This window comes from Thunnus albacares, chromosome 4 (assembly GCF_914725855.1).
Source record: "Thunnus albacares chromosome 4, fThuAlb1.1, whole genome shotgun sequence".
In the NCBI taxonomy this organism is placed as follows: domain Eukaryota; kingdom Metazoa; phylum Chordata; class Actinopteri; order Scombriformes; family Scombridae; genus Thunnus; species Thunnus albacares.
The window spans coordinates 27,223,090-27,498,496 of record NC_058109.1 but is presented as its reverse complement, the minus strand read 5'-3'; the positions used below and the strand labels follow the sequence as shown (position 1 = coordinate 27,498,496).

Sequence of the window (275,407 nt, the reverse complement as noted above, 5' to 3'; positions counted from 1 at the left end):
CTTTATTCAGCCCGGACCCAATGATGTCTGGGCTGAGTGCGCCCAGTTTGAAGCTCGGTGCCCGTCATCCATCTTGTTGAAGCCGGTCTCAGAGGGATCCCATTGGATGTGAGCCCCAGCTGGATCTGGACTGGGCTGCTGTCTCCGCTGTCCTGATCTGTATTAGGCCTGAGGATGGCAATAGCATCACTTACACTCTGCTTCTCACCGTTTTATTGCCTTGATCCTGCACTTCATAAAATAGAGCTGAAAGTACAAATGTTTCACTGCAAGTTAGAGGACTGGCTTCTTTGTAATCGTGACTCTTAGTCATGTTTTACTCTGCTGAACATTTGCAGTGATTATTTACTGTGACAGTGTCATTGTGCTTGTGATTTACATTACAGCCTTTCCCTAAGGCAGACATAAGTTGTTGTCCCTCAGCTCAGTCGATACAGCACATTAATTCTATGCCATACCTGAAATGGATTTTTTTCCCCCCTTTTGGTTGTTGCTGAGAAATTTGCAGTGTCCACATACTGGTCTGTTCCATCATGTAAAGCCATTTATCACCCTGTCGTTATTGGGATTTTTGTCATTTGTGCTCCAAATGCTGTATTTCTGTAAGTCTCAATGGACTAATGGACCAAACCTTAAGGTAGCATTAAAAATGCACAAATCATAGTTATTTCTTAACAAGACTAGACTACTTAGGATCAGTTTTTCAATACGTCAAGTACAATCTTATGAAATATTTTTATGGAGCTTACGTACTAAGAAAGTAAGTTGGTTGACTTTTTGCCTTTGCACCATTCATGTATTTATCAGCAGGGATGAAAATGTTCAAAAGTCTGTCTTTTAACACTTATAAGCTGCTTTTTAGCTTCACCTAATGTTTTGCTGAATGACGTCAACCAGATACATGTTTGGAGCGCAGCTTACAATTTGAGGCCATGAAGAACTGAAACAGACCAGAACCTTGTCTGCGCCGACATGGTCCATGACTTTTTGATGGAAGCACTGCAAGTAGTAGGTGAATTTATCTATAGAAGTGAATGCAAACGCTGACTGGATGAGAGCGGGAGTGTTCAGTTACCCCTGCGAAAGGTCAATGAGAAGCACCCAGAGTCTGGGCAGATTTGCAGGGAGCACCATTGATCTTGACCCACTCAGAGTATGATCTCAGAGATAAAAGTGAGGAGACGAGAGGGGAACTTATTCACTGTCAGCCACAAGTCAGCAAAGGGCAATTCTAGCCCGCAGGCTGTCTTTGAAAAACAGAAGGGCAAAGCATGGAGGATTAAGCCACGAGGTGTGGAGGGAGAGAAATGCAAGCAGCCATAAGGGTTATTGTAATAACACAGAGCCAACATCTATTGGCTTACGTTTCGCTCTTCTTTAGAGGCGTGTGTGTTAGGTGACAGCGAGGATGAACTCTTGAGTCAAAAGTTTATGTGACTTAAACAGGTGAGAGGGTGTTCAGAGTTCCACTTGAAGTTTTTAGACACTTTTTCTACCCACTTGTGTGCGTGTGTACAATATCTGTATGTGTTATTTCAGACAGAGCAGATTGCTTACACATTTGAATTCTTTAGATGAATTTTCATTACCTTCTTTTAAGAGGCCCAGTTGCTCCTTTGGACACCGTTTTGGACCAACAATAGTCATTTTTTTTCCTTGTTTGTAATTCAAGAAAGCACCATCTGTAATGGTCATTATTTGAGAGCTGAGAGGAACACACATCTTGACTGTGACACAGTGATATTATTCATGAGACCGTGTGGTCGAGCAGCGCGCTAAACTTCAGCCGAACATAACTCCTGCTCATTAGCCGACCTAACATTTGCATCATTAGGCCACCGCAACAGCAGGGGTTGGAAGAAATGCGACTAAGCGCCTTTCATATAACTCTTTGTTTTTACCCTCAGGATGATAGGCTACATGAGTCTGTGACAGAGGGGGAGAGCAGGAGGGAAGGGAGGTAGGAGTAAAGCTCAATACGAAGAAGGGGGGGGAGGTGACAGGAGGGAAGGAAGGAGGGAGGTGAGATAAAGGGAGTAAATGAGAAGAGAAAGGTTAGAGAGAAAGAGGAGAATAAAAGAACATTCATTATAAATTCACTGAATCGACAAGCTGTCAGGCTGCGCTGCCGTCCATGTAGCGCATACGTAAGCCTCGGCTGCACTATTGACTCCTACGTCACACCCAAAACTTCTCTCTCCTTTTCTCACCTTTGGTTGCGTCCATATCACCTGTTTCTGCTCCACAGTATCTGCTCTCTGGATTGACCCACAAGAGCCTTGCGAAGCCATGTCATCATCCCATCTTCCCCTTCCTCTTTCTTCCCCCTTCTGCGCTCTCATCCCTGCTGGGCCACCTGTGAAATATGAGCTGCCTGTAGCATATTGATCCTATGCCTAGCTCTTGCCTAAAGATAGATAGATCACAAGTCAAAGCACTCCTGATGCCTTCTCATTCTGCTGCAACGGCAATAGTGCCAATGGCTTCACTAGTTTCTATTTATTGCTGTGATCAATTTCACCACAATGCACGCTGATGGATTCTGTTCTCCTGTTGACATCTCAGTCTGAGCAGGTGAGCTGAGGGAAGAGCTGTCACACCAGTTGAACTGTGATGGCCTTCAATTGGTTGGGAGGTGTGTAATCACCTCTATGTCACAGCTGTTCAATGGGCGAGGCCAAAATAGAGGCATCACCTGTCAGAATCTCTTGCAAGCTGCTGAGAAAATGAATATTTCAATATTATATGTCATAGATCAAATGCTGGTCAGTTTTACATATCTAGCAGACAATGAGGAACATTAGCATTTATTTAGAGTCCTAATTTGAGTTGTCCAATATTCACTTCCCTTTTAGCTCTCTTTTGGTCTCCACCATGGACTGTAACAAAATATGGTCGTGGTCACTATGACTGAGTTTAGCGATTTGACCATCGCCATCTTTGATTTTTGGACCCAGAAGTGACCATATTTGGACGAGAGGGTGGAGCTGACATTAGTGCTAGCTGCTGGCTTGGTGAGCACTGTGTATTTGGAGTCTATGGTTAACTGTGATCATGCTAATGCTAATGCTATTTTCGCTAAAAAAATGTCACAAAATATACTTACCAGAAAAACTGAACAGCCGACTCCTTAGAGGGTCTTTTAACACATCTTAACACTGAACAAGACTTTTTAGGTGACCAAAATGTTATAATTAACTTGAAACACAGTGTGAAATAGCAGCAGCTACACCTATACTCTGTGAATCTGTGGTTACGCCATGGTTACGTTACATAATCAACGTTATCACCATAGTAGTGACTTGTCAATCACAAGGCAGCCACGCCTTAAAGAATACACTGCTTTACATGTATTTTACTTTAAATGGGACCATCATTTACAAAATGAACATTATGCTGTACTGAAGAACACTTGAAACTGGTGATTGAGACCATAAACTCATTAGGTAAGTGTTTACTGAGGTAATAAATCAAGTGAGAAGTGGGTTTTTTTTGTATAGACTTCCATACAATCTGACTTCTTTTGCAACCAATGGAGTTGCCCTCTGTTGGCCATTGGAAAGAATGCAGGTTTAAGGCACTTCCACATTGGCTTCACTTTTCAGACCGGGAGCTACCCACTTGGTCTCCACCAACCAGATATCTGTCCTTTTAGCAGCTAAATTGTCCAATGTGTTCACTAGCTAGCTGCTAACTGTATCTGTCCATCATTTGGTGCTCGGTAGGTAATGTACAGCTGGTTATTAGAGGTTCGCTGAGATTGAACCAAAACAGTTAAGTTGCCAGTCAGTTAACCAAGACCATGAGGTGAAAGATGCTAAAACACTCCTGAGGGGAGCTGAAGAGTCAGATAATAATGTGGGTTTGTCACTATGAGTGACTACTTTCACATACAAGTAGTCATGTGATCCTTGGTTAAAATAAAAATATTGATTAGTGCAGCTTTAAAAAGGGTTATACGGATATATGAAAATGTTAGCTGATTAATGTTGCACAGTGTAGAGATGCACTGAATCCATATTTGGCCTTGCAAATCATGACAATTAAAAAAAAGCAATATATGAGAGCAACTGGGGTTTGAGACAGAAACAAGGCAACAGGTTGAAGCTTCACTGAAGAAATGTGCCGACGGCTGCAAAAGCAGGAAAAATGTATAGCCAGTCCCCTCACAGAAAGCAGCTAACACAAAATTATCTCAAAAGGAGATATGGTATCTATTCATCACAACTAGCGTGGCTGACTTTCCCCCCTCCGCTGGTCTTAACTGACTAGCCTTTCCCTGCTTTGGCTCCTAGTCACAGATGACACTTGCATTTGTCATGGCCTAAGTGCTGAGGAGGAGAAGGTGAGATCACACAAACAACAATACTTCACAAAGAGCTGCAAAATGAATCACGGGAGTTTTGTTTGCAGAATCCTGTACCCTTTGATAAATCACTTCACCAAGTCTCGCTTTTTATGATTCACCCTATTGCTGCCTATTGCATTTTCTATTAAAAACACACTTTTCTACCCTATGGATTACACACTTACAATAGGGGATGGTCTTATGGAGAAGAATGGGGGGTTTAATGGACAAAAAGCTAATACTAAATCTAAATTTTCTTTAACTTTTTCCTTATTTTTGTATGGCATAAAATGCTCTTCTCCTGTAGAACATTTTTGTGTGATGTGAGTCACACACACCTCATTGGCTCCACTAATGCCATTGTGTCTTTCTGCAGTGACAGATATCCCTGCCAAGCCTCAGCGTTGCTTAACTGCTCTACAAGCCCTTGTGCAACAGTGCACAGCCTCCTCATGCACGACTTTGTCTCTTTTAAGTCTCTATCTATCTTTCTTTCTGTCACACACACATACACTCTCACTACACTTGACAGAGACATTGGCAGACACTTTTTTCCTCCTTTGCCCAGTGCGGTGGAATCATGTATGTTTTGTGAACTAAAGCAACTCACCATGATTGCTGATAATTGACATTTAGGACCCCTCCAGTTGAGCAAGTAGAATATTTTAAATAGCTTGTAATAATAGTTTGCAAACTAACCCCTCCACAAAGTCTGTTGCTCCTCACCTTCCGTTTCTGCTCTACATCATTTCATATGAAAGGATAGGTTCACAGTTTTTCAAGTCTGTCTTAAATCAGTAGCCAGGTGCCCACATGAACATTGAAACAGGTTTTGCTGGCTGTAATCATTCCTTCTGTATTTACTGGCTGTAAAGAGATCCCCTTCTAATATACTTCCACTATAAGAGAGGGACAAAATCCACAGTCGTCATTCTGGGTAAAAATGCCTTCTAAAGTTTAGCTGAAGTTATGAGGCTTCAGCAGTCATAATTAAACCAAAGAAGTGGTTATCTTCCAAACTGACTGTCTTCTGAATATATTTCCTCTTTATGTTACTATCTCTCCACTGCAGCTCAAGCACAGAAAAACCTTCCAAGGGAACACAAAGAGGGAATTTTGTACTGAAAACACTTACTAACCTTGAAAGATACCCACTTTATTTTGATTGACTCAGACTGCTGAAGCCTCATATTACCTTCAGATAAACTTTGGAATACATTTTTGCACAGAACAAGGATGGTAGAAGAAGGAATAATGGATGCTATGAACAGGGGGAATGACTACTGCAAACAAACATTGTTTCAATATACGTACATATGAGATTGTGAACCTGAGCTTTCACCGTCTCCGACAAGAACATACACACTGCCTTCAAAATGATTGGCCTGCATCCCCAACCTCTCAGATCTTAATAACACATCCATCATACATATGGCACTCACCATAGCACACTACTCTGCTCACCACTTAAACCCATTATTCATGCTACTCATCTATCTGGATACAGATGTCAGACAGTAAAATGAAAAAGGTCATGTTTAGGTAAGGAAGAAAGGAAAGATGGAAAGACGAAAGATTCAACTAATATGCACCACATGAACCCTTTATAGTCTTGGTGATCCTCCTATCATTTTTCTTATGACCACACAGGGCTAAAACCTCACCTGTGGCACACTGCGTATAATTTCTATGACTACACCTTGGAGTGTACAACTCAGTCAATATCCACCAGTGTCATCTTGGTCTGAGATCTCACAGTTGATGTGTGGCCTGCCAATAGCCCGCACCATGCTAGAAGCCTCTGCAGCAAAGGGACCAGATGTGAACAAGTAGATTTCATCTTCGCTGGCAGTCATTCCCCTCAGGCAGCTGCAGATGGATCAATAACACTGGTCCCCCGTCGCAGCCAGAATGAGAAGTCTTGGAGTGGCTCTTGTGGCAGAAGCATGTACAGATCTATTTGGTTTGTATGGATCGATTCAGGACATGTACATCAAATGGGAGAGGAGGATGAGGGCAGCATCACTGTATATGTGTGTGTATGTGTGAATGCCTGTCTATATATGTGTGTTAACTCCATGGGGGCATCTCTATCACCTCCTCTGTAGTTCAATGAAGATGGAGGAGCTGCATTACAGTAAAATATGCACAAACATGCTTGGCAATCCTGTCCTATCTGTTCTATCTGTGGAGCCTAATAGAAATATGGATCTGCTCTCATATGGTTGCCGTCACACTGACATTTGATTTATCCTTTCATGAGCTGATACACTGGCCCCAATCAGGCATCAGTGTGACACATTTTAGTCACAGGAGAACTCTGACAAATGATGAACATGTGTGAAAAATGTTTTCATGCTGCAGGGAATAACTAGCAGAGGAACACAGCAGGAGCGATGACACTGTAAACATTAGCATGGCCCTCTTCTCTCCACATTTACCTTCAGGTTACACTGGAGAACTTTGCGAGAGGCTGAAAATGAGAGTATCATCCAAACTGTGATAGTGATCAACTCCACACCCTGTCGCAAACGATGATTATGATTCAGCAACATAAATGTTACATCAGATTGTCCTCTGCTTGCAAATGATGACCTTTCAAATTGCAAAGAGTGAGCTCTGAGGGAGAAGCTAACCTTTAGATTTGAATAACATCTGGACAGCTTGGGCTGCTTTACTGCAGTATCAGAGTGTCACCTAGTGGTTGAATTGTATACAGAAATTGTGCTTTGTGTGTCTTTATGGATAATGCTTGATTTGGCAAGCATTATGCATGGTGGACTCATCTGCAGATAACAACTGTTTTACACTCTCAAATACACATTGCATCTCAGATTTTAGAAAATAAATGTGTATTGATATCATACAAATAAAGGCAAAAATGATTGCACAGCAATAATTCACATGCATGGTTATAACCAGACCCAGTTCACTTAGATCTTGGGTGATTGAGACACTGTTACGCAGTCACAATATTGTGTGCCTTCATTAACCCTGCATGTATAATTCATATTCTTCAAATTTATCATCTGTCAGGTATTATGTATAGTGCCTATTCCCCCTTCAACACATGGGAACATTCCCATCAAGCCACTGGTGGGAAGAAAGTCTTTTGGGACCAATGTACTTGATTGCGTGATAATAACCCATTAATGTGCTAATTTCACAATTCATCTTTGCAATAATTGCCTCCATCAATATAAACTGAGGCAGCGCAGCCCTCATTTGTAGAAACGTACTTAGGGATTTTTTTAAATGCCTCGCTGTATTATGATTAATAATGGGTGACAAAGGGTAGTGACTAGCAAAATAACACAATGTAAGAGACATCTTACATCCCTTCTGGAGCATTAAAGTGACAACCTTACTGTTTTTGTTCTCTGACTCTTACACACAATCTTTAGAACCAGGTGGTGCTGAACCTAACCATTAGAGACTTGACCCATTCTGGAGCTGAACTTGCACCCCACTGAGAATGACGGAGACCCACATGGGTGTCTTCCTGTCCTCTCCCACTTCGTTTTCCTGTTTACATGACCTATCTCTCAAGGCAAGTCACAGACATTCATGTTCTTCACGGGATGCATTGTAATAACTTTACTTAATAACTCTGGCACCATCATAGGGTCAAAATTTAAAGGGGACATATATGCTTTTTGTGATTTTCTGTTATTTTCATACTGTTAAGATATTGGATGCCTATGTTAAACATGGTCAAAGGTCCAAAAACTTGAGGTGAACGTATGTAAAAATGCTCCCTGAACATCAAAAGCCAGGGCTTCAACCCGTTTCGTAGCCTTTGTTGCTAAGGTTTTTCCATGGGTTGTTAGCGTTGTCCACTTGCATATTTTGGATTAGATTGGGCATGTACAGATATATTTGAGAAGTTTCTATTTTGAGTAAATAATGAGAAATCCTACTACTATTGTTTGTTTAAGTAGCCTCCAGAGCAGCTGGAAATTGGCCATGACGCAGCTTCTAGAAACTAACCAATCAGAACAGAGTGGGCTCATTGGGAGGGGGGCCTTAAAGAGACAGGAGCTAAAACGGTCTGTTTCAGACAGAGGCTGAACTGAGGGTTGCATAAAGGGCCAGTATAAGATAAATAAGGAGTTATCTTATGCCAAAATAATTGGCATTGTGAGCATTTAGCTCAAAGCCTAGCTCTGCCTAAGAACTTCACAGAGCCACTAGTGTGGCTGTAGACTCTTAGTCTTGTCAGAGACTAACTCACGAGTGACCAAAGCCACCCCTCTCCCTGTGTCATTAGCCTATCTGTTCTGATTAGCACTGAACCTTTCTGTGACTTCACTTCAAGAGCACTCTAAATTAACAAGGCTAATTTTTCCTCTGGCTACAGTCCTGTAGCGATCTTTTCAAAAGAGTCAAAATGTCAAAGTGAGTTGCTGAGTGAGTGATGCACTGTAAATTCTAACATGTTCAATTTACTTGAAAAAAGTTTGGAAACCCATTGCCTCACTTTTACCCAGCAAACTTCAAAGCCAAATTAAAGTTAAATTAATAAACAACTAAAAGTTGGGTGAACATATTGTTTTCGAGTAAGTTGACTCTTAGATTTCATGTAAGATTATTGAATGACCTTGGACCTTAAGTTATCTTACTAAAGACTTAAAATTGGATGAAGCGAGGCAATCGGTTTCCAAACTTTTTTCAAGTAAACTGAACATGTTAGAAAATGTTGCCATGATTAGCTTTAATTTTCAGAGGGAGAGCAATCAAAAAGTGCAACAACCTTGAACTATAACGAGTTTATTAACAATTCTTAGAAAATCATCCTCTCATATACAAAAATAACTCTCATATAATGGTTTAGATGGCTTATATTGGCCATAAAGTCCTCCACAAGCCCCCTTTTTTGGAAAGCTAACATTCCAATATGCTGCCAAAATGAGATTTAAGTCTCAGTAGGTAAAAAGGTAACAACCTTGAAGTTCAACAAGACTATGAACAGTTTTCTCATGTACAAAAATCCTCTCCATAAGATAATGAACAGTAGTTTTGAAGGTTTACCTTGGCCATAAAGCTCTTCAACATTCAGAGTTCAGGGCATAGATTAAGCCAAATAAGAGACATACAGCTTTTGGCAGATCTCGCAGATTATCAACCACAATCTGTCCCTCCAGAATGATTGTTCTTTCACATTCAAAGTGTAGGGAGTTCAGAGTTGGGCCTGGTTCTTGTTCAGGGATGAGTGGGAGCATTGCAAATGCAACTTGGCTTAAGTGAGCATCTGCATCTTCAGCCTAAAAGAAAAAGGGGAAAAATCTGTTATATATTCTTAATGCACCTGGTCACCACTCTTAGCACACTACTATAATGTTTAAATATTTATTGGACTGATCATGGATGTGCTTTAAGTACCGGATCGATTAGCAGTATTGGTAGAATAGTAGTACCGTTAAAATCGTAATGATACCCATCCCGCTCATTTAGGAATGAGATTGCATAGAGGTATGAATCGAGATCTTAATAAGATTAATCGTGCAGCCCTATTACAACATACAACACAACTCCTTTCATAATTACACAATAACTTCCTCCTTTATGCCCTGACTTCAAAACTAATAAGTAATACAAATAATTGTTTGTGAATTGTACTAATATGAATGATACTAATGAATTAACACTGGTGACATTACTTATGAAGCACTTCCAAAAAAATTCTTCAGGGTCATCACCAAGAAGGAATGAAAGGCCATGGAGTTCCACCATACACAGTTCTGTTACATCAGATGACGGGGGGGGGGGGGGGTGGACAGGGAGAGCAAGAGACTGAAACATTTTGGGGTGAGGTCTTTAACGGTATTTGTAAGAGAAAGGGAAATGCATGACTCAAGCCTTCAAGAAAAACATTCAACTTTATCTTCCTCTTTCTATGATATCTTAAACTGTTTAAAAATTATGACATAGCAAACGTTTCATGGAAGAATAAAAGAGAAGTAAATGAAGATTGTGTAACTGTGACTTGCTCAAGCTAGCACACTAATTATGAAGTGCCACACCTTTGAATCGGTTTGTCAGCTCTGCTCTGCTATGTTCACATTTTAGAGAATGTAATTAATATTTACCTTATTAATGATGTATTATTTCACCACTCATCCGTTATTAATCAGAATGTAATTTTTTATGACCTGACCCGCCCGACTTGGTAAGTATTTAAAAGACCACAATAATATGCTGAAATTGTCCAAATGTATGCTTTAGCTGATATACTCACACACAGCAGGGCAGCGCTGTGTTTTGTTGCTCTCTTATTGGGTCAGGTGAGCTACAGGATGAGCGCCTATCAATAATGGATGATGGACCTTCAGTAACACAGAGCAACCCAACACAAAGGCTGTGGTGAGTTGGAAAATCCCAGTATGGAGAGCAAAAAGGAAGGTTGAGGGAGCATCTCTCCATGGGGCACCAGAGCACCTCAGGAGCTTATCAGACCTGAAATCCTGGATCCTTATATACTGGATTGTGGTCTCCAAGGAGGTAGTTCTCTCAATAAGACCAAGATGAAGATGCATGTCTCCGAGTTTCAACCCAAGTGCATGTGGCTGTGTGATGTCAACAGTGCTTGAGAAATAAAAAGGAATAATAGATAACTCTGACCTGCAGTGTCTTGCAGATAAAACAAGACCGGCACATTATTTCTGAAAATATATTACATTTATTTCTTGTAGTTATATTTTTTGTAAAATTATAAAAACATTTTGTGGTATTACAGCATGTGTGTGTGTGTGTAATACCACTCATCTTTTTGTATGTATTACATCTTCAGGATCATTTGTATGTGTACAACATATTATATGATTAATCTGTTAAGTAGACAAATATAATGATAAAGAGGAAACCTCAAACACGCTTCCTATTGAACCTTATCTGAATGTTTTAATTATGGGCTCCCTGGTTGTTTGCAATCAACTCCTTTTGTTAATGAGAAGCCATCCAGCCTTGATTTGGGGGACAGAGCCTGTTAATATGCAAAGTCTGCAGACACATCAGTTCACTGAAAATGCACTGGCTTGCACAATGGGTACTAATCAATTTTTAAATCCGTAAGGAGAAAGATCAGCACACGAGAAGCCATTACGCATGTGACATCAGCCACAGAAAGTGGTCTATCCTGTCAATATACTGACCTGCAGTGGTTCTTTCTCATTGTGTTAATTGTTTTTCGTCTGCATCATTGTTCAATACAGATATTATGTGATATTACACTCACACGTCTGTATTATTCAGAAATTAGAAATGTTTTTGGGATTATACTGGTTCCAAAGTAATCCACTCAACTCTTTTTTGCCAGCAATAAATAGTGTATGAAAGCTGAATTTAGCAAATTCATAAGGCAAATCTACACGTAAATGTTACTGAATTGTGTATGTGATTACATATTAATTCTACCAAACAAGGCAAGGCCCACTTACCTTAAACAGCTTGTTTGCAAGCATCACAAATTAGCATTAATAGTTTGGACGGTAAACATGGCTAATTACACTCCACTTGTACATTTCTTCCAATGTTTTTTTTTTAAACTGAAAGACTGCCATGTCATTCCATCTCTCACTTTAGGAAACTGCTGCCACCTAATTTTCCCAATGGTAATGTTTCCAGATGCCTGCAGGCCTACTGAAAATGACTCCTGTGATGTGTTCAATGATTACTAAATATATAGGCACATTGCAGTGGTTGGATATGAGCAGTCAACACAAGAGGCAATAAATATATCACACATTGCTGATGGCATTGCATGGCATGTAATTAATGATAACAAATACTTGTATTGAAGTAATTTGGTGGAACCAGTAAGGAACATTTTGCATTCTGCTTATGAATATCTCAAGATTTATTTTTAATGTAGTGTGTATTGTGTCTTCCTGACGTACAGTATATTTCTTCATCTTTGAAAACCCCTCATTGAGGTTGTAAGCAATACTGCAATACCTAAAATTACCAGCAGATAGAGCACATGTCATTCTGTTCCAATGTTAAAACTATGTTAGCTCAAACCGCGGATCTCTGACCTCATGAGGCTCATGCATGCTTTTTCCTCAGGCTATTGATATCAAACTATGAATCCTCTTAAAACCCATGCATCATAGTATTAGCATACAAGCTCTAACTGGTGCATTGCACACACACACAGTTTACGCAGAGTGTTGTTCTGGCTAACAGGCCGTAATTCATGATCCAGTTACAAACTTGCTGTAACCCTTACTTGATCTTCCTTTGTCAAGCCAGTTGTAAACCTCCATGTCAGTCACTCAAGTCCCGTGAGGAGTGGGAAGAGGGAAGATCTAGTTTTCTGGTTGAAGAGAAGAGCCGAACCGTGACCTGAACACACACAGAGGTTAGGTGTAACAAATCAGAGCTGAGGATTTACTGCTCTCAGCCAGAATCAAAGGCTGACTATAAGAAAGTAGGGAACGTCAAAGTGTTTAGGTTAAACTGTGAAAGCATGAATTAGGTAGTCCAAATAAGTCAACAAGAGTGACGTGAAAATGTTCAGGGGATAAAGAGGCAGAAGCAATAAACAGAAAGAAAGAAGACCAGTAGCAACAGAATGAAAGGTGAGATGAAAACAGGATCAAATATCTTAACAGCTGCTGCAGGAGAAGAAAGAAGGGGAAAGTTGGCTTAAAGTTGTGACGGATGGGGAGCGATTTTTTATGCCGCGCCGGTGGCTAATGGAGTCAGATAATGGCTGGTCCCTGCTTTCATCCTGGATCCAGGTTGTTTAATTAGATCAAAAGCTGATAAATGAGTCTTGACTTTCAAATGAGCTTCTGAAAGGGTTGGAGGTGAAGAGATCTCTATCCACGCTGATAATAACGTTGGCCTTAGTCTGCAATTCATCAGTGATCCTGTACAAGACTGGGATGGATTTGTTTACAAACACAACGTATGCTCTCTGTCTCATAACACACACAAACACACACACACACACACACACACACACACACACACACACAATAAAAACCTAAAATTACTCATGCACACATGTAAGAGTCATAAGTCATTTGCCTCCACAGTTTTAACCGACTTTGCACATATGCATATCCCATTGCATGTAGAGCAATACACTTTTCAGCATAGTGTTGGGAACATTTTCATTCATCAGACTTTCTCTTTGCATCTATATACAGCAGTTTCATAGAGGACACTTTTCCTCAGGGCCCCTGAACATTACCTCATAATACTGTATGCATTTAATCTGTCTCTCTTTCTCTGCTCACCTCCTATCTCTGCTCGTCTCTTCCAGGGGTCTAATCTTCTGTGACTAATAGGCTGGATATGAGGATTTTTTTTTTTTTTTTTACCTGCCCAGAGACGGAGTAAAAGAGAGGCAGAGAGGGAGAGATGAATGGATATGTGAAAAGCTGATCTTTTTAATGGTTCGACAGAGTCGTCGCCATGCACCTCCTGGGTTTTAGAGCCAGTTGGAGTGCTGAAATAGAGTCTGAAAGCTGATGATGGTTTCATGTTCCAGTCACATAAACGTTGGTGTTCTTTCTCATGTATAACATTCTCAGGATTTCTTTACAGTATGAGCAGGAGGGACTTAGTTATATGAAGTCAGGTAAAGTTGCACTGATGAGATTTTTTTTTCTGCATTATAAACTTATAGGTTCAGTGGACAAAGAGATTAATCACTCTGATCTCTGATCCACTTTTCTCTGAGACTTTCTGCTCAGTGGAAAGTATCTCATATACTTAAGCTGTATTTCACGTCTCTTTTCTCTTGATAATAAGAAAGTCAACTTGCAGTCTGATATGTTAAATCTCATGGCAGTCATCTTAAAAATATGGTAATCCTAAACAACCACAAAAAATTCAATGGTAGTTTTTAGAAACTGTTGTTATCTGTCATGTGAAGAAATTCCTTATGGAGGACGTCCAGCATCTCGTTGCACAGGTCATCCATTTTTGCACACTCCAAGAGTTCATTTGAATATTCAAAGGCGCAAAATGCATTGGTAAAACTTTCTCATGCTCTCACCGTATGGTTCACTCCTTTGATTTCAAGGGCTTTGGCTTGTTAAGATCGCATCAGTGGATAATCAGATTGCACAAAGAATGAGCCAGTAAAGCTTTACGTCTGAGACTGATAGGATACAATAAAGCTAATCTTATTAAACAACTTCTATAGTAAATATATGCAGTGATCCTCCCTCGACTGGTTCACATTGTAATCCCATCAAAAGGCTGTGGACAAAGAAGAGAATGCGGCCTTCCTTCACCAGTCTGTCAAGCTGTATTGTCGGATGAATATCCCAACAGATCCACTAATGTATTTCCACTTGAGAGAGTGCTGTTGAGATTTGGGACAGCTTGTCTTCAAATACAGCAAAATAATGACCATTGGACTGGCGAGTTATCCAGCTGGAGTTGAGTTCTTTAGGACATGCTGTGTGGCAGCAGAGGGCAGCACTTTAACTGTGTTCTTTTAGAAAGCACAAGGTTTATTTTTCTATTTCATTCTTGCTTTGACTTAACCAGGATTGGGTTGCACCAGCTATTTGTACATCTATTCCTCAGAAAAGTCCCTCTTAAGTTGTTAGTAACTACTAGATAGTTTCAAGCTGATGACTTACTACATTGGGTTGCACTATTAAAACTGAAGGAATGTCTTCTAATAATAACATTAGTCATATGGGGTGCAAAGAAATCTCTGTGATCAAATCAAAAGCAATCAACTAGATATGTAATCAGAAGGAATCTGTGACAAACCTTCCAGAATTAACAGTTTTAGGAGGTCAGTATGAAGGTATGACATATTTATCTGCATACATGAAGAAATATGTAGGCTATGTTTCAGAGATGGTGTGTCACTGTCACATCTAATGTAATTAAAATTTTCCCAGTTTACATCATTACTAAACAGCATATTAATCAAGTGTCAGGTCAGATGTGTCGACTATCACATCATCTCTTCACTCTTAACTCTAAACATATATTAGCAAGCTAACATTAGCTACCCAACAGTTACACCTGGCAGTTACTGGGTGTAGTTAGATATTTATTAACAACAAATTTTGATACAAGAGCTAATGTTGAGCTGATGTTTATGCATATCTCCACTTATAACTTAGGCAAAATTTAAAAAAAAAAAAAAAAAAACAGCAGGTGTAACTTGCTGCTGAGGTATAAATGAAGATATATTGCACCAGTGACCATGGAATCTAAAGGCCCCAGCATCCACTCACGTTTTCACCTGACAGTACATAATACATTGTATACTGAAATTGTTTCAACGTCACAGAGGAATTGCTCTGCACTGTGTGCATCCACAATGATGACCAGTCTCACAGTAAATGTAGTCCCCTGGGATCTCATTTACTCTTCTTCTCTTGTGTTTCCACCAACTCTTGGGAATATCAGTTGGTTACTGTCCTCCCAGTCCTCTGCCTTACACATACAGTATATGTACCTGCCATCCACTGTACATGAAATAATTCCATATAATGAATAAAAAATCCAGAGAACACACAGCGCTCTGTTTACTCGTTCAACCAATCAGGTCACAGCTCCCTTCTCGGTTATGGGGATTTTTCTTTTTAATGGGAGCCACACACATGTGCACAAGACACATGCAAACACACAGTAAAAGCAGGCACACACATTAACACAAGGACATAAAATGACTACACACACTGGCCATCAAGCCAGAAAATGCACACACACACACACGCACATCATCCTTTTACCCAATGGCAGCTGCAGCATGATGGAAAGACGTAGTGCTCCTACACGCCAGCCTTTCGCACACATCCATTAAATGTCTGTTGTTTGTCTTCTGCTGCCTCCGCCCCACCTTGTTCACTCAAGGGTGGAGTGCCTGAGATTGCGTGTTGGTGTGTGAGTGTGTGTGTGAGTGTGTCAGAGGGATTAATATCAGTAATGGCGACAAAGAGCATTTATTTCCGCATATGTTGAGCAGACACTGTAAAGGTATTAGTGGGAGGATGGGACTAAAAGAGGGAGAAACAGAAGTGATAAATCAGAGAGTGTGAGTACTGACCACTCATCTAGAGAGAGAGAGAGAGAGAGAGAGAGAGAGAGAGAGATGCTAAATAAACCACATAATCTCCAGTCCCGGGCCCTAGTGGCACTATGTAAGCCTCAGGGCCGAGAGGTGTTAAAGGTACTTTATGCGCATGTTTATGGAGATCGATATGTGTAAGCTGCAGTAGCGGGGGACTGAGTGCAAAGACATCAATGAGATTGCTGTTTGTCTGGAGGCACCAACAGCCTCCCGGTAAAGCTGTTGAAAGGTTATAGTTGTTTTGCTTGGAATGAACTATTATTCACTACATCCAACAAGTTTTAATGTTCAGGTGGAGCTGGAGCCTTTTGAGTTATTTGGACAGCATTTTCTAAGCATGCAAAGGGGGGTGGAGTCATGAGATAACCTTATATACCTTATATAAGAATGCTGAAATTATGAAACTACACAAATGATGTGATGACTGAAAACTTTACCCACCCATTCTTTGTTTCATAGTCAAATTTGGCACTTTAACATTTTAAAAGCATTGAAAGGCACTTGAGTTGCTTAATGTTGCTTTATAATCACTTGGATAAATTAGTAGTAGGTTATTTATAGAATATTGATTAACTGTGTGATAACTTACTATTATTATCATACTTATTGTTATTATTAATATCCAGTTATGTCTCATAGCACTTTAAAGCTGTTTCAATGGATATTTTTGGCCACTCAGGGGCAGTGAAACAAGCTGTAAACGCAAGAGCACATAATTGCCTGTTCACACATCCAGAAGACATGGAGCCACATAAGCATTCATTTGGAATTTTTCTGGTCATCTGACAATATTCACTCTTTTAGCTCTGTTTCTGTCTTTGGCGACTCCTGAGAAAAAATATTCGTCTTTTTAGCTGCTAAATGCTCCACAATATACACCAGCTAGTCACTCAACATTTGTCAGGTAGGGTACAGTCGGTTTAACAGACGTTTTTTGTTAAAAACACCTGTCAGCTGTGGCTTGAAATGCAATTGATGAGAGAGGTGAGGCTGAATCAAACAGTTGAAGTTAAGTTAAGTTAGTAAAGTTGTTGGTCATGAAAACCAAAACTGAAAAGGAGCTGAAAAATGCTAAAATGCTCTATGTAGAGCTGAGGGGTCTGCAGGGTGATAAATCTCTGTGGGTTTGAGTGACCTCTTTTACTTTAAACAGTCATAAGATATGATCATTTTTAAAATAAGAATATTGATTGTAGCAAGAAAATAAACAAACATTTTCTCATTCATGAGCACATTTATGCATCAATGTGCCCCCAAAGCTGATTCGACTTCTTCTCTACAGGGATGACAAGTGCAGGTACAAAATTTTCCTCATGTGTCACTTAAGTTAATTTGCTCACAAGAATGTTCCTGCACACAGATACCACAATGACACCATATACCATGTACAAAAGCGGTGAGATATAAATGATATTCCAGCTGTATGCCCAGAATTATTGTCAGATAAAGCACTTTTCTTACTTCCCATGATAAAAGGCCAAACATAGCTGACCTCAGGTCATGTCAAAATATATTTAGCACAGCTACAAATTTACTTTTGCAGCATAAAATCTTCCCTCTGGGTCAAAGAGCAACAGCTTTTGCTGGCCTCATTATTTTCTACTGACAGAATAACAACAATCACACATGGAGGAGAAGAAGATGAGATACCAGCTGAATGCAACATGAATACAACACATTCACACGCCTCTGTGAAACAAAAGTCACCCTGGGAAAAGCAAATAATCACAGTTTCACACAAGCTGAAATAGGAATGCAGTAGATAAGACAGATTAAAGGTCAGTGTCAATTTCAGCGCTTATTTCAATGTACTGACACTACTGGTGGCATCATAGGGTGGCGTTTTCCTTTAAAACTATTACTGTCTTCTGGGTTAGTGTGCTATTGAGACTGACTCCAGTCTACATAGATTCCTTCCCAAAGGACCCTAAAACTGATCGTGAGAGTAGCACTCCTCCAAGAAATTACACAGTCATAACAACTTGCCTCAGAGTGATAATGCAGTCTGTCACATGTCATGGTGATGAACTTTGACCCCAAACACACACACAGACACACACACACACACACACACACACACACACACACACACACACACACACACACACACACACACATTTACTCAAGTCATTTTTTTGGGTATTTACATAGACTTACATTCATTTCCTGGAGACTTACCCTAACCCTAACCCTAACCTTAACCTAACCCTAAACTTTACTTTAACTTTTAACCAAGTCTTCACCCTAAAATTAATTATTCATGTTAAGGAGACACAACACACAATATGACTGTATAAACAGATTTATGTCCCCATAACATTAGGAATACCTGGTACACACACACACACACACACACACACACACACACTCACATCCTGTCATGCATAATCCTATTGAAGTACACACAAACACACATACACCTACACAGTCACATGAACCATAACCAAAGCCATTCTCTCCCTGCGTACGTGATCATTTACACACCATCATCTCCTTTTATATGAATGTACAAGTAAACATGCACACACTGTCCATGCCTGAGTCAGTGCAGCAGTGGTGCCACATTGGATCACGGTGAAAAGACAATGAAGACCTGCAGCTTTGCAGCCCATGGCAGAAAGTCAGGCTCTGAGCAAGGCAGCTTCCTGCTGAGGACAGTAAACGCAGCACAGCACAGTGACAGAGCAGACGATCCTGTTCAGCAGACAGAACAACTGAGTTCTCCCAACCCACAGAGCAGCTCACGGTTTACTGACCGCTCACTCAATTGCATCACTTTGAGAGAGTTTTACAAAAAGCATAACAAGAAGTTTCTGTGTGTGGGAGGTGATGGGAAACATGGAGCATGTGCTCACGCATTTACCGGTGCTTGTGAGCGTGTCTCCAGTTAGAATGCATTTCAGAGCCCTACAAACTTAAATGCTTTCGAAAATAGTGAAACATTAAATATTTACATGCAGCTGTGTCAGAAGTGGACATAAATGGCTTTGCAGGCCCGTTGTGGTGTTGTGCTAGTATACCATGTCCCATTAGAAAAATAGAAGAACATTAGAAGTTTCACTCTCTTTTACCCATTCCTTGTAGTTAAGTTCAAGTTAAATAATATGAAACATGAGGGTCTATCTGTCTTTTGAAAATAAAATATACACCTTTAAGAAGGTTTAAAATGTGGTTTAAGAATCTCTGTATTGTTCTTTATGGAGCATGACAACATGAATGTCGGTCAAAAAGTATCAAAATGTTCACAGAAACTTCTCAAACCACTTGTACAGCATAATTCATCTCTCCATAGCCATATGCTCACTATGTTCCAAACAGTCATATTTTCCCCAAAATATAAAGGAATACATTTTTTCCAGTCACAGACCTCACACATGACCTTTTTGTATTCTTTTAAGTGCCTATATATTTTCCATAGGGATACCATGAATGCATGGATAAATGATATGGTTTAAAGTCAACACATTTGAAGGCCCTCTTTTGTTAGAGCTCTGTTTTGAATTATTGTTCACTTCCTGACTCCTCACTTCCCTCCTGTTGAATGTTCTCCCAGGCTAGTTCCCTGCCTCTCCATGTGAAACCTTATACAGTCTTGACATACATAACTGGAGCATAGTAACAACCAGGCACTCCCGGGTGCTGTAGGCCCTTGCCCTACCAGCCACAGCCGCTCCCTCAGGGGGGCAACTCGCTTAGCCTCCCCCTCCATCTCCTGGACTGCTGCCAAGACTTCAGTCAACTCTGGGATAGCAGAAGAGGAACATTTTTACTGTTGTGGAAGACTCCGATGAAAACCTCTCCCCATACATTAGCAAAAATTAAAGACAAACCACTTTAAAACTGTATGGATGAGCTAAAGTTGAAGACTGTACTTACAAAATATATTGTATAAAATCAAGGATGCATTAATTAATATATTTATATTAAAATTGGTTTAAATGACTATGCGTAATGTGTGTTTCTCATAGTGAGAAACCCAAGAGAAAATTATTGCCAGTCCCCTCAGCTCAATGGCGCACTTTAGTTTTGGTTCTCATCAACCTTGTTTAAAGCCATGACTTGCTTAAGCAAAAATGCTCTGATAAACCCAATGTACACTACCTGCCTAGCACCAAATGACCCACAGAGTTTGCGACTAGCAGGTCGAGTTGGTGGAGACCAAAACAAGAGCTAAAAGGAGTAAATATTGGACTTGTCAGGTGACCAGGTACATGACTCCAAACAAATGCTAGTGTTTGTTACATGTGTAAATAGGTAATCATTTGCTAAAACATTAACCACATCAAATTTACAAAGTGATAATATATATATGTTTTTGTTGTCTTGTTCTGCTGCCCCCAAAATAGCCACAAAAACGCTTAATACTGCATTAAGAATTACATCATGTTTCACCCATTAAGTGACATGAACAAAGATACCAAAAGCATAATTGTGTTCAGTTTTTCAATTGTGTTTGTTTGAATGCTCCATGCCAACACGTGCTAGTGGTGCTTTAGGCTACATGCTAACACCATAACAATAGCAATACAATGTCCTGGTATTTTTAAATATTTTGCTTAAAGCTGGAGTGCGGAACTGTTGTTGCCCCCTTCTGGCAGTGAGAGTAATTACAAAAACACTGTTGACACATGATTATGTCATAGGCTCCGCCTTAGCCTACTCTGTCGCTACTGTTGCGGCAGTAAAACCATGAATAAATCATTTTGAGTGCCACACAACCCCCATGAAATGACTTGTTTCATTATCAGAATTTGATCCATTCAGTCCGATAACATTTGGAAAGTCTTGAAGAGCCGCACGACTAAATTATTTTATCCCCATTCAAGTTAGCAGAGAGCTAACTTGAAGTTAGCTGCTCAGCTGATGGAAGTCTCCTCCAAAGTTCCGCACTGCAGGTTTAATACTGGTAAAGATGAATATGTTTTCAAAGTGATGTATGATCGACTTGGCTGATGTAACCACAGTTTATTTTCATTCTGGATACCAATCAGTTATGCCTGCACCAACAAAAAAAAGGTTTCACAAAATGCAATCTGGAGCTTTTGTTTTTTATTTTATTTTTTGTTTCTTCCATTATGCATTTAATGTAGCACAAAATCTTAATTGGACACTTGGTTAACACCACAAAATGACCCCAAAAACTCAACACCTTTCTGATACAATCTCAACAAAAAAAGCTCAGAGGTCTTGCACTTGATTGCATTATATTGTAAGGTGTGTCTGTTATTTAATATAAAGCTTTTGGATCACTTATAAATGCTACCATTTTCTTGTGGTGACATATAGATAAAATACTACCACACCAGGCATACCCCACCCACTTATCTTGTCTAGAGACAGCAGGACATGGCTTCATACTCATCATCATCTACAACAACAAACACAGTGCCCCAGACAGTGAACTCATGACAACAACTTTTTTCATTTTGACTCCACCTTCCTCTAATCAGTGTTGGGTTCAGACACAAAGCAGGGCTCTGTGCTGCACTGCAGACTGAGGATGGTTAGAGTGCCACACGCTGCTGCAGGCCGGCCAGCTGGTGTTGAGGCGAGCTGGGGTCATGTCAGTCTGTTGATGCATTTGTTCATCTGCTCGCCTCTGTTTATGCTCTCTGTCCTATCAATTATTTACTACGTGTATTTTTGTTTGCAAATTTGTTGATGTAGCTGTTTCCGTCTTTGTGTTTGTGTGTGTGTGTGGCTTGTGTGGGGGCACAGCATGTGTCTATACTGCTTGTGGATTTGTGCACATTTTCATTAACAAAGCAAATATGTGAGATGAGTTTCACTGCATTGTGATTACAGCAAAATAAAGTTTGCATGAAAGTGCATGAAAACCATCACATACTCTGAATCTGCATTTTCATATTCAGCAAGTTTAATGTTCACAATTCATCACTGACTTCTTCTTTTTGTGCAAACATTGTGACGGTATGTATGCACATACAGTATGCACATATAACCTTGAAAATGGAATTTATGCCTGTAGTCATTAAGCGCACAAAAGGTATCAGTGTCTCACAGATTGTTATCAACCACTCCAACATGGAGCACACTTGATAAATCATAAACCTTGTGGCTTTCATAGTGTACAGAACAGATGTACTGTACTGCACCGTACTGTATCAGTTTCCTCTGCTGTGGAACAAAGCTCTTTGTTGGCTGTTCGACGGAGCGGGTCCATTCTGCTCGAATTAGTGAGAGGGGAACCACCTGCACTCTGACACAAGGGCCCATATGCTTCCTCCACTAGAGTTTAGTACACACTCAGGCAAACCTGCCTTGTGCCTGGGCTGAAATCATGCCAGTTCAGGAATCCTCATAACCCAGAACAAATGTTTTCATTTGTGATCTGACCAGCCAGCCATTAAATTTACTTCAGTTCTATGGAAAATATAGAGCCTACAAACTTTATAGTTGACAGCTAAATGTTTTTCCCGCTGCTTGAGAAAACAACAGAGTCAAATCAATGTAAGAAGTCTCAAGATTACCTTGAAAGTTCTGATTTAAGACCCAGCACATAGGAAAAGTCCATTAGTGGCATATATGAAGAAAATATAGAGACTACTCTTCTTAGTGTGCTTTGGACTCCATCCAGATTCCACTGGTTTCCCTGTTACGTCTGCAGGGAGGCTACAAGAATCTGTGTGTGGGGGGGGGGGTGAGGGGGGCGGTAAGACCAGTTAATTGGGGACGGCTTGTGCAAATGGGGAAAAAAGTCGTGTCCTCAATTGGGAAAAGGCTGAATTTTGGGTCAGTGGTTAAGGTTAGGATTAGGCAAGTAGTGGTTATGGTTAGCGTTAGGGTAAGTCTCCAGGAAATGAATGTAAGTCTATGTAATGTCCCTAAAAGTGACCTAGGACAACATGTTTGTGTGTGTGTGTGTGTGTGTGTGTGTGTGTGTGTGTGTGTGTGTGTGTGTGTGTGTGTAAAAAGGGTCAACTAATTTGGTGAAAGAGGTTGGGAGACAGGAAATAAAGAAGCTGAAGAGGGCAGGCAAACCAGCAGTAACAGTATGACATTTAAAGATGTATTCTAAAAAAAAAACAAAAAACATCATCATCATCATAAGCAGCATATCACATTCATTTTGCAAGAAAGCTGATACCAAAATGTAGCACAAACATTAGTATAACTTTTATTTCAACTCGGAAATACATTGATGTTGAAACCACATTTACAATGCAGCCAAGTAAAAAAATAAATGAAAGATCCAAGGCATCAAGACACAGATAAGGAACATATGATAAAAATGGCACTAAAAAGTTAAAATAATAAAAAGCCAAATTAGTAAAATACCTTTGAGGGCAAATAAAACATTGTAGCATGAAATGTAAAATAAGCAGAACAGTTACTTTTAACTCCAAAAAACACATTTCAAGATGTCAATCACTATAATCCCGTGACTCTAAAGCAAGGTTCCCACCAAATCCAAACAGAGCAGTGGTGGGGAATGGAGTCACGCCTGATGTGGCGAGGAATTTGCCAAGGCCACTAGCACCCTCCCAACCCCTCTCCCCCAATAGTGTGCTTTGGTCTTTCATCATGCCAAGTCGCCCAGCCAGGTCAAGCAAACAAAAGAGCACCTGGACACAATAGCCGCCTTGTTTGCCACCGTGTAACAGCATGACAAGTATTTCAAGGCTGACACTAAGAGCTGGCTGCAGGAGGGGTGCTTTGAAGTCATTGACATTGTCTGGTTGTGTTCACTGAGAATTTATTCTACAGTCTGTCAGTACTGGCACACAGCCCGTGTGAGAATTGTAAATATATTAACCATGTTCTGTCAAACAAACTCTTTAAATTCTCAATGTCATGTACAACCAATGCAGCCACAGCTTCCAGTTAGCAGCTACAGAGTATAAACTGAAAAGCACTGTGTCACTGACCTCTTGTGGTTGTTTCATGTCTGTTTCTGGCCGTTGACCACACCCAAAGGTGATGATGGGTGTGGTCAGAGGTGTGCCTCTGTTGAACCTGTTTACTGAAAACACCCTGAGTACACGTGAACATCACTGAAGCAAAGTGAGAGCTTCAACCACTCGAGGTTACAAAGACATGATTTTCAGCTGTGTGTTAAAGGCCATAAAAACATATTTTCTAGCTTGCTATGAGCAACGGCGTCCTACTGTATATGAACGTGGAATAATCTGACAATGCTGGAACATTTTTAGTAGGTGTGGTAGGTGAAAAAATGTGATGTCATATACTTTTGTGCACCAATAAGAATTCATCAATATCTGAATCAAGATCTGATGGCAGTTTTGTGGTTGTTTGCTTATGTTCCCAGGCCACTCTTTAATCATGAATATCTAATATAGAGGGAAAACTTAGAATTTGAAACCATGTTTTCAGGGGCTATTTTTAAAGTTAGCTCTTAAGCTCTTAAGACACTGGGGAAGTACCTTCACTAAACAAAGTGTATAGTGTGTATAGACATGTTTCACCAGTAATAGGAGCCTCTGACCTTCAGAATGAAAGCAGATCATCTAAAAGACTGAGGTGTCCACTGCAAAATTTGTTTTTTAATGCACAAATCAGATGTCTAATTCATATCATGGCAGGATAAAGTGCAGGACAACAGGAGTATTTGACATATTCAAGTTAGTTAGTTTATTTGTGGAGACGACACTTAGTTTATGGATCATAACTTCAGAAGATATTCTGGTTGTCTGTAGACAAGATTGTAAAATTGTTTTGATTTCATTATATGTTTCATTCAGAAAGGCATGTAGTTGGTCAGTTTATATTACACAGCTGCCCTCACAATTAATCAATCATTTCTAATTCATTCCATTCATTCTCTGTGCAGTCTTCTTCTGGCTGTGGCAGTTGGAAACATACTGCCGTATAGAGGAGTGAGTGTGAGGAGAAGGAGGTGGAGGAGAGCAAGAGCCATCTCATGTGGCCTGGCCGACCATCTTCAAGTAATCACATCTGAAATCGGGAGGAAACGCAAAGCGGTTGCTTAGGGCAAGAGGGAGAGAGCGCAGAGGATAAGCTGGGCGGCTCATATGGTCCTAACATGAACCATCCATCTGTGAATACAGCGCACTCTCCCATTCACATTCCTCTTATTTAGTCTTTTTTATTAATTTATGCCTCTTGTGGTGTCTTCTATTGTGCTCAAAATAAACCGCACTTAGTAGAGACCAGAGCAAGAGCAGTGCTGATTGACTGTCTCTTTTAAATGACAGCAGTATATGGTACTTAAGAGATTGTTCCTCACAAATTCTCCATTAGAACATAGAAGAAACACGGAAAATGTCAAGTACCTCATCAGCCTGTACAGCTGGGCTCAAACACTAAAATGTCCACTTGACTTGCTTCCATTTTATTCCGGGCAGTGTGGTTGTGGAGCTGACGTGGGGGTCTGTAGCAAAGCACTAAGAAACCCTGTTCAGACGTTGTGTTGCTTTGAATTATTCAGTTATGCTTTAGCACGGTTCACATGACCTAAACCAGTCATACCCAGCCAATCATCATGTATCATCATCATCTCTCCCGCTCTCTTTCTCTCTTTTATGTTTTTGCTCCCTTTCCTGGTTCTTCCTGAGTAAGATGTTCAAATTTAAAATAGGAAATGAAAGCTTTAAACTGCAATGTATAACACTTGTCGGAGGTGAAGGGTTTGGATGATGTGTGTGAGAATACTGCGTTGAGAGTTGGGCTACCCAGGTAATAGTTCAAATTTAGTCGGCCTGTATCATTTTAAGGTGAAATTGTGCATGATAAAGAGGGGAGAGGGAATAATTATTTCTTAGCACTTGAAGACAGGAGTGGAAATTAGTTTTCAGGGTCTGAATAATTGTATTTAGTTTAAAGTATATGTATTTGTGTCCTCCATTTATCAACAATGACACAGTGTTTGCTGAAAGGTATCATTTTATTTATCAGGAAGCCTACAATAAACCCTCTATTTTGTGAAGGTAACTGTTGAGGCTTTGTTGAGGCCTTGGCAAGCCACCTTTATATGCAAAATACATAACACAATGCTTTTATGCTTATATGCAACTGCATGCAACATCAGTGTTTATTAATATTTAAAATCTATGCATAATGACATTTCAGCGTATGCAGAGAGGAGGATACAATCTTATGTGGCTTTGCAAGGATTATCAGGTATCTGCATGTTTCTTTCTAGATCTATCTAGAAGAAAAACCGGGGCAACAAGCAAACTTCTCACTTGTTATGTAAAATGGTCAAACGTCCACCAGTCTTCATCTAAATACAGTCAATCTCCCCTCCCTAAGGCTCTGAAAATGCAGATAAAAATGATACTTAACTCTGCTCAGCTGCCAGTCCAAAAAAGGAGATGATCCTCTCTGGGTTCCCGCTGACGGGAGGAGCTTTGCAGGGCAACTCGGAGTGTTCCTGACACGATGACCCATATGTCACACGTCTGAAGGCATCATGAGAGCCGGCAGTAGTGTTGCAAGATGTGTTGAGATGTGCTGCAGGGTGACAGTGAGTTAAGTTTCATGTATTTGGAGCCTAGAAGAAGAAGATTTGTTGACTCATTTCTCAAGTTTATTGATCTTTGATTAAGCACAGAAGTATTACAGCAACAAAGCAAACACTTCCCTATTGTTTTAGGATGGGATACATATTCAAGACAGATCCCAGAGATGACATGTCCCTTTATACATTTGGGAATATGTCAGGGTTTATAGATATAAAGTCAGTTTAAGAGGTGTAAAGCCAGAAGAGAAAGAAGCACAGCATTCACCCAGCTGTTCTGTGCTGTATTAAAGTTATGGGGGGGACAAACATTTGCAGCATCCAGATCCAACTGATGTTTTATTGCTTGGGATCACAGCCAGCTTCGAGAATTTGCTGACGTGAATTTAAGCAGTTAAATATGCTGAATAATGTGTATAATTCACTCAACGTCCCATTCCCGTCCTGGGCCTTAGTTAAAGAGGTATGTTGCTCACTACTGAATCACCCTTAAAAACTGAACAGAGCTTTATTTGGAGGACATTTCAGTACAGTAGAGCTTGCAGTAACATAGAGTCCTGAACATACCATGTACCTCATTAGTCCCCATTATGAAAAACTCCCCCTGTCATTGGCTGTGATATGACAGCTCTCTACAGCCCAGTCAGATAATCTGATGGCCTTTTTGTGCTGAGCCATTCATCCTTAATCTTCCAGAGCAACACTGAGCTTTGCTGCACTGCTTTAGTTAAAAGAAGGATTTCTCTTTTTCCCTCAATCTACTCTCTCTCTCTCTCTCTCTCTCTCTCTCTCTCTCTTTCTCTTTCCCTCTAACGCTTTGTGGATATCATGATGAATGAGGTATTATCAGGGCACAGAGGTAAAGTAGATTAAAGTGACATCTAAAGCAAAAAAAAAAAAGACCCTCCTAATTTCAACACATCTTCATAATTAAACGACCACATAGGTCGATGGTACCATGCACTCCAGAATGACCCATAGGAGCATTTTCTAATATGTTGCTTTCCAAAACCGTTACAAATCACTGTTAAAAGTAATGATGTTTTATGGTGTGACGACGCTGTGGTTAAGGTCTGGTTAGGTTTAGGCATAAAAACCACTTGGTTAGGGTTAGGGGAAGATTATGGTTGGGGTTTAAATGATCACTTGAAACGTGGTGTGGGTTAAAGTTACTACTTCCTTAAAGTTAGGCAACCTTCGTCATCATGGCAACAGTAAACACACAAAACAATTGTAGTTACGGTCGTGGTTCGCGGTTGGAAGTGGGAAGTAAACAAAGGTCTTCTGTAGCTAAGTCCATTTTTTTGCCATCTATCTGTCTAGTCATCCACCCAACCCGTCTTCTCCTCATATTGAAATTTGTCACTTTCTATAGATGTCATCTGAACTGCGTCACTTCTCCGGGTCATAATTAGAATGGCCACTAGACAAACGTAACTATAGGTTGTTTGTGGCAACTGAATTTATGACCTCTACTGTTGTTTTTTTCTTGGGAGGACTGCCTGATTTATAGAGCCTGTGTTAAGTGATGAGCACAGATAAGTCATAGGTCAGCGAACACGACTCGTGCAAAACTCGTTTGTTACACAATGCGGGGAGTTATGCTATGATGCACCTATAGGCCTGAGAAATAAAAGCTTCATATGGTTCTAATAACTTATGAATAATGCAGATGCTGCCCTTCCCATGTGCAAAATGGTGCATCAATACAATGTCACGCCACAGATAATATGAGGTCATGTGTGGCCTGGAGGTTGCACATGCATACTTACACACAGCTCTGTTAGGTTTTCATCCATAAAAAAACATACTTTATGTCTCTTGATGTAGAGGATGGTGCAACAGCAATTCAAAACAGTCTGATCTCATTCATGAGAGCATGAGCTGGGAAAGTCAAGCCCTGAAAAACCTTACATACTTCTAGTGTTCGCAGCTACATTGACCCATTAGAGTTCCTACAAATTAAAAAGAAATATGGAGTTCAGTTAAATATTTATGCAAAAGTTCACTTCATGTCGTTGGATATACAAAAAGTTTGCAACGATGACAAGAACATAAAAGATTGAAATAGGAAATGAAGGAATGGTGGGGAAGTTTTCAAAGGGATGCTCTGAGGTATGACTTGTAGTGAAAGGAGAGAGGTTCCTTCCAGGATGGATGTGTTAAAAGGTCAGGTGTCAGGCTACATCACATTATACAGTCCTCTCTGTTTCTACATCTATGACAGTCACGGTTTATTAAAAGTGTCATTCTCTCTAATTCTTTCCTTCTTTCTCTCTTTCATTCTTTCTTTCTTTGAATGTCATCAAAAGCTTTGACAATAGAGTAATTCACCCAAACACTGTAATTTTGGTGTATACACTGCTTATTCTTTTATATAACTCCATGTAAAGTCTTTATATTTCTTTAGGCCCCTGTTTTTTTTACTATATAACAATTTATGTAAAAATTAAATATAAAATGTTCTTGTACTTTGGCACTTTTTGCTTGTAATACTAGCAAATACCATAAGTCTAAATACTGGAACAGTTGTGTCCATGATGCTTATATCACATTACACACCCTTAAAATCAGAAGTGATGGATGGGTAAGCCACTGTGTACATCATTGAAAGTTACGAATGGTGGAGGACTGCCAGAGTGTAGCACCAAAGTCATCTGAGCGAAGCTGTCAGATTTGAAGACTGCATTATTAGTGTTGGCCATTAAGTTCACTCTGTCATTACTTGTCAGCGATGCCACCAGGAACATCAGCTGGAGTGAATGGAAATGGTGGCTAATAATAGTTTATGAAAAACATTCTCATCCAGGTCTTCCTCCTCATTACATATGCTGTCATAACACAGCGGCACAATGGCAGAAAGTGATAATATGAAAGCTTTAATGAGAGCTCTTCATGACGGGGTCCTGACTTTTCTGTATGAGCACAGACATTTATTACATGTTCCGTGGGTGTGAGTTTAATATGTAGATCTTACAATGTCATACAGTGTCTCACTGGAGATGTTATAAACAATACTGCATAGTTGTAAAAAGACAGCATTATCATTGATTGTAATGTCAACATACTGCATGTTATGATGCTTGTGGGCTGTAATTGTTGAGTATGTACTGCATGCTATTTAGAGCTGAAGACTGATTGCGGTTTGATTCATGTGGATAAGACACAACATGCGGCTGTGTCTGTGTATAATGTTTTGTTTGAGTGCACATGCAAAGATTTGAATTTATTAACATGTGCGAGAGAGTGAAAGACAGAGAGAGAGAGAGCATGACAGTGAAATATAGAGAGGCAGCAAATGTTAGCAAAGAGACGCTGACATATAGAGACTGATGGATGAGGGGGAAAGGGAATAGGAAATTTTGGGCCCGTGGCAGTGTGTCTGCCTCTGTCGATCTGATTTGGGTGACACTGTGTGACAGGGAGCTGGCAGAGGGGCCCCCATCCCTCCATCCCCCCACTGGAGGTTACGATGGAAGTGAGTGGCACATATAACATGCACACACAAACACACACACAAATAAAACTCGGTCTCCAACTCTAAAACTCCCTCTATCTTCCCTCTCATCAGCCCTCAAACCACTATTAGTTGAATTCAGACTGGCATAATGCTAGCGTTAACCCTTACTTAGCTGCTAGTTTTTTATTAAAGATCCTCTCCAGACATGTTTTAAGATACATAAAAATACTTTGATTATAAATTATAATGATTTGAATAATAATTTGTTTCTAATGTGCTTTTACCACAGAAAAAGTTCAATTACTTGTTAAAAGCCTTAAAATCTCCTCCTTTTCCCTCAATGAATAATCTACAATCTATGAATATGCAAATATTTTTCATTTCAAAAGTTTAACTGCAGGTAAAAAGATGTCTCCAACTTCACTAAAGTGTCCATTGCATACTGGACCATGATTGGCTCCAAATTAGTTGTGGTGTCACAAATCATGCTTAAATCATGTTTATCATGCGCATACATCATCCAGCACAGTGAAGCTCAATCATCACAGTGAAGTAACAATACACAAAACACTTTTTTGAGTGGGGGGACTTAAAGCTATTTCTCAAACTGGAGAAAACATCAGGAAATGGATAATTAGCCCATGCCTGCAGAGTCAAATCAAGACAGGAGCTTTAATATTTTTGAGTGACACCAAGAAAACAAATTACTCACTCAGATCTCAGTTTTGAGGAATTAAAAGAAAAGCTTTTTTTATTTAGTAGTCCTGTTTCCTACTGTCACATTACATCATGAGATGCAAGCGGCAGGTACGTGTCTCCATCATACCCTTCCTCTTCTCTGAGTTGTTTTACCCCTTTATCTAAAGCTTCACACCACTGAAGGATAATCTCTTGGGGACCCCTTTTGTTTCTTGTACTATTTAATAGCTGACGATGTACTTGATGTACTTTTGGCTGGACTGCAACAGCGGGGCCAGCCCTATATACACAAATGTTTGTCCATCACTGAGTCACTTACTGACTCACTGACTGAGTGACGGAGCTACAGCAGCAGACTAACAGCTCCAGCCGGTAAAACAAACAGTAAAATGTGTGTTGACGTACCGAGCAGAAACCACTGGCAGCAGCTCCCTTGATTCAGTTGTTAAGTCACTTTCCTCTTCATTCTCCTTTCTGTTAAGCTCAACTCTAATGTGGTTTGTCCAAGTGGTGTTGCAGTACGTAGCCGTCCAAGATGGCGGACCCAGTCACACAGATTGGGCAGCGATACAAATCGGGTAGTGACAGACCAGTCATATACCAGGTTTTGACCTAGTCTTGTTTATAGTTAGGAAGACAGTGTTAGCGCTGTTTTGTTTAATGGTGCTCTGTTGATGAATGAGGATGTTCATAATTTATGATGCTTGTGTCTTGCGTTATATTTTAAGTACTTCTATGTTCATGTTTAGCGCTTGCCTGCAAGGAGAGTTTCCCTCGGAGGCAACAGAGTTGAACTGCACTGAGTTGAGCAAATATTAAACATGCATTTCATGTATGAGCAGCTGATAACGGGTGAAGATAAGAGAAAGTTGTAAGGTTTGAACTTAAAAGTGCACTTACTATTTCCCGTCCCATCCAGGCCAATGGTTTTTCCTCCCATGAGACCAAGAGTACTTTCACTGTTATTTTTAGGTTGGGAAAAGCTCATCTGCTGTTCCCTAGGTGAGAGGCCTGGCTCATCTGATCCCATCAAGCAGTGTATTCATCCCTGCTGCCTTAGCACAGCTGCCTAACGCCTGCCCACTGTCTGATTCTCCATCTTTATAATTGTCTTTATCTATTTTGCTTTCATTGTTTCTTGGATTCTGAACATTCTTTACATATATGTCATTTTCTTTGTTCTTTCTCTTGTTCTATGTCAGACTGATCAATCATTTCTTTCTTTCATCATTTGAAGAGTAGAGGAAGCAATAATGGTTGGCAGTTGTGGTAACGGTGATCACTTTTGATGAGGCTGATGATTTTGCCAACAAGTCTTTCTCTGTGTACAGAAAAAGAAAAAGAAACAAAATTCAAATTCTATTGTAGCCTCTTTGATTAACAAAATCTAAGCGTGATGTAAGGGATAAAACAAATGGAATAGACATTTCTGTATCACCCACACACACACACACACACACACACACACACACACACACACACATACAAACACTTAGGAATGTCTGAGCAGAGAGGGGAAGTTGCACCCAAAAATGGAAAAAAAATGCCACCTGTCTAACCTGAAACGCAGGAATCCTGACAGGCAGGACCACAGGTATAACCACTGGCTCACTGAGTCATCATCCAATTAACATTTCAGTCAGAGTCATCATGTCAAGCCTGTTGAATGAAGGACTCATTTTTTTTAGAATGAGCTCATGTTATTACAGTTCTTTAAAGAAAGTCTGTGAGAATGAAATATTGGCAATGGGAATGTGTATAAAGAATTGACAGTGCAGTTTATATTTAGTGAGTGAATTGTAGCAAGATTTATAATCAAGTTTGATAGTTTGGATTGATTGAAATAAACATTAACTGACATCAAACTCTACTTTTGAGTAGCCAAAGGCTTTTTAATATAGTGGATACAGCCAAGACAGCGCGCTATACTCTGAGCAGCACGCATGCGCTCATTGTAATATTGCTGCATTCACGTACTCTTTATACGCTCCGATTTCTGATTTTCAAATTTAAAAAATGCCAGTGTGTCCCAACTCAATGCCGTAAATTGTAGACTTTATATTTATGCAAATGTTGCACAGTTGGCAGTTACTATGCAAAAAATAGGTGTAGTGTATTGCTTTGAGAGGTGGGACAACAATATATGTAAGACATGTATCGGAAGACCTTAATAAAGCTTTGAATTAAAATTACATCACATACAGCGATTACAATATGTAATACAAAGGATTTATTGTTTAGTTTAGTATTATATGCCATAGGCTATTATATACAATTGGACATAGTTTACAGCTAGGATATTTGAATCACAGATTGGAATCAGATTTATTGTTAGAATTAAATGAAAATTTGCACAATTAAAATGGTAAACGAATATACAGAAATAATTAATAAAATAAATAAAATGAATGTAAAATAAATTACATTAAAATCAAAGAAAAAAAACCCATCTCATCATCTGTTGTTTGGTCAGAAACATAGGCCACTAAATTAAGAGCATTACTCTATACTCTATACATTACAAACATTATAAACTTATCAGGAGTTGCAGAATATCTACACTTATATTATAATTACATTTTCCATAACGTAAAATCTAGTATTCTAAAAGGGTCGTTCATGCGTCCCCATCTGGAAGTTAATATTTCCGACAGCACATGAATGCAGCACAAGCAGCAACACATTCCCAGCACTACATCAGAGCCCAGAGTGGGACTGAGATCCAGCTAAACGCACCAGAGCGTTGTTGTACCTGGTTAAAAGATCCGAGGACTGTGACACGCGTCGTTAAAGTCAACGATTCAGATACGGAGAGGAAAGAGTTCAGTTTCTGCTGACTGGAGGAAAGAAAGAAACGCCATTTAAAGTGGGTTGAGAGGAAAAAAAACTGCGAGGATTTGAATAAGTGGACACGAGACGCGAGTGGGACCGTGGCAGCTGTAACATGACATCGATAAAAGGAGATTAAACTGCAAGGATGTTAAGAAAAATGATTCAAGCAATATCTGCACAGTAAGGAGTGACTTCAGAGCGCACAGGGATGGCTTGATTTCTCACCCACGGGAGAGCGGCACTCATGTTTCTGTGGAAGAGAAAGAAAGTTTGCTGCGCTTCACTCGGATACAAGTCCACTTTCTGAGAGACACTGCTGCTGTGACTGTTTCTCATCCCAGTAGCAGAGCCCGCCAGTTTTTGGTGTCGGGCTTATAACTGTTCACAATGTCCAAACCCGCGCTAAAGAAAAACCACTGGACCTCCAGAGTGAACGAGAGCTCCGTCTGTAAAGATGCCCGCGGTGACTTGAACGTGCCACTGCGCGGCGGCGCGGAGAACGGAGAGTTCGCCTACATCGGGCAAGTGAATGAGGATGTGGTGGTTTACAAAAGTGGGAAATTAACTGAAGGGGACCTGCTGCTGGAGGTGGAGAACCTCTCGATTTCAGGATTACCCTTATATGACGTGCAGACAGTCATAAAGAACTGCAAAGGTCCCGTCAGGTTGAAAACTGTCAGGCAAGGTAAGGACTGGAAGAGGCGGCGGCACACACACAAAACTCCCTTTAAACTTTGCTCTTTTAATGTCGCACAGTTCTGTGAAAACTATAACAGCGGTGGAAAATGTTGTTCCAAGACTTTTCCCGAAACAGAAAGAAGCACTCTTCAATTCGGCACATATGTAATGTACAATTAAGCTTAAAAGTTTGTTAAATTAGAAACTTGAATTGGCTTTGCTTCCAGGGAGGAGTTCTGTGGGTTATCCTGAGGTAGGTAATATATTCAAATAACTTCTGCCAGGCAAAATATATGACATCAAACTCTTACCAAAGTCCCGACATTGTACACCTGTCGATGAGCAATCCCACTTTAAATTGACAGTTTTTTGAATGGCGTTTGGCGTGTACTTCTAGAGAAAATGCCACCTGTCGGGTTCAGAGGGGTGGAAACAACATAAGCTCACAAATTTTGTTTATTCAGCTTCCCTGTGTTCTGTTTTCTTCTCACCAACCACATGAAATGCCTCAAGAAATGAATGAAACAATTCCAGTTTAGCATTAAGCCTTCAGCCTTCACACAAAGCTAAACCTGATCATTCAACACCTGAAATAATCATTTCAATACAGGTGTCAATCATCTCATTATGTTCAGTAGAACCAGCCTTGTTCAATAGCATTTTTTTTTTCTGTAAGAATATCATATCATAGGAGATTATGAACAGCAGATGAGAAGGTGAGTGAGGCAGACACATTGAACTGAATAAAGAAGTGATTATTTAGTTACACTGAAGCCATCTAGTACTAAATATACACATAATCAACAAAGTCTGACTTGGCTTGGCATTTTTTCAGCTGTGTTTGTTGGGGCTATATTGGATCCGTCGACTCCTCAAACAGGCTAGACTGGCAACATTTTTCTAGCACCAAACAGGAATGGGAACATCAGGCAGCTAACAAGAACAGGAACATCAGGCCAGTGTTGCTGGTCTGGCTAGTTCATGGTCAGCTTGACTCAGCAGGGCTGGGCAGTTTGACACTGAGCCACTCTGACAGGCTCCCAGCGTGGCAAAGCAGACTGCTGAAGGGATGCTCGGAGCCAGCCTGGGCCACACTAACTTCCTTTAGAGGCAGACAAAAGAGCAACCGCTCTTCAAGGACAATTTCACGTATTTATAACCTGTGAACGCTGGCAGCAATGTTGGCTGTGCCTGCACAGAGGTGGTAGCAGGCTTTTGTAAAGGCTCCACATGTAGAATTTAACATCAGTAAAGGAGTACTGCGTGGATTTCAGGGCTGTATAATGATATTAAGACTATAAAGGTGGAAACCATCTACCTGCATATCACATTCTGTGCCACTGCATTAAGTTTGGCAGAGGGAGAAATCAATTTGGCACCAAACTGGAAGAACGCACTATTCTTCCAGTGAATGAAGGGTGGATCTTGTGCAGTTTCTGAACAAATGCACACAGTGAAAAGCTTATGAAGAAAGTACACAACAATTTAATCATCATAAAGTGAATGAGAATACCCTCTTTGGGATGGTGGAGCAATGGGGCTAATGGAAATCGTGGTCCAGCACTGACAATACCTATATGGCCACTGCCATCTTGACCTTGGTTTAATTTGTTTACAGCAGTGCTCAGTAGTTGTGCGCTCTGAAGTGCAGGTTTTCATTCTAAACAAACATTACACCGGCAGATATCACTGATTAGTTCCTCCTTTCTTATTTAAGAACCGAAATCACTTGCTTTAGTCTTTGTTTTGAATAAAACCTTCAGAGTTTTGGTCTAAAAATGTTAAATTCCTCTAAAAATTTTCATTTAAATTCTCTATGAAGCGCATTAATGTGACACCCAGACAGGTGTTTTCACTTATTGGCTGATTAAGCTCTGCACAGGTTGAAGTTGGGTGAAGCTATGCTGGTAATTATGTGATGTCACCAAACTTAATAGGCCTTTTTCACAATAGATGTTCTGACTTTTCATAGCAGGAAAAGCACAGGTGTAACTAATATCATTAACAATGGCTTTGCTCTATTCCAGTGAACCATGACAGTGTGACAGTGAGCCGGCACGCACAATACCACGAACCTGAAACCAAAGCAGAAAAACGGAATTCAACTGTCATAAATTTTTATTATTTACACGTGTGCTTTTATGAAAAATACTTATGAGGTGGAAGTTGTCCTGGACTGACAAGTGCAATGAAAAATCAATCTCAGCGTGCACACGCCCGCACAGTCCCGAGAGGAGATTTAATCAAGCAAACTCACTTCTCACTCTGAGCCAATCAGAAGTCTCCCAGCTCCCCCTTTTCTTCCAGGACCCATCAGGGGATGTCGGGTGTCACCGCCATACAACGTCACGTGATCAGATTCCATTTCACGTTTTTAATAATTCACGCTGTCTGGGAATTTCCCGCCCTAATCAGCCTTAATTGGGAAAATATGCTTGGCAACAAGGGCCATCTGTAAAATCTGACTGACCTAATTTTACCCAGAACTTGTGCCATTTTCTCACTTTAATCAAGTGAGATGTAAGGAGGGGTGCTGCTGCAGTGTGTTGGCTCGCTGATATTCAGGAAGCCTCTGCTGCTGCTGTTGACTGGCAGCAGTATGACGAGACATGTTGTAAAAAGTGTTAAGGCCAGGCCCGGGACCTTCAGCACTATATTCAGACCTGTTAGCGCACACGCAAGCACACAGAGGGACATTTCTAGTTGGAGCTGATAAGAGCTTCTGCTAGTTCTCTACTGCAGAGATTGTAATGTTTGCTTGAGGTATCAGTGAAACAGAACAAGACACACACACAGATAAATATACACCACAGAAAACACATCTGTAGCACTTCCGCTCGAAAAGTCCACTTCACTGCGTATTGATCAGGCAAACAGCTGTGAGGAAAATAACCGGATTATGTAATTAAGGACTATTACATACAAACACAGACCTGCACTCTCACTCCTCATCGCCTTAAACAAGCAGCCGCTGACCCTCTCCTCGCGCAAATTAATGGTTAACACTCGTGCACAGACGGAGATGTGCTATAATGACAAAAGAGAAACACAAATTCACATTATGATGAGATTTGTCAATCTGATAAACCTCCCCCTGGAACTTCTTTACGGATAATCTTCATAAGAAGATGACCTACTGCCTCACATATGCAAAACAATCACTGGCTAACACACACACAGAGATGCACAAACACATACTTGTGCAAACACACTCTCACAACAGAGAGGTTTCAGATTGAGAGCAGATTAGTGTCATGCTCTCGCCGGTGTCAGCGTACATGTCGAGTGTGTTTAGTAATCAGGGATATTTCTATGATCGCTCCTGTGTGTGTGTGTGTGTGTGTGTGTGTGTGTGTGTGTTGTATTTTCATGTGGACAGAATTGTTAAAATCCTCCCAAAGTGAAAACTTGTGACTCCTCACTTCTATCAAGGACTACTAAGGTTTAATAGTTTTTAAATTCAGTTTATGGTGAGGTTTAGATGAGATTAGGGGTAGAAGAAGAAGGCCTTTACCAGCATTGTAAAACATGTGTGTATGCATGTGTGTGTGTGTGTGTGTTTCGGACATGAAAAACGACACAGTGGAGTTCATGGTTTTCCCCGGGAGGTATGCTGTGTGTGGGTCGCCTTAGTCAACAGGATTTGCTGCATGTGATCACACACTCTCTCTCTCTCTCTCTCTCTTTCTCTCTCACACACACACTAGAATTTGAATCCTTTTCACATAAAACCAACCGTCGTTCTCCCAGACCAATCAGGAATTGAGGAGCTACAGCTTCGGAGGAGTGTATTTCTTTCCATGCTGCATTATATTACAGAGCCGCTGTGATGAATGATGCCTCACTAGCTATAAATTTCTGGAAGCAGAAAATATTCTCCCTTTCATATGCCGGCGCGAGCTGCTAACTAGGGCCCTCCTGCTCAAATTTACAACACTGCGTCGCTGCATTGACTCCAGGCTCTGTGCGTATGTACATGCGAACGTGTGAGCGTGTCTGGCAGGGTTTGCATATGGAAGTGTTTATTTCCTTTCTCTCAGCAGGAAGTTGGACACCCCTCCTTTTACCCCAACCATTCTTCCACCTTTGTATTCTCTGACAGCGGTGGAACGACTTCACTTCCTTTAGGAAAGATCTCTGGCTTCAATTTCAGGGTGTGTGTTTGCATGTATGCGAGTGTATGAGAGCCAGAAAGAGGGAGAGATAGAAGTCACATATGTAGAGTATAAGCATCTCGCCTACTCTGAGCTGAGTTTGTGTGTGTGTGTGTGTGTGTGCGTGTGTGTGTGTCGGCGCCCAGCTTAAGCTCTGCATTTAAATGCACTGGAGGGACACTCAGTTACCAACTAAATAGACCATTAAATGCTGTCTCACTAATGCAGAGCTTTTTGTAATCCCACTAAAGAGGTACATATGCACACGTGTGCTGTCTTTTCTCTTGTTTGCCAAAGAATTGTCTTTATTTTCCCAATTAGCTCAAGTGTAGGCTGTTGTACTGAGTGTGAATGGGAATTGGTCACACTAGGCACTTGCAGTTACACACTCTGTCAGAGGAAGAGAAAGGCCAACTAATTTACGATAGTGAGGTTAGTAGGGCGGGGGAGGCGGTGAGGCTTTTTCTTTGAAGACTGCTCTCATGCGGTCTCCTCAAATTGTATACAGTTACAGTACACACACAGTAGAGGAGTATATGTTCCGAAGTTTTCGACACGGTTGACAAAAGTTCTTAAAAAGAGTCCTGGATACCAAGGAACGTCAAGGCTTAAGACAGTCAGTTCGATCTGACACACATTATGAATTGCTGTTTTTCTGACTGACCTTTATTATGGTCTACACTGGCAAAGAATCTTCACTGTGGTTTTCTGAGGCAGCTGTTGCTATTATAGCTGTTGTAGATTTTAACAAGGAAATGGACATAGAGATCATTGACATTTTCCCCTGGAGACCCTTTCAGTCTAACGCCGAAGCAGTTCTAAGTAAATCTGTCAACACTCTCTTTTCTCAGTGGTCACTTCTTGAGGATTTGTAGCATAGAGTCATTTAACCACGCTTTGCTTTTTTCCATCTGTCAAACCATGAAATGATTAGTCCCTTAAGGGCATTAGAACACACAGGAAAATTAAAGCCGTAAGCTTTAATATCAGGGAGCTTTGGTTCAGTAACTAAAGTAACTGTTAAGTTAGCCAAAGTGTAAGATGAGTTGACAAATCTACTCAAAAGGCCTTTACTTACTCCCACACAGTCAATCCAACTGGCTTGTTAGCATAATCTCCCAGCCAGGAGGTATGGTGATGCTCTGTGTTAGCGTAATTAGCCTCAAACCTTAGAGCAGGTGAATATCTTAATAAAAGGCTTTTTTAAATGAAGCATTAATGCCTTTAAAAAGGCATGTTGTCTCATTCACTTGAATTTTTATAACCCTAAGACTTTTTTCTATCAGATTTGGTGTACTACACCTGTCATTCGATAGAAAAGAGTCCACAGCAACCCTAGCGACTTTGTGAGGCTGCACTTTGGCACAGCTTTGAGCTAAATGCTAATGCTAGCATGGCACCATGTGCTAATATGCTAGTGTTTAGTAGCAGGTATAATGTTTGCTAGGTTCACCATCTTAGTTTAGTATATTAGCATGTTATAATTAGCCCTGGACACAAAGTATAGCTGAGATTGAGGGGAATGTAATTAGTTTAGTGGGTATTTGGTCATTATCTAAAGAATTAGCCAAATTGGACTTTAGACCTGATGATGGCATCAGGTGAAAAGGTAAAGGAACACCCAATTGATAACAATTCATCCAGAGGGTGACATGAATGTACGTACCAAATCTCATGGCAGTTCATCCAATTGCTGTTTAGATATTTCACCAAAGTGGTCGACCGACCAACCCGCAGTGTGACAGACCAACATTGCCATCCCAAGAGCTATGCCACTAGAATGGCTAAAAATGACTCACAGCACTAGAGCAACCTTTTTAAACAATAAGTGTTGCAAATGTCAGTAGCTGAGTGGTAAACTGTTGTACCAAGACCCTAACCTGCAGTCACATCAGAAGTAGCACAGTCGCTCTGCCAGCCTTCACTGTGCGCAGAGTCTTAACAATGTTTGAGCATAGGCAGTGCTGTTTTTTTTTTTTTTTTTTGTCCCGTGTTAAGTCAGGAATGGGATCATGTGCACGCCTGCAGATAGTGGTGGTGTGTGTGCCCATTTGCGTGCCAGACAGGCTGACGTGGCCAAGTCTCTCTGTCAGCTCTGCTGCTGTTAAACTCGGATGAGACGTGGTTATGCCTCCAGCGGGCACGACTAGGAAGCAAAATGATGGGATTGGTAGTGGCTGTGGGCATTATTAATATGGCTGAGACTAGAGCCAGTTGCAAGTGGATGTGCCCAAGAAAAATGCTGCTAGTGTCTTGAAAAGTTGAGGGTTTTTATAACTTTTTTTCTAAATTCGGCAGGGACTTAACTTCTGCACAAGGAAACGTACATTTTTAACTCCTGTTTCTGTCATATTATTATGCAGCTTATGCGATGTATTGAGATAACAAGATGGGGAAAAGACACTTGAAAGCTTACATGGAGTTAATTTATTGTCGTTAAAAGCTAATCGTCAGCTTGCTATCTGTCTAGTTGTGTTTGCACCTAGAAAATCTATACTTTATCTCTCAGCCTGCTGCAGATATAAAGGCTTTTTTTTTTTTTTTTTTTTACCCCCAGTGTGCTCCCTTCTCTTCTTTACCTTTAATTACGTTCCGGTTGAGGCCTTTGGGTTCTGTTTACACAAATCCCATTAATGCAAAGTCTTTGGGAAGCTTACTCACGCACATTCATGTGCACACGCAGACAAAACAAGGGAGCATCCACAGGTTTAGAGAACAGTCTAGCCCTGATTAAGAGGATTTAGAAACCAGTCTGTCTGTTTGTCCGCAGCAGTGAGCACACAACACGTAGCCACGCGCGCACGCACACGCACACACACACACACACACACACACACACACACACACACACACACACACACACACACACACACACACACACACTCACTCACAAGTCCAAACTCCCGGGGTCTTCCTGCAGTGGCAATTATGCGGCACACACACACAACAATGCCTTCGCTCAGCCACACTGCCTTATTCTTCCTCCTCCTCCACCTCCTCCTCCTCATCTTTTTTCTCGCTCTATTCATCTTGACTGCTCTCTTCATCTCTCCCCTCTCAAGTCTTCATCTGTTCTCTCCACACGCTTTGTCGTGAGAATATGGGAATTGTGACGGCTCTTATTAAAGGGCAGCATCCCCCCCCCTCCCCTCAACCTGCCCTTTTTCCTGCCTGAGTCTCCTAAAGAAAAGAATTGTCCAACAGGTCACTTCACAGCAGTTATGGATGACATGTGTGTGGCAAAGTGCTGCTTTTGTGGGTGGCAGCTTCATGTGGGTGGCAGTGAAGGGAGAGCGTGGTGGCTTATGGGTAAAATAAATTAGCTAAAGGAAGATTTGAAACAAGGAAGACGGACTGGTAACATGTGTTAGTGTTTGTGGTTAGGAAATGAGGTATCTGCTGGAGCGGCGGTGTTCTTTCCGGAAGTATTTCACTAATTAGGCCTGTGTAGTCATTCAGGCAGTAATGCACTTATACTCCTTGGGAAAAGAAAACTACCTGGTGAAAACTTTGTGAATTCTAAAAAAAAAAAAGTATTTCTATGTGTACAGCGAGTACACGGTTAAAAAAAAAAAAAAAAAGCCGCCTGCAGGTCCCCCATCTGGAAATATCAGCCTGTGTGATGGTGACTAGCAGTGAAGCAGCCTTGATTGAGAAAGCATGTGTGTCCTGCGGTTAGCTGGAAGCCTGCAGGACAGCAAATGGCTCTGGTAATCTCTTATGATGGCAGCTGAGATACGGTTGTGTCATCAGCTTCGCAGGTGGCCCTCCCAGTGCTGACGAATGTTGGGTAATAACTGGTTAGGAGCTGAGGGCCAAGCGACACCGTGTCTAACGGCCATCGCAACTGTCCGATATCTGTGTCGGAGCACGTGGCTCTGCATGACGACCGCGCATCAGCTGTGCTTGTGTGTCCCCTAAAGCCGGGCATGACTCAATCACCACAAATCCCTGTACTGTACTGCTCACATTATTGTTTCCAGTAGTTCCATGACTCTTCAGCTTAGCGATACACACACTAAATGATTCAATTTACGCAGGGGACCACACACACATAAGAGATTCTTTACCTTTGGGGCGGCTGTGGTTCAGGAGGTAGGGCGGGCCGCCCACAAATCAGAAGGTCGGCGGTTTGACCCCCGACCCGTCCTGCGTGGTAGCTCGCCGCCATCGGGTGTGTGAGTGAACGGGTGTTTGAGCAGTAGAAAAGGTAGGATAAAGTTGGATAAAAGCGCTGTATAAATTCAGCCATTTACCATTTTGGTATGCTTCGCAAAACATGACTAAAACATTCAAGTTTTTATCTGATTGTGGTGAAAGGGAACTTGAGAAGGTAGACTGGTTTATTCACATTTTTTTTTTTGTGCCAAAAAAAAAAAAAAAAGAACAAATGAAGTGAGCTAGATGCCAAAGTGGGAGGAGAACAGTTGGAGAATGGTTAGCATTGTCAGGGGCCAGTGCTTTCTGAATATGAATTTCCCTATTCTGTATGGTTTCAATTCAGCTCGCTTTGACAATGAAATCTTTTGGCTGTTAAGTGCTGTCAGAGCTTATAAACTGTGCCAGTCGACATGTCTGACCCGCTGTTGAATCTAGATGAAAAGCTGCATGCAGAGTTGGTTCAGACCTGGGCGTTTTATCTCCAGCTTTTTTTTTTTTTTTTAAAAAAACAGGCCTCAATTTTGAGAAAGTTCAACTGATTTTTTTTTTTTTTTTTTTTTGGAAGAGCCTTTATATAATTCTCACATCTCTCTGTAATTTGCCAGCCAAAAAAAACAAAAAAAAGTGAAAGATATAACAAGATGAAAGGTTCAGTAATTCATCTTCATGTGCGGTCTTGCTTTTTTTTTTATCAGGTTCTGCGGGCAAAACACTGAAGACTGAGGCAGACTTAATACTTCATCATCACCTCCTTAATGACTGTTAATGCGGGCCAGGCGTAACTGAACGTCTGAGGAGTTGCTTTCATCCTGTGCTCATAGTAACAGGCTATGGGCACAGAGCATAATATAATGTGCTCGAAAGGTGAAATAATACGATAATACAACCAAAATAGTCTTATCTGACCCAAGTCTAATGTGGATGCAGACAACTGTGAAACCACAGTCGAGCTCCGACTGCCTCGGTCGCACCAGGCACCGTGGCGGTACGAGAGTCACGCTGTCCCGCTGTGTCAGTTTATGTGTCTGTTAGTGGAACGTAAAGGTCAGTACGCATATGAACACCTAAAGGTCAGAACACATATGAAAACTATAATAGAGACACTTTGTCCTCATTTTTCCACAAGACAGAAGCGCTCCATACACTCTCAATTACTGTACAGGCTTCATTAAACTGGCACAGTGAGTAAAATGTGACAGCTTACTGATTGAATCTTAATTAGACAAGCAGACACTAATTAGCAAAGACAGGGAGAGGATTGAGTCTTAATTAAGAGGTCACTGGTGTCCATCTTTTGTCTCCACTGCGGGCATCCGTCACAGATGTTACGTCTCTCGAAGCGACGTTTGTTTATGTGACAACCGCGGCGCTTTCTATAGCACGCGCACAAAAACCATCATCTGACTTAATAAGTTGTTATTTTAACGCAGTATTGTGGAAAAACAGACAGAGGTTACAGCTGGTGAGAGATACTGTACACGCTTGGCTTTAGAATCACTTTAACATTGCCAGTTGATGGTTTGTTCAGTTCCAGTGACATAAGTCATCGGGTTATTGTAAGACTTAAATTCGATGAAAGCCAGTAAATGCGCTTGATGATGGATCTTTGAATTAGTATTATCGCATTTTTTACTCTAAATTTCCACACCTTGACTTCACATTTTCACACAATCATGATAATCCTCCTCTTGGAAGATGAAGGAAGCGTGCACCTCCACCATGACTCTCTTTTATTACCCTCATGTCCCCCGCTCCCCGTGTGAATCTGATATCGTATTAAAGCCGCTTTCGATCTTGCGCTCCCTCCAACAGCAGTTGTTGTGTAATAGATTTGGCACAGTTTTTTCGGGTGAACGCTGAGTTTACAAGAGCACGTGCTGTATGAGTTTTCTCCTGTAAATGAAGACTACTGTATGACATACCAGCCAACACCAGGCTGTGTGTCGTACACACAGTCTGTCCAGGCGAGGTGCTGTTAGTGTTGCTGGAGCATCTCTTTATGCCTCGGAGCTGTAAAAGATATGAAGACATGTCAGTACTGTATGTTAATCAGTGACTGTTTAATCAATATCTCAGTAGGGATTTGTAGTTTTGTTGGGGTATCCCTTAAAATGTATTTTCAGATTAATGCTGATATTTTTCTAAGGAGCACTTCTTGTTACCATCTCTGATGTATATGCATCCTTACTGGTGTTACTGAGTTAAACTACTTTCCTAGACTGCAGTGAACAAATGCTATGAGACAGAGGAGCTTTGCTTCCTACTCAAATTGTAATAAGTGGAAAATGCATTTCTCGCATAAAAGTTCTAAACAATTTCTTACCCGAGCCGGTCCAGCCTTTGTAGTTGTAATTAAATTAAAACGCTACACCATTAAAATTTAAACTTCCTCTTTACATTACATAACACACGCCTATACTGTATAAAGAAGCTGTACTGCTAAGCTGCGGCTCACTGAATGAGCAGGGCTTTCGGAAAGTAACGAACGACAGTAGCAACGGTGTGGATAAAAGGTCTCATGGACACTATGACATGAGATTTCCATATGGAAATCGTGCCATACAGGAGGACAGACCCTCCAGGCCTCGTCATCATGTCTGCGTTTTCACTTTATCTAATGATTGCTCAGCAGCACAATGACCGACTGTAGCAGATCTGGACGGAGGTTTTGTGAAGCTGTGAAGCTGAGGTTAACCACCTCACATAGCATGCCGTTGATGTTATTTGCAAGGATTTTTATATGGGCAATGGACATCATGTGATTTTTTTTTTTTTTTTTTTTTTTTTTTTTTTAAAGCAGTGTTTTGGGTCAAATGAGCAGGATTGAGTGGGCTGGGTCTGAATTCCATTTGTCACTCGGTAATGCCCCACTACAATCACTGAAGATTTAGATACGCTCACACACACACACACACACACACACACACACACACACATGGACAGACATACACTCTCATGTAAAGTTAGATATCCCCGCCCTCAGGATATACATGTAAGCTTAATGCATGCAAATATATATTTTTCCTATGTTTGCATGCAGGAATATTGTCTCACTCTCTGACTCTTTGTCTCTCACTCACACACACACACACACACACATAACACTGTTTCCCTGTGCTCTGTACTGCTCTGGAATGCTCTGTTTACATAGCTGGGGCTGGCCCAGATCAGTATTTTAGTCTCTCAGGTGTCTGCTGTGTGTCACTGACAGTTATTTTATAGGCCCCAGTATGGCTCGTACTCCACCTTGCCTGGAACTCTCCTTTCATTTATGGGAGGACACAGCGGGCCTAGAGACACAAGAGAAGCTTAGCGCTATCATTGAAACGTACTTCAGAGTTAATGTAATTTATTTCTGTAGGGAAACCTATTAGAAAAGTTGCATACTCTGTTGAAAAATGTTTTCTCATTGAATTGTTCACCTGCTGTGCTATTAGCTTGTCTGAAATGTCGCCACGGTGACAAATGCGTGTCCCTCAGCATATACACACACACACTGACTTTTACAACACTTAACTTACTTTGTGGCATCATTTGTCAGCAGTGGAGATAAGCTCGGGCTAGTATGTACAACTATGACTTGTATTCCTTACAGATAACCTATCATTGGAGACTGTGCTGCGAATGACGACCGCACTGATTGTCCAACAGGAAACATCTTTTCTGCCCGCTCCTGGAAACGAATCTCCCTACTCAACCTCGTCATTGTAAAAGCAATGCGCAACATCAACACACCTTTTTTTTAATTTCATTTCTCTCTCTCTCAGCTCCCCCCCCCCTTCCCTTTTTTTTTTGATGTTCCCACTCGATGCACTTCGCTATGAAATGACAGTTCCCGTACCAGTGATGTATTGCACCAATCTGTTTAACACACAGAGATTCACCTATTTTCTTTAAAAAAAAAAAAACTCACTGATGCAAATAGGCAGAAGATTGCTGGTGAACACAGACGTCCCCTCCATGTCCTGGAGCTCTACCGGGCTCCAGAGCTCATAAATTAGACAAGGAATCTAATTTCCCTGTGGGGCTCTTACAGGCTCCGTGTGCTCACAGACACACTGTTTCTTTTCAGGGGCAGCTGATTTCTATTCTTCTTGATGTAAATGGCCTGATAAGGGGACAGTAGGGACCGGATTGTGGCCTAGTTCCTTGCTGAGTCACCGTGGACAAGTAGCACTCCTCTCTTTTCTGTCACAGTGACTGTGGGGTTTCAGCAGCGCACATGACAAGCCTGTTCGGAGTCGTCTCCTCACAACTGGAGATGGTGTTGTCGCGAGAGAGAGAGAGAGAGAGAGTTTATTAAAAGCGACCGATTGTGTTGGTCTCAAGACTCTCGAGGGTCAGTGAAAGCACCACTCATACACTTTTGAACAATGTTATCACAGAAAACAGCTGGAAAACTGCAGCAGGAATGACTGATAAGCTGAGTCATTTTCAGCATTGTCATATGTTACCGAGCTCTGCTCTCCTATTTTTTTTTTTTTTTGAAGGGACTTTTGGTTGTTGTTCAGCTTTCTTTTAGATCCGTTTTCCCTATCTCCGACTCTGCGCTGTAATTCCTGTGTGTCACTTCCTCAAATCATTGTGTTGCCTTTGACCATCATGATCTTTGTTCTGGTTCAAACGCAGAGGTGTTCTTTCCTGCTCTGTAGGGTAGAACATGCTGAGCTGTCCGGTGAGTCTCGGTGGTAGGGGGTGTGTTTCATTCTCATTGTTCAAATACAAACTGGCCAATCAGGTGTGTGTTGATAAAGTGACTGACAGCCTGGTAACCAGTGACTGCTTATCACAGAGTCATCATCGGAAACAGAAACCAGGCTCCTGACGTCAGTTTATTTGTTTGAAGATAATAAAATGATGAGAGTCATAGATTTGTTTGGTTTATTGTTCATGTTCATTCTTTTCTGTCATTCCAGTCTATATCTGCCTTATCTCTTCAGAACATTTAAAGGCGCAGGTACCTTAATCTACTGCATGTGAGCAAAGATTGATTACCCCCCTGCGTTGCCACACTTAAATTATGAGTAAGATGATGATAGATTGTACTTTATTGCCAGATTCCTTTTTACATTTGTTCTTACATACATGAAAACTGACTACAAGCCACAAACAAATACAGCACAATATGATATACAGTCATATGTCAGACGCAGTACACATTACTGAGCTCCTGTGTTCTGCTTTAACAGATGGAGGAGTGAAATCTAACCTGTGGGACTCTAAATCTTCTGTCAAAAGCTGATATTCCCCTCAAAACATGAGCGGGACCTGAGATACAGTAGCGAGACACAACAATCTTTTATTTACATTTGTCGAACAATTTTTTAAAAGATATAAGACAAATAGGAGACTATAAAGACTCTGCCCATGCTGACTGTGAGTCAGTGCGTTTATTAGCTCCATGCAGCCCCAGCCGGTTCTTTGTCCTTATGGGTAGGAATGGTTGGAATCCTATACAGCCTGTCGGGGCTGTTTCGCTGTTTATCATCACAACGTCTCTGGTTCGCTGTCAGTTAGTAGTCCAGGAACATGCCATACAGGCATTCCTTATGAGTCGTGTGGAAAAAGTGAAAGGCACCAGTTGTCTTAAAACTGAATCGTTAAAGCCATCGGAGTACATAGACGTACTCAGTAGGGAACATTTTTGAATTCCTATGACACAAGGGTTTATTATTTAATAGGGATGCAATTTGTAAGCAATTTTCTGAATGAACAATAATTGATTAGTCACCTGAGAAAGCAGTTATGTCATCAAATTAGCCTTCGCCTCTGTTCTGGTGTGTGAAGGGGTGCATGTGTTTGTTGGTGTGTGTTGTTCCCATAGCAAAGCCAGTCAGACAGGTTGGGGTGAAACTTAAGCATATCTCCGCTGCACCTGTCAGCAGGTGCACCGGGCGGCGCTCGGCGGAGGAACGCATCACGTGGGGGGGGGGCGGGACAAAGATCAGAGATCAAAGGCTGCACCTGCATACGTTCCTTTTTTTTTTTTTTTTTTTTATTGCAGCCTTGTTTCCTCCCCGGTAAATGCAAATTCCCCAGAGCCACTCAAACCTCTCCAAAACTAACATTTGAATAGTCTTTGACACAGTTTAAAGTGTCAGACTCAGATTGCTGCGTAGACGGCACATAAAAGAGATCGATCATCTACGTATCCACAGTTGTGCCTTCACCATGGTTAAATACCACACACCAGAGCTCTCTATCCCTCCACTCTTATCCCCCTCTGTTCATCTGGAGAGTGTAAACATGACGTCTGAGGTGATTGGTGTCAGGTGACCTTTTTGGTTGCTGCGGCAACGGGGTCCTAAATCCCAAGGCGCCGGTCATCTCCAGGGGTTTGGCTGATTACTAAATAAAATCTTCCCCGGACACACACCAACACGCACACACACACCAACACACACACACACACACACACACACACACACACAGAGACTTGGAGAGCGGTAGATAAACATTGATGGGGAGAGGAGAAGCTTTTAGTCTCATGATGTTGCAGGCAGATAACTTTGTTTAGCTGTCTGAGTTCAGACAGACCACATTCCTGCCGTCTCTCCACACTGACAGCGAGGTACAACGGCCTTGTTGTCCACTTCTTTGGTGTTGAGTCTTTGGCGCAATCAGCGGTGTGTCGGACATACAGCTGCTTGATACAAAATCTTGATTCTTTTCATGTGATTCACGAGTTTGATTGATTTTTTTTGTTGTTTTTTTTTCTTCCTGTACTCCTTAAGTAATATATTTTAGAACTTCATCTGCAAGACAGTTTGGCATGAATAATAAGAGCCCTACACCACCTGCAAGGCTGTCATTGTTGTGCATATTAAAAAAAAATAACAAACAAAAAACATGTCTGAACTGTCACTACCAGATGCTTCAACTAAGTAGAGCACGGACATCCACTTTCAGCACAGAAAGAGCAGAAAACTCCACACACTGATTCATCTGCTCCTGCCGTGTGTGTGTGTGTGTGTGTTTCTTGACATCAACATTATATATGCAGACAGCTGGCTAGCTAGCATTTGCTACATAGCTGCCTCATCTGAACAGTTGTTATTAATTAAAAATCAAATCAATCATTTGGTTTTATGTGTAATCATGCTCATCCACCAGTTTTTTGTGATAGTTATTCTACATGATTCTATATAGTTATTCTCTCCATGCATTGATTACCAACTAGAAGTCTATTTAAAGATCCTTCACTGCTTCATTCAGATATTTTTAAAGTAGTAAGAGCCTACCTCTATTCCTCTGGGTCATGAATAGAAATATGTGGTTTTACCTTAAGCCCTAAAAGGATTCACCGGTGCTCTTCAGCACCTTTATTCCCTTCCCAGATAAACTGGGGCTGCTCCTCAATCCCAGCTTCTTCTGATCTACGGCACACAGAGGAGACAAGGCCAAGAGATTAGCACGACAAACTGTCCGATGATGATTTACTTCAGTCATTATACACGTGGGAATATTTTCATCAAGCTTCGGCAAAGCGGTGCAATCGTCACCGAGGCGACTACACCATCATTTGCGAATTATATAAAGATGGAAACGCAAAGGCAAACGTTAGAAACACAAGCCGCACTCAGTGTGTATACTGTATGCGCAGGATGTAGGAGTTTACTTTAAAGAGTTGAAGGGCAGGAAAGACATATGGAGAAAAATAGCATTAATGTTTTCCACAGGAAGATCGTCACTGGGAAGGTAGTTATATTTGAATACAGTTTTAAACAAATGATGTCATAGCTTCGCTCCCCATTGTAAAAGAGAGCAGAGGAAAAATGTGTTGCTTTGTTCTCTAAGTACCAAGACTCTTGACCACAGGCCCTGTGTGTGTGTGTGTGTGTGTGTGTGTGTGTGTGTGTGTGTGTGTGTGTGTGTGTGTGTGTGTTGGCAACTGTACACTAGCGTACATGCTTGTGTATGTGTGTGTGGTCTAAATACAGCTCTTTACTGTTGCCCAAATCATCGTACGCCAAAAGGCACAAACAAGGTCATAAAAGTGACTTTGTTTCGCCGCTCTAAACATAGACCAGCTCTATATTTTGATACCATTTTCCACAGGCGTTTGTTTCTTTGTCGGATGTGAGTCAGCAAAGGGTCTGTATTCAGCTACTGTTTTCTCATGAAATGTCAACCCCGGGCAATATTTTTCGTCATTAACACATGTGCCTCGGCTACATGTCACATGTACGTGTCGTCGATGGAGGGATTTTTTTTTATTTTTTGATTTTCTCTCTACAGATTTAGCAGATTTAGCTCGGTCGGAACAATTATTGCAGATACATTTCCACAGTGCATCGTCAGTGACCTCAGAAAGATGGAAATGTAACCAACTTGTGATTAGAGGTTTCAGTTCCGTGCACCTAGATGTGCCCCAGTAAATGTGGGGGAAATCGCCCGTCCAAACTGCAATCCTGGCTTAACTGCCACTCTTTTTTTTTTTTTTTTTTTGGCAGCTAGAAGGCACAAACACACACATACACCAGCCCTGCTAAACATTTCCCATCTGCCTTGACACTCAGATGAATTAGAGCAGACACAGGAAGAGAGTTTTTCTAATTTGTGTGTGTGTGTTTTTGTGTGTGTGTGTGTGTGTACCTGCTCATCTGGTCCGTTTCTCTGACTTGTTTCTGCCCCGCTAAGCGCCAGCTGTACAGGGAGGTATTTCAGTCTACCTGACTGTGGGAAGAGCGCACGGTGCCGCAGCCTAGGTCAACCACAGAGCCCCCATCACTCTATTTATAGTAGAATGACTGACAGGCAGAGGACAATGTAGGTCTGATTGAGGTGTAGGATGAGGATTTGTGCTTTTTCATGCTCATCAAACACACACACACACACACAGTATTTTGTAAAACAGAAATTCTTTGCATACAATGTTAGACTTTATTAAAAATAAGACCCTTGTATCTCAGATCCTAAAGATTCCCAGCTAGGTTGAGCTTCAACAGATGTATGTAGATGGATGTAAAGCATTTGATGATTTGTTCTCTTGACAAAGTCGGCTTCTCCAGATGTTCCAACTGCAAACTAACATCTGTTACTCTCAACAAGACATGCAGATCGCAACCAACAGTTATGTAATCGGGATGGTAGGAACTAATAAATATTCAAATTCTTAGTGAGTTTCAGTCTGTGTTTTCATGCCTGGCTACAGTCGTGCGGACAAACTCGGCACCACGCTATAACAGCCTCTTCTTCTGTGGGAAAATTTATTTTGGATGCAAGTATAGTTGCAGTTTTTAAAACAATTTTAATAAAATAACAAGCTGACACCCCCGCTCTCCTTCTGTCCGTCTCTCTCCTAGAGGTTGAGTCGTGGGAACCAGCAAGTACGAGGAGAGATTACCTAATTTTGCTCTCATTAACATTATAGCTCACACCCATCTTAACTTAATTTCACCCTGTTTCCATTTCTCTCTCCTGGGATCTCTCTCTTTTTTTTTTTCTGTACTGATTGAACAGAACACATTGAGGGTTATAAAATCTGGGAGTGTACGATCGCTTCCAGCGGCCGTGGTCGACTTGACGCGGCCTTACGGAGCCGAATGAGCCCCCAGTAGCTGAGGAGAAGATGGCTTTTTTTTTTTTTTTTTTTTTTTTCAAACAACCAAACCCTTTCCCTTCCCCTCCCTTGAGACTCATTCCACCGTTCAAACCGAAATCAATCCTCTTCCCTGTCGCTCTGTACCCCTCCTCCTCTCCTCATCTCCCTTATTCAGTCACCTCCTCCTGTCCTCCATCCTTTTCCCCCAAGCCCATATTGCAAGGAATCCAATTACATCACATGAGGGTAAACCCAGTCTAATGCTACCGCTGCTCCCTTCTTCAATCCTTTCCTCCTTAATATCATCTCGCTCTCATTTTGCTTCTTCCTGCTTCTTTCCCCCACGTCAGGTAAAGGAAGATCTCCCTCAAGGGCGTACCTCTCCCTTGGCATTAGCGCTCCGGGGCTATGTCACTCCGTCCTGGGTCAGTGTCGCTTCGCGGCCCCTCCTCTCCAGGCCCTGGGTGCCTGGCTTTCTTTGCGTTCCCACACTAAACAGCGGGTGTGTTGACACTGTTCTAGCGGCGCTGTCACGTTTTTCTGACACACAGCAGGTGAACCATGAATGAGAACAAGGCCAAAGCGAGGTCACCGATGGGCGGATGATGGCGGTGGTGACGTTTGGGAGGAGGAGGGGATGAGCCAGTTGACAGCACAGTGGTTTTTTATTGACTGGATTTAGTGGTGTGGAATTTTTTTTACTGGTTTTAAAAAAAAATGAGCAGAAAGTTTTTTGTTTTTTTTTTCAGGAATCAAACTTTGTTTAGAGAGACTTGAGCATTTCTACCTTCTATTAGGAGACACCTGACTCGCATGTCTTTGGGCTGTGATAAGAAAAACATGTGCTATGTATTTTTGAAAATTATCAGTGGAGGTATTAATAAGTTTCAAGGACCCAGTAATTGTCAAATTTGTTGACACATTCACAAAAAGCACCAAAATTGTTTTTAATGTGTTTTTTTACATTTGACAGCAGTAATTTAGGGGTGGTTTGGGCGCTTTATATTCCTTGTTTGTGTCTTTGTGTGTCGGTGTGTGTATTTGTCTGACATGGCAGGCTGAATCATTAAGCTGTCGGGATCCTCTAACAGAAGGCAACAGATATTGCCTCCATTTTTCATGTCAGGAAGAATGAACGTGTCCCGCCGGTCCACCTGTCTAATCAGCCCAAAGTGGACTGTGCCAATAATCAGCAGCCACAAATCACTCTCATTTCCTGTTTTTGGGGTGAGGTGTCTTGTTTTTGTTGTTATTATTATTATTATTGTTACATTATTTTTCTCCAAAATTCCACAGTGCCCTTCAGTCTGCAGCGTGCTGTGTAGGTTGTGGCGGTATGCTAATAAGAGACAGGAGTGGCAGTACAGAACAGGGACTGACAGATTGGATTCTCTTTGCGCTGGCTGAGAGATTATGTGTGCATGTGTGCTGTTGATATGTGATTTCACCCACTCAGGTTTACATAAATTAAAGGGGAAAATCTCTGAAAAATAATTTCAGTATATTTCTAGGTCTATCTTGAGTTTTGTTTTTTGTAGTTTTCTTACAGTATCTACAACTAGAACGCCGAAAAGATCAGTAAGGACGACGATAAAAGCAGTTTTTTCCAATTCCAATTCTTTGTTTATTGTAACTCATTTATTATTGTAATTATTGTCATCCGTTGTGCTCGGAGCATGCCAGCTGCCTGAAATCCCTCACAGCACTCTGTTTAAACATTACAACTGTTTCCCTAACGCAAAGCATTGCACGCAAGTAAGCTTTGGAGTGGTAGATACACATCAGCCATCAGCTCCAGCGAAGAGATCAACTCTGACAGCAGGCAGAGCTGCTTTGGCTTCAAAGAAATGGTCCTTAAACGTCAATTACAGCAACATTTTGCAGGTGCATAATGTCTCTTAAGTGCCACTTTTGACTGAAAACTGCATTTGAAATGTTGTTTATGCCAAAGATAACAAGATGCTTTTTAAATTCTGTCCAAAACTTCACTTCACTTCACTGATTTTTAATACATTTTAAGATAGGTGTGCATTGTGCAGCTGTATTACGTGGAAACATGAATAGTGAAATGAGACTTGGCCAGGTACGTGATAATTAATGGCAAGGCCAAAAAAAAAAAAAAAAACAACAAACCCCTGACGTCCTGGATCATGAATGTAAACATGAAGTTCAACAGCTCGAGCTGATTCTAGTCCATATGTAGAAGTAGCATTAGCAGCATGTTGTGCTCTTACTGTCATCACTCACTATTCTTAGTTCACTGACATATAAAACACTCCGCTAAATGCAACAAGCATCTTTTCCCTCCCCCAACTCAACAATAAGTAGATGTGGCAGGTTGCAAGAAACTTGGTACAACAACAAACTAAAACTTGATCACAAAATAACTCTTGGAATGCAGCAAAACATAACAGATTGATGATATACAGTATGAGAGAGTGTCTTTGGTGGGACTTTTTTCTGTAATCCCTTTGTTTTGTGCGTGCGTGTGTGTGTGTGTGTGTGTGTGTGTGTGTGTGTGTGTGTGTGTGATGGATATGCTCCATGCTCAATCGTGTCAGATGTGGCTGCTCGTCTGTAATAATGATTCCCTCCCACTGCTCAAAGAGGAGTGTAAACACACTCAAACAAACCCTCCTCCTCATCCTTCTCTCCCTCTGCTCCCTCATTCATCTCTCTCTTTCAGTTCTACTTTCTATCAAAACTCTACAGAATTCTTGCTATGCTGTACCCTCCTATATTTGACCCACCCCTCATAGATGGTCTCAATGTTCTTGCTTTCCTGTGATGTGCTCTTCCCTTATTTTGAGTAGCTATTATTTAGAAAAGTCAGTAAACCGTGAAGCAGTGTGTCGGGTCTTCTTCCTCAAACGGTTTTCTTTCTCTAACCCCACTTAAAGTGTTTTAATCAAAGGATATAAACATATATATATGTGTGCACATACACAGAGCTATCTGACAAAAAGTGGATAATTAATTTAGAAGTGATATCTCATTGTATCTAGTGGTGAAACTGCTTGGTCATCACTCGTTCTGAAACCTGACACTCCATCACACCGCTCCATATCTCAACTTTCAGTTCTGTGTCGGTAAGCTCCGAGCTTGGCAGACCCGAGCGCTGTGACTGGTACAGCCCCTCATAAAGCTCCACATCCCCTTAGGCAGCATGCTAATGTAAACGCTGTGCTCTGCTGCCCCTGTTTTAATCACAACCATATGCCTTGCATTCCTCCCCCCCTGAGACCTGGACCCTGGTCCTGCCTACAGTCAGCCTGTAATATGACAGCCACTCTGCTAGCGAACTTGTTGATTTGCTGAGCTGAAACGCCTCATATCAACAGACCGCCTTTTTAAATATTACATTTCAGTAGAGTTCATATCACACCTGAGGAGGCAGGAGCCGAGCAGTTGTAAAGGCGGGCTTGTGGTCAGACTGTCAGAACTGACTAGAAAGCTGCAGGAAAGTGGATGAATAATGCACTCCGCTACCTCATATTACAGCTGTGGTGCCCTTGAGCAAGACATGTAACCCCCCCATCTCCCCAGCTGGAGCTTGGTGACCGACAGGAGGAGACAAATGGGCAGATTTTTTGATGTGAATATCTACATTTTCTGACTCAGTATTTACAGTGCAGGTGGCTGTTTCTTGACTTAATCCAAGAGGTTAGGTGGTGTAGAAATGCAGGGAATTACATTTTTTTCTGAGGGAGGATCCACAGACTGCTCACCAATTATCTTATCTTTCCAAGTTTGTTTCCCCATTTTTAAAACATATCCAGGCACCCATGCGTGTTTGTGTGTGTGTGTGTGTGTGTGTGTGTGTGGGCGGTGGGGGTGGCTCACAGATTTCAATCACTGACCTTACAGATTTCAGTCATGTTAACTTGACAGGTAAGCAACGGTCATTTACTCAGGATCTGTCGATGTAAAGGTGTAGAGCTGGCCTAAGTAGAGCAAGGTTTGTAAAGTTATTGAAGCATTGCAGCACTAAACAAGGACAGAAATAGTTTGAGTGGGTTATTGTACCAAAAATAATGCTCATTTTATCATGAACAAAAATAAATACTACTGACATAGCCCCCCCCCCCCCCCCCCTCCCCCTCCCCATGGGAACAAATCTCACTCCAAGCTGTAGTCAGAGGTTAGCAACCCTGATCTTAGTTTGGCATGTTAACCTTTTGCTAAAACTAAACATTTACTTAAAACAAAACACAATAGCTGGGAATATTATTAGTTTTGCTAGTATTTGGTGGTAAAACTACATATTTTGCAAATTATAGTTTTGACCTGTGGTCAGAGGATCACCAAAGTTATTAGGAGTCATCCTCTGGGAACCATGAACATCTGTACCAAACTTTGTGTCTATCTTTTAGATGTACACACATTTCACTGGACAAGTGAAGAATTCAACTTGCTTGTGGTGCTAGATAAAGAGTCGGGGGATCACCCAAGTCAGCAGTATTCATCCACTCGTGTCCAAGAATGTTCGTACAAAATTTCATGGCAATCCATCCAATAATTGTTGAGATATTTCAGTCCAAAGTGGTTCACCAACCATCCAACATTGCCATTGCCGACCATCCAAAAATGGAATCCTAGAAGCAACCTCTGAGTCAGGAACATACAGTATTTGATACAGAGCCATCTATTTGCTACGATTTAACACATGGCCAGAAAGGCTGTTCCTGGGCATTCGTGCTTGCTAATGTTAACTTTTGTGATTTAAAAAAACAACAACAACAACAAAAAACACTTCATGGCTGAATGGGGCTTCGATTTGTGGGAGTTCCACTTAAGCGAATGTCCGTGGTCGTTATGTATTTAGAGGACTGAAAGCTGATACTAAGCCTCTGTCTTCCTCTTTAGTGTGACTCATTAATAGTGGGAATAGCGTATTGCGTTGTTTTATGTGGAGCTGATGGGCTGATAAATTGCTGCCTCATAAGGACCTACCTCAACGCTCAATTAGAGAGGAAGGTTATCTGAGGACACAACGCAACACACCACTGCGGCAGGCAGATGGTAACTTGGTGTGTGTTTGTCTCATTTGACACTACCTGTGTCTTATGCATAATCACTCTCTCCCTCTCCGATCCACTCTCTTTTTTTTTTTTCCTACCCTAGTTTCCCGGTTGGTCGTTCTCCTGTCGTCCGTTTACTCCCGCTCAATCGCTCATGTCTATCTGACGTCTCACACTTTTCGCCCGCTTTGTCTTCTGAGGCCGTGATGGATTGCTTTTAGCGGGCTAATAGCTTTGCATTCATCACCCCTGTTGACTGATTTGACAAACATGATTCCCCCCCCCCCCCTCTATCTAAAAACTTGGTTTCGTTTTTCTCCGGACAACCATGTAACCTAAGTAAGAATCTAACTAAGGAGTAGAGACATCCATAATGTACTTATGTTTTTTATTTCTTCGGAAGACAAGCATGACCTGAGGTTTTGTATCTCGTGTATGAACCCCCGGGAATGGAACAAGAAACAGTTTTATTAGCTTTGATATAAGAGGAGGCTGGTTCAGTCCAGTTTGGCAGACTGACACAGAAGGGATGAAGGGGAAAAACAAGCGTGTGTGTGTGTGTGTGTCAGAAGAGGCTGAGGAAGACACACACTAACTGTATGCTACATATGCGGTTGGACCTGCTCAGTTGGATTGTGGGTGGTCTGATGTCATCATTCACACACACAGAGCCAGTTTCTGTCTGCACGCTGCAAGTCTCAGCTTCAGTTTCAGTGCACGTACACGTGTTCAATTCCCTATCTGATTATTCCTTGATCTTCCATCACATCTACTGTTAAGGCACACGGAGAGCACTTTCAATGCTCTTTTTCTTTTCCACTCCTCAGGACTCCGGGAACAAAAAAATAGCTGTACAAACAACAGATGTGCACTCTGATCCCAGGCCACCACTGCCATTTTCAAAGAATGGTATGTTCTCAACCCCTTGACATAACTTAACAAAGGAGATATCCTGAGCGAAACATTGGTGGTCTTTTGTTCTGCTGCTGAAACCTCGGCCCACCTTCATGTGTCGGCTCGCCGATGGAAACTTCCCATCCCAAATCGCTCCTCGGAGTTTTTTTTAAAAACAAATCATTTAAAGGACGTAGAAGTGATGTAATCATACCTATGGCCCTTCCCACTGTGACGCTGTGACAAATGAGCGTGTGTGTTTTTGTGTGCTCATGCTTGTTCCCAGCCACCAGCAAGTGTCCCATACAGGTTCAGTCACAGTAGACTTGCTGAGAAGAGGGAAATCTGCCTAAATTCCCACAACACACGGACACAGAAAGAGTGTTTTTCGGACAAGATTGGGTGAAGGTAAGGTCAGTCCTTCAGCAAGTGCCTCCTCAGCTGTATATAAGAACTCTTTTGGAAGTTGTGTTTTGTCATCCCTGAACAATCAGTTTTAATAGCCGGCCTCAGGTAGGGTACGTTTTTCACTTGCTGCTTATGATGCTTTCTTACTGTTGTGCAGGGACAAGCACTACTCTGCTAAGAGCAATCTTTCCATTTTGCGATTATTACACCATCCGAGGCGAGGTGGGAACATTCCAGAAATAAAGGCCTCACTGTAATATATTCTTTATGAGAGCTTTATTGCTAGCCGTATTGCAGAAAGTTGATGTAATTGAGGTGGGTTATGGAAGTGCTGAAAGGTAGAGAAATGCGTGCTTCACCTGCCTGTATTTATGATGAGAATGATGGTCATTTTTTTTTTTTTCTAAGCTGGATGTTGTAAGCGGTTACTGTACCTCTGCTCAGGAAGCTTGTTTCACTCACACAAATGCAGACATCTGAATACAGGAAATAGGGTTTTCTCTTGCTTCTTTATTTTCTCCTCTTGTCTCCTTTTTCTCCTTCTTTTTAAACCTTACTCTCCTCTTCAGATTGCAATGATGAGCAAGTAAAAAATGCTTAAAAAGAGAAAAAAAGAAATCAAATTAGATGGAGGAAATTTTGGAAAAGAACTTTATACTCTCTCTTCTGTCTCCATCCCTTCTTCTTTAACAAGCAGTGTGACGATTTCTGGTCATCTTACTTGGGTCTGGCATTTCCATTTCAACATGTTTGTCAGTCTACAAGACCCCATCCTGCTTTTTGATGAGAATGGAAAGAAAGTGAGAAAGAGAGAGAAAGAAAGAGAAAGAAAGATTGATCAACATTTAAACAAATAAGACCTTCGTCGAGATGATTGGTAGCCTCTGTCTCACAGCAGTGCTATTTTGTTGTGCTCGTAAAGCGAGACCACATTCCCCCATAAAACCAGTTGCTTTTTCTCACAAAGAGGATGTTGCTACTTGCTCGTCATCTCTCTCTCCCAGCCATGTGAATTTTATTGCTTAACTGCATGGAGAAACTCAAAGTTAGTTTTTTCTAGTCCAGCTTGTTTTGCCGAAACATGTCTGCCTTGTCTGAGCATGAGGTCATCTCCCTTTGTGTCATAAGGCAAATCCAGCAAATTTACCTACCAAATCCAAACTGGGAGCACAGAATATTAACTCCAATCCAAAGGTTAGTAATAGCCTACCAGTCGTCTTGCTAATGGCCTTTCCTTTTTATGATCATCAAGCTAATGTCTCTGAGGTAATTTAACAATTTAACGTTAAATTGCTACATGTAGAAAGTTTAAAGTTGGAACAGAACGCTTGCTGTGTTTCTCTCAGTGTGGTGGGCAGCAAAAGCCCGGCCAGCTGCTTTGTCCCAGTGGAAGCTGCAAGCAGCAGCGTGCAACCATATGGTGCCTCAGTCTTTCTGGAATCACTGGACCAGTGGAAGAGACGAGGACGGAAAAATGAATGTGTGGTCCGATGAAAAAGTGTCAGAGGACGTGTTGGTGTAATGTTTCTGTCAATTTCAATCCAGGTTTTGAAAGATCTCCAGACCTGTTGTCTGAACCACACTGAAAAGGGCCATAAACACATAAGTCTCCCCACGTAATTTTTTATCACCGCATATTGAACTCTTCTTTACTTCACCGTGCTTCCATACATTCTCTTTTGACGACCGTGTCATTGGCAGCGCATGGCTTATTATTCCAGCTGTGCTTTAGCTACAGTGCTGGCAGCAGCTCAGTACATTTAGTGAGGCTGAGGTCAGGGGTAGGTTACCAGCACCATGTATAAAACTCAGAGGTGGTGAGGTATGTGTCCCGCTGTAAGATGAGACAGTAATTGATCCCATTGCACAGAACCCACTCCTCTTTGCTTTATGGAAACATGATTACTGCAGAGGCTCATGAGGGGAGTGATGTAATGCAAAGAGAGATGTGGTCATTATAAAGGTTGATTGTGTCACAATGTGGACTGTCAGACCCAATAAGGAGAGGGATGAGTTCGAATTAACTTGATGTTAATTCTTCACAATTGAAGCTCATTTTTGGGGGTGCGAGAGCAAATACACTGCACTCATTCTTATGTAAGACCAAGGAACTTCACTTGGACTGTGTTTGCATATGATTGATGAATGGGAATGTGAGTCCGTAGTGCTACAACCACAGGATATCCACCATAGATGGATCATCTACTCCTTCGATTGTGCCACAAGGCCGGGGACCCGCCCCACAGCTGCCCCCTCCCCCCACCCCCCACCCCTAGAGTTGTGGTTGCTATGATACACCATCAAAGAGATGGGGCTTAGGCGAGGAGGGATGTTACCGATCTTGGAGGTGTCTTCATGTTTAATTGATCACAGCTGGGGGCCACTTCACGCTGTCAACACACATATGTACACACACAGGGAATCTATAGGAAAGGATGTAACAGCACAAACAAACACAAATCAATAGCTAGCCCTTCCCCTTTCACCAACATCTGTTTCTCTCTCTCTCTCTCTCTCTCTTTACATGTGTGCATACATTGAGTCACCAGAAAAATAGACTGTTTTACAGATTTTGTTGAAACTTTGTGAGCGGGCTGTTGACTCACTATATGGATGTTTTAGGGCTGCACTGCTTTTGCGGTGGTGTTGTACTGCATTTCATTATATTTAAAGGTGTTTGTAACATTTCCCATGTGTATAAAAATATTGAAAACACATTTCAGTATAATACAATCCATTACAACGCCATCACAAACTAGGGTTGAATCAACACCAAAAATAGAACTCAAAAAGTTTCACCACAGTAGCATTACGCAGCTTTTACACTCGATTGCATTATATTGTGCAAAGTCATTTTTCAGGTCAATGGGTTTTTATGCTGTTTGTTCTTACACGTGATATTTATGCTGCTGCTGAATTGGAACAGCAGCCAAATGAAAACTCGCCCCCCCCCCCCCCTCCTTCCCAACCCCCCACCCCCAAAATGTAATTAGAGGAGTCGAGAACAGAAATGTCATGGCTATTGATCAGAGAGAGCGGGGGGCAAAAAAGCACTGGCCGATCCCCATGTTTAACGACTAATTAAAGGGCCTCATTAGGAGGGCACAGGCCAGGGCTGATTGTCTGCAGGGCAGAGACGGTCCAGACCCAGTCATCGGGCCCAAAGCGGAGCTCCGCACTGGTTTGCGGAATGCGAGGGATTCAAGCGGAGGCCGATGACGCGCGAGGCAGCTGGCGTGGAGAGCTCTGTGGTCAGCAGCAGGTTAACGTACCAACATATAAACACTGAAGAGCATACGTTTGTGTTTATGACTGTATGTTTACAACTTGATATCGACTTGCACTCGCTGACGAGCTGCAAATCCCCATGCAATCTTGAAACGGGATATCAGTAACCCTGACAGGGAGTAGATTTTAATTTTGCATATATTTTATGGGAGAATAAACGTCAGCCAAACATGTCATCTCTCTCCCTGACATGAATTCTTCTCCCTTACTGCCACTGTGCTTCATCGGTTATTGAGTTCTGACAAAGTGTCAGTTTTACGAATATTTTTGTATACTTTATCCAGATGATTCAGCTGGGTGTCCTGAGGCGCTCCTCTAGTATTTTTAGATTTCCTCGAGAAGGCCAGACAAGGAAGCAGCTTCTCGCATCATTAAGAGATAGTTAGTGTAATGGTTTGTTTATAGAATCAGTTCACATAGCTCAGCTAACACATATTATTCAGACTTTCAGTGTCAGTATTTGAGTGGTTTGGATATTCACTGAAAAATTGCTGTTTCACTTTGATATTAAATCTCTTAAAACTATTGAACTATTACTTGTGACTTTCTATTTTTCTTTGCTATAGTTTTGATACATTACCAGGAGTCCTCTGTGTATGCCGGGGCAGAAGAAAATAATATTTCTGACCAAGTAATAAGGCTGCTTTCAAGTAATATTTCTGTATGAGATTTAGAGCTTTACTGTACCCGAGGTCACAGAGCATTGATGCAGGCACTGAATTTTGTTGCCGTGGGCTTTTGTGTTGCCCTGAGGCCACGCGATGTGATTGGTGAGTTGCCAGCTGCGCTCACCAATGAATAAGTCCATTTTTACACATTTCCCTTCTTTGTTCGCCACACAAACAAAGCTCGTCACTCTATGCAAATAAGCAATGAGTCGATAATAAATGAGTCTTCTGTTATCCAGTCATCTGCAAATTGACGACGTTAGCATGCAGAGCGCTTCACACAGTCAATGACAGCTCTTTATCATTATGTTGTCCTTTTTAAAACAGAGACATTGCGTTTTTATTAATTTGTATGAAGCAATCTGTTCTACTCAGATGTAGAACACATCCAGAGTGAGACATCAAAGTGACAAATGTTGTTCAAGCAGCACCTTAGTCAGCACTCACCCTTTATTGATTTTCCAACTTTTTACTTTACAAATCTATCTCTGAGACTGTTTGCAGTTCAGCCTCCTGGCACGGTGGACAGAAATCAAAGCTAACTTTATTTACTGCTCGGATCTGGAACTTTGACAGCAACATTTTTTTGTGCTCACAGCGATTTCCCTGCCTCAGCTTTCAATCAGTTTCGTGTTTACGGCTCCAGAGTGTTTCAGGCGCCTTGAAGTGTTTTTATGGTAACACCAGGACCTAGGAGCTGGCCATTATGGCTTATGTTTTATAACCCAATTCATCTCTACTTCTAAAGGGATGCAGCTTTTAACAGTCGTATCTACTCTACACTCTGTCTGACTACATGGTCATCCAAGTATTGTGGTGGATCCATCAATATAAGGAAGAGGCAAATGTATGAACAAGAGGAGGTATTAGTGCTTTTTTACAATGGAAGCAAGTGACTTCTACAACACTGATGGAAAGAAGGGCTGAGATGCAAAAAGAAAGTGACCCTGAACAAAAATACATCTTAACCAAAATTTCCCGAATGCAGTTCCGTTTCCTTCGCGTTCACGCCAAATATTAATCACTAACAAGAAAGAGGCATTGCACTGCGGCACTGCAGATGCAGGCAGAATGTTGCGCGAGGGCTTGGATGCTCCAGGCTGACTTTGAAGCTAATTCAATAGCATGTTCTCCTCTGCTCTGACGCATAATGAGATTGGAACACAGACATTTGGTCCTTTGATTAAAGTGTCCAATCAAATGGAGGTTATCAGGAGATGGATTCCTCCGGCACCGACTGTAATGGAGAGCGTTATCACTGTCTTTGTCATTATGGTTTCCCTAATTGCGAACGACGCCGGTGTTCGCCTTGGTAGACCTCTTTGAGCATCCCAAATAATAAGGTGTGATAGCACCAATAGTGAGTTGAGAATACCAATTAAATAGCCCGGGGTTCCCAGTCTTTCCTCAATTTTTCTAAGTTCAGTAATTAAATAACTTTACAGAGAGTAGAACAGTAACTGTGCTTGTATCACACAGAAGCCTTGTTTACTTGTTTAATTTGAGCTTGACTGAGCCACAGGTGTGCCGAGAAACACCACAGAACACATAACTGAAGGTCAAAGATGGTCCCCACTCTACCTAAACTTGAGGCGGACAAGTTGCAGGTCTGATATCACTAACAGAATGTGGCTCTGAGACTCCAGAGAAATAAATGTTTCAGCACATATCAGTTCATCCCCTGCATCACTGTCAGCAGGGTGGGAGTTTAGGGAGAACGTAAATTATGTTTCTATTGGCTCAACCAGGCAGTAACCACAGAGGCAGGGTTTCATTGGTCAACCGAAGCGTCAACTGGTCTCCATAGGCCAATGTATTGTATATCTTTCAGTTTGCAGTTTTACCATTGCCAGCCTCTGATGCTAGGATTCACATTATTTCATGGTTGTGAATCTCAGAGGCGAGAAAACCCATGCATGCGTTTTTCTGGATCCTGATATAATGCAGCGTGACGCCTGTGTCTTTTAATTCCATGTGCTCTGATACGTGAAGACCAGATTTTATGGACAGTGCATCTCGGTCTCAGGCTGACGAGGTTCAAAACCAATGTTGTGGTTTTTCCAGTTTCTCATGACTCACATTCCTCTCTGTAATCAAGGCTCCTGAGGCAGCACTACCATTAAAAGGCCTGCTGTGTGACTCGCTGAGAGAGGAACACTTGTGACTGAGATCTGTTAATAGGCCATTTATTCATGTTCAAATGTTCTTTTCTCCTTTTTCTTTCTTTGGCTTTCCTCACTTGACACTCTTTGTCTCTTTCTTTTGATCTTTGAAAAGTTACATTTAAATAGCTCAAGATGCAATCCATTTACTCTCTTTTAGAGTTAACATTATAATCTCTCCCTCTTCCAGCTCCTAGTTTATCTTTCATCTCTTTTTTTTTATAACTACCTCTGCGTCTGCTTCCCCACCGTCGAGCCCTCACAGCATGCCGTCCTGACCTCGTCCTACCAGAGCCTCTCCTTATACATCTTGATTAGTCATTGATTTCTTTCACTGTGCATCTGTTGGCTCCAGCCTAATTTATGTTCTCTGATGACCTTTTTACCTCAATGAGGCCCCTGCAGCTACGTTGTTAGCATAGATCTGCTAGCCAAGTATGAGGCTGATAGCCTAATGTGGTCGGTGCTGAGTGATGACTAACATTAAGACCTGCGTGGTGCCTTATTCCAGAGAGAGCACTGATGGAGATTGCAGGAACCCAGGTTTTATGCTCCCAGCTGTAATTTTAAAGACCACACTGGTATTTCCATGCCGAGGCCTACTTGCTCCAAACGGTGTGCTTTATTTACTGGTTTAACCTTAGGTTAGCTCTACCTTCGTCAGCAGTTGAGGAAAGTGTAATTGGAAATTATTGAGCTAAATTACACAAAACCACTAATTTGGTCCTTTTTAAAGCTGAATTTCTGCCAAATCAAACTTCTTTTTAAATTAAATTTAATTTAAATTAAACTGCTTCTTTTCCATTACGAAATTTTCTCTGTGTCTCTGATGTTCTGGACTAATGATTCAGTCTATACCCAGAAAATGAAAACTTTTGGTTTTACTGATTAAAACTTAATGTCTGGGAGGCCCTTCCTAGGAAATATCCTTTAGAGTGCAGCAAGAAATACCTTTCATTATTCTGGCAGCATTATTTAAAATAGAAAGAATTTGAGGTAGTTTGGGAGGTAGTTAGTATGTGACAGTAAAGGCCACCAAGAACAACATGTTCAGAGACTCAAACTTCTTCAGCAGAAGTCTTTGGTGAGGGTAAAGTTTAATGGCAAAGTGAGTTCTTGGGAGTGCAGTACAGAAATGTCAAAATACCAAAGCAATGATTCTGTGTTTACATTAAAGCCTGATTAAAAATTACATTTAAATCATTTTAAGCATTGCATTTTTGTTGATGTCATATAGTTGGAGATTCGGTTGACGGGAGGAAAGCAGTGAAAAGGAGAGTATAACGTAGCTCTGTTGGTATGCATTGTTATGTGCTTGTACACATGCAAATTACGACCACATGCTTTGACCTTCAGTTGTGTACATTATATGATTTTACTTTTACCCAGTCTTTTATTAAAAGCAGTTGTGTGGAGATCTGGAGTTACTGTTTGAAGGATGTTCCTCTTTTTCGAAGCACAGCGTAGACTTATACAGGTTTTCTCAAGCCTCTGCCTTCATTATGCGGTGTATGAACCTGGTTATTGAGGAAAAAAACCCCACAATGTTAAATGACACTTTGTTTTACTGCAGCTTACAACTCCAGCCACGTTGACTTAGTATAGGAAGTAAAAAGCCTGCCAATACTCCTGATTGTACGCTGACAGTATTCATTTTATTACCAGCATTCTGGCCATTTTACAATAGAGTTTCATATTAAACTATTATGCTACCTTATAGCCATTTAGTACTGTTAAGTGAACAAGTACTTTCCAGAATGAGGGATCAGTATACAGTACTGCACATTAACAGTGATCTCTTTTGCCAAAATCTCAGTGAGTTTCCCTGCATGTGTTCTGAATAAAAATGTCAGCCATTGAGTTTTTTTTGTGTAAAACCTCCCCCCCAAAACGAATGTTTTCATCAATGCAAAAATGACATCATCTTAAAGCTGCGCCTCATGACTGGTTAATGTGTCACAGCAGTGAAGACTTGTGATTGCATCAATTGCATAGGATAGTAAATAAATGTAACTAATTACTGTAAGTCAAGTAGATTTCTGGGTGTAGAAAAGATATTTGTGCCTATTTAAAATGCACACTGCTGCATTCGACTGGATCCTGCTAAACTCCTGGTAGAAATGATGAATATGATTTTTCTTACATTTAGAAACACTAGTCCAGGACACGATACGACCGTCTTTATCAGTTTATACTGTAGCACTTTGTAGCTTTTCAGTAATTTGTATCCTTATTCCTTGACCCTCGACATCCTATTTCAGTGTTTACTGAACTGTGAGTTGAACACAAAATGTGCCTGCTCCTGTTGGGCATCCAATTGAGAAGTTTTCTAAAATGTGTTAATGATCTGTGGCCCAGGACGAAGCAAGTATTTAATCGATTTGGCTTGCGAGCTGAAAATGTTATGAAACTGCAGCCTAGTTTAGACCTCTTACTGACCTGGTCCATTTGTCACTGATTAATGTTCTCAATCGAGTTCTAAAAGTGTCAAGGTGTCCTTTCTCTGATACCCAACAAGCGTCTGTTTCTATCCGCTCAGTTTTGCAGTCTTGCAATCCTTTCTGACCTCTGCCCTGCTTCCTAGACTGTCTAATCTGCCCTCTCTTCTCCCTCCTCACACACCCATCTTCCACTCCCTCCCATCACTCTCTTATAACAAAAAAAACAACAACTTCATCTTCAGTACTTCCAGCCCAGTAACTTTTGCTGGAATCTGTGGGTTTGGGAGGGTCATGAAGGCCACTGTGGCAATGCCTCGCTAATGCTGCATGATAAATCACCCAGCAAGATTCCCCCGCTCACTCCCACGAACCGTGCTGTGTGTGCCGCGACTTGTTGATTCATTTATCTGTATATCTTTTTGTTTCAAAGCTGCTGCTGCTATGGTGGGCTATTAAGTAATTCTGCCCCAAGTAGCTGCCAGTTCAAGAACTCATTTACGTCATTACAGACACTGTACAAGGTTAAACCACTGTAGCTGAATGAGCATTAATTGGCCAAATGGGCTTTTAATGGGAGTGAGTTGAACTGCTTTATAAAGATTGCTGTAGGTATGTGTGTGTGTGTGTGTGTCTTAGTTAAACGTGGGTTTTTGCAAGTATGTGTTTGGAGACAAGTTTATATTCATTTGAGAGCAAAGGGATCAGCTTAGAGTTTGAGTTCTTCGAAACACAGTCATTTCCATATTGATCCAATGTCTGTTTTAGTGCATAATGTCAGTGGGACACAGTCAAACAAATATCCCTCCTCTCAACATTGTTATTTCAACGATTTCTCACATGTTGTGCCAGAAGACACACCCTCATATTCTTTGAAAAACTCTCAGTCCTTATATCTCTGTAGAGAAATGGCTCATAGAAATTCCTTCAAAGGGATGAACAGATTTTTGTGGGTGGTTGGGTGAGTCCACCACCTTGGTCCAGACTGAAATGTCTCAACAACTATCAGATGGCTATTTGGTAATCCCCTGACTTTCCTCCCTGAATTACCGGATCGTTTGGCATGAAATTTAGCACAGACATTGATGTCCTCCTCAACATAAATTGTTATACCTTCAGCAGTCCTTAACTTTTCATCTGGTGCCATCATCAGGTCAAAATTACAGTTTGTCCAATACTTTCTTGCTAAGATGTTGTTGCTAAAGCAAAGTACAAACAGACAAAACTATAGCTGTGGATGACCATCCGACCCTTGTTATCTGAAGTGTGTTGGTAAGAGAGGGTTCAAGCCGGACGTTCAGCCAGTCAGTTGTTTGGAGAGCTGTTTCTAGTTCAGCAACCTTGCGTACAGACTCCGCTGCAGGGGGAGTGAGAGCGGTAAAGGGAGGGGGTGTTATGGGAGGAGGGGGTGTTATGGGAGGTGGGGGTGGGTGCAGTTGACTAATTGTCGTAATGTCGTCTAACGGCGCATGACTCTTACTCCCTCCATCTCTGTCATTCTGTGTCAACTTGCCTCAGAGTGCTTCTCTCCTCAGTCGTCTGGAATGCACTCTTTATCATGCACGCATGCACAAATGAGCACTGCGAAAGGACTTCATCCACACACACAAACACATGCACACACATATATCCACACCTCTTTCACCTCCCTGGGGAGTCAGACCCAAATCATTAAGTTTATCCACTCCTTCTCAGTGTTTGTTTTTCTTACATTTATGTCATCAGGCGCGATTTCCCCTCAGAGTTCCCTGCAGTCTTCCACCGTAAAGTGCTGCTATTGACTTCAGCTTGGGTTAGCTGTAATGGGGGTTACAAGCTGTGAAGTTATGAAATCCTCTGCGTGTCCTGTGGTCCTGTATGGCTCACTAAAAAGAAATGGCGAGAACCTTTTGTAACGGTTGCAGAGGTTGACTCTCTCAGGCACCCACAGTAAAAAAATGGATGAGTTTTATGCCATGGGTTTACAATTTGCTAGTCTTGCAGTTTTGTATTTCCATGAATATTTGAATTGGCTTATAAGAACACTGGTTATATATAGTATATATAGTATTGAATGCCTACTATATGTCCTCTGAGGTGTTGCTTTAAGTGGCTGTTCACTGAAAGTTTTTTTGTTGGAATTGCTGGAATGTTGGTAAGAAAAGTAGAAAGGCGTAGTTTTGTTGATAACCATCTGCATAGTTTATAGATGAATCTGCTTTCGATTATGCACATACAACACCATGTTGAAACTGGAATCAGTAGGTCTCAATGATGAGGATTTTTTCTGTGTAAGTGTCGGGGTTGTAAAAGATTTTATTAGTACTTTAGTTTTTACATATATTTTGTGGAGGATGTCTACAAATACTACTAGTCAGAGTTTGCAGAGTTTGTTATTTTGACTGCATATGTCAGCAGATTTCAAAGCTGTTTAGGTTGTTTTGAGGATGTCAGATCAAGTCCTATTCCTTTTCAGGGTTATGCTAAAAGCACCCCGAATAGTTTAATTTGCAGCACAATTAGCTAATTTAGATTTAATTTTATGCATGGGGTTTATGAACAATCAATAGATGCTTTGGTGGGTAATCAGTAAGTCAGCAATCAAACCTTGTGTGCTAGTCTATGTAAATGTTTAGGTCCTGGGGGGGATAGATAGATAGATGCACAGTCTAATTGATTAGAGTGCTATTGTGGACGGTCACTCTTTTGTTGACTAGAAATCATATCAATGCACTGTTCCCAAGCTTTCTTTTGAGCAAAGCCAAGTTGTTTTTTTACTCATGCTATAGATGGGACACACTTTCTGTTTAGTAGACAACATTATGAGAATATGATATACTTTAGAAAGCCCAGATTGCCTTGTTATTGCAGGAGTGTTGTCAGAAAAAGCCAGTAGGAGTTTCAGTGTATAGGAAGAGAGAAAACTCAAACTACATATTAATCAGTCAGGTTCTGTTTTCGACAGAGGTGGGTGTTTTTAGTCCAGCTTGTCAACGGATTTCAATAGAACTTTGTGAAAAGTTTGGCTATTGACTGAAAAAGTGGTTAGTTTTTGGTTTGGATCTCAGATTTTTTTTTTAAGGCTGTCATATCATTGTGAGATTGGGCATGTTTTGAACATTTTTATTTGTTTAAATTTGGACTGTGTATCCTGTGATTGTCCATCACTGTATATTTCAATGCAAAGATGGAATCAGATACAAATTAAAAATGTCTAAACATGTTCTGTAATCAATTAAAAGTTTAATGAAAAGTTATGCGATAGAATAGCTCCAAAAAAGATCTTTAGCAGAAAAGTTAGCTTAAAGGCTAATGGTTTGTTTATGTAGCTTTTTAGTTTGTTGTTTGTTTGGAAATATTTGTTTCATTAGAATTTTTTACAAACATGACAGATATACTTCTTAATGTTGTGTGTATGAACATGGATTAATATTAACAGCCTTGAAAGATAAAGCATCATTTTAACTGCCATGTATCATCTTCCATAAATATTTTCAACTCAATAAATCAAATGAAGCAATCGGGTGAATTCGACTGTAAAGTCAGTAATTTCACAAATGAAGGGAGTTAATTCCAATGATTCCACTGATATGATATTACCATCACTTTTGACTTACCCTTGTCTCAATTCCTGATAAACCAAGGTGGTCAAGATCTCCCAGTCTTTTTAAGGAGACGAAGCACACTCCCTCTCTATGCTCTCTGCTTCACCTCTCATCACTCAAACAGTCATCTCCTCCACAGTAAAAAAAACTTCTCTAGTGGATTTAGGGGTTAGCCACACCTCGCTGCATTCACCCCTTTCAATGGGCTGTCACTGATTGAAGCTCATTTGCATATAAATGGACAACTAATTCTCTCCTCCTTAATAATGCTTGGTTGAGAGATTTCAACACAAAGAAAGTGTTTGCAAAGTTTTTTGGGACGTCTCTACGTTTGACCTCAAATTAAAGTCTTTTTTTTTTTTTTTCAATATAAACTTTAAAAAGTGCTCGAGGAAGATGTTGTTCTTCTGTCTGCCTCTACATCTGATAGAGCAGATAATGTAATTGTCGTAATGGAAGTGAGTCCATGCAGGCAATGCTGGTTTGCTATGCTGTCTTTGGGTTTAGTACTTTGTGTTTTTCTCTCTTGTCTCTTTCTGGGTGTTTCTGTCTTTCTCTCTTCCCCTCTCCTTCAGAGTGCACGGCAGAAATCTCATTTGGAGACAGATGGATCTCCCCTTTTCTCTCTCGAGACAGTTTCCTCTCTGGTCCTCTTATCTCTGATCTCTCCATTAAAGGCAGCAGGGGAGGGAGGGGGGCGAAGGGTAAATGGAGGCTGATAAAGGGGAAGAACCACGAGACTTTGGCAAACAGATGAACCTCTCCTCTCCTCTCTTCTCCTCTCCTCTCCCCTCCTACCCTCCTCTGCCCTCCTCTCCTCTCTGCTCTACCCCCCTTTTCCTGACATCCTCCCTCTCCACCCCTCCTCTCTGACTCATATCCTCCCTGCATTCTTTCTCCTCTTTCCTCCTCTTGTTCCTCATCCAATATCCTCTGGGTCTTTTTCTTTGTGTCATCCAACCCATTTTAGTTTTGGGTCTTATAAACAGTGTTGGAAGTTATTTCCCAACGTGTTATTACTCTAGCTGTTTATCACCAGTTAGCCATATGGTCACCTGATTAAGTTCCAAGCATTTCAAGTAATAAATGAACTCATTTATTATTATTACATATTATTATAATGGCTGCATGGTGCGAATATCAGATATTACTGGACACAAAAATGTTAGATGATACTTGTGAAATGTTTTAGCAAGATAAGTGCCTACACTTTCTACACTGAAGAACCCTAATTGGGTGGTTTGATTTAGGTTTAAATCAACTAGCCCAAGTGTTTTGTAGTGATGGATGTTTCACTCAGAAGCATGTTAACATTTCTTGAGCTTCTTCTAACAAACTGACAAACAAGTCAGTAAGTTGAACTAGTTCTAACAAAACTTGAGAATATTAGCCTGTAAACAGATTTTAAAGTAAAGCCGCACATCACTGCTCCTGGACTGGGTGGCACCAGCTATTTGTATATCCAAAACTAAGTCCTTTCTAAGAAACTACTATCTAGTTTCTAATTAACTACCTTTTTTGAGTAACTACTAACTAGAGATATCTTAAATCTGGTTAAACCATTAAAACTGAGGAAATGTCTTAGCTAGTAAAGTCTTTAGTAATCAGTTAAAAACAATCATCTATGTAAACAGGAAGTCACGTTAGCATCACAAGCTGTCACATAACATCCAAATATAACAGTTTTATATATTAAAGTGACTTGCAAATACTTTATAAATGTGGGTATGACCTTGTTTTATACATACTGGTAGAAATGTGTTTCAGAGTTGGTGCTAGCCACACAGTTTAGAATGAGCCGGACATATTCGATAAGGCTAACTAACGGTTGTTATTTGGTCATTAAGTTGTTAAAGTTTCATTATTAAACAACATTTTAATGAAGTGTCTGATGAGATGTGTCGACTATATCCTTTCATATGTTTTACTCTTCACTCTAAACGTGTAATATGTTAGCAAGCTAACGTTAGGTTTGTGTTGGCTCGGTTAGCTACGCAACAGCTACACCTGACAGACAGTTGCTGTAAATTATTAGTAACAACTAATCTCTACATAAGAACTTGTGTGCGATGAGTACATTTCTGCTTATTAAACACTTATGTTGTAACTAGTCTAGTTTGAACTGAAGAACAGCTGGTGTAACCGGCTCTCCACTTCTCTGCTACATAACTGTGAGATTGTGGAGTTGCATAAAAGCTGACTGCTCACTCTGCCCCGTCCTGTCAGTTAACAGCTGGAGCTGACACTGGTACTAACAACAGAGCCTCTCCCTCCCTCTTACACACACAGCTAGAATCCCACAACTTCATATTACTACATTTTGAGCTGCATCAGCAATGCTGTGAAACTGAAGCAGAAAATGAATATATGTGTGTGTGTGTGTGTGTGTGTTTGAGAGAGAGAGAAAGGGGCGGTATTGGTCCTGTGTAGCTCCCTGTGAGTGGAGAGCTGTGATGTATGGAGTGCCTGACCTGTCTGTGTAGATGGAAGTGAAGGTGAACTGAGGACATTGAACCTCTTTTTCACCAACAGCAGTGTGGCCTTAAAAACACAGTCAGTCCACATTCGCTCACTGGCTGTCAACCCTACTAATGTTGGACTGTTGTGTTAATATAACAAGCTTTTTAATATGGTTTGCTTGATTGTACAACTAGTTGTATGTGGGAAACACTTCACTTATCTTGATTTAATTGTAACATTTTGATAAGATTGCAAACAAGGATGCATAAATCCATTTCATTATTATTCAGTTTCAATGAGGAGAGAAAGCTTTTCCTCCCCGCTAAGGATTAAACAAAGAACATTTTTCGGCATATGAATGGTCACATTTAAAGATACTGGCACAAAAGCAACAATCAATGGCTTTAGTCTAAAATGCAAGTCGTTTTTATTAAGTTCATCCAAATTATTAAAAAAAAAACATATTTTCTTACTTATAGTACCAGTCAAAGGTTTGGACACACTCTCATTTAAGAGAACGGGAATGTGTGTCCAAATGTTTGACTTGTACTGTATCTCTAGTTCCATTTAGCCATGCAAATAGTTTTTGGTTTCATTTGTCCACGCTTCAAGATATCCTACATTCTCAACAGTGCAATGGAGAGGAGTGGAAATTGGTTTGTGGTGGTCACAGCAATGAAAAATTACATTTAAAAAAAAAAAAAACAGCAACATCTCTTCCTGGAAACAATGTCTCAGTTACTTCATCCACAAACAACAATGTGACCAAAAAAAAAAACTACTTTTATAGCAAAGAAATATTTCCCTAATTTCCCACATACGTAGAAGTGTTTGAGAACTGTCTCGCTGACCGACGCCAACTCAGTGAGACATTGAGTTTGAGTCGATTAGCTTGTGTCCGACACCGTGCGGCAAGAAATATGACAACTGACCTCTCCGAGTTTCTGGTTGTTTCAGTTTTCCTCATCACTCTCTCCGTCTACATGATTAATCCTCTAGATTATCTTGTCCGTAACACCCCCCCCCCCCCCCCAACTCTCTCTACCACCATCTACTCCTCTTTCCCTCTCCTTCCACCTCTTCTCATTTTATCTTCCTTATTACAAGTCAGCATCATTATTTGGGTTTACCTGCCCACAGTTGCTGGAGGATTTAGTTTTCCTGCAGCGGGGAAGATTGCTTTTTCACCCTCAAACAGTGATTAATGATGCACTATTTCTGAGTAGGCAGAAATGGCAAACACGCCCCAGTTCTGAAGAATATTAATTGCACCAACAAGCATTCAGTCACAAACACTCATTACCTCTTCGCGCCAACGAGGCTCTTACCTTTCTCGATCAAATGTCCCTCCCTCCTCCTCCTCCTCCTCCTCCTAACCCTAATCTTTTTTATTTACTCTTACTCAGTGGATGTTGATGTGTGACAAGACATCCTTGTACATGCAGTACATAACACCACTAAAATCAATCATGTGCCATACAGTAGATATCTTAAAACTGATGTGTGCGTGTGTGTTGGATGTTTGAGCTTCACTGTGCAGAATGATGTGATGTGCAGAGTTTGACGCTGGAAGGTTGTTTTCACATTCATCTGCTGAAAGTGGAAAGTTTCTCTGAGCTCATTGAAAATCAGAGTCTAAGGTGTACCTATGAACAGGATTTGTGACATCACAAAATTCAATTTCAAGTCAGTTTTATTTATGTAGCGCCAAAACATAACAAAAGTTATCTCAGGGTACTTTTCACATAGAGCAGGTCTAGACCGTACTCTTGAATTTACAGACCCAACGATTCCCCCATGAGCACTTGGCAACGGCGACGAGGAAAAACTCCCCTTTAACGGGAAGAAACCTTCAAGCAGAACCGGGCTCTAGGTGGGCGGCCATCTGCCTCAACCGATTGAGTTGAAAGGTTTATGTGAAAGGTTTATGTGCATAACTTAAGTAATATTTGCAAAAAAAAGTCAAAATTGAAATTGTTTGACATGTTTTTCCCTTCTCTGGAACATGTGCTTGTATATAAGGGTTGAGGAGTTTGATAAGACGATACCTGTATGGTGACAGGTGAACGTGATGAAGATGAAGTGGAGACTGAGCCCGGCTCCATCTCTTCGCCTGCCTTTTTTAGCGCGCATATGTTTCTTCATGTGTTTCTGAACATCACTGAAAGGCAACGCTCAGAGTGAAAATACTGGTTGAGAGATGTGTGAGGCTGCTTTGTCTTGTCTTTTGTTTAATAAAGCATGTGGCTGCTCGCATTTTGCACGTGTGATGTTTAGTACAATTTAACATTCACAGATGTGCACATTAACATATATGTTTGGCTATTTTTTTTCTCACTTTTTTTTCACATGACATGTCAAATCCTGTCATCGTGTTTGTGCCGGTGAGTCTTTCTCTAGCCGTTATGAGTCGAGAGTACTGCTGAGTTACACCTCTCCATTTGCCCAGCCGCCCTCCAAGGTAAACACGCCTGTAAGCCCGAACAGCCTCGGCTCTGTGTAGTGTTAGCTTTGGGTCTGGCTGCTGCACATTGCCTGAGTTAACGCTAAGGCTGTGCCCAGGACTTAGCTCGAGCGCTAACATCAACACCGTAAGCCCACACCACTTAATTAAAACAAAGTCACTCTCTACCAAGACCCACATTTTCATCTGTGACTTTTCAGGCTCACCAGAACACGCTGTGATGGCATGTTATGGTTGCATTTAGTGTAGAACCTGTTAAGCATTTGTCTTGGGTTACCTAGGCTGGATTCTGTTACACTGAGAAGATTTGTAATGGGATCTTAATCACCTACTTCCCTTAAAGATCTTAAATTCTGCTGTATGGAACCAAAACACAATAAAAGCTTTAGTTGTGCCCATGTGTGTCATCTCAGTTTATGGTTCACTGTGTAACCTTTTGTTTATTTGAGCAGTTTTGCTGAAGGTGGACTTTTAGGTGGATTTTACAAGAGCTTATTGAGATGCAAGCAGTTTGAGTCGATACGTTGTTTGCGAATGTGATTATTGAGTTCTGAGCGTCAGAGTCAGCACATCGTGGAGTAGAGTGTTTGGGTGAAATGCACAGAATGTGCAGTGTGTCGATCCTGAAACTCAAACTGATATCAGGTCTTTCTTGGTCTCGTGTCCGTTTTGTCGACTTCTTGGTTTGCTCTCAGGCAGTGTTTATATGCCCTGTGCAGCTTTTAAATATATTTACATGTGCAAGTTAAAGCAGATGGTGAGGCGGTGCACCAGTTTGGTTCAGACTCAACAAGGAATGAAATGCATGAACTATTGTACAGATATTCATGGTCCTCAGATGATGATGATGATGATGATGAATGAATTTGGTGATCCTCTGACATTCCCTTTAGAGCCACAGTAAGATTGACATTTGTGGTGAAATGTCTCAACAATTATTGGGTGGATTGCCATGAAATTATTACTCACCCGAGGGGGCTTCATAAAAATCATGAAAAAAGATGCTTAGAACTTGCCTGAGAATCATCATGTTTTGAAGTTTTCTTTAGTGTCAAAGTAATCCAGTGATAGTTGTCTTCACATTGCAAAAAGGAAGTGATTTTAAAAAAAACAGGTCCACAGTGTGAGACTTTGAAAACCTCTGCTTGAGTGCCATCACCATGCCGAGTTTTTAAGTTGTCCAATACTTTGCTTTATGGCCAAATACTGCAAAACTAATGACATTCTCATCAGTCTCAGCTCTTTAGTGCTTATTAGCAAATGTTAGCAGGCAGGGTACAAAATTAACTTTTTTTGTCCAAAATGGCTAGTGAATGTTCAAATTTTGGTGGCTGGTGTATATTTTTTGCCATGTTACCAGGCTAAACTACATGATAAACATCCCTGCTAAACATCAGCAAGTTAACATGTTAGCATGCTGGCATTAGATTTGAGCCTAAAGGGTTCAACCTCACAGCGCCACAAGCATGGCTGTAGATTCATACAGTAGTATTGTCAGAAACACATGTCGCATAGAAATGCCAGAAAAATTAGCAAGTTTTTTCCTTCTAAGAATGACTCATTCAGTCATGAATTACTTAAACTGAGCTGATACAGACTACAGAGTTTCTAACTGTTTTTTTTTCTCTCTCTCTGTCTCTCTCTTTCATGGTCCTGGTTTCCTTAAATGTTGCTTGATGATGACTCTTCTTCGATCACTCCATCAGGTAAGAATATAATATAATGCCCTCACTGTGTATTTGGTACACATGTCCTGTGATGTATGTGCGCTACTTCCTCCCACATCATAAAGATTGTTGTTTTAAAGCAAATCACACTCCCCTTCACCCACCTGCTATGACAGGGGGAAAAAAAAAAAAAAAGAGAATTTCCATCACTCCACAGATTGTTGACAGAAGAGTGGAGGAAGTCATGAAGATGAGGAATGAGGCAGATATTTCCGCACTGCTGTCTGTTCAGCAGGGGTTTAAAATAATATTTAAAATGTGGATGAGTTGTGTGTCTGTCTGCATACCAGAGTCCTGATGATGATGATGATGATGATGATGATGATGATGGTGGTGGTAGTAGCAGGGCATGAAGAAGTCAGAGCTACTGAGAAGCGGACAGGTGGAGAGACTTCATTGTCGCGCACACACACACACACACACACACACATCCACAAAAACACTGAGGTGAACGCCAGATGGATTTTTTCCTTTGCCAAAGATGACGACATCTTTTTTTCCCCTCACCCAATTTAACGGCCCGCAATCCCTTGAGCCCCGAGCGCTCACCGCAACCAAGCTCGCTGTGTCACTATTACTGACATTTAGTACATTTTCCATTCCATTCCTCTGATCTCTCAAAAATCCAGAGCAGTGGTGAAGATCCAGCCTTCACAGCTCACCGAAAGGCCGCAGATAAAGCTAACGCGAAACGGCAGCATGATAAAGCTCACAGAGGGGATGCTTTCTGAAGGAAAAAGACGGAGTTTTGCAATGCAATTTCCATCTATTTTACTCTTGGATATGCCACTCGTGGACACCTTTTTAAAGTAGGAAGAGTAGATTCATTTTCAGCATGGAAGACTCCAGTGAGCCACCTGTCATCTCTACCCATATACAGCCATAGTCTGCTTCTGCTGAAGACATATACAGTTACATGCTTATGATGTATTTTGGTGGCTTGCTTTTGTGAGGATTGAACCCTAGCGCCGGTTATGCATTGCTACACAGGACCGACAGGTGACAGCAGAGGCACTCTGGGTCATTTCTTATGTAACTCAGTAAAAAGGGAAAAATCCATCCGGTGATGCTCTTCCATAGTATTGATCACTGATGATACAGTGTGGTCAGCAGTATATTTATGCGATGAAGTGTTGCCACTGCTGCTATCATGATTATGATTATCAGTTCAGATGTTGTCCTTGTTGTCTTAACTTATAAACGTGAGCTTTTATTCACAATTAATGGGTTAAAATCCAGTGAATCATTTACTACAAATCTACCAACTATCTGCCAAATAAAACCTGGGAAACACCTGAAACTGTGATTGACATTTAGGGTCTTAAGAAACAGTGCGTTTGCTTGGGTGGTCCTGTCTATCTGGTGGCTAAATAAGAGCTGTGTGTGTGTGTGTGTGTGTGTGTGTGTGTGTGTGTGTGTGTGTGTGGGTGTGGGTGTGGGTGTGGAGGGCGTTCCTGTCCACTCAGCACATTCCCCCCCCACTGGGTGGTGGGGGCACATCTGTGGCACACTCCCTGCCCTGGCGCTCGGCCAGGCCTCGTTGCCTTCCTCCTCCCCCTCGCTCCCCTCCTTTCCCCTTCCTCCTGCTTTTGCTCATCCCTCCCTTGTTTGCGGCTGCCCTCCTTGCCTTGTTTTCACCTGTCTCTGCTTTCTCCTCTGCATCCCCTTATCCTCCTCTAGCTCTGATGCTGTCATCCTCTATCGCTCTATCCTACAGTCTGTAACACAGGCTTTTTTTTTTTTTTTGCTATAAACTTGTGATCCTCCAGCCCCAAACAGAGATAGAACATTTACTCAGACTTCAGACGAACCTCCTCATGATGAGCAAACTGATCCTCATTTGTATAATGGTGGATTTCCCCTTTAATGTAGAAGAGAATACAGCCCATTTATAGTTCTAGAGAACTTTTTTTTAGTTATAATCAGTTGTAAATACATTGTTTCTTTTAAAATTTGGAGTTAAATACAGTTCAAAGGAGAAATAGAATCCAATAAGTTGTTAATTTGGCTCTATTAAATCCTTTAATCCACATTTATTTCTCCCTTTTTTCTCTGCTCCTACAATAGAAAAACATCCCCATATCACCTGCGTTTTCAGCACCTGTCATCCACACCTGCCTCCGTCCACCTCCAACTGAGCTCTCCTTGCCTTTCATCCAGTGTCCTACAGGCTAAGCGGCCCATAGGCTGCTAACAGAGCCGCAAGTCCCAAGAGAAATTTAGACTCCTTCCTCTGCTTGCCATTCACCAAATATCTAGAATGACTCTTGAATACAGATGAATGTCTGACAAAGGATAGCTGCCATATGGTTCAACATCATCAATTTTCTCACATCTGCTCATGATGCATCAGACAGTGGAGACTGGTCGGCCCATGAGGATTGTAAACACTTGTAAAATGCTTCGCACACATCAGTTTCCCTTTATATTTAAATGGCGCTCAAACGCACTGTAAGTAAGGATATTAGCATTTAATCAGGCTCCCAAATATGGAGGTTGTAGATGGTCCTCCTGGGGGTTTAAAAAAAAGTTGCTCACTGCCTTGTCTCCGATATTGCGGTGGGATGTGATTCAGAAACTGAAAGGTTGGTAGAAGGAGAGAGAAATGGAGACAGACTTCAAACTTGACCTCCATTATCACTTGTGACTGCCACACACACACACACACACTCTCTCTCGCACAAAAAAAAAAAAGTAATAGACTGTCTCCACGGAGAAGTGGTTCAATAGTCTGTCTGCAGGGAGGAGTGGTTGTGTCGTGGTGTTGTGGGTAACGTTTATTCAGTGTGTGTGTTTATCTCTTTGTTCTGTGGAGTATTAGTTGTCACAGCGGAAGAAGGAGCACTTTATTTTTTTTTCTGTGTGTGTTTTTGTCAGTGACTGTGTGTGGGTTTGACAATAAGTATAGGCACAAGCCCCGGCGTCTCAGCGGCATGTTTGGATATATTTGCATGCCTATGTTCAAGCACATGATTGTATACAATGTCAGCTGCTGACAGTGATTACTGGCTGCAGGTTTCCCAGCCAGCTGATCCTCTGTCTGTCTGTCTGTCTGTCTGTCTGTCTGTCTGTCTGTCTGTCTGTCTGTCTGTCTGGAGTGTAGGCCTGCTCTGCTACTGCCTCATCCTCATCCTCATCCTTGGCTGAAATTCTCTCATGGCTCAGTGGCACTCTGCTCTGTGCTCTGCTCTTACCAGGCATAGTGAAGCAGATATATCATTCACTCCCAAAGTACATTAAATCAATCAGTTGTTTTGGTCATAAAATAATTAACTTACTCTGAGTTCTACTTAAGAAAGTACTAACGGGTTAATGAGACCGTCAGCATCATCCATCATCCATGTGTCCCCTCTCAGGTCATTTGCTCCAGCCTTTATTCTGATTTTCTACCAAGTAGTAATAAAAGGGGCGTACTTAACTTTGAAGAAGGGCATGGAGGTAGAATGCGGAAGCTTTAAAATGCCCAAAATAAAAACAAAATATAATTATGTATCTTGTATTTATTTTTATTACTTAGTTTGATTTTATTTTGTGTAGGCATTTTAAATCCTCCATACAAGAACAGAGAGAGGACATAAAAGTTGATTAAGAGACAAAAAACACGTATGAAAGTTTATAATTCCATCAAATTTAATGTTCATTTACCAACTTATTCATATGAGGTACAGCAAGTTTAAAATAACGACATCCATCCTTCATTTTCATGATTGCAAACACATTACTGTCAAAGTTTTAAAAAACGGAAAAGAAATGAGTCAATGGAAACATTATTTTCATCGGCTCGCTGTGTGGCTAACGCTGCCATGATTATATTGAAATCCAATGCGAAATTGTATTTACACTCTCATATTCAATTTGGCAATTTTGCATTTGAATTACTGTATGTCATCATTTTATGTCGCCCGACATTGATCACACAGACGCTGCAGTGCTGTCAATCTCTTCAAAGACGCTGCTTCACATGACACAGTGAGAGCAGAGGCTGTACGGTACAAAATCAGAGAGGGAGGTGTGTCTGTCCGTCAGTGTGCCGTCACCACCGTTTTGGAAGTAGACCTCTGCGGTGGATTAAGGCTCTGAACTGGCGGCCTAGTCCTCGGACCTGGTCCTGCTCCAGCCTTAGCCTCTGTCGTGACGCGGCGGTGACAGAGTGTTTGAGAAAGTGTCGAGCGTGTGTCTGTGTACACGGGGCTGGGCTCGCATCTGTTCACAAGACATGCGAAGCTTGTTTGAGTATGAGCAGATTCTACACAGTCTCTCGTTTGTGTGTGTATAGGTGAGTTCATTTGTAAATCAGAGCAAGCTGAACAGCTCGGTTCACCGCAAGTCTCTCTCTCTCTAACACACACACACAAAGCTCTTCCAGTGGTTCAATGAGCTTCGTGTTGCTCGTCATGCTATGGAAGCCAGGACACTGCAGATAACTTCCGCTCATATTTAAATGTATGCTTCTGTTCACGGGCAGCAAAGACACTCACAATATGGCACAATGCACGCATACATCCTCACGTAGACATATGCACTTGTAAGGCATGAATGCAAAGACGGGAGTACAATGCGGAGCAATTGATGCATGGGATCCACAGAAGTCCATGTAGACACACTTGATTCTAGGTTGATCGTGTGTGTGTGTGTGTGTGTGTGTGTTAGGAGGTCTGCTTGCGGTATTACTTGTGGGTGACTGGGTGCATGCCACCTCATAGGTCAAATGCATCACATCCTGTCGAGGTGTGGCGGGGGAGTTTTATCTTGGATGAGGCTGAGGAGATATAGTTCCTCATATTTTAATTTATTCATTGTATGCTATTAGGAACTGTTAGGAAGTGTTGTCACTAAATGTCTTGTTAATATTAAGTGCACCACTCATACCAATCTGCCCCTGCTGGTTCTAGGTTAGCATTACAACTATATTACCCTGCGTGTGTTCATAAATGTGTGTGTGTGTGTGCGTGCGTGCCTACATGTCTGGCCTGGAGTCAGCTGTTAAGGGATGCAGCACCGGATGAGCGTTGCCTGATGCTGACCCAGAAACGACTGTAGACGTAACCAGCAGTGACTGCTGCCCCATTAGCCCACAACCCTGAAACACACAGCTTTGTGTGTTAGTGTGTGTGTGTGTGTGTATTAGAAATGGATGTTTGTTTTATGTTTTCATGTTGTTTTTTTAAATTTTTCCCCCCCCCACTGCTTCAAGAGTAGGAAACATGTAAATGTAGCTGCTGACGATTGTGATTGTGCTTCGAGAGCGTTAGTCATGTGACATTCTCCACTGAATGATACACTGGTGATAATGACAGACAAAGTGGTAACTGTAATTGAAAAACTGAAAGTGCATTTTTTTGTTGTTGTTGTTCATTTCATATTGTCAGAGAAGAGGAAAAGATGCACCTTTTAGTATTTACTTCCCTTTATCTCTATTTATGCTTGCTCGTGTGTGTGTGTGTGTGTGTGTGTGCGCGTTCCCATCCTGTTTCTAAATTTATACCAGTGAGCAGATGTGGTGTGTTTGAGTGTCCCCTTTTGTATGCATGTGTTGCCAAATGTATTCATCCGCATGAGCAAGGCTGTGCATCTGTATTCGTGCGTTCACACAACATCTTGAGCGTGTCTTGAGTCAGCAGTGTGACAGGGTGACGGGGGCAGGAAAGTGGGTCAGTCATGCCCTTTTCTTGGCATGAGGGAGACGGACGGATGGATGGATGGATGGATGGATGGATGGATGGATGGATGGATGGAGGGAGGAAGATGACTAGAGGTGGATGTTTGTGGCTCAAAGGGTGCGGCTGAGGAAAAGAAATGAGGGATCGGAGGATGGATGGGGATAAGTAAGGAATTACATAAGAGGAGAGGAGAAGAGGCAAAAAGAAAAGGATGAGAGAGAGAGAGAGAGAAAAGGAGAGAGAGGCTCAGACTGCAGACCTTGGGATGAAAAAGAGAGGACAGAAAAAAAAAAAAGTGCCGGAATATAAAGTAGTCAACTGCGTAGAACTCAAGGCTGAGATCGGAAATGTGTTTCTACATTAATTTTCATACTCATAATTAATGTCATATATCATTTCAGAGACATATTTTGTGGCATATCGAGCCATCTTGTTCAAAGATATTGTTTAAAATGTGTCTTATTCAGCATTTTCAAAACAATAATCATTGATTTAATGATGATATTTCTGTAATAGCCGTAAATGTGAAAAGATTAGTGGATTAGTCTTTTCCTTAATCGACAGAATTAAGAATGAGCTTTATTACTTTTTTTTTTTTACTCTCTTTTTAAATTGATCAATTGGGAAATTAATCGACAGATGTGCTGAGCAAGCACAGCAGTGGAAAGCTCAAATGATCAAATGCAGGATTCATGTCGGATAATTTTTTTTTCTTTTTTAAGAATCGTTTCAAGAAAGATGTTTTCCTGAGAGAAAAAAAAAAAAACTGAATTGATGTATCTGTGCAGGCAGCTGTGTTATTCAGTGTTGTTATACCGACACACACAAACAAACACACTCATAAAACTAAAAGACTGACATATGAGCATCGGCAGATTCATCCAGTAAATAAGCACAAACACACACACACACACACATATTACAGGCTGTCCCTCACACTTAATGATCCTGAATGACATGTGCCCCCTGGTGGCAGAGTTAATGAGCTTGCCCTGAGCCCCGAGGTGAGTTAGATTGTGGCAGGCCCCGGTTAATCATAGAGAATAACCGACTCTTCACCCCTGTGGCCAATTAGAAGTCAGGAAATCTGTGATGAAGACACGGAGTCCCAGCAGCTGCTTATACAGTTGTGCGCAGGCGGGAGGAACGCGGCCTGTCTCGGATATGAATACACCTCCCACATCAGTCTTTGATTATCCCTCTGTCTTTTAATTTATTTTCTCACCTTCACTCATTCACTCTCTACCCCCCACTCCCCCCCTCCCCTCCCACCCCCTGCTTTCATTTCTCCATATATCCTCCTGTTATTCATGTCTCTCCCCTCCCCTTCCCTGCATCACTCTCTCCTGCTCTCCCCCGGCTGTGAGCAGTGGTCGGTCTGTCACTAGTGTTCACCCACTGTGGGCCTGGGGTGACTTGGCACGCTGCCTCTGATTACACCCCAGCAGTCGGCCATTTATCTTTCCGTGAAATGCAACAGGGGTGGAGAGAGGCCAGAAGATATTACGGTAATACATCTCACGACTGTAAGGGACTAATAAACTTTTTCAGCTTAGTCACACTTCTGTATAGTCAGGCTTTTAGCGTTGCTGATGATGTCGTTAGATGATGATGCATGATTTTTATTTTAATTTGACATGTTTTCATTTGAATGATTGACTTTGCTGTTGTACTTTTGGATCGGTTTGATCTTTTTCCAGGAGGACTATCTCTTCTCTTCCTTTCTTAACTTGTTCTTGTAATTTAAAATATTCAGTATTTTAACATAAATCATTAATTTAGTTCAATAATTCCTCTTTTTTTCTAAATGCGCTTGATGTTTTAATCAGATTTATAGAGGAACGCTGCCTCGCTGCTTTATTTATGGTAGACTTTGTTAAAAGAATAGCTTTTTTTTTTTTTTTTTTTCTGCTGACACGTGCCTCTTTGGTTGTTGAGCATGTAGAGCACTTTGCTAAATAACAGGTGACGTGTGTGAAGGCGCAAGCTTGCAGTGTCCCAGGATCCCCTTATCAGTGTCTAGATGTCTTTCCTCTACATAGTTTTCCCAGACTCATGTCAACCTTTAAAAGAGTCACAACTCTTTCTCAGTTTCTCCATTTTTACCTTCCACGTTCTTGTCATCCTCCGTCAATCCTTCCTTCTCTCGTGATATCTTTCTTACGATCTCTCATTATCCTGTTCACCCACTTCCTCTGTGTGAAAGTGCTGATCTGCTCCCTTCAGCCGGGGGGCACCTGTTTTAAATCTGCAAGCCAATCAGCTGGCCTGTCACAGGAGACTAATACTCCCATTGGTCTTGAAATGCCGCCTGTCAGTGAGGAGAGCCCATGATGGAGAGGTAATTACCTCCAAAATACTCGCATCCCACTGGCTTATGCATCAGTCAGTCAATAATCACATCGTTAGCTGGGCAAAAAGTTTGCATTAAGGAAACCTCTGATTTAGAATTTCGTGTTAATCGTGGTTCACTCTGCCTTTTGGTGTCCTGTGAGGATTTTGTAGCTGAATGTAAATGACTTCATGGTGATTGCTTTGTGCCTTTTATCTTAAACATTTCTGGACTTTAAATATTAGTGTCTACTGCAATACTTGTTGAAAGTAAATGTAAAGCTGAATGATGGATCCTCTCTTATACAAGCCTCTCTGGAGGGAGCTTCAGTTTCTGAGGCTCAGACTGAATGTAGGAATCATCACAAGAATACTAATAGCATAGAACTTATAATATGGTGCTCAGGATCCATATAAATTATAATGCAGATGCTGTATTATTGTTTATAGTGTCCTTGGCTAGCAGATGTTTGTCAAATTAGACAGGCGCTTGTGTTGTATACATAACGGCCTCTACAAACAGCCGCTCACAAGAAGAAATCCATGTGAAAAATCAACGCTATAGCACACACACACACACACACACACACACACACACGTACGGTCAAACCCATAAAAAGTCACATATATACGCTTTTCTCAATCCACTGTCAGATGGCAGCAGGGAAATTGACGCCGCTCCTGCAGCCCTTCTGCACTCTACGTGCTGAAATGAATCCTCGGAGGATTTCTTTTTCCCTGCGTGAAGGACTACGATCAATGAAAGCAATCTGGAACATAGTAAACAGGCAAGCAGCTCCAGAACACACAACCGTATAGACAGGATTGAAAACACGTCAGAGATTTAACCCTGACCGTCTTGGATCTGGTGTTTTTCTATCTTGACTCAACAAGGAGCAGATGTCAAAGGATGAGAATTATTTTTTTTTGTTGTTGCACAGCAGCACTGAGAAGACTATCCAGTTTTTGTGCCTTGTTTGTCTCCCTAGCCTTGTCTCTAAAGTGAGTCATATTCACACTCATGTGCCTAATTTGAGACTCACGCATACCAGCAGCTCAGGGAATTTAAAGAAACACGTTATTGAACAACTAAGACAAAGAAGTTATATTTAGAACTTATATTTCTTCTCCTTAAGGGCTGATGATTGTTTCTGAAACTGCTGTCTTGAGGATATAGAGGATATTTGCGCATGCTGTGAAATATCCAGATATATTATTTCAGCGTCTGAGTGGCATTTCCTCTTCAATTTAGAGCTTCACCACCACATACAAGCATCGATTGGAAAGTCCCTGCCACAAGGGGCTTGAATAAATCGCTTTCACTCACATGCATTCATAATAACATGCGTGCACATGAGTACTGTAGTATCTGCATGGTTTATATTGGTATGTGAGACCACTAGCAATCCTATCTCCACATAAAACAGTATAAAGAAATCATCACATAACCAGGGTGCTAGAGACTCAAACATACTTCTTAAACTCACATAGTGTTTGAACCTTTCACTCCACATAGGCACCTTATACATTTTTAAGCTGTTGGGAAGTTGACAAGGGAGTTTGTGTACCTTTCACCTACAGAGCCAATGAAATAATGCAATCACCTTACAATAAACTGCATTATTGTCAAGATTGGCTAATATGAGGCTCACAACATTCAGTTATTGTTGAAATGAGCTCAGTTTTGTGGCGTATGGCTTACCAATCATGCCACAATCTCAAAATTCAGGCATTAATTGTTGTATTTGGCCTATGTTAGGGGCCCCATGTTGCTTTGAATATTATAAAAGGGTAATTCCCATGTCCATTCAAAGCCTTTCAATTTAATAACTTGCAGTATAGTCGCATTTTTGTATTTTTCTCAAGTTTTTGTTTATGTGGTGGTTCAGTTATTGAATACTTCTTTGCATCAGTTCAGCAGTGTTGTACATTCATACATTTATAGTCTCACACGGCATAGAGGACGGCGTTTGTATGGAATACTACGAACAATCCCTCCAGTGTTACTCATTATGTATTTCTGTAAAATCTCTCCTTTTGTTTTTGTAATGCCCTATCAGTCCAGAGGGGGGCAGCAGACTATGGCTGGCTGTTAACATCGTCCGCCTTATCCACAGTCTCTTTACTCATCTGGCAGCTGTTGCTATGGATACAGAGCCTGGCCATTGCTGTGATCCAAGCCACATCTAATAGAGGAACATAGGGGGTAGTGTTGAGCTCCGAGACGGGGATGTTCACACAGATACACACACACACACACACACACACACACACACACACACACACACACACACACACACACACACCTGTCTGCTCTGTGAATGTGAAAGATTGGTCTTCTCCACATCTCTGTCAGTGACTCATTGTGGTGTCATTTTGACAACTGTCTTACTTAAGAGATTTAAAGTAAAAGCATTCCTGGCATCTGTTTTCTCTAGAATCTCTGGCATTGGGCTGCAGTGTCATCACACATCATCTCTGCTGGTGTCCATAAACCCAACAACTGGGGTTTAGTTATCTGTGATCACCTTGGTCTTTCACTAAACAAGCTGGTTACAGAATAAGATCCCTAATCACTAGTCAAGAGTCAGATTGAGCTCTCTCTGTCTTTCTGCCCAGTCCCTAATAATTAGGACATATGGTTAAGCTTTGATCAGATCTGAGTGATGAGGAATGTTAACTGTGTATAGCTGCTGCTGGTTGAATCAATTAAATGGTGATTAGCCCTGATTATCTGATTAACTAGAGCCACGGATGGAGTGCTCACTTAAGAGTTGATTACTTAAGACTTTATTTAGCCTCTCATAGCTAAATTTAACTTGTAGTAGGTCAGGTTTGAAAAGCATAGATCCATTTGACTTTAAAGCCCACTTCTTTACTGTATCCCACTTTGGAGAGAAACTAAATTTAACAATAAACAGCCCACTGAAAGAAGGCTTTAGTTCTAATCATAGCTTCTGCATGGCAACATGTCCCTTGATGTTAAAAAGACAATTGAAGAGAGGAAGAAAAAAAAAAAAAAAGTTACCTTGTACGCCAGACTGTTTGTGTATTCTACATCGATACAACACTCAGTGCCCAAGCCAAACATGTTAGCGCTGCCAAATCTGACTTGGCTACGTGTAAAACAGGCTGGCACCCTGGCATATGACTGCGTTTACTGCTTTGTCACATAGACTGGTGCTTTGTGTTAAGAGGGTGTCTGTTTCTGATGTTGCCCAGTGTGTTGTTTGAAGTTAGAACCTTTCTTGGATTCACTTGCATAAAGCCCTTTTCAGATGGGGTTAGTTGTTTCTATTAAGGTCATGCAGTTGTATTTATTAGCTATGGGACCTGTAATCTTAATCTAATAGTCACAATATTTCCCATAAGTTTTTTTTTTTTGCATGTAGCTTTCTCAAATATAGCCAAAAAACAAACTTCACTGAAACTTGATCCTCCTGCTCATAGTGGGAAAGGAATCGCAAACTTGTTTGAATTAACAACTCAGCCCTTTGTGCAAAAATAACAAAAATTGTAAATGACAGTCACATTTTTTTGAGGGAAATCTAAGATCCTTTATCCTGTGTGAATGTTCCTCTGGTTTTATATATACAGCATGTTCCATAACAGCAGTTCTTCCAGTAAAAAAGTGGAAGTAAGTTTGTATTTTGGCCTTGGCCTCAGCTACTTTTCAACAATACACACAAGTAAGATTGATTTCAGGAACAGCAGTCAGGTCATACAAAGAAATCTACTGTATATGTAGGTCTTGAATGTCAGGCAAGTTACCGGGCTCTCCACTTTGTAATGACATCGCTCATCTGTAGCGTGAAGGGCCCGTACAAGTCAACGACTCCTGCCATTTCCAAATCAGCAGAAACCCTTCCTTTCTCAATGCGGCGGCTCTGCGAGCGGGAGGGTTGAGTTTCAGCGAAGTTTGTTTTTTTCCATGCTGTGAATACAGATGTCAACTGCCAGCGGAGGGTCTGGCTGGTGCCATGTCTGGCTCTGCATGTCTGAGCAGGGCCTTGGCTGGCTGATCAGAGCTGGGGGTGCAGGGGTGGGCTCAAAGGGAGATGCCTTGAAAGTACTGGAGCTTTTCACATTTTCTGCTGTGTGTAAAACTCTTGATGTTTTGTCTGGCTTGCTCCCTCCCTCTCTCTGTGTAAACCCCTTCTCCCCCACTTCAGTTCTGTCATGGATTGCATGTCTCCCGCCCAAAATCTTGCTTATTTTAGGGGGCTTATGGAAAATCTATAACAGGTGGGCTGTGTTTGAAGGATATGTCTTTTCTTATTATCTGTTTGCAGAGGGATTTGGGTGGGTGGCCGCTGGGCCAAATGTTCTACCAACCCATTCTTTTTGCCTGCTATGTCTTCCCTATGAGTCAAATGTAAATCAATCTTACCAATCATTAAAAAATATACTACAAACCTGGAGACACTTGGAGTTTCAGTTGTTCATGATTTCAATCATGTTGATACCAAATAAAGGGAGTAAATGTGGACCATCACAAATCAAGCAAACCAATCTGGGGTCTATTGAGTGCACCAAATATAGGCTTTTAAAGATTTTGAACATAAAAAGTAATCAATTTCTAAGCTAGAAAAAAGACAATCTATGTTACAACAGCTCATGTTTATAGTCTATTTTAGGTCTCATAAAGTCAGCCAACATCCAAGTCTTCAGGAACAGTACAGTGTCCTTTGTTTGACATTGTGGCATGCATGCTTTGTCATTATACACACGCTACCAAAACAGACTCTGTAGTAGCAGTTAATGGGCTTATGGTGTTAACTACTTGGCAGTGGTTTGAAGGGGCTGACTAGCTGCCTTAATAGGCTTAAGCGGAGGTGAGTTGTGATCTTTTTGGCTGGACTGCAACAGCAGGAAAAGCCCTACACACGCATCCATTAGTGACTGACTGACTGACTGACTGAATGATGAAGTTACGCCATTGTTCAGCCGAAGTCAGCCGAAGCTAAGTATCCCATTGGTGCTTAAAACTGTTGTAATTTTCACTGTAGGACTGTTAATCTGTCACTTTATTAAGTTTTAATATTTTTTCAGGGGAGCATTGTGCCAAATGTGAGATCTATGCGTTGTCGCCTGTGTAACTTGTGTGTCGTTTTCCACATGTTACATGCGTCTAGTGTCTTTTCAAAATAAAGCACTTCCGCGTTTATGGTAAATAAAATAAAAGCAATATAACAAAAACAATTATGAATGCACACTTTACACACAAGACACACTGAGTTGGGGTCATTTACACTTAGCATTTATGATTAACGTGATAGTTACTGCATTTAAACAATTTTTCAGGTTGTGGGTTAGTGAAATGAAATATAAAACATATAAAAAATAGCCTAAATCTTAACTCAACCCTTCATACAACAGCACCATATAGTTTACACCCAAAATCTGGTGCAATGTATTTTAAGTATTTTTAATGTTTTTCTTATGTGTACAGCAACTTGAGTTACAACCAGGTAACGTACTAATTAAAAGCCCTCTAGTGTTTCATACGTGGTCCAGCTATACTAGGTTTTGACCTAGTCTTGTTGACCTCCTTGCACATGAGGTGGATGACAGATTGCTGGTAGAGCATTGACAGAGTATCGATCTCTAAGATAACAGTCAACTGTACTTGTACTACAGTTGGACCACTCTGTACCCAATTTGGAGCCAACCAAAAGGCTGAAATCCACACATTGTGGGTGCATTTTAAAGAGTGGTTTTAAAGTAGTATGCTGTTGTTTGAAGTAGTGGACGGGAAAGAGAAAAGAGAAAGGAAATGTGGTGGAATGGTATTTGACCTCAGACCAGAAACAACATATTAAGTCGGGTCGCTGCAAAATGAGTTTGAGTTAACTCCTGGGACCTTGTGCATACTTTGGTCCTAGCCAACACTTCAGCATAGGCCAATCAAAAGCTAGTGGTCAGAGGCATCAAGGCCACTGTTTTTACGATAATGTACATTCTTTTTTGCATGAATGTTTGTTTAAAAAATGGGAGCAAATATCTGACCAGATACTGAAATCAGAATATGAGAGCCTGTAGGCAAGAAGAAAGTGGCTTTGGCTGCATACCAATAAACAAGGACAAACTACCAAACTTCTTTCTAATATGTCTGAATTCACCAACCATCTAATTGATGTCAGGCACCAGTGTCAGACCCATCGACATTAACATTACCAGGCAGCCCCGTAGCCAGAACAGATTGAATGAGGGTCTGGACTTTAAACATGGTCGGAAATGTAGACTTTTATAGGGTAAAAATGCCAATACCACTATGAAACAAGAGAACCCCTCATTTTAAGATAATGCATAACAGTCCGTACTTTAATATAAAAACACATTATAAACTTATAAATTACACACCCTCAACAGAAAAAGGGTTCACTCAATGTCTGCATCAGAGCATATCACAGCGTAGCACAAGCATTTTCTAATACAAACTTAATAGACAAAAACTAGAATGTTACTAAAACAAAAGCTGATTCATTTGACCAAAATGCAACATCATAACATAACAAGCCTGTGTGTGCACTTCAGTGGAATATGGTGACAGTGGGCCAGGGTCCAAAACACATGACAGCCACCCCCTCCTACCACACAAAACCAACAAAATTTCATGTAAGCCTACACATCATCGTGACAGCACACACACAGTCAAGCAACCATCAGCGACATGTGCATAATAGCTGCTCAGTTGGTAAATTTACAGATTGACTGGTAATTCTGCATAATGACCGTTTTCTCCAATAAACCATAACTTATACAAACAGTGGCCAGAATAAAATCAGTTTGCGGCCTGTTAGATTCTAAATAATTTACCCTTTGATGATCATATTAAGTTAGTTGAAAACAAAGTTGAAATGACTTGCTTTTCTGCACTAGATTAAGCTCTGGTGAAGGTCTTTCTTTGCTGATTAACTCCAACTTTTCTTTAAAAGTTAATCTTGAAAATGCTGGGGTAATAAATTTGCAACAATGTCCTCCTCACTAGTGGTAACATTACTTGCGATTTGTTTATCTGTTTATCCCCAGTGGCGAGCTTAACCTTTAACCTCACAGGTCAACTTTAATCTCGCGGTTATGTGCAGGATTTTATGGTTGGCGGTAGGCTGCTAAATCACAATTAAATTATGCACCGAAACAGGTTTTATCTGCATAATCTCAAATGTAAGCACAAATGCAAAACACATATTTTTTTTTCTTTTTATTAGAAAATTAATTTTGTCAGATGGAGGATGCAAAATGGCATAGATGGGCGGGTATAAGTGGGGGGGGGGGGGGGGCATGAGATGTGCCATGGGGGGGCATTGCACCCAAATGGTCCTGTTACTAGGAAAAATATGAGTAGCATGAGGGCAACCTGCTGTCAGAGACATTGTGGTGATCTTAGAAGTTATAAAATCAATATTCTGCAGGAAAACAATATGTTTTTATAAAGCCCAATTTTGTGTATTGATTTCCTTTGTGCCACTTGAATATGAGTTGATATGAGTAAATAGAGTTGGCTAGAAAAGTGTAGGGATTGTAGCTATTTATCAGACCTGCACAGCCTACAGTGTTGCCTATACCGTTCCTAGTAGTGTTTTCCCCTTTCTTAGATCTTTTTTGAGTTTTGTCATGTGTCAGATTTCCCAAACAAATACTCAAACAGGGTCACACAGTCAATGGGGGTCTGCTTGTGAGGAATTGCTCTCTAGTAATTGGTGTGTACAAGAGCATGTCAGGGTGTGTATTAGGCACTCTGTTGGCCCGAGTGTTGGCTTGTGACCTGTTGTGAGGATTACAACACAGTGACATGTCTAGATGGGACAGGGCCAGGAGCAGAGTTTCTTCCCAGGAAGAGCTTAGACAGTGGGGTGGAGACTCAACCTTTCCTCTAAGACTGTTTACCAAATGGCCATATCAGCTATGAGACTGATTATGATTAATCAAAAAGCCAATCTTTCCTTCTTTTCAAGATAGAGCTGCAACGGTTAGTCAATCAACAGAAAGTGAATCAACTATTTTGCATTTGCTGCTTCCACCTTCTAAAAATGTGAGAATTTTATGCTCTTCTGTGTCATACATAACAGTAAACTGAATATCTTTGGGTTGTGGACTGTTGGTCAGACAAAACAAGACATTTGAAGATGTCAACTTGGGCTGTGGGAATTTTTTTTGATATTTACTGACATTTTATAGACCAGGCAATTAATCGATTACTCGACAAAGTAATTGGCAGATTAACCGATAATGAAAATAATCATTAGTTGCAGCCCTAATACAAAAAGTTCCCAAATAATGCCAGTGTAGCAACTGTGATGTTAATGAGCATAAGACAACCAAAATAGGCTTTCTAACAATAATATATATAATCTTAAAGAAAATACTGAATTTTGAGAGATCTGCCTAAAAAAATGAAAAATGTTTGAAAAAAGAAAAATAATTTAAATACTATTCTTAAGAAATTAACATTTTAAGACAATACTATTTGTAAAAGAATTAGCAGTTAAATGTTTTTCACAAATGAGGTTTGACCATGTTGTACATTGACATTTTAATTGCAAAATGTGAGCCCAACAGCTTCTAAACCAGACTTTAACAATCAAGTAGCAATGTGACCATAATTAAAAATGTGTTGCATCTTCACTCTTGTAATGCCTGTTGGTATGAATGACAGACAAAGGCTGGGGTCACAGTAAAATGAAAAGCAATCATATCGTGCCTGTGGGATGTGCACGTTCTGCTTCAATTCTATGAACCTACAATCATTCTTCCAACCAGTGCAGAATGCTCTTCTGTACTATGCTAACAATCTCAATCATGTTATTATGTTAAACACACACACACACACACACGCACATATACAGACACACACACACACACACACATACACACAGTTTCCATGGAAACAGGAGCCAGGGCCTTTTATGACTGGTTGTTTGCCCAAGACAACTAAAAATGGTCTCAGCAGCCATATATAAAGATAGATGAATCATTTGTATGTAATGTATATAAAAATGTATGTAATAATGGGACATAATTATATAATATAGAACATGATAATATGTCTGTTGTTCCCTGAAGCAGTATTGTCATTGAATGTAGTCCAAGACATTGGCATATTCATTAGGTAAATGATGTCATTTTTCCTCTTTGTGTCAGCAGACAGGGTGTGTATTACATTTCCACGCTATTACTCATATTCTCATACTGTTTGTGTTGTCTTTGCACATGCTTAGCACTGTCTGTAATGTGGACACTCACTATAATGGCCACACACAGACACATTCAGAGACAAACACACACACACACGGACACTTTCCAGCAGTGCTGCCCTTCAGTAGCCTAATGTGTGTGTCTGAGGTCCAGATGGCCAAGCGGTAGGAGGGCTGATTCGCGGTGCTAGCCGTGGTGCTAGCAGTCTTCGTTTTGGCTAGCCCTGACTGGTTGCAGAGGGAGAGCCTGCAGCCAGCTACCCCTCTAAGTGACAATGGCATGTGTACAATTCACGGCTACGCACTCAGCATCTAGCTTTGCCATGGCTGCAGGATAAACTTGTGTATTACTTTTCGCAGGAGCCAAACTGTGTGGCCGTTTGACACTTTATTGTAGATTATAACAGTGTCGTTTTTTCACCTTCATGATGTTCTTGTGCCTGCTAGCCTTGTTGTGATGCAGTTACCATATGTTTTCCTGTTTGTGTCCACAATGACAGGAAGCAAGCTGAACAAGGACCTGAAGCATTATCTGAGCCAGCGCTTCCAGAAGTCCTCGCCTGACCACGAACTGCAGCAGACCATCCGAGACAACCTCTACCGTCACGCCGTGCCTTGTGAGTCCATGACCATCTTACACCTTGTTCTGTCATTTATTCCTTTTTACACAAGCAGTAATGATACGCAGGCTTTACACACAGTCTTTACACACTTTGTTTTTGTGAGGTAACAAAGAACATTTTACATTTAGTCATTCATTTTGTGACCATCCAGATGTTAAACAAAAAATCTTTAGGTTAGGTCGGCAATGTTTTTGCTCCAGGCAAGAGCAGTTTTAGATCCATGTAGTGATTGGGTGTCGCTACCTCACACAGACACTTTGTTATCTAATTAAGCCTGATTATTTCAGTCTAATCCAAGCATGGTTCCACTTGCCTTTTGACTAATATTGGCCAAGCTGTTAGCCTGGCTGATTACTTCATACCCTCCTTGGAACTAGCCTCATGTTTGAGGGTTGATCTGTTTTTTTTATCACACATCATAGCTTCTCATCCCAAAGTGGACTTTTCCACCTGCCTCCCTAGCAGATAACAAGGAGTGAGTTGATACAAAGTCGACCACCACCATCACCACCGTTCAGTCAACATGGAGAGTTTGCTTTACTTATATTGTCTGATCAGTGAGAGGAAAGTCTGGTGACTCCACAGTGACTATGCTAGTAATATCTCATGTCCACAGGATCAATAGCACCAGTAATTATAGGCGCTTTGGCTTCATCCAAGTCCCTCACCCTCTATCACTAACTAGTATCTCCTCTGCCAGAGCTGGCTGTGTAATCCAGGAATAGAGCCTTGTGTCTGACTGTTGATATTTCAAAGATCTAAAGGCACGTTTGTCTTTTGATGCTGCATATTTCTCTTGTAGATGCTGCTGCATAAAAGCTGAAGTAGACATTTGAAGTGTTTTATTCTTCACTGCCATGAAAAACAACTCTTGAAGATGGCGTTAGTGCTAAGAATGTGGCATTGTTGGAATAATACCATAAGAGTAGACTGGTAAATGCGGTAGCTTAGAATCCCACTGTAGGGGATCAAATGAAACACCTATGAAGACAGTTAGACTGATGCTGCATGATGCCAATCTTGTGTTTACCCTGATTTTTGTATAACTTGGAAACCAACTGCATGGACCGATCAGAGCCAGGCGCACCATTGTCATGATACTGCAGCTAGAGTTTCCTACTGGCTTTGGTCACAGCATGCTTCACTTATGAAGATGGAGACAGAGGGGCAAGAGAGGGAAAGAGGCAACTGTAGAAATGTCTGGGCTGTGTGCGAGTTCTGTCTTTCATTTTCTTCTCTTCTTTCTTGTCATTATTTTAATATTTACTGGAAGTGTTTGCAGCTGGGATGCATTAGACTCACATCATTTACTATCTATAGATTCCACGTGTGCACTTCAGACATATCACGTCATTCATACCCATGTTGTCACTTTCTACAATAATAAACGCATTTTTGGAAATATAAAAAAAAAAATTTAATTCACAGTATGCAAACTTAATCACAACTTAAAACAACATTTTAATCACCAAACATTTTCCGAAGTCTTAGTATATTGGATTTTTGTTTGTTTTGCAGTTCATTTTGCACCTCTCATTTCCCCAGACTCATGCTTTCCCCTTAATAGCTCTCATCTACTGGATTTTCAATTAGTTTATTCATAGCCCTCTCACACAAATTACTAAATGTATTCTGGAGGCTTGTTTAAGGGACTTTATCTGCATTACCTCCACTGCCATATGTCAGCCAGACACTGGTGGACGGCAGGGGTCTGGCCATAATGGCCATTTTAATCACTGAGCGGTCTATGGCACACTAGTAAAAATCCTGGTGTCATTAGCAGTAAACAAAGCATGAAGGTGTTCCCCAGGCCATATGTTTTATAGGACTGTGATGTTTTTGTTGTCATGCACTTGCAGAGGAGTGCTAGGATATTCACAAATCCTTTGCCATAGCTTAATTTCTTTCTTTGTGTTATAGAGAGGGCATGTCATAGTGGGCACAGTCCATGAATAAATACTCCCTTAGGCCCTTCACACTGGCAGAATAATACAAGACCAACACAGTAATTATATAGAAAAGCATTTGTCCATTCATGTGGTGTTAGTGCATAAGCGAGATGGGTCCTCTGTGGTTATTTTGGCCTGTGGTTGTGAGAGGTCAGTGTGTGTCCATGTTGACGTATGTCCAAAGGTTGTTCAAAGCCTTGTCCATGTGTATGTGTAAGTGGAGGTGGAGGTGTGATTAATGCACAGCAAAGCAGGTGGAGAGACAGATGGAGACGTGTGACTGTGGATGTTGGGGCTTTTCCTGCCTCTAAACCAGCCAACATAATAACGACAATTCTGCATGTTCATGTGGCCTCTTCTAGTTCACATTCACCTCTTCTGTTATTGTCAGTAAACCTTTAATTCTTTGACTGATTGTTCTGATCCATAGTTTTTTTTTTTTACCATATGGATGAGCATATTTAATTGAGGAGTTTTGTATTAATGATGGGAAATAAGTATTTTATGTGTCAAATTGAAAATACAGGTCTGTTGTACTGTTACGTTGGAGCAGCAGATGTAGGAATCTATTGAAATCAGGAACCATTTCAAATCCTCAGTTAAAACACATTTACCCCAATTTAAAGCTAAAGTTTTTGTAATGGATATGTCATTAATGAAACCATTGTGTGTTGGAGTATTGGAAAACGCTTTTACATTTACTAAGGCATTTCTCTGGATTGGATTTTCCCCATGTACTCAATCATTGTTCTGGCCTGGGTGTCTATCCATCTGTCAGCAAGCAGCTCCACTAGTATTCCCACCCTCCTCCATATTGGTGCCCCAAACAACCAATGGGAGTCAGAAGTGCAGCGAGAAGGTCATGCTCCCTCACTGGCTTCCCACCCACCAACACTGGCAAATGTGTTCCTGGGATTGCCAAGCAGGAAGCATTACAGCAGGGACTGAACACTCATGCCTGTGGTTCTGTATCACTCCCGCATGCATGCTACTGTTGCAAAGTGTCAGTAAAGAAAATACTGAGACCTGATTTTCATTTACAGAAGAGAAGTGAGACAAATTTGACCAGATATGGTCTAACTTGTGTCTAAACTTAGCTAGCTTTACACTTTAAACTTCTGTAGATAACTTTAAAGTAACATTTACATGTTATAGTTGATGTTGTCTTGTTTTGAAAGTAATACATAGTCAGTATGCTAATTAATACTACTTGGGATTAGCTATTTTCTTTTCTTTTCAACAAAATATTTTAGTCTTTATATCTCATGTAGCGATTTTAAGGGCCCCTTCACTCTGTGAGTTTTGAAAATGACCTTATAGCAGATGTTAATTTAAGTAGCAGATGAGATATTTACACACTGTATAAAAAAAGTAGCTCACATCAACCACAAAAACACGGTTGAAGAAATGATAACTCGCAAACTATGAAACTACTTTAGAGATTCAGAAAGTATAGAGCAGAAGTCCATCGGATCAGTGCACCACGAGGTAGGATCTCCTAAGCTAGACTCATGAAGTTGATTGTTAACAACTAGTTAGATCTAGTCTCTCCTCTCACATCTGCAAAAAGTTCCTCCTACCAGTTGTTCCCGTAACCCTTTTAAAAATTTGAAGCCACAGCACTCTCACCCTCCCCCATCTGCCAAGGCATCCGTCGGCTTCCCTTGTGGTCACCCCATCCGCGCGTTCAGCATTCCCACTCTCCCATTATCCCCGGCGCCGACCCTCCACCCCCCTCTATCCAGCTCTCATTCTTGACCCCCCCAATTCATGACACCGCTGCCTCTCGTCCTCTCGCTGCCACTGCTGCTCCCTCTCTCTCTCCCTCTGTATCGCAGTTGTCAGAGATCGGAGGAGTAGCAGGAAGAGGAGAGGTTTGTTCTGTTTGGTTTATACCTGATTTTACACCTCAGGAAAAGGGAGCTTTGGTCTCTCCTGCATCAAGGCAAGTAGCAGTGTTGTCTACTGTGGTTGTGATGCTGATGGCTCGGTCTTCACTTCTCAAATGAGCGAGGTTCTCGTGCGTGCGTGTGTGAGTGTGTGATGAATTGTGGGGCTAGCAGCACAGACGATTGGACGACCCGTATATAGGCTAAGAGGACAGCTCGGAGGGAGGTGGGGGGGCTGAAGCCGCGGGGATGGAGATGGGGGTGGGGTGGAGTTTGGGTGTGGGAGGGGGGCAAGAAGGGGGGGATGGGCAGAGAGGGGATGGAGAGATGCAAAAACACTCTCACACACTCAAATCAATGGTGGCTCCAGCTAGCCAGTGAGGCTAACATAAACATATGTGCACATATGACTTGTGGTTGTATGGGACTTCACTGAGCTAGATACAGTATGTGCATGTTTTTGACCGTATGTGTCTACAGTGTGTATGTAAACAGCCTCTCTAGTGCTGGTGAGATGAGGTTATATATTACATCCACAGATGCAACCACACTGTGTCACCTGAACAAAAGAGAAGCTTTCACGGTGAGAATGACTGTGCTGTTCCTAAACAGCAGAAGGAGGGGAATCAAGAAAGGGAAAAGAAAGATTAAGAAGGGAATTTCAAACTCTTTTAGATGTTTTTATTCTTATCAGACAAAAAGGAGTTATGTCAGTCAGATAAACTCTGTGTCCACTGTTTGACATCCACCGCGTAAGGGATGTTGTTTTTGTCAAGGCGAGGTAAACACATTCAGACATGTCTTTCCAATGACAGATCCTTCCTGTTATACCAGTTCTCAATTTAATTACACCATCACAAAGCCAAGTTTGTTTTCCCACACATTCACCCAACAGCTGACATGACGGCTAGAGAAGGATATAGTGTCTGTATCCAAACAGTTAATCTTAGATTTGGGAATAGCTGATTAACCCATGGACTGACCGGACTCTGTAAACGTGAGGAGGAATTATCAGTAAGGCAACTTTATTGGTCTCTTGCCAACTCTTGTTAGGTTACTGGTGCATACTGACATGGAATTCTCTTCCGTCATTTGTTGTTAAGCGTAGCGTACAACACAAGATTTACAGTTTGCTTAAAGGTGCCCTGTGAAGTTTCCTTGAAAACAAACAAAAGTTGTGTTTACTTTCAGTGTTAGTCATCAGAGTGCATAAAGTATTTTTTTTACATTTTGAAACCTGCATTGTTTACATCCATGTTTACTTTCAACCTGTTTTCTTCTTCCCTTCCTTTTGTTGCCACATTTCTGCATTTCTTTGCCTGTTACTGCCACCTGTAGATCAGTGAAATAATGTAAAACCATTGGCTGGAATGTATATTGCGCCACTCAAAACTGCTCCATAGCACTACTAGTGGTCAGAAACTCTGCACGGTACCTTTAAGTTAAGGCACATACAGTATATAACTATGTTCCAGCTGGTTTGGTGTCTGACTTAAATGGTAATGTCTGATGATTTTGAAGTTTACTCGGTGTATTCTGAAATAAATAGATTTTTTTTCTCCTACTTTTGCTGTCATTCCCTCATAAAAGTTTTTACCATATTTCCTCAAATAAAAGACGATAGTCAGTGAAATGCCAGGTCTCTGATAATGGCAGGGGACTGGCCCCAAAAACAGGGGAACAGGGAAAAAACAAGGGTGGATAAACTCCTGCTACCTGTTATATAATGTGCATGCCAGTTAAGCATAAATAGTAGTTACCTGGATGTAACTCCAGTTCTATGAGTACATGTGTAGCCATCTAGCCAACCGTCACAGAGAGGGGAGGGGGAAGGAGGAGACGTCATATTGTTTAAATACAAGGAGAACAGCACATATTTTAATAACAATGATGGCAGCGACACTACATGAGCGTGGGTAACCAGAGTAACTTGGCTAAGCTGGCAAGCATACATCTGAGAGCATGCTAGCTGCATGCTACAGCTAAGTGGTGCACTGCGAAAACATTCTGGGTGGAACTCAAGCACTAGAATTATTGTTCCACACGTCGGAGTAAGTGGATTAACAGTAATGCATTAACAAACGGCAAACAACAACAACAAATGGAAGCAGATCAGAAAACAAGGAGGCTTTGTACTAAAATATGAGCGAATATACTTATCAAACAGAGGGAATTGGAAATAAAGGCCTCTCTCTAATATAAGCCTGCTTCCAATAAAGGCCTGGTACCCTCTGCAGTTGAAGTAAATAAAGGCCCTGACCTCTGTTTGAGGACAAACGGTATATTTTTTCAAATCGTGCATATACCATTAGGGAGAGGCCACAGCACAATACCCATATCAGTGTGATTACATTTGGAATAGGAGCTCCCAGCATGCTGCAGGTAGATCAGAGGGGGTGTGTGAGGAAAACAATAGGAGCTGAATGGATGCTGGTGGGGATTTTTTTTTTGTTGCTAACACCATTAGCTGGAGTCAAAGGAATGTTGTCAAACAGAGAGTGACTGATGGGTGGACCCCCAGATTCATAACCCCCAGCTGCCCCACCCACCCACACACACAAACACACACAGACACACACACACACACACACTTGCAATCAAGAGTGTGTGGTACTCAATCACTGGCACAGTTGCACAAACATGCAGGATGGATGCATAGAAGTAGTTTGAGCAAATTATGCCTCTGCACCAAGACGCACAGTATAGGATGTATTTCTAAATGTGGATGCTTATTTGTGCCTCTCTGTGTCTGAGTCTGTTTTGACATATGGGAAATAGTTCATTTCCAGACATGGCAGCTCATACTGTGCATGCCAGCCTGCTATGGGAGTGTGCAGATAATGATGCGTTTCAGTCTGACAATAGCACAATTAACTGCACATGATTTGATTATTATTATATATTACATCATTTTACCAATCAAGAAACATTATCATTAGTTTTAATTGTGATCAGCAATTTTGATCGAATTATACGTGTCAATTCATTAGATACACCTTGCTAACATAAACTAATACAAGAGCCCTGCAACAAATGCTACCGTCATGAGCGCTGTGATGTAGAACTTTTGTTGAAACTGCTTTAAAAAGGTGTTGATTACTCTTTATCGTGTTGTTGTTGTATTGCGTTACTGAGAGGTCAGTTGGTTAGACCTGTGTTTGGATCCTGACAACCTAATATGTACCCTGGTATTGAGAACATTATGTAAGAGTATGTCACTGCCAAGAGTGGCAAGAGCTGTGTCCTGAATCTGAACTATATACTGATATTATACAAATCTTCAGAATATAACGTTTTGGCAGTTAGTAAAGAGTAATGAACCAACTTTTGGACCACTAGTATATGAAATAAAACATGTGCTGCTTCAAAGATGAAGTAAAATTTTGTCCAAACACTTTTTTTTCCCCCCAAGATGTTTCTAGAGTTTTCACCGCTGCCCACAATTAGTTTAATTCTTTTTCCAGCTGTTTGTCACTCTTCTATTTCATATGCACCTTGCATTGTGAAATAATCAACTGAATTCAATTTGCAATTACTAACATCTTTGAGTTTACTTCATTTTGTCACTTCTCCAATTCTCCACATACTCAAAACCCACTTAAAATGTGTATAGTAGGGGGTTTGGGACACATTAAAGGGGTATCTGACACAGAATGGCACAAAACACAACCTTTGACCCCTCTCCCTTTTACATTGTATCACTGCTGTTCCCAACCCCCTCCTCTGGCCGTAGAGCATAACAAATGAACCCTACGGGATGAAACCTAACTCGTGCATGCAGATGTGTGCCAGTTGGCTAGTTTTGACTCAGCATGAGCAAGTATTTTTGTTGTTTGCCCCGTATTTCAGCTTGAATCTGTGTTTCTTTCACTTATCTACTATGGTTGTAACACCTGTGACTATCGGTGATGGAGAAGTCATTCTTTTGTGTCTGACATGTAGATTTATACAGCTTCAGCCTCACTTTAGTCCATGCTTCTCTGCCCAGCTCTTGTCCCAGCTCTTTTTTTTTTTTTCAAAGTGCCTTTAGGGTTCTTCCCCTGACTCCTGTCTTCTTCACATGTTGGTCAAGGATGAGTTGTTAAACACCCAGAGCATGTGTATGAGTTTGTGTGTGTAAGGGCATCAGTGCCTGGGGAAGAGAAAAGCAACAGAGGTGTGTGTGCGTGTGGAGGGTTGGGATGGAGGGGGGGGGGACGGAGGGGGGGGGGGGGGGGGGGGGGACTGATGGGGATCTGTGAGAACAAGAAAGAATAGGGGTGAACAGCCAAAAGAAGGGGAGGGAGACAGAGAGAAAGAGAGCGAGCAAGAGGGGGAGGTGGGCGGGTGCATGTGGGTGCCTGCGAGACGGGAGACAGCGGGGCTCAGTCAGCGAGAGAGAGAGAGAGACAGAAGCCCAGCATTGGTGTGTGTGTGGGTATGAGACAGAGCGCATTATAAGCCAATGTGTGGACGCTGCTTAGCTTAGCTCCCATTAGCTTAGCATCACAAAGCCAAAGCTGGACAGAGGACAGACACACGGGAGGAGGAAGGGGAGGGTGAGAAGGAGAAGGAACTGTGAATCTGCACTGGTTTTTCTTCCACTCATCCACACCTGATTGGATTTTCTTTTCCCTCTGTCTCCTGTCGACGTGGTGTTGTTCTGTGGACTGTAAGGGAAGGAGAAGGAGAAGAAGCCCCCTCACGGGCTCCCTGACTGAGGTATTTTGTTTTGCGTTTCATTTTGGAGAAGGGTTGCTGTGATTTAATGGTTGGGGGTTGGGATGGAGAGATGGAGAGGCAAGGCAGGCAGGCAAGGCAAGGCAGGCGGGCAGGCAGGCAGGCAGGCGGTGAGGATGGCTGTGCATCAGGCGGAAGGCATCAGGAGCGAGCGAGGGAGACGGAGGCACATCGCTGGCAGTAATGGAGGCTGATGTGTTGTGGTCAAACGGAAGCTGTGCGTGTCTGTGTGTGTCTGCCTCAGGTATGCGTGTGTCTTTGTGTGTTTGTCTGTGCCCCGGTTTGATGCCTGCGTGTGTGCAAAGTGTCACTTCCCCTGTGTGTGTGTGTGTATGTGTGTGTGTGTGTGTGTATGTACAGTATGTGTGTTTCTGGTGGAAACACTCCAGCTCTGCGATGGCTGTGTTAAAGCTGATCTGTTGACATGCTTGATCATATTGGAAGCCATTACCTTCAGCAGCAAACTGCTGTCTGTCTGTCTGTTTGTCTGTCTGGAGCTTCCAGGATGCTAAGGTTAGCTTATACCTGTCCTTCATCCTCCCTCTTTCTTTTCCTCCCTTCTCTCTCTCCTTGTCCCTCTCTCAATCCATCTCGTGTCTGGATGACCCCCCCCCCTTCCAACCACCCCAACCACCACCACCACCACCCACCCCCCCTTCTCATCTCTATCCCTCCATCCCCACTCCCTCCCTCCCCGCCCCTCTAAATGGATCGTTTTAAAGCCTTTCTTTTCCATTTCCATGTTGCTGTAGGTAGTAGCCTGCCCATGGTGCTTTTTTTCTGGGTGGAATAAAAAGACAAAGGCCGGCTGTGTGTGTGTGTGCGGGGGGCATTTTCAGGAAGGTTTCTGGCTGATTTAGCTTCACACTGCACTACTGGCCCTTCAGGTTTTTTTTTTTTTTTTTTTTTTTTATTATTGTAATATCTCCCTCTTCCCTTCCCCTGGTCTTCAGACTCCCCCCCCCCCCCCCCCCACAATCCCTCTGTATGGGAATCATTTAGAGCTGAAAGCATTGCTTATGAAGGGAAAAATGGAGCACGTCACAGGTCCAGAGAAAGGCCTGTTTTGATCTCATTGTGGCGTGGTGTGTGTGTGTGTGTGTGTGTGTGTGTGTGTGTGTGTGTGTGTGCGCGCGGCGTCTGCTCATTGCGAGCCTCTTTCAGCCAGCCTGAGCAGTGAAAACACCCTCCCCCGACTCAAAACACTCCATCCCGAATGAGAGACATCTATACCTATCATTGAAAAAAACTGCCCACTTTATGATTTAATTCCCTGCCACCACCATGAGGGAAGGACTCTTGAGATTTTTTGGGGTTTGAAGAATCAGGTGGGAGGGTTGAGGTAGCTGTAAGGCCCCCCCCCCCCCCCCCCCCCCCCCCCCCCCCTCCCTCCCTACAAAACCAAAAATCAAAACAAAACAAAAAAAAAATGTATCCAGAAATTTGAGGACTGGAAAATGCTGGAATTTGCGGCCTGCGCTTTTTGTTGGATTAACCCTTTATTGGGACAGATGGCTCCATCCCCCTGCCGAGCTGACAAACCCCAGTCAGCTCGTCACCCCTCCTGCAATTTTGTGTTTGTGTGTCTGTGTACGTGCGTGCATGTGTCTCACCAAAAAAAAAAAAAAGAAAAAAAAAAAAAGAAAAAGAAGCACTGGCAGGCTAGCTGTGGCCAAGATGGTGGATGGATCTGTTTTGGTTTTGGAATATGACGGCAGTCTGCTAGCCCTCCCCTTGTGCTCGTGTGTGTGTGTGTGTCTGTGTCTGTGTGTGCACGTGCATGTGTGTCTTGAAAATTATCCATGGAGACATGCCTCAGTATCCTCTTGGAAAATGTGGACTAGCTGGCTAACTTGACATCAGAGCATGTTTATTGTGGAAATTTAGAGAAATGCTTCTGTAATAGCTTCTGCACAACAGTTGGGTCTATGACTGTTGGCAGATTTTTTAAAGGCAGGCCCATTACCCATGTTTCTCCTCTATGATCATCTACCAGCTACAACCACTATTCTTTATATGAGCAGTTATTTCAGCAAGGCAGATGTTAAGATAAACCCAACATAACCAGCCAAACATGGTCAGTTTGGAAAAAAAACAAACAAACAAAAAAAACATGTCTACCAGATTACAGCAGAAACATTATATACGTGCTTTAATGTCCAGCTGTGTTTACTCTTACTGCCATTAGATGAAAACCATGAATACCTTGTAGAGTAACGTTGTTTATGTATGATTTACTGAGGAAATACAGCGCATTATATTTTCTGCTCCAGTCAAGCAAAGTACAGTGGTCTGCCGTCTGCGTGAGAAATATAGTAGATGGCATACGTGCAGCGAGTTTGACTTGAGAGTGAAATGGCTGGACTCTTTGAAAGACATACGACGGGCTAATTCAATCCACTACGAGGCCTGCCATGTAACACAGTCATCACATTTCATTTCAAAGCAGCATGATTCAATGCGCCGGGCAATTTCTTTTTCAGTTAATACAGCCAAGACTAAGGGAAAGAATTTTTGCTTGCTATATGTTGAGGCAGCCACCTTTTTTTTTTTTTTTTTATTAAGGGAGCCGGAGCTGTTAGCGTGCACGTCACATTGGCCCACCGCTTCACCCCTCCGCTCCACTTTCTCACGCGAGACGACGTGCACAGACTACGGACGGTAAAGAAATGAGGGACGCTGTGCTTGTTTTATTCCACTTCACCATCATTTCTCATCTGATTTGTTAGTTATATCTAGATCTTTATCATCGATGTGGCATTTAAGGTACAGTTCATTACTACTTGATAGCACATATTCAGTATTATTCTCATTAGCCACTACTCACCCTCCCCCTTCATTGTATGTAAAATATTACAAAACTAGCAAATTCATTATCCTTCACATCTTGATTTTTTGGTGTTACTGTTCGTTTTTAGTGTGGCGGCCTAAAGAGCGAAGCAGTAGTTATTCACTTCTGGATTACATGACATCACCAACATCAGAGCGGCAAAATGGAGTTTGGGCTTTTGGCAAAACTCAGTCGGCAGCTTGAGAAAAACCACAGTTGTCCTCCAGTCAAACCCGAAAGCAGGAACAGTTTCGCCCGGCCACACAGGCAGTCATCACAACTGCCAAATGTAGTGGAGACAGAGAAAACACCAAAATGAGCAGATCAGAGGCTGGGTGGAGGAGATTGTGGCATTTACTTTTCTTAATATCCATTACATGAAAGGAAGAGTATGAATAGTAGCTTGAAGCTTTGAAAGAGAGGAGTTGCGAGTGTTACGGATAGGAAGAACAGAAACAAATGACTACCAAGTAAAAAGGAACAAACAGAAAATTGATGGAAGCGAAGGACCGAAGAGTGCGTTGTAGTGAAGGAGTGATAGAGGCTGGTAGGAGCGAAAGAGGGGAGGGCAGCCGAGGGAGTGAGTAAGACAAGTCTCCTGTGCTATCCACTGGGTCACACTCATGAAAATTTTAATCAAGCTGTGCAGATAACAGCTTCATCTCTAACTCTAGCACATACATTTAACTCCGCACATAACATTTGTCAATGATGCTCGCGTCTTATCTGTTATAGAAAAACAAAAATTTCCCCCAAACACTGTCAGACTTTGCGAGAGCTGCCATTGTTTCCGCGCCATAAACTACTTAAAATGCACTCTTTCAAATAACTCCTGTCCTGAATGACCTGAATGCCAGCACACAAGCTGAATAAGAATAGCGGGACCTATTAATAGAACAATTATGATAATGAATCATTGCCAAACACATTTATGATGGCCTACTTTTCACTCATGGCACTGATCAGTTCACCATGATGAATATCATTTTTTCTTGTTTGGTTTATGAGATATTTTCATTCCTGCATTTTGAATTACCCAAGGAATGAACCCGCAAAGCTCTGAATTATAAGTGTTTTCCACCTTACTATGCATGCCTTTCTCTGAACCCTCTGACTTTTGAAGACTTGTATCTTAAGAAATTCTATCTAGGTCATACTGGAGTCTGTGTATATGTTGGTGTAGTGTGGGCATACTCTACAGGCCTGCTTCAAACGCAATGATGGAAAAAGACTGTCTTGATTATTTGGTGTCCGTCCAAGTTTGTCTTTTTAGTCTCAGTGGGTTTAAAAGGATATGAATCCACGCCAAAACTGCACAACTATATTAGTCTTCTTACATGTTTTTTTTTTTAAAACAGAGCTTTCAGGAACATCCTAAATGTCACAATGTTTGGTTAGATGTGTTTTCTTTGGAGCCTGACTAACTTGTTTGGTCAGGTCACATGCCTTCCTGTTGTTAAGCAATTCCATGTTGAAAGTGGTTCAGTACCTGGAGGAATGAATGTAGTGTAGTTTGCCATGACAATTACATTCCAAAAAAGTCATTTTAAATAGCTCCAAGGATTTTGAAACAATTTTGAACCATAGACATTATGCCGGATATGCTGCTAAAACCTTCTAATTTAGTGCACAGAAATGGCTGTGGTGCACGCAGTGTTGCTAAATATAATCATACAGGATGACATCCAGGGTGTGTGTGTGTGTGCATTAACCCAATTGGTTGTGTTTTCTAACTGTTGTTATGTCATCAGGGGTTACATACCGACACATGTGAGGTCAGTATGATTGCATTATTGCTGCATTATCATCACAGTAGATGAACATTAATTATTATCAGTCTCAGGAAAGAAGGTTTTTTTTAAAAAATAAATCTTAAGTTAGTTCCAGTATTTCATGGTTGGTAATTACGCTCACCTTAGTAGCCACGTTTTCAGTTATTTCAGCTTCTCATTTTCAGTAAAAATCATAAAACTGATGATGAGGGCCTCATCCAAGCTGCATAGGCACATCATCACATCTGTCTGTCTGGCTTTTTTGTTTCTTGTGGATATTGACAAAAAATCAGTTTGGGGTGGAGCAATCTATCAGTGATAGTCCCCCAAAGTCTTAGAAGCCCTGGGGTCAGAGCGAGGTCCTCCTCCTAGTTTGTCCAGCAAACACTGGAAGTCTTGCAGAAGACTTGTTTTTACCACTTACTGCTGTGGTTTGCTACTGCATGTTAAGTCACAGAGGGTTTGTTTTGTCATTTGAGAGAAAGAATTCACCAAGATGACAAACAACTTGGACTGCTTTATTCAAGATGTATTTTTAATCTGAAGTTTTGATCCAAGTGGAAAGATATATAAATATGGATACTTTGCTGTAATTTTTTTTGTCTGCTACGATTTATCGTTTTGGAACTTAATTTCACTGTTTGAACAGTGACATTCAAGAATATTTGGACACATTCACCTGGATCTCTGTTTTGTTTGGTAGGACCAAGCACACAGTCATGTTTAGTCTTTTCTCTCTGAAGCTTTGTGGGTGTTTTGGAGTTCGAAAAAAGAGAAGGAAACCTGGCACTAATTTGAAAGAGGTATACCAGTCTGGTTCACTTGCGTCTTTTAAAACCAAGAAAACAGTGAGATTTAAGAAAAAGGAAGAAAGACTGACAGAAGATGCCGAAGCACACCATCAAACCGGAGATGAAGACCCCCCGTCAGCTCCCAGCCAGAAACACGACGTCGTCCAAGGAGTCAAGCCCAACGTTGTCCTTGTGGAGGGAATTAAATGTAGGTCACAGCTAAAATGCAAGGCCTGGCCCGGGGGATATGTGAGCCCAGGGTGCTCTATTGCTCTGGGGAAATGCAAGCGTAGGAAATAAACAGATTTTTCACACATGGTTATTTTTAGAAGCTGGGTGGTGGCTGTATGCATGCCTGTGCTGTCTTCTTTTGCGTTTTCATGTGTTGTTTTTTGGCTAATTTTAATGCCACGTGTTTTTATCTGTTGTTTAAACTCAGTTGCTGCCAAACTGAACTACTTTCTTCTTCCCTGTCCTCCTACAAAGCCTAGTGCAGATCATAATTTCCCTCTCTGTCTTCCATTGTGTTGGGGGAAGCTGTTTTCAGTGATGCATAATAGAATGATGTAGTCTTTTTCTGTCTCATAATGTCATTTTACTCAAATCTCATCTTAGTGTCATCCTCTGCCTTCACAAATGTCAGCAACCTTAGTGTGAGTCTATCATGCCATGAGAAGGGCAGACGCTCCCTTAAAATAGTCTGCCATCAATTAAATATAGATGAGGTGCTTGGATTTGTCTGCCAGTGAGTGTTAGTTGTGCTTGAAGAGGGAAGAGGTGAAGATCTTCCATAAATTTAGTACATTAAAGAGACCTATTTTGTTTTACAGTATTTAAATCATAAGGTCTTTTTCGGGTTGTGTGTGTGAGGGGTTTGTTCAGTGCAAGACATCCAAACATTTTTATCTTAAGATTTATTCCCACAAAGGCAGAGTAAGAAGCTCACTACTCAACGGTAGCTGGAGAGGTGACCCGTGAATGCCCATGATACTGCCAACGAGTAAATGTCTGTGCCTTGTGTAAAGTCTTAGGCGGAGGCTTTCCAGGAGAGCTAGTTATAGATGTTATGGATTTTTTTTATCGATGAGTTATTATTAGTCATCCTGTTAAGTAACTGACTGGAATAGCTAGCTATGTGCTATTGATGTTTGCTTATTTAGTATCACACCACAAATTGCCCTTGAAGCAAGATATGAACCTTTAGCACCGCAGTTCAGTCGATTCAGCTGAGATGATCAGAAGATGACAGAAAGGATCCAGTTTGATATTGATCCTCTGTAAGCTGAGTGACAGTGTAGGCAAACTGGGAAGGCCAAGGTCACAATAAGGGTTGCGACCAGTTGCTGTCATGTATTGATTGTGGTTTGAAAGACATCATGGTGTAACCAGATGCTCTCTATAGTTGATAAGTCCAATACAGAGACAGTGTGGAGGGGATAACATTTTGAATGACAAGGTCATAGTTACACCAAAGTGGTCTCGATTAGTTTTTAAAACTGTAAAAGCTGTTGCAAACCAACTGTATTTTATAAAAGTTTAAAACTTTATATTTGAATCAGTAGAGCAGTAGACAGTCATGATTTGGAAATGTCAGGTAGTCTACAGCATTATTATCTTTCTACTAAAAACATTACATGTGCAATTGTGTTTAAAATTGCATTAATCAATTTTTGACCACTAGGGGCTGGAAAAACTCCAAAGCCAACATGAAGAAGCAGAGTTGCCTTGAAATACAAATGAATCATCAAGTACTTGTGGCTAACATGTTAGTGAACAGTTACTTTTACATCCAGCAGACACAGAACAACTTTCGCGTCCCATTGGAGTTTTCTTTCTACTAACTGATACTTTAAATGTAAGACTTATATTCACTTAACTTAAAGCTTTGGTTTGGTTCAGCTTGCAGCATGTTTGACTATCTTCATTATTCGACTGTTTTACTTTAGCTTTCTGCTGTTTTGTACTGGACAAGCACCTGTACACAACGTCACTCACAATCAGTGGTTGCTATAGTAGTTAATGGCATTCAAATGTCTTGTATGCTGTATCTGTCAACATTAAGATACTGATTCTGATATTGGATATTGGTCTGATACTGACTCAAATAGCTGCATTGGGTATCGGTGACAATGGGCCAATCTGGATACAATTATTTTAATAAATAACAATTCAGTAAATGTATGTCTATGTATTTATTTCTTACATTTTGTTTTACGAAGTTAGGAGAGCAATGTCAAGCCTGATTTTGCCTTACACATAAAAGAATGATCCCAGTCTCTTCCACACAGTGAGGCATACAGCTCATTTATTAATCACTGGTATTGGATAGGGACTCGGTATCAGCCGATACCCAAACCCCAGATATCCGTATTGGTATTGGGACTGAAAAAGTCAGATCGGTGCATCCCTATTTTAGATATTACCTGATCAAACAAATTAATCTTGCGTTCATAAAAACAGCAAAAAAAACTTTCTAGCTATCCTAGCTATCATAGAAATGTGTAATATTGAGTTATGCAGTAGTGCAAAAAATGGGTTAGCAGTAGTTTTCTTTGCTAAACTCAGGGAATTTTCCCCTCATTTCTCATCTTTAATATCTATTAAATTGTTTGTGTGTTTGTAAAGGCCCATGCATAATGTTGCCATTTTACCACTGGCTGAAAACAGATTTTCATCTGCAGTCACGAATACTAAGACATACACAACAGTGAAATGTAAAATCATTTACATTTGTGATGAAGATTTCTTTCTTTCACTCACTAGCAAAGCAGCCACATCATGGCACCTGTTTTTATTTTCCCTTTCTCTCTTGTTCATTGGCTTCAAACTTTTACAAATGGAACAGAAATTATATTAACAAAAACAAAAATCAGATGTTTCTTTGTTTAAGACTGTTTAATCCTTCAGGTTCTGTTTTTGCTGATTGTTCTCACTGTCTCCATCTACTCAAGCAAAATCTTAAGTTTTTCAACCCCAGTGATACTGGATGGAAGAGATAAGATCAGCATTATGAAAAATTAGCATGCATCAGTGCGGAACCAGAGAACAACTATGCAAATTATCTATGCCTGCTTTTAAAGCGGCATTGGCATTGCAAAAAATAATTAAAGTATAAGCTTATTATCATCATATTTATTAAATTTACACTGTACTAGATGAAACACATTTTTCTTGCAGGTCATGGTACACAGGGAGGTATTTATAAAAAGACAAGAAATTTACAATTGGCAGATGTCCACCCAAGTAAAACAACAAGGGTAAAAACTGTGCACAAACATTAAATCATTGCTATAAATACTTGTCATGCATGCATTAACACTACATCATTGCAACTTCTTAGTCCTTTCAGTGCTCCCCCTGTAGCACAGGAGTTGGGAGTAGGAATGTGGAGGTAGAGGGGTCAGTGGAAGAACCAGTATCTCTGTCTGGCTGTTCTGGCTGGGGGGCTATGAAACCTCCTACCGGATGGTAGAGGAAAGGATAGATGGTGGGAGGGATGAGAGGGGTCCTTGATAATGCCTGAACAGAGGGCAGAGAGGTCTTATGATTTCTGTTCTGTCCTCACTGGACGTTGGAGTGAGTTGAGGTCTGAGGCATTGCAGTCCTTGTTATATGATGATATAATGATATTGAGGGCCTGTAGAATGTGGACAGGATTTTGGTCGAGAGTCTTGCCTGTTTCAGTTGCTGCAAAAAGTCGAGCTACCAAGTTGTCTTAGCCAGGGACGAAGGTTTATGGGTCTAGGTAAGATCTTCAACTGAGAAACTTGATATTTCTGACTCAGTAGTGCTGATATCCAGTGTGATGTTGTCACAACAGGCCTTGTTGAAGTCCATTGTCATCCAGTGAAACAAGCTATTGTCTTAGCTGGTGGACAGCTACCGCTACAACCACTGCTGATTGGCCAGTGACAATATGAATAGCAGTTGGCTAGTCACACTTCCCTTGCTCAGTTTGATGGTATTGAAGATGATGTTTCTGACACTTTCCTGACTGTGGACTTCCCATTAAAAGTCCAAAATCCAGTTCATAATGTAAGCATTGAGGCCTGGCTGGAAAAGTTTCCAGATCACCTTCTGTGGAATGACAGTATTAAAAGCAAAACTTGTGACGTAGTAGTCTCTTTGTTTAAGTGTGTCAAAATAGTGTATAAAGCCTCTTTCACACATATTTCCCAGTAAATTACTTTCAGGCACCGCTAGTGATTTTCACTATTCACACATGCAGCTACATTCAGGAACATTTCCATCTCGCGCCTTTTCACGCATGCCATGGCAATGCAAGAATAGATCGGGTAAGGGACAGTCCAGCAGATGGCGGTAATGCATCACATACAGATGCAAACCACCATAAAACTCAACAGAAGAAGAGTGCAAAACTCATGAAACTCAGATCAATCTTTCAAACTAGACAGTCGCGATCAAATATGATCAAGATTCTGTTACTGCATTGCCTATTTCTCGCCTCAAATGTTTTCAGAAACATATTTTAGTGTACTGTTTAGCCATAACATGAGTTTGTGACGTGGTCGCCATGTTGAAAACAGACAAGCTAAAACCAAGCACCGCCCAACTCTCAGCACGTCACCCACGCATCAAGTCTCGTGATTGGTTCACTCACTCCATGTGAAAGCGTTTTTCGTCACACAGACTTAACCCTTAACGTGCTTGTTCCTGCAATGTTACTGCTCTCATTTATAACACAGCCGTACTTGCATTTTCCCTGAAATGTTACTAGGTCTTGAGGTGGGAAATTGGCAGTACAGATTTCTCAAAATATCCATCCCTGCTCCCATTCACACATGACCCTATGCAGGAAATGTTCTTGAACAGGGATAGACTGTATGTGTGAAAGGGGCATAACACAAAGGATATAGCATTGTTGGTGTAAGTGGTCTAAAGAGGTGGAGAGACTGGACCATGACTCATCATTCAGAGCATTTCATTATGACTACTGTGAGAGGCACAAGGTAGCAATCATTGAAACTCTCCTTTTGGTTTTTTTGGCACTGGAATGATGGGAGCAGCTTTGACACATTTGGGAACAATCACTTGGTGAAAACCAGGCATTAAAAATGTCTGTCAAGACATTCTGGAGTTGCTGTGCTATCCAGTCCTGCAGCTTTACCGTTGTATAAAGTATCCTTCCCTTTAGCAGTAGACCAACCGGTGTATTCATTGAATGGCAGTTTGGCAAAAAAAATGAATGCAGTGCAGCATAAAAAGTTTGTACTGGCTCTACCTTTTTAGGAAGCAATGCAACACTACACAGCAATGCAGTGTGTTGATCATTCAGAACTGTGCTTGCATACAGCATATTTACTTAACTGGGTATAAAACCCTAAAGCGTGCACTTGTAGCATTGTGCTAATTTTGCCTCACAAGTCTGAAAAAATTAATGCTGCCATGATAACTTTTGTCGGGCAGTCTGGCCTGAAAGGAGTATAAACCAATGAGGCTTCCCATAATGTTTAATAAGCCTTCAAACTGAACTTCCTGGTTCATATTTAATCTTTTATTTTTACCTTGTGTTGTTTTGCTGTAGTGCTATGGTCAATCTGAAAGTCTGGTAAGAGACTTAGCTCACGCTGGTCAAGTGTCTATCTTGTTCTCTATGCTCATATCTAAATGTCAGACCAAACAACAGGGACCATTTAGAGATCAGAATAAACACCATAATGGCTATTTTATGATGAGTTTAATTCTGATAGCACACAACCATGAAGAACATCAGGATGGCAACACTGAGATGATAGCGGGAGAAGTTGATATTGTAGTAGCAGTAACATGGTACACCTTTGTGGTACTTTGTGGTGTGGCTGTAATATAGTTATTGTTGCAGTCTTAACTACAACAAGGTTATTTAGGGCTGAATAACTACGCTGCAGAGGTGCCAAACTCTTTGATGCTCTCCTCATTGTAGAGATCTAATCTGGTCACCATAGGTGGTTCACAGCACAGACAAGACAGTGCTCCCACTGTGGCTGTTATGGTAATGAAACTGTGTGTCTATGTGTGTGTGTTGCAGGGTAGATGGGTGCATAAAGCTCCATTAAGTGATTACCCTCCACCCACAGCTCCCATTTAGCCCCAGACCATGCCATTTGGTGGCCATGTACCACCTCCCTATTGTCACTGAGCATGTGTGTGTGCATGTGTGTGTGCTGGTTGGCAGGGGGTGGAACATCTGCTGATTGTAACAAGTGGTGTTTCCTTCTCCCCCTTTTTCGTACCATTAGAAGCCAAAGCAAGTGCGCATGCATGTTTGGCATGTGCATATACACAAATCATAACACCCCTTTGTGACGGTTGGAATCTGAGTCAACCCTCTGCTGGATTGCCCGAGGGAAAAGGTGGCTCAGCATTCTGCCCTGTCTCATCTGTGTGAAGGGACCAACAGAGATGAAAGAGAGAGAGGGACAGGGCTCACCAAAGGTTATGTAGATTTCCATATGTTCAAACATGAAACTACAAAAATCTTACTGCACACAAAGCAGAAATTTAGCACGCCATACATGTTTTTTTTACACAGTGTTACATTATGCAGTCAACTTTTCAGACCTACCTGGTAAGAATACAGATTTTTTATACAGCACTAGTGTTCAAGTCTCTTGCCCTTTTCACAAGCAGATCATTTTCTGGTGTTTTGAGGCTTCAAACCAACAGCACTCTGCTCTCTAGCCAGTGTTTTAAATTTTAAGCTGCTTCTCCACCGCAGTTTCAAAACTTGAGTGTTCAAATATGCCAAATTAGTATGCTGCATACATGACAGTTCCACAGAATGTTTTCTTCTGTTCAGCAGCAGATTTATACACTCTGGCTCCCAACTGTCTGTTGCCCCACTGTAGAGAATCAGATAATGCTAGACTAATTGGCTTGCTAGTTAGCCTTTGCAATTGCACCAGTAGAAAACATCAGCTTTGAGTATTTTAATAACATGGTTTGAAGTGAGATACTGGAAGAACACTGTCATTATGACAATTTTGGTTATATCCTCAGGAATCTGAGTTGAATAGTTCACTAGGGTTGACTATCATTCAAAATTTTGGTGCTTGGCGGTTTCCAGTACTCAATGCTGCAGACCCAGTTCTGAAAAGTACTCAGGTTTCCCAGCTGTATAAGAAACCCATGTAACCAGTAGAGCTGCAATGATTAGTCGATTACTTGATTAGTCAATAAACAGAAAATTAACCAGCAATAATTTTGTTAAGATATTCATTGTTTAGGTCATTTTTCAACAAAAAATGCCAAATATTTGATGGTTTCATGTTCTCAAATTTAGGAATTTACATGATAGTAAATTAAGTATCTTTGATGTTTGGACTGTTGGTTGGACAAAATAAGACATTTAATGACCTCACTTTTGACTGTAGGAAATTGTGATGAACATTTTTCACTGTTTTCTGAGGTTTAATAGACCAAAACAATTAATCAATCAATTGAAAAAATTATTGTAAGATGAATCAATAATGGAAATAATCGTTAGTTGTAGCCCTAGTAGCCAGGTTCATGTATGTATGTCGTGTGGGGATCGTTCTCCATGTCATCAGTCCATGCAAGCATGGTCACTCTAAGTGTCAGTGTTTTTCTCTTCTTCACTTCTCTCTACTTCTGTTTTCTCACCATTCTTTCCAGCCCTCTCATTTTTCTCGTGCATGCATCATTTATGCTTTCTCATGTGGATCAGGCCTCTGAGTCATGCCCCAAAATACTTCATATTTCTGTGCTCGGAATTGAAAAGGGGGTTGTGAAGCCATAGGAGACCGTGTAGAGGACTACGTCATCGGTGGAGGACAAACTTCCCCACGTAGCTTCCTCGAGTCTCTCTCTGTCCTTCCTTGGTTGTCCCTAGCAACAGCAGAAACCCCGTGGCATGATGCATGAAGACACAGAAATTACTTGCATTTTTCTTTCCTTCATTTGTTAGAACAACATATATACCCGGATCATTTATTGTTGTTTGTTACACAGTTACAGGCTACAGTACATTGACTGTTTTTGTGGGCATGCGTGCATGTGTTTTGATGCAGCAGTAGTGGCTCTGAGTTCCCTGTTCAACAGTATGACTGCCAATATCTCAACACTTGTTTCCTTGATCATCTTCTTGAAATGCTAATGATGAATTTTTTACAACGCCCACCCACCCATCTTAGCCAGTGAAGATGTCGAAGCTGTTAAGCCACGAGCCAGCCAGCGGTAGGCGAACACCCTCACAGCAAATCTCCAAGGCTTCATTGTATGTGCCAGTAGCTGGATTATGCTAACTCTTAGCTTTGGGAGTCTCACTCCTTCTCTGTCTCCCTCTGAATTTTAGAGGTCAACATCCGGAAGAGATGTAAGTCTCTCGCTCGGCTCATCCAATCCCAGCTCGGCAGGAATCTCTCAGTCCCAACCTGTCTGTCCTTTGCTCTCTATTTCCCAGCTTGGTCAATGGAGCTTTTGTGGGGGGGGTGTATTGAATTAATTAGGCCTATAGCGATGACAGTGTCTTAGCCCGTGGGCCTTAGCCAAGGCTCTGCTTTTCTATCCCTTTTGAAACACTGGTCACAATTCCACTTCCTTGGTTTTCTAAGAGCAGCAGTGTCTAAATGGAGTCAAAATCAATGGTCGCTTTTGTGTGGAAAGTGAACTGACAGTCGGCTGAACGCTCGGGCTCGGCTGAGGACTCTCCAAGGTTGACATTCTGTTAAAGACTTGGTGCTTGGGAATGAGTGAACTGACACAGTTTGTTTGATAGACTTCGAGGGGATTTGTTTGACTTTAAATCAATTTCCTGAGGCTGCACGAGTGTCTGGTCACTAACGGTGAGTTTGGAAGTTTGTGGGGATGGGAATGTGATCTACGGGAAGAATTTCCCTCAGATTTTCCCCTTTACTGGAGGGCAGATACACATACGGTAGTCTTTAAAAAGACATATAATGGAAGAATAGGCTGTGATTGTGACAGCTGGGTGACCGAACTGATGCATGTCAAAAATATTTTGTGTGAGATATTTAGTGTCTTCAGACATGGGCAACATGAATGTCTCTCTGCATGTGCTGCATGCTTGTGTGAGTTTAATTCATGCTTGCTGGAGTTAAGATCTGCACATGTTTGATTTATCACCAGTGTCACTGAACGTGGCTGCAGTGGGAGCCTTTCCCCCTATCCTCACACATCTATTTTTACTAGCTTATTGCTTACCAACCCACTAGAGACAGAGTGATTGCGAGATAAGACTAATAGATCAAGAGATGGGAGAGAGGGAGCGTAAGGGGAGGAAGCAAAGAAGAAGGGAAAGTCAGATGTTTGTCAGAACAGCCAAGATGAGAAAGATATTTTGCTGTGATCACGGTCGAGATGCTTAAATTTGTATCACTTCTTGAGCCACTGATGGAATAATTTTCTTTTTGTAGAAGGTTACAATAAAATGAAATAGAGAGCGAGCAGAGAAAGCAGAATGAATATTCAAAAGACAGGTAGAAAAAGAGGTAGTATGATTTTACCATCAGGTAGATCTGCAGCGTTGTCAGCGTCTCAGGATTGTCTCTGCTGTAAAACTGTTAACCATTGATGCCACTCTGGCCAACTGTCAGCAGTCATTAAAGACAAGTGCTAGAATCTCACAGGCTACATGCCAAACCACACACACACACTCACATTTCTCCCCCCACATATGGCAGGATCCCATGAAGGTGCTACTATGATAACTCACACTGTACCCCAGTGTGACGGAACATCATAGCCAACAATGGATCATCTCTCTTTTGGAGTCTGCTGTTGCTGTAGAGTGATAAACCTTTTTTCTTAACTGACATGTTTCTGCCATCACTATATTCATGACTTTTATCTACCAATAATACAGTCACTCATGTTTTTTACCTTTTTTACCTTTTTCTGACATTTTATAGGCCATGCATCGATTAATCCTTAGTTGCAGTCCTACAATAAAGAGAATTTCTTAAACACTTTACATCCCTACTAACACTGGAAATTAGGAAAATGTTAGACAAGTATATTGATGCAGTTTTCAGATTTTCAGTTTTCAGTCTTCACAATTTATCTAATAGTATTATAAGGATTCAGCTGTCTCTGAAATCCTCAGCTGTATTCCTTGTTGTTCATTTTAGTTTGCTAACTTCTACTATGTCTCTGTTTGGATGTCCAGGTACAACCCGCCCCCCACGTGAAGGTGAAGTTTCTGGCGTGGACTACAACTTCCTCTCAGTTGAGGACTTCCTGGAGTTGGAGAAGAGCGGAACCCTGTTGGAGATTGGAACGTATGAAGGTAAATTATAAAAATCATGCATTTGTTCGAGTGTATTGTAGGTAACTTCCATGGAAAAAAAACTTGCTGGGGTTTGCTAACAAGAGGGAACAGAGCCAGATACAGATACCTCATACAGAGACAGCAGTAGGAACTGTCTAAGGTGAAGCAGCTGTATAGATCCGTTCAGCCTGCCTACTCTTGGCAGGGTATGAGCTCCTCTAAAGATACGGTATGTTGAAGAAGTAGATATATAAAAGAGTAAAGAAAAAATAATCTCAAATCACCCTTTCTTGCATTTCAGAGTCCATTTTGCATTTTTGTTATCTTTGTGAATAAACCATGCTACATGGAAGATGTGACCTCGACATATTTCCAGTGTAGCTTACAAGGGAGTTTGGAGCTATAAGGTTCCAAAGTGTAAGTTTCCATTATATAGAACAACAGTAAACATCCATAGCATTTTTTCACGGGGCTGTCATAGACGCAGGTATAGTGGGGCCCTATTACTTCCACAAAGTCTCTTCATTAATTACACACAAAACAGGCTTTTACAGATTAGCTGATCTTATGTTCATATATATCATTCAATAAAACACACTGGAACTTAGTGGATCGACAGAAAATGAATCGCTATCTATTTTCATAATCGAATAATCAATTTGAGTAATATTTAAAGAAAAAACAAAAATTCTCTCATTCTAGACTCTTTAATGTGAATATTTTCTGTTTTCTTCAGTTTTCTGTGATAATAAACTGAATATCTTTGGGTTGTGGACTGCTGGTCGGGATAAAACAAGACATTTGAGGTTGCACCTTAGGCTTCAGGAAACAGTGATTGGCATTTCTCACCATTTTCTGACATTTTATAGATTGATTAATTGAGAAAAAAATCAATAATGAAAATAATTGTTAGTTGCTGCCCTAAAACACACAATCCGTCAATAGTACAAATGGACTGGACAGTTTCAGTGACTGTACTTAGCAGTTCTCAGACATGACATTCTCTGTGTGCATGTGTCAGTGTATCAATAAGTGCATATGCTTTAATTATCAGCATTGAACCTAACTTAGTTGGAATGGCAGGAAATATCTAAGTCCTCCTGTACTTCCAGCCAGCACTTAGAGCTTGCCCACCCATGGTACACTGTCAGTAAGCAGGCATGTTGCACCCCTGTCCAGGCCAATCAGCCTACTTCTGGACAGGTGCACCTGCTTGGCACAGCAGGAGGGAACCATGTACCCTCTGCGCCTCCAGCCAGTGCTCAAAACATGCCCGCCCCCGCCACAGAGAGGTTTTGGTGCCAATCCCTGTGAGTCAAAGAGCACATGCTCAACATTCAACAACCAGGCTGAAAAACTCTAATGCAGAAGAGGCAGATATACTAATGTCTCCTCAATATGACATAATGCCATGCAGCAAGAAGACATGTTGTATTTTGAGAGGGTTTTTCTCAAATGGAAACATTCATGTTTACTTGCTCTTGGTCTGTTACAGCTATCATTCTGTCCACCATAAATGTAGGTCAGATAGCCTACAGCAACATGTTTACCTCCTTTCTCTGGGGGTTGTTGAACATAACACATCACTAGTTGAAGTACAGTAGAAGAAGATGAAGAGAGGTGAAACTTGAGCATCAAAAAGCTTGTTTGAAAGTTGAAAAGGTTGCTGTCAAAATCTTGACATGAATTGTCTTTCACGTAAGCAACGTCACAAAGGTACATTCATGAAAAAATGATGTGGTGAATGCTGGAGTTTTTTTGAGGGACTGAGAAGATGTCAGCAGTCAGTCAGTGTTTGGTATGTTGATATGTTTTGTATAGGCTTAGTCACACAGACAGGCATACACACTCAGTCATTCAGTATATGATCCTTTCTTGCTGCCAAGATTGAATAATCTGTGTATGTTGGTGGCTACGTTCGTCATGTGTGGGGTGTCTAGTCTTGGTAGGTTTCAATCATCTTTCCCCATCTTACAGTAAAGTCACTGTCCACAGTAGACGCTAACTTTTCAGGACAAAATCATTTGAATACCTTTGTTATATACGATGTTAGTTACTGTTACTTGTTACTAGTGTTCAGATATAGTTTAAATCTACTCTTAATAGGACAGTTTTCATTGACCAGCTCTCAACAGCGAAGCCAAAAAAACAGTAATCATGACACAAAGGATGTGTCACACACCACTTCTGCTTCACTGATAAATCAGTCACCACTGACACACTGGAAGGACTGTAAACAACAACACCATTCAGTCAGAAAATGTTTAAAGTGTCTGCTGTGTCCACTTAGCTTGTTCAGTGTTCCATAATAATGGCTTTCCCTCTGACTACATTCCTCTATCTTAACCCAGGAGAAGCAAACAAGGCTGATGGACTTGAGACTAACAACATATTTACTCCCCTCCACTAATGACAGTATATAGAACAGCAGAAACTTTAAAAAATCCCCCCTTTATTTTAAAGACTAAAAAATTCAGTTTGTGTATTTTTAGCTGGTTTAACTTGAAGATGGGGTGAAAAAAGATGTCATCATCACAGAGAGGGTTGGGATTATAACCAAAGAGTAGTCATTGATACAACACATCAGATGAACCACTTTTTGTTTGCCAACTGTCAAAAATTACAAGGATACTGAAACCAAGGTAACATATGAATAAGTGTTTTAAAAACCATGTGATACAGACCTATTTTGTCATGCAGTGGCACAGGGAAGAGAGGGACCAACAGGTTGAGATTGGTGGATACCTCTCTGAGCCTTTCCCATCTCCTGTGGAGTGCCTCAAGACAGTATTCTGGGCTCCCTCATCTTTTTGCTTTATATGAACGGCATGAAAGCAGCCTGCTCAGTTCAGCTATCTTGGTGTCTCATAGGGATAAAGAGAAGATACAGGAGATATTAGTTGATGAGTAAAATAGAATAGAGGACCTCGCTATTTGGAAATGGGCTTCTTTTACACCTAGATCAGAGTCGATTCTGTTTGGTTAGTGTCAATAGTTTCAAAATCCTCTGCTAATTACTTGAGTTAAAATTTTACAATCCAGGGCATGCTGCTATTGCTTTGGCAGACAGTCTGAAGTTGTTAGCCTCCCGTCTGATTCAATGTTATTTTGACTGTTCTGTTAGTTCATGGTACTGGTCTCTTACAAAAGCTTTGAAACAAACAAGTAGAACAAAACAGACTGCTTAGAGTCACCCTTGTGCTTGAGTCATGTGGGTAGGTGTCAGTTCTTACAGCTTCACTGGCTTCCAGTGGAGAACAAGGGACATCATTTTCAATTATGTTTATAGGATTTTACATAGAAATGCTCCCAGCTACATTTGCAATTATTTTAAGAATGTGGGGGAAGTTATAGTCATCACACTAGAGTGGATACCCATTGTTTTGGATGGAGACACCAGGAGAGGATCGGTGGGAACAGACAGTCCTGAGGGAGATATTAGCTGATAGAGAAGTTTTAACTGACCTATGATTTTCCATTGGACTGTGAAAACTGTTTTCAAGGTGTCAGCTTCCAACACACCTGTTGATTCCCTTAAAAAAAAAACTCTATAGAATAAGTTTGATGTGCACATTGGTTTCTGTGGTTATTTTTGCAACAGTCTGGTGTTGTTTGCACAAAGTTTTTTAAAAGGGAGTGCAGAGCTGCTTTTCCTGCTGTGCGCCGACACCAAAATAGAGCCCTGCAAGTCACAGACAAGCACAAAGGTCCACGCACCTGAATATTTTCATTATTTTATTTTAGGTCTATGTACTACTATTATATCCTCTCATGCAACCAATTTTTTTGCTTAAGCTCTGCAGCTACGAAGTTCAAACCATGATTCATCTGTGAGCAAGAGTATCTATCAATCTTCAACAGGAAAACTGTGGTGTGTTTTGGTCCTTGAACACAATGATTAATTGAAAATGTTTAGACTGGTTTTGGCATTTAAAACTATTTGGAAACTGCTACTTTCCTATTTAAGTTATACTTTGCCAATTTGTGTTTCGACTGTAGTTTTGCCACCTGCAGCAGAATATAATTTTTCCATTGCCTTTATGTCTTGGATGCAAATGCAGTTCTGTCTCATTAAGATGTTGGATTTATGTCTATCTTCAGATGGTACAGTCTGTTTAGGTCTGCCTGGTCTTACTTTGGATGAAAATGACTCAGTTTGTGTTTCTGCAGGTTTTGCTCTCTCCGTTTTGAAATAGTCAGTTTAGCTTAAATGTGGCACTGGTGAACAATTTGGCTGCACAATGTTCCACTAAACGTTTTTTATGAACTGCTTGAAAAAAAGTATTACTTGTGCATTGGGAAGATTATGTTTTAATATTTTAACAAAAATATATGGTCAACCAACTGAAAATCATATTTCAATATCATGTAAGCATTTCTCAGAGAAGTCGTGATTTGTCTTAGTTCTAGATAAGTGCATTGAATTAAAAGAGAGGCAGTGTGGCAATAATATTGTAAAAGTTTTGATAAGTACTTAATATTTTCTGGTACTGCATGAATCACAATGTATAAACTTATGTTGGACCAACAAGGAAGACATTTAGTTTTACTTTCACACACACACACACACACACACACAGACATGCACATTCTCACAGACAAAACTCAGCCTCACTATTTGCATACAAAGGCTTTGACCCCCCCCCACCCCCCCAAACACACACACACACACACACACACACAACCCTTTTACCCCTCCATATTGCCCTCCTACTAAAATTCCCTTCTTTTCTCTGTCTTTTTTTTAATCCCCCCCCCCCTCCCTGCCTTCTTCTTCGTTGCCTAGGTAACTATTATGGGACGCCCAAGCCACCGGTGCAGCCCCCCGGTGGGAAAGTGATTAGCAATAGCAGCAGCGGCGGTGATGCCCCACTGCCAGACGGACTCAGCGGTAGCCTGCCGGGCTCGCAACACTCCACTCCCCGACGCTCCAAGTCCTACAATGACATGCACAATGCTGGAATAGGGCCTGGAGAGCAGCAGCAGGAGGACGACGAGGACCTCCCTGACATGAATAGTAGCTTTACAGGTACGTACGAGGGGCAGGAAGTCCAGGAGGATGGAGAGGAAATTTTCATTTTGGTGGAAGCCACTTTCTTGGAAGATGAGCTAGACTAAAGACACAAAGTTGAGGAAGTGGAATAAAGTGGCATGTGATTCAAGGTGATGTAAAGTTATAAAATTAGAAAAACAAGTTGGAAAGAAGAATCTTTACTGTAAGTAGACGTCAGTTGTGTCTCACAAAAACCTGAAATCCTAGAAAGACAAACTTCTAAGTGCATCCCTGGTAAAATGGCCCTCGTCTTTCATTTCGAATGCGCAAAAAGACCATGTTAACACCCGGCACTAAAATGAGTGTGATGTGATTTGATCACAGCTGGACATCTCGAGAAACAGTAATTGTCGATTAATCAGTTGATCAACTGAGAGAAGCTTTTGACAACCGATTAATTGTTTGTGTAATTTATTGAGTAAAAATGCCAAATATTTGATGACTGCAGTTTCTCAAATGTGAAATAAACACTCCACAGCTTTTACACATCAAGGTTGGTTTACATTTAATAAGGAATACTATGTGTCCTGTGAGGACGGTAGTTGAATGGATTCTGTGATTCTCAAAGGAGCTTTGTCAAGTGTGAGAAAATAACCTGCTTGGACTTGGGGAGCCTGCATTACAAACTGGTGTTATTATGTTTGTGGGACTGAGAGGATACAATGAGAGACACTATTGAGATGCAAGAAACTTTATTCAGATGCAATACTAAATAGCTGGAATACCCTTTAAAATACCACTGTTTTTTTTAGATAGTTGGTTAGACAAAATAAGCAATTTGAAGACATCACATTGGACTCTTGCGTGTGACATTGTGATAGACATTGTTGACATTAACCAAGCAACAGATTAATCTAAAAAATAATAGATAATGAAAACAATCATTAGTTTCAGCCTGAGACGGCTCTGAATACTTGTGCGAATACACCCAAAACACATTGAACTCCATTGAAAATTGTAATGTGAGCGCTAAATCTCCCAAATACAGTTGATTTGCGTATGCCATCACGTTTTGAAGAATGTATGCCAGCTGGGGTACCAAACAGCCTGCATGGTCCTCTTCTCTATAGCATTTTTTTTCCGTCAGGGGTTTCACACAGTGAACAGGGAGGTGAAATCCAATAACAAGTCACACAGTTTTTTCCACCACCTTGCAATTTTTACTGCAACCGATCAACAGCTGTCATGATTACTCGTTATGGTTGTAGTTGCAGCTGTATGTCTACTCCATGTTCTGGATATGCTTCCTTAGCTGGTGTGGACGCCTTTAAAACAAACAGACCTGAAGTGAGTGAGTCCACAGGCAGCTGCTTGCACAGCCGTCCTCGACAGCAGCCTGAGAACATGCTGTGGTCTATTTAGTTTGGAGTATAACACCAGAATGCGATCCTTCTTCGTGCAGCTCTGTTTGGGAGAAGAGAAAAAGGAGAATCTGAGTGGTGATGGATAAAGTGGGAGGGGATGGTAGGTGGCAGGAAATGAAGGAGAAAGAGGGAGTGGTTGGGAAGGCGTAAAGGGGGCAAGTCTGAAAAGGATTGGGGAGAGAGAGAGAGAGAGAGAGAGAGAGAGAGAGAGAGAGAAAGAAAGAGAAGCAAGGGAGGTTTGCATTTTGTGAAGGAGGATAAGCTCAGAAAATGAAGAAGTAGGAGAAAGAGCACAAAGGAAGTGGAGAGAGAGAGCGACAGAGAGAGCACTTTGGTGTGGTGAGGGGCTGCAGAATACAAGAGCTCCTTTGATTGGTGAGTAAGGGATCTCTGGGTTTGACTACATCTGCCTGTATCTATGCATCCAAAAATGTAAAATAGTGCCATCTGGCTGTGAGCAGCAGAGGGTGGATGACTGACTAACCTCCATATTTGAAATGATTCTTAATGATGTTATTAGTACTCGGTGGGTCATTTGTGTTTGTGCGAGTGAGAGGGAGATTTTATTTGCTTGATTTAAAATGATTGTAAGCACAATGCTGACATCAGAGCTGGTTTGATAAAGGGACTCTGTCTGATTTTGAATTCTCTTACTTGCTGAACTCATTTTGGATATTACCTCTGTGTGTTAGTAGGTCAGTAGGCATTGTAAGGCGGTTGACTCAGCCCTTAAGCCGTTTCTACCGTGTGTTTTTAGAAGGTGGGACCAAAAGTTGTTTATTTGCCTTCTGTGATTGTGTGAGCTATGAAGGTGTCAGTCAAGTGTGAGTGTGAAAGTGAGATAACAGGAAGCCAGGTGATAGCACTTCATAGGTCGTGGAGCAAGGTGTGAACTGCCCGCTCAGCTGTCTTCATTTATGTAAATGTATAGCTTTAGGAAGTAGTTCAGGTTGTCGGCTAAACAGATATACCCCACAGTACTGTGTCTGTAAGGTTTAGTCCAAAACTAGATGTGTAAAACTTTGGAAAGTCCTTGTGAGTCATTAAAAAAGGGCTTTGATTGGCAAGACCAAGATTTCTAAAAACTCAAACTACTCTAATCTTGGAAGTATTTGGATTGGAACTATTGGACTCAGAAATCCATTTTTACTCATTTCTCATAAACATTTTTTTCCATCATACCTCACAGTCTGTCACATTAGCAACCTGATTAAAACCTGTGCCGTTTCTAGTGCCGTTATGTTCCTTTTCACTAAAAATAGACTCAGATTATCCAGGGAGCTACGTATGCAGTGGAAATAACAGCTGTTGTTTCTGAGAAAGACATTTTTAGTCGATCATGTATCGAGGCTCCTCTCGATGCACTCAGGTTGTTTTCACAGCTATTTTTGTTTTTTTGTTCCTGAAGGCATTACCAGCTTCCCGTTATCAGAATAAGCCTAACACCACACCATGTTTGTCTTCACTCTTCCAGGAGACTCCAGTGAATTAGACGAGATTCATCACTCGGTGCGACCCTTTGCCCCCCGCCAGAGTGAACCGTCCTACCCTGGGACAACCCCCTCACCACCGTCCACCACGGAGAGCACACAGCAGTCACACCCTCACCTGAGCCATCCTCCCCCTGAGGACCCACTGGGACCTCTGCCTGACAACTGGGAGATGGCCTACACCGAGAATGGAGAGGTCTACTTTATAGAGTAAGTACCCCAGGATATGCACAAGTAATACAGTACGTCAGTGTTCACTTTTTGCTGAGATCTGCTTCAGCTTGGATAAGTCATTGTGTAAACATCATCTAATTGTCCTGACAGTCCAAAAGAGGGGAGATCTTCAAGTATTTTTGTGCCTGTATATACTGTCTAATGTTTAACTCCCATTGTCAGTAAAAATGAATGAGATAAAATAATGAAATAAAGAATAAAAAAAAGATAAATGTAGGTTTGCGTAATTCTGGACATAAAATCGCTGAGTTTCAGTTTGGAATAGGACATCAAATATAGAACCAAAGCAAATGTTCTCAGGCCTGTCTCATATAGGATTACCTGTTATCTATAGTTTGAAGGTGTGGATCCATGTTTCCACTTAGTATGATATTTGTCATTGTGGACGGTAATCAAAAGTTTTAGAAAGTGTAGATTTTTGAAAGACATTTTATGGGGCATAAACCAAGCACACATTTACTTTTTCTAGGATCTGACACACATGCAGCTGCTCTACCTTCAGCCTTATAACTTAACATATTAACTTGAAATTGGGAATATTAAGTCTGCATGATAGTAAGTTGGGGGGAAAAAAGTAATTTGACTGAATTTTTATGCCCTCCACGTCATGATAAGCCAGTAGATCTTCTTATAAAAATATTTATAAGATGTCAACATCTTATAAATATTTCTTTCTACATGCCAGATGTAAAGAAATACATATTTTTTTCCTTCAGAATTTTTATCACCTCCAGGTAATTTTATTTGTGTGTGTTCTTTTCAGCCACAATACGAAGACCACCTCTTGGATAGACCCTCGGTGCCTGGACAAGCCTCAGAAACCCCTGGAAGAATGTGAAGATGATGGTACGTCCATGTGTGTGTGCATCATTAGCAATGTGTGATTACCAACGCTGTATTTGCATTAAATTCTAGTGTAAGAGAGTTGATTAGGTTGGGTTATAAAATACCCAATATTTAATAATTGACTAATTTCATGGTGATGTGTTGTGAAAAATCAAACAAGTTGGTGCCAGAGTCGTGGTTCCCACCAGTAGCCCTTAGGTGTCAGTGTTGGGTCACAGAAAATGGCGAGCAGGCCTTGCGTGCGTTCTTTCAGCTGTGTATCAGAATTGAATTCCAAGGAATTGACTGCATCATTTGCATCATTTAGCTCAAATATGCATCCTTGATGCACACATGTTTTCAACCACAAACGCTTGCATATAGACACACACACACACACTCACACAGACACACACACCACACAGCGTTTTTCATGAGGTAATGTTATTCATGCAGCCATTTAGTTTCCTCTGGTAAGGTGCACAAACATTCACAAATTGAAAAGTGATAAATGTTGTCATTACTTGCTTAATGATTTTGGTTGAAAGAAATTCTACCACAACTCAAAGCCATTGCTGCCTCAAAGCACACACAGAGATTCAGTCATCTGGGGGGAACTATGCCTTGTGATTTTTGTAAACATAGATTTTTTATGTGAAGGTTGGGGCTCTGGCTTTGATTAACTCTTGCCACCCTGTGGACAGATGTGGTTATTACATTTGACTGATTCATAGATTCACCTTTCTCCCTCTCTGCCCCCCTCCTTTCTCTTTCCCTTTAACAACAATCCCATGGTGCTGTGCTGTCCAACCCGCTGAGTAGAAGGGGTGCATACAGAGGAGCTGGACAATGACTTAGGTATGTACATCTTTAACACCACCCAGGGTCTGTCTATCCTGCATTCACCGTGTCACCTTGGTTCTGCACACAATTGATTTATTGTTGCACTTCAAAGAGTTTCAGCTAAATTTAAAAGGTGTGAAATGGGTCAGTGAAGATAATGGAATCACCACCGTTAAAAATGCACATCTACATAATGCTCAACTCCGACGCCAACAACAACAACCCCACCAGCAGTGGCTCATACAGAGTCATTTGACAGTTGGTGAGCGATGACTCTGACAATAACTCTCTAATTATCTAAAAATGAGACATTATGCCGCGCTACCAGAGACTTGACCTTTACCTAACCTTACCGTCTGTATGTGGCTTTGATTTTTGACAAACACTGAAAGCTGACCATGAACACAACTGTCAACATACCCGCATGCCGCCAGACACACAAAACACTCACACATCAGCAGGCCCTCATTTCATACATAAGAGACAGAGCTGATCCGAGGAAGATTGTCGTAATGATGATTTCCTAATGGGTGTCTGTCGGAGTCAGACAGCAACAGGCCTTTTTTTTTTTCCTGGAACCCATCAGCACACTAACTAGCCTATCAGACACAGCAGCGCAGCAACTTGTGCCGGGATAAATGGTGTCTGGAGACTGCGCCCTGCACCTTTATGCACTGGTAATGAATGATGTCATTCCATTACAGGAAATATCTGATGAGTGATTATACTAGCCCTTTGTGATGGTCATGTTTGGGCATGACTTGGAAGTACATTGAAAAACAGGGACAAAAACAGAATTGAACATTAAATACACACTTTTTTATATTTTACTCTTGTAGAATTAGGAATGAGGCTCACTACATTTAGTTTTTGTCGAGTGAAAATCTATTAAAAATGTAAACATCCCAGAAAAACAGCTTTTGTTTTGAGCTTGACTTGTATGGATTTTGCATTTTTTTTTTTGTAAAATGGGATTTGAAAGGTTTTCTTTAGCCCTAGGGTCAAAGAATTTCATGAAATACTATTGAAATCAGTACTTCACACTCTATATATTTTTCCATCTTCTGTTAAAGCTGCATTAAATCAATATTTTTATATTAACCTTAAATCAATGACAAATATTTTTATATTAACCTTAAATAAATGTAATGTGAAAGGGGCAGACTGCAGAAAAAATTCACTTTACAGCATCTTTACTCTCTTCTAACTCATTAACAACAACAAACAGAGAAAGAAAGAACACCATATGCAAAAAAAAAAAAAAAAAGCGTTGAGGCACTGGGAAGGCGAACCTTCAGTCTTTTTAAGCATCTTAAACAGCTGCCATGTTCTAATCATCAGATCAGACAAGTCCCCTGTCCATAAGACAGCTCCCCCTCAGGATGAACATGTTCAATAACTATCGATCAACACAATCCAATACAGGTAGGCAAACAAACGCAATTAACTTCAGTTCTCTGAGGAGGAGCAGACTCTGGCATGTTATGAACGCCAGCAGCTCACACACACACACATAGACACACACAAAGTCTCTCTCTCTCTGTAGCGCATGCTTACTCAAGAGAAATAAGTCACAGCACTGTATCAAGAGAATAGCATACAAACAGTTAAACATGTAATTCATCATGCTTGACTCCCTGTTGAATTCACAATATGTTTCTGGAAGGTGGGAGGAAAGCAACGCTCCGTTCCTTTCTTTAAACGTACACAGTATTGTTAAGACGGTTGCTTCACCAAACGACCTCCCTCTGTCTTTCCTAAACTCTCTCACGCACATACACGCGCACAGGTGCTCCTCCAGGAGTGGGACTAGCGCAGTGTGAAATCAAGTGGGTGATTAAAATTTTGCGCGAGGCCAGGCATAACCGCATTCCATTTAACGTTCCAGTTCAAAACATCTGAATGGTAATTCACCGTGCCCGCTTTTGTGGCTTCACCCCGTACAACAACTCTAACGCTGTAACCTTGCATTCCTCTTCTGCTGTATGTTTTTGATATTAGCTGCATTTAACTGGAGTAGAAAATGTGGAATAATAGCAACTTGAGTGTTTTACAAGCATCAAATCGACGACTGATTGTGTTGTTCTGAATCAGTTTCTCTTACATGCCAAGGCTATCTGGTCTGCCTCTCTGTTATGGTATTCGTCATGTACAGACAATTTAAACATTGCCATCCGGCTTTTTATTGCATCTGCTGCTGACTCCACTCCAACCAAGAGCCCTCCTCATTAGAAGGCAGAGGTAGGCTCTCCAAGTTGGATGATTGTAATTACCATCTACTCGCACACAGGGTGAGGCGTAATTGGCTGAGGGTAATAACATGTAAAACTGATAGATCACAGGAGAGTATTATTGGACAATCTGTGTTTTTGGCCAGTTAGAAGCCTCTGACATTATCTATGTGGAGGCCAGCCAATAATCAGTGCTGCTGTAATCAGACTATAGAACTGAATCAGATGGCTCTGTTGGAGATAATAGCATCACTCTTTATGGCAAACACACTGTTGAAATCACACCCTGCTGAAGTGGGCACAGTCATGTTCATATCTTTTCCTAATCGGTGTTGATTATGATGGATTTCTTTTCAGCGGTGGGTTGGGTTTCTGTGAAAGTCTGAAAGACATGCGTGTTTGCGTTACTGTGAGTAAGCAGCTGCTTTCAATGCCACCTTCTCAAATGATGTGAAGTTTTCAGGCGAGTCAAGGGTGCAATCTTTAGTCCACAAAGCAGGAGCCGGCGCAGGTGAAGTAATTTCACACCGAAGCATTGTGGCTTTCAGTACCAGTCAAATGTGTTGAACACATTTTCTCATTCTAGTGAATGCGAAGGTGTGTCTAAACTTTTGACTCGTGCTGTATATAAAAAGAAAATGAAGGACACAAATGTTATTGTAGAAGACTGCAGCCAGAGTACCATTGTGTTTAGCCAAGGTCAGTATCTTTTCATTAAATTAGCCATCAGATTATTTGTGTGAACGCTGAAAAGCATGTTGCTTTCATACTTTCCGAAATATTCAACATTTTCCGTCACTTTTGCTCCATTCAAATGACTGAACGGGATATTCATAATGTACACGTTTTCACACTTATTATTAGATTATGGTGATATATAATTTATCACAGCTCTTTTATTTTAAATCATACGGACACATATACATCAGTCACGCCTGAAGTCTCTGTCTCGCTCAAACTGAAATATTTTTTCGATGTGACTTTTAGTTTTTGAGTTATAAGAAGCTATACTTTCATGTTAATCTCTATTAAATGACCAGTCTTACCCAGGACTGAGACAGCAGTTAACAGCAGTTAGTGGATTCTTAACTGATGTGACTGTGCATTCAGTTGCAGTAGGAAATCCCAGTGCTCAAATCATAGACCTTTAAACAATTAATTTTAATACAGTACAGGACTGCTGAGGATGCACAGCTGAAGGAAATCCGCTAAATAGTTCACACACACACAACAGGAAATGAGGGATGGACCCAGTTTTTCAAAATAAAAGTGCTTATAGTTCAACTTTTGTGAGGGATTATACCTCAGCTGTTGTTTTATCCTTATTCCAACAAAGACAATTAAGGGAACCTCAGCTTCATCTCAGTACACTTAAGCTCATTTAATTCCTCACTCTGAAACTCCCATTTGAACTTCTTTAATTGCTTACTCTATATTTTGCATCCTTCATCCCTTTCCCACTTTTCTAACTATCCCTGCTGCTTCAGCTGCTTTCTCAATGCTTTTGCAACTCTTATCTACTGATTCATACTCCATTCAAACCTTAAAATGTTCCACATCTTTCACACATTTGGAGTTTTATTCAACTGTCAAATCCCATTCATACTTTTTTGAAAATATTCAACACAACTGATTGAGATTTTCTAATTTGACCCACCCATTTCCCACTTTTCCAACTCATTCGTACTCCTTCAGCTGCTTCTTCATCCAAATTGAAGCCAGCAATCCAGTTTAGCATCAGCCTTTCAAACAGCCGGCATTCACACCGCAATTTCTTCAGAAATTGCATTTTCTAGTGTAGGAATGTGCTTCTTTGTTCTGATCTTTGGACTATTTCAATGGTATGAGAAAAAGAAAAGGAAAGTAAAATCATGTCGTTAAAAAAAAAAACACAACCTTTGCACTCCACCACTAATCCAGATTTTTCTCACTTTGAAACCAGGTTTTGTTTTTCTCATGATGGTTTCAAAGCCTGAATCATTCCTCCCTCTCTCCCTCACTCACCTATTTTCCTCCCTCTAACATTCACCTGTCCTCCCTTCTGCCTTCCCTCTCTCTCTCTCTCTGACCCCTTCCCCCTCCTCCTTTCATCTTTCCATCCGTCCATTCACCCATCCATCCCTGCCCAAGGGGGTCTTGCTCTGTTCTTATCTGATGTGTGGAAATGTCAGCACCGTGAGTGAACAGGGGGACAGCCAGACAGCATGTGAAGCTGTTGAGTCACTCTGGCCCTGGAGACTGACTGACAGACACACACAATGCAGAGGCAAAAGGTCTCTACTGGCCTTGCCTTTAATGGCTCAATACATGGCCGCCAGCAACTTAACAGCCTCAAGGTTTTTCTTCTTTCCGTCTGTCTCATTGTCTCCGTTTTTTTTTTTCTCTCTCTCTTTTAGAACTTCCTCCAGGATGGGAGAAAATAGATGATCCAGTGTACGGGGTCTACTATGTTGAGTAAGTGATGCACAGCACAGTTTGTAAAGGCACCGAACACCACACAAGGATGCAAACTCAGTATGCAAATGCACACGCTGACGCTGCATGCAAGGCATGCAGAAAAAAGAAAAGGCCTCATTTTTCTTGTTGCACATAAATAGAAATGCATCCACATACTTTCATTCTAACAGAAGCAACTTTTGACCTTACTGTAAACAGGAGCAGCTGTAATGTATGTACAGTTCTGCTGTAAGATGTCATTAAATACAACACAGCCTGATTTCACTTCAGCTATTTTGGTCTTTTGTGTACTGGAAAATGTAGGCCATTTTGTTTGTGTCGTTATCATTTGGGAAAACATGCAGCAAGCGTGTTTGTGTGTGTGTGTGTTTGTGTGTGTGTGCACACATGTGTGCATCTCATCTTGTGTAAGACCCCTGGGCCTCAGCATTAATATGAATATGTTTCATGCGTTTTTGATGTTGTTCAAAGCAGCACCTGGGGGCTCAAGGCTGTGGCATTTCTATTTTTTCCCTCTTTTGTCTCTGCAATATTTTATCTAATATACATTATTCACCGTATCCTTCATATCTCAGCGCTGGTAGGTCAGTAGGAAACCTCCCAGGTTCTCCAAATATGTGTTTATAGTTTCTGTGAATTAAGCCATGATCAAAATGTGATTTATTTGATGCGATTAATGTGTCATGTACTGTACTTTCTCAATCATGTATAGAAGGATGCACGTATGTTGTGTTACTGTGTATTAATCAAGGCTTGTCGGCATTTCTCCACTCCCTCTCTTGACCCTATCTCTCTCTTCTATTACCTTATCTTCTCCTCTGTGTCTGTCTTCCATCTCTCCGCTTGTCTGTCCGCTCCACTTTTCTGCTTATATTTACCTGCTGTCCCACATCCCATTTTCTATTCTTATTTTCAATTTGTTTCCTATTATTCATTCCTCCTGTCCTTTTTTTTTTTTATTGCTTGTTCCCCAACCTACATCCAATCATCTCTCCTCCCACCCTCCCAAAGTCATATCAACAGGAAGACCCAGTATGAGAATCCAGTGCTGGAGGCTAAGAGGCGCAGGCAGCTGGAGCAGCAGCCTCAGCAGCCTCAGCCCCAAAGCCAGCAGCCACCTGAAGGTGAGCGCTACATCCGAGGTTCGTTCACAAGCCCCCACCAAGGGCGTCATTTCCTTTCTTTCTATTCATGTGCGTGCATGAGTTGTCTTCATACGTGTCTCTATTATGCGTGTGTGAATGATTGTGTCTGTCTTTATACCAATTATGGCTACAGGACTACTTGATGTTGCCTGCTACTGCTTTATGATTTGCTAAGTGCCCTTCCATAAAGGCATAACTATTATTTGCGGCTGTACCATGCAGCCTTTTTTGAAGTTAATTTCTGTTTTCTGCGTTGCCTTTGGATATTTGTTTGAAGTAATAACTTGAAAGCTTTTTATTTCAAGGAGAAAACAGGTAAGTTTCGACTGCAAATGATCTGACTGCTACACAGTTTCTTTCCTAGTTTATGTCAGTAAGCACTACCATTAATGACACTAATGAACTAGCATTCTTCAAGAAGATTTCTTGGTTAAGCTTGCACAGCTGCTAAAACTCTAATAGGTTGCTCTTGTTTCCTGTCTTAAACTTTACACATCTGCACGACATCCCGCAGAGAGATTAATTGTAAATGCAGGCCGGTCCGCACGGGAACTCTCCTATCGCGCTCCACCTTCTGCTCATTCAGCAGAAATCATTCGATTCCACTCGATTACCTGCTGACTTTTCTCCCGTCTGAAAGCTCAATCTCTCTTCAAAAACTCAATACCTTCAAGCGGAGCTTTTACCCACTTTTTTCACTTCTGCATTGATTCTATCTCACTGTTAAGAATATTAATGAAGGTTGTAATCTGACCTGTGCCGTGATGCTGTAACAAGGTGATTAATCAAAGTTGGTAGCCATTATGAAGAAATGGGTCGCTCTATTTTTACACACCAATGTTTTTATTCAATAGGGAGATGTGAAACAGTGTTAAAAGCCTCATGAAGTTTGTTCGACTTGTTTAACCTGGGTATACATGTTATCTCAGTGTTGCTCAGCAGGGAGATGTGAAAATGTAGAGTAGGTAAGGTCTTACATAATCTATTGAAACATTTTTAACCACTTTCTTTCACTTTCTTTGTGTGAAGTTTTTGTGACTATATAATTGGCAGATGCCATGACAGGAAATGTATTATTTTCACAGAGAAAGTTTAGCCCCTCACCATTTCCTAGCTTCAAGCGAAGCAAACTGGCTTTTTCCCCTCACGCACAGCACAGATGACAGTCTTGACACAGAGTCCTTAGCCCTGGTTTGTTAGCAGCCGTGCACCTGTCTAGACCCCATCTAGAGAACATGTGCCTCTTGCTGTTGCAGAATGGATCGAGGACTCGACGTTGGCAGGGGCCCCGCTGGCCAGCTACGCTGCCAACCACCAGGAGACCTACAGAGACCCTCAGACAGGACCCCCAATGCCCAACGCGATGGGACAAAAGCGTAAGTTCTCATCTCTGCAGACTACAATCTGAAGCCTCGTGAAAGCAGGATTACTCATTACTTTTCTGTTTTCAGGCAGTTTTACCCAGAGCGACTTGTTATGAGTTAAACAAAATTCAGCTCTCAGTGTAGTTTGTTTTCCTGAGCTGGCGCCTCGGGCAAAGTTTGCATTTTCATGATGGAGGACCTGTTGTGAACTGACACTGTAAAGCTGCTCTCTGTATGAGTGTCATCGTATAATCTTAATAGGTCAAATAAAATTGAACTCATTTGGTATTTACAGTAGACTTAATTTTTCCAAGAGAGTACATGAGGCAGTGTTGGTATTTTTTATGTGAAAACACACCACATGAATGCCAAGTACAGTTTTATTTCCCATTGTAACTGCATTTACTGCAGTCACATGTCGATTCTCACGGAACCTCTGTTATGTTGCCTGAATCAAATAATAGCCAGATTTTACTCATCATTTAGTGACACACACACACACACACACACACACACACACCTACAGACACAGTGTCTAGCCGTGCTGTGTGTTTCCTTCTCCTGGTTGCCAGCTCCTTTTATACCAGCCTCCCACTAGAAGCTTGTCTAATTAGCACAGCCATGGCAGAGAATTAACTGCCTCACCCTGTCTTTCCTTCTTACTCTCCCTCGCTGCTGCTCTGTCGGCCGCCTTTTCCTTTTCCCTCATCGATCTCTTTATTTTATGGCTCACATTTGCCGTCTCATTGGCTTTTGTCCTGTCTCCCACCACTCTGTGCTTTGGTTCAATTGTCGGTTCTGTCCATATTTCTGTCTTTCTATGTCTCTCACTCCGTCTTTCTCTCCCCCCCCTCCCACCCTCTGTGTCTCACTACTTTGTACAATCCTATGCCTTGACATTCCTCCAGAGAAAGGTGTCATTTGAACTCTCTTTATCTAACTCCCTGCTTTCATGTTTTTGCTGCTTCCTGGTCTGTTCTTACATCTCTGGATCCCTCGTGGATAAAGCTGCCATCTCAGTTCACAGTTTTATTACATCTCTCCTGTTTTGAAAAATGCTATTCAAAGGCATTGCGTACAAACACACACACACACACACACACACACAAACACACATACTTTGCAAAAGGCCACAAATGCAAGGACACTAACTGACTCCAAGGGTAATGCATTTTTCATTGAATGCGTAAGCTGTAGCACTACCGTAACCTAATGTGGTACTGCAGGTCACTCGGCACATATTGCTTTGTGGTCTCTTATCCTTAATGTACACTCACTCTGCCTCCTTCTCTGTGTTCGCTTTCATTTTTTTCCTTTTCCTCTGCCAACATCTCCTCATTCATTTGTGTAAAGTATGCGAAGTGATTCGTGTAAAGTAATTTTCTGTTACACTTTGTCTATTGATAAATGATTAGAGCTCAGCCTGTCCCTGTATTCAACTGTTGTTCTCAGTTTCTGACATTCTCAACTCTGAAGACAGCGAATACTTCACTGCATTTTTTGATTTGGACTGATTCCATCTCATACTGTTCTTTATTTCATCATAAGGAAGGAAGAATGGAGGACTGAGTAATTAGACTGATTTAGATTGCAGTGCTTGAGCAGTTCTCAAGAGTTAAGACCATTGTGAAATTAGTTTCATGGAGATTTCTGAGTTAATTAGCCCTTTACAACCAGTGCTGAACAATAGAGATGTGTTGTTCAGGTTGTTCAGTACGAAGTTGTACTTTCAGTAGCCATCCACCAAAGCAGAGCCTTCTCTCACACAAACCTGTTTGTAACCTTCACGCATTAAGGACGTCACTGGCATTTTGATGTTATTCTACAAAATTCTGGTACTTCTCTGTACTGCTTTGTGTCCTTTTTGGAGTATCAGTGTCTTCACTGCTAGGAGGGGAACTCCCTTTTGATAATGTTATTGAACTAGGCTTTTGATTCCACACACTTAAAAGTAATCAATGTTGTCAGTGTTTGATCCTTTACAAGCATCATTAGCTTTTCAATGATTGTTTTTTTTCTCCAGCCAATAATACTATAGATAATGAAATCAAATTTAGTTGTGAGATACTTCCAATACACTAGACCCACTTTCAATCTGTTCTCTGAGTGTACCAATGGTTGGAACTGATTTTATGCTGGGAATTACCCCCATTTTCTACCACATACAACCTCACTTGTCTTGTAAATTCCCTCTTAACCTATTTAATCTATTTATTATAATCAGCCTGTTTTGAATCATGTGTCATCAGACCAGAACATACCCACTGGGTGATTACCCAACCATGGCCAACAGCCATTACGCTCATTTTGTGTAGTTACAGTGGTTAGGTCCTCATAGTGAGTAAAAGTTATTTGGGTGTTTAAATTAATGATAAGCTTTAATGTGTTTGTTCAGCATCTTTTTCACATCAGTGAGCATGGGTTAGCTTGACACTCAAACAAAACCCAAACTGTGTAATTTAGTTGGTGCTGCTCCACTGGTCCATCAATCAAAATTGAATTTCTTGTGTTTGTGTGTTCAGGAGGGAAGCCTTTCTTTACTCGGAACCGATCTGAGCTGAAGGGGACTTTCATCAATACCAAGCTGAAAAAGAGTCGTCGGGGTTTTGGTTTCACTGTTGTGGGAGGCGACGAGCCAGACGAGTTCCTGCAGATCAAGAGTCTGGTCCTAGATGGGCCAGCAGCCCTCGATGGCAAGATGGAGACAGGTTGGGGCACTGAATTTATCAAAGTTCAGACAGAGCACTGCTGTAGTTAGATTTTCTGAATGCTGATTGTAACACTGTGTGCAACTAAGGAAGTGTAACTTATTTCCCCTGAGTTAAAATTTGATCAAATTAAAGAAGAATGTTTTATTTTACAAAATCACGCTAACTTCTCCTTTGTCTCTACCTCTAAGGTGACGTGATAGTGAGCGTCAATGACACATGTGTACTAGGTTACACCCATGCCCAAGTTGTGAAGATCTTCCAGTCCATCCCAATTGGCTCCATGGTCAACTTGGAGCTGTGTCGTGGCTACCCACTGCCCTTTGACCCCGATGACCCCAACACAAGCCTGGTTACCTCAGTGGCCATTCTTGACAACAAAGAGCCCATCATCGTCAATGGCCAGGAGGCCTCCAACAGCTATGACTCGCCGTCCAGCCACGGCAGTCAGAACAACAACAACGGCTCGGCCAATGGTGGGGCACCGCTGAATGGCCTACCCCGACCTCACAGCCCCTCTGCGGAGGTGGCCTCCGACACCTCTTCCCAACACGGCTACCCCAGCGATGTGGTCACCCTGGCCTCATCCATTGCAACACAACCAGAGCTCATCACTGTACACATGGAGAAAGGAGACAAGGGCTTCGGCTTCACTATCGCCGACAGTCTTGGAGGTGGAGGGCAGAGAGTCAAGCAGATTGTGGACTACCCACGCTGCCGTGGCCTCAGGGAGGGTGACATCATCGTGGAGGTGAACAAGAGAAATGTGCAGAGCATGTCACACAACCAGGTGGTCGACCTGCTCAGCAAGTGTCCCAAAGGCAGCGAGGTCACCATGCTGGTGCAGAGAGGTAAGTGGAAGCTAATCCCTCCTTTTTATGTCAATGATTATGCCATTTGTACTGTAACTGATGAGGACAGATGACGATGAGGAAGATGGAGGAAATGGGTGTCAAGTTATATGGCAGTTTTTGATTTATGTGCCCATGTGTTGAAGAATTGCAAAACAAAACAAACCTTTCCCATGAATCTGCTTGATGCTGTTGACAAAAAATAATAGGCTTCTGCCTTACAGGCTGTTCCAGCTCATACAGAGCTCTTTTTATTGACACATATTTATTTATTCGTGTAAATAGAGATTGGAAGTAAAAAAAGAGATTGCCAAGAAGGCAAGATAGAAGGATAATTATGGTAGGGGAAGGGGAAAAGGAGCCGCAAATTGAAATAACATTTGAATACGTGGCTGAAAGTGAAGTGAGAAGAGAGTGAAGGAGGACTCAGAATGTTTACGCTGAATGGCACTGACAGTCAGAACATTATAGCTGTCTTGAAATGGAAACGAGGCAGAGAGAAGGAAAAGTTAAAAGGGGAGATGGAGGAACCATGAAAAGAAGGGTAAACACGGGAGAGAAACTCAGAATGTGTTGGTGTTTCAGGTCAGAGAGTCTCAATATTCTCACTTTTTTTTTTTTCCACTCTGTCTTGAACTCTGCTTCCTTCTCTCTCTCTGCCCAGGTTCCTATGCACTTTCATTTTCTGCCTGCTGTGTTTGTTGGATGAGAACATGTCTGGTTTATTTTGAGCTTGGTATACTCCCATGCTAGAGCTAGCCACTTTAAAGATGCCACCAATTGTGCTGGCATGCTTTCTTGTACCCACCTGGCTATCTGGCTTGGCATGAGGTGAAACCTGTGACATTTTGCTGTTAACACACACTTTCAGTGTTAGTTGGTCTATGTCAGTGCTGAGAAAACAGTGCCCAGGCCTGTGAATGCAGAAATTAAACATACAACAGCCAGCTTTTGTCATGGCTTCTGATTGAAAATCACTGTCGCACACAAGAACTAAATGGAAACAAAGCAACTGTGAATGGAGGATAAAACTGAAATGATTGAATTTCAGTATTTTCCCTCCAATCCCCCTCAGACTCACAGACCTCCAGAGCTCAAAACGCACTGTGTGATACAAGTAATTGGACCATTTTCTCTGTCAGACTGTCCGTAACTTGCTTTGGGGCTTATTAATTCGAGTAACTAAAGGTTTTTTTTGTGTGTGTGTGCGTGTGTGTGTGTGTGTGTACTCGTGCACACGTGCAGTTTATCTCCTCTGTAGGGTTAAGTGCCCTGAACTGTCTAGGGAAACTGGTCAGATGAAGGGCGGCCAAGTCGTATTGTAGTCTTCCATTGAGTCTCCCTTCTTCCTGTCTGTCTTTTTACTCTACAGTACATGTGTGACTCCGTCTCAATTTGTATCTCCGTCTCTTTCGCCATTCTGTTTCACTCTCCCTGCTTGACACACACTCACACGCAAAGACCCAACCGTTCAACTCCCCCTCACTGGCTTTTGCTAATGAGTAGCATTTCTTCATTGTGCTTGTGCACACAAACCCATAAAGTGATACAGCCTCATCATGGGCACAGGCTTAATGGGCTGTCAATAAAACAGAAGGCTGTTTAGCTTGGCTTCTCTAAACGCAAGGACTACCTCTGATAGACAGAGACAGACAGATATGATTTGGACGGAAGGAACAACACTGAAATCAACACAAAGGTATGGAGAAGGAAAATACTTATGGAGCATTATAACTGAACCAGCATTACTACTGTAAACAAACACAGAAAACAAATATATTAAAGCAGGGCCTGCCTGTCTGGTACTTCATGCAAATTAATATAAGAACAATAGTCTGCTCACTACACTTCTCCCCTTTCCACATTTAAGTACCAATTACTGGCTACTGTATGTTTAACAAAGAACCTTTCTGATAAAGAGCCTGATGGCTCCAGCATCACAACACAGCCAGTAATTAGTGAGCCCAAGTAAAACTCGAGTAGTGCAGTGTGTTGACTGCTTGTTTTATGCGTCCCACACTGGGACTGGCTATAGAACCTCCATATTTTTTTGGTGCCAAGTGTGATGTGTCCGTAGCACTGAAAGCTGTGAGGCACTGAAAGCTGAAACGAATGCTTGGTCAGATTTATAGCCTTCTTTACTTCTCTTTCAATCACAAGGTTTCAGGTTTTAATGAAAAATTTGGCCAATTTTAGACTGTGTTTGAATTATTTATTGCATAGCTTCATATTTAACTTTGTTTTGCTTCTTTTTGTTTAAAAAAGAAATAGAAACGTATCAAAAGAGTATTGTTTTGGTATCAGTACCAAAACTTCTATTATATCAGCACTAGCATGATAGCCGGCCAATCCAACACCTGCACTTAGCTGCTTGAGAATTCTTTATTTGTTACAGATATGAACAACCAAACGGTTCTGATGATCTACATCTGGTTCAGTATGGGGCAAATAAAATGTATTCAGACAACCTATATCTTGCATTACAAGAAATAAGAACTAAATAGTTAAAGAAAACTAACAGATATCAGGGCTACCCTGGCTCCATCAAAGCTTTATGGACATGAGTGTATTTCTTCCATCCACTGAATTAACAAACATTTCTCATCCTTCAGATTTCCCATGTTGAATCGTGAATCTACATTTTCTCACATCATATGTGTTGCTAACATATGCTGTCCACACACATAGATAGTAACACTCATGAGAAGATGAACCAAGGTTCTAGACACGGTGCCTTAATTACTCTACTGCTTTCTCACCCCAGCTCCCTCCACCACCAGCAGCAGTAGCAGTAGCAGCAAGGCACACTGGCCTCTAATTGGGGTCTTGATGTCAGTTTTGCTTATCATACACATGCATCTTTTTCTCTCTTGTGCTGTCTTTTACTCTCACTCTCCTTCCATCCATCAGGAATCTCTTCTTCACTAAGCAAACATGTCTCACGCATGTACATACACACGCACACCGACGCACCATCTCACAGTCGCACATCCAATTACAGATTCCAGGCAGAAAGACCCCGGTACAGTCTTAATTGGTGGAGATCCACCCCTCCTCCACCCCTGTTCCCCTTTTTCTGTTCCTATTCCCCGCTGCCAGTATGTAGATTCACACCCGCTCGCCCACATGCAGATGGGATCCAATCCCCGAGGACCAGCGTGCGCAACAGTGTGTGCCCCCTCACCCCCTCTCCCACTGTCTTTCCCACCGTGTGCAAGCATGTGCGCTTGTCAGCTTGTGAAAGTGTGTGTGGAAATATTGAACGTGTGTTTTTACTCCACACCAGCCACAGTGTGCTGAATGTTGCGATTCATGGATCTCAGTGTGAAAACCTGGCAGTGTGAATCTCATTTTAGTACCTCAAAAGGGTTTTTGCATTTCACCTTCTTTGTCTGAGCAAGCTGCATTAGCCAGAAATGATCTTTTTTTGACCCCTTTGGTCCAGTTAATACATACAGAGCAAGAACCGTCCACAGGTCAAAGTGTCAATGTAGAGACTTTGACAGTGTTTTATAGGTTAAGCACACAAGACGCAGACGTTTCATACTTTGCAATGTACTGCCTAAAAGCACATGGGCATGATTTATTACTTCAATCAGGTCTGTGTTTCGTGATACATTGTTCTTTCATTTGTCTAATTACACTGCTCTAATGTGCTCATTTTCCCCTGCCTGTCTTCCCCTGCCCCCGCTGATGCGCTGACATAATTCATTTTGGCCCCTGGTGTCTTGCCGTAGCTCAGACGTTAATTTCCTCTCCCCTGCTCTCTTTAAAAAGGTGTGAATGTTACAGGGTCCATCGGGATGCTCAGCATACACCTGCTGTACAGCCTTTTGTCAGCAAAAACCTGTTTGGGGCGTTGAATTCCTGAAACGCAGCCTCTCGATATCCCAGTGGCTTATGTCATTAGTCAGCTATAGAAAAATGAAGCCCATTTGTTCGAGCTTGGATGTAGAGTCGCGCTCTATTCTTTTTTTTTTTTTTTTTTTTTTTTTTTCCTTCACCTGTTTGTAAGGCCAGGCAGGTGCTGCAATGAATGCAAGGTAATTTGTGCTTGGCTGCAGCTACTGCTTGTGGCCATGTGCGGGGAACGGAGGGATAGATAGCTGCAGTGGATGAAAGGGAAGGAAGAGAGGGCTGGATGGAAGGATGTCAGAGGATCAGAGAGATGATGAAGGAGCAGTGCCCAAACCCCCATGTTCTTCTGCTCTCTCTCTTTCACTCTCTCTCTCTCTCTCTCTCTCTCCCCCCACTTCATGACTCATCAATCAACGGTGACACATGAGTCCCTGCTGGGCAATCAGGCCTCGCACTCCTCTCCTCTCCCAATAAGAGATAGACCTTTTCTCTCCTCCCGTGTAGCCAGCGGATGGACAAATGGCAGGTTAAGGGACCAACACAGACAAGAGGTGTTAAATGCAAATGTCAGTGTATTTGATGAGGCCCCTCCGCTGCACAGTTGCTTTCCTTATCTTTTCTGAGTAAATGCCAAGCCAAATACCCAAAGACAAGGCTGAGACTTCAGATTATATGTATGGATACTGGGGAAAACTCTGAGGAGCATTCATCAACAAAACATTCACGTCCATATAGAACAAGCAGGTGTATTTCCTCTTGTTTAGGTGTGTTTGTGTTTCCCCTCATTGCCTTTAAGTGCAGTTTGAAAGAAATTTATGTGCACCCTTGAAGACAGACAGGGCTAAAATGTGTGTTTTCTTTGGGTTTTTTTTTCATGGATGTGTGGCTTAAAGAGGGCAAAAACACCAAGTGGATCATTGCCGCACTAGATAGCTCTTATTGGCATAATGGTGGGCAAGTGCACCAGCAGCTTGTAAATGCCTCCTGTCAAAAAGCACTCCACGGACTAGTGTTCTTTGAGGACACACACTGATAGGCACAAACACAATTACATGAACTTACATAACCCACATAAACAAACTCAGAGTTACTGGTAAGCACATTCACAATGCCCGTATAATGTGGACAGTCTTGCACACACCCATTAGAAAGAGATAAACATTGATGATGGGTCCCTGCACAGACCAAAGCAGGAAATCAATTCACTGCATGGGCAGGAAGCGTCGCATTTTTGCCCACTTTGCATTAAAAATTCTGCTGACTGCACGTTCCGATGGCACCATAACGAACAGCATTGCAGTCCTGAAAAGGCAATGATGGGGGAGCAGACTGCCCGCTAGGAGCCCATGATTCACCCCTGCTCATTTTTGGCCGCTGGAGGCTTGTGTCTGTGAATCACTGCTTGTTGCACAGGGACAAGGTGAACCTCACCCTGCCCCCCCACCCCCCCACCCCCCCACCCCACCTCCCCACCTCCCCAATCTCCCATGTCTTCACACCTCCATAGCTATTGGGCGAATCGTAAATCTCCACCATTGCACCATCTTTTGTTTCCATGACAATGCTCTGCAGATAATCTGTACTGGGGTCTCCTCTGGGTGGATGGATGTGTGCATTGGTGGGAGGAGGGGATTTCACCCCTGTTTTAAAAGATGTGCAAGGCAGAACACAGGGGGAAAAAACTCTAGGTTCAAGGTTTTAGATAATGAAGCAACATGGACTTCCTTCAAGAAAAATGCAACAAGAATATTCCGTACATTTTTAAAAAAAAAATTTGCACTCGTTTTTTGCTCTCAAGTCTCTGCTATCCATTTATTCTAAGTGGTAAGCACCTCTGTCACATTTAATTCCACTGTTTACACACACACACGCACGCACACACACAGATGAAGCTAAATAAAGCTGAACTCTGCACACACACACACACACACACACAGCTGATATGAGCTTTTCACTCCTTCACTGTACAGCCAAAGCAGCTCACCACAACAACCGTTGCTCGGAGACCGTCTGTCAGTTCCTCACGGTCACCAGGCACGGTCGCCGCGGTGACAGATGGACCTGCCTGTTGGAAGCCATCACTCCTAGCTGAGATCTACCAACACGTACACATACACACGCACTCTGGACAGACAACATAATCTGCTTAGTAATGGCTTCCGTTTAGTGACTGCCGCGCTGCCAGGTTGGCTGCAACACTTCCTATCTGTCGAAGGGAACCGTGCAACACGTACATCTTGTCAACCTGTGCCAAGTTCAGCCGGAACACAGTGAATCCAAACCGTCGCTCCTTTGATAGCAAGTTATTTTTTCCTTTGCACAGATCTCAACTCACTGTATCCGTGCTTTCCTATTGTATGTGTAGTTGCATTTCCTCTTCCTCGCCATATTACTAGTGTTTGCAATCCAACCAGTGTTGTCTTCATGCACCCAAATGTTGGAATTTAACCAGCTGTGGAGCTGTCACACAAAGAAAGAGAAGTTATGTTGAGTTACTTTTCAGGCGGTGAAACAAGAAGACTGTTATTCTGTCAAACTCAATAAAAAATCTTTCTACAATACTCAAATACACTGGATACTTTATTATTTGGCTCCATTGGAATTCATAATAATCCGCTGATATATCATTAATCATAAAAACGACATCTTAAACAAATTTTGTGCCCGCAGGTTAAATAGTCCTTCATTATTCACCATAAAGAATGCATTTTGCTGCTATAAATTTTAAGATTCAGTAAGCAGAATAAAATGAGCTTAGGGGGGCTCACAGTGGTCCTTTTCCATTATTTGAGAGCTGGAGGCACTGAGGACTTAGTCGAGCTCTCTCGCTCAGCCTGTCAGTGTGCACGGTAAGGCGAGATCGCCCACCTGTCCAAAAACCGCTCTTTCCTCCCCTTGTATGTAATTAGGACTGGAGGTTGGCCCAAACATCCATAATACCTTTTGATCTGGGAGCTTCAAACACACTCTGGCACTTCAATGACCACACACACACACTCTCTCACTCACACACGTGCGCGCACACACACACACACACACACAAAATACAAAATCTCCTAGAGCTGCATCTGCCTACCAGTGTAACGTTGACCCATGCACGGTTGGGTTTTCCTTGCTTTTATTTGTGTGTGTGTGACCTGTGTACGAGTTTGCGTGTTGCATGCTTGGGTGTGTCCGTTTTGCGTACGGACGCGTCTGATGGAAAATCTAGGAGAGAGGAGCGTGCTGAGAGACGCTGACGGACAGCAGCAGATCAGTCACACAGCGGATAGATGAAGGATAATCAAACGCCAAGCCTGACACTCCGACTGACGGCGTGCTTAGCCCAAAGAGAATACCTTGGGATTGACAGTATGCATCTGTGTGGGCCTTTGATTAAGGGGATTGCTATGTGCTCCCTGAATGAATGATTCCTATTGATTGAAATAAGGTGAAAAGGGGAGAAGGAGAGAGATGAGGGGGAGGGAGAGGGGGAGGAGCAGAGGAAGGAAAGAAGAAAAAAAAGCTGCAGACGCAACACAGTCGGAGCTGTCAGTTGTGAATGAACCCAGATGTCTGAGAGATAAAGAAGACAAGAGTGTGTGTCTTTGTGCATGTGTGTGTTTGTGTGTTTGTGTGTGTGTGTGTGTGTGTGTGTGTGTGTGTGTAAGATCTTATCCTCTCAGTTCCCCCTAAAGGATTGACACACAATAGTGGCCCATTTTTCTTAGATCAGACACAGCCTAGTCTCTGTCATGCTATACATGTGTTACACACCCCTATTATCCGTCAGATGTGTGTGTGTGGTTCATACACACGTTTCATATGCTTCTTTTCAATTCCACTCATTGTTTTAAACATTAGCGGTAAATACACACACACACACACACACACACACACACACACACACACACAGGTCTTGCGTTTTCTTTGTTTCATGCATCCCATCTCCCATTCTCATTTCCATAACTTCATACAACTGTTTATTTCATGCCGAGCCAAGGGAGCGAGAGGGGGAGAGAGAGAGGGCAGTGATGTGCTTAAGGAGCACATTTCCAAACTAGATCGAGACTGTAAGCGTTTCAGTCATCCGTCAGTCTCTCTTTGTGTACTTGTCTGTGATAATGATATTTCTGCGATGATATTTCTGGTCACTGCTCATTCACGCAGAAGCCCGTCTGTCATACCTTAAGCACACTTCGATTTGTGTCGGGAGCCGTGCGCGAAGATGTCTGATGGTTGTGTGTGTGTGTGTGTGTGTGTGTGTGTGTGTGTGTGTGTGTGTGTGTGTGTGTGTGCGGCCGCATGGATGTTTATCAGCGTGTGGGGGTGGGAGGGAGACTGAGATAGAGGGGAGAGAGAAAGAGGAAGAGGGAGGGCGATGATGCTGAGGGAAGAAAAGGGAGGGAGGATAGTGTGCAGTGAGGTGAGAGAGAGAGAGAGAGAGAGAGAGAGAGAGAGAGAGAGAAAGAGGAAAAAAAAAAAAAAGGAAAAGGCAGCAGAAAAGGGAGAGACAGGGAGGACGCGCCAACTGCCTATAGATGCTGGAGCCTTCGACAGCGGAGCACGGCGCTCAACGGACACAGGAAGATGGTCTCAGTAAGAGGGGAACTGACGGTTGCCTATAATTTAATGTTCAGTATCTTGGACTCCTTCTCCATGGGTAATGCTACGGCCAGGAAACTCCAGAGCACAGCTCGCTTTTCTCCTGCCCTCTCTCTCTCTTTCTCTCTCTCTCTCTTCTCTTTATTCTCCAGCTTAGTTGCTCTCCAGGATTCTGTCCTCTCCTCTTAACTCTCACTTTTCTCCCCTCTAACACACACTCACATGCGTGCGCCGCCGTCGGGTAGCCAGGGTCTAGCGAGCGCTTGGCTTAGCCCTCGGGGCTGGCCCCACTCTTCCGCTGCACCAGTCAAGCCAAGCGCTGGCCGCGGCAGTGATGCAGATAGATCGCGCTGCCTGCTGCCTGCCCCCACCTTCCCCGCCCTCCCTCCCCTCCCTTCTAAAACGCCAGCCGCGGATGGGCGAGCAAAGGAACCAAGCAGGGAAAGAGAGGAAAGAAGGGAGAAGGAAACGAGGGCTAGATGAGCACTGTTTTGACATTGTTTTGGAGTCCGCATTATCTGTTTTTTTTCCTTTATTCTATTTATTTTGCATTGATTTTTTTTTATTTTCTGAACATGGACTACATACTATAACTACATTGGTAACCGTCTCCCTTTTTTTTTTTTCTTCTTTCTTTTTCTGTCTGGCTTCACAGGGGTGGCACCTGCAAAGAAGAGCCCAAAACTGGTAAGTAGTTGTTTTCTTATATTTTTCCCATCCTTTAAACCAGTCTCCTGTCTTCCATCTACATGTGTGTTTCTGTCATAGGGATATTTGTCTCACTTTTACTGCTTCTTCCCCCCTCCCACCCCGCATGCCTCCTCTCTAACTCTCCTCTGTAAGGTGTAACTTGTGCTGATGTTGTGGGTCTGTTTGTAGACATGGGATGCTTTGCCGTGTGGGGGTGGATCCCTGTAGCTTCAACATCAACACCAACCACTCCCCCCCCCCCCCCCCCTCCCCCCCACCTCCTCCCATTCCTCCTTCTCCGGTGGGGGCTGGGACGAGGGGCTTTGATGCGCCGCGTGAGCTGGGTTGCTAACACGCTGATGATCGCATCGCGCTGGGTGCTAAGCTTGCAGCGTGAGAGTTGAATGTATGATCACAGCTGAGAAACGACCTCATCCTGTGATATCTGCTGCATTAATGAAGGGACCCTGTTGAATGTGTCTGACTTGATGTGTTTGTCAATTTTGTTTTACAGGATGATTTTGAGCTGGCTCCTCCATACAGAGATTACACTAGGAGGGTATGTGATATTGTTTAGATGAGAGTGGGAAGTTTTTCGGGAATGAGGTGGTTTTGGTGCTGGGTAGATGGTAACGGTGATGATCTAGCCCTCTTATAGTATATAATAGAGGTGATGGATGAGTTGAAAACAGTAATGGTGTGTTAATGCATGATGTTTTAACATAATGGTCAGTTATTGCTGGTATCAGGCTGCGGTGAAACTGTTTATGTGCAACAAAACAAACTAAAAATGACTGCTAATGCTGTGATGCATCAAGGCAGTGAACCCAAGTCTGGCCTGTTGGTGGCAAAGCAGGACTGAGCTCGGTCTGAGGAAGCAGAAAGGATTTGTTTTCATTGCCCCAGCCCCCACTCCTCCTTTCCATCTTCTGTCTCCTTAATAAGTTATTGGAGCAGGAGAAACCGATGTATTAGACCCGTCCTGGAACACAGGGGGAGAACTCAATGACTACAGAAGGTCAAATGTAATAGATCCATCAAGAACAAGAGATTTGTTTTCATTTGAAAGGGGAATAGGATTTGTATTTTGTGTGCATCATAGTGAGGGAGAAACAAGAAAAAATAAAAGCTGCCTCGTTGGCTCATGGAGGTGCCATTTTGTTTGATGGAATGTAAGTGACCAAAAAAAAAAAAAAAACATTTTGCAATGAGGGGAAGCATCAGTGGCAAAGTCTGACTTTAGCACCACACAAGGCCTGTATTTGTGACTAATTACATGACTCCATTATTTTTTTCTTTACCACAGAACCCAATGGGGTTACACACACTGATAGAGTAAGAATTCCAGCTGGATCCACAGCTCTGACTTAATATTTGCTAAAGCGTCGAGTTTCTTTTATGTCTAACAAGGATGATGAATATAAACATGAATTGCAGAGGTGTCGGAGACTGATTCAGGGAATAATGAGTCTGAATTTATTGAAGACATTGCTGCACTTTGAAGGCCAAACACTTTGATATTTGAGAAGAGATGAGCTGCTTGCCTCCACCCCTTCCTGGTGTATTTTTGTCCGCCACATCCGAAGTACCGGGAGGTCACGTGACATGAAGAGATTGAACTGCTGTCATTTTCTCTTACCGTCTTAAAATATCTTGCCTTTCTTTCTCATGCTCTGTCTGTAACCCTTCCCCTCTCGCTGCTTTCTTTTTTGAAATTTGCAGACTAATGGTGAAGATTTGACTGTAAAGAAGGTGACAAGGGTCATGGAAAGGATTTTGACTTTGTACTCGCAGTGTACTTGAGCTCAGGATTGTATGTGCTTTACCATGCTCAGACACAGCTCCCCTCAAATCCTTGAGCAGGTGCTTAAGTGCCCATGTTATTGAGGGGCCAGCAGCAATTTATGAGGACTTTTACATTTCTGGCTTCACCAGTAAAATCCTCCCTTCAATTCAAACCCCACAAGTGCTTTATTCACTGTGAATATCTCTCAATATGCAGCAGGGAATGCAGTTCCTTGTTAATACATTCCACTCTGTTAAACAAAAGGAATAGGCAATGTAGCCTCATAAGTTGAGCCACAGTTTTTTTTTCTCCCACAGCTGAATGACTTCATCATAAGAAACCATTGAGCTTGTTTTCTCTCCCTTTGTTTGCTAAAAGAATTGTCTGAATAAAACAGCTTGATTGTTCTTTGTGTTGCATAAGGTAGCAACACAACAATGGCTGACATTAGACACTCTAATCAAAAATTCCTCTGTATTCATATCATCACCCTGTTTCTCCTCTCACAAACCACAGCCCTGATTCCTCTTGTCTTCTCCACTGCTGAGCATGCAGTAAGAGTTTTTTGTCTCTACCTCTACCTGTCTGCCAGCTCTCACATCGGCCTCCACGCCCCTCCAGCTTCACAGATGTACCAGATGACGTCTTTGTATAATCAAATGATATTGATCTGCTTCTCCAACAGCAATTGTCAAGGAAGGACAGTCAGAACAGCTCCCAACATAGTGTCTCCAGCCACCGGAGCACCCACACTGACTCGCCCGTGCACCCATCCCTGGCACCCCCTCTTAGTGAGAGCGTTGCTCCTCCACCCCCATCTCAGCCCCTGCCAGGCCTGCCGCCCCAGGACTCCCCGGCAGACGGGACCATCCAGAGAAAACCGGACCCCTTTAAGATCTGGGCCCAGTCGAGGAGCATGTATGAAAGTAGGCGTAAGTATAATATTATTTGGTGGCGGTTGGATGAGGGCTGCATGGGGCTGTTGGCTCGGTGGAGACCCTTGGTGTGTTTAAAATGGTACTGCACGTTTTGGAGGAAGATTTGGGATGAGAGATGAGTCTTGTGCATGTAAGTAACTGGAATATGTCCTTAAACAAAAGCAACAATGACCCGACCTTTACTTGTGATCTTGTTCGGTCTCTGAAAAGGAATGTGGTCACCATTTGGTGCTTAGGGTGTCATACATAGACTTATTCTCCATACATACATACATACATACATACATACATACATACATACATACATACATACATACATACATACATACATAATTCATATAACCAATCCACAAAGAACTTAAGATGAAAATCACACGGTAAAATGTAAGTTCAACTCAATTAAATGTAATTCATAGCCCTAAGGATAAATAGTGGGTCTAATAATTCCAATGTTGTAATTGGGATTTATAGACTTATAAATTTTAACATTGATTGGTTCACTATTACTTCTTATTTAAAGGGAGTTTCTTCTAGCCTCAATCGATCTCAATTGATCAATGAACCCACCAGGCCTAATCTGAAGAACCCTTTAAGATCTACTCTAATTGATTTAATTTTTCCTAACAGGAGTGACAAAATCATTGCAAGTGGTGGTGATTTAAGGATTAGTGATCATTGTCCTATTGCATGTATTAGGAACACACACTTGAAGAGAGCTTCATCACGAATTATAGTTAAGAGAAATGTAAGAAATTATAATGAAAAAGCTTTTCTAAACGACCTCTGTGATAGTGACATTCATCTTACAGCTGGAATTCATAAGCTTGGTACCTCGCTAGACACACTAAAGAGGCATCCCACTGGGTTTCATTTAAAAAATAAATGTACGTCCCCTTGTGAGAAAGATTTAATCTGATTATTATTTGAACTTGATCTCTAGCCCTTATTAAACCCTGCAAAATTTTGTAAGGTGGTAAAATCTAATAAAAGCCATTCTGCTACCTCCCTACCTACTAATGTCAAGTTTGATGATCGCTTAGTATATGATCATAGTGAGATCTGCTCTGCCTTTAATAGTCACTTTGCAGCTTCTGGTCACATCTTTGAGGACAAGGATAGTGGATCCCCTCCTACTAACACCGACCATCTTTTTATTAATCATGATTATGTACCTACTCCAAATCACACCTCTAAGTTTATTCTGGATCCTGTCTCTCTCAGCGTAGTTATTAAGGCTCTTCAAACCATTGATCCCAAGAAATCTACTGGTGAAGACAATTTAGATCCTTTTTTTCTTAATTTTTCTGCTCTTCTAATTGCTGAGCAAATAAATTGCATTTTTAACCTTTCTATTTCTGCTGGTGTAGTTCCCAGAGTCTGGAAAACTGCTAATGCCGTCACTCTGCATAAGGGTGGAGAAAGGAGTGATCCAAATAACTATAGACCAATATCCAAATTGTCTTGTTTAGCTAAAATTCTAGGGTCATTTGTAAATTGTCAACTTAAGGAATTTCTCACCACAAACTCTGTTCTGAGCCCGCATCAATCCGGGTTCAGGCCTTTGCACAGCACTCTTTCTGCCATCACTTTGGTTGTTAATGACATTATGCCTTGGATGAGAAAAAACATTGTGCTGCCATCTTTTGGACCTCTCCAAGGCATTTGACACTGTTGATCATTCCTTGCTTTTACATATTTTAAGTAAGTTGGTTTTAGTTCAAATGCATGTGCATGGTTCCTGAATTACCTATCTGATCAGCAGCAGTCAGTAAACTTTGGAACTATTTGTTCAGAGTTTTTAACGATAACTAAGGGTGATCCAAAAGATTCAGTTCTAGGAAGGGTTGGGTTCCATTCACATTTCAACCAGTACACTTACTGGTACCTGGAATTCGGTATCAGTACCCAAGGGTATCTTTTTTTCGGAACTTTACTCTCTCTGTAATAACAAAGTAATACGTAATAACAAAGTGATACTACTTTGTTATTCAGAGAGACCATACGTAAACATATGGTCTCATATGCACCGTGATATCTTTCAGAGCACACAAACACTGTAAACACACCTGTTACCTGCCGGAAGCACCGCGGCTACACCTTATTTTAATACAGTCTATGGGCTACACACAGCATGGCACAGCTATGCTGACGATGCTAGCCATGCTAACTAGCAGCTAGCTGCCGAGCAGGCTGGTAAAATGGATAAATATGTGTTAAAACTTACTTAGAAGGTGCTCTCACTCTCAGTCCCACGAGGTACCGAAAGTTGGCACCAATTGTTCTAACGTGAATAGGTACTAAGTAGTACCAACATAATTTGGTCAGTACCCTTAAAAGTACCAAGGTCAGTACCCAACCCTAATTCTGGGTCCAGTTCTTTTTACAATTTATATTCATATTTTTTCATCTTCAGCTAACAGCCATGCACATTTGTACGTAGATGATACAATATTGTATTGTATTGCAGACTGCAACATTCCTCTAATGTTCTCCGAGCTGCACTTAATGATCTTAAACTTATTGAATGCACATAAAACTAAGTTTCTATTATTTTCTAAAGCTAGAAGAAATGATAGCAAAAACTTTCATATTTCCACTTTACAAGGATCCATTACAGAGAGTTACAGAATATAAATACCTTGGTACTTGGATAGATGACAAATTCACATTCAAATTTCATATAGACAATGTTGTCAAAAAATTACAACAAAGAATTGTTTTTTGTATAGAAATAGAACAAACATTCCTATGTTTTGTAGGAAAGGGATTGTTAAAGCTGTTTTTCTCTCTGTTATGGATTATGGTGATGTAATTTATAGGCATGCCTCTGCCTCTACTCTTAAGTCCTTGGATGCTGTTTATCATTCTGCCCTTAGGTTTATTACTCATGATGTTTATAGCACTCATCATTGCATCCTGTATGAAAAAGTTGGGTGGTCTTCACTGTCTGAGAGACGTGATATGCATATATATTTGTTTATCTATAAGGCCTTTATTGGAAAGCCGCCGTCTTATATCACATCTATGCTAGATTGGTCCTCTGGACCACATCACACTCAGTCTAATGACTGGCTTTCACTGCAAGTCCCTCAAATTTATACAGAGCTTGGGAAATCTGCTTTTGGTTTCTATGTTCCGACCACCCAGAACTCTTTGCAAAGCACCCTAAAAATTAATACTTTGGTAACCTTTCCTGCTTTGGACAGAGTCAGACTAGCTGTGTCCCCCTGCTCCCAGTGTTCATGTTAAGCTACTTGCTGACTGTCTGTACCTTCATATTTATTATATGTATATTTTTCATAGTTTGTAGCTGAGTGATATCAATCTTTTCATCTAACTCTTGTCAGCAGTTCTTCAGTCAAGTTGAATCATGAGATATAGTTTTACTGTATATGAATCAAAGTATGTATCATTGTGTAGTCTCTGGAACTTTGAAAGCTACAAAGTTAGCTTTGACTTTATTATCATTTCTGCCCAGCATCAGAATCACAAGCTTCCCACATGTTCTCGGTCAAGTCCTTTAAAAGTTACGAGATGCCACTTTGGTCCAATTGTCGACAATGGCACCATTGACACACTTTTACACTAGACTTCCCTTTAGAGACACTTGGGCGTATAATTAGCAGCAGTAGTGGAGTGGATGTCAGTGGATTGCATATCTCCCTCCTTCTTGTCTAGCCTTGCCAAAGCAAGGGGATAGCTCCAATTAAAAATAACCCTCAGATCCACTGTCAAGAAAAAAAAAAAACAAGAGAGGAGGAGAAAAAAACAGGAGTCTGCAAGGGCTGAGAAACCTGAACATCTAATCACTTTCCCAGGCGACACTTGTCAAGGATTTTCATTATTTAGATGTCTATGAAGAAGAATGTGAAAAGAAAGGCTGAGCGTGGGCTAGTAGTGCCTGTTGGCAAGCTGCCGTGAAGGGCTGAGAGGACAATAGTGTTTGATTTTAAAAAGGAAATAAAGAATAGAGATGGAGAGTGGAAGAAACCATGACCAAGGGGGAGATTATGTCTACATGCCTGTCCGAAGGTGATGGAGTCTCAACAGGGGTTTTCTAAATTGCTCGGTGCAAAATGGAAAGGCACGCAAAGGGGAGCGCAAAGGATAATGAAAGAGGGAAGCAGCATTCTGTAGAAACAGAAATGGAACATAAAACAGAAATGTTAGGATAAGAGAAAGGTCAAGCTGTGGCAGATCAAGGGATTCCATGGTATAGAAAAGCAGAGAAGAACACACAGAGAATGACAGCTGACCTGTAACAGCAGGCGTAAATCCTCCGCTCCCTCATGCTGCATTGAGCTCTTGTCCATAAAGTCCTGCAGCATGCACCCCATAGGGCTCAGGCTTCCGCTAAGGCGAAGGCATTTCTCTACGCAACATTCCCTGTAATGAAAAGTTCTGCTGAGATCAAGGTCTTAAATGCACCGTGTGGTGAATGATTTCCATTTGCAGAAAAATCCCCCTAAAAAAACTCACACAGCATTAAACTACTCTGAACACCAGGGCCAGAGAGGATAGAAGACTCGCCCATGCTTTATGAGCCCTCATTTTGATTATTGTCTGGTTTTAACATGTTCCCAGTTTAATTTCCTCACTGTTTGAACCATCGACGCTCGTTATTTGCAGTCCTCACCTGTAGCACGGCAGCTCTACACAGGTCCATCCATCTCTGTAAAATATTGATCGATTCACACCCAGTTGCCCCACTGCGGGGATCACTTATGGATCTGTTAATCGTCGGGAGCAGGGTGTAAACGGGCAGGTGACCCTCCCAAGTACGGGTGCAGATTGTGACAGTTAGCCTTTGACTCCTCCTTTCCCAGTGCCTCCACAGTTACATTGTGATAGATTGGAGGAGATGGCTGCACTCCGCAGGGATTTTAACTGTTGACTGAAGGAACAGATTGGAAGCCGGCTGCTTATGCCTTCTGCCACCCTGCCGCCTCTTAGTGGCTTTAGTGGCCTTGGCAGCAGTGGCCTCTGCTAGAGCGAAGGAAATCTCCCAGGGAGTTTGCTCAGAGGTGCATGTTTGTCGGTCACGTATAACACAGCTGTGACCATACAAATGCATATGTGAATAAATATACTTAAAGCAAAGAAGATCATGTGTACACCGAAAGGAGACCACACACATATACACACACACTTGTTCCTTCTCTCCCCTGGTTCCCAGTAGCCCCCCTGAGGCCCCCCCTTTCTGTTTCTCTGCTACATGAACCATGAGCTGTCAGTCGCTGCGGTGCTTTTGCACAGCACCTTTCTTGTGCCTAGTATGCTCACACACAGGCACACACACACTCGCTTCTTTCTCTTGTTGATGGGAATTGACTGTGAACTAGCCACACTCAGGCCTCCTGCTCAATAATATATAGCCTATTCCAGCATGTATTAGCACCTCTGCCGGGTGGAAAGTGCTCTATAATGTAGGGAAGAGTGGAAATGGAGTTGCATGTCACACATTGCTTCATAAAAGAAACAGTGTAGTGTTATCTGTTGGATTAGTAATGTCCAGTGTGTTTTTTAAAAAGCCAAGAAAGAAGTAAAAAAAAAAATATTTTTGACATCAGAGGGGAATTTCAGCCAGATCAGTTCTAATTATGAGAGCAATGAATGAGGGTGCTCTGGATTTTTTTTGGCAGCCTGTCTGGCTTTTGATAGTTTATTTAAGCTTGATACCTATGCTCTTCGCCCAAAATAGATCCCTCTAGTCTTTTGATGGATCGGTTGTTTGTTCTTTTCTCAAAGCCTCAAGACAGTTTGTTTGTGCAAAGTGCTTTCTTAGTGACAAAGCGTAGAACAGTTGGGAGGATGATTATTCGCATGTTGACAGAAGCAGGGGGTTGGCTTGACTCCCTGAGAACAATGGGTGCATCCATTATGGCCATACTGATGTCTGCAGCCCTCTTTATGACAAAGAGTTTTACAGAGTATATTAAATGGCTAATGGCATGTTAGTGCTGAATTCTTCTTGTACTGAGAGTCTCCTGGGCTGACGGTTTGTATTAATTGTAGAAATGTTAATGATGGTTTTTTTGATTTTCCAGTTCCAGACTTCCAGGAGCAGGACATTTTCCTGTGGAGGAAGGACACAGGGTTCGGCTTCAGGATCCTTGGAGGCAACGAGCCAGGAGAGCCGGTGAGTCTCTCGCTCCTGCTCTCTGTCTCTCGTTTGCTTTTGCTTTTCAATTCTCATTATTTACAGTGTGAACAATGTATAAACTATAACCAACAATTCTGTAACCTGAATGATTAAAAGGACGTTATATCCCAGCTGTAGAACAGCATCTATACAGTTTTTTAAGCATATCTTTTTTTTTTTCTCTATACCTCCTGTTTTCTATTTATCTTCCTCCTGTGTGTAGTTCTGAGCTCCTGTGTTGGACTGAAATTCATATTGGTGATTTCTGCAACAAAGTTTCTCTTTGATCTGGCCAATGTAGCCTCAGTCACTTTTTTCTTCCATTTTTTAAAAAGGAAAAGTTGTTTGTTCTTGTTCACTGGCCTGCACTGCGTATTTTGAAGGAACAAAATAATGATTTACGGTAGAGTTTGGCTCAAGTCACTATTGAGGCGGGCTGGAATGAAGAGTAAAGATGTACTAGTGAGGTTTAAATTATAGCAGACCTGCACCTTTATGCCTTTGAATTCTTATTTATATGTGTTCCTATTCTTTTGATTCAGGAAAATGCATTGTTTGACTTCTTTCCTTGTACTATATAAAATCTACAGCACATAGCTGATGGCAGTCATCACATGTTGCTCTAGATTTGTTCACACAGTCTCATCCATCTACTTTGGGTGTGTTTCAGATATATATCGGCCACATAGTGAAATACGGTGCAGCGGACGAGGATGGGCGCCTGAGGTCCGGCGACGAACTGATATGCGTGGACGGCACAGCAGTGGTGGGCAAGTCGCACCAACTGGTGGTGCAACTGATGCAGCAAGCGGCTAAGCAGGGTCACGTCAACCTCACCGTGCGACGCAAAACCAGCTACGGCGGTAAGACACATGAGGGTCAAGACGAGGGAGCAGCCCAGCCTATTAGAGAACAGCTGACAGGTCCAGAAAAGTCTGTGCTCAGCAATCATTCACATAGTGCTTTAATATATTTCTGCTGGTCGAAGTTCAAAAACTATACTGAATACTATAATGAATCCATTTTGCGAACAAAATCGGATGTCTTTATTATGCCATTACAGCCTCTGCTTTAAAGTACAACAGTATTGAGTCACTGAAAAGCGCTCTGTACTTTACACCTCCAAGGCCCCCATTTATTTTCATCACAGTTCCATCAGGAGCCTGAGGGACCTGCTCGCTGTGTGCAGGAGTCACTCCCTCTCCTTCCTCTGTAATAGTCTGGGTGTGTAACGGCAGGAAGCGTTTGGCCGCTGCAGCAAGCAAAGGCCCCCCTGCCCTATCACTGCCTTCACACTGCTCAGCTCAGCCCCGAGCCGCTCCTCAGAAGGCGATAAAGAAAGGCCCATAAACATGATGAAGAGGGTGGTCAACCTTCGGCCCGATGACAGCGGCCAGACATTAGTGCATTGCTGCTCTCCGTCTGCCTCAGAACGCTTAGATTATGAGGCGCCTTCCTTGAGCAGCTGTACAGGAAATGAAATGTGGAATGAAACGTCCAGATACAAAAGGCGGACTGCGTCTTTAGTTCATCTTTTGTTCGGAACAGATCAGAGGAGATATTGTTGGAGAGGCTCTTCTACCCAAGCTGTCTCACCGGCTTTTCTTTTATCATATCAACATGAAGTAGTTGTGTTAGGAGAGAAAAGGACCTGTTCTGATTTACAATCTGTTTTATTTTCAGATTGTACAGATGATGTAACATTTTGCTTTGTTGTCATATCTTGACAGTTTTAATGTTATCTTGCCTTATTATGCACCAATTACTTTACTTCTACTTCTCCATTATCTCCTCAGCCTCTTATGTAACACTGGGTGGCCTAATTTTTATGTTTGTCTTCAGTCTCCTCTTGATCTTCTTGTTGTGTCCTCTGTCGTTTCCCTACATTATTTCCTCTTGAACTCCACACTTTATATCTCCATCTCTCTCATCTCATTCTCCTCTGCTATCTCTAGTTAAAGCAGAGGGAGACGTGCCTCCATCGCCGGCGTCCTCCCACCACAGCAGCACCCAGGCGCCCAGCCTGACGGAAGAGATAGGAAAGCGCACCCCGCAGGGCAGCCAGAACTCCCTCAACACTGTCAGCTCCGGCAGCGGCTCCACCTCCGGCATCGGCAGCGGGGGAGGGGGCGGAGGGGCCGGCGGCAGCGGCAACACTGTGGTCGCTGCAGCAGCTGCCGCCACCACCTCCTCTCAGCCCCCCAACACCATCTCCACTGTTTCCACATCCGCCTTGCAGCCCTACGATGTAGAGATCCACCGCGGCGAGAACGAGGGATTCGGTTTTGTCATCGTCTCGTCGGTGTCGCGACCCGAAGCCGGCACCACCTTCGGTAAGAGAGTTCTCTTTTTTTTTTTTTTTTTTTTTTTTTGTAGCGTCACAAAAGTCACAAAACATTTTCAGGCACATTGTTTTTGATCATACATGCAAATATTACAGAGATCAACTCCACTCAGCCAAACATGAAACACACTCTTTTAGCTTTCCCTCATCACCGAGGCCTTTTATCTTCCTGTCGTCTTTATGGGCTGCCTGTATCATCCGTAAAACCAGTGAACACTAAATAGCCTGACAAACAGTGCAGATTCTGGCTATTTACAGTCTCACCAGATCAATACCAACACTCTTCAAAGAAGTGGTTCTTCTTTCTCATTTTTGTCTGAGTCTTTCAAAACCAAGACACTGAAACCCTTTCTTCGCCTGCAGCTGCTGCTATACTCGCACAGGGCTTTCATAATTGATCAAAAGTGAAGTGGGTCTTACATAAGGCACTTGTATTATTCAGCTGAACTTAAATGGCTTCTGCCGAGCAGGTTGGCACTAAAAGCCTAATGACAGCTTAATGAGAAGGAGTGCTGTAAACAGGATAAATAGGGAAAATGACCTGTTTGAATAACATTTATTTTACAGCACAGGATCATGGAGATGCACTGATTGAAATAACATCATAATTTTAGGTTATCTTGCATCACTTCACTAATAGTAAATATCGTAATATGTTTTTCAGCCATACAATGTGTCTCTATCTGATCTCCTCTCACACATCCTTTCATCATTCAGGTCAAATTGACTCTACTTTGCTTTTTACAAACTAGTAGTGTCCTTTCTATGTAGCGCACTCTTTGCCATGACTTCCTGCCTACACCACTACGGCATTTCACTGTGCTCTACGCTCTTATCTCTCTCAGTGTGGGTGGACTGAAAAACACCTGAAAACGCTCAACTTTCCAAGTTGGCTTTCAAAGTGGCAAAGCTCCTCTTCACAGGCCAGAGTAGGAAGCGCAGACCAGCTTTATTTGATTTGATATGACATGTGAACTCTAACGGAGACCCGTCGGCTACATGAAAGTTTCAAACTCAGTTGTTGCTTTCCGATACGTCATTGTTGCATAGCAGTGATGGTGTCAGAAACCAGTTCGTCCATACACTCCATACTGTAGTTGGAGAGAAGCACTTTATTTTGTACAGAAACGCAGCAGCATTCTCTCGCTCATCCACTCTACACTCAATATTTTACAGGCCAAAATGGTTGGAATCAGTTAAAAAGACAGGAAGAGGAATAATAGTGCAAAGTCAGATGAGGAATAAAAGGAGTGATTGCACGCTCCGTTTCTCTGCAGTGACTGATGTCAGACTGCTGAAAGAGAGCGAGAGAGCACGAGAGAGAGAGAGAGAGAGAGATTGGGGGAGAGAAACAGAGAGACCTCAGGGTAGTTGGTGAGATGTCAGCTCTGATGTATGTTTGTTGTCTCCAACTTTCTGCAGGTGCAGGTCTTAGAGATATTAGAGATGCAGACAACACAACATAGTTTTTCCATTATTATTAGCTTTTTGCTGCAGAGACTGTCATGCAAATATAATAATTATACCCATTTTAGAAATTTGGAGCCGGAGCAGCTTTACGAAAAAGAGGGGAGGGAGACAGACAGGGCGGAGGAGGACGAATACATTGGATATGGAGTCAAGTTCAGTTTTTTCCAATGATTAATTTGAGAAAACCAATTTACAGGGAAAGTACTGAGAACTACAGTATGACAGATTCTTTTATTTCTTTGCAGAGCACATGATTTTTCCCCTCTTTGCAAACGCTTGCGTTTTGTCCCGCTGTATATCTGATCAGCTCCTCTCAGTGACTTTGGCTTGGCTGGCTGTTGGCTGTAGGTGAATTAACGCTTAACCTTTTCATCCTCTTTCTCTACTCCTTTTCCCCCTTTCCCTCTCCAAACGCTATCCAACAACACAACAAACACACACACACACACACACCGAATCACACACATCGCAACATGTCAATGGTGACCATAGCTGGCAATGCATGTGTGGCCATGCCCCACAAAATAGGCCGTATCATTGAGGGAAGCCCGGCGGACCGCTGTGGGAAGCTGAAAGTCGGCGATCGCATCCTGGCGGTGAACGGATGCTCCATCACCAACAAGTCCCACTCTGACATCGTCAACCTCATCAAGGAAGCCGGGAACACGGTCACACTACGCATCATTCCTGGTGACGGTGAGTAAAAATCACAGCAGCTCAGACTCCATTTTTCCAAGCTAGTTTGGTCATAATACCTTCATTTTTTTTGTCTAATAGTTGTAGTCAAAATAGGGAGCCAGCACCCTCAGGGGTCCCTAAAAGGTGCTTTCAATAGTCCTTGGAAAGGTGCGGGATCTCACCAACCAGCACACTCTGATATCCCATTCAGCCAAATATACAATATTTTTTGGGTCCTTACATTAATATATTTGGCAACTATTGCACAAGAGCTCATTCATCAAGGTTGGTGAATGAGGGTGTGTGACTTTCCTCAATAAAATGCTAATGTAAGCCAATCAACACAATTATCAACTATTATTAGTATTATTACATAGTGTGAGTGTTAATGAGGAGCAAGACTAGCTGTGAACTTTCCTGAGTGGTGCTTATGTATGCCTGTAGTGTTACATAAAGCTTGCAGTTTCTTCACTTGCTTTCAAAGTGACTGGAACACCCCCACAGTGTTGACAGAACTGCCTCTTTAGGGATATTTGGCAACTTTTCTCAGCCTTTGCATTTCTGCCTTCGGCATGCCTGCACTTTTAAAACATGCAAGAGTAATTTAGATGTGTGTGTGTGTGTGTGTGTGTGTGTGTTTCAGAGATAGATAGAAAGAGAGATGCACAACTTCCTCTGTGTATGTGGGTGTGTTTTTTTTTTTTTCTGTCAAAGTGTTTTTAAGGAAAGTTTGTGCACATTGTATGTTGTGCTCTCGCTACTTCGTGCTGACAGATCACCCTGGCATGCTTCACAAATACTGTTTAATTAAGTGTATGTGTGTGCGCGAGGAAGCCGATGCTCCCTGTCAACCTGCGCACTAGTAGAAATTGGAGCTATTTGTCCACCGCTCGTTGCTTTTCCCGCTCACTTCTTATGGATGAAGTGTTTTGGGTTTTTTTTTTTTTTTTTTTTTTCCTGCGGAGCGGTTGATGAGAACAGGGAGCCAGAATTGCTCTGCCAAGAAGACACAGAGAGCAAGAGAGAAGGCGTCAGGGAAAGAAATAACCGGATATGCTTTATCGGAAAGTTCTGGTTTTGTGTTTACGCGCATGTGTCAAACACACGCACGCCGTCTGACACGCAGACAGAGAGAGTGACAGGGAAAGATTGTGGCTTGTGTTTCTAAGTCGTGTCTCTGCCGCTGTTTACACATGGCTGAGCACGCCTATTTTTATATGCATCAATCCTGTCTAAACTTTCTGACGGGAATAAATACTATTGCAAGAGGCTCCACTAAGGTGAAGTCAGGTTCAGCTGCTTTTCATTGAGCTCACCTCTCCCCTGTGTGGGAGCACAGCAGGAGTTTTGTAGAGGGTGATGCTCGATACGTCTGCAATGACGAGGAAAACAGGCACGGAGCTCTTTCTGCTGGGTGCACTGTGATGCATGCACAAACAGCCAATGCCTTCATCAAAGCTTATGTCTCTGCAGCATAGACTTGAGGCGCAGACCAAGCACAGCATTGCTTTCCATTGTGCGAGAAAGAGGAGATAGACGTGCCTGAGGTGATATGATGTGTCTTTTTTTTTTTTTTTTTTAGCACAACCTGGGGTATATTGTGTAGTACAGCCCTCCCACTATCCACTATCTCCTCTACCTCTCTTCCTGTCTCTGCTCCTCTTTCTCTTTCTCTCTCCTGAATTTCTCATTTTGATTGTTCCTGCCTCCCCTACCTAACTCAGCCCATCCAGGGCGGGAGGGCATATTGCCAGGGCCAGAGACAAATTACAGAAACAGCTCAGTGCTTTTTTTTTTTTTTTTTTTTTTTTTTCCTGTGCGCTGTGAATGTTTTTAAGCGAGGCAGGCTAAAAGAGGCAGTGGGTCACGAGCGGAACAGAGGACAGAGAGAACGGAGCTTATTCGTTTAATTTCCAGACAGAAAACAGTTGGAGGAGAGATAAACGGAGAGAGGCAGCAGAATGGAAGGAGTGGGATATGCAAATGAACAGATGGAGGGGCGAATAGGGTTTACGGGGACAAATGTGAGGCGGTGAAAGTGAGAAATGAGCAACAGAAAATGTGAGAATGTAACACAGTTGATGCCAGGAATTCATAGAGGGGGGTGGAGATCTTCAGCAAGGACCTCATGCTGAGGAACAAGCTGAAACATTGGGCCTCAAAAAAACATCTTTCCGAAGCAAATTGCTCCGTGGTGGGAGGCGGTCATGTGACAGTCACAGAGATATTAGAGGAGAATATTATACTCTACAGTTGATGTTACACTGTCAGCTGCAACACAAGATGATACTGGACCTGCAAAGAGACACAGAGGCAGCTGTCGGAGTGAGAGACAGTTTCCAACAACCGCTGATATGTAGCGGTTGCTGCGCCAAAATAAGAATCTGTTCGTATGATTGCTTCTTGCACGAGACCCAATGATCACACGCTCGTGTTCACCCAGAATTAGATGGGTCTCCTCTCTACAATCTGAAACGAGCCCCGCCCCGCCCACGCTGAAGCTTGATTGGCAGAGTTTGTACCTCGTGGGTAATGGGCAATTGAAGAGTTAAGCCAACATGCTCCAAAGGGACAAGTGGGGGGTGGAGGAGATGAATAGATGAATAGATGAGAGGGGGAACTAACTGTGAGAGGAATAGCGAGTAGGGGACTGAGCAGAGAGGGGTGGAGAGTTGTAATCAAATAAAGGATACCTGTAGATAGCCAAGAAAGATTAGGTTGTTAAGGAGAAGAAAGGATTCTTTATGCAACAAGAGAAGTGTAATGACGCCCCGTTTTTTTTTTTTGCTGTCCGAGCCCAGCATGATTTACTGATAACACAGAATGATTGAATCAGTGCAAAGATAAAAGGCAAAATAACCAGGAGCTTTCATGTCCCTCGAGCTTCCAAGCGCATGTTTCCTGTTGGATAATTCACAGGCAGACAGGAGCAGTTTCATTCCAAAGTGAGATGTACACCTTTTGGAAAAAAGAAACGCCCTTTGACAAGATGATTGATAGCACACATGTGAAGCGCTGTATTACTCTGGTGTCCTGGAGCTTGGCTAAGCAGTTGAGGAAGCCTGGAGGCTGATGCTGGTGCTGGTGGTCCCCTGGGTCAGCTAATGTTTGTAGCTGACAGTTCCTGAATTTACACAACTGTTCACGCTTGGAAAAAAAAAAAAAGAACATTTTCCACATGTGAAATATGGATTTAATTCCATCTCACAGAGACGGGACACTACAGATGCTTCTATTGGAGTATTTTATGTAAATTAGAATGTATTGAATTAGCAGCTGTACAGAAGGAGCCTGTGTCAATACGCTTTAGTCTGTGTAGCAAGAATTTTTATGTCTGCTGGAAGCAGAAAGGTTCTTGAAAAGTGTGGAAAAAAATCACACAGGCTGTCAAGAAAAGCAATCATTTTCCCAAATGCTCCCCATTTTTCTTTTTCTTTTTTTTTTTTTTTTTTTTTTTTTTTAAAAAAAAAAAAAAAAAGCCAGTGTGGTTGCCTCAGACATTTTATTGTGTGTGCCTAAAATTATGTCAGACTGTTGACATGACAACCTCTTTCTTCTGTCACACTCAGAGTCATCAAATGCGTCTTTATTGACCAATGCAGAGAAGATCGCCACTATAACCACCACTCACACACCTCAGCAACAGGCTGCACCTGAGGCCAGGTAAGGGGCACACTGGGGAAAATGAGTACTTTGGAAAGAACATGAATAGTCTTTTAAAAAAGGCTGCAGAATGGTTTTCAAATTACATGTTAAATTTGCACATTAAATGTATCAGTCAATGCTTTAAATGTGTTTAGTCTCTGATTTGATTCTTAAATATTTCAATTGTTATATAAAAGATGCTATCTTTCTGTCACAGGAACAATACCAAACCAAAACAGGAATCATTTGAGTTTAAAGCCCCACAAGGCCCTCCTCCTCAGCCCCCAACACAACCAGTCTCAGCCCAGGTAAGGAAGGACAGCCATCCATTCACCCGTCGTTTCATTCATCCATCCATCCATTTTTACGTCTCCATCAAATACCCCAGCGATCCACACTCCATCCCATCAAACTTCCTGCCAACATCCACATTTGTCTTGTTATAAATCCATCCAGCTGTTTTAGCACCCACGGACCCATTTATCCTCTCGCCCTCCATGCATCAACCAATCCATCCACCCACCCACTCACCCACCAGCCCAAGGACAAACAAAGTGTATTTTTATTTATTTCTTTTTCTCTGTACGTCTACCTGCTGGCATTATCGGATTCTGTGCATTAAGGGAAGCCTGTTTGCTTTCAAAGTAACCCCTCAGTCCACTGTGTTCACTGCTGAATTAATCTGGCGCTGTAGAGATGGCGCTCGCAGATAGCATTGATCCTTCAGCAGAGGAGATTAGGAGGGCGTGAAGACACGGAGCTGCTGTGGCTGTCTGCCTGTCCTTGCAGTACCCGGCCCTTCTTTCTCTCTCTATCTGTGCCCTCTCTCTTTTTGTACACCCCGAGCCCAAGGCATCAATAATTCAGCATCCTTACACCTGAGCATATGCATGTACACATACACACACAGACATACACACACACACACACACACACACATACAGGCTGGCACAACTATTAGAAAGGTGTGACTTTCCTGAAGGTGGCATTTGTCCCATGGTCCTGAAATAGGAACTCACTTCAAAGGACACTCACACACACACACACTTCAAATCTGAATCACAAAAGTGACCTTGATGCAAATGTGTCTTTCTCCCTCCCTCTCGTGTGTGTGTGTGTGTGTGTGTGTGTGTGTGTGTGTGGGGTCTGTCACCGTCAGGATGCTGAGTTCTACTCAGTGGACCTGGAGCGAGACAATAAAGGCTTTGGCTTCAGCCTGCGGGGAGGCAGAGAATACAACATGGACCTGTACGTGCTGAGGCTAGCTGAGGACGGAGCAGCTGTCCGCAACGGAAAGATGAGGGTACGGACACAATGTACTGCAGGCATGCACTAACCACAAATCAGCAAACATTTTTACATGCTTTATCATATGTAGACATGTAGAAGATGCAAAAGACTTCATTTCTTATGCTTTTTTTTTCTCAGGGACTTGCATATCAGAAGAGTATTTTTGTTAAAGCTGCAGATTTTACACATGGTGTACAGTTAACTTGTCATAGGCAAAGGTATTCAGCCTGTGAAAACAGTTAGTATAATATCCTCTGTTGCCTGCTGCTGTTGGAAGAGCTTTCTAGTGATATCATCAGGGTCATCTTGGCTTGGTGCTGGAGATTACAAATTTATGACGGAAAGCCTGCTTTACAAACTGGGGCGGCGGATTTTGAAAGTGTAATGAAAGATGTTTCATCATGGGAATTGCTGGTCCACTACTTTTAGAGCTTGACCCATGCGAGAGAGTGAAAGTAAAGATATCTTGGCCTCAGCAGCGATGATCTTTCTCTTTGAATGTGTTTCTTGTAAGTCTCCCAACTTTTGTGGAGGGGCGAAACTAAAGCGCCCCTTTGATATCACACTGCATCAAAAAATATTTATTTTTAGTAACTATGTGTCCCTTGAAGATCTAAATCTCATTTGGAAATACCTGATTAGACGAAAATTAAGTTTGAATACAAAACTTTAAAAAAAAAATGGGGATGCTATTATTAACCTGCATCCTTTGGAACCACCCTGGTCCATCTGGCTAATTATGTTTATTATGTTACATTAATAATAGATAATTCTCGCAACTGTTTTCGTTCATTCTACTCTGTTTTGGTCTTCTTGGATTTTGTCTCATTACTAAGTTCTATATCCTGCCATGTTTTTTGGGGGGTTTTTTTTCAAAGGAAATGTCTTAATGAGGGCAGTGCTTGCAGATCAGCACTGTAACCACTAATTAATACTAAGAAGGTGATGATGAAGAATAATGGGGCTCTATCATCATATTATCAGCTCTGTTGGAGACATTTGGAGATGGGCAGTAATTGGGACAACACAAGTCTTCTTCTTTCTGTCTTTTAACCATAAAGAATCGGAAAAACATCGTAATAGCATAACAGCAAAAAGGACTGATGCACAATTCTGTACTTACAGCTCAACAACAAACAAGTCTGTAATTACAGTACATGCCTGTTAATTTTGCCTAGTGTTGTGTACTCATGCTGATATGATAATTCCATGTTTTCAGGTGCAGTCTCAGCTTTATCCCTTCAACTGCACTGATTAACAAGGGGGATGATGATGATACCGCCTCATAGACGTTACAGCCATCAGAATAATATCATCTATCAATATAATTGCTTGTGCATAATGTACCTCCCAATTACTGCAAGCTATGCTTCACTGAATATAAACATGGTTGCCTCCAGGCTTGGCCAAGTTCACCGTACACAGCGCAATATCAAAGCGCACGAGCACACAAACACGGTCATGTCTACCCACTGACAGAATATGTACGTTTTAATTAATTAATAGTTCTCTATGAGCTTGTAGTGATGTTCATACATGTTACAGAAGATGTCAATAAACTGGAAAATTTAACCTTTTTTTTATTAATTGCATAAAGTAGCAGCACTTCCCCTGGGCTGCTTGATTGAATATACAATGCAGGGTTAATAGATTCTCCCTTATGTGTTTGTATATGAAACATACGGTATGCAGAGAGCCTGTGAACAGATACAGTATGCTTGTGGGCTATAAGTGACTTTTTGATACATGTTAATCCGCTACAGTGCAGGGGGTGTGTGAGAGTGTGGGTGCACACGTATTAGCACATTTGTACGCGCACACACGAATACGTACGTTTGTGTTTGTGCCCCTTATTAGCAGAGATATTAATAGTAGCAGCTCTGTGAGGCAGAGAGAGGTGTCAGTGAGAGATCCATATTCTGCCAGAGAGGAATTCCCTCGGCACAGACAGCACTGACAGATAACTTGAGGCGTGGAGGCAAAAGAATCGGGAAGCAAAAAGTGTTTTCTTCTTGCTCCTGTTTTTCACCCTCTCCCTTTCTCATTTTCCTCTCTCAGCGTCACAGTTGCTGCTTTCTGCCGCAATTGGGCCTCTCTGGAAACTGTTGGTTTAAAAACAAACCAAAAAAAAAAAAAGATGTTGCTGTTGTTGTGCAGTTTACCCTTTGGAGGGTTTGATATCTAACTTCTCCTCAATTTGTCCTCCTTTTCCGCTTTTCCTTCCCTTCTTCTGCCACCGTGTCCCTTTGAACCTTTGTGCCTCTTCCTCTTGTGTACTTCCTTCCACACTGTCATGTATTTTCATCACTCTGTCTCGCTCTGCTGTCTCCTCTTTTTCTGGCTTTTGCCGTCTCTCTTTTTCTCACTCTCCGCTTTACCTCTTCTCCCCTCCATCTTCACCTGTCACTCTACATCATCTGTCTCTCCTCTCCGCCTCTCACTTCCTTCTTCCTCTCTCCAGGTCGGCGATGAAATCTTGGAGATCAATGGCGAAAGCACCAAGGGCATGAAGCACGCACGAGCCATCGAGCTCATCAAGAGCGGAGGCCGACGCGCCCATCTGGTGCTCAAGAGGGGTGACGGCTCGGTGCCTGAATATGGTGGGTCAATCTACGAAAACATTCCCTTCTCCCCCATCTTCACGCCCTGAGCCAGGGGACGCCCAGTGGACGGTGGTGGGTCGAGGGGAAAGAACTAAATTACCCTCCCAGGACCCTTCACCCATCCCTGGGACAAAACCCCCCAGGGAGGGAGAGGGTTGGTGGGTCTTGGGTCTCTTTCTGGTGGAGGTCACTCTTGGGCTTTGGGATTTTGGGGGGAGCAGACTTGTGGGGGATGTTGCCCCTTCCTGCTGTCACCCGCTCTCAGTTTCCATGTCATCCCGCTGTCACTTTTCACCTTCTGGCCACTGAGCAAAAGCACTCTGCTTGGACTTTTACAGAAAGGTGGTGGGTCTGTTTTCAGTGCTACATGGAAATAGAAAACTGTTTACAAGGTTTGAATGACCAGAGTAGTGAAAAAAAAAAATCAATGTTTCTTGTGGGTAAGAAGTGATATTGATGGTTCCAAATCCTCATCAAACACTAATTTAGCGTTAAGAGGAAGAGAAAACTTGATCCATTGCTTCCCTTAATAAAACGGGACTTGCTTTTTGAAAAGCATCTCGCAGCTTTGGTTAGGACGTGACACAAACATATTTATGATATTTATTGAAGGTGAATGTAAGCTACTGAACTTTAAGGGTTTTAAGTGAGAACCATATTGAGAAGAAAAGGCAGTCTAATGCTTTTTTTTTTTTTTTGCCATTTCAAAGAGAAAATCTCACTATACTGTGCTTGACATTACTCACTAATCCATGGATTTATTTGCACCCATTGTTAATGTCATTGAAAAGCTGTGACCATAGGAACTCCACCCATCCCCATTCAAAAAAGAAAAAGAGTCGCTCCAGTTATAGAGACGTTTTGTACAGTGATGAAAAGAATAGAGGCATTTTTACAAGTATTTTTGTTCCGTGTACAGAGCCATGAACTGAAGCCACATATTAATGGATAAAAGTCTATTGCTGCATGAACTTGTCAAAAGTGTAAATTGGATTCCCCCCCCCCCCTTCTATTGTCTATTTTCCATAATATTTATGGAACGTTTCTTTTTTTTAATCGTATTGACCAGTTTTGATTGATAGTCACGAGTCATCTTAAATGTATTCTTTTTGTTGCTTTTTTTGTTTTTTGGTTGTTGTTTTTTTTTTTGAGTGGAGATGCATTTGCCTGTCTTGAAAAGTTCATCAATGTAATTTTATTTGCGCTAAGAATGTGCCGTCTTTAACCTGCACCAATATGACATCATGTGAACTTGTATATTTTGGATCATTGTTTGTACTTTTTAGTTGGCACAACCTTTGACAGTCTTGCCAGTATTTCTTTTGATTTCTGTCAGCAATGTAAAACTGCTTCATACGCTGGTGTTGTGGGTGTGCGAGTCTCACATGTCTTATTTTTTGGGGTTTCTGCTGCTTCTGTGTCCACGTGTGTGTGTGTGTGTGTGTGTGTGTGTGTGTGTGTGTGTGCGTGTGTGCGCGTGTGCGCGTGTGTGTGTGTGTGCGCGCGCTTGTTTCCAGGACTTTTCTCTGTAACTGATGGTTTCCACTGAAGGGTTTGGGCAATTTCCTGGACTGTCTCTTTACTCTGAATGACTCAATGATCAAATAAACACTTTTTTTTTCATTGAAAAATCAACACAGACAATAATTCTCCTTTTTCTTCCTTCAAGTTGGTGCCGAGTGATCTAAACCCTGTACTCTTCTCTTTTTTTTTTTCTGTTTTTGTTTATCTTCCCTTCCTCTCGTATTGCGCTGGGCTCTTGTCTTCCTTCAGGGATGGTGGCTCCCCATCTCACTGCATGTATGAGAAATGACAAGATGGGGGAGGCCTCTGTCCTCCAAAATCAGACCACGGTTTGTAACTTTCCTCCCCTGTCGTGTCGTCTGGCTCTCCCTCCCGCTTCCTGTCTCTTTCTCTCTCTCTCTCTCTCTCTCTTATCTCTCTGATCATCCTGATCTCAGTGTGGTGTGGCCTCAACTCACCTGTGCCCGTGCTCTACTCCATGCATACAAATCCATTCACCTAAAATGCATCGCCAGTACCGCCGCTGCCGTAGTCGCTGTTGTCATGCTGAGCAACGTCTCCACCAATAGCATTTCACCTCTGGGCACCAAGTCCACAGGTGAAATGCAGAGTTTGTTTATGTTAATCAGTCTAGTTATCCTCGGTACATTAGATGTCATAAAACCTTGTCTATGTTAGTTCTCTGCTGTAGATGTAGATTCAGTTTTCATTGATTCTGTCCTTAAACCTGAAGATGTATTTATAAGTTGAACTGGGTCAAACAATTGTCAGGTTTAATCATAGAAATCCAATAATAAGTAAAACATTGTGGTGGCTTCTTATGTAGACTAACAAGATGAAATACACTGCTTAAGTCATATTACATAGTTGAAAGGGATGTAAAAGTAAAATTGTGTAGAACATTTTGTTCTTCTTGTCTTGGTTAAGTGCCACGTCAGTCTCACAGGCTATTACTGCAATACAGAAAGCCATCATTTAGTTTTTGGATCTCATCTTGAGCATTTTATCTGCTTTAAACATTTACAAAGTATCTAAGGCATCATGACAGCGCATGAAAGAGCATGGCTAATCAGTACGATCAAGCAGCATCATCAACATGCAGCACGTTGGCACTGACTGTAACCAGCCTCCAGTCCAGCCGCCCAGCCAGCCAAGTCCCATTCTGCTTCAGTGAGGTGAACCCAGGTAGACCTGGGAACAGGTTTGTTGTGGGTAACAAGTCTCTTTAAGCAATGGCTGCTTCACAAGTGTGTCACTGCCTTTTATTCTCATGTGTAAGCTACACTAATGTTTTACCATTGGCTGTTGCCGTGCCATCCAATAAATAGCCATCTTTGCTAGCATTAACATCCGAATGGCTTCCATTGGAAATGTTCTCAGCTTCATGTCTGAGTGATTCAGCATGGTTAGTGTGAAACCAGATAGGAGCTTTTAGAGTCTAGATGCATGTTTGATCCCCCTGCCCTCGTCTGTATGTCACACTGTGTTGCAGACGGCAGCCCCAACGACAGCAGCGCAGCCAACCCAGCCTCAGGGTTACAAAACGCTGCGGAAGTGAGCACCCTGCCCTCAACCAACGCGCCACTGGAGTCAAGCTACCCACCAGAACACAACCGACCATCCCAGAGCAAGAAGGAGCCGGGCCGACACTCAACAGGCACCGGCAAACACCACCATTCCAACCACCGCCACCGCTCCCCCAACAAGAAAACCAGCACGGGAAAACACAAGGGGAGAAAGTCCAAGGGGAAGGACAAGAAGAAGGATGACGGCCACCGCCACCATTCCAGTGGGCACCACCGTAGCCGCCACCGTTCGCCTGACAAGGCGCACAACCGGTCACGCAGTGCAGAAAACACCCTGGATAGCCGTCACCGGGGACACCGCCACGGCCGCTCCCCTGATAGACGCCGCGGTCACCAGTCCCCCTCTCGCCACCGCTCGCCCTATCGCTCTCCTCACCGCTCTCCTTACCACTCATCTCACCGCCACAGGTCCCCCCATCGCTCTCGCCACCACTCCCCCACCAGACGCCACGCCCACTCCTCAGACCCCTACCGCAGGTACACCTCCCCAGAGAGACAGAGGGGCCGCAGCAACGACAAGCCTAACGGGGTCGAGGCCGTATTGAAGGAGCCAATCAAGACTCCTGAACCCAGCCTCGCTCTTGAGGACAGCGTCCTCCGTGAACCCCCGGCCCTGGACCGCCTGAACAGGGAGGCTACGCTTCCGCCGCTGCGCAGGGAGGAGCGCCTGTTCGGGGATGACAGCCTGTTGATGAGAGCCTCCTCCATGGAGAGAGCCTACAGGGGGGACAGCCTGCTGAGGGACGTGGCATCCCGCGGCCAGAGAGACGCCTACAGAGACACCACCCTGCCCAGAGTGCGCACCCCTGATTCAGATTCAGCCTACAAGAGGTACAGCTCACTGCTGAGGGGGCGCTCACCCGTGAGGACGGAGAGGGACGGGCGCTACGCCAGCCGAGACAGTTCCCCAGAGCCGCAGTACAGAACCCGCAGCCTCGGACGAGACATCTCCCCGATCAGAAGCTTCAGAAGGGATGACTCGGAGGACGAAGAGGATGATGACAATTTTGTAGCGGCTAAGGTGAGAGAGTACTACAGCACGCTCAAGACCAATACCAGTCGCTCATCCAAGCCCACGCTCCCCGAGCCCAAGAAGACCTACAAGGAGAACCCCAAAGACCTGAGCATCTGATTGGACGGCTGTCAGCCAATCACAGAAACCACCCACACAACACCTCAAGTACTCACTCCATTACCACCTGGTTCTACAGAAATGCACCCAGTTGTGTACACACAGATACACACAACAGTCAACACACACTCACACACACACACTTACACACATCCTGGAAAACAGTCTGTTATGATTATGTAACAATGTTGAGTTACTAACAAAACAGTGATTCCAAAATGACTTTTGAAAGCTGTTTGGGTTTTTTTTTTTCTTTTCTTTTTTTTAATTGTATGTTTTTTTCCCCTATTTTCTTGTTTTTTGGTTTAACATTCTACATTTACAGTAACTCAAACTTTTCCAGAAAATGTAAAACCATAAAAAACAATGATGTGCCTAACAGTTCCATTAACGAGCAACATTTGTTTTTGATTTGATATGTGGCGGGCATTTTGTGCCGCACTGTCAGATGATGAAATGTATGTACTTTTCCACGAGGATCCCATGGAAGTATCGCGCACCTGGATCACTGTAACCGGTGCTCACAATGATGCTGTGCATGTCTTTACCGGTTTCAATGTCTCTCTCTCTCTTTTTTTCTCTTTCTATCTCTTTCTCCCGCCTTCATTCTTCTCTCTCTCTCTCTCTCTCTCTCTCTCACTCTCTCTCTCTCTCTCTCTGTTTCTCTCTCTCTCTCCCCAGTGCCACTGTTTTTTAGACATTTGACCAGACTATAGCACAAGCCTGCATTTGTTTGTATATTTTTGACAGTTTGCAGTATGTGTACATTCAGAGGTGATCATTTTAAATGAATGAAGGGAAAATTAAAAGTTAAACTATGATGATGATGATGATGTTAAAATAAAATAATATATTCAACAAATGAACAAGTGTGTGGTTGTTTTGGTTTGGTGTCTTTGGTTGTGACAATACGAATCATTTTAGTTTTGGGACTGAATGTAAGTCATTGAAGTTCCTAACAAGTTTGGCAATAAAATTATATTTTAACAGTGTCAAAACAAGACAGATATTAGGTGACAGGTACTGTAGAATGTCTGTAGAGTACTGAGCTCTCATCATTTGGGCAAACAAGACAAAAGAGCAAGGAAACTGACATTGTTATCTTAGGCCTCCCAAAAGTGTGTGTGTGTGGAAATAAAGTCTTTGAAGAAAAGTACCGCAAAGAGCTCCCATCCTTTTCACAACATCAAAGCCCAAATAGGACAGTCGCAACAAAAAAAAAGTGTCCTCTCCTCTCCTATCACTGCTTACTTTGATTTGTACTGTTTCTGTGCCCTCTTTCTCCCGTTGTCCTCTTCACTCTGTCCCTTCCCTGCTTTCCTCTTCCTTCTGTATCCACACTCCTTACTGAAAGATTTTTCGTTTGATAGAGAACAGACAGCAGGGAAGCTGTGTCCCTATTTCAGGACAATGACAGCAGTAGGAGGAGGATGACACCAGGGAGGGCTGTGTTGTCTTTTTTTTTTTTCCTCTTTCTCCCCCTCTCTCTCTCACTCACCTGGAAGTGTGGCGATGAGAGGAAAAGACCAGAGAACAGAATGGTCACTCCTGGTGACCTGTAAATGCCAGCAGGGATTTACTTCTGGAGAAAAAAGGAAATATTTTGTCTGGCAGCGCTTGATGATATACAGTAAGATGGAGAACAGCATGAGGTTTTGGCAACTGCTGAATTGAGTCTGCAATATAAGAGAAAACTGCATTCAAACTTTTTTTTTTTAATCTTGTCTTTTGACTGTTGACATACAATTTTGAGATACTGACATCTGACTACTTATATGTGAGTCTATTAATTATATGAAAATGTCTCTTTGGGTTATATCTACCTCTCTCACACCCTCACATAGACAATAAATGCAGCTATGTCCACCTAAGCATGCAGAGAAGTGTGAAGCATACAAACTTTCATCCAGTTGCTGCAGCACATGCCAATGTACTTAATACCATATGTTCAAATGTGTGCATTCAAGATTACCCTGTGGACACAATCTGTGCAGCTCATAAGAGGAAATGGAAAGCAGAGATGAAGCATCGCGATCAAACACTAACATATCAGAGCTTTTTTTGGCCCAGTTTCTCTGAGATTCAACAGGGCCTCAATGCATTCCACTGCTTTTGATGCAACGATCTGAAAGTGTTTTTGCATGGCTACATTTATAGATCCGGGTTCCTGCACCAGTGCATTGCAACTTATTGAGAGGAAAATCTTAAGTTGCTAAGAAGGGGGGTTTATTATAAGTCATATTTTGCAACCCATTCAGCATATAGTCCACTATTTGTATCTCTAATTATTGTTTTTAATTCAAATTTTGTATTATTTTTACTATAATTAATTCATTTTCTTATCTATGTAAGAGGACACACTGAAGTCCACAAAGAGACATAGAGAAGATGTTTGTATCCCGCAAATACTACACCTTTCTCTCCCCTCTCTCACAGTGAAGGGGAAGCAGCTCTTAAATAATGGATGTAATCCACTTTCCAGCACCGAAACACTCTCCTCCCCTCTCTTTAAATCTCTCTCTCCCTCTTTATCAGGACACACTCCACTCCTTCTCATCATCAAATGCAGGAATGAAGCCCTGTTTTTTTTATTGCTTGTGCGACCCCAGAAATGATTAACAGCCAGTGTCTGGTGACAATTCATCATGTCAGTGCCAGGCAGGAGGAAGAGACAGTAATGAAATGTCCAATAACAACATGACTACAGCCCAGTGCGGCGACAGCCCGCTGGGTCAGGCTTCCATTCTCCCATCATCTTGCCTCCAGGTGCTCTCGCGCCGACCTTGGAAACCCTCTGCTCCCCCGTTTCCATGGAAACACCGATGCAACGGTCTCTCTCCTCAAGCTGACTTGAGCAGAGATAAGTAAATGAAAAGAAAACAAGAGTGCAGGGTTATTTTTGGATGTGTGTGTGTTCAGGATTTCAAGATGCTTTCACTCAAGAGAGAGAGAAAGTTTCTCAATTTTGAAGTTGCTTTTCTTACAGGAGGCTCAGCATCCTATATAACAAGTCTGTTGTGGTTCCCACTGCTGTCATGTTATGGACAGCCACGCTGCTTTCATGTAGTGGCTGTTCTTTGTCCTAATACTGTATCTGTCTCATGCTCGGCTGTGCATGGAAATCTGCCTTCACAGGGAGAGAGGTTTGGTGGAGAAATGTGTCTGTTTAAAGGGCATTTCATTGCAGTGTATGTTTTTGTTATCATGGTTACAATAACAGCACTCAATATGATACAGTGCATGTACAGTACACTGCTTAAGGCTATTCTGGTGGATGGTTTTATGAAGTAGAAAAATGGCTGCAGCCTCTTGCCGTTGTCAAACTAATCTTATTTTTTATCGTACAGTTGTCACACTAATGTTAGAAAGAAATCCACAGACACAATGTCTTGTAAGCTTAGAGTCATTTTTAATTAAATTATGATTTTTTTCTTTAGGTAAAGCCATTCAGATTTTTGTTTTATCCCAGTGCTCACTAACAAATATCTTTTGCAAACCTCTTAAAAATCCTCAAAGGACGTGCTTCTTAAAAATTTCCTTGAACAGCTGGTTATTTGATTCAAGTTCCCTCAAATTAAACATATAAGTGCCATCTTGGATTTACACCTACAGATAGCAGGTGGAGCACTGATCTTGAAGGGATATGTAAAGAGACTTATTTAAAGATGCACTAATTTAAAAAAAATCATATTAACTGTGGAAACAAAAATGCAATATAAAGGTGATGGTGCAGTAGTGACAAACTCAGATAATAATCACTAGACTTCAGCTCTAGTTTTAGCATCTTTCAGATCATTCTTTTGGCTATACAGACCTCAACTTAAGTTTACTATTTGGATAATTCACCGCTCTCATTAAAAGGACCAGTGTGTACGATTTAGTGGCATCTAATGGTGAGGTTGCAGACTGCAACCAACTGAGATCACATCCCTTCACCCTCCCCTTTCAAGCGTGTAGGAGAACCTCAGTGGCCGTGAAACTCACGAAAAACATGAAAGACCCTCTCTAGAACCAGTGTTTGGTTTGTCCATTCTGGGCTGCTGTAGAAACATGGCAGCACAACATGGTGGCCTCCGTGAAATGGGACCTGCTCTCTATGTAGGTATAAAGGGCTCATTCTAAGTAAATGAAAACACAACAATTCTTATTTTCAGGTGATTATACTCTTATACATACTTATGAATATAATATTCCATTTCTGCCAAGTCTGTTCTGCTAGATACAACTAAATTCTATGCACTGGACCTTTAACCTATTTCATCCAGCATCAGGTGGCAAGAAACACGACTCTAAATGAATGCTAACGTTGATCCAAGTCTGCTAGTTTGCTAAAACATCTCCCATACCAACTTTATTAGGGGTTTGCAGCTTGTTGCACTTTAACAAGTCCCCAAAACGTCAAAAGATATTTTTCATGGATGACAGTGGAAAACACACAGGCGTAAATGATAAAATGAATTATTGCTAAATTCCATTTAATTGTTTTGGTTTCAGGATCCTGTTATTGTGGATGCTGGCTCACTGTCATGGCTTACTTGGACACTTAAATAGAATGGAGCCATTGTTAATGTTATTAATAGCACCTGTGCTTTCCTACCATGACCAAGTTGAACTTTCTGCAAAAAGGCCCTATCAATGCATGTTAAGCATAGTAATTGCAATCTGATACAGGTGTTGCTGCTGTGGGGAAAGTATACATTTTGTGTTCATGCCGATGCTCCATGATCAAAGGACTACACAGCAAAAATAGTTGAAAAGTTGTAAAACTAATTTAATGAAAAAAAACTAGACATTTGATCTCACACTCAGTAGCAGTATCATTTGGGCATTTTAGCTTGACCTGAGTAGTTCCAAGATGGTTCCATAAGGGGAAGGTTGCAAGGTTATGTCCCCACAATGACCACTGTAGCACCAAACTTTTGCCTGCCTGAGAGGTGTTACTCCTGGCTTCCCTCCTCTGCTGAAATATGTGCATGTACGCGTGTCTAATTGGTAAAGAAGCAAATCCCCCACTTGCACTGTGTGGTGTTCAGATTCAAGTATTTTTTCTTCTCATCAGGTCTCCGTCTCACATCTAAATCCCTCACCCTGTTTCATGCATATGGTACTCCTTATCAAAGGCAAATTGTACACCTCATGGTAAGAATAATACAGTCTTAAGAGTGACTCATCCGCTCTTAGAAAAGAAATGGCCCTGTGAAAGCTCCCTTGGACTGAGACGAAAGAGTTATACTGTCATAAGAAATGGATTCACAAATGTTGGCTTTGCCTGTTGCACTGTTGAATGATTCATTGCATACTTTGTGTGAGGCTGTTTGGTCATGGTTATCCCAGTAAGAAGCATCTATCCAGACCCTCTGATGAGTGTTTTTATTCAAATCTTTCCTTGGAATATGTTACAAACTGAAACAAAATGAAAAATCTCATTTTCTGCCCCAAAAAAACAGCTGTGGAAACTGATTTGCGTGCCCTGTTCAGTCTGTAAAATGACTGTTTTTTATTGTTGTCACTCTTAGAGGATGAGAATCAGAAGACACTACTGTGAATTAGTCTTATAAGCAGGGGTTTTTGGTGTCATTTTGATGAAGGGATCACTGAGCTTGAGGACACAAATGATGCCTCAATCTTTAATGCTCTCTCTTCCCCTTCAAACAGGTTCTTGCCCGAGCATAGCGTGGCAAACCGCTTGTTCACGCAGGTGTAAATAAGCAGGTTGTGCAACGCTGAGCTCTTTGCATAGAATGAAGGCTTAGTTAGATCTATCCAAAGCTGCTATCCTGATGGGTGAAGATATACCATGCAACGGTGGCATGAAGTCTACGGCAATGATCACCATGATGTGGGTGATCTCATGCTCAGCCCTATGGATGGTGTCGGACCACCTTTGGGCATCTGCTACCTCTTTGACTGCATGAATAGACTGAATAGACGGTTATGACAAGAAACATGCAGATAACAAAGGATTTGTTGCAGCATTAGAGCTTATTGTGCTCAGCTATGACGCAGAGGATGAGGAAGTTAAATGGGGAAACCAACTGCTGTCCTGTTGACCCTAATGAGCATCAACAGGACAGCAGTCTTACATGTCTTGTCTTGTAAGCAGAAAATGAAATGAAGACATAGAAACAATCCATCACCTGTGTCAAGTAGCCCTCCTGTACTGTTACTGCCCTGTCCAATTAGTTCCTACTGTATGTAATGAAGAGCATAATCAGTGATGACTGTAGTGCGTGTGTATGTGTGTGTGTGTGTGTGATCTACACTGTGTGTCAGTGTTGTCAGACTCGGAGAGGAAATCAGTCATGTGTTCAGTGCAGGTCTACAGGCAAACATGCGCTAGAGCTCTGCCTTCCTTTCAGCATCATTTCTTTTTTTAGATTTGACAATGTCAGGTTAAATATTGATGCTCTGAAGTTGCTTCAAAGGAGTCAAGGAGGGTGGGGTTGAGTGTTACTTTGGCAACATGCAAAAAGAGTATTGAGATTTTCTTAACTAGACGAGGAAACAGGAAGAAGAAAAAAGACATGAGCCATACATGTACCTGATCATTACTTATATAAAGTAATACTATGTAATATGTACATTTCTGTCTACAAATGAAGAACCAAATAAAATTTAGCCAAGTAATGTCTTCATGTTTGATGTATTAGTTCTGAGTGTTATATAAATCCATAGACGCAGGTTGTGGACCTTGGATAATAGCACCCACAGTTCAAATGATGTGAACTGAATTGACAACAAGCTTGTTCTTAAAAAGGCCTTTTACGTGAGACTACGTCCCAAGACTGAATTATTTTATGCATGCACTGATACCAACACCTGCATTCCATTAGTAGTCAGACAAAACCAGACGGGTATCAGACACATTTTGTAAAAATCAATATGACTGTGTTTATAAATACATTCCTCCATAACCTGCATACATAAATAAATACCTCCTGACACATTTCTGCATGCACAAGCTGCTTCATAAATATTTATCTTGATAACGGAGATGCAAGCAGCGTTATATAATTGACACCCAGCATGTTAATGGTTGAATGGCAAAATAGATCTACAAGTAATATTGTTCTGGTCTGATATGAATTCACAAATTTGATGTCTTTCTACATATTTAATGTATGAGTATTACAGTATAACAAAATTATTTAACTGTTAATTTACTGTTTGTAATTCAGTTGGAATAGAAAAAGAATTATTAAATATTATTGATGGTCATTTTCAATTTAAAATCCTTATGGATTCATCTCCATTGGCTGACAGCTCTCATACGATTCATTAAACTGTGGCAGGACAAAGTGATAAGAAACCATCACTTTGATTTACAGGTCGTTCAGTAAAGGAGCTCTCCCTGAGTGGTCTCGTGCTTCTGTGGCTGCTCCCTCGGCCAAAAGAGCAGCTCTGATTGGCTAAGGAAGTAAAGAGAGTAAAAGCTCTCTAGTTTGACCTGACTGATGCAGAGGATTTATGTGAAGAGGGTTCATCATCATCATGCTGAGTAGATGAGTGCCGGTTCTCCTTTTCATTGATGAAAAGGCACAAGAGGGGCTTGATCCTGAACTCTCCAGAATATTTCTGTCACACTGCAAACTTAGTGGAGGAGGAAAGAGGCAGAAACCAGCTGAGGATGCAAAATTTTTGATCAGTTGAAAAACCAAGTATAGAATTGAAATTACTAGTATTTAACAACTAATATCTGTTAATTACTGTGTGAATTGCTTTCTTCAGTATGTGTTGTAATAAAGAATCATTATTAGCTAATGGGGGGCTTAACACTGACACTTGCAACAAGGAGGCTGCTTTTTCTAGTAATCAGAACTGCAAATGAATATAAAATATCATTCTTTATCAGTAGTTGTACTGATATGACTTGGGTTTTTTTTGTCTACACCACCATTATTTACACCACATGCCAAATGAAATGTTGCCATGGTATCCATTATATATTGTGCCATGAGAGCAACAAATAGTAATATCCTTCACACTTCTTAATAATTTCCAGTCTCTATTTGCCAGTTTTGTCCTTCAATTTAAGGTGCAACAGTAATTTTTTCCCTAACCTTTAAGCCACCACTGCCCATTGTGCTGTTTTTAAACATTTCAATTAACAATCCCGCACAATAATGATCCAGATTCTTCCAGAACAAGAAATCAATGAATTGGCTTGTGAAAACAGAAACTAATTTATAATAAGGGCAGACAGAAATCAATTGTTTTCAACCACAGAAAGCTCGCATTTTATCTGCATGATGTTGATAATGTCAAATTCTGGTCTCCGAAAGATGCAGGTATATTTATTTGTAATTCAAAAATGCGATTATTTTAGCCCTGTTTGGCTTCAGCAAGAAATTATAGTGTAGTAGTTGTTTGTTAAATTAATGAGTTTTACAGCTAATGTAGCTCTTTTCACACATTGGAAGCCCATGATAAAACTGAGTCTTAATCTAAAGAAACTAAAAATGTTTGATATTTTGATATTAGATGAAATCTAAAAGTTTTATCTAAGTAAGAGGGGTTTATGTGTCACCACAACAAACAAACAAACAGGTTGTGTCCCACAGTGTCATCTTGTGGCTGATCTGAGTCATCACACTCTCCCTCCCTGAGATTATCATTGTCGACAGAGTGGCAGCCTGATTGCCTTGAAGCTGTGAGAACAGAGTCAACACACCACTTCCTGTGTCACACATACTGTCACCTCCCAAGCTATAACTCTCAAGCTGGAGTGTGAGTGATGCTCTAAAATGAGAGCAATCTGCGTTTTCCACCCCCATTCTCCGTTACAAAGCGGTGCTGGCGTATCACACATTCAACATCTGAGGCCAAGGACTCTGTCAGTGAGAGATGGATCAATATTGGAATGAGTGAGTGTGTGTGTGTCTGTATGTCTTTGTCAAAGTCAGGGTCAGAATGAGATGATGGTCTAAAGATTCTTTGTTTGTGATATTGATTCAGTCTACTAGAGTGTGCGCTGATGTCACACAGTAACCACATGTATCCAAAGCTTCTTTCCACATTACACTCTCTGAATCTCAACAAACACTCACCACTTTGAAATATATAATAAACACTAAGCTTTTGAGTGATTTATCTCACTGTACTAAAGATCAGTGGATAACTTATCAGTGGAGTTGAGCACACTTAGTTTCATTCGTGCGTTTCCACACATACATACCTACTGCCAAATGTTTTGTAAGGCCTGTGAGACTGACAGATGATTTAGTGAGTGATATAAAAGTCTTGCAGCAAGGACACAGAAAGAGATGGGAGGCCCTGTGTGGGCCGATTCAGTGTTTACTACATGAAAAAGACTGACTCACATTCCTCCATATACACTGTATGCCTGTCCGACAAACACACTCATACACAAACAACACATGGTTTGCTTTCAAGTTGAGTTATTGCCTGACCACTGCATGGTGCATTTTCCGTGGCTCTTTATGCATCACTACATCAAAGTACCAATTCATCTATAGTATGGTGGAGTTAAAGACAGGCTGCAGGGGCTGGACACAGTCATCAGCAAACCCAGTGCAGAAATATGCTGAGCCAACACAAGTTAAGTGTTTTCTCATGGCCCTTTTCACTGTTTTTTTTCTCTTTTAATAGAAGCTTCTCTGTAATAACCATACTGCACAAACTATAGTTAACAACAAAGATTGTGTTGAGCGACAGCTTCTATTAGAGAGCACCACACAGCTCAAGGTAGTCTTGCTATGTGCACTCCGCAGAGTCGAGAAAACATGAGGCCTTTGTTGAAATTAGCTGACTTAATTCAGTCCCTAATGTGTGGCTTTGGCATATATAACAGAGCCCCGACATTATCTAATGTACACAAACTGAATCGCTCTTTCAGGGCAGGGCACACACCCATAGTCTATCTCCACCACAGGGGGAATAGCAAGGAGATCCACAGCATGCTAATAAGAATGCAGTCAGCCAAGAAGAAAACAAATCAGATATACTTCTGTGCTTTGACCTCACCACTGGCCCGTAGCAGAAAACAAAGTGGAAATAATGAAAGGTACATTTGGAATAAACATTTCCACAAACAATAGCTTTTTGTGTGGCCCAATTATTCCCGGCACGCCTGAGCTGTGGAGAACTAGAGTCTGTAGGACTTTTGTTTTCTGCATGAAGCTCAGTCCTTTAGTGGCACCAAACAGTCCTGAGACTCTCTCCATGTTCTCTGTTTTAGGGCTTCTTCTTTGTTGCAGTAGCACAAAGGTTGTTTGGCCACTTGAACAAAGACAGGCACACTTTGGATTGATTGTAAACTTCCTGCTGGGCGCAGTGAACTGGTGCGGAGTGGCTGACCGGAGAAAACTGGCTACTTTGGAGTGAGCATGCAAAGGCGGTCATTACAGAAACCCAGGCTCCATTCCAACCACTTGGTAGACAGCTACTTATTTTATATTCCTCTTTTTGCTGTATATTGTATTATTAATTTGTTTGTTTGTATGTTACTGTGTTTTGTGTACAGCGAGCTGCTTCAAACAAATTGCCACTAGAGGGATTAATAAAGATGTTTGTATTGTATTGTATAGGTGGAAAGGTCTAGTGATGCCTAAATAATTTTGAATTGTAAAAACTAAGCTGGTCTCAGTCTGTACCATTTTAGTCTTTAAATGTTATATGTTAAATGTTATGGTTTGAAAAAGTAATGCCTGCCTACTGACTCCAAACCACAAATGTATTTAAAACTGCATTATTATATTTTTGTCCACCTGAGGGCAGCAAAACAAGCTGCAAACTCAACATTGATATATTATCACCTTACAAAGTTCAGATGGTTAACATGTTAGCAAACAGTTGCTTATTTACTCATCCAACAGACACAGAGCAATATTAGCATTCATTTGGAGTTGCGTTTCTGGCCACCCAATGCATTTAAATCCAATATTTACTCCTGAGGGAGCTATCCATCTCTTTAGCTGCTAAATGCTCCACTATGTTCACCAGGTAGTAGCTAAGTTTGTCTGTCTGCTGTTTGGTGCTAAACAGGTAGTGTACCTATATAGTCATCATCGAAACACCAAATTTATCAAGTGTCACCCATCTGTGTATGGTGTGGTTACCATTTAGAGCATTTTGATCTGATAAATATTCATTGAGATCTATTTAAAGTTGCAATAATTAAATATTTCATATAAACAATAGGTTCAGTGATTATGTGAAAGGTGTGGCTCATAGTGACAGAAAGCCGCAAAGAATTATGTTTTTCAGCTCATTGTTTTGGTTCTGTGGTCAGCAACTTTACTGCAGCTGGCAGCTGTATTCAACAAACTAATATACAACCTATCAGCAAACAGAAGACAGACAAAGTTAGTGACCAGCTGGTGAGCACAGGAGTATGTAAGAGCCGAAGAGCCTGTTTTATTTCTCAGGAGTTGGTGAAGACCAAAAAGCAAGATGGGCAGTGAATATTGGACTTACAATCGTCAGGTGGTCAGAAACACAACACCAAATGAATGCTAGTGTTGTTCAGTATCTGCTGGTGTGTAAGAATGCAATTATTTGTCAAAACATTTGCCATATAATCTTCAGATTGCCATAATATGTGAAATGTGAGTGTAACCTTTAGCTTGTTGTGGAGTTCTGCCACCAAGTGGCCAAAAACTATTAATGCAGCTTTAAATAATTTGTGGTTTGGAGTCTGTGTTTCACCCTTATGCTTTTTCCTATAGCATGGCACCTAGATGTGATGTTGCTATAATTACACTCCTTCTTTCATAGTATTTATGGACCAAAATAAATCATTTCAGTTTCAATTTCAAAGAGAGACACAAGTTTGAGTCCTCAAGGGGGACTAAATGAGTCAAGAAGGTTTAGAGGTAAGACACCGCAGTTACCTGACGTTCCTCATTAATCTTCCCTTCCCATTCATGTCTCTTCAGCCACTGAGAACATCTTCAATCACTGTGATTTGTGAGACCGGTGTTGCAAAAAACACAATCAATGAGGCTGTGTCTCTTTGACAAATATCCTTGACTACATGATGTGTATTTCATTCTTTGTGTTTGATAACTAAAAGGACAGAGACAATCAATGGCCAGCTGACCTCTTGATTTTTCTGTTTTTCTCATTGGGTAAAGAGAGAAGTGGATTTATCATCGGTGCTAAATAGGCTGTCAGATGCACCAGCCTGGAGACCACTGAATAAGTCCACATTTACTGCCAAGTTCATCATTGTTATGAGCCTGTTTTATCACCAGAGACTCTGGCAGAACAGTGTCTCTGGCCTGCCTATTACGAATCTTACATGGGTAACCCTTGTGCTGTTGTTGTAGAGGTATAGTAATAAAGCACACAGCAGGGAGACAGTGAAACAGCAACGTTAATTTTATATTTTAGTCCCATGTTGGGAAGTAATGTAGTCATTGCCACAAAGTAAAGCCTAATTTTTGTGACACGTGTAAAGATACAGAAGCTCCCGTCTATATTTGTTCCAAAATGTTAATATAGCTCTCCACAGGAAGACTGACTTGTGTTAAAGGGGTGGAGCATAACTGGAAAAGAAGGTTTTAACCACAAATCCTGACTGATCTCTGTCAGTCGGGAATATTAGAAATTACACGGACAAAGACAGGAAGAACAAACAGGAGTGTTTCCTGCTTCAGTTTACTACTTTGTACATTGAGTCAAAGGTTTTGATTCATAGGAGGTTTTCTTGAGCAATAAAACTTCAGTGATGACATACACCTGCGTCGAGGCAGGAGTATCGGATGGGAGTCGATGTGTGTGAAGTATTGTGCCAGATAGGCGGGCCTCGTATGTGTGTGTGTGTGTGTGAATCTGTGTTCCTTCCATGAATTCTTCACTGATCTGTATTGCATCCTCTGACGGTGAGTGTGAGTAAGTATGTGTGTGTGTCCAGGACCTGACGTCTTACAGTGAAAGGATGAATGAGGATTGTGAAAGGGGGTGTGTGTGAGCTGCTTCAGGAGAGGAAAGGTGACCCTCTACTCCACCCCACCCTGTGCTGGACAATGCAGGGGGTTGTGGTAGACTGTCTCATACCTGAAGCAGCCGGATGGGTTGTGTAAAACGCCTCACATCTTGGACGTGGACTTCCTCATGAAGTCTGACTGAGACACACATCCTGGAAGGAGCCACGGCGCTGCAGTACCGGGTTGGGGGCGTAAAGAATGTAGAGAAAGGGGTCATTTATAACCCCTGAATCCAAAAATAGAGAGATAATGCTTGCTCTAATTAAAAATCTATCATTTTTCAGCAGTATCTTATGTTAAACTGAAGATATCTAGGTCTTTATGAAGTTATAAAAGAGCCGAGCTGGGTGGTGTCTTGGAGAGCTTGAGGGGCCGGGCTGACCAGCAGTCTCAAGGAAGTGACAACTCTCTGGGCAGCATGACACAGTATGTAGTAAGAGAGGGTCACACAGCAGGACCAAGGACACAAACCATGCCAGTTCTGTGGGAAAAATGCACTGAGCATGCTCCGTGACCCCTGTTGACCAGAATCCTCCAGGGAGAGACGCCAGAGGACGCACTACTGCGTCGCCTGCTGTGCAGAAAAAATAGAAAATCACATAATCTCTCTTTTGCTTTTCTCTGTCTTTTTTTCTCACAGTATTCTCATGTCAGAGACATGATCCTCTCTCCAAAATAATGTGTTCCAGTCACAAAGTCACAATTTAAACAAATTTTGTGTTTTTGAGTGCTTTATTACACAGATGACTACTGTCTGCATCATGCTTATTTGTGCAACTCTCTCTGTGACTCAGTGTACAGAACATACGGACAGTTCTGTACGTGGGCCGTAAACGTCCGGTTTCCAGTGACACTTCCCAGACTCGCAGGGCTCGCAGAGTGAATCCCCCGTTCTTAAAGTGCGCGCGCAAGCCTGCATCTGCCCAGATTTTCCCGCCCATACTTCACCCTGCTGACGTAACGGGCCTGTGAACACTGTCTGACACTTGAGTGCTGTGACGTCTGCTGAATTCATGAGTGTACAACTGTGCTCTGGTTATTGCTGCTGTTACAGAGTTCAGGGACAAAACAGGCACAAGAACAGCATCAGTGTGATGTCACTGCATTTACGGTGGCTAGGTCATGTTATTGTTGGAGCTACTGCTTCACTTGTGGGTTATGTTAATAATATTTTCTATCTGGGGTTTAACTCAGACCCTGAGTTAGATTCATATTAAATCAGACTTTTTGTAATAATCTTGTAATTTTTTGAGAATTTTAATGTGGTTGTTGATATTTCCAAATAATCACTATAATGTGAAAGAAATCAGCTACCACCCCCCACCATCAACCCCACAACATGCACTAACCTGGGAATTTTGACCGTAAAAATGCACACATAGTGCATCCGTTCTTATACACACACGCCCTGGCACACACATTCATCTCCCCTTTGTGTTTTCGGGTAAGTCACCTCTGCCCCCTCCCCTGACTGACCCTCTAACTGACCTCTGTCTGGCAGTAATGATGTCAGACATACAGGTCACCAGGGGTTATCATGACCTGCTATCAGAGCAGTTTGGGCCTTGAGTGCTTGAACGCTCCCACCAGACTGACAGTAGTCAAATAAGCCGCTCCACGCTGACTCAGCATCCGCCTTCACACACACACGCACACACTCACACACACACTCAGGATGAAGTTGCCCTTGAGCACTAACAGAGCCCCAGATTCTGTGTCTGTAGGCTTAACCCCAGATGTTTTGTGTATGTGTGTGGTGAGTCTGTAGGCAACTTTTCTCTTTACGCTCTACACAGCTTTTTCAGATGACCTTTGACCTTGATGGTCAGTAACTCCGACGAGAAGCCCTTTTAGATGTAAGCAAGTTCTCTGTGGAGTTAATGATGTTTGCCAGGAGCCCTCAGATGTTACGGCAAACTAGTAGAAAGCTTATGGGGATGATTGTAGGGTGGTTTGGGGTGGTTTAAGCTTCTCAGGGTCATAACATTTGTGGCGTCTTTGAAGTTTAGGGTGGCATTATTCACTAAAGAACACAAGTTTAGGTCCACATGCACAAACATTATAATTCTTCATGCTTTTTAGCATTGTTTCATTTAGTAAGAACAAATTCTTATTCACAACTTGGGAGAGTAGTGGCAGCTTATATATCTGAGGGCTGCAGTAAAACCACAGCTTTAAAGATTTTGTTGTTTTACAGCTGCACAGAAGCAGTGTGAGTGCTGATGATTTCATCCATACCCTTCTTAAAATTACTTTAATTAGTTTTTTAAATCCCAACAAACCTCTCACCACAAATGTGGTTTTTCAGCATTAGGTGACAAAAAAATATCCTCAATCCAGATAGATTTGATTTATCCGATTTGAACTGTATAACTGTAACTCATTTTGGTGGGATTCACTGGCATAATGATTTATTTTTTTATAAATCATATATAAATGCATGAATGAATGTATGCTAAAATCATAAGTAACATAAATCATAAGTAAGTCATATGTAACATAGCCACAATTAATGAATACTTGAACAATAATGATATACCATGAGCAAACTCCATCTGCTGAGGAACATTGTGGGATGCGAGATGATAGAATACCATGTTCTACATGCATTGCACAATCATAATTTCATTACTAAATGGCTCATTTGAACATGAAAGTTCACTCTTGACCTTGGCAATAGCTGTTTGACAAAATGACCTTAACTCAAGGTCCACTTACTAGCTTTTCTTCTGGAGCTAACTGCATCTCAGGTCTTTATCAGTATTAGTCAGTTGTCATAGAGTTGTCATGGAACCGGACCAGGTATCATACGTGACCTAAATAAAGAACTCGACCACCAACTTCTCAAATAATATCCCAAAATAATAATAGTACTGATAATAAAATCCCCAAAACAATTCTTGTTGCAATCCAAATCCAATGCAAAAATAAAATATCAATTATCACTTTCAGTCTATCAGTGTCAAACTGTATCTGTGAAACAGCAGAATAAAAACTCAAGCTATCTTGCTAATTTTGAGTAACCTTCTCAGTATTATGAGAGGATGAAATGAGAGATCTGTTGTCATTAAAAAATTTCTCTTTTTCCTCTTTTTTGTCAAACTGTTTTCAATTTTACCAATGCCTAGCAGTGGTTCTTACTTACTTACATACTTCAGTTTCAATCAAGGTCGTATGAATTTTTTCTCTTGAGAATTTTTTCACAAGATAATGTCATTAAAGATGGTGTACAGTGACTGCAGTACTAGAGGCAAATTAAATGCTGAATAGTGATGTTACCAATTTTCAATAATGCAAGGAAACATCTCCACTTTCCCATCATTGGGAGATCTTGGTCCATCTCATGATGTGTGATCCCTGAGATCACCTGGCTATTTTCCACCACCATTCTTCCAGTTCTTTTTTCTTGTCTTTTTGTCTTTGTATCACCCAGACCTGGCAGGAAAGGTAAGGCAGAGAAAAGAAGAAAACAAGGAGAGGGGACAGAGACCATCTCATCCTTTTCCTTTTATCCAGCTGTTAGGCTGTTAATTAGATGGGAGAGTGTTTTGATGAAGGCACATTCCCTGAATGTTCAAGCTATCAGTTTTGTACAATGGGGCCAGGAGCACAAGTTGTATGGGGTGAGTGTGGGGGGTTGTATTAGTGTGTGTGCATGGATCTGAAGCCTTGTGAGATTGAAGACAGAGACACAGAGAGGCGGGAAGAGATGGGAGAGGTAAAGACGTGATTGGAGTGAAAACTGCAGCGAAGATGCAGCAGTGTTATTATTTTCCTCTCTTTTATTTTCCTACTCTTTCTTTCTTACTTACTTACTCTCTTTCTTTCTCATTTTCCTCCTGCTCTTCTATACATTTCTCTGTATTTTTTGGAGCTGTATACTGCATAATTACTTTCACCCACACTACTTTTAAGCACACATATGCTTGTTTTTTCTGGCCCTCGTAAAATGACACCTGCTTGTACTGTACGTTCGTCTTTGCTCTTTTTATCAGGCATATGGTGTGAGCACTTGGCTTTTATTGTTAGCCATAAGGTATGAAAAAGAAGGATGAAACAAGGACCGCACTGAGAACACTTTGAAGGTGTGATACATCTGCCAATAAACCAGTTTGGAAACGTGTGTAATGATCAGTAGCTGAATTAAAGGCAATAAAATCCATTTTCAGGTTGTGGTCTTACAGCAGGTTATGTGCTGGACTATTTCTTGGTAGAGTGCTTTGACTTCCAGAGTCTTGTCGTTACTGTAAGATTGCCAGGTAGCTACAGTAGCAAAGACTCCAGGAAGCTAGTGCCCCAGTAAAACCACAACATGTCCTTTTTACACCTTAAATGTTGTACAAATTAAACAAACAAGATATAATGTCTTAATTAGTGAGCTTTAGAGGAGATGGCAGGTGAATTTTGTTACCTTATTTGGACAGAACCAGGCTAGTCTTTCCCTCTGTTTACAATGTGTATACTCAGCTAAGTTAATTGTCTTCTGGCTACATATCACAACCTCTAGACTTTGTGCTACATTGTAAATTTCTCAAAGAACTTTAATACAAAGCACAACAGCAAGCTGTAGCACAACAAGCTAGCGAAGCATTGTAAACGGAACAGAGTTCCTGCACATGTGCAGTGGTGTAACTACTACTACTAGTACTCTCTGGAGAATGAAGACGTTGCCATTTCTGAACAAACCACTGACTGCTCAAAACTCTTTGTGGCGAAGCAATATGTCACCCAGTGTAATGATGTGGCTCATTTATGTGTTTTTAATAGTACACAGAGGAATACAATACATCAGGCTTTAGATAGCCTTTGGATCTACATACAATACTTGGAAGTAGGATCAATTTATTGTTGGTTTGGATCTGCACATGAGATTTGCTCTTAGGAAAATAATGTTACATCTTTAAAGCATGTTCCTTTAAACTGCTTGTGATCAGTCTCTCTCTGCAGCGCCTTCAGGCCCCAACTTATCTTGACATCCCCTTCCTCTGATTCTGCCCATCTCATCCTCTCTCTCTAGGTGGCCTTGTCTTGTCACTCCAGTCAACTACAGCCAGCAAGACGCAGGCAGACCCTGTAAATCGCCAATTCCCCATTACAGGCCAGGTTTCTGGTTTCTCATCATCCAGTCTGCCCAGCTTCCTTATCAGCCTACGGAGCTTTTCATCTGCCTCTCTGGTCCTCTGCCACACCACCAGGTTCTCGTTTAGCCTCCCACCCTGGGAGCGAAGCTGTTTAGAGGAATGATCTTTCATCTTTGTGGGTGGACATTTAGATCTGGGTGGAAACAATGTCTGAGAGTGTAGGTTAGATGTACTAGTGGTCGGCAGTTATCAGATCACATTAACTGGAATGTCTGGGATGACAGGTTTGAATTTCAGTCTGTTTTCCAGTTTGCAATCCTGCTTTTTCCATCAGTAATTTTATAGGATTAGAAGATTTCAAATAACCTGACAAACTTTCCACATCTTTGTGGTTGAACCCTTTGTGTTTGTGTTTGTACAAAGGGTTGAGGTTAGCTTAACTGTTTTGCTCCCACTTCAGAAGGAAGTGTTCTGTGATGAGATCCAGATTTTAGACAAGGCTAAGCTAAGGCTTTGGAACCAAGTTTTGTGAAGAGAACAAGAGAAAAATGAAGAGAAAAATCAGTGGGACTATTGTACTGGCACTGCAGCCTAGAGTGTAAAGGCGATGCTTGGTGGCTGGGACCTGCTGGTGGAGACAAAAGGCCTCAGCTTTGGCCCTCATCTACCCCCAGCTGAGGGACTCTGCGGGCACTAATTCTCCTCTGTCAACCCCTGTCAACCCCTGCTCATTACACCACTTCCTGGGAAATCTCTGGTGTATTGGTGTATACCTCGGCACAAAAATGGGACAATACCTTTGTGGAATGTGAAATAACAACAATGCACTGTGGGAATATTACACTGGGGCTGAGAAAGGAGGAGGACTGTTCATTAGAAATAAGAGCTTCTCGGTGTGCTTCCTGCCAGTGTTGAAAACCTATGGCAATCTTTTTTCTTTCAGGCTTTTTAGAAAAAGTGGTCATGGTGCTCTGTGGGGTCAGTAGAGACACTTTTCAAGCTGTGTTTGCTCAAATTTTTTACTACAAAGCATTAACTCTCAGAAATGTAGCGTGCATCGTGTCTGTCAGTGTATTACATGTATTTATTCCCATTCCTGTTCCCGATAAGACCCAATCCAGCCAGTCAACAACTTGTAGCTCTGTACTGGAACAAAGCTAATACTTTCACCAGCTTCAAAATCTTGTCATCACTTCTTTCCTTGTACTACAGTCAGCTCTGTCTGCTCCGTAAGCCCCCAAAGAAAAACAGCTCATTTATACCCCAGCTGCCAGGTGACGCCTGTCATCAGGTACTCTCTCACAGATTTAGAGGAGCAGGAAAATTATTGTTTGTGTGATTGTCTATCGCTTAATAACAAACAATTTCCCAAGTAGCGACTTTCTCTTCACCCCTGCCTTCCTCACCTCCTAACCCAGACTGCTCGTTTCACAGACTCAGCAGTCAAGTTTGTTTGTGTCTGCGACCCCCAGCTGTGTCTGCTCTTCTGTTTCTTGCATGTTCGTTGTGTGTGCGCGTCTGCATGTGTGTGTCTTCATGCTCTTGCCGCAGATACATACAGAATGCATGTTGTGTCTCTCTGAGGCCATATTTGTGGCTTTACCTCCCAGCTGTGTTTGCATGACTTTGAAGCTGAGTCTGGGGAATGAGAGATGATCTCTGGTGTGACTCCTCTCTTTTTCCCTCCCTCTCTCCTCCTTTTTTACTACTTTTCTAACGCTCCCCACAAGATGCAGCTGGTCTGTGAGCTCATCCCTCCTCCAGCGGAGCTGTAAATAAAGCCACTCTCTCTCCCTCACTTTTCTCAGATCTATCTCGCCGCTTTCCCTGCTCTTATCAGCCCAACTCCTCCTCAAGGAACATGTCTTTCTCCCCTTGTTGCTGATTTGTCTGACAAGTTGTCGACAGATTAACAGAGAATAAAGTTTTGCACATTTTACAAGTGGATACCACAGAGATGAACTGAGGTAGTGATGTGAAAGTCAATTCAGATCATTAATGCAACAATATTGAGGCTCCATATTTAGGGCGTACACTGAAAAGGTTGTTGTGAGATGCTGAAAACACTTGTGCACTTGTGAAAATAGCATTAGAATTTCAGAAATCCTCACCATTATGAATAAATTAATTTGCAAAGATAATGATAAGGATGAATGGAACTGCTGACTTTACCAAAAGAAACACTGAATAGTCCCAGAAATTAGAGCGCAATGACAAACTTGCATATGTTTATAGCACACCGCCTCCTGTGTCATGTTGCAGTCAACTTGAAACTGTGGATTCCTGTATCCATATTCATTGTGTTTTGAAAGCAAACTGTACCTTCCTGTGTCATTTTCATTCAGTTTACTGTAATTGGGTTTCTTGTACACTTAGTCTCATGTGCTTCAGTTTACAGACTTGAATGACAGTACTGTTAGTGCCAAAAAAGGCATTATTTATCATTTTTTGGTATAATAATGGGTGGTGTATGGTCAAGGTCAAATTATAATCTTTTTGCTCTGGAAGAATGGAAGATCTAAATCATGGAGCTTTTTCTTGCTGCATAAATGCAACGTCTCCATAAGCCTCCATGGCTGACCTTGGACTTCAGTTCAGGCATGTGTCACATACCTCCACCTATGGTAGTGAAAGCCAGATTCTGCAGATCAAAACTGCTCTAACACAATGCAGCAGCCCCGAGCAAGGCCAGGAAGGAAGAATTAGCAACACATCCTCCACACGAAAGCCCCGGGCCAGGTCGTCATATCGTTACACATAACACATCCGTTTATTCAATTAAACTGGATTAATTTATCACCACCAGTCAAGAGGGCTTCATGTGCTTTTCCACACTTTCTGGCTCAATTATATTTAGGCATGTTTGTTCAAATGGCCCAGCAACAATGTCGGAGAAATGAATCTGGCTCCTGAAAGCAGCTACATGTATGATATTTATGTGCAATGGTGAAGAATTGGTTCAAGATGTGATTTTGTTCGGCATGGTCTTTTTTTTGTACTCATTGAAGATGTTCTCACTGAGTGTTGCAGACAGATAAAATGTGTCAGTGGTTTGTGGTTGGTGGACCGCAGCTCTTCTGGCACAGTTTAAATCCCGTTTCTCCTCTGCGCTCTCACAAAGAGAGGCACAACTGTGGTCATGCGTCCTCCAACATCAAAGGATAAGCTTAATTAAAACATCTTAATTACAAAACTAGATGCAGCCGTCGTAAAAGTGGAGGATGAACATGTTCAGCACAAACTCTTTCACCCATCCCAGTAGGAATACTGCTGTCACCAATGACTATCCTCAAAAATACAAAGGTTGAATTTCTGTGCATGGTTTCTTTGTAAATCAGTCAACAAACCCACAGCAAATAAGAGTTTGAAAATGTTGAGAATTGGCATTTAAACCCCTCTTGTGGTTTGCAAACCCTGGATCACATATGTAGTGGTGTACTTGCAAAGGAAGTTGAACTTCTGTGTTGAAAAAACTAGAATTCGGTGATTGGCAGAGGGTTTGATAATGACAGAAGAGCAGCTCATAGAGGTTGTAAACATATGAAGCTCTATGGAATGCCTCACATATCACAAACAAACCATCTCGGGTTTTCAAGACTGAAGTGACGGGGTTGAGTCTAAAATAAGAATTATTTGATTGGTAACAGGCGATAACAAACATGACTGTCATGATTCCACCATGCTGCCCCTTCACCACTTCCTGTCAATGTGATTAGTGGAGTTTCAACCCAGCTTGTTCCAAGACTGTTTTGAAATTTCTGGTTTTCATGTCCTGTGTTTAATGTCAGAATATATTCTCAAAGATAAGTCTTGTAATGAATTGTTACCAGAGCTGCAGAATATATAATGTGTGGTATTTCCAAGAAACTTCCTTGAAGATTGTGCGGGGGAGTTGTGGGTTGAAAAATGAGGGCAGATGCAGAGATGAATATTGGGATGTGGTCTGATCATCCACCTGGCCATGAGGCCATTGACCAGACATATCAAATGGAAGGGAAACAGGAAAAGGACAACCAATGTATATCAAACAGAACTAGACTATTTAGTCTGTTCCATAACTTCCCAAGGACTTGATAACGCTAAGCACTGCTGCAGAAACCACAGGATTACTGGCAACACCGGCTAGAAGTGTGTGTTGTAGACAGTCAGTGTGGCTGTTTGTGTTCATGTGCAGTAGATGTGGACATGTTTTCATATCCTATCTCTGCATGTGTCTATTGCAAATACTGTAGTTTACTATTTTGACAAATGAAATTACTTTTGTGTAATGACTCACTTGAAAGGAAGTTCTACTGCAGGTCCAATCAGAGAGCTGTCTCATCAGCAGACCAACCAAAATTCAAGTGTTATAACTGAGTGATTTTGTTAAACAAAATAGGAAAATTGTAATTTTTCCTTCCCATATCGAGAGGATGAAATAGTTTGTCAGTGCCTTCCATAATGCAAATATTGCTACAAAACAATTTATATGAGCATTTAGGCAACCAAAAATACTTGGCCGAGGTTAGGGAAAGATCAAGGTCATGGTTAAAAGAATGATGGCAAGAGACAGGATGTGAGCTTCCTTCTCGAGTGTAAAAGTCTTACAAAGGAAAGTTTTGTGCTACACATAAGCAGCATTTTGACAACTGGTTTTAATCTTTATTGCTCTAAGTGAAATTGCTTATTTTAGATCTCAAAATCTGTTTTCTAACTGTGGGGAAAACACATAACACTTTTATAAAGCATTCAACCAAGGCCATCAGTAACAACAGTTGAGTGCTATACTACTAAGTGTTTTGGTAACCTCAAGCCTTTTTTTATATGGTTTGAAAGCCATATTTTCCTGTACTTACAGTATAATTATGGGTTTTAAGTGGCAAAGTAACAACACATAATTTGACACAAATCTGACATAGATCAGTGTTTTTCTGTTCTCTCTGACACAACTCAATTTTTCTCAGACTTTCCACAGCTTGATGTAAAGCCACAGAGCACTTTACAAAAAACATGTCCTTGTTGACAAGTATGTGAATACTCCTAACTCCACTGCTGGCTGTGTGAGTTAATGTGTGGCATCATGGCATAGAGGGCTTCAAATCTTAATTTATCTCTATATTGAATACTGTATGGCTGCATGTACAGAATGATAAATTGTAAACAGAAAAATTGCATTTCTCAGCCAATATTGGATCTTTGCTTCTTCATACAATGAACATTCAATATTGACATATCACACAATGACTAAAATGGGTGAGTGCTCTTTTAGTTCCAGAGAGGCCAAGCTGCCTTTAAATTGATGGATTTTTAAAATTGAAGTAGGTCATGCTTCTAAATATCAATTAATGACCTGTTCCACACCAAGATTTTGAAGAAATGAGAATAAATCGCCCAAGGAAATGAAAAAATAAAATGACATTCTCCCTCCTCAACTGAAGGTTTGTTGGTGTCTCAAAAATAATTGTTTGCACTCCTGTGCTTGACATCTTACAACAGAAATCTGAAATAGCTTTATGCAGCACATGTCATCAATCAATGTTCTTACAAGGAATTTAAGATACCAGTTGCTCAAAGTCCATTCTTTATTTTTTTACTATAGGAAAAACTAAACCTCATTTGCCTTGTTGGTATAACATATAATATTGGTAGCCAGCCACTAACTAAACTTAACTGCTGTTAAGTCCAGCACTATTGCCTCTATAAGCAGAGTTGGGATGCAATTGACTGCAGTAAGACAAATATTGTTCTTAAGTACAGAATCAGAGCAAAATATTGTATTTTCTTTTCACATTTGTGCTATATCTGGTGGCTGAAGTTACTTGCAGATTCAGATTTTACATTCAACATGAAATACACTCATAAGATGTTATTATTATCATCTGTATTTCCTCCTTGTTCCCTTCCTTCTTTCTATCCATACTTTCCTTCCTTCCTCCTTCTCACACACCATCACTCCACACTTTTTCCTCCCTTCTTTTCTTCTTTTCCATGTCAAATTATCTTATTTATTGTATTCACATATGTAACCCTAACTTGAGGGCACATTAACTATACTGAGATCCAAAACAGTGGGAGACAAGAAGGCAGCTGCATGTAAACAGTTTCAGACAAACAAGCAATATTCCATCATCAATCTTCATTCTCAAAATACATCTACAGTAAAAAGCCACAGTAACTGGACAGTAAATTCATGTGTTGTATGTCAGGTCAGGATTGCAGATTCTGTTTCTAGTAGATATTTCCTTGCATGTCCAAAGAGTAAAAGTGGAAGAATGAGAGGAAAACACAGTTTACTGAGAGATGATGGGTCCCATGTGAGTGTTCCATTCTTATACCTATAAGGCTTTGAAAAAGTAAAGCAGAGACAGAGCTACGAGAAGTGGTTTTATGCAGTCAGATGTTTAGATGGTAGTGTTACGGGTGTGTGTACAGGGCAAATGGGACCAAAATGCAGACACCAAAGACAAAAGGACAGGTTGGGGAAAAGAGGCTATAATAATCAAATAAACATAATAATAATAATCAAAATCCAAAAAAAAAAAACAGGTTTATGATAGGAATGGCAGGAACAGCAGGAATACAGGATGGCTGGAATGCAAGTGTACAATAAAGCAACATGGACAAACTGGCAGGGAATGAATGGCAGAGGACTGGTAGTACTGGGACTGATGGGGTATTGAGCAGCAGGTGAAGACAATTGGGGAGTGGCAACAGGTGAGCAGGTGGGTGTGGGAACCAGCCAGGAAAGAAAGGAGAATGGCAAAGCCAAGAGAAGAGAGTGTGGGGCTGAAGGTAGGGACAGAGGTAGAAAGATTAACTTAACATTTCTAGATAGAAGTTGACGCTTTTTGAATGGAGAGGGATGTTTTGGAGCCGGCATAGGTGGCGTTGCACATTAAGGCATTGGCTTCAACCTCAAGCCGTGGTAATTGTGGCTTGGTTTGGACCAATGGCCTCAAACTCCCGGTCCGCAGGCCAGACACAGAAATGTGGCCTACAAGTTCTCTCATGCAAATCATGTGAGTCATTGGGAACAACCATTCATACTCCAGTCCAGTTGGAGGTGGGGTGCCACCATATTTGGTGATGGTGAGCACCAGTCAACCGCCAATTTGCTGGTGGTTTAGCTAATCACCAAATGAAACCAAGTGGAAAGAAAAAGCATTTGCATGCTAACATTATCTTTTGTTGTTCAGTCAAGTTGATGACGAGCACGGACAGTTTCCAGAGAAGTGGGAGATGGATTATTTATTTGTCGAGTTCAATGGAAATGCCACTTGCCTCATCTGCAAAGAGAAAATTGCTTTACTAAAGGAATATAACCCCAAGCGCCATTATTCAATTAAACATGCGGAGCATTATGTGAAGTACCGGGGAGATGAGAGGAACACAGCTAAAGAAAGGGCTATCAATGCAACAAAATCTCTTCTAGAAAGCAAGCAAGGAAGCCAATGCAGCAGTTGAAGCAAGTTATGTTGTGAGTGAGATAACCCAAAGCAGGAAAACCATTTACTGGAGGCAACTTTCTAAAAGACTGCATGCTGCAGGTTGATATAAATGATAATGCTCAGCTTGCCATTTTTGTCCATGGTATTAATGACCATTTTGAAGTGACAGAAAAGTTACTTTGTGTGAACCCAATGCAAGGCCATAACACAGCCAAGGATAACCACAAATGGCACACCATCAATGACAGGGAGGAGAAACAGACTGGTAGCGCTTGTTCAAAGAAAATTGGGGGAGGAAGGTGCAGATTTGGTGATTGCTCTGCACTGCATTTTCCATCAGCAGGCACTTTGCAGCAAGTACTTGAAGCATGGGTGTTACCTGGCCTGGGCATTCGGGGCTGTAGCTCTGAAGATTTTTTCTTTAGCCCCTAATAATTCTCCACTTTGAGCGGTTTGTCACTAAAGAAGACAGCAGTGTTGTAATTTTGCATCTTCAGTGGACGGAACAAAGGCAAGACCAATCAGAGAGGGTTTACAGGAAAATACATGGAAATACTTGTGTCTTATTGGCTGACAGGTCTCTGTCAGTTCTTCAATTGATGAGGTTACTATGACCAATGCTAGCTCACACAGTCAGTCAGTCTGAGGAAAAACTGGATATACAAAGATTTTGTAATAGTAAAGGGGTTGAAGCTGAAGCCGTGGCACAAACATTGTCTCATGCTGAGCCAGGAAAACAAGGTGTGTAAATGTCTGTATGAGTTCCAAGTTACCTGAACATGATGTGAGCAGAGCATAAGTTATATACAGCTAACATACTCTGCATTGCACTGTAGCTAGCTAGACCGTTAGCAATGATAGCTTAGTTGTGCCTCCCTTTGGCTAGCAACACCAAACTAGCCTAGTCTCATGTTAGATAGCCAAAAAGTTTTCCCTTCTCCTTTGATGTGCAAAATGCCTCCAGTGTGCTACAAATAGAGCTCATTGATCTGCAGTACAATTCTGAGCTCAAAGCCAAGTTCAGAGAGGCAAATAGAAAAGCAGACATGCTTGAACTATAATTTCCGAGAGAATTACCCCCATTCTTTCCAGAGCTTTCCAGAATGTTCAAACAGACCATGTGCCTTTTTGGAAGCGCATATCTTTGTGAAAAACTATACTCCACTATGAACTGCAATAAATCAAAGTACAGGTCCAGACTTACTGATGTCTATCTTCAAGCCATACTGAAGGTTTCAACTGCCACCTCCCTCAAAGCAAATGTGGCTCAGCTGTCTGAGAAGAAGTGCTGCCAGGTGTCTGGCAGCAAGCATTAGGCAAGAAAAGCCATGAATGACTGTAAATAGTTCATGTTGAGAAGTACTGAATAGTTGAACCTTTTTTTTTTGAAAACTTGAAGTAACTTGAAGAACCTCTTGTGACAAGACTGGATGCTCAGTGGCTCCCACGTTATTTGGGTTTGAGACCCCTGGTTTAGACCAATGCAGCCAGTTACTGTGAGTAATGGCCAAACCAGTTCCCAGTGCAGGGCCATATTATATTTCTGTTCAGAAATCAAAGAGGTTTTTGTAGCTGTGAAAGAGAAGTATATCTTTTTTAAATCTCTTATCAGAAAAAATTGCGTTTGTGTGTGTGTGTGTGTGTGTGAGAATGCTCTATGAGGGCTGTGTGCAGTTGTCTACATTCACATCTCTCTGCAGTGGCATAGCCTGTTGTATTCCCTTGGGTGCTCTCACTGCTGAATGGCTGTTTCCATAATATCTTGTTTTAGTGACACATCATACAGCTCAGCTCTGCTCCACTTATGAGTTCATCTTAGGTCCGTTCACAGCTTTTCTAACTCTTCCAAGGGAACATTTATATTGTGGTGTCTCTGTTGCTCACACACACACACACACACACACACACACACACACACACACACACACACAAACACACACAGATACCCCTCCCACCCAGACAAAAACACACAGACGCTATCTCCCTGAGAATGACAACACAGCAAACCTTATTATTGATAGACATTAGCATTCCAGCTCTTTGACTTAAGTTAAACTTTTAATTAATGAGCCATGTTAGGAGATAGATGGTTGGTTTATTTTTGTATTTGGTCCACAGAATGACTTTTGTCTTTCTATTGAGCTTCCTGCAAAAGTTCCAAAATACTTGAAACAGACATTTAAATTTATTTAAGGGTACCACTGGTTAACTTGATAAAATTCAGTGACAAAACAGAGTGTCACCCTCTGATAAAACTACTATGTCATGTGTTCGCACACTGTGTTTTGTTCAGTTGTACATGTTGCACTGAAGTCAGCTCTTTATGTTTTCATACATGATAGGTGTTCATATTAAATGAATCAGCCAATAAAATAACTTCTCTTGTTTCTGAATTTCACATACTCCGTCTCTTCTCAAACAGAAAAAGACATTGCATCTGTGAGATTCTCCCAAGAAAATCATGATAGTCGTAAACAAAAGAGGCGGCGTTAGCTTGTGAGGGTTTTTTGCGGAGCACATCTGGACTTCCCTCAGATTAAACATCCCAAATGTGACCTGAGCTGGAAACGATTTGTTCCCCGGCAGTGCCGTCACTCCTGCCAAAAGGCATGGGGGTGGGGTGGGGATGGTGGTAGTGGGGTGGGAGGGGCCAGTGGGTGATGATTCCTGTGAAAGGATATGGTGAGTGTACAGAGTTCCTGGCTTTAAGATTTAGTTGTGTAGTAGTATGATACTTGGTTGTGTTTGAAGATGTAATCTCCCATTTGATTTCCATTCAGCGGGCAGGATGGGAGGTTGCCAGTCCCTGCTCCCCTGGGCTACCACATCCAACCCATATCAGGGTCATGCAGACTCTCCTATAAACACTGATTAAAACTCTGGAAATGGCTGCCTGACATGTCCTCCGACACTGAGGAGAACATATCTAAAAAGCTAAATTAAACTCCATAATGATTTCAACTGAAGTCTGTGAATCTCTTTGCAGCTTTATTTGATCTGCAATGTTTGTTCTTTTCTTAATTTTCTATTTTGGTAAAACAGTTTCAGCTGTAACGGAAATAAAACAATTATTTTATCCCTCTTTATCTCAGCCAACACTCCTGTTTAGTTAATGGTCTTTAAAATGGCAAAAGAGAAATATGTGTCAGATATTATTAACATCATCAGAGCATGCAGTGCATGAGTGTGCTTATCTCACCATCTAAAACAGATGCCACAGGTTCAGAGGGCACTGCTGAGTTGATTTCAGCATTTTTATTGCAACCAGATAGACAAAGAAATAGAGTCTGACGACAGTATCTGCAGCCCCACATGGAGCCTGTATGGAAAATACTTGGTCTGCTTCACTGATTGCATTACAGCACACAATAACACACGTATTAGATGTGTGGTTTCATCTGGCATCATTTGTATTTTCTTGTTTAGATATAATGACTGACTTTCATACTTGCAATGTTAGACCTCTAAAAAAATCACAGTTATTATGCCATTACAGGCTGGAATGCAAAATGTAAATGCATTTATAAGATTTAGTCATTATTTCTGTATGATAACCACAGTGAAATAATTCCAACAGACTTAAAACATATGGCTGTTTGATGAATTCATTGTTTTGATTAAAGCACACAAAAAGCTTTCCTAGAGGGCTTCCATTATAGAATTATATGTGAGACCTCTTAAATGAATGTTTGAAAACTGTAATTAGACCATTATTTGTGGCAACACCATGTGTCACGATATTTGCCACATTTCTCTCTCGCCAAAGTTGACTCGATATTCTAAATGAAATAGGAGACTTACATATTCTTACTCACATGAACAAAACATGAAAACATGGGAAAAGTTAAAGTACCGTACCAGGGGCTTAAAATTATTGTATGTTTAGGAAAATTATTGTACACAAGCCATAACCAAGAGAACAAATAGGCGTAAATTTGTAATTTTCAGAAAACACGTATTTATTGAGATGAACAATTTATTGATACAGCCTACAAATCTAGCCACATTGTTTAAAAAATAAGATAAAAAATTGCTAATGTAGTTATATGATGCATGGAAGGGAGTAGTCTGATTGGCTGGAAAGACGTCACATGAGAAGAGATGCGTAAACACAGATGTATGATCCATATTTTACTATTCTGATTGTGTCAGGAAATGAATTACAATGAGATAGCCTAGACTGATCACAACTACTAATACAAACTACTAATAAGTGTCACAAAATGATCAAATGATTGAACTTTATGGGACTTTTGGCATTATTGATCATACAAAGGACAAAATTAATGTAAAAATACGATAATTACGGTACATCTGGCAATGCTGTTTTGGATGCCTTCATGTCTAAGGGAAGCATGCCAAGATGGGTAATCTTAGGGGGGATGGTAGGCTGGCTCATAACTGCCCTTTACCCTGCAGGGCACTTGATGGCTGCCTTATCAGATAAAAACAAAAACTGAAGGAATCATCAGGTTAAAAGCTTTTAAGTAATGAGATGGAAATGATGTAAATAGGTTCATCTGTTATTCATTTGATGGCCCAGTCCTCATGTATCCACTTGGGCTCTGTGGGGTGTACTGAGTGGAGTTTGCAAACTGTGGTGAGGGAAAATGTTGCAACAAACTGTGCTACTTCGCTGGATGTGACCTCAAGTACTGAACTGGAGTTCACTTTGACACTGATGCAGAGCAGCGACATCTCCCTCTGCAGCAGAAGCCTCTTTCAGACCCCCCTGACTTGGAAAGCAAAACAGAAATAAAAAAAAAATGGGGCTTTTTTTATGAAAGTTGCTTTTTGTAAAGCCAACTGTGAAACAAGGGATGATGTGTATGCCCCTGCCATTTTAATATGATACAATTCTATGCTGGCTTAATGAAATACTCCTCGATTTCAACAATGCAGCAGGAATTTGGCTATAGCATGATCATGTAGTTATACTGCATTCAGTCCTTGCATGAGTTTGACTTGGTTGTTGTTGAAGCAATTCTCAGTTTTAAATGACAGCGTTTTTAATTTTGGACTCAAGATTTAAGTACTATATTGTGTTCTTTAAACAAATAAATAGTGGGGCTGCTGGATTCAAAGAGTATTTGAAATCATTGTGATTGTTACCTAAGATGTGTAAAGAGCGGCAAGAGGTCTGCAGACATATTGACTATGAAAAATATCCCTTTCCTTTTGAGCGCATCTTTCAGTTCTTATTGTTGATTGCCAGTTAACAGCTGCATTCTTTTTCATAACTTGAACATTGACTTTTTATGAAGCAACTGGAGAGTATTTGTTGAACAGACTTGAAAGATGAAGCCTAATTGATAACCTGTTATGTACAGTAACAGACAAAAGTTTTGACACATTTTCTCATTGAAATGAATGGGAAGGTGTGTCCAAACTTTTGACTGGTCCCATATGTAAATGAGTATGCTAAGTGCTGTTTTTCAGATTGACAAAGATGGATGCATAGCATGAAGGCTCCTTACAACTTCGCACATAAAACTACCCAAAACTTCTTCAAACCTGACCCGCAACTCAGACCTGACTATATCAACCAGGACACAACAAATCTTTCACACTGGAAAGAATCCACCGTACACCAGCACCAGCAAGTCCTAACCATAACAGAGCTGTCCTCTTCCGTTTTCTCAAATTTCAAGACAAAGAGTTTGTGCTATGTTCCACAAGACATTAGGACATCCAACATGACAGATCCAAACTCATTTGCCGAGAACCTTTCAGCAGACACTATCCAACAGAGATGTGAGTTCAACAGTGTTAAGAAGCTGTTTATCAACATGGGGACCTTCCGAGGGTTTCATCACCATCCGTGCAAGCTGATGGTGCTACACAACAGGAAGATTCAGCTGTTTTCTTCTCCACAAGAGGCTGAGGAATTCCACCAAAATATTAGTGCCAGATAATTCACACATGAACAGGTTTGAACTGGCTGCTTTACATGAGAAGGGGTGAGTGTGTCCGCTTCTATGCATAAATACAAGCATATCATCCTAACCTCTACTAGACTAAATTGCCATCTAATTTTCTCTGCAACAGTGAACAATATGGATAACAATTTGCCAGACAAGTTAAGGGCTTTACCTGTTATCAGTATCCAATCCCAACGCATCAAACTTTCTAAAGACGGCTTCTTATGATGCAGGTCTTGTTCATGTCTGGAGAGAATTTAACCCAACAGTGAAAGACGACAGCTTTTATTCAGCCAGACACAAAACATGCTCTTGGTTGGGCTCTTTTCTTTTACCTCAGGACCATCACTCCTCTGTAATTTCTTGTAGTATAGAACCTATTCTTATATCAGACCATTTACCAGTTTACCTTTAACTAACCCTTCCTCAACAGAGATGCCAAACCAAGTACTGGAGATTTAACTCCTCACTCCCCACACTGCAACGACATCAGGCAATGGCTGGAACAATATTCACAGGCAATTCAGCTTCCCCCGTTACTCCTGCAGTAATATGGGACGCAGCTAAAGCTGATTAGAGGACAGCTGATGTCATACACATCTGCAAGGAAAAAGGCTGTTACAACACAAACTTAACAACTTAAAAAGAAGTTTATCAATCTGGAGCAATCTCACGAACAATTGCCCACAGAGGAAAATATGAGGAAGCTAAATGCTGTTGGAACTAGTCTTAATCTCATTCAAACTCAACATATCAAAAAACTTTTGTTTTTCACCAGACAGCATTATCATGAATATGGTAATAAGCCCAGCAGGCTCTTAGCCTGTCAACTAAAAAAAGTGCCGATCATACAATAAAAAGTGTATGTAACATGACAGACCAACTAAAATACAACCTACAGTCAATATAGTTTTCATTCCTTGATTTTTATACACAGCTGTACACATCAGAATACCCCTCCGAATCAGATATCTGCATGTTCTTAGAACACTTCTTCTGTTCTTAGGAACAGCTAAGAGGAGGAGGTGCTGCAAGCAATTAAGTCACTGCGTTCTGGAAAAAACTCCACGTTTGGATGGATATTCTGTAGAATTTCATAAGGCCTTCTCGTCTCAAACTGAGTCTCTTTTTATGCCCATGCTTACAGATTTTTTTAAGAATGGAATCCTTCCTGAATCAATGAAGACAGCTGTAATATCACTGATACATAAGAAGGATAAAGACACTGCAGAATATGTTTCATTCTATCCAATTTCACTACTTTCAGTCTATTTCAAGATAATATCAAAATTAACTGCACATAGATTAGAAGATTTATTGCCCCAGTTTATTAAACCCTATCAGTCCATTTTTGTAATGGCACGATATGCTTCTGATAATATTCGGAGTCTACAAAATGTAATTCACCACACAACCCTATATAATTGACCAGCATTAGTAGTATAACTTAATGCAGAAAAAGTGTTCAATGGGGTTGAGTAGTCATATTTATTTTCTGTCTTGGAGATATTGAACTTTGGTAATAGATATATCAGGTGGATCAGGTCTATGTACAGCAATCCACAAGCTGAAATATGTGAAAACAACACTCCCTCTGATTATGGTGTCAATTATCCCTGTTCTTATATAATTTGACAATTGAACCCCTCACAGAGGCCATACGGGTTAGTAGAGAGATTTCCAGAACTGAGATTGGGAATATAGAGAATAGAAGTTCATTGTATGCTGATGATATTATCTTGTACCTAACTAACCCAGAGAGGTCAATTCCAGCAGTGCTAGATCTCATCAGCAAATTTCAAAGGATATAAGGCTACAAAATTAACTTAGCAAAATCCAATGCCTCCTTATTGAACTCCATCAATTTCTAGTAAACTCAAGATCATTTCATCCTTCACCTGGGCACAGAGCAGATTTAAGTATCTGGGGAATGTGTCTCCCAGACATGTTTCATATAAAATACGACCCACTATTCAAAAAAATCAAGCAAGAATTAGAACACTGGAATCTGCTCCCCATCTCACTTCTCAGATGAATTAATGTAATCAAAATTAATGTATTGCCCTATTTTTTAGACAAAGCATTTTTAAATCCACAAACTGATAAGCTCCTTTATTTGGAAGAACTCCTCACCCAGAATAGCTTTTAAAACATTAACTAAGTCCAGAGAGAAAGGTGGACTGGGACTCTCAGACCTTCAGTGGAGCCACCCACTGGACCACCCAGACAAAGGGCCTGATTAGTTGGGTACAAAAACACAGAACTGCTCACTGGACAGATATGGAACCTGATCTTTCTACCATTTATTAATAACATAAATGCACTATATCCAGTATCAAGAACCTATGTAATTCACAACAGTCTTCAGGCTTGGCAAGATGTAAAATCAGTTTTAAGGAATCTCTATGCTAGCTCCTCTATCCTCCAACCCAGACCTACCACCCCCAATCGGAAAGTCCCTGTTCACAGGGTGGAAAGAATTTGGGATACATCAGTTTCAACAATTATTTACTGAAGGTTCCCTTAAATCTTTCTCAGATCTAAAATCAGAGTTCGAAATTACAAAACAGGAATTCTACAAATACCTACAAATTCGTCACTTAATTTCTACTCTGGCAGGGACAAGACAACTTTCTCTGGGGTGGTCAAGTATAGAGGAGATATTGGAGAGCCCCACATCATGGAAAGGGCAGATCTCTTTGATTAGTGCTCTGTTACACCATCATAGTTCTTCCCTGACCCTGCTTAAGAATGTATGGCAAAAAGATCTGGGATGTGATTTTAGCGATGACCAGGGGGACATTATGTGTCAGAACATCTTTATTTCATTGTCTTGGTAACAAAATAATTGAATAGAATTATAAATTTAGGCACAGAATGTACCTTACCCTGCTCCATCTAAGTAAGATGTATCCTAACTCATCTTCATGATGTCATCATTGTAAAACATGTACAGGGTCAATTATCCATAATATATGGATAATGTAGAAAATTAAAACACTTTTGGAAGGCGGTACACGACCTGACTGTCAAGGTTTTGGAAATCCCATTGGATATTACACTAATACGGTACCTCTTTGGTACAGAACTGGACAGGACACTGGACCCCATATCTGCGAAGAAGACAGGCATATATCATATATAGTGAAGAAATGCATCCTGCTCAATATATATAAATTGGTAGTAAATTGGTCAGTAAATATATTATTTCATTTGCCAGAGGCTTCTATCCAAGCCAGTTGAACAGCTGGATGAAACTTTAACTAATGCAATCTTATATACAGCAGCTGTATATAAGCTTAGTGTTACTGCTTGTTTGTGACCATTATCTGCTTTTCACCAATCCAGGTGTAAGTAAATGAAACATTTCAATTTGTGTTGGTCCAGGCTGCTTTTAATATGGAATTCACATGCAATTTCTAAATGATTTCTATTGCATTTGAAATCACTAGAGAGAAATGGCACGTGTGCTGCCAAATTAGATTTCTGCTCTTTTTCCCTTTTTCTCTCTCTTTTCCTCCCCCTTTCAGTCTTTCTTGTTCTCTTCTGATCTGCAAACTGAAACTTAACAGAGCACACACAGTATCTGTAGTGAAGATTAGGGACACCCTCACTGGTTATTGTTCTGCAGCTCATCAGAAACATTTGATAGTACCTAAAGGCCTGAGGCTTTTTTCTTTAAGTTTTATCAACTTCCTTGAGGTTACACACTCATCAACACCACCTCACACCATCCACGAGCACCATGATGCCTCACTGTATGGATACTAAAGCTGACTCCTTAGGTTAAGTTGACAGAAATCATGAAAGCAAGGGGGAAGGAAAGAAAAAGTGAAAACTGTGAGTTTACCTTGATCAGCCATGTGTCTCAGATTTAAAAAAAAGAAGACTGTGATTTTGAAGCAAAGGACTTTCTCAAACATCAAAAAGAGATGTTAATTGTCATGAGTTGAGCCCATAAAAAGGTTTTATGGGTAAATCTGTCCACAGCAAGATGATAAAATGAATGAATTCTTTGTTGAGGTCCATACAGTGTATGAATCCACTTTATTTGTGCCTGTCCTCTTTCCTCAGGCCATGTAGAGAGTGGAGCAGTTGCAGATGGCTTGTTTCAGGAAACCACGGGCCCAAAAGGGATCCCTCTCTGCTGTGCATTTAGTATACAAACTACAAAGGCAGGCTGCGGTCAGCACACCCTTGTGAAAGGGGCTAAAATAGTGTCAGCAGGATGTCCAACAGACTGCAAGCAAGCAGAGGAGAGAGAATAACAGAAACCTACATGAGAAGGAGAGGGGAATACACTCGTGCACCATTGAGTCACGCTCTTTTATTATGAATGGGAACAACAGGAAATGATGATTATATTTGTTCTTATTGACAAAGATCATTCCAGTAATTGAACAATGTTTAATTTCTCAACATGCTGAGTTGGTGTTCATGGGGCTAAGTAAGAGAGAGATATTGGGTAAACATAGAGGATATATCTTCTTTTAGTCTTTCCAAAACCAAAAACACAAGAGCAATAGCTTACTACCTACAATAATACATTACTCTCAAGACAAAGAGTTAGCATTTCACTATCTAACTATATTATTTTGTGGGATTATAAATTATGTTAACAGTTCAGAACTGGAATAACCACTGTGCGGAAGCCAGTCCTGGATGAAACTATATCAAAGTTTAGGCTAATGTTAGCACTCCGTAGTGCTCTTCATTGGATTTGGTTAGTGCTACAGCAACCCTAGCCGAACTCATCAATCAGAATTGCATTATGTTTGTAATTATATATGTTTTTCTATTGTAAGCATACAAATGTTAGATATTTTTATTTATAATACTGTACAACTAGGACTAACTGTAGGGTTAGTTCTGCGATACAACCCTACTCTTTTATTTCCATGAGTTCTGTTTTAAAACTCATCAGCTGGAAACATTAGGTCTGCTGGAAACAGATTCAACCCACTCACAAAGTAAGCATTAATTATCAAGCATTAGCTGATAAAAATCTGCCACAGTTGTCAGTTCAACTGACAAAATTGACAGCTAAATATAAGCTAACAACTAAAAATGAGAATCTGCTTTCGTCAACTTCTGTCTAGAGTAGGCTACCTAATAAGAGCTGGTCAGAGGGCATACGCCAGGAGACGCAGAGAGACAGTAGAGGAAGATGAGAGCAGAGTTGAATGCTGCAGTTTTGATGAGACCGAGATGGAAAATGAATGATAACTTTCATCCCCTAAGTGGCTATAATAATATTTTTCTATAAGAGAGGCGTTGTTCATAGTGATAAACCTGCAGACAATTATCACCCGACTCTGCAGCTCCCCTCCACTTTATGGAGCTTTATAGCAAGTTTCACCACATTGTTTACTCTCACTGCTCTCATAGAGTTGTTTTCAGTCATAGCAGGCAGCTGTTTTTAGCAAAAAAAATGCTAAAAACCTGTGCAAATAGACAGTTAGCAGCTAGCTGGTGAACATAGTGGAGCATTTAGCAGCTGAAGAGATATTCCCCTCCAAAAAACAGAGCTAAAACAGAGTAAATATTGGACTTTTGCCAGGTGGCCAGACACTATGAACTTCAAATGAATGATAATATTGCTTCATAACGTCTAGATTATTATCTGATTATTATCATATCAACTTAGAAGGTGATGATATGTCAATGTTGTGTTCACAACTTGTTTCCGCTGCCCCCAAGTGGTCAAAAAATCTGTTATAGCAGCTTTAATGTAAATGAACTGAAACCAACACTGACCTCAGTGCAAGGTTGGCAACAAGATAAGGACCAGAGCAGTCTAGGCGTCAACAATGCAGTGAGTATGAGTGATGCTGTAGGAGACAAGTGGAGCAACTGTTGCTGTGGCCCATTAGTAGCTGCTTTAGCTTAGTGGTAATGAAATCTCCTAGACGTAACAACAAATAATTTTACCAGTTTTACCTGTGCTGTACTTGTATCTGCCACCGTTATCATTGTAAACTGTATATTTGAAGTGCTACAATGGACAGTTAGCTTAGGTCAATTAGCAACTCAGTGTTTCTGCTGAGCAGCCTCAGTAGGACAAGTGGAAGAGCATTTTGATAAAGGCTTTTGAAGGACAGCAGGGTAATAATCTTTCACTTCCCAAATTTATTTTATCTTGTTAAAAGATGGCTTCTGTTAACAGCTCCCTTCTTCCAACTTATGGCTTTATGGAAGTCTCTGGTCTGAAATACCTTAGTTTTAAGGGGTTTTCACATTAAATATAGTGTAAATTAGTTCATGTCAGCAACGCCCCTCATGAAATCCATGTTACAAATTCACCGCTCATGTATTGCCAACAGCCCAGTCTGGTTGTTTCTCTCTCTGAGCTAGACATTGTGAAAGCCCAGCTGTGCAGAGACCTAATTTGTTATTCCACACTGATTAGAGGTCAGCCTATGTTTGACCACCATTAGCTGATTGTAGTTTGTCTTTATAGCCTGGTCTAAACTTTGCTCATCATACCATAGTGACATTTTAAGATGAGGTTTGAAAATGGTTACTCTAAATGTCAAAAACAGAGCCCTTCTCCTCCCACACAGGCAATAACAATGCAGCTTTCTGCCTCTCTGAACTTGGTAGAATCACATGGTGCTTCTCACTTTTAGCATTGTGTTTTGTGTCAAAGTTTGCATTCCTGTAATATTAAAACATTCTTGTACAACTATTTTCCAGCCCAGACCTGAGAGGATATGATTAACAATGAGGTGCCACAAGAAAGGGATGTGAAGAATTTTCCTACTAGTTTGGCTTGTTATGTATGAAACTGTCACTCCTCCATGCCTCCAAAACACCAGCTGCTTGATTGTCAGGCTTTTATTATGTATATTTCTACTTTTTTAAACCTCACGTTTTTGTTTGACGTTAGACAAGGATGTTTTATTTATTTCTTGCTCAAAAGCAGAGGCCAGCTGTTCTTATCACAGTTATATCATATGTGATAAACCTATGATATAACCGTAAGAGTCAAAAGGTAAATCACACTATTTCAGAATGTCTGGATTTGATTATACTCTTAGAAGATCATCGACCCCTCTCACTCAGCTTCAACTACAAAAACAAAAGATATTCTATGACAATACTGTGACTCAGGTTAAATTACCATCATAACATTTGACCCGAGGTGTGACAAAGAATTAGTCCACGGGTAAATCAAATGAGGTGAGAAGTCCAAGCTAATGTGTGATGATGTGACTTCAGCCATGGGACGCCAACGCTCAGACTAGATTGAAACTGACCCTCAGGGTGACCCAAGTGGGAGTAAATGTGAAAAACATGACAGCAAGAGCGGAGTAGAGCAAGTGTGAGCAAAGTTGATCGCTTTGGTTTACCTCGTGTATATGCAGGCTTGTGTGGTAAGCATGAAACTATTGTCTACAGAGCCTGGACATTTTTCTTAAATTGCATGGGCAGCTGAGCTACACAGATCATTGTGGAATATCAAAAATTACCCAGATGTTTCTGTGATAGCATTTACATGGACATTATTTTTAATTCTAGTGTAATAACATGTCTGTTGACAGGAAAGAGCATTGTAAAAATGTTAAATGCAAAGGCTTCACAGTGTTAGTCTGCAATCTGTACATATGACTGTTATTTTAGATTATCAATAACTTCTTATATTTCTCTCCTACAAGCTTTTGACCGAGCAATCCTGTCTACCTTACCCAATTTCCTTCATAGACTTGTGCCCTCACTTTTGTATCTGACTGAGGAATAACTATTTCCTGGGGATGTAATCTAAAGGAATCCTAGCCATCTGACATGGGATATTTCCTGTACCTCTGAAACCATCCATTCCTAAACAGAAATGTACACAGAAGAAGAGCTGCAGTATGGTTTCAATGGCCAAAGTCCAGTACACATTCCTCTTATCACAACAGTATTTTCAGCAGAAATCATCAATTAAAACTGCATGAAGAGGATACAAACAAGAAGAACCTTGGTATAACATAGAGGTAGATAATAGTAAGTGAATTTAGCTACTAATTATATGTTTTCAGTGTTGGACTTTCCAACAAGCACATAAATGCAGCATAAAAAGCTATAGATCCAGGTCACCAAGAATCGCATCAACCCATCATTTGGCCGGGGGTGATCTGTCCATTAACTATATTTATGCTGTTATGCAAAGTTCCCTTGGTTGAACCCCAGCTACTCTTAACATTTACCATACAGTGAGAAATTAGTCATGTCACTAATCTTCAAATGTAACACTTTAGTTTTAACAGTTTTTACTGACAATATACCAAAATGACATGCCTGCTGCATCTTATGTCTTTGAAAATAAGTTGCAAAATAGAGTTTAAAAAAGCATCTGAAAGCCTAAGCAGGCTTTTCTAATATTATATTATTTCTAATAAATCACTTTTAAAAATTGCAAGCAGCTGAGTATGTTGACACCTTTAGTTTATTTTGAACTATAACCACTATAACACAAACAAAATATAGACTTTCATACAGCAGCTTAAGTCCTCGGAAACCATACAAGTCATACATCTGTAGGTGCAATATACATTGTTTCATATTAGAAGTAAACCCATAGAATAAGATGACACAGTTTGCTACTTGACAGTTTTGCAGCTAGTGACCAGTTTAAATGCCCAAAAGTGAGTAGTGACATAATTAACATGAATGCAGGCATTGCAGTAGTTATCTTTGAACATCAGTTACTATGGCTGGTGTAATTTAATTTTAAGATTTTTTTTTGTTTGTGCAGCTACAAGGCTAATCAAGCATGGATATACTGGTTGCACAAAGAATATGCTGTGCATTACTATCTGGAAAGCCATCAGGAAAGCCTGAAATAATTATAGAGGTGACTCACATGAGCATCTGCCTATGGAGTCAATAAGATGAGGCCAGACAAAGCTATCATCAAATTGCTCACTTCTTATTTCCCTTTATGTGTAAACAAAAGTTGACATTTGAAAGGCTGCGTTGCTGGATTGTTGTATACACCAAATGCGTTCTGCATTTTGTTGGGTTTCATGATTATAGTATAGTATACACCGTATTGTATTGTATAGCTTTAGAGCAAGGTTCCTGTGGTTTATTCATATCATGAGAAACAGCCCATCTGTTCCTAGGTTTTTGAACTGGAAGCAACTCATAGAATGCAACAATTTTCACTGAGATTCTCTCATTTTTCATCAAAATAATTTGAACAATGAAATAACTACTTTAAAAATGTACACATAGTGGCTTTAACTGTCTTTTAGCTGTGTAACTCCTCATTTTAAACTCTGGTTTGTGATTAGAATAGGGGATGACTTCAAAGACTCTAAGTCATTCTTAAATTTGAATTCACTTCTGAGCAGTATAATACAACCCTGAGACTGATTCTCGTGCGTGTAAACATATTTTGGACTCTCTACAGCACATACTGTATGCTGCTCCAAAGCCATCACAGTCATTACTTGGTGCTATTCACCCTGCTGTGTTAAAACTATAATACGATTATTGATTCATAAAAACAGATTTGGTGAGAAATAATTTCTTAATTAAGTGATAATCCTTAATGGCATCTGAAAGATCATATTAAAACAGATAATGAACTCTAACTAGTGACACAGACCGTCTGTTTGGCTTCTCTGACCGGTGATGGAAACAATTCAATACTATACAATACTATATGATGTAATATTTAAATTGTTGGAGTTGAACAGCATGAGTAACCTCAATATTAGTTTAAGGACAGTATGTATCTCAATTATATCACAGACCACCTGATGATAAGAGATTTCTGTCTGGAGCAGAAGATAGTCAAGTCTTATTAAACTATACAGGGAATGTGATTGTGATTTAAACCATCTTTGTATTATTGCAGGCCTTCCCTATGGTAAAGATTTCCCCCTCACATCCAGCTGGGGTCCTGGTGCACACTGCTGTGCGCCTGTCAGCTATAGTGAGCTTGCTGGCTCCTCTTGGTCCCAGATGACCCATTTACACAGTGGCCCTACCAGCAGGACCCGGGTCAGCCTATTCTACAAGCCCTGACAGCCAAAAAATAGAGTCCTTGACCCAGAACACTAAACTATATCCAATATGACAAAGGGGCAGATGAAGCAGGAGAAACAGATCTTACAGTGCAGTCACGTGTGGGTTGAAGATGTAAAGATATCAACTCTGCTACTAAAATTGTGGTGCAGTGCATACAGTTTTAAGCTCATGTGTTTTTTAACAATAAGATCACATTGCGAAAAATATTAATATTGCCACCTCCTTTCACATTTGAGGATGTTAATTAATGTGCAAAGAGACAATATCACCTCCACATGCATGGGAAATTTCATATATTCTCCCACGAAAACCAACACGTGGTGAAAAAGCACATGTGCTTTGGATTAACATGTGGGTTCTGATATGTGAGTAAGCCTATACTGTCCTTACTCTTTTTAAACATGTTAGCTTAGTGCTGCATGAAACAGATGGGGAAAGAAGACCCGAGGATCATGCCTGTCGTATTCAATCAGGAATTTTAAATAAATGTGTGTTTTCAATGACGGAAAACTGATAATCTTACTCCTCCCTATACATCCCCTCATTCCCCTCTTTTGTTCTGCTCTCAGTTCGTCACTCCAGCTGTGCTGTGTCCATACAGAAAGTCAGGTGGTTAAGGGGTGTCACGATATCTTTTTTTTTTTCACTCCCTCCTGCAGCTGAGAGTGATTAGGTCATCATGCTGTACTTTTGCTAAGTGTTGGATACCAAGTGAGCTGAAGGGGGAACATGGGGACTGGGTAAGACTGCAAACTGTTGACATCAGGACTCTCAGTAACAAGATCACTACTACACAATATCTTTATCACTGAGGCAGCGTGGGAGAGCTTAGCTATACACTGTTATGCCACAGCTAGCTCTGCCCCCGACAGTGTCAGTGACACCCTCTAACCCCACCAGGCCCTGCCTTTCACTCAACATAATCATGTTATGAAGACATACATGTCCTTCTACAAGGCTTTGGTGAAGGGGGAATGACTCACTGAGCCTTCTTCTACTGTAAACAAAGTAGTTCCTGGAAGCACTGAAGGATTTTTGGAACTCTGAGAGCCACGGAGTTAATGTGTGGCATACATCTGGTCACACTGCTATCTTGGCTGTGCCACACTACATCTTTGATGACTTCTTCATTCTCTCTTCAATCTGGAGTCTGATTAATTTGGTCTCTGGCATTAAGTCTATTGTTGCCTTTCCACAGAGAGCCAGAGGATCTGGAAACATTCCGATTTTGGAGGGACCTGCTGACAGCTGCTGTACTGCTTGGGCAGAGTCCAGGCCCCTATCTTGTGGTCTGTGAAAGCTCCTCCAAAGCCCTAATTGCACTTCAGATGTTGAGCGTTGTTTTCACTCAGCTCTCAACCAACGTAAACTTGCCCAGCACCATCCTAAAAGCCCATTTAGAATCACCTCCCTCACTGGTAAAGCTCTCAGCGCCTGCTGTCTGCTTTGCCAATTAAAAGAGTCAGGGCATGTGACATAGCTTGATGTTTGAACATGTGTGCCCATCTGTATGTGTTTGTGTGCGGTTGTGTGTGTATGCCTGCAGGTCTAGAGGAGCCATGTGTCTCTGTGTCTCTGGATGTTTACCCAATTACTGCGGGAAGTCCAATGGGTCCCATGCTGAAAGATGTCTGCAGCCACAGAAATCATACTTTGTCTCCAAGGGAAACATTTGCTTCAGGACTCAGTTGTTACAATGACAAGTATTATGCACACACACACACACACACACACACACACACACACACACACACTAGCTAAATTGTCTTGCAGCAGATAGGAGAACTTCCTAACAGCCTAACAGAACTGACTGAGAATTATGTTGCAAAATAATCTTGAACCAGGCAGGATATTAAAATGCAAACAGCTCAGCTGTGCAGCTAGAAGGAAACTGAGAAAGTTATTTTGATGATATACAATTTGGGTTGCTTTTCCATAAAACTGTAAAATTATATTATGTAAGGCTTAGCAAAACACTATGACATAATTTGATTACAGTTTACCTATTGGTTTTTTTTGTGTGTGTGTATAATACTGCCACCAGGGAATATATGCCCTGTTGTCTGTTGTCTGTGATTAAAATACAACTTCTTGTTTCAATTACGGGTGACTTTTATTTTCCACTTCAAAGCATTTAATTCTCATCTGTTAGTACGAAATAAAATAAGGGTCATTAATATGTTTATGTGAATTATATGAGTAATATAAGCTTGTGAAATGGTTTGTGAATGTGTAATGAGGTTTTGCAGCTGTAGAAATATTTTGTGCGTGTGTGAAGAAGTTTTGTGCACACAGATATGATTTGCACATGTGTACAAGGTTTTTGTAGCTGTAGAAATATTTTGTGTATGTGTAATTAAAATTTATGAAGGAGTATTTTCAACAGTGAGGTTTCACAAAGTCTGAGAGATAGACACATTTCCTACCTGTGTATGCACTGAAGTTATAAACTAATGTATGTCAAATGTAGAGTTAATCTGTCCAATCAGAGGGTAGATGGTGCCGTTGTGTTGATCCCCCTACAGATCCTGAATTTTAAGATGGACCAGGTGGATTTAATTGCATTTGAGGATGTGTTGTGTATTTAGTTTGCAGTTAGTTCACTGTTATTGTAAGGCAAACCAATCGCTCGGCTGTATTACATACTGTTGCTCTGCTTTAGCATGTTTGATTTAATCATGTAAGTATTGCTAGGCTAACCATTAAACATGCTTCTGAGAAAATTTTCCCTGACTAAGCTATTGTATCCCCAGATGGATCAGCAGTTGACGTTATTGTGTGACTATAATGCTTTATTTCTAAGATCTTTCTAATAAGAGTAATATCCAGTCTTCCATTGTGCCAATAAATAAAGTAATTCACTTTGTGTGCAGTTGCTAAATACATCCGTGAGAAGCGGCACTATATTAACGGACAAACTGTATCTGCAGCTTTGTGTGACCTGATAATAACACCCATTTGCTAGTAGACATGAGTTGTCATTCTCATATTTCAGATGCCGAAGGACGCCAAGATTACAGCTCCATCCCAAAAGTTCAGAGGGCCATGGTAATAAAATGAGTGTTATCAGGGCCGAGGATGCAACAACTTTGATCCAGAAGACCAGATGATCCACATCAGCTTAGTTTGCAGTCTGCTGTCGACTACCTCAAAGCCATCAGCAGGAGGCATGACATTGCATGAAAATATATCACTGACACCACTGCTTTGCAAGAGGTGGTTGTTACACCTAAGTCATACATACAAAATATGAATATTGTTCATCCAGTTAATCTACTTGGCATGAGCATCAGTGCTGATTTCTGAAAACAGAAAAGTATTTCAAAACAATACAGCCCACATCTGTGTATTATTAATGTTCCCAAACAGTAACTTTTCTTTTTTTTCTCTTGGCATGTAAAGATTCAATATGTGGATCCTTTGAGATTTTTAATTGTATTTTTTCCAGATGCAATAGAGATAGAGGCTAGCCCCTGTATCAGATGAAGACCACCTGTGAAGTATCCACAGTCACCACATCAAACTACATATCTGCCATATTAAATTGCCATCTATATAGCTGTTCATTTATATTTGTGACTTGTAATCTAACCTTCTGTACTTATTTATTCTTCAGCAAAATAAATTCTTACAACTCTAAAAAGTCATAGGCTAATTCATTTTTGTTTAACATTTTAAAGACTGCATATCATGATTAGCTGACTATTAATTGATGTGTCCATGTATTACTCCAAATGAAGGTGAGGGTCTGGTAAAAATAGTTAATGGTACAATGGTGTTACAAACATGTATTTGTTCAGAAAAAAATACTGTAGTCACTTTATTGTAAAATAAACAATATCACAAGAAATATTACATAAAAAATAAATTGTTCAATTGAAAAAGTGACACTCTGGATATCAGATTCTCCAAAAACAGCCATTTGAGATGACAAGTGTGTGACCTGGACCTCACTGTTCCACACTGCCATGCAAATACTGTCTGTATCCTCCGCTGTGTCTGGCAGGTCAGCTATTACCTGGGTGTCATTCCTGATCCTCTGTGCAACACCACCTCCTGAAATATGTGTGCCTCCGTATGCAGCAGCATTGGAATTGTCTCTAGTCAGTGGTTGTAGCACAGAAGTATCGCAGCACAGCACAGAAAATATAATCAACTTCCTGCTAATTTACTGCCTTACTGTTACTATCAACCTCACCTAAGCTAATAGCTAATGCTAACTTTAGCTTAGTAAACAAGTCAAAATGCTGACTGAGATTACTCTGGGCAGCATGCATGGGAATACATTACAGTATAGTAGATTTGTGTTTATTTCTCGCTTTCCCCTGCTGCTGTTGCGCTGCACTGCACTGCTCTGACTTATCTGTCCGTGCTCTGTCAGTGTCCTCTTTTTGCACCGCAACAGTATCAGTTGTGAATTTGCTTTTCACTGTGTAAAAAAATAGACATGTGGCGTGAGAGCATGTGAAAAGTGTCAATTGCGTGAGTTTCACGGTCAATGCAGGAGCTCTGACCTGATAATATCTTCAAATTTACAATGAAGCTCCTGTAGTCCTACAGGAGCTAGACTGTCCTAAATCCACAAAATTGTAAATACAAAGAAGTGGGCTAGCATTCATGTCTAACTTTGTGTAATTACAGTACTTGTCTTCATTCTTGGTTTGCCTTCAGCTTGAAAAGTTCCTTGCCAGTGTTGATGCTGCTACTTTGGTAACACTAGTGGACATTTGCTAACATCCTAAAGGTACATTACTGTTCTATTCTGGGTACATAAAGCAGCCTTCCTGAACTTGAAAATATGCATTTGGACAACCGCATTGCCTTACAATAACAGTGAACTAACTGCAAGCTAAATACACAACACATTAAATGTTTACTGACCTGCAGCAGGATGATTGCAGCGGAACCATCTGCCCTCTCATTGGACAGATTGACTCTAAATTTAACCAATTAGATTCAGATATAAAAACAGGGTCAAAACTTGTACCCTTAAACCCCGTAGCTTGTAGCCAAGCCCCCAGGAAGTGCTCTGAGCTCTGAAGCCAATTTGACATAGTGGTCAAACTGTTGGATTACAACGGCTGTAAAATGGTGGATACATTTTTTTGAGCGTTGCAACCCCGCGAAATTAATGAAAATCAGAATTTGATCCATTAGGTCCAATAACATTTGGAAAGTCTAGAAGAGCTGCACGATTGAATTGTTTTATCCTCATTCAAGTTAGCTGGAGGGCTAAACTGGAAGTTAGCGGAAGTCTCTAGTGAGCACACTATATGGGCACTGGGCCCAGAGAGCGTACGCAGTATGTTTTGGGTAATTTCTTTACAGCGGGAAGTGGGTTTTTTGGCTTCATGCGCCACTGAACAACTTTCCTCAACACTCCTAAACTTTCATAGGAATGAATGGGGCCCCGCCACCAATGCTGTATCCAGTTCTCTGTAACTTCAGTGTCGCATACACAGGTAGGGAATTTGTGTGTCTGTCTCTCAGACGTTGTGAAACCTCATTGACGAAAATACTCCTGCACAAATTTTAATTACATATACACAAAATATTTCTTCAGCTACAAAACTTTTTAACACATGTGCAAATTATATCTGTCTGCATAAAACTTTTTCACATATGCACAAAATATTTCTACAGCTGCAAAACTTTATTGCACATTCCAAACCATTTCACAAGCTCAACATATTAATGACCCTTATTTGACTCCATATGTTAGTGCCCATCGTTTGCCTCTCATCGTGTGTTGTACATCGCTGGTTTCAAATGGCTAAATAGTCTATGCATTATAAAATACTTGCTCACTTTCCAACTCAGTGCACATGGAGATTGCCTTGTAATGAAGACAAGTTCACTGGGCCAAGAAAGTCTGCTGGGGTGGGGGGGCTGAGGGAGAGACGAGAGTAAAATGAGATTTTGAAAGCTCCACAATTAAAGTGCATCTCTTTGAAATCCCAGGCCAGGCTTGGCTACTTCATTCAAGCTTTCCGCTCCCTATCGGCCTATTATCTGATCTGGAGGGGAAGTGAAGTTTACACTGCTGATAGCTGCTCTGAATGATGCTGCCTGCGCACAACTGAGGGTGGGTGACTCTGATGACCTCAGTGACCATTGAGAACACACACACATGCACACGCCCACAGCTGTAGTGACTGTTCCATTGAGAAACATGGAGAAAAGGTCAGTTCACTGGAAATGCTGGCACACGTAGCAGTTTAAGGTGGAAGAGTCGCTCTTTAATGCATTGGAGTCAAATGCCCATTCACCATTCAGAAACTTGAAATAGTCATTCTTAGTTTGAAATGAAGGGTGTCTGTAACAACTATTCAGTGACTATGACAGCACATTAAAAAGTAAACGGCTCACTTAAAGTTATAGTCGCTGCACACAAAAACACAGCCTATAAGGCAACTTCTGCCAACTGTTTTTACTTACCTGTGACCCCTACACTGTAAAAATGTTTTATGAGGAGTTCTGGGAAAAGGGACTAATTGTGAGAGAAAGGTTGTATTTAAAGGGATTTGTGACCTGCAGCTGCCCATGTTGATGTTTTAGGTTCTACCCTGAGGATGAACTTCCAAATAACAAGAGGAGCGTAGGAAGAAAACCAGCTCCTGTGCAAAGGTGAGCAGATTTGAGCTCTTTGGAGTTCATAAAGGTGATTACAAAGAACCTCTAGTGTATGTAATTCATTATAACCAGTGATCTTAATTGCTGACATGTCAGTGACCCCTAAATCATACCTAATTAGTTCCATTACACTTTAAAATAAGTGACTACATGGTGCAAAAGGCTGGGTGGCCCATGGGTGTTTAGAAGATTATGTTGGTTTTGTGAAGTTTAGATCATACATATCAGAAATCATGATTATAAATTATTGAAATAATGTTCTCTCTAAAAAATGATCATGACTCTTTGTGTCACGACAGACCTGCACATGTAATGACCACAATGACAGAGGCGACAGAGCTTTTTGGCCTGTTTCTGCTCAGTAAGGATCCTGCAGACAAACATCATCATCTCTTTATTTTTTCAGATACTGGAGGCATTTCATGTGAGTCTTTAGTTTGAGGTATGCACCTGCAAATCCAAGTTAGCCTCCTTAATGATGGTGCGTGTTGATTGTGCACAGCAAATGAGCTGTAAAAGTCATGTGCCAGCTGCTAGCATTTATCACCACATAAGGTCTTGTGGGCGGGAAACATCCACGAACGCCTGCAGTGATGTGGCTCTGAGTGGCGTGACGACATGGAGGCCAGTTGAGTACAACTCAGGACAGAGTTGCTGGTGATGTTTATGCATTGCAAAAAATATCCAAGTTATTTTCTAATCTTTGTGCCCAGTTTTACTATTTCAGGAATATCTCTTTCAAGGATCACTGACAAAGATTTAAACACAATTCCTAAAAGTCTAAAATAAGTCTGATGTATAATGAATGGTATTTATAATGATAATGTATTAAGATTGATGTTTTTATGTTATTCTCTCTCTGTAATCAGTGTGCTTAGTGTAGTATAAAATCTGTTGTGGCTATATGTTATCATTAAGAACAAGACTACCTTTAGTAAGCAATGTTTTCTTCATTTTTTCATACAGTAAGTTTGGGAACAGGCCCAATCTTATCGCTAAGATAATACTGATAATGTGTGTTCACTGTGGTGTGCTCTCAATGTGTTTAATTTAATGATATGAATTCCTTTATATTTTCATGACCACTTATTGCAAGCTATTCCAGTGCAGTTGGTCAGATGTTGGAAACAGATTTAAACCCATTAGTGTGCGGTTGCCATTAACCACTTAGCCACCTGCTGCCTCATACCATTTTGGTGTTACACAATAGATTTGGCCTTGTAGGTCCATCTCAGTAATTAGTCTAGTAATTGGTGATAAGTACATTATTCAAGTAATGTAGACTAAATTACAGGACTGAAAAACTGTACCTGTCAATGTAGTTGGGATAGTGCTGATGTGGTAATAAAAAACTGGCCACTAATATGCAAGAAAAAATCCTGCACCATCTTTTCATCTTCCCCTCTTTTTAACGCTACATTAGTAGGAGCAATACAATGGCAAAAAGACTGCCTCCCCACCGGTGAGTTAGTATTTTCTTCATCCTGTATCAAATAAGTATGTAACAGTTAATATGTCAGTTTTGTACCAGGTCTACATAGCTAGCTAGTTTGTAACTTTACTGTTGCCTAGCTAGCAACTCTACTTGTTTGTGTAGTTACGGTGTTTTTGACTATCACGTAATTGTCCAGTAAGCCAAGTTTAATATAGTTACAGGACTTTTCTATTGGCTTACAATGCATGTTCATATTGATGTCTAAGTTTAAAATTTGTGGAGTGGAAAGCTTTCCCACTGTCTTTCATAGCATGGCAGAAATGAACCTGACAGAGTTACCTATCCAGTAAAATTAGCCAAGAAGCATGAAATGTCATGTTAGAAGATGCCAAGCCCAAAAAAACTGTATAATGGCATAACAAAGGAATGCCTGTTACTAGCACATATCCAGACAAGTGTTAGAAAGGTGAGCTTGTTATACAATCATTTTAAAACAATATCTTAACTTTTACAAGAGAAAGGGTTTCAATGATAGAAACAACCAATGACAGGTAAACCTCCAGTAGCCTCCGGTACTGGACAGCTTCCACCTACACTGCTGTAGTAAGCGTTTCTAGCTAGCTTAAAAGTTTGTGTCAGGTTCTATCTCAGTTATAAGTTACCAGAGCTGTTATTTAGCTGGAATCTTGCAATCACCAAACAGCTGAATTCACTTTTAAATGGTGGTAAAATAGAAATATGTTGAATATATGATTAATGCAGTTATGACTTCCCAAGACATAAAATGTATATTAGCCCACGTTGTTGTCATTTAATTATCTTGAAACAGTTTACCAAGAAACAAAGTTCGGCTAATATAATGAGGTTTATGTTTAGGCTAATGTGCAGTAGCAGGAAATGCACAGGTGTAATCAATGATGATTAATTAATGGCTGCATTCCATTTAGGTTTGTTCCTATCAGGGTCTAGGGATTGTGCATGCTCACTTACTGGTCTGGTTTATTGGGACTCTTGAATGGAGCAAAGCCATCATCAGTATCAGTATTAGTTTCAGCTGTGCTCTTCCTGCTATGACAACTCAAAATATCTGCTGTGACAAAGGCCTGTTATTTTAGATGTACGTAACTCCATTAGGTAGGTCATGTTTCCATTCTTGGTCCTTGGTATGTACGACGGATTTTATAGTCAGACTAATATTGGATTTTTGAAGCTGTTACCGATATTGACATTTGAGAGTGAAAAAAAAATATTGGCTGATAGCTGATATCATTTTGTGAACATTAAATATCTAAATATTTTTTAAGGACTTTTACCTCGACATGTAAGCGGGACATTTTTCAGTTGACAGATAAACTTCTCAGTGGTCTCTTGTGGACAAACTATGTAATTGCGATACTTTTTCTAAACTACCTCATACATACACTACATTATTTGTCATTGCTGTCCTGTTCAGATGATTTACCGGTCTAGCTCTAGTTGATATACCTATTTGGAACATATTAGAAAAAGTTAAGAGAATAAGTTGTGTATTCTGTCTGTAGCTCTGTGTGTGCATGCGTGTGCGTGTAGGGGAGGGGGGTCGCATGAATGGGGCAGGAGGCAGACTGGATAGCCCACTCTTTGATCCTCCACATAACAAAGGCACCTATAAAGGCGTCCATACAGGCTGAGGCTGTAGCATTGTTCTGCTGAGGAGACTATAGCTCATAAAACCATTACCATTATCCCTACACAATACCTTTTCCAGCACCTACTTAAGACCTCAAATCACTACTGTATATGGCTACGCTGCTTGCCAGTTTGCATTTTGTCACTCTGTGATCCCATGAACTTCTAAGTATACAGCCATGCCCATGGCCCCAGGGCAGGCATTTCCTATACGGGCCCCACCTCACTGTCATGGTCGCCGTTCTGCTCTGCACACTGCAACTGCCCACCCCTCTAAAACCAGATTTACCCAGAACTATTGAAAGTAGGCTAGTATGCCAATTTATATGACAGTGCGAATTTACCATTTAATCATACATGTATTCATCTTTCCCATTATGCTAGTTCTTTTGGGCCCTTTATGGTCATGGGGACCCTTGCGTTGGACTATTAGTAATTTACTGTAAAAAAAAAAATAAATCCAAGAGACATCTGAACAACGCATTAACTGATCATAACATCATACAAAGTGGACCTAAGTAACCACCCTTGTCACTACAGTATATAACGGGAGTGGCTTCACTGTAGCACCAGTGTACCTTGCCTGACTGAGCCCGCCCCTAGCTGGGGAGAGAGCTGGTGCACAGGCTTGCAGCGGAGCCCATCGCAGTAGACTGTCTGAGCAGCCCACCCCTCTCTGCAGTATGCATGTTCGCCAGGGAATCCGCGAAGCGCTCACGTCCCAGCAGTGTACTTTACCGGCCAGAGACCATCTACTGAAGAGTCGAGGATAATAAAATTGGATGTGGCAGGCGGACCGGAGGCGGAAAGCCCGGAGTGACCGGAGGAATACAGTATTACTACAGGAATACAGGCTGCCGCTCTCCTCTGAACGTGGACAATCATGCATGTGCTCTTCTGGGGCTTGGGGTTCCTACTATTCCCTGATTTCTTGAATGTAGTCGCATCTACGGGGAGATTGCTTTTGAATTCAAGCACAGGTAAAGACTGTCGCTCTGACATCCCCCCGCTTTTTCTCTTATCGAGTTATTTTCTAACACGGAGGTCAGAGAATGAATGAGTTTTGAATTCAGCCAAGCACATGACTTGCAGCGCTTTCTAGTTACCTAAAGTTCACTGATTGTCATTTCCTTGCAACGCTGTAAAACAAGTGATTTTTCAAGAAAGTAAACATTGATATCTAAATCATAATCTACAGATTAACACATCTAGGCTTGTTGATTTGTACTGATGCTGTTGGACTACCACTTAATCCTTAATCATTGTTATTCTTCTGCCTTTATTCCCCAGGAAAAGAGGAGATCGGCGCGTATGAGATTGTAACACCGGTGCGAGTGAATGAAGCCGGTGACAAGTTTCCAACCAGTGTGCACTTCAAGAGGAAAAGACGAAGTTTGGATGAGAGCACCGGCAATAGTACGGATCACTGGGCCTCGCCAAATATCCACTACAGGATATCTGCTTTCGGACAGAACTATCACCTCAACCTCACGCTGGAATCGGGATTTATCGCACCTCTCTACACTGTGACAATACTTGGAGTACCCAGAGGAGATAACATAACGGGTTTTGCGACAGATGGGGTGGTGGAGGAGGAGGAGGAGGACACGGAGTTAAGGCACTGCTTTTATAAAGGACATGTAAATGCACAAGCAGAACACGCCGCAGTCATCAGTTTGTGCTCCGGACTGGTGAGTTTTTACGCACGGAGACTCGCCGTGCATGTGATGACTTTACGACAGGGTGTTTTACTTTTCCACCATGGCTTTTTAGGCACCATTATTGCTTACACAAGGCTTGAAAAGCTGCCTCACCATTGCCCGAGAAAAAAAAAAAATCTATTTTGAAGTTTTGCGCACACGTCCCATCTTTGCGCGCTATCAAATCAAGTCATTATTAGTCAGTCTATTATGGCGTTTTTTTAACATCTTTGTATCATAAGTCAAAAACATAACTGCGAATCCTCATTGGCTGTATAAAATTAAATAAGTGAAATTGGAAACAATTTTAATAACCTAGATTTTTGTTGAAAGGAAAATAAGAGTTGAGACTGCATGGCTTGTCAAAACTGATATTTGTTTCTGTTGATTCTGTTGTGGGCTGCTTACAGAGACGAAAGAACTCTTAAATTTGCAGAGGATTGTCCTGATTTGTGGTGTCCATTATCTACAGTCGAGTTTAATGAACACTCTGCTCTATATTTTACTTCCATGCCTCTCTCTGGTCTCCCGGTAGTCGGTGACGTGTTTACGCACGCTAGTACAGCGGGAGTACGGGTGGTACTGACGTCATCATGAAATGGTCCCACTCCCGGGCTTGCTGAAGCATGACTTTTTGAGTGGAGCAAAAGTGCACTCTGGGTTTATACATAGAAACCACAGTGAGGTGACAGATATAAGCAAGGGGTCAATTTCTTCCCTAATGACAAATCAAATACAAAATGCTTTGAATGCTCTGCTCCGCCAAGAGCTTCAGGGAGTTGAGCTGACATTTATGGAGCATATCTTATTATTTATTCAAGACCTCTGAGGGCATATCATTTTAGAACAGGCAATACTGCCAGTGACCACAATTGTATTTATTTCTGTACATCCTAGAACATTGTGACACTTGTTGTCCTGCAGGAACATGCTCTTTGCCTTGCCAGCTCCCCTCAATCAAAGTGCAGGTCCTAACACAGTAATAGAAATAGTGTCTTGCTTAAGGGAACATGAGCAGGAAGCTTCTCCCTTGTGTCTCCTTGCTGAAGAACAGTCCAGCCCGTTGCACATGCAGGAACATGGATTGTTGTTATAATAATCATGTTTGCTATTATCAGGGATTATAAATATGACTTGTGCCAAACATAATTGTGTCAAATGTATTTCAGCCTGCAGGCATGCCATGACGGTTCTCCACCCAATGAGCAACAAGTGAAATGTGCTTGCGTTGGCATGTACCTAATCTGGCACATCATGGACCTCCAAGTTATCGAGTTGCACTAAATGTGCCACGTGAAATACATGTAACAGGGCTTTCTGCATGCTTGCCAAGAAAGCAACAACATGCATTCTCTCTGTTGCCCTGATAGGCATCATAGATCACAATAATCTTTTCCTTCTGTTTAGGGACTACTCTTACATGCATGCAAATTCACTTATTTCACCTTTTTATGAAAGCCCTTAGGCCTTGGCATTGCTTATTTGTTTTGCTAATGGATGGTAAATGAGCCACATTCCAATGTTGCTTTCTGTAAATATTTTTTAAAGTAAATATACATTGCATTAGACTGGCATAGCAGCTCACTGATTAACAAGAAGATCATTAAACTTTATAATATTCCCCTTGGTCCCGTCATTTTTAGATTTGACAAGTTGTCTCCATGTTTGTGTATTTTGTTGATTCCTGAAAAGGAATACTCATTCATAGAAAATGGATGGATGGAGACTAACTGTTATGCATTTTTTCTGCTTCCAGCTTGGGACTTTCAGGTCTCCAGAAGGGGAGTATTTTGTGGAGCCCCTTCACAGCTATCAAGGAGAACACTATGAAGAGGAACACACAAAACCTCATATTGTATACAGAAAGAATGCCCCCAAGAAAGAGACATCCGGGGAGGACTCAGCTTGTGACACTTCAGGTATGGTGTGTTACATGATGGATTTGCATGCATGCAATTTACACAGACAGCCTCCGCACAAATATACACACACATAGATCACACAAACATACACTGATGCAACCTTAATGCTGCTACACATATGCTTGCAAACATAAATGCAGGCATGCACAGTTACTGCACATGTACACAGACTTCACCACTAAGCTGGCCAGGCCAATCAGCAGACTTGAATATCTGCTCCACTAAACCCTCACCCAGCTGGTCAGCACACTGCTGCTTCTGAGCGTGGACCTTTCAGGAGCTCTGTGTATGTATGTGCTTGTGTGTATTCATGCAGTACATGTGCTTGTGAGTAAAGCATTAGTCAGTTTTTTTTTTGTCTGTATATGCATGTGTTATCAGACCTTTAAATTAGTTCCTACAGATGTAAACAGGCGTAATCATTGCGTCACTCCCAAAGTCCCCACTATCATTTGTAACAGGAACCGATTATGTAATAGTAACTGAGCTTATTGAGCTATTAGAGTGATTGTAGTGTGGTATTAACATATATGACTTATCTGGATCAAACAAATAAAGCTGGTATGTGTGGCTGGATATTATGTAGATTTTGAAAGAAAAACATTAAAAAAGTGAAGTGAAAGAAAATGGCTTTACAACACTGGATTCTTAATTGTAAAATCACAGAAAATGTTATTATAATTGTTAAAATAGTATGATATTGTTAACTATTCAGTTGTTCTGTGCTATTTATTGTGACATAGTCATGAAATGTCACTATGTAATTTATATATTTTCCCCATTAATAGGCCACTAATGGAAGTGTAGTGACCGAATTAAACTGCAAGTATGGTGTGAAACCATCTCAGTTCACACATCATTTCATAGCTTGCACAGTTAGCGCATACAGCTGCCACACAGTAGTGAGGAAGCTTTCCAACTCTCACACAGGAAAAAAATCATTTGGAAGTTCACCCCTGTATCATCCCATCTCAGTTTACTGGCTGAACTTCCTGTTGACTCTTGTACTTCCTCTGCCTCTTTGATAAGAAAGTTGGGTAGACCCACTGCCATGAACATGCAGTGTAAATTGTATAAAAGCAAAGTGATGCCAACTTGAAACTGTCAAATAATCAAATTTAAGACAATAAATCTGAATATATTTTCTTTTCGTCTGTTGGACATCTTTCAGCAGATTCCTTTGACCCGTTCTGTAATACAGTATTTGTGTGTGTGTGTGTGTGTGTGTGTGTGTGTGTGTGTATCTTTGATATCATAGCCTGAGGGAACATACATTTGACTAAGAGCCATTTTAGGCAAGAGTGATTCATCTTTGTACAAAGCTCCATTGTTATCTTGTATGTTTTGAAGTAGAGAAAATTGTTCTTTTTGATCAGACTCATAAATCACGGACACTTTAAGTGTAATGTAACATGTTGTAGTCTAGTTTCCTGTTAATAGGTGGTGATGCATTGCTGGTGGTCCAGAAGGTTGATTTACATGTGCTGAGAAAACAAAAAAAAAAAGACCAAGATTCAGCAGTTTTGTTGCCACATAATGATAAAATCTGACTTAATTTCTCTCAACATTGAAGTTCTGCTCCTGCCCAGTAGTTGCACTGTCTTCTTTTGGTGTGTGCACTGCAGTTTGTGCTCCATTTTTTTATGGCTGGGTGCCAGGTTTACCTAGCCTGAACTCTTTGCCCTCCTCTCTCCCCTCTTCTGAGAGAGAAAAAAGGCACTCCAGGCAGTGTTCATTTGTCAACCCGCTCTGAGCAACAATAAACAAAGGGAAAAGAGGCAGCAACATATTTTAACAATACCAACTTACAGACAGCCAGCTCACCTCATGCATCTCCACCTTTAAAGGCATACACCACATGTATAGCTGAGTAGCTAACACATTATATCTTGTCTTGTTTTCCTGACCCAGTGTATTTCCCATCATCCCTGCATCTTTGTGTATTTACATATGCTCCACTCCTTCTGGCTTCTCTCTCTAGGACACAAACACAGACATAAGAGGCACAAGCTGAAGAGAAGGCAGGCAGCAGGGGTGACCACTGTGTCTAATGCAGCCCCCGTGGTCAGCGCTGGTATATTCAGTGACATGGAGTCACTGAGTGCCGTTCTGACCAGAGATGCCTTGCTCAGATCAGAGAGCAGCAGTGCTAGCGCTAGACCATCAAATGATAGCAGTGGTGACTCAGGACCTCACAGGAGATCAAAGCGTTTCCTCTCCTACCCGCGCTTCGTTGAAGTCATGCTGGTGGCCGACAGCAAAATGGTGGAGCATCACGGCAGCAACCTACAGCACTACATACTCACATTAATGTCCATAGTAAGTTCTGATATATCAAAGGGGCTCAAGGCTGCTAATAGAAAAATGTTTGGTTGTGAGAGGGGGTCGGCTATGCGATTGCAGTGTGTTTATGTGTCTGTATACTGTATATATGCACATATTGACAGAAAATAGCTGCATATGTACATCTGCATTTGTATAGTAGATGTATGTCCCTGCACTGCTTTGCTGTTTGTGCTGCAAGTCCGTCAGCTTGCATTTGGAGGAGGGCTGTGGGAGGGAAAAGGGCAGCCCAGGGCAGGGGTAAACACCACTTTCAAACGGCCAGGGGGAGGAGAGGGCAGCTTGAGGCAGAGCCTGTCTGACAGCTTTGATGAATGTTAAAAAATAAGCTCAGGTATGTCACATAGACCGCATACTCTCGGCCACTTCAAATACAAGCTTCCGCAGGCGTCTGAGGCCGGCAGTCCTCAGGGGGAGGCTGAGATGACCTATATTCTGGTCTTGGCAAAGGCTGCTTTCTCCACAGGGGCGCAGGCCATTATCAACTTGATCCTCCAATCAACCAAATTCTCTGGTACTTGCTTGAAACTGCAGGATGGCAGTCCATGATCAAGATACCAGTAAATATACTGTGTCACGTTTAAGCTGGTTTACGTTAATGAAAACACTGTAATGTATTGAGCCTCATAGTAGAAGTAATCATAACTGCATGTTGATGTTTTTTTTTTCTTTTATTCAGGTATCTTCCATCTACAAGGATCCCAGCATTGGCAATCTGATTAACATTGTGATTGTGAAGTTAGTCATAATAAACAACGAGCTGGTAAGTGACATATTTGCATATTTACGTCCATAAATATGTTGTGTCTACACATTTGACAAATGAAATTTCACATTTTTCTCTCACTTTACATTTTTTTTTAGGATGGTCCCGTCATTTCGTTTAATGCACAGACCACTTTAAAGAACTTCTGCATTTGGCAGCAGAGTCAAAATATCCTGGATGATAATCATCACTCCCATCATGACACTGCCATCCTCATCACAAGGTATAAGAAAAAAATATTTTTTTGATGCATATAGTATCAGTTGCTTCAAAGGCTTGGATTAAGTAAATAAAGAGGATCCTTGAAGGTTGGGACCTTTGTACAGTGTCATTGACCATGACCCATTATCTATGTCCTCACCACAGGCAAGACATCTGCAGAGCAAGGGATAAATGTGACACCTTGGGTAAGTGGATTTATTTTCAAATGGGCTGACTTATAACCACAAACTTTTATATGCTTTACATGCTGAAAATGATAAAGGTATTAATGAGGAAGAATGAAATGAGCCTCTTGTCATTCAGGACTTGCAGAGTTGGGGACCGTGTGTGATCCGTACAGGAGCTGCAGCATCAGTGAGGACAATGGACTGAGCACTGCATTCACCATTGCCCATGAACTTGGCCATGTGTAAGTACAGCATGTTTCTAATGATTTTTTCTATCTCAAGTTTTGTCAGCACTCCCAGTTAGTGAAACTTTTGGCTACAGTGAGACATTGGTAGAACTTCAAAAGTCTCTCTAGGAATCTACAAATGCCTTACCAGCAGATGGGGATCAAGGAATCTTGAGTATTTAGACGAAACAACGGCTGTACATTTTCCCAGTATTATCTTTTGGTTGTGCGTGTTTCTAATCACATATCCTGATTTTTTGTTGCCTTTAATTTTGAGAGAAAAAATAAGAAAAGCATCTGTAGATTTGTCTCTCAGAATTGAAAAGTAAAAACCACTGGTTGTTGATCATTGCCCCTCAGCAAACTCTGTATTGTCCAAAGTCCTGAGTCAGCCAGAGCTGGGAGGGGGGTTAGCCTACTACACTGGAGACTGTTACAGACCTCAACAGCCCTCATCATCTCTAACAAATGCTCTTTCTAACCACTAAACAAATGGTGGGATTGTTGAATTCCATTTTTATCCGCATCAAGCTGTGACAACATGCTTGATGACTGCTTAGCCATAGAGCTCAGTGCTATATGGTACCTGGCAGGTGGGGTGCCGGGTAGGTCAGAGGGAGGGCTGTAGGCAGTATGGTGCTGTACCTGTCCAGCACCAACCAGGATAATATTTTTTCACCCTGCAGGAGCTTTAATGCTTCCCTTATACTCACTGTGCTCTGATTTTTACATCTAAATCTTTCTGCCCAGTGTTCATATACTTCAATATTGTGCTGGTTTCTTTCCAAAATCCCTACAGGCAGGCAAGATAAATGTTCTGCGTTGTTTTCAACAGCAAGCTTGAATGGCTTTCCCAGAGCCAATAACACAGTGACAGCAGAAATATAGGATCACTGTATAGATTTAAAACATGTAGCTGAACAATGAAACACATTGAAACACAAAAACTACAATTTTCAATTGGAGTCTTGCCTATGTTGGTTCAAGAAACACTAAAATATTAAAACTTTAAAGTCCCAGCCAGAGACGGTACAGAGGCATTTGTCACTGTAGTACTAGCTTTGTTACAGTTATATCAGCCAGGCAGTGGCCTTGCAGAGCTGTGCTTCTGTGCCACGTAAACTACGAGTATAATTATTACTAGAAACAGGAAGGAAACCTCCCAAACTTCTCAGTAATAGTATTATTTTGTTTGATGCCTGTTTGTCTGTTTTTCTTTGCTAGGTTCAACATGCCTCATGATGACAGTAACAAGTGTAAGGAGGATGGAGTGAAGATTCAGCAACATGTGATGGCTCCCACGCTTAACTACAACACAAACCCTTGGATGTGGTCCAAGTGTAGCAGGAAGTACATCACAGAGTTCCTTGAGTATGTTGTACTCGTTTCTCCACCATTGTTCCAAACATACATAGGGATTAGATCATGTAGTTTATGTTTTTAGTGCTGTTTTGGAGAAATCACTGAACAACTCAAACAACCTGAAATGAAATAGGATATGCCAAGGCGTAAGGTCATGTAAAAATATCTTAGTTGGAGTTTTTAATTTATGTTTTCTAAGCTTTTTGAAAGATTCAGCGTTTGTGAAACTGTATCATAGAGATTCCACAAATAGTTTCCATAAACATAAAAGCACACATACAACAGGGAGAGTGCAGCCTATGCATACAGTCGTTTTTTTCACTTTTGGCAGCGACAGCCAACTTTCTAAGTTATGAACACCGACACTCACAAAACTGTCATCATTTCTCAAGGCAGTTGCAGCCTCTAGTTGTTTCTCCCCCAAGTCTTTTTAAAATGAAATGGAAAAAGATGGGCTGATATCTGGCAACTATCCACAATCCCCTCCTTAACCCCAACTATCCAAAGTTCTCTTTGCAACCCCTCAAACAACTCATAAACTCACCCCCAACTACGACATATTGCTGATTGAATATAATCAGAGTTCTGTCAACATTAAGTACAAGCTGTCTGTACAGTAGGGGTTCTATTTATGTACAGAAAAATAACCTCTCCGGCTGTACTGAGTGTGTTTTCTGTCTGTTTGTGTCTTTTGTTTTTCCCTTTTTTCTTTAAGTCATTTTATTTTTATTTCTTAATAGCACAGGATATGGTGAGTGCTTGCTCGACGAACCCATTTCTAGGCCTTACACTCTCTCGCAGCAGCTGCCTGGACGGATATACAATGTCAATAAACAGTGTGAATTGATATTTGGGCCGGGAACACAGGTGTGCCCTTATATGGTAAGTGAAGTTGGTGTGCAAATCTAAACTGTCATGTTGTACACGTGGGTCTCTGAGAGAAGCCTCTTGTGTTATGATCATGTGCTGCAGTGGTTTTCAGCTAACTCTGAAGCCTTTAAAGTCACTCGCTGTATTTAGTAACTAAATACTGATCTACATCCTCTCCTTCTGAGAAAAAAAACAAACGAAATACACAAAACACCTTTAATAAACTTTTAAAACATTGTATCTCTACCTATGAATTCTGCTAATAACTCCTTTAAAACATGAATAAGATGAAAGGTGGAATCAGGCTTGACTCATCACAGCAAACCGTCCAGCTACTGTATATTTATTTTCATAATTTAAATGAAGAAAATGCAGAAATATCTCCAATAACGCAGCATGTCTTACACCATTAAGCACTGTGAAATAGTTTTCTTGGCTCATGTTTTTCCCTTAGAAAGAAAGGTCAAATGTAATGGCTGATACAGCAAATGTACTGTACAGAGTCACCCTCTGGCATAATGTTTGATAATGTGTGATAAACTGGTTTTCTGCCAATTGGAGTCTATATATGAACAGAGTTGTCTACGTTGAGGTTATTTAAAATGTCAATTAAGTGTCCTATCTTGTTCTAACAGTTTTTCTGGAATCTCAGAAATACTCTTAACACTCTGTGTGTGTGTGTGTGTTCGTTTGTGTGTTTATTAGACCCAGTGTCGGAGGCTGTGGTGCACCAGTCCAGAGGGCGCCCAGCGGGGCTGCAGGACCCAGCACATGCCATGGGCAGATGGCACTGACTGCTCCCCTGGAAAGGTAAATGTCATGTGGAAATAAAGACAGATGCTTATAGAGAGCACTGTGTGTGAGAACATTGTGAAGTAAAAAAGAAAGTAGAAAGACACCTTTTCGATAATAAAAAAAAAGCATCAAGAGCAAGAAGTGTGGAATTTAAATTATTTTTTTTTTAGTGAAGAACTTTGGGATGGACATGTAAAGGGAAAAAGTGTTTTAACACTTTATGGGAATGCCACATTTTTATCCATTACATTATGGCTTAATACTCATATGGTTCTGTGTTAAGAAGGGACAATCCTCACCACATTTCCTGCTTTTGATCCTGCAACTTTTCCTGTGACTCATGACCATAAAGTTATTCACAGGCAATTAAATTAAGAGTGACAAAAAACACTCCCCAACGCGAAAATCATCTTATCAATGACACAAGTGTAAATGTAGTAACTGAATTTGGCCGTCATGTAAGTAGATGAAGTTGTGAGTGATGACAACTGTCTTAGTGTAGCTTTTAATTAGGACTTTCTCACTTCCTGCCACTAAGACTGAGAGGACATGAAAGAAGCACGAACTGCCAGTCCAAAATCACACAGATACACACACATGTTGAAACCTTTTCATGTTAACACCGTCCTCCTATCCCATGCCACGCCAGAGTCCACCACACTAAACACTTGAGCTGGAGTCTGTTTGTTGAATAATGTAAGGTTATCCTCCTGTTATGAGCTGAGATATATTTATTGACTATGTGCATGATGTTTTCTTGTCTTCTGTCCAGCCAGACACAGCCGTGAAATGTCTTTTTCAGTTCCTCTTTTTTCCATTTGCTTCACTGTATAATTTCTCCCAGATTAGCATCAAAGCACAGGAGAGCAGATAGATGTGTTGCCAGTTCCAAGGATAAGATTTCATGTGCTCACTCAGTCTGTTCCTCTCCCTTTTTTGACTTTTCTGTCTCGCTCTTTCATTTTTCTTTTTCACTTGCTTACCTCGATCTCCCCCTCTGTTCCTATTCTGTCTTCTCTCGTTTCCCATTCACTCTCATTGCAGCACTGCAAACATGGCCTGTGTATAGCCAAAGAGCATGACGCCACACCTGTGGAGGGGGCATGGGGAGTTTGGAGTCCGTTCGGTACCTGTTCCCGGACATGTGGCGGGGGCATCAAAATTGCTGTGCGCGAATGCAACCGACCCGTGTGAGCAGTCCCTCTCTTTGTAGTCTTGCATGCCTGGTGGACCTTGTCTCCATCTTAGCTGCCAAAGTCAGTGTTCCATAGATCAATCCACCTTAAGTGAATTCTTTCCATAGCTAGTGTTCATCAAGACAGGCTCTCTGATGGCAGATCTTAAAGGGTTGTTTCCTTGTACAGTAAATACAGAATTCACTGAGTCCTTTTGAATGCTGCCTTTCATCCTTGTTAATGGACCGATTTAGGAGAAGCAAGTAGATGTGTGATGCTGGGCAGTAGCATTAAAAGAAAAATGAGCAAATAGATGAATCGTTGAACTCATGTATAACTGGATATTAGGGAAAAGATGCTAGCATATACTAAGAGCTTTTACTAAATTAGACAAATGATCGGTCCACTTACTTCTTCAATCTCCCCCCACCAGGCCCAGGAATGGAGGAATGTATTGTGTGGGTCGCCGAATGAAGTTTCGTTCCTGTAACTCTGAGCCCTGCTCCAAGCAGAAGAAGGACTTCAGGGAGGAGCAATGTGCTGCGTTCGATGGCAGGCACTTTAACATCAACGGTCTACCTCCAAATGTTCGCTGGGTGCCCAAATACAGTGGAAGTAAGTCACTGGCATCATGCTTGCTCCTTTTGTTAGCCCTTTTCTGCTAATGCATAATAGATATAATGTTAGCTTGGCATTAATATCCATGGGTATTAATTACTCGTCTTTCTCTTGCCTCCTCTGTCAGTCCTGATGAAGGACAGGTGTAAGCTGTTCTGCAGGGTTGCAGGCAGCACGGCCTACTATCAGCTCAGGGACAGGGTCATTGACGGCACACCGTGCGGACCCGACACCAATGACATCTGTGTGCAGGGCCTGTGCAGGGTGAGTTTCCTACATGGTACATGGTTGCACTTCTAAACATTAACAGGCACATAATATGTACATCTTACACAGTGGATATAATCATTTCTATATCCATACAGAAAATATTTTCAAAATGTGTTTCCATCTTTTGCCAAACCGGACTGTGTATATATGCATCGCTCCTGTGACAAATAGATTTTTAGTTTGAAAGCTTGATTACTGACAAACACGCATCAGTATACTTCTTGAAAGAAGCAGTGGGTTGCTCTGTTTACACTCTGAATCACACAGTGTTTTGGTTAGATTGTGGTTTAGTAATTTGCCTTTCTGGCCTTGGTAAATAAATTTTGATTGATGCAGTGGCACTTAAGCTAAACTCTTCGTCCTTTTTAGGAAATCAGATATGTCTTTTGCTACAACCAGTTACATGCAGAGCAACTCATATGCCCTTTCTAGTGTGGTTTTATGAAGGAAATTTATTGCAGATGCATGTCAGTGATATGGTCATAATTCAATAAGCATTTATATAACTATTTTAAGGGTCACTGAGTTCTTCCATGATCTCTACGACACTAAGAAATAAAGTTGTAATGGCAAAAGGGGACAATTGCCTGGCAGCTGAAATTAAAAAAGTGTATTTATGTCATTTTGAAAAAAACAAACAAACTGACTTCCCTGTTTTGTCAGCCTACCATTGTCATCCAATGCAGTGGTTCCCAAACTTTTTTAGACCATGGCACCCCTTCAAAGGAAATTTTTTGTCATGACAGCCCAAGCCACCCAACCCCCAATATAACTTGCATAGCCTATATGTACACAGAAGCTTCTCGGTTTTAACAGTTTCATATTATAATATAGCCACAAGCGGCAATTTGCGGTTTCAAACCTTTTTGTGCTCAAAAGAAGGAAGCAGCTCAACTGGCTAAAATTAAAACCACGAGCAGCAACAAGCAGATTTCGGCTTTCACAAAGGTGAGCAAAGTCACTTCAGCTAGTTTAATTCTATTTAAAGGAGTGAGAACAAACACATACTTGTTTCATCATTACAACGCATGTAGCATCTCAATAATTGCACACTCAAAGTCCTGCCATTCGTCCCCCCTTCATCGGATGTGAATGAAACTCTGTGTGTGTTTTCAGGAGATAGCAAGGGATGTCTCCAGTGAGTTTAATCAGGATTGCTCAAAGGCATCTTGAGTTATGAGCAAATATGTGGTAGGCCACGCCCACTTGCACCTATCAGTATGGCCCTTTAGATTTTGGATAATACTTGTCCCCAGAGAATGCACACCAATTTTGGTGAAATATATTAGGCTATTTTATATAAATATGAAGTTAAATAATATAGGCTCATTCTCAGTCATTCACAATAAAAGCCAACAGGTGCTATGCAGATTTTGCAGATAAATCATTTTGCTATAAATAAAACACTGAATACAATTAAATACGTTAATATGTTAAATATATTTCTTTCATTCTCTTCAGTTAAAATGGGCTTATATTTAAGATGTACAAGGAAAAACAAACACGCAACAAAAAAGCCTGCAGGCATTTTAATGGGACACTTGAGCTGCTGTTGATGTGGAGAAAGAACTTGCAGGTCTGACTCCACTGTCAGGACGTCTCTTGTCTTGTTTTCATGTATACCAGCAATCAGAGAGCCACATTACACTTATATGAATTTGGGAATGCGTAATACCACGGTGATATCCGATATACCTGGATATCCGTCTTCCACAAGCAGCCAAAGCCTGTCTGTGAAGCCGTTAGCCGAGCCGTAGTTTTGTCGGTCGGCTCAGATTCAGTCGTCTCTGTGTTGAGAGCTGAGATGTTTCAGCGTTTCTTTGAGCTGTTTACCATCTCAAATCTTTCTATTGCTGCTCTGATGCTCACTTTTTTCTGACTGCCAAGCTCCTGCAAAACTTCCATTCCAGAAAGCGTGAGTTGTGAGTTGTCATATCAACTGCGACTACCTGCTCATTAAACTTAAAATTAAATTTTTAATATGGTGATGTTGATATTTATTGCTTATTTATTCAGTTTCGTTATGTTCAACAATGTAACATAAAACTTAGTTAATGTGAATGTCGCAGATTTTTTTTTTGTGGTGAAACTTTATTAAAAATGCATAATAGATGAACAATGATATGATTAATCTTGCGGCACCCCTGGCCTGTCCTCATGGCACCCCAGGGGGGCCACCCACTTTGGGAGCCACTGATCTAATGTCATCTGCCTAACTTATCTCCTCCTTTTTATCCTTATCCTCCAGGCAATTTTTGTCCTTTTTTGAAGTTTTCTTCCATTTAACTTTTGTCCCTTTTTCCCATTACAATTTATATAACTCTTGGTATTTTCTCTTTTTAATTTTTATCCATCCCTCCCTTTTTACTGAGCAGCAAGCAGGCTGTGACCATGTATTGAACTCGAAAGCTAGGAGGGACAAGTGTGGCGTGTGCGGAGGTGACAACTCTTCCTGCAAAACTGTAGCAGGCACCTTCAACATTGTACGCTACGGTGAGCTACAGCCTCTTTTTATTATCACATCATTCTCCATTTAGCAGGTATAAATAACAACAGCTCTTTAGATCCTCTTGATCTATTGCTTTAACACATTTGTACCTGTATTCATCAAAATAAATAGCACTGAGAAGGGCTTGTTGTTACCGTAGACACAGAGCTCATTGTACTCATGATCTAAGTGCACTATTCATGATATTTACAGGCTATAATGAAGTAGTGCGAATACCCAGTGGTGCTACAAACATAGATGTGCGTCAACACAGCTACTCAGGGAAACCGGAGGATGACAACTACCTCGGTAAGACACAACATACAACATTCTTTGTACTTCACAGTAGTATTTGAAAGGAACTACTGTCAGTATCCATGTGTTCATACTGTTTCCAGCTGTTTCTGAATCAATGCGATGGTAAAAATGCATCTTCCTTGATCAGCATGTTTGGTCTCTGCCTGTCTGCCTGTGAATGACAGTGTTCGTCTTTTAGTAGAAATTCATGAACTGCAAATATAAGGACTTGGCATATATTATGCATGCTAACACGTTAATGAGCCAGAACTAGGCCTGTGGGTACCATTCCTGCAAGGTCAGGTAGTTTAAAAGCTTTTGTGTCTTTTGTGTGTGCAGGTGTGTTATTTTCTGTGCTTGTACCATGTGCTTGTCTGTCAGTCTGGATGTGGCAGCTTTGTCAGCTATTAGTGCAAATGTCTTGTTGGCACGAGCATGCTAATACTTGAGCTCAGATAGCCCTCTGGGTACCATTCCATTAAGGTCAAAACAAGTGTGTGTCTGCATGTGTAGTTTGTATATAACTGCATATTGCGGTGGTTATTTCTTTGATTCTGTGTGTTTCTTTGATAGAAAGATTGAATATTTGCGGATCTTTAACCCTACATGCAAGCTTCTGTACATTGTTTTTCATGTGTCACCCTTTGTGTGTAGCTTTTTGTGAGTATTTATATGTATTTGTGTATGAGCACAGTCATTAGGGGCCCAAAGTGGGGAAGATTGCCAGAATGAGTGCCGCTGTCCACAGTCATATGTGTGAAATGGCGAGGAAAGTAAAGGCAGGAAATTAGCTCCATAATCGCATTAGGGTGAATGAGTGCAGCAGACTGGCTGTTGAGCAGAACAGGACGCCCCTGGATGGGACTTCTCCAGGAATAGGGGATTATTTTACCCCAATAAGGTTTTCTGCTGCCTGCTTCATGTGCCTTACTGTAAATGAAAACGTCCGCCACTGTGTTGCTAATCTGCTCTGCAAAAATGGGCCATTGTATTCTGTAAATTAGCTCAAGATCATGTGTAATTTTCACAAAACATTTCACATTTTTAACATTTTTTGCAGTCATGTGCCAATTAAGGAAAGATAATTTGATTTTACATGGAATACTACTCATTCTGGCCTTCTGTTTCAGTGGGATCAAGTATAAAGTAGTATGTGACTGTTGTTTTCTGTCTCCCTGCAGCCATATCAAATAGCCGTGGAGAGTTCCTGCTTAATGGAGAGTTTGTGGTCAGCATGTTCAAAAGGGAAATCAAAGTAGGAAATGCTGTCATCGAGTACAGTGGCTCTGACCATGTCATTGAGAGGATCAACTGTACTGACCGTATCGAGGAGGAGATCATTGTTCAGGTAAACTGTCCTCCTTAATATACCATCATGAGATGCAAAGCTTGATTGGTTTAGAAGAAGTGGTATGAGTGAGACTGAAGATATTTTGAATGTAGGAATTTGAATGCTTCTGCAGGCTTGATCTCTACATGTTTTTTGCTGGAGGACAATCTTTAATGTTAAAATGCCACATTCTAACCGTATTATAATTAATTTTTCTCCAGGTGCTGTCTGTCGGGAACCTTTACAACCCAGACGTCAGGTACTCCTTCAACATCCCCATAGAGGATAAACCTCAGCAATTCTTCTGGGATGCCTATGGCCCCTGGCAGGAGTGCAGCCGCCTGTGCCAAGGTGAGGGAGAAGCACAAGGGGTTGGCAGAATGAGGTGATGGGAGCAGTGAATGATAAATGGTGTGGTGAGATGGAACAAAGAGGGGAGATGTTGGAACCTGTGAGCCAGAGGCATAAGAGAAGTGAGGAGTGTCTGGCTAAACTTGACAGGCCCATGCTAGACTTAAAGGTTTGGAACAAGCGATTAAAGTTCAACTTCATAGTATGCGGTGGCAAATTATCTTCCTTGGCTCGACTGCGGATATGTCAGGGTATGTGGGCGTGCAGAGGCGGATTGCAGGTAAACTCAAAAACCTTCTGTGTTATGACTCAAACATTTTGTCTGAGAATCTCTTTATCCACTTTTTGCCACTGCCCTGCTTTAACAACCGAGACTGAATTCCAAAGAGAAACCAAAGAGTTCACACAGCAGGATAAACAACTAACATGTAATGGTCTCAGCACCTTTTGATTCTCCAATTTATATGGCCTTTCTAGCAGTCTGGGGCAAAGTAAGCTCTCATAGCACTGGGTTGCAAAACTTGGTAACATGAGGTACTGATAGAGAGTCTATTTCCTGGACCCACATGAGGTTTAAATCTCTTTCCCCTACTGTACAGTAGGTGCACTGTGATTCAGTACTAGGATGTCAACACAGGAGCCAAGGTGAAGCACACACATATTGCTGCTGGTATTCATTGGGATTCCTATGACGACTTATATTGTACTTGAGCAAGCTGTTGCATCGACTCAGATAAGGATTTGCAGGATCACACAGAAGCTGAGGTCAGGCAGTGCAGGGGTGTGTGGAGTTTCATTTGAGGATGAAATTATTAAACTTTAGATTACAATGCTAGTCATAAATATTTGCATACTGATTTCTCAAAGAACAACATACAAAGGAGGCAAAATCAGTTCTATTCATTTAAACTCATACACAAGATATTTTCTTTAATATCATATAAATTGTGGAGGTTACAAAAAATACTGTTGTGGATGCAATTTTTCAACTTTTTTTTCTTATATTGTGCTCAAGAATAAGAGACACTGTTGACTTTTTCAAAGAATTTACCTAACATCCAAACCTGTTTCATTGTGTCTTCATAGGAGAGCGCAAGCGGAAGATTCTCTGTAGCAGAGAGTCAGACAGGGTGGTGGTGTCAGACCAGAGGTGTCATGGTACAGCCAGACCTGCTGTCATCACTGAGCCCTGCAACACAGAATGTGAACTCAGGTTTGTATTAGCAATTCACCAACCTTTAGTACCTATATCAACCAATTAGCAGTCTTTCTTCACTTGGTCCTGTACAAAATACTGACATCTCTCACCCCTGATGTAGGTGGCATGTTGCCCGTAAGAGTGAGTGCACAGCCCAGTGCGGCCTGGGATATCGTACCCTGGAAATATTCTGTGCCAAAATCAGCCGTACAGATGGCAAGACCCAGAAGGTTGATGACCGCTACTGTAGCGGTCAGCGCAAACCTGATGACAAGGAAGGTTGCCATGGAGATTGTAACCCAGGAGGCTGGGAGTACTCTCCCTGGTCAGAGGTGAGACTGTTGTAGGAAACGTGGGGTTTGTGTCCAAATGTTTGTCCTGTGTGTCAGATTATCACAGATTGATACCACTTGTTGATGTTCAAATGTTTGTACTTCAGTGTTCCAAGAGCTGTGGTGGGGGCACCCGCCGACGAGGGGCAGTGTGTCGAAAGGCAGCGGAGGCTGGCGGTGATGAGAGCAAGTGCAGTCAAAGGGACAAGCTGACTGTCCAACCCTGCAATGAATTCCTCTGTCCACAATGGAAAACTGGCGATTGGTCTGAGGTCAGTTCAGTTGCTATTGTACTTCCCTTAGAGGATGACTGGTCCAATATAGAGGTCCTAATGAAGGAAGTGCAGAGGTTTAGCAGATGATGGCACATATCACATTATTGATATTTTAATCTTTATATACACTAAATATTTACATTAAAGTGTTGAATTTCATTTCATTTCCAATCACATATATAGAGAGGAATGAGTATTATGTTATTTTTGAGTTTATACAATCATAGCGTTACATAAAGCATGTACATATACATTACATTTACTGTATGTGTGAGGAAGACTTCCTGGTGTTTATATGGGTGGGTTTACTCAGTGTAAAGAGGAACAGACGTAGTGTAAATAAGACAGCCATAATCTGGGTCAAATGTAAAATCCCACTGTTGATTGTGCATGTCTCAACTTTGGGAGAGTTACTCCCCTCCTTCCACTACAGTGAATGTTGGGAAATCAGTGATTGCAGGGTAAGATTGTACTTAACTGCTGTACAATTTTCACATTGTAGACCAAGGAGCTTGCACAGCTTTGGGCTGCATTCCAGAAATATTTTACATCTCCCATGTGGTGCTGCTAAATACAAACAGCCACACTGTACTGTATACATATCCACTGTACTCACACATAAATAAACACTTTTGCCCTGATTTTTGCCCATTTGTTTTGGAATCTGCTTATCCTGCTTTGCATGATACCAAGTGATCATCCTCTGCCATGAGCTTGCTGCAGGCTCAATGACTGGTTACAGCCAGTGCTCATGTAATATACTGTATACACATCTATCTCTAAATCCTGAAACATTTACTTTTCAGTGCCTTGTGACATGCGGGAAAGGCTACAAGCACCGCCAGACATGGTGTCAGTTTGGTGAGGACCGTCTAGACGACCGCTTCTGTGGCTCATCTAAACCTGAATCGGTGCAGACATGCCAGCAGCAGGAGTGTGCCTCCTGGCAGGTCGGACCCTGGGGACAGGTGAGTAACCCCTGTGGTAACAGTAATGTATAGTATATAGTATACACTTCACTCTATCCTTTGTTCAAGGTTGGTTGTTAAGAATTGTTTGAACAGGGTCATGTGTGGGTAAAGAGGATAGGTACTGATGGAGTTGTACAGCTCAAGGACAGGTGACAAATCCAGGGATATAGCTACCTAAGTGTGGTGTTAAATAATGTATTAATATTCCACAACAGGTGAAACAGCAAATAACTGGTCTATGATCTGAAATTGCACTATTTTCCTTATAGAGACATCAAGTATTCTACTCTAAAATTGGCCTGTTGACCATATGAGATAAAGTAATCTGAATCATGGCAGGAAATCATGTATGCTTAAAACTCCTAGTTATGACTGCATAAATTGCAATGGTATTTTACATCTGTGCTTGATGTGAGTCTTATATTAGAAAACAAAGTGCCTGTTTTTTGTGGAGTCATCTAAGAGGCTATTCCTGACATGTTGATCCACAACCACTGGCTTCATATTTACCATAAAAGTCTACCGAGTTGATGGGAAGCAGCCCAGAGGCTGACGTATACAAACGCTGTTACTTCTCTGATGAAATCTCCACAGATATAAGCCAAGGGGAGGACACAGATAAGCTAAGCTCATCATTTAGTTCTCTCCCTTATTCTCTTTCCTGTTTAGACACAGAACACATCCTGCCAAAATAGATATAAAAAAGCTATGGATGATTTGAGTTGGGATGTTCTACAAAAGCTTTATATAGGGTTATGCATACAGTATATACTAGTGTCTGTGTGTGCAAGCTCAGTCACATTTGTGTGTGTACACAGAGAACTGAACACCCAAAAATGTGAGATATTTTTGTGCCCCCCCATAACATCAGAGGATGTGTGCATGTTAAGGTATATTTGAAGCTGTTTAATGAAGCGTGGTCAAATGGTAGCTGAAGCTGCCGCCACACAAGTTTGACCCTGTTTCATTGGAAGCAGTGAGGCAGAAGAGAGCGCGGGGTAGTACCCTCTGACTTGGCTACAGACGAAAAAACGACAAGTGCAATGTATATGAGTTAAGGTTTCTCATGTATTTGATATTTGAGACTCTTATCTGCTTGCAACTGATCTTAGGGTGTTTGTCAGGGGAGTGGAGGGGTAAAAGAAGCCCTCGTCTTTGCCAAGGCTGACTTACAGTTTTTTATTTGTTTGTGTGTGGGGGTTGTTTTGTTGGCTCAGATGAACGGTCTGTTTTCTGTTTGACTTCCTTGCCTTTTTCTCAGTATTCACATTGGCCCACTGTTACTAATGTCTCCCCCCCCCCAACTCCCCTCCTTTTTTTCCCTCTTTGAACCCAGTGCACTACCTCGTGTGGGCCAGGCTACCAGATGCGAGCGGTGAAGTGTGTGGTTGGGTCTTACGGTGCTGTCATGGAAGACACTGAATGTAATGCTGCCACCCGACCCACCGACACCCAGGTAAAGGGGACATCTCTTCTCCCTCTCTATAACCTCTCTTTTACTCCTCTTAACTGCCCACAATCTCTGTAACTCTTCCTCATTGTGAGGAGAACAGTTTTTCTATGGCTGATTCTCAAACTGATTTATACAGATAGGAGAGAAGGAAGCATCCACGTTCATGCACACTTAACACTCAAAACAGACACAGGCAAACATGCGCATATCATTTCCACCCTGTCTCAATAAAGCTGTGTTGTCTGATCTAGTTTGGTCTAGAGGGAAAGACAGAGGGGCAGGTTATACAGGCCTCACTATCCCCACATAGAGATACACAGCTCTCAGTTAGAATCCCTCAGAGTACAGAGCCTGCAGGTAACCCCATTGCGGTCTTATTCTTCAAAAACTCTAAGAGACACCACAACACTGCAGGTCTGGCAGAGCGCTTTATGTATTTATATGTATTTACTCTTAGTTTAGATCTTACTTATACATCCCCTAATCGTGACAGGTGTTCTTGTACTCTTTACTACAGATGTGAATAAATAATATTCTTCTTAAAATAAATAATTACTAATATTTGAAGCAGGCCAGTTGAAAGGTGACACAACAGTGATGGTTAAGTGATGTAACCCCCTGTCTCCTCCACGCACTAGTAATGAAGACAGAGACAGTGCAATGTTGGAGACTTTCACTCTTCATGTTGTCTACATCTGTGTGTGCATCTGTTCTTAAAGTGTTCCACACACATAAAGACACAGAAAGACCAATGGAACCTATTTTGAGCTGAATGAGAGTTTTGTCTGGTCAGCGTGGGGCGTAAACCTATTTCAGAGGGCTGAGCATGCAGACTCAGGATGAGGCCCCCCTCTAGTCGCAGCAGCTCTTAATTCCAGTCCCTGGGCCGGCAGAGCCAGTGACCCTGAAGCAGTCGCCCCACCTCGTTGTGATTCTAACCAGCCAGCCATGAAGTGGGACACGAGGCCGCCAGTCCCACCACCACCAGCCACCAAGCAAGGCTTATAAAAAGAGGGACAGATAGATGGATGGAGGTCTGAGTAAATGGAGAAGAGAGGCGGAGGCGAGAGATGCTTTCCATAATTTCCTCACATTGATAGTTTTGAGTGTATTTATGAGCACCACTTGGGCCTATTATATAACTTGTGAAAGCCGTAAAGCTGTAGTATACACGTAAAGATAAAAGCTGACGTGGTCATCACAAAATCTGAATATGTATTTGATCAGTTTATATAAGTAAAATGTGACAGTCTGACAGGAAGTGTGCATACATCTGCATCTACTTTAAGTGCTGCCATGATGCCTGTTTGCTTCCGTTATGAGGTAGAGTGTGGAATGTGGAGCCTGCTCTGAGCCTGTGCGACCTGATTAAGGCTCTCATTCCGAGAGACTGGGGGTCAGAGGGCACCAGAGGGCATGGGGGGAGAAAGAGGAAAGGGCGGAAGGTGAGGGACAAGGGGGTGGATGAGGGGTGGAGTTTTGAACCACGCCAGCATGGGCATTGGAGCCCTGAATACCACTCCACTATGACCTGTTATGACAGGGATCAGGGCTTTATGCTGAGTGGCTTACTGCCACAATCCATAGTTTGAACTGACAGGGCAGACCCTGTTCATGTTGTTTTGGTAAGGTGGGGGGAAAGGGTTGATGGGAAACACAACTACTCTCAAATGTAGAGCTGTAGGAATATACTTTAAGTTGTTAATGACTGTCCCATGTCAGAGGATCTGTGTTATTCACAGTATTGTGTGGTCATCGGCAGATTTTGTTAGTATATTCATTTTGTTAATCACTGCATGAATGGGTATATGTGTCCTCTCTTCCACAGGACTGTGAACTGGCCCAGTGTCCCAGCAGCCACCCTGTTCCCCCAGGGACCAAAGTCCCCTCCCACCAGAGCCACAAAACCCAGTGGCGGTTTGGTTCCTGGACCCAGGTTGGTTGTCCTGCTGCATCTTCTGTCCATTTGTCTTTGTGTTGGTTCCCAGCTTCTTAACATTTCTCCTCTGCATAACAGTGCAGTGCCAGCTGTGGCAAAGGGACACGGATGCGCTACGTGAGTTGCCGTGACAACCAGGGTGGTGTGGCAGAGGAGTCGGCATGCGCCCACCTACCAAAACCCCCTGCCAGAGAAGTGTGCTCGGTAGTGGCCTGCGGACAGTGGAAAGTGCTGGAGTGGACAGTGGTAAAAAACACACCCGTCGTCATCATTTATTCAGTTGTAGCTGACCCAGTTGTCATACAATATGATTTCAAAATTATAATGTTAAGCTGCTGCGACTAAATTTCCGTTACCTCACCTAATGTTTTAGAGGACCGTTTCAAATGATTGGAAATTTGGAAAATTGTTGAATCAATAAGCATTTCTCCCCAGATCTGCATCCCATTACACTGATGGACAGCACTGTTCATTAACCTAAATTGTGCGTCATCAATATTGCCATCCAGATGTTTTTCTTCCTGCAAAGTTATTTATTTCAGTATACTCAACATTATTTTTCACCTACACTAACAATCAGTGTCCAAACACGCTATGTAGATGTTTGTGTGAGCAGGGTTGTGGAAACAGTGTGGCAGCTGGGAGGCAAGTGTGTTTCGAGGCCTGGAGGAGGGCTGGAATGAGGCTAGAGAGGGAGCTTGTGTGTGTGTGTTTCTGTGTATTTATGTGTGTGAGAGAGACGAGCTGGAGTGAAGCACAAGTTTCTGGAGCTAGGAGATGCAAGGGGCTGCAGTGAGGGGCTCCAGCCTTGTTTACAGATGGTTCTCATCAGCATTCTGGTGATACAGTACAGCTAGACTGCAGGTCCGGTCATCATGCAGACACACAAACACATACAAACGTATGCACACACACACTTGTTCCCACCAGGCCAAAGACATTCATTGAACCCCCAAAAGGAAATAGTTCATCTCAAGGCCAAAGAGATTCAGAAGCCTATCATACACACACACACACACACACATAATTTACTAACCCAAAGCAAAATGGACGTCTTTATCTACAATGACAGAACCCTGTAATATCACAGATTTTTTGTTATTGTTCTGAGGACCCAACAGCCTACAGCATGTTACCCAACAGCTTCATTTTGTGTCACATCATATACATCAACTTAACATATGTAAAACCTTCTTGCACTATATATAATCATATAAAATCCATAACATTGTGACAGAGCAGTGTAAACCTCTGGACATTGTAATCCCAGGCAAGGTTTTAGAGTAGACAGCTGTTGCATAAGTATAATAGATCACCTTATGCAAGACAGAAAGTGGACTCTGCTAGGGAGGAGCTGAGTGAGACACCATTATTGCTTGGCAGAAGATCTGGCATGTGTTATTTTCCTAGAAAGAGAGATGTGTACTTTAAGCAGATAGTGCATCGGCAGCCAGTAATGGAGCACTGGCCATTTGCTGTGTGTTCAGTTCCTGTATAATCGGAGCGAGAGCTGTGTTTGCATCTTCACTACCAAGTCAAGCTTGTTTTTAGTGGGTGTTGAACTCTGGGAAAGTTGTGCCTTGTCTGATTGTGAAGTTTCTGGGCGCATTTTCACAGCGCAGCTGAGGTGTAGAATGTGTCTTACTTTGGTGGCTTCAAGATGAGATACCATACGTATGTAGTTGACATAGTTCTGCTGGTCTCATCTGATTTTGGCCACCAGCAGGTCTCTAGGTGGGTATCCAGCCAAGTGTCAAGCAACTGGAAATGGGGTTAACACCTCTGTATCTTAGGCAATAGGGAACAGGTCACTGGACTGGGATTTAGTTGCTGTCTCCCTGTGAAAAGGTTTAAATATCTTAGGGTCTTGCGGTCTACAGGTGGACATATGCAGCAGCTACAGTCATTCAGACATCATGTCTGAGCATCATGGAGAATGTTTTTTTTCACAGTCGAGTGTCATCTATGATCACAGATTTTGGGTAGTGACTGAGATGATATACATGTGACTGAAATTAGTTCTTATTTATAAGATCCTCAAATATCTTGGAATGAAAGGGGAAGACAGGTAGAAAGGAAGAAAGAGGAAGAGGAAAAATAAAATTGACACACAAACTAGCAAGCATTCTTACCTTTATTTTATCAGCCACACACATAGCTTTCAATGATGCACATACACATATACAGTGTGTTCTGCCTATGCATGATGGTGGCATATCGAATATAATTCAATAACTTAATCAGTCCCTTGAAAGCCTCTACTAGAAATTTATGAAGGTGAAGACCCCTACTACATTTACTACATTAGTCTCTTCATACATAAGGTTGTTTCAAGTAAATAAAATAGGGGTTTGGCCATATAAAAAGTGCACCTCCTCACCTGTGTTCAAGTATCTGTGTGAGTGGGAACAGTAGAATTTATGGGTGAGAAGACCAGAAATGATCGCAGTCATAAAATAAACCCATAGTTATAGCAATAGTTAATATGGCAATCACCCTTTATGGTGTCAAACTTGCCTCACACTATGTGACAAAGCCTACTTTTATTTATAGTGCCTCCAATGAAACAGAGTCTGCGTATGTATGTCTGTTTGTTTGTATGTGGATGCTGATATCGTTTACATAATGTTTATGTGTGTGTGTGTTTTCAGTGCTCAGTGACCTGTGGCCAGGGGAAGACCACACGGCAGGTACTGTGTGTCAACTTCAGTGACCAAGAAGTGAATGCTAGTGAGTGTGACCCAGACGATCGTCCAACCACAGAGCAGGATTGTGCCATGTCTCAGTGCCCGTCCCGCTCCAGTGAGTCCCGACCTCTCCCGTCCTCACCAAACAGCAGCAACAGGAACAACATTCCCCGTAGCCAATCCCACCAATGGCGGACTGGACCCTGGGGCGCGGTGAGGCATCTTACAGACAGCAGTATCACAGCACAATGGTCAACAAACCTTCTCTATGGGGCCAGACATTTGAAATATTGTGCTTGATCTTGTGCAACCAAACCCTTATCTCAACAATAGAAGTCCAGAGAAACTTTTATCAAGTGGGATAATGAGACAGCTGCTGAGCTGAGGCAGCACTGATATAACTTTTTGTAAAGACACTACATTACACACTACTTGTCCACACCAGGAACTATTCAAGGCACTTCATACAGAGAAAACATAGCAATGCTTTGCACTGACGGCAGCAATATAACATTCAATAATGTGTCTGTTTTGAGACAACTGTTACTACTAAATTTGTTGAGACTTCTGTCAATTGAACTAAAGGTGAGTGTATGCAGGATGAAAGAATCCTAACAAAAGTTACTCTAGTGATACTCTCATGGTATTGTCTGCTTTACTTGTGTTGTAGGAACTTTGGATGCTTTAAGCACTAAAGTAAATTAAAATCCAGCATATTCTTAAATAGCACTTCATGAATCTACAACACGTTCTTGTAACCTGATACAGACTTTGACAAACATTCATGAAGTGAAGCTCACTTCTCCAGGTCCTGCACTTTTTTTTAAGACAAGGCCATAGCCATTGTGATGTAACACCACAGGATAGCGTGACCCAAGAACCACAGGCTGTCCCCCCCACCCTCCCCATGGATCTCTTTCTCTGTATTGTTCAGATGTTTTTTTTAGAAACTGGGTTAGTGATAATCTCTGTCCAAAAATAACTTTGACCTTTAAATAATTCTGGGATGTGATTTAAGCTATTTCTGGTGACTCTTCCTTCCTCTGTCCTGAGGATATGTATTTTAATATATTAGCAGACATGGTCAGTCATTTGACATGACATGTATCTTAGTATTGTTTAGTATGTCTCTAAGTGATTTTCTATGTACACAAAGACACATTATTACTTTGCAGCAGGGACTTTAAATTAGTATGTATTTGGACATCACCATGTCTGAATGTAAATAATATACAGTATATCCCTCTGGGCGTCATTTACACCGATACACCGTGCATCTGTTTGTGAGAACCATCTACTTGACAGTGTGCACTCCTCTCTCTCTGACAACAGTGCTCCAGCACATGTGCAGGAGGCTTTCAGCGACGTGTTGTAGTGTGCCAGGATGAGAACGGCTACCCTGCCAACAGCTGTGAGGATCGCAGCCGGCCCAGTGAGCAACGATCCTGTGAGTCAGGGCCATGTCCACAGTGGATCTATGGCAGCTGGGGAGAGGTAAGGCAGACACCACTTTACTGCAGTTTAGAGGGCTTGCTTAGAGAGAAAAATGTAAACTTGGGGATGTTCATTTGTGTTTGAATAATTAGTTTGACTCATGCAGAATTTACCCAGTGTGAACGTTGGAAAATACATCAGAAATCAGCTGAAGCTCAAACTCACATTCTCCGAGCTTCACACATGACAGATCTATTTTCACATTAAAAAAACAGCCCTAGTTTTTTTCCCTCACATCTTCCTCAAATCTTTTTCCCATGCCCATCTGTAAAACACAACCTCTCCTCCTGCTGTCTTCAGTGCACCAAGCCATGTGGAGGTGGGATAAAGACGAGGCTGGTGGTATGTCAGCGTCCAAATGGTGAGCGTTTCAATGATCTGAGCTGCGAGATCCATGACAAGCCACCAGATCGTGAGCAGTGCAATACTCAGCCGTGCCCGTCTAGCCCCCACTGGAGCACTGACCCATGGAGCTCGGTACGCTCGTAAAAAAAAAAAAAAAAATACTCTATACCTTGTTTTTCAACCTCACATTTTTCCAAATACCTGTAGTCTTACTCTTTCACAAACAGTCTCAAAGGGGCAGGATGTCTATGGTGCTTATGCACTGGAGAAAATATACTGTGCCCCTGTTTCTCCACTTTTACTTTAACCCCCTCCACTTCCTGTTCCCTCTCTGGTGCCTGCGATTGATCAACGTTTCCTCAAGACATTTGGAAAGTTAATTTCTGTTGCACTTAAATGGCAAAGATACGCTCACTTGCAATATGCCAAAAAAGTACAACATCACACAATGCTTCAGTGACAGCTGTGACCATAAGAACTTTTTTTGTCAGTCCTAGTTACCATAAAACTGTTGTTGAGCCTTGTATTAGTATTGAAAAATTCAGGATCACTTTGTATCACAATCAAAGTTAGTTTTGTAAAATATTGTTTTTAAAGATAATTTATTAAGATATTTTTTCCTTTTTATCTTTTGTATATAGCATTAACTTTAAAAGGTGATTTATTTTGTGTCTTAGCTCTTTGTATTCGCACATTTAGCCAATCGTTGTTCATATGCAAATACTGATGAATGTTTTTGTATATCAGGAATATACAGTACGATGCCTTGTTCATTTATTATCCAAAGAATGGCCCATAATCTCCAAATATGCGGTGCTACACAATACAGTTTGATGTTCCGATATGAACATTTAAAGCACCAACCTACATGGGACTATATTTGGGCTATGTACTATATATACATCTTTGTACTATATACATCTTTGAAATGGCTATTGTATCAAGAATTCAATTTGTCTTAAGGCACATGTGGTTTGTTAGAGAAGTTATTAATCTTATTTAGACACTTTATTTTACAGTATCATTTTACTGTATTTACCCTCTGCTATGAAACCAACAGTGGTGCGATCCCAAAATAACATTGACATTGGAGCATTCATATGTTGACTCAAAAGTTCCTGAAACGTCCAGTATCATAGTTCCATAGGAAACAGCAGCTGTACCAGCACTGTAAAATAAAGTGTCTCACTGAGTTTGTGGTAATTAGAACTAATAGCCATTGTATTCCAGTTTGGCAGAGGGTTTTGACCCAGATTTCCTTAGTGTGGCCAAAACAATAGGTTTAAAGCTCTCTGCTCCAAAGGTGCTTGATATGAGTGTATTTATATTGTGTTAGTTAATATTTGCTTTGTACAGTAAGTACTTGGAGTTGCTAAATATGCTATGCTCAACAATACCTCACTTGGAACAAAACACAACTCAACTAGCCATTAAACTATGATAACCTACACTACAGTGGTGCTTTGGCCAAACAAGGGAGATATAAGATATAAATATCAAAACTGAACCATCACATTTTTGGAGCGGGTAGGTGTGTGTTTTGGCACATTGTGTTTTGATGCTGCCTCTTCCGTATGTTTTCTTTCATTCCATGAGCACTTTGTGGATTGATCATATAGTGAAATGCAGTGTGTCAAATTTGATTACATAACGCTGATGTGTCTTTGAATGTCCATCAATCAACTTTAAGACAATGGCCTATTAAAATGTTGTATTTTGAACACGTGATACCTGTGACCACAGGGGAAGTTAATAGTGTTTTGTATCCAGAGCTCTTACTCTGAGCCAACCTAATGTGTCTACCTCAGTCTCTGTTATGATTGCCCCCCTGCCGTATCTTTCTCTCCCTTGCACTGGAGGGATTTTGGCTGGCTAAGATTAAGCATGAGTTGTTGAGGCTATCCAGTGCAGTTGATGGCCCTAAACACAGATCCGGGGTGCGTGTCATCTCCCACTTTGTAACGCTTACCATCCTATTGTGGAAAGTGAAAACTGATCCAGAATCTGTGGTTAGGGGCAACCTTTGCCTGCAGCCCACCCAGTTGACTCCTCCTGGTCATAAATGTCTGTACTGACATCACACCTTATTTTAAGGGCCTGTTAACACAGCAGTGAGTACATTTTTTACCACACATCATTTACTAATGAGAACTACTGCATGTAATGATTCCCACATGCGTGATTTTAAGGCAGCATAAATCAAATCTAGGTTGAATCAGTGAAAGTAGAACACAATATTAGCACTCCACAGTGAATTTTCCTAGTATTACTGCTTCATTTCATTTTTCAGTCTTGGCAGTTTGACTTCTTGTGCTCAGCTTCTTGGTGCAAACAGCAGTACAGCACTAACACCATATCAACAGGCTCTTGAAATAAGTATATTGTATGTCTCTTATTCACAAATGGCAGTATTAGTCTGTGTTTCAAGATTTCTGTATATTTATGTAATTACTTGTATTTATTGTTACTTCATTATAATGTTATGTCAATATTTAATTTTTTTATGGATTTGTTGGATTTCTGTTCACTTCCAGAAAAGGTTACGATTAAAGTGAAAGTAGAGGTACTATTAAAGGCTTTTTTTCATTATTTGAACAAAACATTTTTGTCACGCAGTGACCTGGCCAACACTCATTTAAAAAAAAAAAGAACTTGCTGCCAACTTACACAAAATAGTTAAGTCAGAAATAGACAACTGATAAGTACCAACCACTAACAACATTCATTAAGCTAGCATTTGCACAGTTGTAGTTACTCTGCTTAGACTATTGAAATGTAGAGTTGGTAAAGATAACTTTAACTCCAATTTTAAGGTAATTACAGTGTGTTTGTGGATGAGGAAGTGTCCTATGTTATTTAGTGCTTTACTTATGGCTTTGGCTAAAAGGGTTCAAATGAAAAGCCTGCCAAATAGCTTATAAGGCAGTCCTCCCCGCCAGTCTATTCAACAGGGTGTTTTTCCTGAATGAAAATGCACAAATCACTGAGCAATATCCTTGTTATTTTATGTGGTCAGGGCCTCTGCTGACCTCTTTGAGCGATCATGCTTTTACCGTCTGTGGCAGGAGTTCAAAGCTCTTTTCATCAAGGTAAATCTTTGTCCTGTGTGACAATGCCTCAGTATACCTCCCATCTCATTTACTGTGTTCATTCACTTTTAATGCCTACCCCGGCCTTTCTGGGACGCCTGGTGACGCGTGCTCTGCTATGAAGTTGCCAGCGCCCTTTGCCCCTTTCTGTCAGGCCCCTCTACTCTGGTCTAATGTGGGTTGATGACAGTGTACCAATGTGGGGGCCAGTGACATTGACTCGAATGAGGAGGGCCGTCAGCAAGACAATGCAGTGGTGCATTGGTGGGGTCAAGGGTCATGTTTGATCTGGGGAGGGGCCCCTTCCCAGTTCATCCCATCAGCAAAGACAGACTTCTGGGAAGTTGCTGTGATCCCAGGGGAAAAAAAAGAAACACAGGCATTCAATAGGAATCCCAAACACTATGCTGACATTGGAAAGCAGTGTATTTAGAGGTGTTTCATCTGACATGGTGTGCACAGAAGCTTTGCCTCTCTGGATTTTTGTAAATAAAGTTGTATAATTTGAATTGAGCATTTTGTGTCTGAAATTCCATGGATCGTAATCATCCTCTGAAGAGCGAATATAAGTCAGTTCAAACTAATTATATTGGTGACGGGCACTGTCACCAAGTGTAGTATTGTTTGATGTGAATAAAATTATGCTTACATTTCATTACATGATCAAGTAGGAAATGTTAAGGTCAAGTATGTGTGAGCAGTTATGTTTGTATTGGTGCACTGCTCTGGATAATTACAAAACCCCAGAGACCCTGTGGGCAAAGTTAATGAACCCTGCATGGGGGAGGGGTTCATTTACTGATAAAATGCATGGTGTTTTAATTTGACCCATTTGTACTGATTCCCAAGGTATTCTGGGGGCATTTCAGCAGTGTAACAGCAGGAACACCCTTGTTAAAAGTATATAAAACTAGAGGAAACCTGATGTTTGAACACAACAACAATCCAGAAGACCGCCTTGGATTGTAAATGCCTACCTTTAATGATTTGATCCTCTACTGGAATACCCACTTTCCCCTCTAATGACCAAGTTTAGTCTCAACAATGTGCATCTAAAACAAACATGTTATATTGTGTTCACCTTGACCAGCAATATTAAAATATTACCTCTGTTGTTGACAGTGACTTATTACATCAACCATGGAGTCTCCTTCTCATATGTGCTACATTTCATATAAAGACACATGTGTCAAATGAGCAACATCAGTGTTTCAGTTTTTATTACAATTTCAACACAACAATATAACCAAAACAGAACCGCACCATCATGATATGGCATAGTTTCTTTATTTCTTGGCACAAAACATAACTAATCATTTTTCATCATTTTTTTAAATTTGTTGATTGAATAAACTGACAATCCACTGGCATCACTAACAACATAAATAATTCTAATACATGTAACACATCACTAATCGAATTGGGATGTGAAGGGTGCCCCAGCCGAACTGGGGAATAAGCATTTTATTAGCCCCTCCTTTCATGAGCCCTCCCTAAATGAGGTGAGAGGTCACAGCATGTTCCTGTCCAGTACAGTCTCTTGCTGGTCAGGACAGCACCGCACGCTGGGCCACGTACTCGTTCAACTCTGAGCCTGTCGCTTCCCATCCATCCCCAAACGCAACGCCCCCTTTGATTATCCGAGCACAATCCAGCCCTTCTCCACTCCCTCATGTAACGCCGCTGTGTGTGTGTGTGAGTCTGCCTGTCACACTGAGTTAGACTTTCAGTAACTCGGTGAACCCGGAGGTGAAACGAACTGCTACCGGGATGATCTGGCACGTATTGCCATTGGACGAGCTACCCACGTGGAACTGGGTCTGAGCAGCTCGAATGTTATCCACATAATGATCAACATTTACCTGTTTTTAATTATACCTGTGCTGTCATCTATTTTTTAATCATGCAGATGTGTTTTTTTTTTTCTCAGTTTAAACTTTAAAGCGAGACATTTAACAAATAATGTGCATTATGAATCCAAATTATGTCACCTGACTTGAATAATGCTGATCAAAAAAGAACCCACATCTGAATTTAATTAGTTTGGAGTGTGTACTTTTTTACAGTTACAGTTAACACAAAACATACCTTTTGATTTCTATTTAACTCCGTCTTTCCTTTGATATCTTGCAGTGCTCGGCCTCCTGTGGAAGAGGCTTCAAGTCCCGTAAGGTGAGCTGCGTTAGCGGCTCAGGCCACCTCGTCCCCGAGGAAGACTGCCAACACGTGTCCCCCAAACCCGGCAAGCAGAGGCGCTGCAGAGGTGGCCGATGTGCCAAGTGGAGCACTGGCGACTGGGGAGAGGTAGGACTCTCTGACCCTGCTATAAAACACTCCTCTACCACTCTTGTTCTCACGCTGCCAGACATGCACTCTTTTTTTTCTCTCTTTCCACTTTAATGCTCACCAGCTTGCTGGCAAGTGTGTGCATATGAGTGAAAACATCTGCAGCAAAACCTGACTGTATTTATACACCATCCCAAGCCACTAACTAAGGCAGGGTGCTTTTACACATCACATGGTGGTTTGCTGGGTTACAGTACAGGCCTGGGGCGGCTGCAAAAAGGGGGTTTGAGGTAGTGTTTGCTGGGCTGCGACACCACAGTGCAGTAAGTAGGACAGCAGGAGGGATTTGCAACCCCTCTCTTTGATCTAAGGTTAACTGACTTTAAGTCCAGCCAGTGTAAATCTACCCCTCTCATCTCTATATTTTCCTCTTCCTCCGGCCCTCACTTTCCTCTTCTCTCTGTCCCTTTTATCCTCCCTCTGACTGTTGCTCTTTCTCCCACAGATCACTTTTTCTTTCAAGTACTGGCCCTCTTTCTCTCTTTCAGCTACTCACTTTTTTCTCTCTATCTTCTGCCTTCCAAATGGAAACCACATGTTGTCTTTTCTTTGAATGCCCTACTAAAGAGGCTATCCACCTACGTCACCATGCCAGACATACACTCACATTGAGCACCTGGGCTGCTCGAGAGCCTGATGCTCGCCCCCTCTTTCTTTCTCTCCCTTTAACGCTCTACGTCTGTCTTTCTACCTCTCCTCTCATGTCCTCTTTCTCTGAATTCACCCTACTCGCCAAGAGTCCAAGCACAGAGACACATCTGTACTCCATACGTCAGAGAGGATGTGCGTCTGCTGTAAACAGCTGTGGGGCTGGACACAGGCCAGGAGAAAACGATACTCCGCATGAGTCTCTTAGTCAAGTACAGCATGATTTCCCATGGTGTAACAGGCTGCCTAGTGGGTCATCTGCTGGGAAGCCACAGCAGATAATGCACAGTGAAATATGTTCCTTTAAGTTGTGTCACATTTGAATGGACACGCTGTAAATATGTCTGTAAAAGATGATGTTTTTGTATAGATTCATGTAGAAAACTCTGGACCGCTTCCCATCTAATCATCTGATCTCACCTCAGCTTGATCATCTGATTATGTTCATCATGTTTCTGCTCCCTTAGCCTGAAAAAATATGAGCCATCATGATCTCATGTATACACATAAACACAGACACAAATATTTTATCTGTCTTAATCTTTGATGTTAAATCCACCCTTAACATCAGTGCAGTGCTGGTTGTTTCGAACGATCAACAGTATCTGTTTGAAAAGAGAAAAGACAAAAAAAATGTTACTGTAAAATATCCCTGCCTACAGCCGTGGTTCAATTTTAAGCTAAAAAAATAAAAATGTATGCATTGCTTATATCATGTGACTGTTTCAGTCATCAGGGTAAACGGCTGAAGAGAGTTGGGAGACAACAAAACAGAACTACCCTTCTCTCATTCTTTTTTGTTCTGTGTGGAAATATGTTCTCTTTTATAGCCGAAGACATTAAAGATGCTACAGTTGCAGCACAGATCCAACTCTAAGTCATTTGCATTTCTGCAAATACAAATATCAATATCTGTCTTTATATAAAACATATAACTAAAATATGAACACAGAGGCTTGGTTGCAGTTATTTGAGCATTATGTATTTTCTTAAGAGTACCCTATAATACACCAATGTGTGTTATTCGTGTCAATCATTAAAAACCAAAGCTGACAAGCCAATGAGAGACACCTCATACTTCTAATTCAATGTTGGCCTCATTTAGACATTATAATATGAGCAAAGCACAAATTCAAATTTGAAGGGACACAAAGAAAGTAGAACACAAATAAATGCAGAATAAATAGAAAATAATAGATATAAAATTGAATGGTTTTAGTCAAGTACATTCCCTTAAATAAATGATATTGTCAATATTCATGCCACATAAATAAAAATGCCATATCTAGCTTACAAAGAAATACCATTACATACCAGGTTATTGTACACTCACGCGGTATGTTGTGTATCGGTGTATCGCGATAGTTTTGTGTTATAACGGCAATTATTTGATATGCAGTAAAACAACAAAGTAAGAATAAACTTTTTCAAATGTCTTACTTGTCCTGCTTTCAGTGTTCAGCATCATGCGGTGATGGCATTCAGCAACGGGAGGTGTTCTGCCAGGTTGGAGACCAACGCAGCCCGCTGGAGTCTGACTGTTCCCAGCGCTCCAGACCGCCGTCTAGCCAGAGCTGCCGGGTCGCTGACTGTCCCTCCCGGTACCGGTGGAGGGAAGGAGACTGGCAGACGGTAGGCTGAGAAAGTTCTGGGTACATGTACGGAAAGGAAAGTGGTTTTATACCTCTCTGTCTTAACTGGGAGAGGATGAATCTGCTCTGTCATATCTGGTGAAGGTATGAGTCACTGCTGCAGTCGGAGGCGCTGAGGCCAGGGAGAGCAGAGGGGAGGAGAGGAGGCGAGCTGATGAAAATCAGATGATCAGGCTTTTTTTTTTTCAACAAAGCAGAAGCCTTGTTCCCATCATTATAAAATGGATAATTGCCTAAGTTGCTTTGAGCAGTTGAATAGTTTGTAAATGCACACCTGTGAGGCATAACTGTTATAAACTAATGTGTGCCCATTACATGTTGCTATTTAAAAGCTAGATTAAAGGACCTGAAAACGGATTTTCTCAGTCAGTTTTTGTGCATGTGGTCCTATGTGAAAACTTTAGTTTTTTTGTTTAAGTTTGAACAGTTTTTCTGTATTTCACATGAGAAATATTATTCATTTCTAAAATCTGGTTGGTGGGCAGGTCCCAGTTGGAAATAGGTGATGTGACTTATCTCTGAGCACCAATCAGCATCTAGCAATATTAGGCTAAAAATGTTAGGACAGTTATCATTTGCTTTATGCTGCCAAGCCACTCTCAATCAAATCTGATCAAACTACACTCACACAGTCCTAATGAAGCAGATTTTTGCAGTTTTTAACTGTTAAACCTATAATGATAATATTATGCTTTTCCTCCAAACTTTAACATTCATTATTTCATATTATTATAATATCACAATGTTAACCAAGTTGTTAACCACCGATGCTAAAGTCACATGAAATAGTGAAATTCTTTTACAGATTTACAGATTCATTCAAGGCATACTATGTCATGGCATGAACTGAGATTGGTTATTCATAACTCACACTGCGGTTAATACAACCGCAGTTTCCATCAATTGTACACAATTTTCACAGCCGTTCAGCTGAGCGGCCTCTGCTGCTTTCTAGCTGGAAGAAACCAAGTAGCCTAAACAGAGAGGGGGGGACTGTGTGCACCAGAGTTTAATATGAATAAAACATACAGAACAGGATCAACTTTTGTCTATGTACTATATTTTTAATGCTAACTAAATATACTTATCGTGAAAACAGAATTTAACAATTTCTAAAGCCAAACTAAGGGCACATGCCCCTTCAAGTTGAAAGTGCACAACACCTCTGGCTATTACTTAAATTTATTTTCATTGAGAAATGAATGTCAGGGAGTGGGTGGGGGGTTTGTTTTTTTAGAAAGGTACACTTGTTCTGAATGAATACTATTATCTATCTATCATCTGCTGTGATTCTGAGAAGTGTTGGGTCTTGTTCCTTAATAAAAGGTTGCAGTCACACCTAGGCTGTTTTTAGCAGGTACATTCCTGCTGAGTAACATTCAGCAATTTTCTGTTGGCTAGGGGCTACAGATCCTTGTTGAGAGTTGGGATTATTCGAACAGGCAGCTGCAGCAGTAGTTTCGTCTTCACTGTGTTCAAGTGATTTTGAATCTGGGTCATCGAGCAGCATGAAATGTCTTCTCTGAAAGGAGAGTGTAATTAGTCTGGAGAAGTGTTCGGAGCTCCCTGCCTGGGCGTCCCAATTAACAGCTGGAAGTAATTACAACAGTTCACCTGGCAGGGGTTAACATGCCTATGTGTTTTATGCATTTACCCTGACTCCACAAATCAGAATGGTCTTTAAACAACATTTTCATTTTTATTCTCAGGTTTAAACATTTTTACATACTTTATATCTTTGCACTATGCTTGTTCCTGCAGGCCTAACATACTTGTTAGAATGAAATATTTTTGCTTATACCCTAGATCTATTGCCATTATTACCAAAACAAAAAATGAAACTCAGGTCCTCATTGTGCAGAATAGGTTTATTCCAGCACAGTACAGCAGCACAGCACAACTCAAAGTAACTGTTCCAGGTATTTCAGTTGTTTGACAGTTTTCAGTGTATTAAGAGTGATGAAGACCAGCTGGAGTCAGTGGCATTCGTAACACCACAGAGTGATTCTGACGTAAGTGGAAGCTTTTCTGAGCCCTCCTAAAATGTTCAGGGCTTGAATTATGACTCTTGCTGACTTGAACGTCGTAATAGTTGAGTTACTATGGACATGGGTATAGTAAAAGATTGTTATGGTGGTTCTATGGCTCTGAACTTCCAGTCAAGTGAACACTTCATCTGAGGACACCACTTTCATAGCAACACCATTTTTAAAAAGCCAGCTGCAGTGGATTCAGTGACTTAAGGGCCCTGCAAAGACAGGTATATGGGCTATCCTGCAGTCTTATTCTAACCTATAAGCTATAACCTAATCTAACTAAACCTAAATAATAGACAAACAGATGTAGAAACGACAAGTCGTGGGTTTACAGGGAGCCATTACCATTTTTCCAGTCCTTATGCTAAGTTAGGCTAATTTTCTCCTGGCTCTAGCTTCATACTTAGCAGGCAAACTTACGAGTGGTATTGATTTGCTCATCTAACTCTTGGCAAGAACGTAAATAAGCATATTTTCCAAAATGTTGAACTACACTTTTAAATCCATCCTTTGGTTGGCTCACTCTGAAGCTCTCCTCTTTTGTCATGAACCCCTGGTTTTTTGACTCTTTGTGTTTTTGTTCTCTTGGTTTCCTATGTTATACTTCTGTTGTCCAGTCCTTTTGGTCATTTGGTTTTGCTTGTTTATATTATTTAGGTTTTTGGTTTGAATGGCTTGCATTATTGTTTTTTTCATGGTGTTGTGTACTGGGTAGGGATGTGCAGAGAGCACAGTATTTGTATTTGTATCTATATTTGTTGAGGCAGCAAAATGATTTGTATTTGTATTCGAATAAAAGTGGAAAGAGGCTTAAAAATCCTGTTTTTGTTTTTATTACACTTTTAATTTTAGAAAATTAAAGTGTTGCATTAAGTGTTCATGAATAAACTACTTTATGAAGGAGGTCCTTCAGGGAGGAACTTCAAAGGTGATTATTACTTTGCATTTTTCATTTATTACCTATTTTTCAAAACCTATTTTTTAACCCTTTATGGAAAGGAGAAGGGGAACAACAGGTTATGTCCCTTGGGAGCACTTTGTGCGTGTCAGTAGCTCAGATTTATCTCTGGGGAACACCCCCAACACCGGGAGTGATATCCAAATAAGGAAATGTGCGTCATGTAGCAGGTGGATGTGACTCCCCTCATTGAGACCTGCTGATAGATGTTACAGTGGAACAGAGGACAGAGACTGAGACAGCGATGTAACTGACTTGCGCACTGGTATTTGACGTGGTTTTTTTTCTTCCTGAAAACAAATAATTTTTTAAATATTTGTATGAAACAAATATTCATTAAAAAAAAAAAAAAAACACCATTTGTGCTTTGCTGAATAATGTATTTGTATTCGGGCACACCCCTATTACTAGGGTTTATTTTCATGTGTGTTCTTGGACCATTTAATGTATGCTGGGCTGTATTGAGAGTGTGTTTTCTGGGTTTTGGTCTTCAGTTTGCTCTGTGTTTCCCTCCTCTGTTCCTGCACTCCTCCTCAGCCTGTTTTTCTCCCAACACCTGCTCTGCGTCATATTTGTTAGCCCTGCACTGCTCAGTGTTTTTCCCCAGCCTGCTGTTACCTTCATACCTGCCCTGGATCAGTCTCGTCAGTCCTGTCCTGCTCCCAGTGTCTTCCTAGCCAATCAACTCCCTGCCTGCCCTTGTATCTAGTCACCTGTTCCCCATTCCCTTATTAGCTCTCTGTATTTAAGTCTTGGTTTGCAGGTCAGTTTTGTTGGATCCACTGTTCCATTCAGTTGGGTCTTGTATTCTTCTCAATTCAGCCAGTTTTGTTTTCTCTAACATGGCTGTGCATTCAAATGAAAGGGTGAACAATTACATTCATGATGTGATGAAATAATGACTATTGGATTATCATAACCAAATAGTAGATATTGCTGGCTTCTTTTAGCCTTCTCAACCATATACACTGCTCTTTTCAGTCAGAGAGATACATCTGCTTATGTTGCATTAACTTTTCATAAAATGACAAATCAAAGAGAAGAAATTCTATGAAATTATTTGCATTGCCTGGGGCGATGGGTTAAATGCAGGTAGAATGCATTCACATTATCTTACATCAAGCACAGTGGTTGTATTTGAAACAACTAGAGAAGGAGTGTCTGCTACTAAGAAAAACATTTATTAATTGATGAAAAAACGTATTTCACTATACTGCTTATTAGTGATACTAGTTTGGATGCTGAGACCTAAGGCAGTTTCTTACTGCAAGTGAATTTCAGCTCTGATGGTTTATCAGAGACATCGTTGGCACCGACTGTAAAGAGTTTCAGGAGTTAGAAGTTGTATAATATCTTGTAAGGACTTGGCCATGTCCTCTGCTCAGGTTGTTCTCCTCAACAACACAGAGCTTTCCTCCCAGCTCATATCTACTGTTTTGACATCTGTGCATCTGTAGTCCCATGTGGTGAAGGTGCTGCCTCATGAGAACACACAAACCAGACACTTCATTGATTTATACTTTAGTATAAAGGGTTCTAATCTTTACTTTAGAACCCTTAATCTGAAGGACAAATACTTTTAAATACCAATTACATTGCACCTACGATAAAGAAAAGTATTGTAATCTTTTTGTTAACACCCATTGTACATGATTTGGCATCTTTGTGAAAGGCCAATCTTTGTTCTGTCTCCGCTACAGTGCAGCAAGTCGTGTGGATCGGGCCACCGGAGACGAATCTTGCAGTGTGTGGACCACAATCAGAAGGAGGTCCATGAGATGTATTGTGTGAACCAGATTAGACCTCCAGTTATAGAGAGCTGCAACACCCATGCCTGTGAATTCATCTGGATCACTGGGGAATGGACTGAGGTGAGAGCCAAAGAAGCAGAAAACCTGTGTGCCATGTGGTCCCACCAAAGGCTTTGAGATCTTAATTGTAATAAGTCAGTTTGTTTACTTTTCAATACTTTTCTCTTCAAAAGCACCATTCATTTAAATCACAATCTTCAAATCCAGTGATGCGGGAATGACAGAAATCACCCATGTTTCCTGTGTGGAACACTGTTGTTATTTCATGCCAGTGGTTTATTCTTTCCTCCAGTGCTCAGCCAGCTGTGGCCAGGGCTACCGCCAGCGTCTGATCTCCTGCAGCGAGGTGCATGTGGAGAATGACAACTATGAGTACGGCCATCAGTCTTTGTCCAACTGTCCTGGGACTCCCCCTGAGAGCTACATGCCTTGTAATCTGGACCCGTGTCCATCGCCACAGGAGTGGAGGGTTGGAATCTGGGGACTGGTGAGCAATTCCATGTCCAGACTCTTCTATGTTGTCCAGTCATTTATCAATATTTTGGCTACATGAGACAGGCATGTATTTAGTGAAGTAAAACCACAAGACCTTATTTGTGAAAAAATAACTTTAAAAAAGTTGTGATTTATCAAAAACAGAGTTTGATGCCAGTAAATGCACTGGTTACACTGCTTTTCTCCAATTTTCTGTGACTATTTGGAAGATGATTTCATCTATATCCAAATTTTCATTTGTATAATGCAGTAAATTAGTGAAAACATTATTACTGAAATTAATATCACAGCTTTTAATCTCAAGAAGTACAACTTTAGATTTTAATTCAGTCATTTATGCACAATAACTTTTTACACATGAGGTTTCAAGGTTTTCCTTTACATAAATGTGGCCACTTTTCCTTGACATTAAAATCAATAAATTATTATGATAACTAATCAGTTATGAAATGGCAAAAATGTACATGGACATAATTTTTTTTGAAACAGCACTTCAAAGTGGGAAATTGCTGACAGACTGTCATCCAAAAGTTGTATTTTCATGCTGTCATGCTTCTTTCCCTCCCCACCAGTGTTCAGTGAGCTGTGGAGATGGAGTGATGGAGAGGACAGTGCAGTGTGTGTCAGCAGATGGTCAAGAACGCAATAGGTGTTCTGTAGATACCATGCCAGAAGCCAGAAAAGTCTGCAGAAATCCAAGCTGTGAGTATATGAGAAAACTACTGCTGGTAAACAAAAGTCAAGGCTACCAGGGTTAGATATGGGCCAACTGCATGCATCTCAAATTCCAGTATTAGGTATGGCTTGACTTGATCCGGTCATCTCCAAGATTTGGCCCTTAGTGAAATATTTATGATCCGAGGCAAACATCAAAGATTTACTGTCCGGCATATTTACTTCACTACGGTAGGATGGGACATCAAAGAGCGAGTGGCTTTTCGTTTTCTTTGATTCGACGCAGCGATTTCTCACACTTGACTTAACTCCTGAAATTTGTGTGTGCATGCATGCACATGTGTGTGTATACAGCTTTAATGCCTGTCCTGTGTTGAATCCTTGCATACACACTATGCTTACTTATTTTTCTATACTTAGTTATTTTCCTTCTCTTGTATCTCCAAGGCCATTTGCCCTCTAGCTGTCAAGACGTCCACAGCTTGAACGGCCCCCTTCCAGACAGCGAGCACGTTCTCAATATTCAAGGAAAAGCACTCAAGGTAAGATTATATGATCTCGTTATTTCCTAAATGCACAAAGAACCATCTATGCCTAAGCCCTAACAGGCAAGGAAAGTAGGCCTTCTCACATTTCAGATGACTTTTACACTGTAGAACATCTTGCTGCAGTGTTTGTATGTCTCTGTGTTTATGTGCCTGCATTACAAAGTGCTTAAAATGGATCTCTTCTAGCCTGTGTTTAGGTTTACTTTTGACACTGTGACTTCATATACAATGCTGCAAATAGTTACAGCACATTGCATAACACAGTCAGAGGAAATTGCACTGAATGCCTGTCTTCAAAATGACTTTCGAGGACTGGCCAGCTAAGGTCATTTTTAGAAAATGTATGCATATTGCTACACAAACACAAAACAAAAACACAAAAGTGTTTTTCAGAGTTTGAAATTTCCATCTAACATCCTCTGTTTTACTCCTTTCCTATCACCTCCATTCCATTCCTTCACCCTTACTTCCCTACTCCTCCCTCTTCTGGCTGCCACCTCTCCTTCCCCTGTTACGCCTCCTCCGCCTTTTCCTCCTCAGGTCTACTGTGCAGGAATGCAGACAGAGACTCCACAGGAGTACATCACCTTGACGACGGGAGAAGGGGAGAATTTTTCGGAGATCTTTGGCTTCAGGTAAACAGCTAACAGGATAACAATAAGAACAGCCTGTTTCATTACAAAAAAGCCAAGTGACTCCTGGCGGCATTGTTTTCTGTAAATGAAGAAATTCCACGGAAGTGTAAAGTTGAGCTAAGGTATCTTGTGTATGTGTGTGTTTCCCAGGCTCAACGACCCCACCCAGTGTCCGGCCAACGGCTCCAGAAGAGAAGACTGTGACTGTCGGAGAGACTACACTGCCGCCGGCATCACCACCTTCTCCAAAGTCCGCCTGGACCTCAGCAAGATGAACATCATCAGTGAGTTGCTTGTACACATGCAGACAGCATTAGCTCATGGCTCTTAATGAGGACACAACACACACACACACACACACACACACACACACACGCAACAGCATCCTGTGCTAATTACGAAAATGTGTACCATCACTCTCACTATATGTCATCAAAATTTTAAAGCCCCCTGCTTTTCTGCAGTTACTCTCAAATAAGAACTTCCTTCGCCATTTAATTATGCTCACGAGGGGTTAATGGGCTCAAGATGTCTTCAAGGTTCATTTAAGCAACACACAATTACAAGGCTTGAGCAGATTAGATGAAACTGCTCTAACTAGATGGAGTTATACTGATATTACCATTAGGCTGACCGTAAAACTGAGGCCAGATTTAGGTTAAAAACATCAGCCTTGGTCATTATTGCAGATGTAAGCTATGATTATGGAAGTTCATCTGAGGATAATTTTATGTCACGGTTTTCCAAGAACTTCTTGTCACATTATGCTTGATGAAATTGTTGTTTTATCTTGTTATTTAGCTACAGATTGGCAGTTTGCTTTCACTCGTGAGGGCAAGAGAGTTCCATTTGCCACAGCTGGAGACTGCTACAGCGCCGCCCACTGTCCACAGGTGAGAACCACAACAGCTGTTTAATGATAAGATTATACTGTATACTTGTCATAGCAGGAAAAGCACAGGTGTAAACAATGAAATGAATGATGGTTAGGTCCATTAAGTGTCATTGTAGGCTTTCCACTGAGTGAGAATGCACAATACTACACTTTAGTATTATTAATTATGCCTGTGCTTTTCTGCTTTGACATGTCAACATGTCTGTTGTAAGGAAGTTCTGTTAGAAACTATACTTGGAGAACCCATTAATGCCTGTAGTTTTTGGAATATGTTCCAAACTACACTTTGCGTGACCATTAACTGTTGTTATTGGATTTAAAAAACAAGCAAACAAAAAAAACCTTGAGACATCCAGCACCAGGACAGTCTCATACACCCTTATACACATAAGGTCTGTGTGCTAGTTAGCTTACCTAACTCTACCAAGCTAATGAAGTTTCTTTGTCTTTGTAAAATGTACTTAGAATCACAAAGTTGATGTTCGATTCTATATATTGTATGTTAATATACACTCACTGTGCACTTTATTAGGAACACGTGCAATCTAATGCCATCCAACACAACAGCTCTGCCATAAATTCTACTTTTACAAAGCTTCTACATTTTCAGTTTTTGTTGACATTGTCAGAAAGGTGATAATTCTGCTTTATATTTATTCTTGAGATCGTAGTGGGTGGTGGTGGTGTACTGGAGTGCATTATATTGAATAGTGTTCCTAATATTTTGTCCACCCCATTTACATACACAAGGAGGGCATGCATGTAATTCAGTTTTTGAATTACTGTTTCCTGTAATTCAGTTTGCACTTTCTGTGGTTTGAAAGCCCTGTAAGGGAAATATCTGACTTGAGCCAGAATCGGACCCTTAGAAGTCTCTTTATCTTTATTTAGCACAGGGCAAGAATTAGTCATTTCTAATGCATCTTTAAACACATATCTATTTATCGCTGATATCTTATTTATATTCTCCCTCGCTCTTCTTTCAGGGGCGGTTCAGGATCAACCTCTCAGGAACAGGTTTTAAGTTGGCTGAGGACACCTCGTGGATCTCCCAGGGCAACTATGCAGTGGCTGATGTACAAAAATCACAGGTATAGGCAACATGACACATACATGTCCTTTATATCCAAGGGATATGACTCTACAGAATAATTACATCATCCGTCATCCCCAGGATGACAGGTCATGTATGAAGCAGTGATATTGCATTTAAATGGTAACATCCTTATATTGTACTCTTCCATTATACCTGTGTGCAAATCTATTTTTGCCACTGCCTCATCTTCTCCATTCTATCTTGTTACTGTACCTTTTACTCTCCATCCATCCCTCCCCACTCCCTCCTCCCTCATGGCTTCAGAGCCCCAAGTAGGCATAGTCCCAAGTGGATTCTGCATTCCCAGCTCCACTTCTACTCATAAACTTGCAGAGAAAGGACCCTTACTGGGCAGCTGCTCTCTCAAGTGCCCCCCCACCCTCTGCTTTTGAAATGGAGATCAAGCTAGAGAGTGCTTTTTGGCAAGCCCAAAACAGGAGGCAGCGGAGATGCCAAGAAGTGTTCACAGTTGATATCCATAGCCAGCCGGCTTGCTCTGGGCACTCAAGGCAGTTTAAATAAAGCCAGGTTGTGACAGTGGGGCAGAGAGAGCACTCCAGAGGAGACCAGACAAACCACTCACTGCATGCTGTGGCTGTCATGTCGTGGGATAGTGCTTTTTGCGTACTTGTCTGATGTTATTTCCTTTGTGGTTCTAGATGTTTGTATAAAACCGCCCATTGTGTTGCATGCAAATGATGCTAGTGAAGTGCACAGGATAAATTAGCTCGTATTTCTCTGCTTTCTTTTGGTGGTGATTACCCAATTCATACCTAGTGCCAACCTGCTTGGCGGGCCTCAATCTTTGTGTGCATTTTGAAAAGAAAAAGCTCATTTCAGAGGCACCAAAACAACCCTGCTGCAAATAACTTTCTAAGTGGTGAAATTCTCAGACTACTCAGAAATAACACAACCACTTCCCTACATTGTCATGTATTTTTTTTCATTACAGATCCTTCAAACTGACATTTGTTTAACACTGACAATTCACATCATTGATGGTGGAAAATCATGTTATTCCTCTTGTGTCCACAGGATGGAAGCAGAGTGTCAGGAATTTGTGGAGGCTACTGCGGTAAATGTACTCCGTCCTCTGGCTCCAGTCTGCCTGTATCAGTGGAATAGATCCAACACCGTTACCCAGGTGTGGGATGCTTTATAATTATGACAACAATATTTTAATTTCAGTTATTGAAAGGCACAATCAGAGAGAGACCAGTCTTCATGCAACTGTGACTAACTGACTAAGTGTTATTGATTTGTACATATCTTTTTTTAGCATCTGTTTCCACTGATCTTGGCAGTCATCTTCAGGTGCTCATCAGCTGTCAAGACATCCCTCCACTTTGGTGCTACAACCATTGCAGAGCTCAAACCCGTCCATCATGTGACCTCTTTTACTCCCATGTGTGTATAATGTAAATGAATCAGGTGTAATTACTGTACATAGCAGGATAAAAAATGTCTTATTTATTGTACTCGCCATTTATTTTTGTATTGTAATATAATTTTAGGGTTTTGTTGTCAATTGCAAACCCGCACAGTGTCTCTCGTTTTTGCCAGAATGTGCCTTCCATTTTGGTCATTTGCAATTTGGACTTTTTTAGTTCCATCATATGTCCACACTGCATGTGTTACATCCATACATTATGTTCTTTTTGGACCAATTCAGTAAGTTGTGTTTATTCCATGAAGGTTAATGTCATGATGGCGAACTGTCCTGTTGTTCATGCACAGTGAGGTGTCTCCAAGCAGTGCATCTTATCAAACATTTTCATGGCTTCAGGCAAGGTTTTTGGATACATACAGTAGATATAATCATGCTTCTGTACTTGGCTTCCTTTAGAAGACATTTTAGTTCTAAGAAATGCCCAATTTCTTACTTTGAATGTATTTCCCAGTCAGATGTTGCCATAAATCAATATCAAGCCTTTGAGTTTGGCTTCTTCTACAAACACTTCTCCTCTGGGTTAACTTCTGAGGTGTTGTATTTGAAGCCAGGTGTCACAAACCAGCTGTTCAGGCTGCTCCACCAGCATCTCTCAGCTGTTAACTGCAGCTGTGGGTCCTCTTCCAGCTGGACAGCAGGAAAAAGAGTCCTGGCTCGTAATACATTCTCATTAATTGGTGAGTACCAGGGTCAGGTGCAACAATAACACAGGCAACAGCTGCTGGAAAAATCCAGGTGTTGCAGCAGCATAGAAAATTATGCTACATGTAGATACTGTAATTTGAAATAGTTAAACTAAATGTTGAAAATGCACTCTGGGGATGAAGTCTGTAAAAAAAAAAAAAAGGAGGTGAAACAGTTTTCTGCCAATGGATGGCATAGTATGCTCTCGCTACTTTCAGTAAAATATAATATATGATCTTTATGATCCATACATGAGTATGAATCTAAATATGTTTAGATTTCAAAGACAATCTCGACCTCTGTGCAGTAGAATGACAGCGGTTATGGGAGTGCAGCTGTGAGGTAGTTGAAGGGTGTAATAATGATAATAATGTATATTTAAAGCTAGTTTAGGGTTAGTATGTATGTTGAGAGTGGGTTGTTGTGGGGTTTGGATTTACAGGCCGGATTTATAGGGAGGAAGTGAGATGTTTAGCCATACACAAACACAGTGTGGTATAACACATAAGTACAGACACACACACACACACACACACACACACACACACACACATTGGATCATAAGAAGAAGGTTGCAGGTTACAAGAACCGTAGAGATTATGCTGCCAGACATCAGAGAGAACCAAATTCCTCTGTGTTCCTGCATATCTCTCAGGTAGCGTGCAGTGACGAGGGAGAGCCATTAGCCTTTAGCTTTTAGACAGCAGACAGGTTATCTTATCTGGAGCAACTTGAAAGAATTCAGAAAGAAAGACTTCACCTCAGGCCAATAAAATTCCAGTAGATACTCCGGAGATTTAATGCGCTGGTCCGGCCCAGGAGACACCTCACAAACTGCTGAGCTCACAGGCCCCGCAGCATGATATCTGTCCAGATGCTGCCTGTAAACCATTGCCTTCTGTACCTCACTTTCTCCTCTCCATTTTTGTTTTTAAGAATCTGTCCAAACTATACATACTGATATGCTCCTGTTTAGAGCATTCTGACATGTTGTTCTTTGTGACAATATCAGGGTACTTTTTATTTTGTGTATATGTATGTTTTTGTATCTCTTTAGCCAGTGTTTTTTTGTTTTTGTTTTTTTTTACATACAAAATTATTCTTAAATTCTTTAAGCCTTAATTGTGTGTAGGGTGGGTATGTAGGGTACAAATGCACAACTGATTAAGAAGCCATATTTGGTTTTATAAGCCTTTGTATATGGTGCTATTTCAGTGCCTGATGTTATAATGTGTATACTTCAGCCAAAGGGAATTTCACAGTTTTAACCTGCAATTATACAAGTATGAGATGATTTCTAAAGACATGGGGAAGGAAACATTTTGCAACAACTCATCACTGCACTTCTCATTGTGAATGTTTAGTTCAGTCAATAGAATTCTCAGGTGTCAGAAACGATTATTATGATATTTAAATGTATTTATCTTATTTTACACAATGTTTTTCAGGTAACTGAAAATGTATTAGTGCAGTTTAACAATGTAAAATGTCATTATATATGCAGTTTTTTTTATATGCAAATATTTATTTTACCTTTTCTTGTGAATGTACATAACCTTTGACCATAAGGGACTATGAATTACCATGCAGTATCACTAAAAAAGAAACCGTTTAGCAACACATTTTCTTGTTTTGTGAATACATTTATTTATAGGCATGTCATATCTGCGTAAATTTCATAAGCAGAGTCTGGTGCTGCCATATAAAAAGTATGATTTATGTATGAGATCAGGTAAGGCAATGATTGGAGATAAAATGCTTGACACGTGCCACGCTTGCCTGTCTGCTTTTCACACCAGTATATTATTTTGTCCTTGAATTATTATACTGGCTGTACAAATCATGAACACACAGAGGTTACATTAATGCTTACACTGTAAAATTCTGCTTCCCCTCAATTATTATTACACGTTCCACCATCAGAACAGTCTGGCTTTTGCTCTGACAGATGTGTTTTATGGAGCTGATCTTAACTTTTTATAGTTTCAGTGTCTGTGTTGATAATTGTGAGTTATCAGGTGCCAGCAGCAGTTATCCTAAACAGATAGAATTCACTGTTGAGCAGATATCACCAGATGAAGATCTACAGTATGAACGCAGCAAATTCTAAATCTTTATTACCATAGTTACATGTGACAATAAGGATCTTCCACTCCAGCTTCAAATATTTTGCCCTACTGTAACAGCTAGCTACAGTTTGTCATATTCAAACTTTACCTGCGTGCAGCTGGCTGTTGTTATGTTGTACATAACTTGATACTAATTTTAAAGGAAGTGGAGCATAAAATACAAGCATTAAGACTTTGGGGCAGAAAGAATATGCATTTAAGTAGCTCCGCCTAACTTACATAAGCTTATGTCATCTATATTTCATATTGTTTCAGTAACCTCAGGTGAGCTGTAGCAGAAGGAGCTGACACGTTTTGGGCCTGACTTCTCAAATATCTGTCAACAGTTTTGAGAGAGTCGTAAGAGTGGTTGTCATACTTTGGATAAGCACAAGTGTGAAAAGGAAAGAGAGGGAAGTAGGGTTGCAGGGAGGCAGAAGCTTTTAACAGCTCCAGCAGGCTTGTCAAAACTTAAGAACGTGATTCAGAAGTCGATTTGCAAACATCCCAGGAGTGTGTAGGAAACTCTCTGTGTTTACCTTTCTTTGTCTTTCACACACATGAAAACCGCTCCACTATCAAGTAGACAGATGACAGCAGAATATCAGCAGATTTGTATTATATCAAATATTCCTTAAAAGGAAATGACAGACTGATATCTTACAGGGAAATCTTGCCTTTGTAGAAAGCAGCCAAATGTAATCCAAATAGCTCTGCCTCGCTGCTCATAAATAGTTTTGTCACTGCTGAAAGTTATGATGAATTCTTCTGAACATAATGAGTGTGGGTATAATGTTACAAAGACAAGTCACTTCTAGCAGTGAGACTGTATCTTGTCTACGCTCCTGGTTTTCAGAGGCGTATCTGATGAAGAACAAAAAGTGGCACCCGTACTGACTGTGTGCATGGGAAGTCCACTGAACCATAGTTTGGAGGATATATTCCAGTAATTTTCCATCACAAGAGATAATGTGTGGAAGAGTAATCTGACAGATCTGATTTATTGTGCAGATATTGATGCTGACTTGGAGGATGAATCAGTGCATTATATTCACCAAGATACACAATGGTAGTCATGCAGCAAAATGGTTTATTTTTGCTGATGGCAAATGGCGTTAGAAGGATCTTTGCACTGTTGTGTATTTGACATCCATATAATGGGTGTGTGCATGTGTGCATTGAACATAAGGGTGC

At 41.3% G+C, this 275,407-nt stretch overlaps 2 protein-coding genes across 11 annotated transcripts; both read left to right on the top strand.

Annotated features, from left to right (window-relative positions):
• The first annotated feature begins 33,691 nt into the window (after window positions 1–33,691).
• magi1b (membrane associated guanylate kinase, WW and PDZ domain containing 1b) lies at window positions 33,692–175,188 on the top strand. 8 transcript variants are annotated; one of them, XM_044348577.1, is made up of 25 exons: window positions 33,692–34,541; window positions 95,196–95,312; window positions 119,416–119,535; window positions 124,304–124,546; window positions 127,409–127,634; window positions 128,422–128,504; window positions 129,306–129,341; window positions 133,954–134,011; window positions 135,026–135,156; window positions 136,416–136,535; window positions 139,046–139,231; window positions 139,423–140,082; window positions 149,180–149,211; window positions 149,729–149,773; window positions 151,686–151,932; window positions 157,986–158,077; window positions 158,751–158,943; window positions 160,036–160,413; window positions 162,423–162,590; window positions 166,142–166,235; window positions 166,435–166,525; window positions 167,377–167,520; window positions 169,969–170,107; window positions 171,884–171,963; window positions 173,127–173,302. In XM_044348577.1, exons 1-25 carry the CDS (start codon window positions 34,244–34,246, stop codon window positions 173,190–173,192), a joined length of 4,047 nt encoding a protein of 1,348 aa, XP_044204512.1. In that variant the 5' UTR covers window positions 33,692–34,243; the 3' UTR covers window positions 173,193–173,302. The 8 variants fall into 8 exon arrangements, with proteins under 8 accessions (XP_044204512.1, XP_044204511.1, XP_044204507.1 ...); XM_044348576.1 differs by having other exon boundaries at window positions 162,387–162,590; XM_044348572.1 differs by lacking the exon at window positions 171,884–171,963 and having other exon boundaries at window positions 135,026–135,138; window positions 162,387–162,590; window positions 173,127–175,188.
• Window positions 175,189–225,560: 50,372 nt separating this feature from the next.
• adamts9 (ADAM metallopeptidase with thrombospondin type 1 motif, 9) lies at window positions 225,561–271,449 on the top strand. 3 transcript variants are annotated; one of them, XM_044348940.1, is made up of 40 exons: window positions 225,561–226,470; window positions 226,781–227,181; window positions 228,947–229,109; window positions 231,094–231,431; window positions 232,135–232,218; window positions 232,320–232,444; window positions 232,588–232,628; window positions 232,747–232,852; window positions 234,062–234,208; window positions 234,940–235,081; window positions 235,775–235,879; window positions 236,909–237,054; window positions 237,473–237,654; window positions 237,785–237,921; window positions 240,303–240,420; window positions 240,629–240,724; window positions 241,894–242,060; window positions 242,264–242,393; window positions 243,480–243,606; window positions 243,713–243,923; window positions 244,031–244,195; window positions 245,005–245,166; window positions 246,506–246,625; window positions 248,451–248,558; window positions 248,640–248,807; window positions 251,213–251,461; window positions 252,581–252,742; window positions 253,043–253,219; window positions 258,310–258,480; window positions 260,626–260,802; window positions 265,517–265,687; window positions 265,920–266,114; window positions 266,695–266,824; window positions 267,245–267,339; window positions 267,886–267,980; window positions 268,131–268,264; window positions 268,782–268,873; window positions 269,862–269,966; window positions 271,007–271,115; window positions 271,251–271,449. In XM_044348940.1, the coding sequence occupies exons 1-39, from the start codon at window positions 226,374–226,376 to the stop codon at window positions 271,094–271,096; spliced, it is 5,829 nt and encodes a 1,942-aa protein (XP_044204875.1). In that variant the 5' UTR covers window positions 225,561–226,373; the 3' UTR covers window positions 271,097–271,115; window positions 271,251–271,449. The 3 variants fall into 3 exon arrangements, with proteins under 3 accessions (XP_044204875.1, XP_044204876.1, XP_044204877.1); XM_044348941.1 differs by lacking the exon at window positions 253,043–253,219; XM_044348942.1 differs by lacking the exons at window positions 265,517–265,687; window positions 265,920–266,114; window positions 266,695–266,824; ... (5 more) ...; window positions 271,007–271,115; window positions 271,251–271,449 and adding an exon at window positions 260,907–263,610 and having other exon boundaries at window positions 225,594–226,470.
• The last annotated feature ends 3,958 nt before the right edge of the window (window positions 271,450–275,407 follow it).

Bases quoted from the DNA above. Each gene is read 5' to 3' on its own strand.
- magi1b (XM_044348570.1), top strand. From the start codon at position 34,244: ATGTCCAAACCCGCGCTAAAGAAAAACCACTGGACCTCCAGAGTGAAC. The intron at 134,012-135,025 runs GTAAGTGATGCA...ACCCTCCCAAAG, and splicing joins TACGGGGTCTACTATGTTGA to TCATATCAACAGGAAGACCC. The intron at 135,157-136,415 runs GTTCGTTCACAA...TTGCTGTTGCAG, and splicing joins AGGTGAGCGCTACATCCGAG to AATGGATCGAGGACTCGACG.
- adamts9 (XM_044348940.1), top strand. From the start codon at position 226,374: ATGCATGTGCTCTTCTGGGGCTTGGGGTTCCTACTATTCCCTGATTTC. The intron at 226,471-226,780 runs GTAAAGACTGTC...TTTATTCCCCAG, and splicing joins GCTTTTGAATTCAAGCACAG to GAAAAGAGGAGATCGGCGCG. The intron at 234,209-234,939 runs GTATGTTGTACT...ATTTCTTAATAG, and splicing joins TACATCACAGAGTTCCTTGA to CACAGGATATGGTGAGTGCT.